The sequence below is a fragment of the Pelophylax lessonae genome (assembly GCF_965119305.1).
Source record: "Pelophylax lessonae genome assembly, chromosome: 3".
NCBI classification, from domain to species: domain Eukaryota; kingdom Metazoa; phylum Chordata; class Amphibia; order Anura; family Ranidae; genus Pelophylax; species Pelophylax lessonae.
In genome coordinates this window covers 131,022,740-131,274,444 of record NC_138770.1, presented here as the reverse complement: position 1 = coordinate 131,274,444, position 251,705 = coordinate 131,022,740, and the positions used below count along the sequence as shown (strand labels likewise).

Here is a 251,705-nt window from a genome sequence, read left to right as displayed (position 1 = left end):
ATTTTAATGTTATTTAAACGATTTTGTTTGCTGTTAACATTTGATTTTGGAATGAATGAAATTTACCAAACCAAAACCACATACACTGTTAGAAATTCATTAATCCGAGAAAAATTTTCCTTCTTCCTTTACTAAAGTCAAATAGACTGTGCACTTTGCAAAGTGAAGTTGCACTCTGCAAGTGCAGTTGCTCCAGAGCTTAGAAAATGAGCAATAGCTCAGCTGACTTCCATCATCCAATCATGTGCAAGCAAAAATGCTGTTTTTTTATTTTTATTTGCTTGCATGTCATTGGGTATTCTTTCTTTTACCTCATTTACTAAGCTTTGGAGTAACTGCACTTTGCAAAGTGCACAATCTAGTTGCCTTTAGTAAATCAACCCCTTTACAGTGCCTTGAAATATTATTCATACCTCTTGAAACTTTCCACATCTTCTTAGTTACAACCAAGAACTTAAGTGCCGGTTCACACTAGGGCGACCTGTGAGGCGACCTGGTCGCCTCACAGGTCGCCGCAGGTCGCCTCCCATAGGGAAGCTGCGGACCCGTTCTAATAGGAGCGACACAAGTCGCTCCGACCTAGAAAAAGGGTCCGGAGCTTCTTTGGGGCGACCCGGAGGCGACCGCCATAGACTTCAATGTTATGAAATCCGTGGCGGCCGCTCCGAGGTCGCGGCGCGCTGCTCGCACCGTGACCTCGGAGGTCGCGGTGCGAAGTAGCGTCGCTGCAGTGTGAACTGGCGCTTAATGTATTTTATTGGGATTTTTTGTGATAGACCAACACAAAGTGGCAGATACTTGTGAAGTGGAAGGAAAATTATAAATGGTTTTCAATTTTTTTTTTTACAAATAAATATGTGAAAAGTGTGGCGTGCATTTGTATTCAGCCCCCCTGAGTCAACACTTTGTAGAACCCCCTTTCACTGCAATTACAGCTGCAGGTCTTTTTGAGTATGTCTCTACCAGCTTTGTACATCTAAAGAGTGACATTTTTGCACATTCTTCTTTGAGAAATAGCTCAGGCTCTGTCAGATTGAATGGAGAGCGTCTGTGAACAGCAATTTTCAAGTCTTGCCACAGATTCTCAATTGGATTTAGGTCTGGACTTCGATTGGGCCATTCTAACACATGAATTTGCTTTGATCTTAACCATTCCATTGTAGCTCTGGCTGTATGTTTACGGGTATTCTCCTACTGGAAGGTGAACCTCCGTCCCAGTATCAAGTCAGAAAGCAGACTCTATCAGGTTTTCTTCTAAGATTGCCCTGAATTTGGCTCCAACCATCGTCCCATCAACTCTGATCAGCTCCCTTATCCCTGCTGAAGAAAATCATTCCCACAACATGATGCTGCCCCCACCATGTTTCACGGTGAGGATGGTGTGTTCAGGGTAATGTGCATGGTTCGTTTTCCGCCACACATAGCGTTTTGCTTTTAGTTCAAAAAGCTAAATTGTGGTCTCATCTGACCAGGGCACCTTCCTTAACGTTTGCTGTGTCCCCCACATGGCTTCTCCCAAACTTCAAATGGGACTTTTTATGGCTTTCTTTCAACAATGGCTTTCTTCTAACCACTCTTCCATAAAGGCCAGATTTGTGGAGTGCACGACGAATAGTTGTCCTGTGGACAGATTCTCCTACCTGAGCTGTGGATCTCTGCAGCTCCTCCAGAGTTACCATGGGCCTCTTGGCTGCTTCTCTGATTAATGCTCTCCTTGCCCGGCCTGTCAGTTTAGGTGGACGGCCATGTCTTGGTAGGTTTGCAGTTTTGCCATACTCTTTCCATTTTCAGATGATGGATTGAACAGTGCTCTGTGAGATGTTCAAAGCTTGTTTTTTTTTTTTTTTTTATACCCTAACCCTGCTTTAAAATTCTCACAACTTTATCCCTGACCTGTCTGGTGTATTCCTTGGCCTTCATAATGCTGTTTGTTCACTAAGGTTCTCTAACAAACCTCTGAGGGCTTCACAGAACAGCTGTATTTATACTGATATTACATTACACACAGGTGGACTCTATTTACTAATTAGGTGACTACTGAAGGCAATTGGCTACTCCTAGATTTTACTTAGGAGTATCAGAATAAATGGGGCTGAATACAAATGCATGCCACACTTTTCAGATATTTATTTGTTAAAAATGTTAAAAACCATTTATCATTTTCCTTCCACTTCACAATTATGTGCCACTTTGTGTTGGTCTATCATATAAAATCTCAATAAAATACATTTATGTTTTTGGTTAAATGGAAAATTCCAAGGGGTATGAATACTTTTTCAAGGCACTGCATCTCCCTTTCTGTTGTGTTTACAGAACTTGGGAGTTTTACACCCCCTACTGCAAGCGACTCCGATGCTTCTTTGTTGTTTACAATCTGCTAATAAAGTTTCCCTTCAGCCTATCATTACTGACTTATTATTTGTCTTGTTTTGGCATTTTGTTCCACTTGCAACAAAAGGCATGGCATCCTACATGACAAAAGCCTAAATCCTATTACTATAATGTGACAGGTCCTCTTCATTTGTATGGATGAACAGACATAATGTGTGCATACAGTGCAGTTAAGTGATATACCAGCAGTACATCTCCAGTATATACTCATTTCCCTTCAATCGGTCATTCAAGCAGTGTAAAATGCTGAGACAGGGCCATGAAAACCAAGAATTAATCATTACTGGAAGCTTTCAATAGTGCTTAGCTTAAATGTCAGATACAGGATTGAGAGGTGTCATGTGACTTTGCTTTTAAAGGGAAACTGCTATGACAGAAATATGGGAGCTGCCATTGCTGACTTGTCTTGCTCATGGCACTCTCAGAACCCTTGAGCCAGGTCTCATACGTAGGGGCAGCCATACAACATAAAATGTACACAATTTCAATGATTTCCCTGCCCAGGAGTCACAGGTGCTGCTTACAGATGTCCATAGAGATACTGTAAATGGCTGTATGGGGGGTATACGGTGGTATTATCCACATGCATGCCTTTAGACGTATGACCCTGGATCCAGGACCTACGCCTGTAGACATGTGAGTGTTTACTCAAGTACCAGTGTATACCACCTTATAGCCATTCATTTCAATGGGCAGCTGTATGCAGCACCTGTGGCTCCTCTGCGGGTAAATACGGCAATATTTTATGATGTACAGCCCCATGCGCCTGTATAGTGTTGTGAATGTATAGGCAGTGGTGTATTTAGGTTTTGTGCTGCCCTAGGCCTGACTAAACTTGGGCACCCCCTAATTTAAATATGACCCACCCCTTCCTGTAAAGGCCACACCAATTCCTGTTTATGACCCACCCTGTCGTTTGTAAACCACAGACCACAACCACAGTCTATCAATGCCCATCAGTGTAGCCTCATCAATTCCCATCTGTGCAGCCTCATCAGTGGTCATTAGTACAGCCCCATCAGTGCCCACCAGTGCAGCCTATCAGTGCCCATTAGTGCATCATATCAGTGCCCATCAGTGCTGCATTATCAGTGCATCTCATCAGCGCCGCCTCATCAGTGCAGCCTCGTCACTGGCCATCAGTGCAGCCTATTAGTGCCCATTAGTGGAACATATCAGTACAGCCCCATCAGTGAAACTTATCAGTGCAGCCTCATAAGTGCCCATCAGTGCAGTTTATCAGTACTCACCATTGCCGCCTCATCAGTGGAAATCAGAGCAGCATACTAGTGCCCATCAGTAAAGCCTATTAGCGCCCATCAGTGAAGCTTATCAGTGCCACCTCATCAGTGCCTCCTGGACCTTGCCCTCTGGTCCAATTTGCCCCATAGGACTGGCACTATACTAAAAGTGTAGCGCAAGCCGGCAGGGACCCTTTTCATGCGGAAGCTGGGAGGAGGCTGATTTTTTTTCGTGTGGGGGGGGGGGAGCTTTTTGCTGCCCCCCTTCAAAGTGCCGCCCTAGGCCTGGGCCTTGTTGGCCTAGGCCAAGATACAGCACTGTGTATAGGATCAAAACATAACTGTGTACACAATTGTGGTGCTACTAGTGACAACAATATCCCTTTTAAATTAATTTTATGTATATTTTAATGCAATTGTGAATAAAAAATGTATTCTTTTTCTAACTATTATTAAACATTGTTACGGTAAAAATTGCTACTTATCCAGTTTACTATTTTTTGTCACAGGCATGTGGTGTCTGGATTGATATTTTGGGTGCCATATCTAGTTATACAATAATTGGCCCTTCTTTATAAAAAGGGGCAAAAAGCAACCAGAGCACCTAGAGCAGGGGTCCCCAAACTTTCTAAACAAAGAGCCGGTCCTTCAGAATTTAGCATGGCCAGACTGTAGCCATCAGGAGTACAAAATGTCCCAGTATCCGTAGGAGTATACACTCCTCCATTGTTGATGTCATTGGGAGGAAATGTGCCCCATCGTTAGTGTTGTTTGGAGGGACTGTACCCCATCATTGGTTTCATTGGGAGGAACTGTGCCTCATTATTGGTGTCATTGGGAGGAACTGTGCCCCATCGTTAGTGTCGTGGAGATGGACTGTACACCATAATTGGTTTCATTGGGAGGAACTGTGTCCCATTATTGGTGTCATTAGAAGGAACTGCTCCCCATCGTTAGCGTTGTTGGGAGGGACTGTACCCCATCATTGGTTTCATTGGGAGGAATTGTGCCCCATTATTGGTGTCATTGAGAGGAACTGTGCTCCATTATTGGTGTCATTGGGAGGAACTGTGCTCCATTATTGGTGTCATTGGGAGGAACTGTGTCCCTTCGTTAGTGTCATTGGGAAGAACTCTACCCCATTGTTGGTTTCAATGGGGGGAATTGTGCCCCATTATTGGTGTCATTGGGAGGAACTGTGCTCCATTATTGGTGTCATTGGGAGGAACTGTGCCCCATCATTAGTGTCATTGGGAAGAACTCTACCCCATTGTTGGTTTCAATGGGGGCAATTGTGCCCCATTATTGGTTTCATTGGGAGGAACTGTGCTCCATTATTGGTGTCATTGGGAGAAACTGTGCTCCATTATTGGTGTCATTGGGAGGAACTGTGCCCCTTCGTTAGTGTCATTGAGAAGAACTCTACCCCATTGTTGGTTTCAATGGGGGGAATTGTGCCCCATTATTGGTTTCATTGGGAGGAACTGTGCTCCATTATTGGTGTCATTGGGAGGAACTGTGCCCCATTATTGGTGCCATTGGGAAGAACTGTGCTCCATTATTGGTGTCATTGGGAGGAACTGTGCTCAATTATTGGTGTCATTGGGAGGAATTGTGCCCCATTATTGGTTTCATTGGAAGGAACTGTGCCCCATTATTGGTTTCATTGGGAGGAACTGTGCTCCATTATTGGTGTCATTGGGAGGAACTGTGCCCCATCATTAGTGTCATTGGGAAGAACTCTACCCCATTGTTGGTTTCAATAGGGGGAATTGTGCCCCATTATTGGTTTCATTGGGAGGAACTGTGCTCCATTATTGGTGTCATTGGGAGGAACTGTGCTCCATTATTGGTGTCATTGGGAGGAACTGTGCCCCATCATTAGTGTCATTGGGAAGAACTCTACCCCATTGTTGGTTTCAATAGGGGGAATTGTGCCCCATTATTGGTTTCATTGGGAGGAACTGTGCTCCATTATTGGTTTCATTGGGAGGAACTGTGCTCCATTATTGGTGTCATTGGGAGGAACTGTGCCCCATCATTAGTGTCATTGGGAAGAACTCTACCCCATTGTTGGTTTCAATAGGGGGAATTGTGCCCCATTATTGGATTCATTGGGAGGAACTGTGCCCCATCATTAGTGTCATTGGGAAGAACTCTACCCCATTGTTGGTTTCAATGGGAGGAATTGTGCCCCGTTATTGGTGTCATTGGGAGGAACTGTGCGCCATCACTGGTGTTATTGGGAGCAACAACTATGCCCCATCCTTTGTGTCACTGGTAGAAATTGTGCCCATCGGTATCATTGGGTGGAATTGTGCCCTTCATTGGTGTTAGTGAATGAAATAGTGCCCCGAGGGCCAGATAAAAGCAAGCAAAGGGCCGCAATTTAGAGACTGCTAACCTAGAGTATGTAATATACAGTATATCAACCAATTGGCAATGATATGTAGCAAATGATATGCAGTTCCAAATTGTACAGGTTTATTTATTAAAGGGGTCTGAAGGATGTTATGCAGGGTACAGAATCCATATCAGCCAACTGTCCCTAACATACAGTTTCCCATTTGAAAGGTTGTCCCTTATATTGTCCCTGCTTTTTGGCCAATCTTACCCTAAAACCTACCTCATGGGGGTTTATTTACCAAAGGCAAATAGGCTGTGCACTTTGCAGTTGCTCCAGAGCTTAGTAAATGAAATAAAACTTCACTTTGCAAAGAATATCCCAACACACATGCAAGGAAAATAAAAAACATAATTTTTGCTTGCACATGATTGGATGATTGAAGACAGCATAGCTCCCCCTAAGCTCTTGTGCAACTGTTCTTGCAGACTGCAACTGTACTTTGCAAAGAGCACGGTCTGCTTGCCTTCAGTAAGTCAACCCCAACGTGTTTGTGCGTATGTGCTTGTATATATATATATATATAAAGATATATATGTATAAAGATATATATATATATATATATATATATATATATATATATATATACTGTGTATCTATATATATATATGTATATAAGATATATACATACATTTCTATACAGAATATATTTCAGTCTGTATTTTAATCTATTCGTTTGGTATTTTTATTTTCATTCTTGGTGAAGTAATCCTTACCGCTGGATTTAAATGAAGCACGCAATGTACTTAGATGAACCCCAAGCATTTACCAACAAGTATTTTTCATGACTCAGCATACTCAAACTTAAAAATAACCTAAGGCAGCGGCCAGTGCTGACATGTGTTTAAAGTAGTATTAAACCCCCCCCCCCCTGAAAAAAATAAAAAAACTAAAAAATGTAATATATTGCAATTTTTCAATCCTTAGACTTGGTGGCTGCATTTTTCTTTTTTTAGGCTTTAGCCTGAAATGAACTAGCAGATTTAGATTAATTTGACTATAAAAATTAAAACTGAACATTTTATAAGCAGTTACAGCAACAGTTTTTTTCCTTTAGGGATAAAGGTTTTACATAAATGAATAAAAGCTGATCATGTCAAAGGAAGTTGAAAAATAACAGACTTACTGGCTGGATCACCATGTGAAAATAAAGGAAAAAAAAACTGAAAAGAGAAATTGCATGCAGCCACCACACCTAAGGACCAGTAGGCTGCAATACAATAACTTTTTTTGGAGGGGTTAATACCACTTTAAATGCTGGTTGGCACTGATGCAGTGTGGGAACCGCATGCAATTTGGACAGAAAATGCATCACATTCCTTTTCAAATTACATGCGATTCTGCAGCAGATCACTTTGAGCCATTCGTTCTGTATTGCTTAAATTGCACCGCAGGACCTTTTTTTTTTTTTCCGCGCCAGAATAAGAACGCATAGGTGTTCACACCCATGCATTTCAATTCTGCAAATCGCACTGCATTTTACAAACCGATTTGGGGGTGTTGTTATTTTACCATACACACCCGCAGCGGTTCGCATGAACGGGGTTCGATTTTGATGCGCTGCGGAAACCGCACAGCATTCTCTGCGAATTCCACACCGCATCAATGTGAACAGGCACTAAAGATTTAAGCACCAGGGCCGTCATCCCTTATTTTTCAGTGTTTATTGATTCACTTACCCTGTACTGGTGTGTGGCCAATTAAAGTGGACCTGAGCATTTGCTATGTTATAGGAAACATTTTTCGGTGTTAAAGGTGCCTAATTGGTAGCCTGAAAAATGCACCTTTTTCTAGAAATCCTCCTGACAAAATACCAGGGCCCTTCCTGGTATTTGAGTGTATCTAATCACTCCTGTGTCTATAGCTTTATAACTGTATATCTACAGTGTGAGTCCTAAAGGCCATACACGGGCTGAATATCGGGCAGCATTGGCCTCTTTTATAGAAACTGGCCGACATTCAGCATGTGTGTATGGCTTTTTTTTTTTTTTTTTTTTTAATTTCGTCCTCTCTTCCTAGTTGCCATCTTCAAGCGTGAATCCTGAAAAAGCCAATTTAGCGAAACGCGTTGATTAAAGCGCTTGTATTATCTTTAGGGCCGTTTTCACACTGTCAGTTTTTCAGGTAGACCTGATCGGATCCTCCATGCACCCCTATGGAGCAGTGGATGCCAGCGGTGACATGTCCGCTGACACCCGCTGCTATCCGATCCGATCCTATCTGTTAAATCCAGACGGATGGAAACCCTATTTTCCATCTGTCTGGAGGATCGGATCAGATCAAAATGGACAGGTGGTCCGTTTTCATCCAATCTCCCAAAGAGACAGACAGGTCTCTGCAAAGTAAGCGGAGAGGGACCTGCCATCTGCCTGCTCAGTGGGGATCGGCGGATCGATCCCTACTGAGCTAAACGGAGTCCGCCAGGCGGAAAGCCCGTGTGAAAGGACACCAAGCGTCTGTGTAACCTTATCACCTTTCATCATAATATGGTTCAGATGGCATTTTTAATGTGAAACAATAAATTTATGTTTTTAGAACAGTGAGGTTTTTTTTTCTTTCTCTCATTTGGCACACCTAACGTCCTTTACCCTGTTAGATAGAGGGTCACCTTTCTAGTCGGGAGCGTCCCCTCTTCTACAGGGAAAAATATTTTCAATTTTGTAGGAAGAAAATGACTTTCCTAAACCCTGTCTCTGTAAATATATAACACTGACAAAGGAAACATAGAGGAAATAGGGTGGTGCTAGCTTCACTACTAAACTAATAAGCACCAGGGCTTTTTTTCTCCGAGAATAGGTGCAGGTACTCCCCTCTTCTGAGTCACCCCTTGTCTCCACCCCCTACCCACCTCTGAGTGCTGTCCTTTGCTTCCACCCTCTGCCCACCTCCCAGTACCCCCCCTTTTAGAGAATACAGAACCAAGTATCATGTTGTGGTTCTAGGTAATTTGTATGGAATTTGTTAATTATAACTAGAAAAAAAGTCAAATAGATCCCCTGGAATCAGCAACAATAGACCCCCCCAACAATAGATCCCCCCAGCAGCAACAAATCTTCCCCTTAAACAATATAAAAAAACATTAAAATAGATCCCCTGCAATCAGCAACAATAGACCCCAAACAACAATAGCTCCCCAGCAACAATAAATCCTCCCCTGCAACAATCTCCCCCCCCCAATAAATCCTCCCCTGAAACAATAGACTCCCCCCCAACAACATTAGCCCCCCAGCAACAATAGCCCCCCAGCAACAATAGTTTCCCCAAGCAACAATAAATCCTCCACTGCAAAAAAAGCCCCACCCACAACAAAATGCCCACCAGCAACAATAGATTCACCCCAGCAACAATAGATCCCCCCAGCAGCCAGCATCAATAGGCCCTTCAGCTCACCCCACTGGTCCCAGCACCCCTTTGCCATTGCATACATTCAGACTGGAGGTTACAGAACTGCGTCCCCCACGTTCCCACTGAAAAAAAGCCCTGACTAGCACTAAATAGGAGGGGAGGACAGAGGGAGAAACCGATATCAAATAGTGATCACCTTGTAATGGGCAGAAATCACATCAAGATGTCAGCACACTACAGAAAAATGATAATATAATGCACTTCAATACTAGACACAAAAATACATGAAGGTGGGGCACAGCAAGGGACAATGTTTCTTTTATTGAAGTTGACCTTTCAATATGTCCCCCCTATGTAGGCTTAACCCTCCAATGGCAGCACCCAGCTATGCAGGGGAGCCTGCAGACCAGACAAAGAATAAAAAAGGGGGTGAACAGCCAATGTGCACACTAGACACAAGACCCAGCCAGGGATGTTTTACTTGGAAAGACTTTATTGCGCACAGTGAAGAACTTGGGAGCAGAATGAAGGTAAGCATTAAATATATTTGCTACACTGATGGGGAAGGGAGGAACTCTAAAGGACAAAGAGTTACAACTGCCTTTAGCACTTTCTGCTTAATACATACATGTTACATTACTAAAACTAGCATTTAGCATGAGAATAAATTCAGATACTGAACACCGAGGGCGAGAATGTGTCAGTGAATAAAGACAATGAATATGTTTTTTATTTGAGTAGAGAAGGATTAATCAATATACTGTATTTATCAATGAACCAGTTTTAAAACTTTGTGCGCTGACTATGCTGGACATGGCCACTGTGTGGCAGCACCGGTCTGATGTAGAGGTTCTCCGTTATTTAAAAAGACAGCACGTTTCTGGTCAAAGCAACGGTTTCACTTAAAGCAGTGATTCTCAACTCCTGTCCTCAGGACCCACTAACAGGCCAGGTTTGCATGATAACTGAAATATATCAGTTGAGAACCACTGACTTAAAGTGAGCCTTCTGTGGAAATAGAAGGTCTGGTTTATTGCCATCCCCCTGCCCCCCAAATACAAATGGGTTTAACAAGCCATTGTTTAGGAAACTATAACCTCCCCCCCAAAAAAATATATATATATATTTTTTTATATATATATATATATATATATATATATATATATATATATATATGTATATAGGAGCAAAGTATGGCGCTCACTGATCCTTCAATAAAACTCTGCTCACCCGGCGCCAAAAATTAATTCTGAGCACTAAATAAGATAAGCTGCTGCTATAAATTCATACATGTATATAGGGGCATCAAGATTCAAAAAACCAAACACTATAGAATCATTCACGCACTAGCAGCGCTAAAGTCCATGAAATAAACATTAATCTCTAAATATGAGGATGAATATAGCAATAAAGGGAAGTCCATGCGTGCAGTCCCAGGATATGAGGAGATGATATAAAAGGGTGTATCCTTGCAGACACCCCAAAGCCTTCACCACACCGCTGTGCACACCCTTATGTGGGGACACTTACCAGAACTAGTCTGAAAAAAAGCCAAATGCAACCAGTGGGAATGCCTTAATCGTCTTACTCCTCTGCGTTGGAGGCCCTCGGTGGAAGTCACTTGATGACGAAACGCGTCAGGGCGTGGTGACGCAATCACGCAACAAGCCGTGGTGACACGCGATCCCCCGAGGTTTACGGCCAGGTACCGGGCTGTACACGTCCAGGACGGGAGAGAGCGGTAGGAACCAACAGGCTTATTTGCTGACATGTTTACAAAGATTTGTTTTGTGTAAGTGCAATGTTTGAAGGGTAAATTTTGGGAATAAAGGCACACGTGTTTTAGCTGGACTACGCTATGTTGCTCTTTCATTTCCCATATATATACCTTCTATGCTGATGAGGGGATTGTACATGCGATATCCATTGGTGGTCCTTGTCGGAGTTACAACGCAGAGGAGTAAGACGATTAAGGCATTCCCACTGGTTGCATTTGGCTTTTTTTCAGACTAGTTCTGGTAAGTGTCCCCACATAAGGGTGTGCACAGCGGTGTGGTGAAGGCTTTGGGGTGTCTGCAAGGATACACCCGTTTATATCATCTCCTCATATCCTGGGACTGCACGCATGGACGTCCCTTTATTGCTATATTCATCCTCATATTTAGAGATTAATATATATATATATATATATATATATATATATATATATATATATATATATATATATATATACATATATTATCTCACAAAAGTGAGTACACCCCTACACCCCTCACATAATTTTTGTAAATATTTTATTATATCTTTTCATGTGATAACACTGAAGAAATGACACTTTGCTACAATGTAAAGTAATGAGTGTACAGCTTGTATAACAGTGTAAATTTACTGTCCCCTCAAAATAACCCAACACACAGCCATTAATGTCTAAACATTATGGACCTTGCTTTGTAAACTGGAACGAAGTCATGTTGGAACAGGAAAGGGTCATCCCCAAACTGTTCCCACAAAGTTGGGAGCATGAAATTGTCCAAAATGTATTGGAATGCTGACACCTTAAGAGTTTCCTTCACTGGAACTAAGGGGCCAAGCCCAACCCCTGAAAAACAACCCCACACCATAATCCCCCCTCCCACTGGTCCAAATGATTTGGACCAGTGCACAAAGCCTCGTGGACAGCTTTCCAGAAGAGTTGAAGCTGTTATAGCTTCAAAGGGTGGGCCAACTCAATATTGAACTCTACAGACTAGGACTGGGATGCCATTAAAGTAGAGTTCGATCCAAAAGTGGAACTTCTGCTTTAAGGACTCCTGAAACCTTGACATGCCACATTTGGCATGTCATTTTTTTGAGGGGGGAACGGGTACCTAATTTTGACAGGTACCCCCTCCCACTTCTGCTCCCCTTCCCTCCCTGCAATCTTCCGGGACACGTCTCAGGTCCTAGAAGATTGCCCGGCCATTCAGGGTGCGCAGCGTGACTTGTGCATGGGCAGTCTGCACCCGGCTTTGAAGCCTTAAGCTGTCACAGCCCGGTGCCCACACAGCCCGGTGCCGCAGAGAGGAGAGGAAGAGAACCGAGGATTTGGTCATGGGACAGGTGAATGTGTGTTTATTAAAAGTCAGCAGCTACACTTTAAAGTTCATGTGCATTTAAAGAAGTGATTGACCGATATCGGTTTTTCATTGCCGATACCGATATTTTGGCCATCGCATATCGGTATCAGCCAATATCCGCCGATATTTTGTACATTTAAAGTTTTGAAAAATAAAGACAATTTTTGACACAAATCTGGTACTGAACATGTTAATTTTTGTTTAATGCTTAATGACTGGCTTGCTGGCACCCTGTGGTGGGTGGCTGGCTGGCTGGCACCCTGTGGTGGGTGGCTGGCTGGCACCCTGTGGTAGATAGCTGGCTGGCTGGCACTCTGTGGTGGGTGGCTGGCTGGCTGGCACTCTGTGGTGGGTGGCTGGCTGTCTGGCACCCTGTGGGGGTGGCTGGCTTGCTGGCACCCTGTGGTGGTGGATGGCTGGCTGGCAGGCACAGGGGATGTGGGTGGCTGGCTGGTACAGGGCCTGTGGGTGGCTGGCTGGCTGGTACAGGGCCTGTGGGTGGCTGGCCGGTACAGTGCCTGTGGCTGGCTGGTACAGGGCCTGAGGGTGGCTGGCTGGTACAGGGCCTGTGGGTGGCTGGCCAGTACAGTGCCTGTGGCTGGCTGGTACAGGGCCTGTGGGTGGCTGGCTGGCTCGCTGGTACAGTGCCTGTGGCTGGCTGGCACCGGGCTGCTGTGGGTGGGTGTATGGCTGTGATACAGTCCTGCGAGACTAGTATCGGTAACTTCCGGGGCTGATTCCGATATATCGGGGAAAGTGCATATCGGCCCTCAATATATCGGCCTTGCCGACAATCGGTCGATCCCTAATGTAAAGGCAGGCATCCCAATACTTTTGGTAATATAGTGTATATAGTGTGTGTATATATCCCCTTTTAGATTGTAAGCTCTAACGAGCAGGGCCCTCTGATTCCTTTTGAAGCCAAATTGTATTGTAACTGTAATGTCTGCCTTCATTTTGTAAAGCGCTGACCAAACTGTTGGCGCTATATAAATCCTGTATAATAATAATATATATATATATTCAGCCTGAGGGAAAGTGTGGTCTGCTTTCCAAATTCCACATCCACCTTGTTTCTCTTTGTAGAACCTGCTGATCAAAAGTTCCTCCAAGTAAACTGTTTGCACCTTTGAACTCAACATTTCAATAATTTTTCTTTGCTACCATGCAAATAAAATGTCTACCAACAGGTGATCCTAAACGAGAGGTCTGTATATTATATACATGATCAAATATGCATTTTCTGATCGTTCTGATGATTTTCCCCACATTGAAGGCTCGGCAGTAGCAGGTAAGCGTATTCACCACTTCCTGGAATGACTGCTATGTCTTAGCTGAGACCACATGTTGGCATTTCACACATGTGCCCTCGTGGTCCGCTATATCACCACCACCAAAATGTTTTGCCAGGTACAGGTTTGATACAACTGCCATGTCTTAACCAGTATGCTTGAGTCCAGGTCTCTCCAAATTATTGTGTTCCTTCCAAATCCACCCTCTGATGTAACAGGTAATTCTGATAGGGACCCTAAAGTAAGGGAGCACTATGATGGGGATACTTTTGTAAAGGGGGACACTGATGGGAACCCTGATGTAAAGGGGGACACTGATGGGAACCCTGATGTAAAGGGGGACTCTGATATAAAGAGGACTTCAATGTAAGGGGGACTTTGATGGGGACACTGCTATAACAGGGCTGTGTTGGTGTCAAGTTCATATAGAATTCTTTACTATGTTTTTCTCTGCTAATTCAAATCATATTAGACTGATTAAAAAAAACAAAAAAAAAACCTCCAAATAAAACCATTTGATTAATAATTTAAATTTTATTTATTCATTTATGGAACTGATTTTTTTTTTTTGGCCCATGAATATTTGTAAAGGAAAACAGAAAAGTTTGAAGAACCCTGCTTTAGTTTACTCTTTAGGTGTATGAACTAAAAGACAAAGCTATGAGTCTCCTGAATGGACATGTATTAGGCGGGTACTAGGTTGTTCCGTCTACTATTTTCAGTGATATAAGTTGACTCTTGGAGTTTGATGAAGACACGTTCTAATGCCAGACTCCAGTTCCATGTGACGGTTATATGCTCCCTGGCTGGTGTTATACAGTATTTTTTATTTTTTGGGGGGAGTTGTTCCATCCATATTTGATCCATCTGTGGGGCATACCTTGAGAGCTTACACCTGTTTGTTGCGGCATCACCATCTAAATTTGCCTGTGAGGGTCCATATTCCCACATGAATTGGTGGGTAGGCTTTGGATTTTGTTATGCAAGGCCATATAGGGTGGGAAGTGTATTGATATCAGGGGGATGTTATTCATATAAGATATGTATATTTAAGTGCTGTACTTTGTTAAATATTTGGGTGTAAACCCGCCCTTAAGCAGTACATACAGTAGATAAGTCAGGTTTTTTCATTCAGCCAGTGGGTTGAATGAAAAAAAAAATGACCCGATTCCCCCAACCACATATTCAATGTGAATGGGGGAATCCTCCCTGCTTAATCTTTGTATTCTGACAGCAGGGAGACTTCCTGGCTCTCAGAATACACTATATACTATATATACACTATATACTGTATATGCTTTAGCCTGGAGTATTAATCAAATGGCGAAAAATCCGACAGGGCGGTTGATACAACCACAGTGCCCATACATGGATCGAAATTTTGCTGAACTGGATGAGGTTTCATCTATATTTGGACGGGATACATTTATGGTATGTTTTATTGTATAGTATGTTTTTTATAGCATAAAAAATGATGTAGAATAAAATATTTAATGTGCATCTTGGGGACTCTTTACTGTTTCAGGTTTCTTGACCGTTAGGGGAACTGTGAGCCCAAAGATATGCTGGACTGGGGCTTAGTTTCTTTCCTAACTTCTTTCTTTATTGTTCTTCCATTATCTAGCTTTTTCTTTCTATGTTTTTATTTTTTCTCTTATATAATGTTTTAGCGGTATACTGAACTATTTTCTCTACATACAGTAGTACTTAGATAATAAGCTTGTTGTATGCTATTACCAGCTCTCGGCTTGGTATAGGATAAAATATTTTAATTGCCTGCTTGTGGGCTTGAGTGTACTATCCAGTATATACTATTTTTTGGCTGCCCATTTTTGGCTTATATTTGGATGTACAGTATACATTTTCTGGTATTACATAGCTCCCAACTGTCTCTGATTTTAAGGGACTGTCAATGATTTGGAACAATGTCCCTCTTTCCCCTTCATTTGTCCCTCATTTTGGTCTGATCTATATCATTGTATATAAAATGCACTGTTTATCATTCAAAAAGTGTTTCCCAGTGCTAATCCTTTCATTCAATTTCTAAATTTCTGCATTTGTAACTGTCAAAAGCCATTATAAAGGAATAATAATGGAAAAAAAAAAAAAACTTGTGGGTTTAACTAATCTTCTTTTTTTCTTGTATAATTCTCCATTAAGGGGGGAATGTGTCCAATGCCTACATAGTTTTGCTAATAGGTGTCCCTTATTCCCATCTCAGAAAGTTGGGAGGTATGGAATCATCTTCTTTGAAGATTGAAGCACTCTTTCCATACCTCCCAACCGTCCCCGATCTTGCAGGACTGTCCTGGAAACTGAACATAGTCAGGCTGAAAAAAGACACAAGTCCATCTGGTTCAACCATAGAAAAAAAAACAGTATTGAAAACCCAACCATACAATCCCATATACACAATCCTATATCCGCTGTTCATCCAGAGGAAGGCAAAAATAAACCCCAGCAAAGCATGATCCAATTTGCTACAGCAGGGGAAAAAAATTCCTTCCTGATCCCCCGAGAGGCAATCGGATATTCCCTGGATCAACTTTACCTAAAAAAAAAATGTTAGAACCCATTTAAATTATGTACACCTAGGAAAGAATCCAGGCCTTTTTAACTACCTCAATACTGGGCACTTAAACCCCCTTCCTTCCCAGACCAATTTTCAGCTTTTAGCGCTGTTGCATTTTGAATGACAATTGCGCGGCCATGCAACACTGTACCTAAACCAAATTTGTGTCATTTTTTCCCCACAAATAGAGCTTTCTTTTGGTGGTATTTGATCACCGCCAGGTTTTTTCTTTTTTGGTGCACAAATAAAAAAAGACCGAAAAGTTTGAAAAAAAAAAAAGTTTTTTTGTTTAGGTTATAAAATTTTGTAAATAGATAAGTTTTTTCCTGCACTGATGAGCACTGATGACGCCGCACTGACAGGCACTGATGAGGAGACACTGATGGGGTGGCACTGATGGGGTGGCACTGATGGGGTGGCACTGATATGCAGCACTAATGGGCACTGATAGGTAGCACTGATATGCAGCACTGATGGGCACTGATATGTGGCACTGATAGATAGCACTGATATGCAGCATTGGTGGGCACTGATAGGCAGCGCTGATGGGCACTGATAGGCAGCACTGATGGGCACTGATGGGCGGCACTGATAGGCGGCACTGATGGGCACTGATGGGTGGCACTGATGGGCGGCACTGATTGGCACTGATGGGGGGCACTGATGGGCACTGATAGGCAGCACTGGTGGGCAATAATGGGCACTGGTGGGCAGCACTGATAGATGGCAATAACGGGCACCGGTGGGCAGCACTGATAGATGGCATTGGTGGGCAGCACTGATAGGGGGGCACCACTGGCAGTCTCTCTGAGCCCTGTTTGCCATCCCTGGTGGTCATGGTGGGCATCCCTGGTGGTCATGGGTGGGCATCCCTGGTGGCTCTAGTGGCACCCCCTCCCCCCAGGGCTGCACTGGTAATCAATCATCTGATTACCAGCACAGACCCCCCCTGTGATCAGTGAGTAATTAGAAATACTCACTGATCACCCCGGCTGCAGAATCGATCCTCTGATCTTCTCCTCACTGACAGGATCTGTCAGGAGGAGAAGAGATCGAAGCCGTTACAACGGCTGTATTGACATTACATGACGGCTGTGATTGGTCACAGCCGTCATGTGATCAGGAGGGCCAATCACAGGGCCCTCCTGCTGAGTCTTGTTGCTCTGTGTCCTAGGGACACAGGCACATTGAGATCGCGCCGCTGCGCGTGCCCGCAGCGGCGCAATCTCTCTCCTTCTGAAGGACGTTCCGGAACGTCCATTCAGAAGGACGAGACTCCCACCCGGCCGTATATGTACTATGGCCCGGGTGGGAGGTGGTTAAAAGCAATCTACTGAGCTGGCCAGAACCACCTTTGGAGGGAGTCTATTCCACATTTTCACAGCTCTTATAGTGAAGAAACCTTTCCGTATTTGGAGACGAAATCTGTTTTCCTCTAGACGTAAAGAGTGCCCCCTTGTCTTCTGTGTTGACCTTAAAGTGAACAACTCAAACCCAAGTTCACTATATGGACCCCTTATGTATTTATACATGTTGATCATATCCCCCCTTAATCTCCTCTTCTCAAGAGAGAATAAATTTGGTTCCTCTAATCTTTTTTCATAGCTGAGCTCCTCCATGCCTCTTATCAGTTTGGTTGCCCTTCTCTGCACTTTCTCCAGTTCCCCAATATCCTTTTTAAGAACTGGTGCCAAAAACTGAACTGCATATTCCAGATGAGGTCTTACTAATGATTTGTACAGGGGCAAAATTACATCTCTCTCTCTGGAGTCCATGCCTCTGTTAATACAAAAAGGACTTTGCTTGCTTTGGAAACAGTCCCGGCATCCTGCAGATCTAAGCTATGTACCACCAGCAGACCTCTGCAGCTGTCATCTCTGGACTCTCTCTACCTCTCAGCAGCGCTGTGTTGTTGTTTTGGCTGGCTTCCTTTGACAGGTAAGCCCCGATCTGCACACAGTAGTTGCATAGCTACCAACTGTTCCTGATTTTGAGGGACTGTCCCTGATTTGGAACAAAGTCCCTCTGTCCCTCTTTCCTCCTCATTTATCCCTCATTTTGGTCTGATCTATATAGTTGTATATAAAATGCACTATTTATCTTTCAAGAAGCGTTTCCCAGTGCTAAACCTTTCATCCAATTTCTAAATTGCTGCATTTGGAAATTTCAAATGTTCAAAAGGAATAGTAGTGGTAAAAAAAAGTACTTTTTGTGTTAGCTAATCATTTTATGGGGGATAATTCTTCTTTAAGGGGGTGTGGCAGGGTGTGTGTCCTATGTCCACATACTTTTGCTAATAGGTGTCCCCTAGGGTTGCCACCTGTCCAGAATTCACCCGGACAGTCCGGGTTTTGAATCATGTGTCCGGGCTTTAGTCTGCCTGAAACCTGGACACATTCAGAAAGGACTGTGGCTCCCTCTATCCAGGCTTCCAGGAGAGTCAGTCTATTGCAGAGGGATGGGTATGACAGAAAGTGGCCAGTATAGTGTACAGAGTCCTCTCTTTTTACTTTACAACGTGAGTTGCTCACTGCGAAGGGCACAGCAATTCAAGCATATTTTATGGGCATAAAAATGCTTTTGTTTTATTTAACTATGCCCCTTTAAGCCCCTCCCACTGTTAATGCAATTTGGCCACACCCACTGTTTGCTGAAGTGTGCATAATATGCTGAATTACTACTCTCCTTGGGACATTCTAAGCTGTCCCAGGTCTTTTACAATCCTTTAGTGTACACTAAAAAAATTTCTATGTGCCGCTAAAGTGTTTGGCTTGGAGATAAAATGTTCCCATTGACAAAAGTTGGGAGGTATGCTTTTACAATCCTATAGTGCAGCCCTCAAAATTTCCACTGCTCAGCCTGCTCGCTTTTGGCGAGTGGACACTCTGAGGGAGGAGGGGGGCGGATGCCTCCGGCAGGCGGGGTTGAATGGGAGCCATTCTAGCAACGATTGGACAGGGACCTGGGGAAGAGAGAGGAGAGGAAGAGGAGAGCCAGTCGGATCACACAGAGCGGTAAACTCCTGCTGTGCCACAGTTTTGATTTAAAATGCCCAGCGACTGCTGTCATACAAGGTCCCACCTTCTGGATCAGCTCCGAAGAAAGGGAGCACACTGGTCCAATACCAGGATGTGTGTGTAATGTTCCGGTACCTTTGGTACCCTAAATTACACTTTCCACAAGTGTATGCGCCCCACCATTTACTTTTGGAAAGGTGCGCATACACCTTTAAGACTGGAGCTGTCATCACCCAGCGCCGGACTAGATGGCTATTTAAAGCGCCGGTTCTCACTCACATGTGTTCGTTCAAACACCCTTACCTGGATGTTAACCTTGCTTGAAGCTTCCATGCTTGCAAGCTTACTTCGCTGACGGAACCTCGCTGCGCTGATCCCTGTATCCCGCTACTGGATCATCCGCCTCTCCTGAACCACCCTTCGGCTGTATCGCTAATAGTGCTAAGTACCCCGCAGGGGAATTCTCTATAAACTTATACTAAGCTTACACTATCTAGCTCTGCATAGTAAAGACTGTTTATCACATCTGCATAACTAGATTGCTAGCTCTTGAGACTACTGCTACTTTTCTGCACTGGGTTGATCTCTTTTGTATGTCCACCTGCTATTCTATCATCTGCTATCATACAACATTGCTAAACCTTCCTGCATCCATCTGCTACTGTCTCACCTTCAAGTGTCTATCACCTACCACCTCCACTCAACCTATCCCTCAACCTTCATCATTGTGTTACCACATACATAAAGTCACTCTAGGAGCCAGCTTGCTAATTGTGTGTGTTTACTGGCTGAAATAAGACCTTCCACACATGATGAGTCATTGAGGTTGGGAATGGTATCTCAGCATATCTCTTACATGACTACTGACGTGGAACTATTTCTGCAGCTGAAAATCCACACCATATAAGAAACGCAGGTGCGTTACAGATTGAACGAACCAAAAAATGGATTCAGCAGAAATAACCACTCAGGTGACACAATTAAAACAGCAAGTATCTGCGTTAATACACGCACTTGCTGAATTAAAAGAAGATAATCAGGCTCTGTCGCAGCAGGTAATTAGACTGACACAACTTACCTCTGCTCAGTCCCCTGAACCCAAGATAAATCCCCCTTCGGTATTTACAGGCGATCGCAAAAAATTTCGCGAATTTAAAAACGCATGTGAGTTACTTTTTTTGCTAAAACCTCGTACCTACCTTACTGATCACATTAAGGTTTGTACTATTATTTCTTACCTATCAAACGATCCTCGAGCCTGGGCAGATTCTCTTTTTGAGAAAAACGACCAGCTTCTCAACTCCTATGCCTTGTTCCTGGCAGAGCTCACTAGCCTATATGATGACCCCAATAGGCAGAGTACTGCTGATCTTCAGTTAAGATCCTTGAAACAAGGAAGGAGGCCTGTAGAAGACTTTGTCGCAGAGTTCAAGAGATGGACCCTTGATTCAGAATGGAATGATGCATCTCTGAAAACCCAATTTAGGCTTGGCCTATCAGAAGCCGTTAAGGACGAGCTCGCCCGAGCGGATCTGCCAAAAACCCTGGATGCACTAATACAACTCAGTATTACCATAGATAGAAGACTACGAGAAAGGTAGGCTGAAAAGATGGGAATGCCATTATCCGTTTCCTCTCGGAGTCTGGCCGTTGACCCTGTTCCTATGGAGATAGGAACCATACGCCCACCGCTATCAACTATGGAAAAAGCCAAAAGACGAAATGAAAATCTCTGCTTGTACTGTGCATCCCCGGATCACAAGATAAACGTCTGTCCCCTAGTCAACAAAAAGAAGGGTGAGTGTTCACATGTCTCCCTAGGAGGATTGACAACTTCATTCACTAACCCCTACATTTCTGTTTTTTTGACATTACAGTGGGACCAGAACAGGATTACTACTAAGGCCATGATTGACACAGGATCTTGTGGAAATTATATGGATATATGTTTTGCTGCTTTAAATAAAATTCCTATTATTTCTAAACTCAAACCTGTCTCAGTAAGTCTTATTACCGGTGTTCCGTTATCCTCTGGTCCGATCACCGATCAGACACAAGCACTTCTAGTCACTATTAACGAGTCTCATATGGAGACTTCTACCTTCGATTTAATACCATCACCCCACTTTCCCATTGTGTTGGGACTTCCCTGGTTGCACACACACCAACCAACCATAGATTGGAAGAAACGGTCCTTGACCTTCCCTTCTTGTTATTGCGAGGAAACGTGTAACCTCCCGTTTTCCGGGAAGATTCTGTCTGTGGTGACAGATGAGATTGCACCACTATGTTATCAGGATCTTTCTGAGGTTTTTCTTGAGAAAAATGCTCAAGCATTACCTCCTCATCGAGACTATGATTGTAGCATTGATCTACTCCCAAATAGCAAATTGCCGTTCGGTCATGTTTATCCTCTTTCACAGGATGAACTTGCCCATCTCAAAACCTATTTGGATGAGAACTTGGAAAAAGGTTTTATTAGACCTTCCACTTCTTCCACAGCAGCAGGACTCTTTTTTGTTCGCAATAAAGATTCAAGTCTCAGACCTATCATCGACTACAGGAAATTGAATGCTATCACAATAAAAGATCGCTATCCTCTACCGCTTATCCCTGAGCTCATTGAGCAGGTGCGTGGAGCTACCTATTTTTCAAAATTAGACCTGAAAGGAGCATACAATCTCATTCGAATCCGTGATGGACACGAGTGGAAGACTGCATTCAGAACTAGATACGGATTGTTCGAATATCTTGTGATGCCATTCGGCCTATGCAATGCCCCTGCAGTTTTCCAACGATTTATAAACGATATTTTTAAAGACTTACTAGATGTCTGTGTTGTGGTATATCTGGACGATATACTTATATATTCACGGACCCTGTCTGAACACATAAGACATGTAAGACTTGTATTATCGAGATTGCTTGCACATAATCTTTATGTGAAGCTGAAGAAATGCTTTTTCCATAAAGATGAGGTACTCTTTCTAGGCTACATCATATCCAAAACAGGAATCGAGATGGACATGAGTAAAATATCCTGCATTCAGGATTGGCCTACACCAACTACACGCAAGGCGCTACAGCGATTCCTGGGATTTTCAAATTTCTACAGGAAGTTCATAAAAAACTTTTCTGCTATTGTGAGACCCCTCACACAGCTCACTAGCATAAAAATACCATTTAAATGGTCAGAAGAAGCAAATAAGGCTTTCCACTTGTTAAAGACAAGGTTTACTTCCGCTCCCATATTACGCCATCCAGACCCATCCCTCCAATACATTCTGGAGGTAGATGCGTCAAACATGGCAGTAGGAGCAATACTCTCCCAACGACCTACCCCCACTTCACCACTTCATCCAGTCGCTTTTTTTTCTAAATCCCTGAGCAGTCCCGAGATAAATTACCCCGTGGGTGAAAAGGAACTGCTTGCTATAAAATTGGCTCTGGAGAATTGGCGACATTTACTCGAAGGCACCCAACTACCAATAATTATATACACGGACCATAAAAACCTCCAATATCTTCAGACTAGCAAAACTCTCTCGCATCGACAGGTACGATGGTCACTATTCTTTCTAAGGTTTAACTTCCTAGTGACCTACACACCTGCAGATAAGAACAAAAGGGCGGATGCACTATCACGACTAACTGAAGAAAACTACTTTGAAATCCCTTCCGTTCCTATAATACCTCACAAACGCATTATTGGAGTTGTCCGTTCCTTAAAGGAAGAGGTTCTGCATGGTATAAGTTTGGATTCACCCCCACCACAACTAAATACTGATGCAGAAGGCTTCCTCTACTACAACGACAAACTTTACATACCACCTACCCTACGCACCAAGATCTTGGAATTATCGCATGATGTGCCTATGGCAGGACATATGGGTATGACAAAGACTTTCAATTTGATTTCTCGACAATTCTGGTGGCCTGACATGAAAACATCTATACAAAAATTCGTCTCTTCATGCAATGTCTGTGCCAGGTCCAAAATTGACACTACGAGACCATCCGGTCTACTATGCAGTCTACCAATACCCCAAACTCCATGGGAGGTTTTGTCATTGGACTTCATCGTAGAATTGCTTCCTTCCAAAGGATTTAATACCATCTTGGTGTCAGTGGACCATCTGACAAAGATGGCACATTTCATTGCTATTCGCAGACTACCTTCGTCCAAACAAACGGCAGAACTCCTGATGAAACATGTCTTCAGATTACATGGTATCCCAAAAACTCTTCTGTCTGACCGTGGATCCCAATTTATTTCTAAATTCTGGCAAGAACTATGTCACATACTACGGATTGAGCGGAAGCTCACTTCTCCTTACCATCCGCAGACCAACGGACAGACTGAAAGAGTCAACCGATGCATCGAGCAGTATTTACGTTGTTACACTTCTTACCAACAGGATGATTGGTTGGATCTTCTCCCCCTGGCAGAATTTGCCTACAACAACACAACTCACAGTACAACCAAGCAGAGTCCGTTCTACTTGAACTATGGGTTCCATCCCTCTATTCTCCCTCCACGCATCCTTCCTTCAAATAACCCAGTAGCCTCAGACTATCTTACCCAAATAAAGGATTCTCTGGGTTTACTAAATACTACCATTGCACACGCTCACAGTCAACAAAAGAAGTACTATGATCTTCGTAGAAGACCTTCTCCACAATATACTATCGGGGACCTCGTTTGGCTCTCAACAAAAAACTTGAGACTGAAGATCCCTAGCAAAAAGCTTGGACCTCTGTTCTTGGGACCTTTCCCAATCAAGAAACTTATTGGAAAAGCTGCAGTGCAGCTTACATTGCCAATGGACCTAAAAATCCATCCCATTTTCCATGTGTCGCTACTAAAACCCCATGTTCCGGACCAAGGAATAAGGCCTAATATTCCACCTCCCCCTCCTGTACAAGTTGAAGGTGGAGAAGAATACGAGATAAAAGAGATTCTGGATTCTCGTATCTACAGAAGAAGACTTCAGTACTTGGTTAGATGGAAGAACTATGGGCCCCAAGACGACACCTGGCTAAACACCTCTGACATACATGCCCCCAGATTAATCCGCAATTTTCATGCGAGATACCCAGACAAACCAGCTCCAGAGGCCTTCAGGAGCAGGCCTTAAGGGGGGGGTATTGTAATGTTCCGGTACCTTTGGTACCCTAAATTACACTTTCCACAAGTGTATGCGCCCCACCATTTACTTTTGGAAAGGTGCGCATACACCTTTAAGACTGGAGCTGTCATCACCCAGCGCCGGACTAGATGGCTATTTAAAGCGCCGGTTCTCACTCACATGTGTTCGTTCAAACACCCTTACCTGGATGCTAACCTTGCTTGAAGCTTCCATGCTTGCAAGCTTACTTCGCTGATGGAACCTCGCTGCGCTGATCCCTGTATCCCGCTACTGGATCATCCGCCTCTCCTGAACCACCCTTCGGCTGTATCGCTAATAGTGCTAAGTACCCCGCAGGGGAATTCTCTATAAACTTATACTAAGCTTACACTATCTAGCTCTGCATAGTAAAGACTGTTTATCACATCTGCATAACTAGATTGCTAGCTCTTGAGACTACTGCTACTTTTCTGCACTGGGTTGATCTCTTTTGTATGTCCACCTGCTATTCTATCATCTGCTATCATACAACATTGCTAAACCTTCCTGCATCCATCTGCTACTGTCTCACCTTCAAGTGTCTATCACCTACCACCTCCACTCAACCTATCCCTCAACCTTCATCATTGTGTTACCACATACATAAAGTCACTCTAGGAACCAGCTTGCTAATTGTGTGTATTTACTGGCTGAAATAAGACCTTCCACACATGATGAGTCATTGAGGTTGGGAATGGTATCTCAGCATATCTCTTACATGACTACTGACGTGGAACTATTTCTGCAGCTGAAAATCCACACCATATAAGAAACGCAGGTGCGTTACAGTGTGGCTTCTATCATAGAAGCCGGTCCAGGAGGCGGGACTTCATTTGATTGTGGCTGCTGGGCAATTCAAATTAAAGCTGTGTCACAGCGAGTGTTCATCACTCTGTGTGTGTCAGGGTGTCAGGAAACAAGACCACAGGGGACTGCGGGTAAAATAAAGCAGTTTATTGGAGCAAACAACAATAAATGCACAGCAAGAGTGAGGAAGTGGGAGCAGAAACAAGCCGGGTCAAGTCCATGGCCTTATTCTCCGCAACCGAAAGAGGATAAGCCCTGCCACAAGGAGTAATGGCACCAGGTTGCAAGTCTGTGGCACAATCGTACAGATGATGAGGAGGAAGAGTACCAGAGTGCAAATAAATCTTGATACTCATGATATTCAGTAAGCAACACTGAATCAGAGGAGGTAGAATGTACCTTAACAGGCCCATGGTTACAAACAGCACCACACTGTGGAGACCAAGAGAGGATCTTGACGGACTGCCAATGAAGGGTCGGATTGTGTTTCTGAAGCCAAAGGTACCCCAAAACAACAGAGTAGTGTGGGGACAAAATAACCTGGAAACAGGTCGACTCCCTGTGAACAGCCCCTATCGTCTCAATAACTAGTGGAGAAACAAGAGATTGCAAGGGTATGGAATTTGCAGTAGCAAACGTATTGTCAATAAAATAACCGCCATCACGGGAGTCTATCAATGCCTGAGTAGCCCCCGAACCTGCTGCCCAGGAGAAGACAACTGTGATTAGTGGTTTATCTTAGCGGAATTCCACCTAATATCTGCCCCCGACAGGACCTTAGGTGCAAGCGTTTCCTGGATGGGTAGGACAAGATTTCAGAAAATGTCCACCAAGACCACGATACAGGCACCGGCCCTCCCTCCTCTTAAAGGTTCAGCCTTGGAAAGTCGACTGAACTCCAGCTGCATGGGTTCACAGCCAGATGCACCATCCCCTGGAGGCGTGGGAGGTGAGAGAAGAATAGGTGGGAAAGAAAACGTAGGAACCAATCTGGTAGGAGGCCTCCGCAGGTGCTCCTTAAACTATGGTCTCTCCCTGAGCCTAGTATCGATCAAAATTAGAAATCGTCTGCTGATGCGGGGCCGAGAGCCAGGAAAGTCAATAGCCAAGCCAGGTCATACACGGAGGAACACAGAGAACAGAAGACTGCTAGCAGTGATGCACTTTGGAGCACAAATGCAAGGGCAAGGACTGCAAGCCATCAGGTGATAGATATAGTGTGCAGCATCCAGGCAGCAGACAAGTGATGATGCAATCAGAGTTTATAAAGAGGCAGCAGTCTGCACATGTCCAAGATGGCTGCCAACTTTCCTCTTCCTCTCCTCTCTCTGATCACTGTGCACTGGTGAGGTTGCATTGATGGGCACTGGTGACGCTGCACTGATGGGCACTGGTGAGGCTGCACGGATAGGCACTGATGAGGCTGCACTGATGGGTACTGATCAGGTTGCATAGATGGGCACTGGTGAGGCTGCATTGATGGGCAGTTGTGAGGCTGCATTGATGGGCACTGGTGAGGCTGCATTGATGGACACTGATGAGGCTGCATTAATGGGCACTGGTGAGGCTGCATTAATGGGCACTGGTGAGGCTGAATTGATGGGCACTGGTGAGGCTGAATTGATGGGCACTGATAAAGCTCCACTTATGGGCACTGGTGATGCTGTGCTGATGGGCACTGATGAGGCTGCATTGATGGGCACTGGTTAGGCTGCTTGATCAGGCTGCATTGATGGGCACTGATCAGGCTGCATTGATGGGCACTAGTGAAGATGCTTTGATGGGCACTAGTGAAGCTGCTTTGATGGGCAATGATGAGGCTGCATTAATGGGCACTGATCAGGCTGCAATGATGGGCACTGATCAGGCTCTATTAATGGGCACTAGTGAGACTGCATTGATGGGCACTGATGAGGCTGCATTGATGGGCACTGATAGGCTGCATTGATGGACACTGATTAGGCTGCATTGATGGGCACTAATGAGGCTGCACTGATAAGGCAGCACTGACGGGGCGGCACTGATGGGCACTGATAAGCTGCACTGATGATGCTGCACTGATGGGCACTGATATGCTGAATTGATGGGCCCTGACATGCTGCACTAATTGGCTTGAAGAAAAGGTGGTAACCCAAGAGTGCCTTGTTCCCATTTCAGAAAGTTTGGAGGTAAGCTATTTCACTCTTTGTGTTTATATAATCCTATATGAAATCCCTTTCATTTTTAAAGTCCATAATGTATACTGACTTTTGTTCTTTTCTGTACTGTTTATATATTTAATAAACATTATTAATTATATTTAAAAAAAAATAGTGTACTGATGAAGACAGGTTTGAATGGCTTAGATGATTAGTGTACAGGGTGCAGGAATCATGGAGATTGCTATAAAGGGCTGATTTTCTCAGTCATTTGTGAACACAGCCAAGAACTGCCACCAGGATATACTAACTACATCATCTCTGAGCAAACATCTCAGTTCAAAATGTAGTTGCTGATCTTGGATGGTGCTCCAACAAAGATGGCAAGACATAATCAGCAGGAGATTTTTGACCTCTGGAAGCTAATAAATACTTGTAAATCTCTCACTTACACTATAGCACCAAAAGTATTGGGACACCTGCCTTTACACGCCCTTAAACTTTAATGGCATCCCAGTCTTAGTCCTGTAGGGTTCAATATTGGGTTGGCCCACCCTTTGCAGCTATACCAGCTTCTCTTTTTAGTAAATGTGTCTATGGGAATGTTTTACCATTCTTCCAGAAGCGCATTTGTGAGTTCAGGCACTGATGTGGCTGAGAAGGCTTGGCTCAAAGTCTCTGCTCTAAATTCATCCCAAAGTTGTTCTATCGGGTTGAAGTCAGGACTCTGTGTAGGCCAGTCAAGTTCCTCCACCCTAAACTCACTTTATTATTTTATAGGATTTATTTTGGGCACTTTACAACTTGAGGGTAGACAGTACAAATACAATACACTTTAATACAGTAGGAATCAAAGGGCCCTGCTCGTTAGAGCTTACAATCTAAGAGGGAGGGTCAAGAGATACAAGAGGTAATAACTGTGGGGGATGGGCTGATTGAGGAAATAAAAGTACAGTTGTTAGGTGGATGACAGATGGGTTTCTCTGAAGAGATGTGTTTTTAGGGATTGTCTGAAAGTAGACAAAGTAGGAGATAGTCGGACAGATGGGGGTAGAGCATTCCAGAGGAAGGGAGAAGCTCGGGAGAAGTCCTGGAGGCGAGCATGGGAAGTGGTTACAAGGGAGCTAGAGAGCAGGAGGTCCTAGGAGGAACGAAGAGAACAAGTTGGTTGGTATTTTGAGACCAGATTAGTGATGTAGCTGGGCGCCAAGTTATGGATGGCTTTGTAAGTTATGGTTAGTAACTTGAATTTAGTTTGTTGGTTTAGTGGCAGCCAATGGAGGGATTGGCAAAGAGGGGTAGCAGACACAGAGCGGTTTGCAAGGTGGATGAGCCTGGCAGCAGCGTTTATGATGGACTGAAGGGGGGATAGTCTTTTTAAAGGTAAGCCAATGAGAATGGAGTTGCAGTAATCGAGACGAGAGATGACCAGGGAGTGGATTAGAAGCTTTGTGGCATCATTGGTTAGGAAGGGACGTATCTTGGAGATGTTGCGGAGGTTGAGGCGGCAAGCTGGTTGAGGCGGCAAGCTTTGGACAGCGACTGGATGTGTGGCTGAAAGGATAGTTCAGAGTCCAGGATTATACCTAGGACCTTGGCATGGGTGGACGGGTTGATAGTTGTGCCGTTGATGTTGACAGAGAAATCAGGGGAAGAGGAACGTAGGGGAGGAAATATCATGAGCTCGGTTTTGGATAGGTTGAGTTTGAGGAAGGGTTGTGACATCCAGGCTGATATGTCTGTTAGTAAGTTGGTGATGCGTGAGGAGACTGATGGAGTGAGATGAGGGCTGGAGAAATAGATTTAGGTGTCATCAGCATAGAGATGCTATTGAAAGCATTGGAAGGCAATCAGCTGATCCAGGGAGGAGGTGTTGATTGAGAATAGAAGAGGTCCATGGACAGAACCTTGGGGGACCCCGACAGAGAAAGGAAGAGGAGAGGAGGTAGTAGAGTTGTAAGTAGCACTGAAGGTGCGGTGGGATAGGTAGGATGAGAACCAGTGAAGAGTACGGTCACGGAGGCCAAAGGAGTGGAGTTTTTTGAGGAGGAGGAGGGGGTGGTCTACTGTGTCAAAGGTAGCAGAGAGGTCCAGGAGGAGTAGTACAAAATAGTGTCCATTGGTGTTTGCTGTTAGTAGGTCGTTTGTGAGTTTAAGGAGAGCAGTTTCAGTGGAATGTTGAGGGCCAAAACCTGACTGAAGGGGATCAAGAAGATTGTTCTTAGTCAGATAGTAGCTCGGTGGGTTGTAGACCAATCGTTCAAGGATTTTGGAGGAGAAGGGGGAGTAAGGAGTAACTTATTTATTTATTTGTTTTTGAACCTTGCTTTGTGCACTTGTGTGCAGTCAATTTGGAACAGTTCCCACTAAGTTGGGAGCATGAAATTTTCCAAAATGTCTTGGTATGCTGACACCTTAAGAGTTCCCTTCACTGAAATAAGGGGCCAAGCCCAACCCCTGAAAAACAACCCCACAACATAGTCCCCCTTCCACCAATTGATTTGGATCAAACCCCAAAGTGAGTTTAGGAAGAAGGAAGTTGACTGGCCTGCACAGAGTACTGACCTCAACCCAACAGAACACCTTTGGGATGAATATAAGCAAAGACTGTGAGCCAGGTCTTCTCTCGAACATCAGTGCCTGACCTCACAAATGCGCTTCTGGAAGAATGGTCAAACATTCCCATAGACACACTCCTAAACCTTGTGGACAGCCTTCCCTGAAACGTTGAAGTTGTTATAGCTGCAAAGGGTGAGCCAACTCAATATTGAACCTTACAGACTAAGACTGGGATGCCATTAAAGTTTATGTGCGTGTAAAGGCAGGTGTCCCAATACTTATAATAATATAGTGTACATGGTATTTAGCATTCAAGCATCTACCATGAAGAAAAACATCTGAGGCGTGGTTCATTTTAAATGCTCATTAAATACTTCATATATATATATATTTCTGTCAATGAAAAACAGGAATATCCTGGAGCTGAATGCCATGATGTCATTGTGGAGACCCTGACCTTATACACAGGACAATGAGGGGTGACTTTTACCCTTCCCATGTCACTATGAATAGATGCTCTGAAAATGGCACTGCGTTTCTCATTTCATCACTATTCCAGGATGAAATCCTCAAGCTGGACGCATGGTGTTTTGAAATGTGATCTCTTTCAGGAACATGCTACAAGTGCTTGGAATGGTCTTCCCTCCAAGTCACTCAGTGTTAGTGGAGTAACTGCTTGTGTGCTGTAGTAACCAAACACAGATAAGATGCGGTTACTAAGACATACCCTGCCGGGCTGGCAGAGGAGATGCAGTGTCCTCATCTTGTTTCCCTGCTCGGTTTTATAGGAATGTGCAGTAAATTTATTCATTCTGCACAAAGTAGGATTATTGACAACTGCCAGCTCTCTACCCCTAATGGGCCAGAGCAATGCTCGTATGCCCACTATGGGCTTATTGATCTGACTCTGACCTTTACCATCACTTCTGGATTCCAGGTGATACAGTATATATTTATAGGGGCAAACAGATCTTTGTTTTAGACTGCATTCACACTTTAGTGTTTCTGAACATGGCAAAGTGCACAGTTAACCACTTAAGCCCCAGAAGATTTTACCCTTTTCCTGACCAGGGGGTTTTTCGCGATTTTTTACTGCGTGACTTTAACGGACAATTGCGCAAACGAATTTGACGCCCTTTTTTCCCACAAACAGAGCTTTCTTTTGGTGGTATTTGATCACGTGTGCGATTTTTTGATCATGCGCTATAAACAAAAAAGAGCGTCAATTTTGCAAAAATAACAATATTTTTCACATTTTTTATATGAAATTCCCCAAAAAAAAAATGTAAAAATCAAAATTTTTTAACATTTTCGGCCAATTTGTTTTATGCTACATATGTTTGGTAAAAAAAAAATCGCAAAAAGTGTATTTTGATTGGTTTGCGCAAAAGTTATTGCGTTTACTAACAAAGGGAAAGATTTTTGTCATTTTTGGTGTTTTTTTTTTAACGAGTAATGGCGGTGATCTGCGATTTTTTTTGCGGGACTGCGACATTGCGGCCGACAGATCGGACCCTTGACTGACATTTTTGACACTTTTGGGGTTACCAGTGACATTACTGCAGTAATCAGTGCTATACATATGCACTGTTACTGTAAAAATGACACTGGCAGGGAAGGGGTTAACTGTATTGGAGAGGGAGGGGTTAAGTGTGTCCTAGGGGCGTGTTTCTAACTGTAATGGGACATGGCTACTAGTGTAAAAACAGAGATCAACCGTCGTACATAGTAGAACCGTCTGATCTCCATTTTTACACAGGGGAGAATGACAGGCGGCTTTGTTTACATTAGCCGCCTGCCTTTCTCCCTTCCCAGCGAACGATCGCGAGTGACCGGCGGACATCGGGTCCGCCGGTCACACGCACTGACTTGTTAGTGAACGAGACGGGGCAGGCGCGCGCCTCAGCGGGCGCGCGCTCGCCCGCTATTGACTCACAAGCCGGTGACAAGCTAGTTTCGTACCAGTACGTCACTTTGCCTGGCCGGGGCTGACCGCCGCAGTATATGTACTTACGGCGGTCGGCAAGTGGTTAAAAATGAACAAGTGCGGTCAACACTCAAAAAGCTGCATGAGCTACTTAGATGCATTTGTCGCTCATATATAGGACAACCCACTGAAATGCTGTGGAGCAGCCAATTGAAATGAATAGGCTGCCCAATGCATGTAGCGCAACAACTCGGAAATACACGACATCTGTCGTCACATGCCATAGTGTGAATGACTTTATAACATTCGTGCTCAGGCCCTATAAAAAAAAAATAAAATACTATAGCAGCTAGCAAATATTCCTTGACCAAAAATACAAAATACTAAAAACATATGCAGCACTAAAAATACATAAATACAATAATGTGTATGTGAGCCCAAAAAGGGAAGATGTTCGAGAAAATTCCCAAAACTGTCTTCAAAATTTAGAGATTAGCACACCACCACTGTGACAAGGCCAATCCGCTTCCCGGACCACAATGACCCTCATATAATAGAGCAGTCAACTTTAAATTATTCTCTATTAATAAAGTTATTAAACTCACAGAGAAAAAGCACCTTGAAAACACAAGATGGCCACAGCTTCTGGCGTAATGATCTCACGCGTCATTGGTCCTGCTCCATGCGTTTCTTCATCAACTGACGTCATCAGTTGCTTTAAAGTTACTGCATTATGGAGGCTGTTATATGTCTTTATGAGGTTTTATCCTACTGCTACTTAGGTGAGCTATCCGAATGTGTGTGGTGGATATTGAGGACAGCTTGGTGGATCCCTTAAAAGAACAGCCAGTGATTTTAGCATCTAAATGTCTACAGTTGTGGAGATCTGGAGGATCATCTCGGTGTAACAGAATATGGATCTTAGAGGCTTGAATTATTATCATCTTCCGCACTGTTCAGTGTTGAGGCTCTTACTTTTTAATAGCTTTATAAGTGATAAAGGGATTAAAAGTAGCATTTCAGTCTTTGGCATAGGCATGCACACAGGGTGTGCCAGGTGTGCCTGGGCACACCCTAATCACCACGTGGGGCTCCGATTCCCCCTGCTGAACGCAGACTACTGACACCATCTATTGCCCTAGTAATACCAATCCACTGTCCCACTGACACCAACCTCTGTCCTACTGGCAGATTCACTGCTCTAGTGACACTGTCCATGTTGAACACATTTTAAAATTTTTATTTAAATTTATTTAAAAGAGCATGTATTTTTTTTTGTATGTGTATATATACTGTATATATATATATATGTATGTATATATATATATATATATATATATATATATATATATACAGTAAATGTATATACACACACAAATTTACACTCATGTGTGTTTGAGCTCTGGGGTGCACACCCTAATCCAACGGGCTGTGCACACCTATGCAGATGACACCAAGCTATGCAGTGGAATAACAGCCTTACAGGATGTCTCCAACTTACAAGCCGACCTCAATGCATTGTTTAATTGAGTGGCAAATGAGGTTTAATGTTGATAAATGTAAAGTTTTGCACTTGGGGACTCAGAATATGCATGCATCATACATACTAGGGGGAGTACAACTGGGGGAATCAATGGTGGAGAAGGCTGTAGGGGTTTTGGTAGATCATAAGCTTAATAATAGCATGCAATGCCAAGCTGCAGTTTCCAAAGATATGTTTGGACTCCAGAGGGAGAGAGATATAATTTTGCCCCTGTACAAATCATTAGTAAGACCTCATCTGGAATATGCAGTTCAGTTCACAAAAAAGGATATCAGGGAACTGGAGAAAGTGCAGAGAACGGCAACCAAACTGATAAGAGAGATGAGGGAGCTCAGCTATGAGGAAAGATTAGAGGAACTGAATTCATTCTCTCTCGAGTGTTTGTTACCCTAAAAAAAAAAAGATCCTGTTCCCTTAAAGCATATTATACAGCACAGTGCTTGAGCTGTGTAATTTGCACCCCTGTAACACCTAAAAAACCTGGCTGATCCTGCCAGTTTCTATCCTCCTCCCTGTACACTGACCACTGTATATCATGGCTGCTGAGCCCTGACGATTCGTGGTCAGTGTACGTGTCTCTCCACCCTCCCTGTCTGTCTGTTTGTCAGTGCCCACCCCCTCCCTTCCTGCTGATCTCATAATTATTTTAACCACTTAAGCCCCGGAGGATTTGGCTGCTAAACGACCAGAGGGTATTTTGCGATTCGGCACTGCGTGACTTTAACGGACAATTGCGCGGTCGTGCGACGCTGTACCTAAACGAATTTGGCGTCCTTTTTTTCCCACAAACAGAGCTTTCTTTTGGCGGTATTTGATCACCTGTGCGATTTTTTGATCACGCGCTATAAACAAAAAAAGAGCGTAAATTTTGCAAAAATAGCAATATTTTTCCCTTTTTTTATATGAAATTCCCCCCCAAAAAAATGTAAAAATCAAAATTTTTTAATATTTTCGGCCAATTTGTTTTATGCTACCTATGTTTGGTAAAAAAAATCGCAAAAAGCGTATTTTGATTGGTTTGCGCAAAAGTTATTGCGTTTACTAACAAAGGGAAAGATTTTTGTCATTTTTGTTGTTTTTTTTTTTAACGCGTAATGGCGGCGATCTGCGATTTTTTTTGCGGTACTGCAACATTGCGGCGGACAGATCGGACCCTTGACTGACATTTTTGACACTTTTGGGGTTACCAGTGACATTTCTACAGTAATCAGTGCTATATATATATGCACTGTTACTGTAAAAATACACTGGTAGTGAAGGGGTTAACTTTATTTGAGAGGGAGGGGCTGTGTGTGTCCCTAGGGGCGTGATTCTAACTGTGATTGGCTGTGGCTTCAACTGTATGCAGAGTGATCAATGGATCTACATAGTAGATCCATGTGATCATCTCTCATACAGAAAGGAGAATGACAGGCAGCTTGTTTACACAAGCTGCCTGACTTTCTCCCTCTCCCCCGCCGATCGCAGAGTGGCCGGCGGCGATCGGGTCCGCCGGTCACACGCGCGGGGGGGTCCGTGACCACGCGGGAGCGGGAGCGCGCCTCCGGCGGCGCGCGCTCGCTCCCTAAACCCTCACAGGCGAGCGACGTAGACCTACGTCACTTTGCCTGTGAGGGGCTGACCGCCGCCGTAGATAGTCGTGCGGCGGTCGGCAAGTGGTTAAAATGATCTAATTTACTCTGTAATAGAACACTAACTTCCCCTGTGTCTGTGTTATAGAAAAGATATGCGATCTGTGCCTAAATCTGAGCAGTTCCCGGTGATCACGTGACCGCTCGGCTCTCTCTCTCTCCTCTCTTCCCCTGCTCCCCAGTCAGTGGCAGTGTTCAGCCCTGCCCACTGGAACTGTCAGCCGGGCAGAGGAGAGAGCTGAGGAGTCAGCTGAGCATCAGGAACTGCTCTGATTTAGGTACAGATCTGCATATCTTTTCTATAAGACAGGCACAGGAGCACTTAGTGTTATTTTACAGAGGGGATTAGATTACTTTATCCAAGTGGCCTAACAACCACTTTAAGGGGGGATATGATCCACATGTATAAGTACATATGGGGTCCATATGGTGAACCTGGTGTTGAGTAATTCACTTTAAGGTCATCACAGAGGACAAGGTGGCACTCTTTACGTCTAGAGGAAAAACGCTCTCATAATATGGAAAAGTTTCTTCACAGTAAGAGCTGTGAAAATGTGGATTAGACTTCCTCCAGAGGTGGTTCTGGCCAGCTCAGTAGATTGCTTTAAAAATATCCTGGATTCTTTCCTGGGTGTACATAATATAACTGGGTACTAATATTTATAGGTACAGTTGATCCAGGGAATATCCTATTGCCTCTTGGGAGATCAGGAAGGAGTTTTTTCCCCTGCTGTAGTAAATTGGATCATGCTTTGCTGGGGTTTTCACCTTCCTCTGGATCCACTGTGGGGATAGGATTGTGTATATGGGATTGTATGGTTGCTTTTTGTTTTTTATTGGTTGAACTAGATGTACTATGTAATTATGTAACTATCTTTAAAGCGGATATTATCATCTTTCATTTTGAAGAAGGTGTCAGGAATTTTCGCTAACACTTTCCCTTTTGGGCTTTACATGGACATTTTTGTATTTATATATTTTTTAGCGCTGCATATGTTTTTGTGTGAATGAGGCTTTAGTGGTAATGTTTTCCAAGAATGATTTTATTTTCTATGTGCATTACTTATAAAAATTCAAATAATGTATTTTTGATGTATTAACAGGGCTTTGGGTTATTAATAATGAATCATTATCTATCTCATAGATCTCCTTTGGGATATTTATACAGCTGCTTTTGGGTAGGGGAAAAACCACGATGTAAGCAGAGAATTTAGTTAGTTTATTAGAATTTCTATGGAAGTTACCACAAAAGAGGTAAACAAAATGAACAAATTGCTTTTTTTTTGTCAATTACTGACACTAAGTGCAGGTTTACACATATGCGATGTCAGACATCGCATTTGATTTACAGCGTACTGCTGTGCAAATCACATGCGATGTTTGTGCGTTGCAAATTCAGCCATACAGATTGAATGGCTGAATTCGCATTGCATTGGGACCAAAGTCACACAGGACCCTTTTTTGAGTCCACACCACAATTGAATCGCATGGGTGCTCACACCTTTACAATCTGATTAGTCCGAATAGAGAGTTTGCACTGCAATATGCGAACTGATCTGGGGGGCGTTGTTAATCTTGTATTGACACTTGTATTTTGATTGGTTTGCGCAAACGTTATTGCGTTTACTAACTAAGGGAAAGATTTCTGTAATTTCTGTCATTTTTAGTGTTTTTTTTTTAACGAGTAATGGCGGCGATCTGCGATTTTTAGTGGGACTACGACATTGCGGCGGACAGATCGGACCCCTAACTGACATTTTTGACACTTCTGGAGGGACCAGTGACATTACTACAGTAATCAGTGCTAAAAATATGCACTGTTACTGTAATAATGACACTGGCAGGGAAGCAGGGTCGGCCTTAGGTGTTCAGGCGCCCTGTGCGAGCTAATCCTGTGGCGCCCCCCCCCCCCCATCTTCACCTCTCGCACCCCCCTAAACATGGCTGTATCTATTGAAAAACTATTTAAGAGTATACTTGCTGTTAATTGACTCCAAGTGGGTGCTGCAGCAAGATAAAAACAGGGAAAAAAAATCAGCGCAAAATAATGATATATAAATATGTCACCCAAATCTGTTTCAGTTGTAAAAAGTGCACAGTGCAAAATAATAATTAAATCTACATGGCTACTACAGTATACATATCATATACCACTACTAGATAAATAACAATTAAATATTCATAACCTCTACAATGTGCAAAAAATGAATCAACGTCGCGTAATTCCATAAAAAACATCGGCTTTTATTTAAGTTTGGTGAGTCAGTTTGGGGTGATTGGTGGAAGCAGCTTTGTCACCATAAATATTTATTTGCACTTTTTTGCACATTTTAATGCACCTTTTTGGCACTTCATTGGACTTTTCTTGGAACTTTTTTATGTTCACTAATAACTTAGCCCCCCTAACATAAGAGACCCCCATGGAGCCCCCCTTACATCAGAGACCCCCCACGGAGCCCCCCCCCCTTACATCAGAGACCCTCAGAGCCCCCCTTACATCAGAGACCCCCACAGAGCCCCACTTACATCAGAGACCCCCATAGAGCCCCACTTACATCAGAGACCCCCACAAAGCCCCCTTTACATCAGATACCCCCCACAGACCCCCTTACATCAGAGACCCCCCTCAGAGCCCCCCTTACATCAGAGACCCCCACAAAGCCCCCTTTACATCAGATACCCCCCACAGACCCCCTTACATCAGAGACCCCCCTCAGAGCCCCCATTACACCAGAGACCCCCACAGTGTCCTCCTTACATCAGAGCCCCTCAGAGCCCCTCCTTACATCAGAGACCCCCCACAGAGCCCCCTTTACATCTAAGTCCCCCCCACAGACTCCCCTTACATCAGAGACCCCCCACAGAGCCCCCCCTTACATCAGAGACCCCCCACAGAGCCCCCTTTACATCATAGACCCCCCACAGACTCCCCTTACATCAGAGACCCCCACAGAGCCCCCCTTACATCAGAGACCCCCCACAGAGCCCCCTTTACATCATAGACCCCCCACAGACTCCCCTTACATCAGAGAACCCCACAGAGTCCCCCTTACATCAGAGACCCTCAGAGCCCCCTTTACATTAGAGACCCCCCACAGACCCCCCTTACATCAGAGACCCCCCACCCCACAGACTTACCTTAAATCAGAGACCCCCACAGATCCCCTTACATCAGAGACCCTCACAGACTCCCCTTACATCAGAGCCCCCCACAGACCCCCCTTACATCAGAGATCCCCCTTACATCAGAGCCCCCCACAGACCCCCCTTACATCAGAGCCCCCCACAGACCCTTCTTACATCAGAGCCCCCCACAGACTCCCCTTACATCAGAGCCCCCCACAGACCCCCCTTACTTCAGAGCCCCCCCTTACATCAGAGCCCCCCACAGACTCCCCTTAATTCAGAGCCCCCTTTACATCAGAGCCCCCCACAGACCCCCCCTTACTACAGAGCCCCCCTTACATCAGAGCCCCCCCACAGACCCCCCTTACATCAGAGACCCCCCCTCACAGACTCCCCTTACATCAAAGCCCCCCACAGACCCCCCTTACATCAGAGACCCCCACTCACAGACTCCCCTTACATCAGAGACCCCCCCAGACCCCCCTTACATCAGAGACCCCCCCTTTACTTCAGAGCCCCCCTTACATTTGTTACATACTGGGGCAGGATAGAGGGTAAGCTTACTTACCCCAGGATGAAGGCTCACGCTGCAGCTTTTCTTCTGTTTTGTGTGTTAAAATTCCCACCCACACATCCCCGGAGAGTGTGGGCGGGGCAGACCCAGGAGGAGAGGGGAGGGGGGAGGAGGACGATCTCTCTCTCTTTCTCTCTCCTCTCGCGTCCCTGAAGCTGAGCTGTGTGTGAGATACACAGCTCAGCCCTGCAGACAGTCCGGACTCGGAGACACAGGCACAGCCGCACAGCGGGAGGTAAGCGGCGGCCGCAACCTGTGTTAACCCTCTCCAGGCCGCGGTCGCCACTTACCTCCCGCTGTGCGGCCTCATCATTTGCGAGCTGTGATGGCCGCACGGCGCCCCTGTTGCCCATGGTGCCCTGTGCGGCCGCACAGCTCACACACCCCAAAGGCCGGCCCTGCAGGGAAGGGGTTAACACTGTTGGTGATCAAGGGGTTAAATGTACGCCTCATGCTTACTGACGTGTGTGTGTGTGTGGGGGGGGGGAGGGTTCTGTGACACAGACAGAGATCGCAGGTTCAGCTATGCTGAATCCTGTAATATCCTCCTGTCTGTCACTGAGAAGATCCGCCTGCTTTGTTTACATAAGCAGGCGGGTCTTCTCACACTTTCCCCAACGATCGGGGAAGGGAGATGGCAATCGCCGCCTCTCCTCCTCCGGCCCGACTCCCGCTGTGTCTAAACACAGCGGGAGCGCGCCACTGGCGACGAGCGTGCGCCGCCAAAATCACTAGGAGTCCAGCGACGTAGACCCAGGGGAGCCACACTGCCGCAGTAGGATTACTATGAGCAGTCGGCAAGTTAAACAAGAAAGCAAATATTTATTATATAGAAGCTTACCAATCATAGATGTGATGGCTGCATTAGTTCTCTTTTTTTGGCTTTCATTCTTTTTTTTTTTTTATTACCCCTTGATCCTGTTGGAAATTCAGAGCTGGCCTGTGCACACTTCCTGTTGTTACCTCAAGAAGCCTAATTGTGACTAATTATACAGACTATGGGGTTTATTTACTAAAGCTAGAGAGGGCAAATTTAGTCACAATTCTGCAGAGAAACCAATCAGCTTCCAGGTTTTATTGCTAAAGCTTAATTAAACAAACTGAGTTTAGAAGCTGATTGCTTTCTCTGCAGAATTGGGGCTAATTTTGCCCTCTCTAGCTTTAGTAAATAAGCCCTTATATTTCTATGTTGTGGAGAATAGGATAGGGGTGAGTTTGAGCCGTTTTAGAGAAGGAAAGCTGGGCAGGGCTGACACCAATCAGTCCACAAGCATGATGTGTGTTGTCAACAATAGAAAGTGCTGAGAGCATTTTTAGCTAATCAACAGATATTTTTAATGCTGCTGACTAAACAATTTAGTACAGTATAGGAATTAAGGAGTGAGCCACTGTATGTAGTATTACCTATGCAAAAAATAAGTTGCGCTAACTGTAAAATAAAATTACAAAATTACAAAAAGATATGACTCAGATAACCTGCTCACCAGAGAAAGGGGACCCAAGGATATGTGACGAAATGTGTCGGATCCGTGACGCGCTGACGTCACCGTTTGTGAGAGATCCTGGAAGGACGAGTGTTTTGTTTGCAGCCAGCCGGCTTTGTTCTTATGCCTGTGACTACTATTGTGTTGTAAGTTCAATCTATTTCCTTTCTCAATAAATTACCATACGTTATCACACTATGGCGCATTTCTTGTTATATTTTTGGGGGATCATTACCTTTTGACAAGCTGCCCACTACTTGGAGAATCACAGAGGAGAGGTCCGTTTGTGTCAAAGGATACCACAGCTTATCATATCATATCTCCAGCTATGTCGGCCCTTGTGGTCCCCTTTCTCTGGTAAGCTGGTTATCTGAGTGGTGGCGGACACGATTTCTGGTGGTGAAATGTTCACTTTTTCATATTTTCAACCCAACTTTCAATATTCTATGGTTGGATATTTACTTTATCACCATTTTTGAACTTTCACTTTCACTGCTGTTGATTTTTCATTACAGCTTTGGTGTTTGTTATTAGGGATGATTGAACTTTTGAAAAGTTTGGTTCGGCCAGAACACCCGAATTTCCCGAATGTTCAGTTCGGATTCCAGAACCCCATTGAAATCAATGGGACCCGAACTTCTGGAATCAAAAAACACCATTTGGAAGCCCTAAAACCCAATAAATGCCCCTAAAAAGTGCCTAGGGTTCTGGGTCATGCCCCAGGGACTATGAATCAGGCAAAAAAAAGTTCTTAAAAATTGTCGTTTTTGATAGAGAGCCAATTATTGAAAAAATTATTGAAAAAAAAAAAATAAGATTTCTTTGGATTTAGTGTCTGGGGGGTCTAAAAAGTGTACCTTTGAAGTTTCAGCTCTGTAGCATGTCCAGAACCAGAAAAAACAGATCATTTTTCTTAGAATTTCAGTAGCACAGGGATGGTGTTACCCTCCTTTCACACCTGTGCGTTTTAGTTTCAGACGTTTTTCAGGCGTTTTTGGGCGTTTTTTTTAATATTCTGTATAGGGGTATATATATATATATATATATATATATATGTGTGTGTGTGTGTGTGTGTGTGTGTGTGTGTGTGTGTGTGTATATATATATATATATATATATATATATATACCCCTAACCCAGAATCTGCATAGTGGGGTCACCCTGGCATAGCAGAGTCAGTTCACCCTAAACTACATACTACACTACGGTCACCCTGACATGGAAGAGTTCGGTCACCCTGGCATAGCAGAGTCAGTTCACCCTATACAACACTACGGTCACCCTGACATGGAAGAGTTCGGTCACCCTGGCATAGCAGAGTCAGTTCACCCTATACTACACTACAGTTACCCTGACACTTAAAACCTTCCCTACAGAAACTAGATTATTGAATCTAACTATAGTGGTATATAATACCCTAACTACACTGGATATCCCTTTCCTCACACTAATAACTGCAAAATGACACTGGAGCAGCAGGAGTAACATAAATGCTTCCACTCTATTCCACAGCCTCTCTATTACAGTGCTAGAGGTTTGGCGGGGCTATGTTATATACTGGGGGGCGTATGGGGGGGCGTATTCACTCCTGATTGGCCTCTGGACTCCCTAGTCACTCCAGTCAGCTTTTACTGATGTTTCTGGGCCAATCACGGGCTTTTAAAGTCCAGTATCTGTAGCATTGCATTTTGGGCGGTTCTGATGGCCGAATTTCGAACTTTTACCGCAAAAAGTTTGGAATTCGGCCGAATTTTGAACAGCCAATGTTTGGGTCGAACTGATGGTCGACCCGAACCGTTCGATCATCCCTATTTGTTATCATGATGTAGCACCCTACAAGGTAGGTGCTAGGTAAAGTATAGTGGGCCTTGGCTGCCTAACAGCAGGGCCATGATTTTCAGCTGGGCTGTCATGTCTCCCAGGTGTGTCTGCTGAGAGGGGAGTCTCCCCACTGGCTCCATGAGAGGATTCTCATAGGACAGTGGAGGAAACCCAATCAGAGACACATTCAGGCCTGTATCTACCCCAGAAGGCAGATTCTGCTGCAAAGTATTCTGGAAGTGGGTATACGTTTGAGGGGAACGCATGACGCAGCGTCTTTGGTGGGAAGCAGAGTCCCAGGAGGGAGAGTACGGCTGTCTCTCCTCCTGTCAGAAGAATCGGGTGTCTCGGGCTGATGGCCTGAGAGTGCAGAGAGAGCTGAGCTGAGTTGCAGAGGGGATCCAGTGTGCTGAGGATCAGTGGAGAAGGAGGGGTTCAGTTCCAGGAAAGCCTTCCAAGGTCATGAGTACTGTGAATTGCCCCTGAGGGTCTGCCCAGTGTAGAGGGGACAACTCTGGAGAAGGTTCCAGGGATCCAGGAGTCAACTAGCAGTTAAGGGAGTGCCTAGTCAGAGGACCCTGAAGTGTCAGAGGGGGTGCCTAGTCAGAGGACCCTGCAGTGTAAAGGGGGCGCCAGTGGTTGGGCCCTGAAGAGTTAAGTGTACAGTGTGAAGTGTACAGAGTTGAGAGTTGCAGTTACAAGGAGCTACCTCAGTCAGTGAAGGGCTGGAGGGAGTTGTCCACTGGACTTTTGAGCTAAACAGAGTGTCAGGAGTCAAATGTATTACCGTCCTGGATCTTCTGAGTTAACCAGTGTGTTAAAGTCGAAGTTCTAGCACAGTTCAGCAGAACAGTATCTCCAAGCGCCAGGGAGCGTTGGCCAGCATCCAGCTGGCATCAAGACAGCACCGACAGGCATTTTTCTGTAAAGAGTCCCAGTTAAACCTAGTTGAGCCAGAGGAGTATCCCACTCATTCCCTTCTCCCATCCCCAATACAAAATAAACAAAACAAAACCAAGATGCCGGAATGGTCATTGTCTCAGTTCTCACACTTGGGTTCACAACTTAAATGTGTTTGAAGTGTCTCTGGTAATGATGGCAGACCCACATTAGGCTCAAGGCCTAGAAATATTGCTACAATTATTATATCTGTTCTTTCATTACTAGTTTCATTTTTTTGTCACTTTTTGTCATTTTTTTATTTCACAGTTAGCGCAACTTATTTTTTGCATATGTTTGTATAGTGTATATCTCACTTTTAGAGTGCAGCTTCAGATTGTTTTATTTAGCACAGTTTATTTGTGTGATTAATGCAGTTGAGTGATTCACTGGTGACAGTGGAGTGACTGTAAGGCTACATCCCCAGGGGTGACTAGCACTGGAATCTGCTGATTACTGTAGCTCTTTTTGGCCTCTGTCATCACTGCTGGATGCAGTGGATGATTACACTCCAATCCAGGTGGAGACTGCTGGGATAAGGCACCTGCTGGCTTTTTATGTTTTCATCAGCTAACTAAAGCAGAACTCCAAACAAACACAATTATTAAAAAATAAAATAGTCCATTACATAATACAATCAAAGCAACTTTTACTGTAATACCAACTTTCAACCTGGAGCTGTATTTCTTGCATACCACTAGATGTCCTCGGTCTTCTGGGATGATTGATGGCCAATGTCAATTGGCACAGTTCCTCTGGGGCCAGGCTGTCACGGACCCCCTACTGCCAGACAAGAGTGCCAACTTCGAGGCTGTATATTGCATCTTAGGAAAAGATATAATAGTTTGTACCCTCTGTGTCTGCTTTTCGTTTAGATCAACTTTATTAATGAACATGTACGCAAACTTAGATGGGAAAGAAGGACCCTTAACACAAAGTATTGTAAGACTTCAGCCATTGAGCTGAATGAAAAAAAAAAAAAGAAAAAATTCCTTCATCTACTTAACCACTTAAGCCCCGGAAGATTTTACCCCCTTCCTGACCAGGGGTTTTTTTGCGATTTTTTAGTGCGTGAATTTAACGGACAATTGCGCGGTCGTGCGACGCTGTACCTAAACGAATTTGACGTCCTTTTTTTTCCCCCACAAACAGAGCTTTCTTTTGGTGGTTTGTGATCACCTGTGCGATTTTTTGATCATGCGCTATAAACAAAAAAGAGCGTAAATTTTGCAAAAATAACAATATTTTTCACATTTTTTTATATGAAATTCCCCAAAAAAAAATGTAAAAATCAAAATTTTTTAACATTTTCGGCCAATTTGTTTTATGCTACATATGTTTGGTAAAAAAAATTGCAAAAAACGTATTTTGATTGGTTTGCGCAAAAGTTATCGCTTTTCAAAGGGAAAGATTTTTGTCATTTTTGGTGTTTTTTTTTTTAACGAGTAATGGCGGCGATCTGCGACTTTTTTTGCGGGACTGCGACATTGCGGCGGACAGATCGGACCCTTGACTGACATTTTTGACACTTTTGGGGTTACCAGTGACATTACTGCAGTAATCAGTGCTATACATATGCACTGTTACTGTAAAAATGACACTGGCAGGGAAGGGGTTAACTGTATTGGAGAGGGAGGGGTTAAGTGTGTCCTAGGGGCGTGATTCTAACTGTGATGGGACATTGCTACTAGTGTAAAAACAGAGATCAATGGTCCTACATAGTAGAACCGTCTGATCTCCATTTTTACACAGGGGAGAATGACAGGCGGCTTGTTTACATTAGCCGCCTGCCTTTTTCCCTCTCTACCAACGAACGCCGAGTGACCGGCGGACATCGGGTCCGCCGGTCACACGCACTGACTCCTTAGTGAACGAGCCGGGGCGGGCATGCGCCTCAGCGGGAGCGCGCTCGCCCGCTATTGGCTCACAAGCCGGTGACAGGCTAGTGACGTATATATATATGTAACTTTGCCTGGCCAGTGCTGACCGCCGCAGTATATGCACTTGCGGCGGTCGGTAAGCGGTTAAAAGAGGTAGATGGAGGAATCCCCCCGCTGGGACATTGTATTCTGACAGCGGCACGCACTACTGTCAGAATACCCTGATCAGCAGCTGCAGCTCATTGGCTGATTGGAAAATTCTCCAACATTTCCCTAAGGCTAGATTCACCCCTATGCAGGTGTTTTTTTTTTTTCACACGCATTTTTTGACAAGTTTTTAATGTGTTTTGGAGGAGGTGCATGTTGTCATGTGGGAGAAGCCATTAAAAACGCAGTAAAAATGCATAAAAAATGCAAGCATTGCGGATTTTAATGTGTTAATGATGCATTTCAATTGAAGTCTATGGAGCCAAAAATGCAACGTGCTGCAAGCAAGTCCCTCACCCTTTCCTAAAAACATAAGTTTAAAACGCACAGATGTGAACGTGACCCATGGGAATTGATGGAAAATAGACGGTAGTGTGTTTCTGCAAAACTGAAAACGCACTGCAAAATGCATAGGTGTGAGCTTAGCTATAGACAGAAGTTCAACAAACAATTGACTTCTATCAAGCAGGAAAGCCCATACACGGATCGCAGTTCAACCGCACCCGGCTGGACTGGCCCAAAACAATTAAAACAATTATCATATTGCAGCTTACCAATTCTTAGATGTGATGGCTGCATTAGTTTTCTTTTTTTATGATTTCTTCTATTTTCATCTGATGATCTGGAGAGTAAAGGGCCATACACACTATAAGATTTTCTGAAGACTTTTTCCTTCAGATTTACCTTTTCTATGTAGTGCAAGGGCCTGCCAGATTGCATACAAATTGAAAGTGTTTAGGTTTGACCTCATATTATATGGTTTTGGTAAATCTAAAGGAAAAAGTCTTCAGAAAATCTTATAGTGTGTATGGCCCATAAGTCTGTTGTTTTTAAAAAGAACAAGCTCTGCTGCAGAATGTATCAGTTTACATGGATGAGACAAACCATTTACCACTGACAGGGGTGCTTACAATGATCAGCTTTTGTATATTTATGCAAACCCTTTATCCGAAAAGAGAAAAAAAAAAACTCTCATTCATCCAGAGTTGTGTGTCACTGATACAGGAGGTGTGTTACTGGTCAGATCACCAGGTGAAAACAGAGAGGAAAAAAAACAAAGAAAAGAAAAGTGATGCAGCCGCAACATCTAATGATCGGTAAAAAATACATTTTTGGTTTGGGGTTTAATACTGTTTTAACTCCACAGATTATTCTTTTTGAATATTTTTTAATCTTAATAAATGAATTTAAAAATGTTGTAAAAAAATAGAGAATATTTCTAATAAGGGGGCGGGGAGGGAATCCATAGGAGTTCTACTTTAATGTACAAATGCTCAGTAAGGGCTCATGTACCTGGCTGCATAATGTAATATATGGGTGGATTTCCTCACCAGGGAGCCCACAGGTGCTATATACAGCCACCTATAGAAGTCAATGGCTGCCTGTGGCTTTACACACACATGTGCACATTCCTGCATGTGTGGCGTACAGGCATAGAGGCAGAGAGGCATATAAGCATAGAGGCGTACAGGCATAGAGGCATACAGGCATAGAGGCATACAGACGTACAGGCATAGAGGCATACAGGCGTACAGGCATAGAGGCATACAGGCATACAGGTGTACAGGCATAGAGGCATACAGGTGTACAGGTGTACAGGCATAGAGGCGTACAGGTGTACTGTACGCCTGTATGCCTCTATGCATGTATGCCTGTACGCCTCTATGCCTGTATGCCTGTACGCCTGTACGCCTCTATGCCTGGCATAGAGGCATACAGGCGTACAGGCATAGAGGCATACAGGCATACAGGCATAGAGGCATACAGGTGTACAGGCATAGAGGCGTACAGGTGTACAGGCATAGAGGCATACAGGTGTACAGGCATAGAGGCATACAGGTGTACAGGCATAGAGGCGTACAGGTGTACAGGCATAGAGGCATACAGGTGTACAGGCATAGAGGCATACAGGTGTACAGGTGTACAGGCATAGAGGCGTACAGGTGTACAGGCATACAGGCATAGAGGCATACAGGTGTACAGGCATAGAGGCATACAGGTGTACAGGTGTACAGGCATAGAGGCGTACAGGTGTACAGGCATAGAGGCATACAGGTGTACAGGCATAGAGGCATACAGGTGTACAGGCATAGAGGCGTACAGGTGTACAGGCATAGAGGCGTACAGGTGTACAGGCATAGAGGCATACAGGTGTACAGGCATAGAGGCATACAGGTGTACAGGCATAGAGGCGTACAGGTGTACAGGCGTACAGGCATAGAGGCGTACAGGCGTACAGGCATACAGGCATAGAGGCGTACAGGCATACATGCATAGAGGCATACAGGCGTACAGACATAGAGGCATACAGGCGTACAGACATAGAGGCATACAGGCGTACAGGCATAGAGGCATACATGTATAGAGGCATACAGGCATACAGGCACACATGTATAGAGGCATACAGGCGTACAGGCATAGAGGCACACATGTATAGAGGCATACAGGCGTACAGGCATACAGGCACACATGTATAGAGGCATACAGGCGTACAGGCATACAGGCACACATGTATAGAGGCATACAGGTGTACAGGCATACAGGCACACATGTATAGAGGCATACAGGTGTACAGGCATACAGGCACACATGTATAGAGGCATACAGGCGTACAGGCATACAGGCACACATGTATAGAGGCATACAGGCGTACAGGCATACAGGCACACATGTATAGAGGCATACAGGTGTACAGGCATACAGGCACACATGTATAGAGGCATACAGGTGTACAGGCATACAGGCACACATGTATAGAGGCATACAGGTGTACAGGCATACAGGCACACATGTATAGAGGCATACAGGCGTACAGGCATAGAGGCACACATGTATAGAGGCATACAGGCGTACAGGCATAGAGGCATCCCTTTTTCCAGTGGTCTTCCTGTGGTGTTGTGGCATGGAGCTGCTCTGCAAACTGATTGAGGTGAGGAAAGAGAAAGAGTGTTGTGATCCAACAGTAATTAAAAGCTGCTAAAAACGCCTTCTCTTTCTTTCTCCGTCACTGCCACTTTCTTTCTTTCCCCATTCCTCTTTCTCTTTCTTTCTCTCTCCCTCCATCCCTCTTTTTTTCTTTCTTTCTTTTTTTCTTCTTTCTTTCTATTTTCCTTTTTTCTTTCTCTTTCTTCCTTTCTTTTTCCTTCCTTCTTTCTTTCTTTCTTTCTTTCTTTCTTTCTTTCTCCATCCCTCTTTCTCTCTCTCTCTGTCCCCCTTTTTCTCTCTTTCTCCGTCCCTCTTTCTCTCTCTTTCTCTGTCCCTCTTTCTCTCTCTTTCTCCGTCCCTCTTTCTCCGTCCCTCTTTCTCTCTCTTTCTTTCTGCATCCCTCTCTCTCTCTTTTTCCATTTCTCTTTGTCTCTCTTTCTCTATCCCTCTTTCTCTCTTTCTCCACCCCTCTTTCTCTCTCCCTCTGTCCCTGTTTCTCTCTCCCTCCACCCTTATTTCTTTCTCTCTCCCTCCATCCCTCTTTCCCTCTCTTTCTTTCTCCGTCCCTCTTTCTCCCTTTCTCCGTCCCTCTTTTTCTCTTTCTCCATCCCTCTTTCTCTCTCTTTCTCCATCTCTCTCAATCCCTCTCTCTTTCTCCATTCCTCTTTCTCTCTCCCTCTGTCCCTCTTTCTGTCTTCCTCCATCCCTCTTTCTCTCTCCCTCCGTCCCTCTTTCTTTCTCTCTCCCTCTTTCTCACTCTCCCTCCCTTTTTCTTTCTTTTTTTCCTTCTTTTTTTCCTTCTTTCTTTCTCCATCTCTCTTTCCCCATTCCTTTTTCTCTTTCCCTCCGTCCCTCTTTCTCTCTCTCTCCCTTCATCCCTCTTTCTCTCTCCCTCCGTCCCTCTTTCTCTCTCTTTCTTTCTCTCTCTCTCTCTCTCTCCCTCCATCCCTCTTTCTCTCTCCCTCCATCCTCTTTCTTTCTCTCTCCCTCCATCCTCTTTCTTTCTCTCTCCCTCCATCCTCTTTCTTTCTCTCTCCCTCCATCCTCTTTCTTTCTCTCTCCCTCCATCCCTCTTTCTTTCTCTCTCCCTCCGTCCCTCTTTCTCTCTCTCTCCCTCCCTCCCTCCATCCCTCTTTCTTTCTTTCTTTCTTTCTTTCTTTCTTTCTTTCTTTCTTTCTTTCTTTCTTTCTTTCTTTCTCTCTCCCTCTTTCATTTCAAATATTTATAGGGCCTGCCAGAGATGGACTGAAATTCAGCCAGTTCGGCAGGAACTTGACACATTTCAATCCATCTATGGGCTGACTAGTTATACTGAAGTTGATCGACGGATCGGCTTCAGTACAACCAGTCTGTTTTTTTTTTTTTTTTTACAATGTGATCATTGAATTCTAACTGTGGGGAAACCTTGCACTGTCAGAACACAATAGCTTCAGCATGGGATGGGGGTCAGATAGAGGAAAAGAAGAGGGAGAGCAGGAGCCGGGAGGGGGGCCGAGTTCCTGCACCATGGGCCTCTAGGTTGTACTTACCCCCTGGGACAAAAGTTGCCAGTCATCCCCTGGAGGTTTCAGGTGCGAGGTGGGGGGGGGGGGGGGTTGGTCACAAGCCGAACTTCCACTGGAATCGCTGGGACTTGCCAGAAATAGGTACTTGCAACCCCCCTCCAAAAAAAAAAAAAAAAAAAAAAAAAAGGTGCCAAAAATGTTATGGGGGTTGTAGAAATAGAGAACCTGCAACTCCTCTTTTAGGTTGAAGTTCTGCTTTAAACTTCTGATTTAAAAAAAAAAAATAAGTGCAACGTTATTGTAGCTGAAGGAGAACTTTATGGAATGATGACACTTGCAGAGGTGACCCCACCTGACCATGGGGACAGATGGATTCAGGAGTCAGGACTGTTCATGCAGAGGAGGGATCCTGCAGTTTCTCCTCTCCTATGAGCTGTGTGTACAGTGCAGTACAGATAGAGCGGAGCGGTGTCCCCGGCTGGCACATAGCACTGCGGAGCGCACCGGGTACACGGGAGGCAGCGCTCTACTCCCCAGCCAGCAGGGGAGGGGCGGGGCCGGGAGATCCAATGACGCTCTGACCCCGCCCCATGCAGCCTGTATGCTCGGGAGGGAGCGGCTGCAGTAGGAGCTGAGCACGGAGTGATCCCCGGACCTGTGACAGCGGATGGTGAGCCTGGCTGGCCAGGTAGGTCCTTCTCTTCATAGACACATACCTGACACTGCTAACTTTGTACTGAGCACTGCATGAGCAAAGTACTGCAAACTCCCTGACATCTCCTGTCCTGTGCCTGATTACTTCTACACAGGATAATAGACTTTCTTTCATCTCCAATACAGGAATACTACATATGAAAGTCATTGCATACAAATGTACTATGTGCTTCTATAGAATTATATATATATTTATTCATTGTATAGACATGTATGTCAGGGAAGGACATGCATACTTTCCCTATATGTTCCTGCATGCTGTGGTGTGAGGTGAAATAGTGATGAAGTGGGCAGAAGGGGTGGCACCTGCATTAAAGCAACACTAAGCCCTTGTTCACATTGGATCGATTTGTCATGCGATTCGACAGGTCAAATCGCATAACAAGTCGCACCCTAATGGCTATGTTCAAATCGATGCGACGACGACTTTGCGGTGCCATATCGATTTGAAAAATCAGTTCCTGTACTACTTTTGGCGATTTTTTGGGTGCGATTTGCATAGACATCGTGGCATGAAGCCACGCACATGTCTTCAAAGTCGCACTGACATGTGGCCTTGAAAACGTGCGATTTCGGATTAAGTCGCACGATTTCAAAGCCGCTTTCAATGTGAATGAGGGCTAAACTCTGTCTTTAGAAAAATGACCTTCAGTCCCCCATTCACATTGGCACGATTTATCATGTAAAATGGGACTGTGCAGCTGTCCCAATCGGTGCAATGCCGACTTTGTGGCGATTTGTTCCTGCACTACTTTTGGTGACGTCGGGGGTGATTTTAAAAGAAATCTGTGCATGAACCCACACAGAGGTCATTCAAATCGCCCTGAAATTGCACTGAAATGTGGGTTTGAAATTGTGCGAGTTCAGCTGAATTTGGTGTTTAGTGTAAACGTACCCTCAAGTATGTATTCCTAAGTCAAAAAGTACCTTTAGCCTCCTTCAAATCTATAAATTCCTTTTTTTTTGTTTTTTGCTGCTGTGATCTGAATTTCTATTCATTCGCTCTTCATGGTCCCGCTATATGTAGGAACATAGCGCCCCTCTCTTCCTCACTCCTGAGGACTATGGCAGTGGTCTCCAATCTGTGGCCCAGGGGCCAGATGTGGCCCTTTGTTTGCCTTTATCCAACCCTTGAGGTATAACTCTTGCCACTGACACCAATGAAGGAGCATAATTCCTCCCACTGACACCAATGAAGGGGCATAATTCCTCCCACTGACACCAATGAAGGGGCATAATTCCTCCCACTGACACCAATGAAGGGGCATAATTCCTCCCACTGACACCAATGAAGGGGCATAATTCCTGCCACTGACACCAATGAAGGGGCATAATTCCTCCCACTGACACCAAAGAAGGGGCATAATTCCTCCTAATGACACCAAAGAAGGGGCATAATTCCTCCCACTGACAGCAAAGAAGTGGCATAATTCCTCCCACTGACACCAATGAAGGGGCATAATTCCTCCCACTGACACCAATGAAGGGGCATAATTCCTCCCACTGACACCAATGAAGGGGCATAATTCCTCCCACTGACACCAATGAAGGGGCATAATTCCTCCCACTGACACCAATGAAGGGGCATAATTCCTCCTAATGACACCAATGAAGGGACATAATTCCTCCCACTGACACCAATGAAGGGGCATAATTCCTCCCACTGACACCAATGAAGGGGCATAATTCCTCCCACTGACACCAATGAAGGGGCATAATTCCTCCTAATGACACCAAAGAAGGAACATAATTCCTCCCACTGACACCAATGAAGGAACATAATTCCTCCCACTGACACCAATGAAGGGACATAATTCCTCCCACTGACACCAATGAAGGAACATAATTCCTCCCACTGACACCAATGAAGGGACATAATTCCTCCCACTGACACCAACTATGGGGCATAATTCCTCCCACTGACACCAACTATGGGGCATGATTCCTCCCACTGACACCAATGAAGGGACATAATTCCTCCCACTGACACCAATGAAGGGACATAATTCCTCCCACTGACACCAACTATGGGGCATAATTCCTCCCACTGACACCAATGAAGGAACATAATTCCTCCCACTGACACCAATGAAGGAACATAATTCCTCCCACTGACACCAATGAAGGGACATAATTCCTCCCACTGACACCAAAGAAGGGACATAATTCCTCCCACTGACACCAACTATGGGGCATCATTCCTCCCACTGACACCAGTGAAGGGGCATAATTCCTCCCACTGACACCAACTATGGGGCATCATTCCTCCCACTGACACCAAAGAAGGGACATAATTCCTCCCACTGACACCAACCATGGGGCATAATTCCTCCCACTGACACCAGTGAAGGGGCATAATTCCTCCCACTGACACCAATGAAGGGACATAATTCCTCCCACTGACACCAACTATGGGGCATAATTCCTCCCACTGACACCAACTATGGGGCATAATTCTTCCCACTGACACCAATGAAGGGGCATAATTCCTCCCACTGACACCAATGAAGGGGCATAATTCCTCCCACTGACACCAATGAAGGGACATAATTCCTCCCACTGACACCAACTATGGGGCATAATTCCTCCCACTGACACCAATGAAGGGACATAATTCCTCCCACTGACACCAACTATGGGGCATAATTCCTCCCACTGACACCAATGAAGGAACATAATTCCTCCCACTGACACCAGTGAAGGAACATAATTCCTCCCACTGACACCAACTATGGGGCATAATTCCTCCCACTGACACCAATGAAGGGACATAATTCCTCCCACTGACACCAACTATGGGGCATAATTCCTCCCACTGACACCAACTATGGGGCATAATTCCTCCCACTGACACCAATGAAGGGACATAATTCCTCCCACTGACACCAATGAAGGGACATAATTCCTCCCACTGACACCAATGAAGGAACATAATTCCTCCCACTGACACCAATGAAGGGACATAATTCCTCCCACTGACACCAACTATGGGGCATCATTCCTCCCACTGACACCAGTGAAGGGGCATAATTCCTCCCACTGACACCAACTATGGGGCATAATTCCTCCCACTGACACCAGTGAAGGGGCATAATTCCTCCCACTGACACCAAAGAAGGGACATAATTCCTCCCACTGACACCAACTATGGGACATAATTCCTCCCACTGACACCAGTGAAGGGGCATAATTCCTCCCACTGACACCAATGAAGGGGCATAATTCCTCCCACTGACACCAACTATGGGGCATAATTCCTCCCACTGACACCAAAGAAGGGGCATAATTCCTCCCACTGACACCAAAGAAGGGACATAATTCCTCCCACTGACACCAACTATGGGACATAATTCCTCCCACTGACACCAGTGAAGGGGCATAATTCCTCCCACTGACACCAATGAAGGGGCATAATTCCTCCCACTGACACCAACTATGGGGCATAATTCCTCCCACTGACACCAAAGAAGGGGCATAATTCCTCCCACTGACACCGATGAAGGGGCATAATTCCTCCCACTGACACCAATGAAGGGGCATAATTCCTCCCACTGACACCAATGAAGGGGCATAATTCCTCCTAATGACACCAATGAAGGAACATAATTCCTCCCACTGACACCAATGAAGGGGCATAATTCCTCCTAATGACACCAATGAAGGAACATAATTCCTCCCACTGACACCAATGAAGGGGCATAATTCCTCCCACTGACACCAATGAAGGGGCATAATTCCTCCCACTGACACCAATGAAGGGGCATAATTCCTCCTAATGACACCAAAGAAGGAACATAATTCCTCCCACTGACACCAATGAAGGGACATAATTCCTCCCACTGACACCAAAGAAGGGGCATAATTCCTCCCACTGACACCAATGAAGGGACATAATTCCTCCCACTGACACCAGTGAAGGGGCATAATTCCTCCCACTGACACCAATGAAGGGGCATAATTCCTCCCACTGACACCAATGAAGGGGCATAATTCCTCCCACTGACACCAACTATGGGGCACTATTTCTCTCCTAATATCAAAGATGGGCCATTATTGGCCACAGTCATAAGTCTGAAGTAAGCTGTCCCTTTGTTTAGAAGGTTTGGAGACCCCTGCTCTATGGGATGTGTAGTGTGCATGGAGCAGTGCGAATGACCACAACTGACATGAGGGGGAATAGGAGAGGTTTGGGAGCTTATGCAGGATGTTACAAGGAGGCAGAAAAATACAGTAAGACAAACCATACAGGAATGGATTTTCTTTCCTTCCGTCATGGGTGTAAAGGAAGAAAATCGCTTGATTCCCCCATCATTACAGTCAATGTTGATGGGGGAATGGCTCCTGCAGCGCTATTGTATTGTAGGTGGGTGCAGGAAGCCTTCCTGGCCAGCAGAATACAATGATTACTGCTAAAGGCTCTAACCACTGTCAGTGACCACATGTAGAAAAATCCATCAGGCTGGTTGAACCCAAGTCTAACAACTTGGGTACAATAAGTCTGCCATACATGGATGAAAATTCGGCTGATCCCCGCTGAACCGGACAAATGTTGATCTACGTATGGGCGGCTTTAGAAACAATACCACCAAACATAGAGATGGTCATTATGTAGTGGATGTGTAAGGATTTTTTTTGGAAAACAATGATAATGTTTAGCGTTATTTTTAGTCCCCGCAGTATTCAGCGAATCACACTTCAAGATATACTATACTGCCCACACACATTACATTATCTAATTGTACTCAAGCTCACAACTTTAGAATCCAGCTGTACAATGTAGAGCTGCACGATTCTGGATAAAATGAGAATCACACATTTTTTTGCTTAGAATAAAGAACACGATTCTCGGCGTAACCTCATCTTTCACATTATACAAAAAAATTGGGCTAACTTTACTGTTTAGTTTTTTTTTTTTTTAATTCATTACAGTGTATTTTTTCCCCAAAAAACTGTGTTTAAAAAACTTCTGCACAAATACAGTGTGACATGAAAGATTGCAACGATCGCCATTTTATTTTCTAGGGTCTCTGCAAAAAAAAAAAATATATATATATATATATATATATATATATAATGTTTGGGGGTTCTAAGTAATTTTCTAGCAAAAAATACTGATTTTAACTAACTTTAAGTGCCGGTTCACATTTGTGCAATCACAGAGATCGCATGTAATTCAGGGTGCACTGCTCCTAAATTACATGCAATCTCTGTGTGATGCAAATTCAGCCATACAGTTTGCAGTGCTGTATTTTGGCCTAGGCCGACAAGGCCCAGGCCTAGGGCGGCACTTTGCAGGGGGGCAGTAAAAAAGCCGCCCCCCCCCCCTCCACCTGAGACTCTTTTGGCCACTGGTTTCTAGAGCTGCCTCTCCCACCTCTCTCTCTCTCACCCCCCTCCTCTCTCTCTCTCTCTCCCCTCCTCTCTTTCTCTCTCACTCCCTCTCTCTCAACCCCTCTTCTCTCAACCCCTCTCTATCTCTCTCTCACCCCCTCTTTCTCTCTCTCTCATCCCCCCTCTCATCCTCTCTCTCTCACCGCCCCCCCTCTCTCTCTCATCCTCTCTCTCTCCCTTTCATCCCCTCTCTCTCTCTCACCCCCCTCTCTCTTATCCCCCCTCTCTCTCTCTCTCTCTCTCTCTCTCATTCCCCCCCCTCTCTCTCTCCCTCACCCACCCCCCTCTCCCTCACCCACCCCCTCTCTCCCTCACCCACCCCCTCTCACCCCCCTCTCGTGAGATCTCAGGGGTTCATGCTGGCACTTGGAGTCCTTCATTTTGGAGGGAGTCACATTCGTTAAAAAGGAAGGAATGGGGCAAATTTACATAGGAGGGGGAAAGGGGGCGCCCAATTTTAGTCTTGCCTAGGGCAGCACAAAACCAAAATACACCACTGACAGTTTGTATGCACCGCAATTGCACCTAACACACACAGGACCCTTTTTTTGATCTGCAGCAGAATCGGATTGCATGGTGGTTCACACTAGTGCGATCCAATTCCTGTGCGAACTGTCAGATCGCACTGCGATATGCGATCTGATCTGGGGGTGTCGTTACCTTTTAATTAACACCCCCAGCGTATCGCATATGGCAGTGTGAACTGCAAGGGGTGCGGATGCGATGCGGGAACACGCTGTATATTCGCAGCGTTCCCGTATCGCAGAAATGTGAACCGGGATTTAGGATTAGAGGTTAAACAGTCCTCACTTACAGAGGGAAGTTCATTCCTTTGATCTAAAAGAAGGAAATGATACACTGTAATGCCTCGTTTCCACTGAGTGGTACGGTACGGTATGGTTCAGTACGGTACGGTTCGGAACGGTACACATTGCGTTTCCACTGCCAATAGTACCCTTTCATGATAGGCGTGGTGTAGCAGGAAAGCTGTGATAGACGATTCTCTGTCAACCAATCAAAGTTCTGCAGAGTGTAGCTCCACCCTGTTGGTACGGTACTAATGTGCTTGGTACCCCAACGAAAGGGTACCAAAAAAGTGGTACGGTACGGTTCGGAATTAGGGTACCACTCACAATGGAAATGGCATAAATAGCGTACCGTACCAAACCGAACCGTACCAGAAAGCTCAGTGGAAACGAGCCATAAGAGTCCATTCACACGAACGTGACTTGTCAGGCGACTTGTCAGCCTGACAAGTCGCGGTCCCTCGCGGTCCATTGACTGCTACAGGACCCGTTCTAAGAGGAGCGACACGAGTCGCTCCGACTTAGAAAAAGGGTCCTGTACTACTTCGGGGCGACCTTGGAGCGACTTGCATAGACATTCAAGAAATGAAGTCCGTACAAGTCGCGCCGAAGTCGCGGTGCACGGATATTCACAAGTCGCCCCCGAAGTAGTACAGAGTCGTGCCGCGGTAGTGTGAATGCGGGCTCAAGCATTGTGTTTATAGTTATCTCGCAGCCTTAACATTGTTGATAAACATTTGCAGGAGGCTCTTTTTTTTTTTTTGCCAACTGTGAGTGAGCAGAGAACGGCTGGCTGCATTCACACTTGAGCATAGCGTTTTCGCACATTTTTTACCACGATTTTTATCGCGATTTTACCGTGATTTTCAGGCTTTTTTTTCAGGCGTTTTTGGAGGCAGGCATTGACATCTATCAAAAATGCTGGTAATCAGCCCAAAAAGAAGCTCATGTACTTTTTTCAGCTACAGGCGTTAAAACGCTCAGATGTAAACAGGGGCCATTTACATTAATGGGGTTTTACTTGTTGGGCGTTTTGGAACGTTTTTTTTTTGCATTTTTGGAGCTGAAAAACGCTCAAAAACGCCCAGGTGTGAATGGAGCTGAATTGTGGACATGTTGTTTTAAGATCGTGAGGGGGGGGGGGGGGGAATTGTGAATCGAGATTGCAATTTTTTAATGATTAATTGTGTAGCTCTAGTACAATCTTCATACAGTCAACTTTAAATCTACCAGAGCTAATATAAGGACCTGTCTAAGCTATGCAATCAATTTGTATGCAATGAAGCAGGTCCTTGCATTAGATATTTGCCGGTAGATGTGTAGGAGGTTGTACAATCAGATTGTAACCTGTGTGATGAGCGTAAAGAGGAAGTAAAAGCTTCCTCTGTAAGTTGTACCTATAGGCAAGCCTATGATTTAGGTGATATTTACATTGCATGCAGCCAGTTACATCTCTGGTGCATGCGCTCTGAAGGAACGGCCACCCGTGCTGTTCCTTCAGAGCCCTGTGCCGTGAACGGTGGCTCCCGCACCCATGCGCGGGAGTGATGTCATCATGGCTCCGGCAAATCAGATGGCCGGAGGACGTGAACCAGGAAGGAAGACAGGTGAACAGGTTGGCCGTGTCAGCGGTGAGCAGGCGGCTCTGCGGGGGCTTCCTTCTAAGGTAAGTATTTCATAATGAGCTAGTATACCATGCATCCTAGCTCATTATGGCTTTGTATTTCAGGTTTTTAATTTTTTTTTTCTTTTTTGGAGGTTTACAACCTCTTTAAAGCCCAGTACACATGATCAGAATATCATACAAAAAATACCGCTTTCAAAGCGATCGTACGATAATCTGATCTTTAGTACACAGCTTTCATCCGAAATTATCCGAAGGGACAAGCACAAAAGTTTTTCTCATACATATAATCAGTACAATATTCATCAGAAAATACAATACAAATACATTACATCACTTCCGAATTTTTACTCTGTCGTGCGAAAATTTTTGTACTTTAGTAACCTATTAGATTTCAATATGGAGACAGGCATGCAAAAAAAAAAAAAACGGACAATCATTCGTCCGATAATCTCATTGTGTGTACTAGGCTCCAATTGGAGAAAATTAGATTTAAAAAGTGCAATGTATGTGACCAGTGAAAAAAAAGTGTTTACAAATAATTGCTTCATACAACATTATGCGATTTTTAGGACTTCTGAATCCAATGTTAGAGCGTCTTTACCATTCCTGTAATGTGTGGTCGGCTTAACTGGCAGTAATGCGATGCAGAGTGCAGTGACCCTTCTATCAGTTTGGAGCGTTTAGAATAAAGAATGATGCTTGCTAATTGGCTGCTGTGGGTTGCTCTTTGTCCTAATAAAAAAAATCACTTTATATAGATAATAGATTGAGAAGAAGGAATGACTCTTGCTGATTGGCTGATGTAGGTTTATTTATTTAACTATTTTTTTAAATAAGCGCACTTAACATAAATAGAAAAAATTACATTTTTGCATACAGTGAGTGCCCTTTACATGGATAGAAAAATTGAGAAGAGGAAGGAATGACTCTTGCTGATTGGCTGATGTAGGTTTCTTTTTAAGCGCATTTAACATAGATGGAAACATTTATGTTTTTACATACAGTAAGTGCCCTTTGCATGGATAGAAAAATTGAGAAGAGGAAGGAATGACACTTGATGATTGGCTGCTGTAGTTTTCTTTTTTTTTTTTTTTTTTTTTAATTAAATAAGTGCACTTTAGAAATGTATATGTTTACATATGTGCGCTTTAGCCACTTCAGAAAAAGTTTTTCCCCCCCTTCATGACCAGGCCATTTTTTGCTATGCGTCACTGCGCTACTTTAACTGACAATTGCGTGATCACGAAACGCTGTAACTAAACAAAATTTATATCATTTTTTACCCACAAATAAAGCATTCTTTTGGTGGTATTTGATCACCTCTGGGTTTTTACATTTTTTTATTATATAAACGAAAAAAAAAAAAAACAATTTTGAAAAAAAAAAAAACAATATTTTTTAGTCTCTGCTTTATACCATATCCAATAAACAATTTCTAAAAATCAAAGCGCTATACATTTTAGCCAAAATGTATTCTGCTACATGTCTTTGGTGACATACTCCCAATAAGTGTATTTTGATTAGTTTACATGGAAGTTATAGCATCTACAAACAATGGGATATTTACTGGAATTTATTTATTACATTTTTGTAATACTAGTAATGGCCATGATCAGCGACTTATTGGGGGACAGCATGTATTCTGATACTAACTGACACTTTGTGGGAACCAACTAACTGCCAGTGACATCACCATGACATTATTACACTGAACAATGCTAATAACATGCACTGTCACTGTACCAATGACACTGGGCAGGAAGGGGTTTACATCTAGGGTAATCGAGGGGCTAAATAGGTGCCTATAAGTGTTTATATGTGCTACTTTTACTGGGGATCTAGTTGCTTTCATTCCCTGCTTAGCAGAGAATGAAAGAACTAGATCCCCTGTCACTGAGCACACTGACAGAGCTGATTGCTGGGTGCCGGCAGTAGGCATGTGCTGTCACAAATCGCAGCACAGCCTGGAGTGTGCCTCCTACCCAAAAATGCAGAATTACATAAATATATATATATATATATATATATATATATATATATATATACATGATTCTGCACAGACGGCCTGCACTGACGCAGTAAATATACAGTGTGTGATCAGAAAATGGTTACATAGAAAATGCATAGCAGGAAAGGATCTGTAGCAGACAGAATGGGGAGCAGATGTGCATGGCAACCAATCAACTTCTTTTTATTTTACATTTCTGTCCCCCTATGGCACAACGTAAATGCAGTATTTAGTCGTATGTTTCTAAAGCCCCGTACACACGATCAGATTATCGAACGATCTGTCGTCCGTTTTTTGTGGCATGCTAGTCTGATGTGGAAAGTGAAGAGGTTATTTTCATAGAAATGTTCCCGTACGACAGAATTCTACTTCAGAAGTGATGTCATGTGTTGGATTGCTATGTATGTGTTCTTTCGTCTCTGACCATGCCTAGTCTTGCTCTTATGATTTTTTTCTGTCAAAATCTGTACTAATCAGACGAAAATCGGACGTTGGATTACAGACGACAACAATTATACAGCCTGAACATCAGGATTTTGTCAGCCGAAAAGTCGGCGTTGGCTGTCGAAAGCCCCATACTAACAATCCGAAAATCGTCAGATCGGTCGTCGGACGAATTTTCCCTACAGATTTTCTTATCGTGTGTACGGGCCTTTAGTCTCGGTTCACATTAGTGCAATGTCAGATATCACATGTGATTCGCAGCGCACTGCTCTGAAAATCACATGCGATGTCTGTGCGATGGGAATTCAGCCATACAGATTGTATGGCTGAATTTGCATCGCATTTGGACACAACTCGCACAGGACCCTTTTTTTGGTCCGCAGCAGAATTGGATTGCATGGGTGTTCACACCTATGCAATCCGATTCATGTCCGAACTGTCAGTTCGCATTGCGATAGGCAAACTGATCTGGGGGTGTCGTTAACTTTGTATTGATACCCCCCAGCGATTCGCATATGGCAGTGTGAACTGCCTGCAAATTGAATGTGATGTGGGAACCCGCAGTGGATTTGCAGGGTTCCCGCATTGCATATATGTGAACCAGCACTAAGTGTTTTCCCTCTCTAGTTATTCATAACAACGTGTCCCCTTCTGCGGATCTGATAACAGCAATGGCGGAGATGACGGATTCATAGCTGCAGCTTGTCCCGGCTGTGAGCAACTTACCAAGATAAAGAATGGCAAGAGGAATGCAGGGGGAGGGGGGTACGGCTCTGCATTTTGCTTGCCACTGCTTAAGAAAATGCTCACAGTGGCTGTTGTGGGATCAGCTGTGATAGGAGGGCAGAGGGGCATGTCGGATTTCATAACTAGGGTTAGAAGGCACTTGGGATAAATTACTACATATAGTTTCTCTTATAATTGGGATAAATTACTACATATAGTTTCTCTTATAAGAGACAAACTGTAAAATAAATGATAACGATAGATCTTTAGGCTTTGAAAGTGAAAAACAGAAATGGATTGACTGCCATGCTGCTCCAGATTCTGTCCCAGTTTTGATAAATTCCACTCATTGAGTAGAAGAAGAATTGTCACTTTCCGATTGGCTGCTGTAGGCTTCTTTTTCCTTTAGTAAATAAGCACTTTTTACATACAGTGTTCATTTTGTTGACTAAAACATTTTTGTTGATTAAATTAATACTTTTTTAGTCTACTAAAATACAACTAAAACCTAAAGAATTGAAATGACTAAAACACAACTAAAACTAAAATGTCATTTTAGTCAAAAGACTAAAATAGGACTAAGGGCTCTTTCACGCGGAGCGGACCGTATTGCGATCCGCTCCGGCACTTTTTTTTTTCACGGACACGGGTGACACGTGTCATCCGCTCCGTATGTCCGCATATCATCCCATCCGTTTGCGGATGATATACGGACATAATGTATGTCTATGGGCATTGCGGATGTCAGCGCTGACATCCGATTTAGCGTCCGTTCTGTTTTTTAAACGGAAGAAAAATAGGGTTCTGTTCCGTTCCAAAAAACGGAACAGAACTGAAAGGACGCAAATCGGATGTCAGCGGATGGTCATCCGCTGACATCCGCAATCCCATAGACATTCATTATGTCTGTATATCACCCGCAAATGGATGGGGTGATATACGGACATACGGAACGTCCGTGCGAAAGAGGCCTAAAACTAAAATGGCATTTTAGTCAAAAGACTATGACTAAAACTAAATTGAAATTTGACATCAAAATTAACACTGCACTAGAATATGTAGGGGACATCTACTAAGCTGCTAAAAGAAAATTGTTATTATTTTTTTTGTTAATATTTATTGTTGGTAATATTTTCAGGTAATATGTGCAATGACCTTACAGTCAATAGAGTTTACAGTTTTTTGGGTTTTTTCATATTTTCAAGTTGTACTTCTGCTTGTCAAAAAGCAATATATTTGTTTTTGAAACTTGGTTTTATTTATAAATATGTTATATATCACAACGGCTGTAGTGCATGGTCAACCCTGAGAGCCCATTCACATTAGCGCGACTTGCCAGGCGACTTGTCAGCCTGACAAGTCGTGGTATGTCGCAGTCCATTGATTAACACAGGACCCCTTCTAATAGGAGCGACACAAGTCGCTCCGACTTAGAAAAAGGGTCCTGTACTACTTTGGGGCGACCTCGGAGCGACTTGCCTAGACTTCCATTATGTGAAGTCTCTGCAAGCCGCGCCGAAGTCTCGGTGCACAGCGGTGCACGCGACTTCACAGGTCGCCCCACAAAGTCGGATCGCCTCAGTGTGAACCGGCTCTTAGGCTAAGTTCACATGTAGGCATTTTGGGGTGTTTTTCAGCTCTAAGGATCAGCGCAAAAAACGCCCAACAAGACAAATCCTATTCATTTCAATGACCCTGTTCACATCTGAGCGTTTTGACGTTTTAAGCGAAATGCCCAACGCTCAAAAAAGTACATGAGCTTCTTTTTGTGCAGATTACAGGCGTTTTTTTTTTTTTTATTGGTCACTTGTCAACCTAAAAACGCCTACACAAAAACGCCTGTAAAAACGCCTGAAAAAACGCCCATAAAAAGCCTAAAAACGCCTGTAAATAGCAACGCCAAAATCTGAACGTAGCCTTAGGCTACGTTCACATGTTAGCGTAGCGGATCGCGGGCAGTATCACTGCAATTCTGCCCGTGATCCGGAAATCATTGCAAATCGCGGGACCCCAAACGCTGAGCGATGTTGCCGCGATTTCTGCCTGCCGAATCGCGGTAACATCGCGCAAACAAAATTGCGGGTCACATGACGCCCCAAAGAAGCTCTTGTACCTTTTTTGGGCATCATGCGACCCGCGATTTCGTTTGCGCGATGTTACCACAATTCTCATGTCTCTGTGATCATTTCAACCCCCCACAGTTAGTAAACGCGCCCCTAGGCTTACATTTAACCTCTTGATCACCAACTAGGATAACCACTTCCCTGCCAATGTCATTATTACAGTAACAGTGCATATTTTTAGCACTGATTACTGACACTGATTTAATGTCACTGGACCCCCCAAAAGTGTCAACAATGTCAGCCAGGGGTCCGATCTGTCCACCGTAATGTTGCAGTCCCGCTAAAAATCGCAGATCGCTGCCATTACTAGTAAAAAATAAATAAATAAAAAAAAATGACATAAATCTTTCCCCTAGTTTGTAGACGCAATAACTTTTGCACAAATCAAAATCAAAATATGCTTATTGCGATTTTTTTTTTTTACCAAAAATATGTAGCAGAATACAAATTTGCCTAAAAGGATGAAAAATTTTGATATTTAAATTTTTTTTGAGAATGTCATATAGCAGAATGTGAAAAATACTTTTTTTTTTCAGAATTGTCGCTCTTTTTTTGTTTATAGCGCAAAAAATAAAAATCGCACAGGTGATCAAATACCACCAAAAGAAAGCTCTATTTGTGGGGAAAAAAAGAACATCAATTTTATTTGGATACAGTGTTGCACGACCGTACAATTTTCTGTTAAAGTAACGCAGTGCCAAATCGCAAAAAATGGCCTGGTCATTAACCGCTTACTACCCGCCCGCCGTCAAATGACGGCGGAGCGTTGTACCTATTATCCTGGGACGCCATCATATGACGGCGCACCAGAATAGCCTCTCTCGCGTGCCCCCGGGGGCGAGCGGAGCGGCGATCGCGACCGCGCCGTGTTGCTAGGACACGGCGCGATCCCGATCTCGGTAAAGAGTCAATGACATGACTCTTTACCCAACTCTTTACCCAACTCTTTACCCATGTGATCGGCTATGTCCAATCACAGCCGGTCACATGTAAATGAGGAAGTGCCGTTATTCGGCTCTCCTCGGCTCACACTGTCAGTGTGTGAGGCGAGGAGAGCCGATCAGCGGCTCCTTCTCATAGGGGAGACAGGGAAATGTAATCAGGGCACTGATAACCAGTGCCCTGATTACACAAGTGTGAAATAAGGTGCCAAAACTTCCCACCATCAGTGCCCACAGTGCCCGCCATCAGTGCCCACAATCAGTGTCCATAGTGCTGCCAGTCAGTGCCCATTAGTGTCTGCTCATCTAGGCACTGATGGGCACTGACTGGCAGCACTATGGGTACTGAGTGTGGGCACTGATGTGGCTGTCCATCAGTGCCGCCCATCAGTGCTCATCAGTGCCACCCGTCAGTGTCCATCAGTGCCACCCGTCAGTGTCCATCAGTGCCACCCATCAGTGCCCATCAGTGCCACCCATCAGTGCCACCTCTCAGTGCCCATCAGTGCCACATTTCAGTGATCATCAGTGCCGTCTATCAGTGCTCATCAGTGCTGCCTATCAGTGCCACCTATCAGTGCTCATCAGTGCAGCATATTAGTACTTCCTCATCAGTTCCACCTCATCAGTGCCCATAAGTGCCACCTCATCAGTGCCCATAAGTGCCACCTCATCAGTGCCCATCAGTGCAGCCTATCAGTGCCCATCAGTGCCGCCTCATCAGTGCACATCAGTGAAGGAGAAAAATTTATTTATTTTCAAAATTTACTCACAGAAAATAAGAAAAACTTTTTTTTTTTTTAATTTTCTGTCTTTTTTCTTTTTTTTTTGTAAGAAATAAAAAAACCCAGAGGTGATTAAATACCACCAAAAGAAAGCTCTATTTGTGTGAAAAAAATGATAAAAATTTCATATGGGTACAGTGTAGCATGACCGCGCCATTGTCATTCAAAGTGTGAGAGCACTGAAAGCTGAAAATTGACCTGGGCAGGAATGGGGTAAAAGTGCACTGTAGGCAAGTGGTTAAGGGGGCAAATCCTTCCGGTCCAGAAGTGGGTAAATAAGTGCACTTTACATGGACAGAAAGAAAGTTTGTAGATTGATTGATTAGAAGAATGAATGACACATGCTGATTAAAGCAGAGCTCCACCCGAAGGGGAAGCTCCACTTGTCTGCCTCCTCCCCCCTCCGCTGCCACATTTGGCACCTTTTGGGGAAGGGGGGGCGGGGTACCTGGTTTTGACAGGTAACCACTCCCACTTCCGGCTGAGTTTGCCAAGGTGAAATGACCTGGAAGTTTGGCCCCCTCCTCCTTCCCCCCCGCAGCCAGCCCATTCACAGAGCGCAGCGCGATTCGCCCATGCGCGGTAGAAAACCGACTGCGAAGCTGCAAGGCTTTGCTGCATGTTTCCCTTAGCCAAAATGGTGGTGCCCGCACCCGAGAGCCAAATCAAGAATCAGCTCGGATGAGGACACCGCTGGATGCCTGGACAGGTAAGTGTCCTAATAGTAGGTCAGCAGCTACAGTATTTGTGGACAGGCAAAAATGGAGGTGCAAACGCCTAGTACATTACCTTTTGACATCTTATCAAAAAGCCAAAATGTACTCACAAATATGAAAAGAAAAATCGCATATCCATATTAACCCTTATGTGGTGGAGGACACGTCCCTGTACTTGGACCGCTAACCGCTCTGAGGAAGGGAGCATGTCTCCAGGAAACGCGTTGGTGGTCCAAATACAGGGACGTGTCCTCCACTTAGTGATTGATATGGATATGCGATTTTACTCTCCATGTTTGCGAGTACGTTTTTGGCTTTTTTGATAAACTTTTTAAAGGTGTCAAAAAGTATTGCACTAGGCGTTTGCGCCTTCACTTTTGTCTGCTTTCTGTGTTTTGGAGTTTTCCCACTCAAGGAGAGCAGCACGCCTAAAATTCCTATCAGAGTGAGCGCTCGGGTTACTTTTTTTTATAGGATTTATTTTAGACTGATCTTTCATATTTAACCACTTGCCGACCGCCCCACGCAGATTTACTGCGGCAGGGCGGTTCGGCTGCGCATAATCATGTAGATCTATGTGATTATGTGCACGCTGTGATTAGACGCAGCGGGAGGCAGACTGTGGGAGGAGCGGGAGCGATCGCCGCCGGCATCCTGCGATCTTCAGCAATACTGACAGGAGAGCCATCTGGAATGTAAACAATGCAAGACGGCTCTCCTGTCAGAGAGGCAGGGAAAGATTGTGTTATTCAGCTAAGCTGAACCACCGATCTCTCTGTGCCTCTGTTCAATCCACCCCCCCCCCCCACAGCCAGTAAGCACATCTAGGGAACACATTTAACCCCTTTGTTCACCCCTGGTGTTAACCCCTTCCCTGTCAGTGTCATTTATACAGTAACAGTGCATATTATTTAGCACCGATCACTGTATTAATGTCACTGGTCCCCAAAAAGTGTCACTTAGTGTCAGATTTGTCCGCCGCAATGTTGCAGTCCCGATAAAAAAACGCTGATCGCCGCCATTACTAATAAAGAAAAAAAAAGTCCAAAAAGCTATCCCATAGTTTGTAAACGCTATAACTTTTGCGCAAACCAATTATTATACGTTTTTTGGGATTTTTTTTTACCAAAAATATGTAGCAGAAAACAAATTGGCCTAAACTGATAAAAAAATTTAATTTTTTAAATTTTTTTTTTTAGTGGGAAAGTTTTATAGCAGAAAGTAAAAACTATTGTTTTTTTTTTTTTTTTTTTTCAAAATTGTCGCTCTTTTTTTGTTTATAGCGCAAAAGCTAAAAACCGCAGAGGTGATCAAATGCCAATTTGTGGGAAAAAAAAGGACATCAATTTTATTTGGGTACAGCATTGCACGACTTTGCGCGATTTTCAGTTAAAGCAACGTAGTGCTGTTTCGCAAAAAATGGTCTGGTCATTAAGGGGGTAAAACCTTCTGGAGCTGAAGTGGTTAATGTCTTCTATAAAAGTAAGTAGAAAGATCATCATGTATAAATGAAAAGAGTGATATTATACTATTATAATTATTATACAGGATTTAGATAGCGCCAACAGTTTGCGCAGCGCTTTACAGTGTAATAAACTATACTTACAGTGAGGACTGTCAGTTCCTCCAGCAGACCACCGCCAACATTTCCATCGACCTATCTAACCTTTTATATACAGTAAAACCTTGGTTTGAGAGTAACTTGGTTTAAGAGCGCTTTGCAAGACAAGCAAAATTTTCAAATAAATTTTGACTTGATATACAAGCGATGTCTTGATATACAAGTAGCCTCATGTCACAGCTGAGTATAAAAGAGAAGAGAGGCGCCTCTAAGTGTAGCAATATGGTTACATTTAATGAAGGTACAACATTTAGCAACTCACACGGTTGATGATTGGAACAGGCACATCTAAGGATGCAGGCATCCAGGCTAAAGCTGTCCACATAGACCGTCCTCCGCACCGCCATCTACGTCATCCCTTCCATGCTGCCCCTCGCTTTCAGATCGCTTTACTGCAGGGTGGTCTTCCCGGTCAGGATTACAGACTAGCAGCCGGCGGTGCAGAAGATGGTCTATGTGGACAGCTTCACCCCGGATGCCTGCATACTTAGATGTGCCTGTTTTATTCATCAACTATGTGAGTTGCTGAATGTTGTACCTTCATTAAATGGAACCATATTGCTACACTTAGAGGCGCCTCTCTTCTCTTTGATACTCTGTAGCTCCTGCTGGATTTTGCTTCTAATCCCCTTGTGGAAGCGGCTATTTGTGGATGGACATTTTATGGTTATGTAACCTATCGCAATGCTATAATCTTTTTATATGGACTATAAACTGAAGGACTTATGAATAAATGGATGTAGAACGAATCATCTGAGTTTCCATTATTTCTGATGGGGAAATTCGCTTTGATATAAGAGTGCTTTGGATTACAAGCACGTTTCCAGAACGAATTATGCTCGCAATCCAAGGTTTTACTGTACTGGAGGAAATCTTCCAATTACTTAGATTACAACTTCAGGACTTTTCTATACACTGTTGCAATATTGTATTTAATTCCTTTTCCTGCAACAATAAACGATGTTGAAAAATAAATATAAAAACTGCTGTAGCCTGAGAGGTACAGAGCTCTCCTAATGTTGGAACTGCCAGTGGAGTCACGTCAGGATATACAATGAGAGAAGTTTTTTAGGGGGATTTATCATCTTTGACACAGCACGGCAGTGCGAGCGGGGACAAAGACAGATTTATTGTAAGAATATATGAATACATTTCCCTCTGTACAGAAGTAGCATTGTGCCCATAAGAACTGCCTGGCAGGCCCCTTTTGTCTTTTGCTCATGCAGGACAGAACAGTAAGTTCTCTTCAAAGACCAACTCCGGGCAGTGAGAACATAATTTAAGTGGTTGTAAACTCTTACATATACCCAGTGAAGAGACTATCCTCAGGAAATGCGCAGAGATTTAACAAATCCTCCTATATAAGTTGTATCTGTCTATCTGCAGCCCTTTCTTCTCTACATTTGTTCAAAGTGCTGAATTTATAAGTTTGTTTGAGAGTGCAGAAAAAAAGGTGCCGAGAGCTGAAATTACATTCTGCAGAGCTCTGTGAGTAGAGCTCTGAGAGCTGATTGGAGGGAAGAGACACCCCCCCCCCTCCTTCACACAGCACACAGGAACTGAACTGAGGCTGTCAATCTGCTGGAGTTCCCTACCTTGTCACCATTTTATTCTCTTGGTGTCAGGAAAAAATTGTCAGAAGTGATTCATGCTGATAGCAGAGGAACAAAGCAGCAGACAGAAATTGTAATTAGTCCTCTTAATTGAGACAAGTACACACTATAGAGGGATATGCTTTGTTCATATTTCATGACTGAGGTTTACAACCACTTTAACACCTTCCTTATGGCAGATTGATGGCCAGGCAGGTGCTTTACCATCCCGACTGGATGTCATATGAAGTCTTGCACATTGGGATGCTGGTGCGCGCAGCGCAGCAATCAGGGGTGATCATCGATTAGGGTAAAGAGCCAATGACATAAGCTCTTTACCATGTGATCAGCTGTATCCAATCACAGCTGATCACATATAAACAAATGCCAGTTATTAGAATTTCCTTTCCTCAGTGCTCTCAGTGTTTGAGGAAAGGGAAGCCAACAACTGGATTTCCAGTTACAGGGGATATTTACACTGATAATCAGGGCACTGATCATCAGTGTCCTGATGATCAGTGCAGTCCCATCAGTGCAGCATATCAGTGTCCATCAGTGCAGCATATCAGTGTCACCTTATCAGTGCAGCCTCATCAGTGCCCATTAGTGCAGAATCATCAGTGCCCATTAGTGCAGCCTCATCAGTGTCCATCAATGCAGCCTCATCAGTGCCCATTAGTGCAGCCTCATCAGTGTCCATCAATGCAGCCTCATCAGTGCCCATTAGTGCAGCCTCATCAGTGCCCATTAGTGCAGCCTAATTAGTGCCCATCACTGCAGCCTCATCAGTGTCCATCAATGCATCCTCATCAGTGCCCATTAGTGCAGCCTCATCACTGGCCATTAATGCAACCTCATCAGTGTCCAACCTTCAACAACTCGATGACATGATCTCAAACTAGCAGGATTGTTTAACTGAAAGGGTAGTTGATGCTTGAAAAAAACCTCCAGCAGGGGTGGTAAGACAGTCAACAGTAAATGGCTTCAAACATGCTTGAGACTAAAATAGATCTATAATCAGACAAAAAAGATTTAAAAAACAAAAAACAAAAAAACAAAGACATGCATAAAAAAAAGGCATTCATTTTTCTATGTTTCTAGCAGCCAGGCAACTATTTTCAGATGGGAGTCAACAGTCCCTCACTCTCATAAAAGTGTTGCAAATACAATAATAAACTAGATGCCTATGTTTGTAAAACGTCCGCAGTTGGCTATCTGGGATTGCTGGGGTTTGAATACGCACAGACGCATCGCCAGCACCTTGCTGAAGAAAACACAGATGCCAATGTGCCAGATGTGATTGTGTCTGAATGTTGCTGTGTACATCCCCTTTTTGTAGGCAGCCAGAACTTGTGTGCTTAGTAAGAATAGCAAACCCCGAATACTGCACATAAAAAAGGATATTAGAGGTCATCATAGAGCCGTTACCTGTATAAAAGCTGCAAGTCACGCATCTCCTCGGCATCCTCTCCTATTCTTATCATTTCCAGCTGGCCGAACTGTCACCTTTGGATTTGTATGGAATGTGTGGGTATAGTATATGTGGGTAAAGTGTGTGTGTGGGTATAGTATATGTGGGTATAGTATATGTGGGTATAGTATATGGGGGTATAAGGTATGTGGGTATAGTGTGTGTGGGTATAGTATATGTGGGTATAAGGTGTGTGGGTATAGTATATGTGGGTATAGTGTGTGTGGGTATAGTATATGTGGGTATAGTAGATGTGGGTATAGTGTGTGTGGGTATAGTATATGTGGGTATAGTATATGTGGGTATAGTGTATGTGGGTATAGTGTGTGTGGGTATAGTATATGTGGGTATGGTGTGTGTGGGTATAGTGTGTGTGGGTATAGTATATGTGGGTATAGTGTGTGTGGGTATAGTGTGTGTGGGTATAGTGTGTGTGGGTATAGTATATGTGGGTATAGTATATGTGGGTATAGTGTGTGTGGGTATAGTATATGTGGTTATAGTGTATGTGGGTATAGTGTGTGTGGGTATAGTATATGTGGGTATAGTGTGTGTGGGTATAGTGTGTGTGGGTATAGTATATGTGGGTATAGTGTATGTGGGTATATTGTATGTGGGTGTGTGTGGGTATAGTGTGTGTGGGTATAGTATATGTGGGTATAGTATATGGGGGTATAGTGTGTGTGTGTGTGTAGTGTGTGTGGGTATAGTATATGTGGGTATAGTGTATGTGGGTATAGTGTGTGTGGGTATAGTATATGTGGGTATAGTGTGTGTGGGTATAGTGTGTGTGGGTATAGTATATGTGGGTATAGTGTATGTGGGTATAGTATATGTGGGTATAGTATATGTGGGTATAATGTGTGTGGGTATAGTGTATGTGGGTATAGTGTGTGTGTGTGTATAGTGTGTGTGGGTATAGTATATGTGGGTATAGTGTATGTGGGTATAGTGTATGTGGGTATAGTATATGTGGGTATAATGTGTGTGGGTATAGTGTGTGTGGGTATAGTGTATGTGGGTATAGTGTGTGTGGGTATAGTGTATATAGGTATAGTGTGTGTGTATAGTGTGTGTGGGTATAGTATATGTGGGTATAGTGTATGTGGGTATAGTATATGTGGGTATAGTATATGTGGGTATAGTGTATGTGGGTATAGTGTAAGTGGGTATAGTGTGTGTGTGTGTGTGTGTGTGTGTGTAGTGTGTGTGGGCATAGTATATGTGGGTATAGTGTGTGTGTGTGTAGTGTGTGTGGGCATAGTATATGTGGGTATAGTGTGTGTGGGTATAGTGTATGTGGGTATAGTATATGTGGGTATAGTGTATGTGGGTATAGTGTATGTGGGTATAGTGTGTGTGTGTGTGTGTGTGTGTGTGTAGTGTGTGTGGGCATAGTATATGTGGGTATAGTGTGTGTAGTGTGTGTGGGCATAGTATATGTGGGTATAGTGTGTGTGGGTATAGTGTATGTGGGTATAGTATATGTGGGTATAGTGTATGTGGGTATAGTGTATGTGGGTATAGTATATGTGGGTATAATGTGTGTGGGTATAGTGTATGTGGGTATAGTGTGTGTGTGTGTATAGTGTGTGTGGGTATAGTATATGTGGGTATAGTGTATGTGGGTATAGTGTATGTGGGTATAGTATATGTGGGTATAATGTGTGTGGGTATAGTGTGTGTGGGTATAGTGTATGTGGGTATAGTGTGTGTGGGTATAGTGTATATAGGTATAGTGTGTGTGTATAGTGTGTGTGGGTATAGTATATGTGGGTATAGTGTATGTGGGTATAGTATATGTGGGTATAGTATATGTGGGTATAGTGTATGTGGGTATAGTGTATGTGGGTATAGTGTGTGTGTGTGTGTGTGTGTGTGTGTGTAGTGTGTGTGGGCATAGTATATGTGGGTATAGTGTGTGTGTGTGTAGTGTGTGTGGGCATAGTATATGTGGGTATAGTGTGTGTGGGTATAGTGTATGTGGGTATAGTATATGTGGGTATAGTGTATGTGGGTATAGTGTATGTGGGTATAGTGTGTGTGTGTGTGTGTGTGTGTGTGTGTGTGTAGTGTGTGTGGGCATAGTATATGTGGGTATAGTGTGTGTGTGTGTAGTGTGTGTGGGCATAGTATATGTGGGTATAGTGTGTGTGGGTATAGTGTATGTGGGTATAGTATATGTGGGTATAGTGTATGTGGGTATAGTGTATGTGGGTATAGTGTGTGTGTGTGTGTGTGTGTGTGTGTAGTGTGTGTGGGTATAATATATGTGGTTATAGTATATGTGGGTATAGTGTGTGTGTGTGTGTAGTGTGTGTGGGTATAGTATATGTGGGTATAGTGTGTGTGTGTGTGTGTGTGTGTAGTGTGTGTGGGCATAGTATATGTGGGTATAGTGTGTGTGTGTGTGTGGGCATAGTATATGTGGGTATAGTGTGTGTGGGTATAGTGTATGTGGGTATAGTGTGTGTGTGTGTAGTGTGTGTGGGCATAGTATATGTGGGTATAGTGTGTGTGGGTATAGTGTATGTGGGTATAGTGTATGTGGGTATAGTGTATGTGGGTATAGTGTATGTGGGTATAGTGTGTGTGTGTGTGTGTGTGTGTAGTGTGTGTGGGCATAGTATATGTGGGTATAGTGTGTGTGTGTGTAGTGTGTGTGGGCATAGTATATGTGGGTATAGTGTGTGTGGGTATAGTGTATGTGGGTATAGTATATGTGGGTATAGTGTATGTGGGTATAGTGTATGTGGGTATAGTGTGTGTGTGTGTGTGTAGTGTGTGTGGGTATAGTATATGTGGGTATAGTGTGTGTGTGTGTGTGTGTGTGTGTGTAGTGTGTGTGGGCATAGTATATGTGGGTATAGTGTGTGTGGGTATAATATATGTGGTTATAGTATATGTGGGTGCTTATGTACTAAAACTTTGGATGACCATACGGTGTTAAGGAGCTGAGAAAACTGCTGACTTTGATCTTGTACTGCAGCTTTCCTCTAAAGAAAAAAAAAAGAAGCTGTAAAGTTTTAGTGTGCGTTTCCCTGCTATGGAGACTTACAGCTGGCTGCACACATGAGAGGTCTTCAGCTGCTTTGAGTGATTTCTCACGCTATTCTACCATAGGCAGGAGGTTGGAGGCTCCAGGTAAGCCATTTTACCAGGATATTATAAAATAATAAGGTTTGTGTTGTATTAAAGCAGATATAAAAGACACAAATGAATGCAGTTCTGTATTGATTAAATTATTATTAAACCCAAATGCAAACATTTATTGTATTTGCATTACCAAATTTTAGATGTAATGGCTGCATTCATTCTCCTTTTTAGGCTTTCTTTCTTCTATTTTCATTTGGCGATCCAGCCAGTAAGTCTGTTGTTTTTCACAAGCTCAAGTTCTCCAGCAGAAAGAGACAAACCACCCATCACTGGCAGGGGGAATTAACCCCTTGGCACCGGTGCCTCACGGCTCTTTAAGGGGTTTCAGATGTCAGGAGGTGGGAGTTAAGATCATGTGACCGCTGTGATTGGCTGTCACATGATCAGAAAGCTCCCAATCGCAAGTGGTTGGCGGTCACATGATCAGAAAGCTCCCAATCGCAAGTGGTGATCGGGAGCTTTCTGTTAGCCACCGGCAACTGTGTTGGGAGTGCTCAGGCTGCACGCCTTCAGCACAGCTGTATCTACATTCTGGTATGCAAATATGCTGCCGCTCAGCCTTAAGGCCTACCCACCAGGAGGCAGCATTCTTGCGTGGAGTAGGCGCCAAGAGGTTAAAAATACCAGCTTTTATTTATTCATGCAAAACATTTATTCTAAAAAGAAAAAAGCTGCTGAAGCTGATTGTAAAGTGTGAGCTACAGTTTGTCTTCAATTTGTTAGTGTATCTAAATCTGCTAATACATTTAACACTACCCTTCCCATCAGAATGACAATGCTGCTGTCTGATGTGACTCCTGTGTCATTCCTACAGAGCTGTGGCTCACTTATACAGGTGTGTTACTGGCCAGCAGGGCCAGGACAAGGGGTGGGCAGGAGGGGGCAGTTGCCCTGGGTGCAATGGTTTATTGCAGGGCTGGGGGCACCCTGACCTTAACCTTTGGCGAAAGGGGCGGGGGCGCAGCTTGGCATATTTGCCCTGGACGCTGGATGACCTTGTCCCGGCATTGCTAGCCAGATCACCAGGTGAAAACAGAGGGGAAAAAGCCAAAGAAAAGAAGGCAAATGCAGCCACTGCATCTAATTATTGGTAAGCTGCAATATTTTGGGGGTTTAATGCAGCTTAAATATCCCATTAAAGCCCTTAATTAAAGTACAAATCCTCCGGTGCAGTAGGGCTGCTCTGTGTGCAAGGGTTTAATGTTTATTTGGTCTAGAGGGGATGGGAAAAGCATTTGTACTCTCCCAATCCTCTATCCTCTACTGCTCCCTTACACTCTGGCAGTGGACTGTCTCTTGGCGACCTTGGACTGAGAATTGGACTTGGTGACATCAGAGGACCTGTGACTGCTAGAGCATGGAGGGGGGTTTACCATGGGAACTGGTTAAGAAGTGTATAGGGTAGCGCCCAGTAAGCAAAACAGCTGTTCCCCTAGAGGATTTTTACTTTTCATGGGCTTCAACTGTAAAATAGAACTAAGGGCAAAACTTTCTTTTTTCTTTTTGGATAGAGTAAGGGATTTTTCACACTGCCATCTGTGTCCCACTGGGCAGATTTCCCTTCACTTCCTGTCCCATTGCCAAAAGGGAGAGGAAATCCTTCTAAAGCGAGGGAATCCCTGGTTGTCACCATGGTCCCCCGTTGGAAAATATCTCCTCTATTCTTGTTTTGGAGACGACCCAAAATGTTATGTTTTGTTTTCTTTTACTTTTGTAGATAATACTAAACAGGGCAAATAGAGAGGGTGAATCTCCCTAAGAGGGACACAGCAATAAAAACCTGATTATAGGCTATAATTCCTCTCCACTCTATTCAAAACTAAAGAAAATAGAATTTTTGTAAGAACTTATCGTAAAAATGATTTTCTCTGAGTCCTCTGACAGACGCAGCCTCTTCCAAGTTTCATCACTATTGGGTAATGGCGCCCTCTGCAGGAGCAGGCTAGCCAATAGTGATGAAACTTGGAAGAGGCTGCGTCTGTCAGAGGACGTAAGAGAAAAAGCTTTACCTTTAGTTATATTTTAATTGTAGTTTGTTTAAATGCAAGAGGTTTATGTACCTGAATTTGATCTGGTATCATATTCTTGCAGTCACTGAACACAGAGTTTAGCCTGGGAGAGGGTAAAGTTTTGCCACGGTGCCTATGTGATAACAAGGGCATGCTGGCAGAAGTAGAGATCGGAGTGATGGGAAGGGGGCGATGAGTTCATCAGTCTGCTGCTTGTACTTTTACTGTCACAAGCTGAGGCAATAGTTGTTCTGCATAACTGCAGCAGAGAAGAATCAGGTCCTGCCAGGTAAAACAGTTTGCATATATGCGTTGTATCTGTGCATTCAGGCTGCATTCACATGTCAGCGTATGGATCGCGGCGCGGTTCCGCCCGCGATACAGAGATTATTACAAATTGTGGGACGCCTGTGCGTTGCCCGTGATTTGCAATGGCACCCCAAATGCTGAGCGATGTTGCCGCGATTTCCGCCTGCCGCATCGCGGTAATATCGCGCAAAAAAAAATTGCCAGGCGCATTACGCCCAAAAAAAGTACAAGAGCTTCTTTGGAGCGTATTGCGTCCCGCGATTTTTCTTGCGCGATGTTACCGCGATTCGGCAGGCGGAAATCGCGGCAACATCGCTCAGCGTTTGGGGTGCTATTGCAAATCACGGGCAACGCACAGGCATCCCGCGATTTGCAATAATCTCCGGATCGCGGGCGGAATCGAGGCGATTCTGCCCGCGATCCATACGCTGACATGTGAATGCAGCCTTAGCGTTTTGCCTGGAGTTTTACTTTAAGTATTATGCAACCTTTCTTGTTTATATGAAAGCCATCTCTTTATTTATTGCTATACTGTATAGATGTTATCATTGGGTGCAGATGAGAAGTGGGGTAGGACATCACGATAGTCGGTAGAAAAGCCTTGACATGTGGATTAACATATATTAGAAATGGCGTGCAACGGAAACCTCTGCTTTTTTGTGAAGATGAAATAGGTTTACCAGGTCCTTCTAGCTAGCTGTGATGAGTGCTGGAGAATATAACGGAGCTGAGTTGGGAAATATTGCTGATTTTGATTTGCTACTGCAGTTTTCCTTAAGCGAAAAAAAGGGGTTGTAAAGTTTTGATTGTGCATGTTGCTTTCATTGAGAGTTACAGCTCCCAGGATTTCTGTAGAAATAGAACAATATACTTTTTGAAACTGAACTAAACCCATCGATTTAACAGTTTAAAAAAACAGTTAGATTCCCGCATGTGCCCGGAATGTAACTGTTACATTGGGTGTGCGCTCAACCAAACTGTCAAACCATCCAATGGCTGATGTCATAACTGATCACATGTGCAGCACTATGGCAGTGGAAGATCAAACAGAGGGTAAGATGGCAGCTTCCGTAGCTGAAAACAATAGGAATGTTTAGTTCCGGTTTAAAGAATAACCCTGATGATGAAAAATTCACCAGAGGATGTCATGTTATGGCAACATGCTGATTCTTTGTTATTGATCATAGGCTTATTTTACACAGCTAGAACACCAGAATTAGGATATTTCATAAAGCGGAACTAAACCCATTGATATAACAGTTTCAAAAAATAGTTATATTCCCTGGATGCCAGGAATGTAACTGTCACATTGGGTGTGCTCTCAACCAAACTGTCAAACCATCCAATGGCTGGTATCAGAACAACATGATCACATGTGCAGCAACATGGCAGTGGAAGATCAAACAGAGGATAAGATGGCAGCTTCCGTAGCTGAAAACAATAGGAAGGTTTAGTACCACTTTAAAGAATAATCCTGATCATGAAAAATTCACCATAGAATGTCATGTTATGGCAACTTGCTGATTCTTTGTTATTGACCATAGGCTTAATTTACACAGCTAAAACACCAGAATTATGATATTTCATAAAGCGGAACTAAACCCATTGATGTAAAAGTTTCAAAAAACAGTTATATTCCCAGGATGCCAGGAATGTAACTGTCACATTGGGTGTGCTGTCAACCAAATTGTCAAACCATCCAATGGCTGGTGTCATAACTGATCACACGTGCAACAACATGGCAGAGGGAGATCAAACAGAGGGTAAGATGGCCGCTTCCTTGGCTGAAAAGGATGGGAGGGTTTAGTTCTGCTTTAGAAAAAAAAAGTGACAATTATTACAAAATAAATCCAATGATTTGCAAATTACAGTCACATGGCTGAAAATAAGCCCCCTTGTATAGGTCTGTGAATTGAGCATACAATGCCCTGCAGTACAGACACTTGGAGAAGAGCAGATGTTTGTAATTATTACACTTTAGGAGGATAGTAATTCTTAGCAACAAGCTGCATTGTGTGTAATGGCTGGATGAAGAGCAGTGTAATGTTACAATATGGATGATGGCCTATAAATGTCACAAAACCTTACCATATGTAATGTCATGACCATTATTTACAGATACAAGCCCAAAGCATTTTTTTTTTTTGTTCTTCCAGTGCACCTAGATAAAAGAAATGGAGACACAGATAAATAGCTTTGTATTTTGTGTATTATAGGATTAGGTGTCACCTGCAGATATCCTTTAAAAGGAAGCAGAGCAGAGGATTATGGGTAGAAACATGCAAATCATCTACTTTTCACCTGCGTCATGTCAGTTCTCAGTGATTTCAGAAAAGATCTGTAGATTACTGAATACATAATGAAAAAGCAGCTGCATAGGAACGCTATGTACTATGGTCTAGGCTGCTGGAAGACCTAAGATTGTCATACACAGGGCTGCTTTTAGAAATCACAGGGCCCCACACAGCCTACCTAGCACGCCCCCCCAAACATATCAAGACAATATTGGAACTTGTGTGAATTAGCCCTTTTTAATTGTTTTTTACATTTAAAAAACATTTTTTATTTTTTTTTTTTAAAATGTTGCAGTTATTTTATTTGACAATTTTTTAAAATTTAAATTATTGATTACAATGTTTAATTATTATTATTTTTTTACAATTTGTTATTTTTTTACAGGACAGGGAAGCTTGCAGTGCTGGAAGGGGGGGGGGGGATCAGACGCAGGCAGAACAGGGAGGGGGATTGGTGTTAGAGAAGCAATTACAGGAACGATGCCCTGTGTCTGTGTCTCTCTCCGCAGCAGCTGAAAGCTGGCAGGAGGGGGAGAAACTGGCTTTCAGCTGCTGCAGAGAGCCACACAGGGCTTCCTTCTGTAATTGGCCCTCCACACAACCGCACAGATTCCCCATGCTGTTGGGGCCCCCTTGTGTGCCTGGGCCCCCTACAGGAGGTCAGTGGCCCTGGTCATACAGATTATTTTATCAGAACGATACTGTCTATGGGGCTTAGAGTACTATAGGTGACGCCTGTTCAATCTGTTTCTGTGCCATAGGCTATATAGTGATAGTGACCCAGTAAACATACCTACATGGTAAAGACAGAGGGCTATAGTTGGGTGCACAGCACACACTAACCAGAACAAAGCAGCACATTTGTTCCAGAGATGGGAGAAAAGGCATACCAGAGTGGGGGGGGGGGGGGGGGGGGAGTTGGGTCTCCATGTTTACCTGTCTGCAAATGATCTCAAAATAATGCAGATGATGGCATTCTAATGTTAGGTGCAATCTTTAAATCCTTAGTACAATGGGCAGAGGAGATCCCTTATGCATTTCACTCTAAACAGCGCTTAGTCATAGGGACCAATCTGCATAGGGTAGAGTGATAGGTGAGGACGAGCTGAGGGGTGAGCGTGCATCGGAATCCGCAGCCATGCCAGCTCACCCTGAAATCCAAGGGGCACCCTGATTTTTTAACCCTCTCACCTTGTATAATGTACTTATCTCTCTGATGCTGTCTTGTGCTGCATCCATGTCCATTAATTTGAATGGGTCGCACTTTGTGGGCAGGGGGATACATCTTGCCATGATGGAAAGCACGTGTACATCCCTATCTGGCAAACTTTGAAACTAAAGGAGGGCTAAACAGGCAATTGAGCTGCATTTGTTCCGCATGTGTACCTGAGCTCTGACACTTAAAGTGTTACCAAGCCCACAACAGTAAAATCAGTCCCCCCCCCCCCCACCCTCCCCAGACTGGAATTTTGCTTTAAAGTGATGCTAAAGTTTTATTTTTTTTTTTTATACTTACTTGCTCTGTGCAGTTGGTTTTGAGCGTTTTGGCTTCAGCGCTCCTGGCTCCTCCCTCCTGTTGAGTGCCCCCACAGAAAGCAGCTTGCTATAGGGACACCTGAGGAATTGAAAGGATCTTTAGGTGGATCTTTAAATGATTATACACTGCACATTTCCTTTGTGAGCGGCCATTGCACACAGAGGTGTTTTTGGTTTTCTGATGAAAGGCATTCAGCACAATGAGCTTTCTATGTCTATGTTAACCACTTCTGGACCGGAAGGATTCACCCCCTTAATGACCAGGGCATTTTATGCGATTCGGCACTGCGTTATTTTAACTGACAACTGCGCAGTCGTGCAACGCTTTACCCAAATAAAATTGACATCTTTTTTTTCCCCTCACAAACAGAGATTTCTTTTGGTGGTATTTGATCACCTCTGCTGTTTTCTGATTATGCGCTATAAACAAAAAAAGAGCGACAATTTTGGAAAAAAAGCAATATTTTTCACTTTCTGCTATATAACATTCCCGATAAAAAATTTTTTAAAATTAAATGTTTTCAACCTTTTTGGCCAATTTGTATTCTGCTACTTATTTTTGGTAAAAAAAAATCCGAAAAGTGTATTTTGATTGGTTTGCGCAAAAGTTATAGGGGAAAGATTTATGTCATTTTTTATTTATTTGAATTTTTTTTTACTAGTAATGGCGGCGATCTGTGATTTTTAACGAGACTGTGACATTGCGGCTAACAGATCGGACCCCTATGAAAAAGAAAGGATTGGCGGCACTCCAGATGAAGTCAAAATCCAGATTTATTAGCTGGACATCCCAACGTGACAATAGTGACAAGGTAGACGCGTTTCACACACTACACTGTGTGCTTAATCATTACCAACAGGAACACAGGAGCCCTGTTTAAGTCAGTGACAGATGAGCGGCGTGCCCTGTTTACAAAGGCACACCGCCTTCTGTCAGTCCCTGCAGCGATCGCCGGGTTCCCAGCGGCCTTCGCGGCCACCGGACCCGTTGCTTAGCTGCAGGGCAAGAGAGCGGGTGAGCGATCGCGCCGCCGGCGGTGTGCGCACACGCCTGAGACCCGCTCCCATGAACCGAAGTACGCCTAAGTTGGTTTGCACAGGAGAGCCAGCCTGCCAAAGTATATATGCGGCGGCTGGTCTTAAAGTGGTTAAGGAGCATTGCACATATTTGGTTTATAGTCATCTTTATCACATGGAGATATTGCTAAGAAGCACTTAATCAACCTACAGACTTTACGGACTTCCTTGGAATCACTGCATTTTTGTTTTTTATTTTGTTTGTTTACATTTACTATGTTTATACACATCTGCTTTGCTACATGTTATTTTTTTTTTATCACGTCTGATGCCTTCTTCAACCTATCTGTGATGATTATTATGGTTTTCTATCATTATGAGTAGCGCAGAACCTCAGCCAAAAAGATGATGAGAGAAATGAATAGCCCAAAAAATATAAAATAACAAAACCAGCTTCAATCCTGGAGTTTACCCTGCAGTAATTGTTTCTGACACTAGATGTCCTCAGTCTGATGGTCAGCATCATTCAACCCACATCCTCTGAGCCTGGAATTCCCTGAACCTGCCCCAGTATGTGACTGGACAGGAAAAAAAGAAGCAGCACAGTCATGCTTCTTGTCAGCACATGAACTGATTAACTCCATGGGCTGCTTCTTCCTCTCCCAATGTGAGCTCTGTTGTAAAGGGGCTGCAAGAAGCTGATACCAGGTCACATTTAGGTCCTTACACTGTTTGCATTAATAAAAATACATATAATAATAATGATACATGTTAATGATTTCAGAGCTGCCTTAATGTATGCCTAGAGATGAGCTTTATATAATGTTACCAGTGTGCAAATAAACATAAATAAAAGTACTTGTCAGTATTAGAGCCGGTTCACACTGAGGCGATCCGACTTTGGAAGGCGACCTGTGAAGTCGCGTGCACCGCTGTGCACCGCGACTTCAGCGCGACTTGCAGAGACTTCACATAATGGAAGTCTATGCAAGTCACTCCCAGGTCACCCCAAAGTAGTACAGGACCCTTTTTCTACGTCGGAGCGACTTGTGTCGCTCCTATTAGAACGGGTCCTGTACTACTCAATGGACCGCGACCTACCGCGACTTGTCAGGCTGACAAGTCGCCTAACAAGTTGCGCTAGTGTGAATGGGCTCTTAGGGGTCCATGCACACTAGGCAGCAGAAAGGGCAGAATTGCTGGAAGAAAAAAAGCAGCATGAAAAATGCTCCTATGGAGCAAATTGTACACACGTTTAGGCGCATTTACGAGCATTTACGAGCATTTACAAGCATTTTTCTCTAAAACTCAAGAAAAATGTTTGGAGTTCCTAAAAGCATTTTTTCTGCCCGAAAGCTCCTCTCAAATAAAGCACTTCTGATGTTTTTTTTTTTTTTTTCAGCCTGTAAACGCTGTACAAATATGCCTGTAAATGCCCAAATGTGCAGACACATAGGCTAACATAGAGTTTAGTGTTGCACCGATAACGGTAATGGTGCCAATACTTAGCATTTTCATGAGTATTTGTACTCGTGCAAATGTTCAAATACTGAAACTGATACCTTCAAGTCCACAAACTAGTGCGATTTGTCATGCAATCTGACAGTTAAAAATCGCATGACAAGTCGCCCTCTATTGCCGGAAATGAAACCATTGAAATTGTTGTGACTTTGAAAAAGGTTCCTGCACTACTTTTTTGCGATTTGATTGCGACTTGCATTGACTTCTGTTAGATGAAGTTGCAAGCTGCAATAAAATGGGAGGTTCAAATCGCACTGATCTGCGGCTTTGAAATTGTGCTGAAGTAGCACGATTTCAAAGCCGCACTGGTGTGAACCAGAGCTTACAGTTCTTCATAATTATAAGGAAAAGGTAATCATTTTATATTCGTCTAAAACACCTGCCACAGGACACTAAAGACAGGTATCCGTAGTTGGTGTCAGCAAGTGGTTGAGAAAAGTATCGATACTCGTACTATGTCTTATAAAACTGGTATCGGTGCATCCCTAATAGAGTTGCTTCTAAAGGCTGAAAGGAAAAACGCCAAACACCTGTATAAGCAGCATTTTTTATGCAAAGTGTGCATGAGGCCAAAAATGATTTTCATCCCATCTTCGCACATTTAGCAGAAATTTACTGGATTGAGGAAAATGTAACTGCTACAGCTATGTACATATATAAGATTTATGCAGGCTTTCCCCTGCCATTTACTGTCTATAGTAAACACTAGGGTTGAGCGGACACCTAGATGTCCGTGTTCGACGGGTTCGGCCGAACTTTAAAAAAAAGTCCGGGTCCGTGTCCCGGACTTTTACCGAACTTTTCCCGGACACCGAACCCCATTGAAGTCAATGGGGACCCGAACTTTAAGGCACTAAAATGGCTCTAAAACACCAAAGGAAAGGGCTAGAGTGCTGCAAATGGCAGCAAAACGTAATTAAGAGCATGGCAAGTGCTCTGCAAACAAATGTGGATAAGGAAATAACTTAAAACAACAAAAAAAAACAGAAAAATAAAACAATGTTCTTCTTCATCTCTGAAGGACGAGGCCCATATGGAGTAGGAGGGAGGTTGAGGTGGTGGTGGATGTGGCGGTGACATAGGCGTGCGCACAGGGTGTGCTGGGTGTGCCTGGGCACACCCTAATCACCTAGGGCACATAGCATTGCCAGTGAGGAGATGGGAAAGATCTCCCTGGGACCTGCTCTGCTCTATTTCTCCTTGCCTACAGGTACATGGCCCCGATACATTACTCTCCCTGCTGGCAAACACATGCATGTGTATTTCAACTTTGGGGTGCACACCTTAATGCAATAGGCTGCGCACACCTATGGGCGGTGTAGGTGGAAGCGGCGGTGGAGGAGGACCAGGGCCGGATTAACAGCATCATGGGCTTGGTGCTGAGGATTTTGAAGGGCCTTAAGGGCCGTGCCTTGCCATGCACCCAGAGGAGGAAGGGTGCAGCCATGCATGCCTAATTCAACATGGGATGCTGTCTCTGAAGCCCATAAACACATCCATGCATCGCCAACTGTCCCTCCTTGTCCGGCCTTCACGCTGTGTGGGGAGGTTCTGAGGGTGCTGCCTGGGGAAGCGAGCATAGAAGCCAGAATTCTGTGTTTACAAGTGACAGAAGAGCGGTAACAGTGAATATGGCCAACCCGGGGCCTATATAAAAGGTAGGGGCCTGGAGCTGCAGCTCCAATAGCCCCTACATTAATCTGGCCCTGAGGAGGAGGACGAGGTAGCCAACACTGCTTCTTTTCAAAAATTTTAAATGAGGGTACACCCCAAAAGAGTGAGAAAGAGCAAAAATGGAACAATGGGTGGGTAAGGTCGGTATCCATTGCTATTCTGCATAAGGTACGGAAAAGTCCCGTGGGATCCATGCCTGGTTCATTTTAATGAACGTGAGCTTGTCCACATTGTCTCTGGACAGGCGGCTGCGCTTGTCTGTTATAACGCCCCCAGCCGTGCTAAATACCCGTTCAGATAATACACTGGCTGCAGGGCACGCCAGCACCTCCAAGGCGTAAAGGGCAAGCTCAGGCCATGTGCCCAATTTGGAGACCCAGAAGTTGAAGGGGGCAGACCCGTCATTCACTACATGTAGGCGTGTGCACACATACTGCTCCACCATGTTGGTAAAATGCTGCCTCCTGCTAAGACGTTCCATCTGAGCTGCTGGTGCTGCTGTTTGTTGTGGCGTGCTGACAAAGCTTTTCCACATTTCGGCCATGCTAACCCTGCCTTCTGAGGTGCTGGCGGTGCCCTGGTTGCGTTGGCGACCTCCTCCTCCTCCTCCTCTGCCTTGTGCTTCCACTGTGGCCCCGCTGTCAGATGGGAATGCCAGCAGCATGGCGTCTACCAGCGTGCGCTTGTACTCGCGCATCTTGCGATCGCGCTCCAGTGAGTGAATTAAGGACGGTACGTTGTCCTTGTAACGGGGATCCAGCAGCGTGGCCACCCAGTAATCAGCACAAGTTAGAATGTGGGCAACTCGGCGGTCGTTGTGGAGACACTGCAGCATGTAATCGCTCATGTGTGCCAGGCTGCCCAGAGGCGACGAAAGGCTGTCCTCTGTGGGAGGTGTATCGTCCGTGTCCTCTGTATCCCCCCAGCCACGCACCAGTGATGGCCATGAGCTGGCCTGGGTGCCACCCTGCTGTGAACATGGTTCCATCTCCTCCTCCAGCTCCTCCTCCTCCTCATCCTCCTCATCCTCCAGAACTGTGCCCCTGCTGGACAATTGTGTCCCTGGCGTTTGTGTGTGCAGGAACCCACCCTCGGAGCCCCTTGCGAATGACTGCCCTGAAAGCCTTTGAAATGTTACCTCTTCATCCTCCTCCTCCTCCTCCTCATCCTGTGCCACATCCTCTTCCATCATCGCCCAAATTGTTTTTTCAAGGAGGCATAGAAGTGGGATAGTTAAGCTGAGAATGGCGTCATTGCCACTGGCCATGTTGGTGGAGTACCCAAAACAGCGCAACAAGGCACAATATATGCAAATGTCAAATATGCAAACTATGCCGCAATTTAATGTTTTTTACACCAAAAGGGTGTGTATTGAATAGCGGAATAGGATAAAAAACTGTGTATCTCACACGTACAAACACAGACTAGGCCCGATTAAATTTTTTCCTACCCTAAAGGGAGGATGAGGAAGAGGAGTATGGAACATGCAGCACCCTCAAATCTTCAGAAGTATGAGATGAACCCCAAAAACTTGGAAAGGTGGATCTCTCTCACACGTACCAACACAGACTATCCCCCAATTTAACTGATCCCCAAAGGTTTTTGATTAAATAGCGGAATAGAAAATATGATCCAAAAAAAGTGTATGTATATCACACGTACACAACCACACTAGGCCCCAATTACTATTGTTTGTACCCCTAAAAGGCTAGATGAGGAGTAGGGGGGGTATGGAACAGGCAGCACCCTCAAACCTTCAGAAGTATGAGATGAACCCCAACAACTTGGAAAGGTGGATCTCTCTCACACGTACCAACACAGACTATCCCCCAATTTAACTGATCCCCAAAGGTTTTTGATTAAATAGCGGAATAGAAAATATGATCCAAAAAAAGTGTATGTATATCACACGTACACAACCACACTAGGCCCCAATTACTATTGTTTGTACCCCTAAAAGGCTAGATGAGGAGTAGGGGGGGTATGGAACAGGCAGCACCCTCAAACCTTCAGAAGTATGAGATGAACCCCAACAACTTGGAAAGGTGGATCTCTCTCACACGTACCAACACAGACTATCCCCCAATTTAACTGATCCCCAAAGGTTTTTGATTAAATAGCGGAATAGAAAATATGATCCAAAAAAAGTGTATGTATATCACACGTACACAACCACACTGGGCCCCAATTACTATTGTTTGTACCCCTAAAAGGCTAGATGAGGAGTAGGGGGAGTATGGAACAGGCAGCACCCTCAAACCTTCAGAAGTATGAGATGAACCCCAACAACTTGGAAAGGTGGATCTCTCTCACACGTACCAACACAGACTATCCCCCAATTTAACTGATCCCCAAAGGTTTTTGATTAAATAGCGGAATAGAAAATATGATCCAAAAAAAGTGTATGTATATCACACGTACACAACCACACTAGGCCCCAATTACTATTGTTTGTACCCCTAAAAGGCTAGATGAGGAGTAGGGGGGGTATGGAACAGGCAGCACCCTCAAACCTTCAGAAGTATGAGATGAACCCCAACAACTTGGAAAGGTGGATCTCTCTCACACGTACCAACACAGACTATCCCCCAATTTAACTGATCCCCAAAGGTTTTTGATTAAATAGCGGAATAGAAAATATGATCCAAAAAAAGTGTATGTATATCACACGTACACAACCACACTAGGCCCCAATTACTATTGTTTGTACCCCTAAAAGGCTAGATGAGGAGTAGGGGGGGTATGGAACAGGCAGCACCCTCAAACCTTCAGAAGTATGAGATGAACCCCAACAACTTGGAAAGGTGGATCTCTCTCACACGTACCAACACAGACTATCCCCCAATTTAACTGATCCCCAAAGGTTTTTGATTAAATAGCGGAATAGAAAATATGATCCAAAAAAAGTGTATGTATATCACACGTACACAACCACACTGGGCCCCAATTACTATTGTTTGTACCCCTAAAAGGCTAGATGAGGAGTAGGGGGAGTATGGAACAGGCAGCACCCTCAAACCTTCAGAAGTATGAGATGAACCCCAACAACTTGGAAAGGTGGATCTCTCTCACACGTACCAACACAGACTATCCCCCAATTTAACTGATCCCCAAAGGTTTTTGATTAAATAGCGGAATAGAAAATATGATCCAAAAAAAGTGTATGTATATCACACGTACACAACCACACTAGGCCCCAATTACTATTGTTTGTACCCCTAAAAGGCTAGATGAGGAGTAGGGGGGGTATGGAACAGGCAGCACCCTCAAACCTTCAGAAGTATGAGATGAACCCCAACAACTTGGAAAGGTGGATCTCTCTCACACGTACCAACACAGACTATCCCCCAATTTAACTGATCCCCAAAGGTTTTTGATTAAATAGCGGAATAGAAAATATGATCCAAAAAAAGTGTATGTATATCACACGTACACAACCACACTAGGCCCCAATTACTATTGTTTGTACCCCTAAAAGGCTAGGAGTAGGGGGAGTATGGAACAGGCAGCACCCTCAAACCTTCAGAAGTATGAGATGAACCCCAACAACTTGGAAAGGTGGATCTCTCTCACACGTACCAACACAGACTATCCCCCAATTTAACTGATCCCCAAAGGTTTTTGATTAAATAGCGGAATAGAAAATATGATCCAAAAAAAGTGTATGTATATCACACGTACACAACCACACTAGGCCCCAATTACTATTGTTTGTACCCCTAAAAGGCTAGATGAGGAGTAGGGGGGGTATGGAACAGGCAGCACCCTCAAACCTTCAGAAGTATGAGATGAACCCCAACAACTTGGAAAGGTGGATCTCTCTCACACGTACCAACACAGACTATCCCCCAATTTAACTGATCCCCAAAGGTTTTTGATTAAATAGCGGAATAGAAAATATGATCCAAAAAAAGTGTATGTATATCACACGTACACAACCACACTAGGCCCCAATTACTATTGTTTGTACCCCTAAAAGGCTAGGAGTAGGGGGAGTATGGAACAGGCAGCACCCTCAAACCTTCAGAAGTATGAGATGAACCCCAACAACTTGGAAAGGTGGATCTCTCTCACACGTACCAACACAGACTATCCCCCAATTTAACTGATCCCCAAAGGTTTTTGATTAAATAGCGGAATAGAAAATATGATCCAAAAAAAGTGTATGTATATCACACGTACACAACCACACTGGGCCCCAATTACTATTGTTTGTACCCCTAAAAGGCTAGATGAGGAGTAGGGGGAGTATGGAACAGGCAGCACCCTCAAACCTTCAGAAGTATGAGATGAACCCCAACAACTTGGAAAGGTGGATCTCTCTCACACGTACCAACACAGACTATCCCCCAATTTAACTGATCCCCAAAGGTTTTTGATTAAATAGCGGAATAGAAAATATGATCCAAAAAAAGTGTATGTATATCACACGTACACAACCACACTAGGCCCCAATTACTATTGTTTGTACCCCTAAAAGGCTAGATGAGGAGTAGGGGGGGTATGGAACAGGCAGCACCCTCAAACCTTCAGAAGTATGAGATGAACCCCAACAACTTGGAAAGGTGGATCTCTCTCACACGTACCAACACAGACTATCCCCCAATTTAACTGATCCCCAAAGGTTTTTGATTAAATAGCGGAATAGAAAATATGATCCAAAAAAAGTGTATGTATATCACACGTACACAACCACACTAGGCCCCAATTACTATTGTTTGTACCCCTAAAAGGCTAGGAGTAGGGGGAGTATGGAACAGGCAGCACCCTCAAACCTTCAGAAGTATGAGATGAACCCCAACAACTTGGAAAGGTGGATCTCTCTCACACGTACCAACACAGACTATCCCCCAATTTAACTGATCCCCAAAGGTTTTTGATTAAATAGCGGAATAGAAAATATGATCCAAAAAAAGTGTATGTATATCACACGTACACAACCACACTAGGCCCCAATTACTATTGTTTGTACCCCTAAAAGGCTAGATGAGGAGTAGGGGGGGTATGGAACAGGCAGCACCCTCAAACCTTCAGAAGTATGAGATGAACCCCAACAACTTGGAAAGGTGGATCTCTCTCACACGTACCAACACAGACTATCCCCCAATTTAACTGATCCCCAAAGGTTTTTGATTAAATAGCGGAATAGAAAATATGATCCAAAAAAAGTGTATGTATATCACACGTACACAACCACACTAGGCCCCAATTACTATTGTTTGTACCCCTAAAAGGCTAGATGAGGAGTAGGGGGAGTATGGAACAGGCAGCACCCTCAAACCTTCAGAAGTATGAGATGAACCCCAACAACTTGGAAAGGTGGATCTCTCTCACACGTACCAACACAGACTATCCCCCAATTTAACTGATCCCCAAAGGTTTTTGATTAAATAGCGGAATAGAAAATATGATCCAAAAAAAGTGTATGTATATCACACGTACACAACCACACTAGGCCCCAATTACTATTGTTTGTACCCCTAAAAGGCTAGATGAGGAGTAGGGGGGGTATGGAACAGGCAGCACCCTCAAACCTTCAGAAGTATGAGATGAACCCCAACAACTTGGAAAGGTGGATCTCTCTCACACGTACCAACACAGACTATCCCCCAATTTAACTGATCCCCAAAGGTTTTTGATTAAATAGCGGAATAGAAAATATGATCCAAAAAAAGTGTATGTATATCACACGTACACAACCACACTAGGCCCCAATTACTATTGTTTGTACCCCTAAAAGGCTAGGAGTAGGGGGAGTATGGAACAGGCAGCACCCTCAAACCTTCAGAAGTATGAGATGAACCCCAACAACTTGGAAAGGTGGATCTCTCTCACACGTACCAACACAGACTATCCCCCAATTTAACTGATCCCCAAAGGTTTTTGATTAAATAGCGGAATAGAAAATATGATCCAAAAAAAGTGTATGTATATCACACGTACACAACCACACTAGGCCCCAATTACTATTGTTTGTACCCCTAAAAGGCTAGATGAGGAGTAGGGGGGGTATGGAACAGGCAGCACCCTCAAACCTTCAGAAGTATGAGATGAACCCCAACAACTTGGAAAGGTGGATCTCTCTCACACGTACCAACACAGACTATCCCCCAATTTAACTGATCCCCAAAGGTTTTTGATTAAATAGCGGAATAGAAAATATGATCCAAAAAAAGTGTATGTATATCACACGTACACAACCACACTAGGCCCCAATTACTATTGTTTGTACCCCTAAAAGGCTAGATGAGGAGTAGGGGGGGTATGGAACAGGCAGCACCCTCAAATCTTCAGAAGTATGAGATGAACCCCAAAAACTTGGAAAGGTGGATCTCTCTCACACGTACCAACACAGACTATCCCCCAATTTAACTGATCCCCAAAGGTTTTTGATTAAATAGCGGAATAGAAAATATGATCCAAAAAAAGTGTATGTATATCACACGTACACAACCACACTAGGCCCCAATTACTATTGTTTGTACCCCTAAAAGGCTAGATGAGGAGTAGGGGGGGTATGGAACAGGCAGCACCCTCAAACCTTCAGAAGTATGAGATGAACCCCAACAACTTGGAAAGGTGGATCTCTCTCACACGTACCAACACAGACTATCCCCCAATTTAACTGATCCCCAAAGGTTTTTGATTAAATAGCGGAATAGAAAATATGATCCAAAAAAAGTGTATGTATATCACACGTACACAACCACACTAGGCCCCAATTACTATTGTTTGTACCCCTAAAAGGCTAGATGAGGAGTAGGGGGAGTATGGAACAGGCAGCACCCTCAAATCTTCAGAAGTATGAGATTGTGTTCACTGTACCCCACAAAGATTGAGTTCACTGCACCCCACAATGATTGTGTTCACTGCACCCCACAAAGATTGTGTTCACTGCACCTCACAAAGATTGTGTTCACTGTACCCCCCAAAGATTGTGTTCACTGCACCCCACAAAGATTCTGTTCACTGTACCCCACAAAGATTGTGTTCACTGCACCCTAAAAGGATGTTGTTCACTGCACCCCACAAAGATTGTGTTCACTGCACCCTAAAAGGATGTTGTTCACTGCACCCCAAAAAGATTGTGTTCACTGTACCCCCCCAAAGATTGTGTTCACTGCACCCCACAAAGATTGTGTTCACTGCACCCCAAAAAGATTGTGTTCACTGTACCCCCCAAAGATTGTGTTCACTGCACCCCAAAAAGATTGTGTTCACTGTACCCCCCAAAGATTGTGTTCACTGCACCCCACAAAGATTCTGTTCACTGTACCCCACAAAGATTGTGTTCACTGCACCCCAAAAAGATTGTGTTCACTGTACCCCCCCAAAGATTGTGTTCACTGCACCCCACAAAGATTCTGTTCACTGCACCCCACAAAGGATTTTGTTCACTGCACCCCAAAAAGATTGTGTTCACTGCACCCCAAAAAGGATTTTGATCACTGCACCCCAAAAAGGATGTTGTTCACTGCACCCCAAAAATGATTTTGTTCACTCCACCCCAAAAAGATTGTGTTCACTGCACCCCACAAAGATTGTGTTCACTGCACCCCAAAAAGATTGTGTTCACTGTACCCCCCAAAGATTGTGTTCACTGCACCCCACAAAGATTCTGTTCACTGTACCCCACAAAGATTGTGTTCACTGCACCCCAAAAAGATTGTGTTCACTGCACCCCAAAAAGGATGTTGTTCACTGCACCCCAAAAAGGATGTTGTTCACTCCACCCCAAAAAGATTGTGTTCACTGCACCCCACAAAGATTGTGTTCACTGCACCCCAAAAAGATTGTGTTCACTGCACACCAAAAAGGATTGTGTTCACTGCACCCCAAAAAGATTTTGTTCACTGCACCCCAAAAAGATTGTGTTCACTGCAGCCCAAAAAGATTGTGTTCACTGCAGCCCAAAAAGATTGTGTTCACTGCAGCTCACACACAGAAAAATGGATGTGGATCACTGACACCTGCCTATCTCCAATCCCACACCACACAGCAATATCGATTGTAGTTTGTAGAACACAGTTTCCCTAAAATTCAGCAGACTCTGTCCCTAACAGGATTGAGAAGAGATCGTAGATCAGGATTGAGTGCAGATTCACCCCACCCCCCACACAGCAATATCGATTGTAGTTTGTAGAAGACACTGACCCTATAATTCAGCAGACTCTATCCCTAAAATGCCTACAACTCGCCCTGCCTAAACACTCCGACCTGTCCCTCAATTCTATCCGGACACAAATGGTTTTTTCCTGCCTATCTTTCCCTAATCAGCAGCCAGCACATTGATGTGTGCTCTGTCCCTTAGCTAAGCAGCAGAATGACGCTGCTGCGGCGGCTGCCTCGAACTTATAAAGACTTGGTCACATGCTTCAGACGGCCAATCACAGCTACTAAGACATTTGCAGGCATGGCTGGGATGGCTTAAGGCACACCAGTTAAACGATTGTTGATTGGCTGTTGAAAGCCCGCCATGAAAAGAGCGCCAAAGCATGCAAAACCCGGAAATAAAACGACCGAACACGGATTTTTACCCGAACATACAGTAAAGTGTCCGTGTTCGGGTAAAAAAAATCCAATTATTCGGTACGAACACGAATAATACAGTCCGTGTTCGCTCAACACTAGTAAACACCAATCAATATATTTCAGAGCAATGTATAATTAAGCACATTAACCCATAGTAGCCAATCAGAATTGATCTTTTTGGGATCCTTAGGCTCCTGTGTGCATTTATATTTTTGCCCCTGTGTATGATTGGAGCTGTTCACATTGTTGGTGCTGAAATGCATACAGTGGTGGGATTCCTAATTCCTGCAGGTGGCAGTTTGGGGGAACCTTCCGCTGCATGCAGCTCTCCTATGATGGCTATCCCTGCATGGAAGCAGCAGTTTGAAGTCCCATATACACTATATTGTCAAAAGTATTGGGACAGCTGCCTTTACAAACACATAAACTTTAATGGCATCCCAGTCTTAGTCTGTAGGGTTCAATATTGAGTTGGCCCACCCTTTGCGGCTATAACAGCTTCAACTCTTCTGGGAAGGCTGTCCACAAGGTTTAGGAGTGTGTCTATGGGAATGTTTGACCATTCTTCCAGAAGCACATTTGTGAGGTCAAGCACTGATGTTGGATGAGAAGGCCTGGCTCCTAGTCTCTGGTCTAATTCATCCCAAAGGTGTTCTGTCAGGTTGAGGTCAGGACTCTGTGCAGGCCAGTCAAGTTACTCCACCCCAAACTCGCTCATCCATGTCTGTATGGACCTTGCTTTGTGCACTGGTGTGCAGTCATGTTGGAACAGGAAGGAGTCATCCCCAAACTGGTCCCACAAAGTTGGGAGCATGAAATTGTGCAAAATGTCTTGGTATGCTGATGCCTTAAGAGTTCCCTTTACTGGAACTAAGGGGCCAAGCCCAACCCCTGAAAAACAACCCCACGCCATAATTCCCCCCCCCCCTCCACCAAATGATTGGGGCCAGTGTACAAAACAAGGTCTATAAAGACATGGATGAGTGAATTTGGGGTGGAGGAAGTTGAATGGCCTGCACAGAGTCCTGACCTCAACTGGATAGAACACCTTTGGGATAAATTAGAGCGCAGAATGTGAGCCAGGCCTTCTCATCCAACATCAGTGTCTGACCTCACAAATATGCTTTTGAAAGAATGGTCAAACATTCCCATAGACACACTCATAAACCTTCTGGACAGCCTTCCCAGAGTTGAAGCTGTTATATTGGCAAAGGGTGGGCCAACTCAATATTGAACCCTACGGAATAAGACTGGGATGCAGTTAAAGTTCATGTGTGTGTAAAGGCAGGCGTTCCAACATTATTGGTAATATAGTGTAGTTTGAAATGTCCAGGTCTAAATGTGGTCCGACTTTTATAAACCAAAATCTGGTTGGCTGATGTCAGTTGCTGCAGTTTGTATGGTATTATATAGAGCTGCACAATTAATTGTTAAAAAATCGTATCACCCCCCCCCCCCCCACGATCTTAAAACGGCATGTCCTCCATTCTTACAGAGCCGTTATCTGCTCATTAAGCCCCCGTTCACACGTTCACAGGTCGCCTCCCATAGGGAAGCTGCGGACCCGTTCTGATAGGAGCGACACAAGTCGCTCCGACTCAGAAAAAGGGTCCGGAGCTTCTTTGGGGCGACCAGGAGGCGACCGCCGTAGACTTCAATGTTACGAAGTCCGTGGCGGCCGCTCCGAGGTAGCGGCGCGCTGCTCGCACCGCGACCTCCGAGGTCGCGGTGCGAAGTAGCGTCGCCCCAGTGTGAATGGGGGCTTACAGCTGTCAAAAAAAAAAAAGCCTCCAGCAAATGTTTATCAACATTGCCAAGGCTGCTAGATAACTATAAGGCCCCGTTCACACTGGGGCGATCCGACTTCCCGGGGCGACCTCCGAGGTCGCGGTGCGAGCAGCGCGCCGCAACCTCTGAGCGGCCGGCACGGACTTCATAACATTAAAGTCTATGACGGTCGCTCCAGGTCGCCCCAAAGAAGCTCCGGACCCTTTTTCTAAGTCGGAGCGACTTGTGTCGCTCCTATTAGAACGGGTCCGCAGCTTCTCTATGGAAGGCGACCTACGGCGACCTGTGAGGCGACCAGGTCGCCTCACAGGTCGCCCCAGTGTGAACGGGGACTAAACACAATGTTTTACAATGCATCATTTCCTTCTTTTAGATCAAAGGAATGAACTTCTGTCTGTAAGTGCCCATTCACATAGGGGCGACACGACTTGCTGGGGCGACCTGTGAAGTGCACTGCGACCTCGGCGCGACATGCACGGACTTCATATCATTGAAGTCAATGCAAGTCGCCTCCAGGTCGCCCCAAAGTAGTACAGGACCCTTTTTCTAAGTCGGAGCGACTTGTGTCGCTCCTATTAGAACGGGTCCTGTGGTAATCAATGGCAGGCGACAAGTTGCGCTAGTGTGAATGGACCCTAAGTGAGGACAGTTTAATCTCTTAAAGACTAAGGCCCCTTTCACACGGGCGGTGCGCCCGACGGACTCCGTTTTGCTCAGCGGGGATCGATTCGCCGACAGGTCCGTTTCCGCTTACTTTGCAGAGACAGACCTATCAGATCCCTGCACTCCTCTATGGGAGATCAGATAACAGACCGCCTGTCAGTTTTCATCTGATCTTTTCCAATCCTCCAGGTGGATGGGTTTCCATCTATTCGGAATTAACAGACAGGATTGGATCGGATAGCAGCGGGTGTCAGCGGACATCCGCTGCTCCATAGGGATGCATGGATGCATCCGATCATGTCCACCTGAAAAACTGACAGGCTGACCTGATCGGAAAGCTGTGTGAAAGGGGCCTAAGCCTTTTTTTGACACTTGTTGCTTACAAGTTAATATCAGTAATTTTTGCTAGAAAATTACTTAGAATCCCCAAACATTATATATATTTTCTTTAGCAGAGACCCTAGAGAATAAAATGGCAATCATTGCAATCTTTCATGTCACACTGTATTTGCGCAGAAGTCTTTCAAACGCAGTTTTTTTGGGAAAAATACACTTTAATGAATTTTTAAAAAACTAAACAGTAAAGTTAGCCCAATTTTTTTGTATAAATCGTGATCTTTATCCTAAGCAAAAAAATTGTGATTTTCATTTTATCCAGAATCGTGGAGCTCTGGTATCATAGCTTCTTATGAAGCCATAATTAATGGGGCGTATAGTGTGTGTTCATGGCTGTAAAGCTCCTACTTTCCGTATTGCGGGTCTCTTGGCTATGAGCAGAGCCTGCAGTGATCTTCACGGCTCCCTAATTCCCCGAAGGCTCTGTGGGAAGTAGTAGAGTAGATTAGCAGTTGATTGTTATTCAGTGATGGTTGCTGGGAACTTGTTATGTTGTGTACAGCTATGTCAGAGTTCATACGCAGCAATATAGTACTCTTCCCACATCCGCACCAAGCCATCAGCCTGACGCCATACACGTATAGTACACTGGCTTGATGAGTTCACCCATTTATATGTATACTGTATATATGAAAGTGATTGTCTAATACAAGGATTGACACATTTGCTTTGAAAGTAGAACCAGCTAAAAAAAGTTAGGATCCAGTTTTTTTTTTTAACAAACAAATCTTATGGGTGGAACATGTAACATGTTCCCGAAGGTCAACTTATCCTTTAACCCTTTCACAGTCAGAGCCGTTTTTGCGTTTTTTTCCCACACGTTTAACCACTTCCCACCCAAAGACATCATATGAAATCCTGGACTTGGAGTGGGAATATCTGAATGATGCCTGCAGCTGCAGCTATCTTTTTTTTTTATCTTCCGGCAATTCCCTGTCATGTAAAAACAATCTACTAGCTCGCCCATGCGATCGGCAAGCTGGATAATGAATCGGCTGGAGGCCATAGACCAGATGGACCCCAGTCATCTCTATGACCGTAGGAGGACAGGCACAACGGTATGACGTCACGTCTGGCCTCGGCAGATGTAATCACTGCCATCTCTTTAACTGGGAAGCCAAGATCGTTTTTTTTCTTTTTGATCTTAGGCTTTCCAGCCTGGAGGCGAGATCTGGGGACTTATAGACCCCAGATCTCGCTGTAAAGAGGACCTGTCATGCCCTATTCCTATTAGGAATATTTTATGGAAGTGATTAAAAAATCATTTTAGGCCTAAATATTCCTTAAAACCCCCAAAACGTATATATTTTCTGAAAGAATACACCCTAGAAAATAAAATCGCGGTAGTTCCAATTTTGTTATGTCAAACAGTATTACCACAAAGGTAAAAAAAAAACACATTAAAAGTAATATTAGGGGGCACAAAAAGGCAATTAATCGCCCAATTTTTTGGCAAAATATAAAAGCTGAGGTTGCACCAAGTAAATAGATACCTAGCATGTCAAACCTTAAACATGTCAGTACCCTATATTTTCCATAAACTATGCTTTAAAAGCCCCCTATAGGCCATCAGTTTAGCAATACGGAGAAGGGCAGGTGCTAGAATTATTGCTCATTCCGGCGTGTGCGGCGATACCCTGTTTCCTTGAAAATAAGCCCTACTCTGAAAATAAGACCTAGCGTTAATTGGTATGTATTATGTGTATCACAATTGACAGATCCAGATGTAGGTGCCCCGGGGTGTGCGTTTACAATTGTATGTGCATATATGTGGGGGTAAGGGGCCTCAGTTGGGGGGCATGTGCTTGGGTCTAACTTTAATTTTTTACAGTTAAAAATGTTTTCCTTTTCCATTTTCCTTTTTTCCATCACATAGGGGATAAAAGTCCCTTATATGATGATTTTTTTTGGTGACAGGTCCTCTTTAATGAGACATCCAGGGTCTAACAGACCCTACATGTCCGACCTGCGCTCCACTTAATGTAATGCAATGTACATCACACTGCTTTCCATTTTTTCCTGGCCTTCATGGCCGGGGAAACTGTAAACAGGGACCCGGAAGTAACGTCAAACGAGTCCAGCTCAACAACTAGAAGGGGAGGAGAGCGGTTGTGTGTCGCTCATCCATGTCTTTATGGACCTTGCTTTGTGCACTGGTCCAAATCATTTGGTGGAGGGGAGATTATGGTGTGGGTTTTTTTTTTTCAGGGGTTGGGTTTGGCCCCTTAGTTCCAATGAAGGGAACTCCTAAGGTGTCAGCATACCAAGACATTTTGGAAAATTTCATGCTCCCAACTTTGTGGGAACAGTTTGGGGATGGCCCCTTCGTGTTCCAACATGACTGCGCACCAGTGCACAAAGCACGGTCCATAAAGACATGGATGAGAGAGTTTGGGGTGGAGGAATTTAACTGGCCTGCAACCCGATAGAATGCCTTTGGGATGAATTAGAGCAGATACTGTGAGCCAGGCCTTCTCGTCCACATCAGTGCCTAACCTGACAAATGCACTTCTGAAACAATGGTCAAACATTCCCATAGACACACTCCTAAACCTTGTGGACAGCCTTCCTAGAAGAGTTGAAGCTGTTATAGCTGCAAAGGGTGGGACAACTCAATATTGAACGCTGTAGACTAATGGGCCATACACACTATAGAATTTTCATTAGATTTTTTCCTTCAGACTTACCAAAACCATATAATATGAGGTCAAACCTAAACACTTTCAATTTGTATGCAATCAGGCAGGCCCTTGCACTACATAGAAAAGGTAAATCTAAAGGAAATCTGACAACAAAAGTTGTATAGTCTGTATCCAGCTTTAGACTGGGATGCCATTAAAGTTCATGTGTGTGTGTAAAAGCAGTTGTCCCAATACTTTTGGTAATATAGTGTAAATGAAATACATTGCTAGAGACTGTTTTACCTGCTACAGGAATTGCATTTCCATCCATCCAGTCTTGAGGTTTATGGCTATTCTAGACAGCACAGCCCTGCCCGGTGTCCTGATGTTTCTCTACTGCAGTTAAAGTGATTGTAAACAACCACCTTGTAAAACAACCTTTTTAGTTTAAATAGAAACGAAAGGCAAACATCTGTGTATGAATATAAAAAAAAAAAAAAAACATTAGAAATACCTTTTTTCCCCTTTTTTGAAAGTGACCAAATTCCCTCTCAGCTGCAGAAGAACCGGGGGAGGAGAAACAACAGAACACTAGGCTTTACAGTGAATCGCTGTGCAGGGGGGCATGTCAGGGTAAGTCTGATCATTGGAGGAGAGTAGGCTGAGTTCCCAGCAGAGCTAGAGAACTGACCACAGTGTATTCTCCTGCTTAGTATGGTCAGTTTTTAATAGGAAAGCAGAAGGACTGGCAAGAATACCAAGTGATTTCACACAAAGGAAGCAATACAAAGAGAACGGGAGACTTTTTCATAAAGTACATGGTACAGCAGCCACATATCAGGAATATGAAATGTTGGGGTAACAAACGCTTTAAGGAATACGGTCAGGTCACCTCCCCGCCAAGACTAAAAAAGAAACAACAGCAGACAAGTCATCACTCTGCTCTCTCTGCCTATCAGCATGTTTCTTGTCAGCAATATTTGCATGCAGCACAGCTGATTGGCCTGTAGTGCCCCCCTCTTAGTCCTTGTACTGCTGTACAGGTGATTCCAAAATGCCAAGTCAAATTTCAGCATTTTAAGTGCAAAATGTCCTTTTTGTTTCTTTTACTTTGTTTTTATTAAGGGCCAGTTCACACCACATGCAGTCCAGTGCTTTTTTTTCAGCATCAAAAACACATGGAAAGTAGTTTTTTTGGTTTCCAATGGCATAGTTCATACCAGTGTGTTCCAGTTCCAGAAAAAAAAAAAAGTAGAACATGCTGCATTTTTCCTGCACTGGACTCTACTGGAAGGCTGTAAAATGCATTAAAAATGCATCGTAACGTACCGGAACACACTGGAACACACATGTCCTTATTTAAGTTTAAGAAAAAAGAGAGAGAGAAAAAATGCACTGGACTACATCAAAATCACACTGGAACGCATCAAAAGTGCATCAAAAACGCGCATGCAGAATAGCATCTGTAACGCATCCGGAGTGATGTGAACTGGCCCTTAGAAAACAGGATTGATAAATAACATACAGCTTGACACAGAGCTGAAATCCACGGTCTTTCCAAAAAACGAGAGCAATAAACAACTTCTACCGCGCTCTCTCACAAAGCAAGATATAATTGAATTTGTTTCGGTCAGTAGAATTGAAAAGCACTGGGCAAACCCCCGGACATTCAAGTCAGAGTAAATAACTAAAATTAAAAAAAAAAAAAAGGAGGGGACATGGGAGAATAAAAAGAAAAAGTCAACGTCATACAAATATGCGGCCCCCGCTGCATTGAGCTCTCCCAGCACAGAGACCGGGGTACAAACGATCAGGACCCGGAACTCCCGATTCCGAGTCACCTGAACGCTGTGATAGCCTCTGATTAGTCACTGTAAAGCCCGCCCCCATGTTTTTTTTTTTTTTTTTTGTAAATGGAAGAGAGAGAAAATTGTAACTTTCTCTGTCCTTGCATAGACAAAAAAAAAATTGTGTGTAAAAAACTAAATTAAATAATAATATTAATAATACCAAAAATAAAATAAAAATAATACCTAGATCATGGTTCTATCTAGGTCAGTGCCAGGTGCCAGGGTTAGTTTTTGGGTCAGGGTCAGTATTTTTTTTTTTTTGGGGGGGGCAGAACTTATTATTTTTTTTAAATTGTTGTTAGCGTCAGTTAGTGGCAGTGGCAGTGCCAGTGTGTTTTAGGTAGGATAAAAAAAAAGAAAAAGCAAAGTGCGCACTATTGTTACTGGGCTGTTCTATGGGTGCATACAACACCTAACATACACAAATAGGACATCACTGTGATCACCAGGAGCAGGGGAATTTATTTTGGGTTGTTCTTTAGTGGTAGGTTATGGTAGTACCAAGAAATATACGGCTACATTTAAAAAACATTTTTTTACTATTTTGGGCCAGTTTAACTTTGATAATAAAAGATTAAAGCAGGAGATATTCATTACCATTTACCACCAAATGAAAGCCCAATTTATCCTGAAAAAAGATAATATTTTAGTATAATTCACCTGGATGCACAAAGTAGCTGTAACACATGTCAAAGTCACAAAATTGGGCTTAGGCATTGGATATATTTTACCCTTAGGAGGGAAGGGGTTAAAGAGAGCTGACAAACTGCAAATGCAAACTGAATGGAAAAAGTGGAGAGGAGAGGAGAAAGAGAATAGAATAGAGAAGAGAATAGAAGAAAAGAAGAAAGGAAAAAGAGAAAGACCAGCAAAGAGAGAAAAAGAGGGGATGGGGAGGAGAGGGAGGAGAGGGAAGGGAGGTAGCCAGGAGAGACAGGAGAACCACCCTCATCCCCCTCCACCTCTCAGGGGTCCAAAAGGTAAACTTTAGGCTAGGTGTCAATGATCCAATATCCAAAAATTGGGGCGTTGTTGAAGACGTTGCAAAGAGATCCATCCAAGGCTGCCGGGTATGTAAAAACCGGTCATGAGAATCATTAAAAATCGCAGTCGCAAAACTGCATGTTTTTAAAATGAAAAAATACCTGCATTTATGTTTTTTTTCTTTTTTTGTAATCTGCATGGTGTTCAGAAAATGCTATTGGTTGTCATTTCAGTTCTGTGCTTTCAGCCTTTCTGAGTCACTGGGTCAGAACAAGTAAGCAGACCTTGAGCTCTGATTTCATACTGACTTTACTTGCTGCATACTTGCTCCAGGTCAGTGACTCAAAAACATTAAAGTGGCTGTAAATCCTTACATTCACCCAGTGAGGTGTCTGGCCTCAGTAATACACAGAGACTAAATGAATTCTCCAACATAAGTTGTACCTGTTTATCTGTAGTCCTCTCGTCTCTACACCTGTTCAAATTTCAGGATTTTTAAAGCTTGTCTAAACTGTCAGAAAAAAAAGGATGAGGAGAGCTGAAATTACACTCTGCAAAACTCAGTGAGGAGAGCTGATTGGAGGGGAGTGAAGAGACAACCCCCCCCCCCCCTTCCTACAGCATACAGGAGCAGAGCGGAGGCTGTCAATCAGCTAGAGCTCTCTTCCCTGTCACCTTTTTTTCTCTTGGTGTCAGGAAAACTTGTCAGAAGTGATTCATGCTGGTAGCAGAGGAAAAAAAAGACAGAAATGACAATTTGTGCTCTTAATTGAGATGAGTACACACTAAATTGCAGTGTTTTTCAAACTTTTTTCAATCAAGGCACCCTTTAAAATTATGGACAGTCTTGAGGCACCCCAAAAAGTAAAAAACTATTCTAATAGCTTTACATAATGCAGCAACATCCACACTTAGGACACCCAACATTAGAGGTGATTTATTCTTCCAAAGCAAATACACTTTTGCACACTGGCACTGACTAGTATTCCAATGTTTCTCTTCTTCTTTCTTCATCAGTCAGTTAGGCTACATTCACACTTGAGCGTGTTTTTTACCGCGATTTGTACCGCAATTTTTACAGGCGTTTTTACAGGCGTTTTTTGTGCAGGCGTTTTTAGATTGAATAGAGACCAATGGAAAACGCCTGTAATCTGCCCAAAAAGAAGCTCATGTACTTTTTTGAGCATTGGCCGTTTTGCTCACAGCGTCAAAACGCTCAGATGTGAACAGGGGCCATTGAAATGAATAGGATTTGTCTTGTTGGGCGTTTTGAGAGCTGATCCTAGAGCAGAAAAACTCCCCAAAAACGCCCCAAAATGCCTACATGTGAACGGAGCCTCAATGTCACCCCAGTGGTGAGGGAGAGGGGTACAGGAGGGTCAAACAAGGATGCTGTGGAGGCAACAGACATCCTCCTTATCAACTGACGATATCATTGGTTGTTAGGATGCCAGTGTCTAGAAAGTGGTAATGGTGCGTAATGAAAACCCGTGGCTTTGTGTGAATAAAGGGCAGGCTTCATCCACCTGATGGCTTGTAGACAATTTTTGATCAATTTTTAGGCATTTTGCCAAGGCACCCCTGAAGAAGCCACAAGGCACCCAAGGATGCCTGGGCACCCTGGTTGAAAAAAGCTGCTATAGAATGATCTGCTTTTTACAACCACTTTAATGTGGAAGACAGCATAGTTCCCAGAAAGCTGACTATTTCAGATGAAAGCCTTCGATGGCAGTCTACGCTTCTCTCTAACTGCAGCCAAGTAGAATTGTAACCTGTAATTATTATGATACAATGCTTATCTCAGCTGTATAATGTGACTATTTACAGCCAGCCAGGTGTGTGGGGAATGTGTTTGTCTAAGCTAGGTTCATTGGAACACCTGCTTTATACCAGGCTACTCCCACTCTCATGAATGTTCTTCAAGACTATTCCTACCTTTCTGACCATGCTTCACGTTATATCCACATGGTCACATCACATTCTGTAGCCCCCACCTTCATACATCCCCCTTAGTTAACTGATTTGCGGGGTTCTTTCCATGCAGCATTTTAGATGGACCCACGCTTGGTCACAAGATCCATTCACATGGATTTGTGAATAGAAGACTACAAGTTCCATCTTCCCCCATGGCTGAGGGACTTACCACATTCACAGTCTAATGATGCCTTCCTCTAGCCCCATAGTTGAAGGTCTGTACCTCCGCAAGGACCTGGGACGGGGTGAATAGTCTGCAGGAGCCTGTGCATTGCACCTGTGGTCATGGTTGTAATGCTTTTTAGGCTCCAGTACGAAAAAATAATAAATACACATTTTGTTTATTTTCAGCAATATTATTATTATACTGTTTATATTTCTTTTATTACAAATGGTGGAATGTGTCTTTTTTTTATACATTTTTTATTTAATAATAACGTTGAAAATGCCTGTAAAAATATTAGGCTCCGTTCACATCTAGGCGTTTTGGGGCGTTTTTGGGGCGTTTTTCTGCTCTAGGATCAGCTCTCAAAACGCCCAACAAGACAAATCCTATTCATTTCAATGGCCCCTGTTCACATCTGAGCGTTTTGACGCTGTATACAAAACGCCCAACGCTCAAAAAAGTACATGAGCTTCTTTTTGGGCAGATTACAGGCGTTTTCCATTGATCTCTATTCAATCTAAAAACGCCTGCACAAAAATCGCGGTAAAAACCGCGGTAAAAAACGCGCGAAAAACGCTACGCTCAGGTGTGAATGTAGCCTTAGTGTTCAGAATTCTGGCAGACATGTAAAAATGTATATATGAGGGCAGTATGCACTAGTAACATACCGATATGATGGGGCTGATTGGAAATACATTTAAGGTGCAATTGTGTATCAGTAAAATCTGAAGATGTTTTGAGTTCTTGGATTGGGCCAATTTCAGCCATTGGGTCAAGTGAAGCCATAAACTTTTTTAGAGCTTAGAAAGTGAGAACCTAATCTCTTTAATTGAGTTCTTGATAGCAGTAGAAACTTGACAGGGGTTCCAATCCTTCGCCACTCTCTCCACTCTCTCCAAAAAGAATAAAAAACATTTTGACCGTGCATATACTTTTGGGGCTCCATTCACACCTTAGTGGTTTATACAGGGCAGCCATCAGAAATTTTGGGGCCCCTTACGCAGCTTTCGGCCTTTGCCTCCCTGGACCTGACCACCAACATTCCCCAGGGTCCCTCCGAATTCACCCACTGGCCAACCCACCGTGTCCTTCAGTGCACCCACTTTTGTTTTAACGCTCTTACAACTTAATATATGAAAGTGAAAAGTGTATTCTAAGTTATCAGTGCTTTAAAGAATTAACAGTAAGGAATTATATTTTGGCCAAAAAATATGAAGTCTGCCACAACAACAAGGTGGACTCTTTTCTGCAGGATTCTACACTAACACTAATAACTAACTTCACTACCTTTTTAAAGAGACATCCCAATCCAGCAAAGAGATGGCCCAATCCAGCAGAGACATTCCTATATATTCAGCAAAGAGACATCCCAATCCAACAGAGAGACATCTCAATCCAGTAAAGAGATATCCCGATATATTCAGCAAAGAGACAGCCCAGTCCAGCAAAGAGACAGCCCGAACCAGCAGAGACATCTCCAAATATTCAGCAAAGAAACATTCTAGTCCTGCAAAGAGACATCCCCATCCAGCAAAGAGACAACCCAATCCAGCAAAGAGACAGTCACAGCACACCGCCAAGCCCCGCTCAGCCCTCACAGCTGTTCCTACTTCAGCAGTGCCTGCCACTCCTCATTGCTCCTCTGAGACCCCCCTCATCTCCTGCACTAGGTTAGCAGTCCGAGGGTCCCCCTTACCAGAGTCCCAGTGCCACACCAGGGTGAAAGGCGGAAGCCGGGAGGCGGAGCATTAAAATGCAGTGGAGCAGGGAGAAAGAAGTTACATCCTCCTACTCTGCAGGGGCCTGTGAGTGCACGTGATTGGTTCCTAGGACACCAGGCGGTCCTAGCAACCAAAAACTTTGACAGTTGCAGCCAGCGGGATACTGGGACTCAGGAGCCAGTGGAACGGGCAGCACCAGTGAGCGTCAGGACTCGACAGTGTGAAACAAAGGGGAGGTGCTAACCTGCCCGGGCACCCTACATCTGTATGCGCTGTTCCTCCCTGATGGCGGCCCTGGTTTTGTAGCTTGAAGCACAAAGCTCCAAAACACTGGAGAAGAAAAAATGATTTATTCTTTATAGAGATGGTTCACATCTCCACTACAAGTCACCTATAGCCAAATGACTGAAGCTCAAAAAAGTTTTGTAGCTTTTTTTGGAGCACGAATGGGGCAGATTGGTATTTTTTTTTAAGCGTTTTTTGTTCCATAGACATGCATGGAAATGTTTGATTTGAGTGTTTTTCTGCTCAAATGCAATAAGTAAATGAAAATTAATAATAATAATAATAAAAAAATAAAAAAAAATACATAAATAAAAAAAAAATGAATAAAAACCTTTACCCCATCCCTTAACCCTAACATTATCCCCTAATATTAATCCGAATCCTAACCCCTAACCCTAATTTTAAACCCTGATACTAATATTAACTCCTAACCCTAATATTAACCCACAACCTTAACACCTAACCTAACAAAATAAATAAGTAAATAAATAGATAATAAATAAGATAACCCCTAACCTTAACCTTTAACTCAAATCTGAACCCCTTACAAAAAAAATGAATGGATAAATAAATTAAAATAAATAAAAAAAATCGGCTGAAAAAGATGAAAAACATAGCAACAAATTATGAAACAGACAATATTTTTCTTTATTGGCTAATTAAAAAAACACCAAAGCTCAAAATTTAACGCTGTACACAACTTCTCATAAATGTGCATGCAAACACTCAAAAAAATGTGAATGCAACCTAAATCCTTGTGTTCTCATTTTTTTAATGAATATATGTAATATAAAGAGAGGAGGAGGTGTATATACATCGCCCTCTGCTGCTGTCCCCTGGGTGAACTAGAATGCTGGCTTGTGCACAACGTGCCATATGGGTCGAGCAGCTGGATCTTTGTCTCTGCTGCACCAGATCATACTCGTCTGCAACCCAGAATCACCTCTTCTATCCCGCAGCTGATTGCCAGTTTTGTAATTAATAAAAGCGAATGTCAAAGGGACTTGTCATAATCTCAGAGGTGATCACAGTTATTGGAGTTCCCTGTGACCTACGTATGTAGAAGTAATGCTCCCACTGCCAAGCACTGCTCGTGATTAGTGGGCCAAGTCAGAGGCGCTCATTATCATACTGGGACAAGTTTCCCTGTGAGTGGTTCCATGACGTTTTTTTACTCTTCTATGGAGAAAAAAAGGATCAAAGAATGTGCTGCTGTAATCAATGGGTCCAAGTGCTAGAACTAGCCATGTGACAGGCAGATGTATGAGCAGCTCCTGGTCCATGCTCACTCACAGGACAGTAATAGGGATGCTCAGGGCTGCCATCAGGGGGGTACAGCCCATACAGATGTAGGGGGCCCGGGCGTCCCGGGGGGCCCAGTCCCTCGGGATGTCCCGTGCTCCAAGTTGGCACCTATTTTGTTCCTTTCCTCCCCTACACTGACAACTAGACCCGACTCCTGCTGGTGAAACCTGCTGCACTGGCTCTTGACTCCCATCATGCCGCTGGCCACCACTGTCAAAATTATTGGTTGCTAGGACCGCCTGGCAACCTAGCAGCCAATAATATGCATTCACAGGCCCCCGCAGAGGAGGATGATGTAACCTGGTGGTCAGGCCCAGAGGGCCCTGGCCTAAAGCTGTGTAAGGGGCCCCAAAATTTCTGATGGCTGCCCTGGGGATGCTTTATCTTCCAGCTACACATCCGAGGGATCACCCATGCAGCAAAACCATTATCAATTATAAACAGCTTTGGACTTGTTTTTCTCCCCTTATTCTCGATTGCAGATAAATTGCCAGCCATAGAGAAGATAAGGTTAAGCCTGCATTGGCTTAATAGGCAGATTTCACTTGCAAATGAATCTGTGTTGCAGTGGGAGTGCGGAGTCCTTCCCCAACCCTTGGTGTGCTCATGCGGAGCCGTCTGGTTGGTGTATTACACCTGGGAGAAGCAGGGACTGTAAATGTGCAATCAGCATGTCCGGGGGTGCCGGGATTATCAAAGTGTGTGGTTTCCTCCCAAGATCTGAAAACTTGTGTCATCTGATTTTCTGCTACCCAAAGTTGGCCATACATGAAACAATCTCTTAGATATGATCCTAACTATCAATCTGCCTGGAATTGTTCAGATGCACACACATTTATTTATTTATTACAGGTACTTATGTAGCACTGACAGTCTTCACAACACTTTGCATGAAGAGTATACAGTGTACAGTGTACATTAATAAAAAAAAGAAAATAATCCACCCTGGGGGGGGGGTTCCAAAGATACAGAAAAAAAGCTGCCACTGAACAATTGTGATACCAATTAGCCAATTCAAAATACCATAGAGCAGCACTAAATTCTCAAATATACATTATAAACACATGCCATCCATATGTATAAAATGCCAAAAAGTGTATAAAAATATACGGCTGCACCAATACCATTTTTTGCAGGTGAGTACAAGTACCAATAGTTTCGGTCAAGTACTCACTGATAATGAGTACTGATACCTTTGCAGTGCGATTTGATCCCATACAAAATGAATAGGCTCAAATCACACTGCATAAAATTGCATGCGATTTGAATAGGAATGTGGTGCGATTGCTGTCTGAATCACATGTGGTTTCCCGCACCACCCTTGTGTAAACCCAAGCTGAAATCACTATAATAAACCTGGGATCACACAGGAGAGGTGGATTTGGACAGGAATCGCACCGCATTCCTATTAAAAAGCATGTGATTCTTTGCAGTGCGATTTGAGCCCATTTATTTTGTGTGTGATCATATTGCACCGCAAAGGCATCAGTTTTGGGTATCAGAGCATTTTACTTACCTATTCTTAAGGCTAGTACACACTATAAGAAAATCGGGCGAACATTTTCATCCAAAGGATTTTCGTACGATTTTTGTACAGTGTGTACACAACTTTCCACAGCCGATTCTGAATTTTCATCCGAAAATTCTCGAAGGGGCAAACTCCAAAATTTTTCTCGTATGGAAAAAAAATGAACAATTGTGTACTGTTTTTGTACAATTTTTGTACAAGAAAAGTCAGAAAAGAAGGACTGCGCATGATCAGAAACAATAAACAACAACAAAAAAAAGTCTTTGTCATATGAGAATTTTTTTACTAATTTTCGTTCATCGGTTCCGATTTGTTGTGAAACGAGGAAAATCGGATGATCGTTTGCACATTTTCTTATAGTGTGTACCCCACTTTACTGTACCTGCAGCGATACCGTCACATGTCACAGATTGTTCATTTAATGAAATCTTATGAACTTCTGGCACAAAGCACTTGCACTTAAACCTCCCTGGCAATTGCCACCCCAGACGACGTCCTTGCCACCCCTGTTGCCATCCCGATCCTGGGCGGGTGCATGGCAGCAGAGGAATCACAGGGGATCGCCGTACTATGAGAGCTTAGAGCTGCGGAGCGGAGGGACTCGGGAGGCGGATGGAGAGCTGGTAGGCAGAGGGAGGGAGGACTCGAACCTCAAATACCCATTGGCTGGGGAGGCAGCAGGAGGCGGTGCAGCCTAAATCTTGCAGGCTGCACCGCCTCCTGCTACTTACACAGCCAATGGGTGCATCGGAAGCGCTGTCTGTCTGTCAATCACATGCCTAAATCTTCATCCCGAATCCCGCGGTCTTCCTGTCTTGGTGTGGGATGGATGGAATGGATCAGCTCTGAACGGAGAGTTCCTGGGCAGCCTGCAGTGACTGAGGTGAGGGACAGTACTTTTGCCCAAGTAGTAGAAGCGCCTGCCCAGGCTGCCCTGTTCCTGTACAGTCTATGCTGCTCCTTACCAAAAATGTTTCCCCCTTTAATAAGTCATTGTAATCACCTATATTCTTGACCTTTTACCAGGGTGAAAGACAAGTACCCTAACACCTGTGCATTATTAGTGTCAGCTTACTGTCAGTCACCCTGTTTAAAAGGACAGGAATATGGGTGGCATTACAATGATTTATTAAAGGGGGCAAAAATTATTTATAATAATTCTCCTAAATCCTGCTTTTTTTTTTTTTTTTTTTTTTAGCAGAGTGGCAGATTTTTTATGGGGCTAATAAGCCACAACAGCAAGCCAAGTGCTTGGCTTATGGTTGTGGCATGGCCCCATTGACCTGGATAGCCAAATTTCACATAGGCTTAACATAAACCATCGCAGCTGTGGCACATGTAGAGGGGTTCCAGCTGTGATCTAGATTTTGAGTTGCCTGTTTTTACCATCCCCTGACCGCTCAGAAAAAAGTCTTAAATGGGCAAAATTATCTGAAAAAACTGACCCTTTAACTACTTCAGCTCCCCCTTAATGACCAGACCATTTTCTGCGATACGGCACTGCATTGCTTTAACTGACAATTGTGAGGTTGTGCGACGCTGTACCCAAATACAACTTATTATTATTGACCCCCCAAAATAATACCTTGCCACCCCTTTGCCACCCCTGTTTTAAAAGTCTAGCTCCGCCACTGTCCCTGGCGGTCTGATTATGTCAGTATTTTTGAATGTCGAAGCCTAAAGCCTCGTACACACGATCAGATTATCGAACGATCGTTTTTTGTTGCATGCTAGTCTCATATGGAAAGTGAAGAGGTTACTTTCATACGAAAATTCCCGTACGATAGAATTCAACTTCAGAAGTGATGTTATGTGTTGAATTGTTTTGTATGTGTTCTTTCATTTCTGAGCATGCCTAGCCTTGCTCTTACGTTTTCTTTCAGATGAAAACTGTACTAATTAAACGAAAATCGGACATTGTCTTGACGTATGATAAAAATTTTATAGCCTGCACATCCAGTTTTTGTTGTACGAAAATTCGTAATCGGCTGTCGAAAGCACCATACTAACAATCCGAAAATCGGCAGATTGTTCGTTAGACGAAAATTTCCTTCCGATTTTCGTATCGCGTGTACGGGCCTTTACATTGTTTTGCATGGAAATCTGTTGTTTTATATTGTTATAATTCTTAAAACAATATAAAAGGAATAAAACAGTAAAAGTGCAGGCAGGGCACTGGACAAAGCACTAGGGACAAAACAGAAATGGTTTGATACAGAAATGTAATCCTAACAGATTACAATGTATCATGTCATGTTTTGTGTACTTTTTTAAAATTTTCCACCCATCGCTTGCAGGGAAGGGAACCCGGCAGACGGATGCCGGCGTTCTATCAGAATACCCCTACCTATCAGATTCTGCAACCGGAAGTGACGTTCGGAAAGAAAAACTTACTGCGCATGCGTCATGCGTTCCAACATGGCCGCTATGCTTCCCAATAGCTTTCCTAATGTGACAGAAAATGAAGAAGCTGCGGACATCTTCTTACACCAACGCAAGCCTTGAATTTTAGATTTATTTTACCAGTAAACTCACCTTATAGACGGAATATCAGTATTATATTTCTATCATTATTGTAATATTGTAAATATAGCGAGTAACCTGCGGGTAGAAGGTGGCGACGTCCATCTTGGTACACCCCCCACTGCTCAGCGACAAACTTATTAGATAGTGAAATAGACTATTTCACTCGGTCGCGGTGAAATAGTCTATTTCAGTATAAAAGGTGAGTTTACTGCAAAAATAAGTCTGAAATTCAAGAGTTACTTGTTTGAAAGAACGTATCTGCTGCTGCTTCGTGTTCTGTCACATTAGGAAACTTATTAAAATGCTTAGTGCCCACGTTGGAACGCATGGGGCATGCACAATAAGTTTTATCGGCTGTCACTTCCAGTTGCAGAATCTGATAGGTAGCGATATTATGATAGAACACAGGCATCGGCCGGAGGACATCGGGGGATCTTAGGGACAAGGTAGGTTTAGACTACAGGAGTGTGGCTCGGGGGTTACCGCTTTTGGTACTGAAAATTAACCCCGAGCCACACTCGAGATTACCGCCACGGAGGTTAACTGTTTTGCATTTGCAAATTAATTGATTTGATGAAAAGATCTTTGTTGATTAGTGCTTGTAAATGACAGTCATAATATTCATCACCTGGCAATGGTTTGCTCCTAGTCTTGCAGTAGACCTGTGTCTGCTCTCCTACATGGCTGCAGAACATCCGATAGATATGTGGCCACTTAGGGCAGCCTCAGCACAAACCACTAAACAGAGACCTCAATTCCAAAACTGCCCCAACTTGATTGGCCTTGATCGTTCTCCAGTACTTTTAATAAACAGTTATAATATTCATAGCTTTGTTTTGTCCATTGGATATATGGTCATTGATCACCTTAAAGACCAGTCCCAGCCAAACAGTAGAGACGTAAAATACGGAAACTGCCCCACCCGCTGTTTTATCACAGTTTTTTTTTTTTTTTTTTTTTATATATTCGAGATGTGCAAAGAGAGAACACACAAACACTTGCAGACAAAATCAAACTGTATCCTTTCACACGGAGTGGACCGTATTTTGATCCGCTCCGGCACTTTTTTTTTTTTATGGACACGGATGACACTTGTGTCATCCGGTCCGTATGTCCGCATATCATCCCATCTGTTTGCAGATGATATACGGACATAATGTATGTCTATGGGGATTGCAGATGTCAGCGGATGACACCGCTGACATCCGATTTTGCGTCCTTTTCGTGTTTTTAACGGAAGAAAAATAGGTTTCTGTTCCGTTCCAAAAAACGGAACAGAACTGAAAGGATGCAAATCGGATGTCAGCGGATGGTCATCCGCTGACATCCGCAATCCCATTGACATGCATTTTGTCCGTATATCATCTATATAACATTTAATTAACGAATGACAGATAGAAATAACAAAGATAACAATTCTGGAAAAATGAACATAGCCATAGACGCCTTTCACCAAGAGCCCCTGTTTCTGGCTTGACAGATGACAGATGATCAAACCAGACGTGTGCTTCTAGCAACCCTGGAGAAAAGCTTATTATGCCTCTGTTCAGTCATAACTGAGGCATAGTAAGCTGTGTGCACTATGCTTCCCTACGTTACAAAAAAAAAAAATGAAATGCCTTGACATGCACTTTGCCTTCTGCCTTCAATGGGATTTATCCTTGTTATGCTTTGAGATCACCTTTGTGTTATGTTCTGCTGTAACAGTTTCTATTTTATTTTGTCTTCTGAACGCAGCCTTAGTATTAATGTGGTGTCACATGACTGGTGTAAGCGAGAATGGTCAGGAGTCTGTTCTATACATCAACAATGTTTGTGTCTGCTGGAATGGGTTTTGTCCTCTGCTGTCTGCAAATATTTGTGTTCTGGGCTTGATGTACGGCTTGCTGAGGGTGCAGCTTAAGTATTGATCAGCTTTGGATGTACAAACTTGGAAGGCTTTAAATATCCAAACAAGTCATCCTTGGCAAGTGTTGGTTAGTGACCTGGGCCAAGAACTGTTATTTCTTTAACCCTTTCCAAAATGAAGTTAAAGAGATCCTGTCACCAAATAAAAAAAAAAAATGAAGGAAAAAGCATGGAAAATTAATGTGTTTAAAAAAAGTGTTTTTCCTTTTCGTAAGTTATATTTTATCCAGTTACAATGTACCTTTAAACTTGCTAGAAAATTTGACTGCAGCAGGAAAAGTCAGTTCCTTAGCCCAGTTCCTCACTTTGCATGTCATAGTCCCTCCTCTTCTGGGAGTATTAAAATAATGTTTGTGCTGGCCCAGCTCCTTCACTCCTCCCCTCGCCTCCCTATGTAACCTTTTATGTAGCTGCCAGAGAAGGAACAAAGGAGAGTACTGTAGGTGAATAATAAACTGCGCTACCCCTCTAGTGGAGGATAGGAGATCCTACCACTTGTATTGATTAGGTGGAAAAAGTGTATTTTACCATGCTATGTGTATATAACAATGTATCAAGGTGTTTCTACCTTGTGCTGTGTGAAAAATAAAAAAAATTAAATCATATTTTAATTTTTTTTTACCATCCATATGCTCAAAATATTATTAAGGTGCAGGAGAAATCAGCAGTATATTGCCACATATGATTGCAAAATTCCTTCATAAAGTGTATAGTGCAAAGGTGCTAATATTGGTTGCTCAATAAATAAATAAATCAAGTATGAAGGTGCAAGATAAACCAGCAAAAATATGCAGCAAAAATAAATAAATTTAAAGTGCAATAAAGTCCACCAATAATAATTCACAGAATATTCACATATATAGTTCATAAAGTCCGTAGTGCAATAGTGCTGGTATAGAATAGTGCAAACAGTGCAAAACCAGAGTCCTTTGGTGTGACTATAGTAAGTGCCAGTGCAGGTGCATACACATATGCAATAGTAGTGTGACCCTCCGCTTCACTTTCGGTGTTAAATGGTAAGATTTCCCACTTACCAGATCAAGTGGATTCCAGTTGGCATACGCCAGCAGGAATCGGTACAGGCTTAGTCACAGTGGTTCCGGTTCCCTGGTGATGAGTGGGGGTCCACAGTTTGCGTCTGTATATGCTCAGGGTATAGAAGAAGAAAGACTCCTCATAGTGCAGACGGTTAAAAGAATCCTCTTTTTATTAAAAATATCACGCAAATAACAAAAATCACAAAAATACACTCGCTGGGTAAGTTAAAAAACTGGTGCCCTTTGCAGACTGGGATGCCTCGCGGCTATTCCCAAATTCTGCTTGTGTAAACTTGCGCCGTACCCGGAAGTGGGAAAACGGCGTGCGGTTCAAGTGAGGGCCCAGATCGAGGCAGCGTGCGTTGCAACTTGACGCGTTTTGTCATAGAAATGACATCATCGGAAGTAAAGGAGAGTACTATAAAGTGTTGCTTGAGTGACAGCTCTGGGTCTGCTGGGTTTGCTCACATCACATCCAAGATGGTTGTGCCCAGCATCAGTCTTAAGGTTTTGGATATCTACAGGACAGAGGTAAATAACAAGCATAAAATGAATAATATAATATTATAGGAAAAATGTTATTGAAAAAAAATGGTCTAGCCTGGGTCTCTTTAGAGCACCAGTGCCCAGAGATGTATAGTAACGAAGTAGAACTACTTAAGTACTGTACTTAAGTACCGAAATGCAGTATCTGTACTTTCCTAGAGTAGAATTTTTTTCTCCTACTTCTACTTTTACTTCACTACATTTTTTCGATGATTTCGATACTTCTACTCAAGTATTTTTTTTTTGTGCGGCATAGTTACTCGTTACTTTTAAAAAAATTACCACTGCCAGAACAGTAGATGGCAGGTTGCATAAAGCTCAAAAAAATGTGTATAATGTCATTTGTAAATCAGCGCATACGAAAATAAAGGCTGTGTATAATAAAAGCTGCTAAACCAAATCTTTCCAATAAAAAGAAAATATGAAACAAACAAATAAATGGTGCTACAGCACTTAAAGTACATCAAGAAACTACTAACAAACACAGGTTGATCATTTGAATAAATCATTTGAAATAATAAAAAACAATATGATGTTCAAACTTTTGACTTATTTCTTTAATAACTACATAACACAGTACTTGTACTTCTACTTTCAGTACTTGGGTAGAAATTTTTTTTCAAAACTACTGGTACTTTTTACTTTTAGTACTTAAGTAGCAAATTTTTTGAAAAAACTACTTGCAATACTTAAGTAAAAAAAATGTTGAATACTTTAGTACTTCTACTTAAGTAACTTTTTCTGCGAGCACTTCCACTTCTACTCAAGTAATTTTTTGATCGAGCACTTGTACTTTTACTCAAGTAGAAATTTGGAGTACTTTATACAAGTCTGCCAGTGCCCAACCTGCAGAACAAGGGCCGCATGTAGCCGAAGATGACTATGAATGTGGCCCAACACCAAATCTTAACCTAATTTAAAAAAAAAAGTGAAGATATATATTGGTTAAACCCGCGCTAAGTGTGCTGAGTAAATATAAGATCAAATATTGCAGCAGCTGCTCACCAAGCAAAAGCCTCGGATGTATAGTGTAATCAAGAAAAACAGCGCTTGCAAAATAACTAACTAATAATTCATACAGAAATTCATATAACTCATGAATAAATAAATAATAGACAATCAACTATGAAAAAAGTGCACAGTGTTAAAAATCATTACCTAGTAAAATGCTTTTCAGTGAATAAAGATGCACTAGTGCTTATGAACGTGAAATCAAAAGTTAAATAAATATATTAATAAATAAAGTCCAGTTCTTGTGCAAACAGACAATCAAAAAGTGGTAAAGTGCTGGGGTGCTGATAGCAACAGGGTGCTGAAGTGCTGGAGTGCTTCAAAGAAATCCAGTGCAGGGTGTCTAAAAATCCCTCCAAGAACCGCACTCACCAGATTTGATGGACCCTCTATTGGGGTCAAAACAGATGGAATATTGAAACAATACCAAGGGACCACCTCCAAAACTGCCTTTATCCTCTTGTTTGAATTCGAGTCTGCAGGGGACACTGTTAAACTCAAGCGGAAGGAGTGGACCACATCGTAAAGCCAGTAAGGTAAAGGGGTTTTAATGAAATAAGAATCTTACTTACAAACAATAGTTCATAATATCACATGTAAAAGGAGAATAGGCTGAACGCCGTGTTACAGCGGTGACTTCCGGGACCGCTCGCGCGGGCGTTCCACGGCTCCAGGAAGTGACGTCAGCTGGCTCTTAGCAACTATTTTAAAGGATGAAGCACCCGAAGGGCAAAATTAGAACCAAAATATCTGATGAGCACCTTGACAATTCATTGAAAATTGGAGAACTTGCCTAGGAGATCCCCGGACATGGGAATGGGTACCTGTCAAAACAAAAAACAACAACAAAAAACTATATTCCAAATATGGTAGAGGAGGGGGAAGGAGAAGGAAGAGCAGAGCTTCCACTTTTGGGTGGCATTCTTTAAAGTTGTGGTAAACTGAATTTTTTAAAAATTTGCAGACAGGCGGGACATTTATTTCGGTCTGTTGTATCATAAAAGCTTCTTCCTCCCTGTTAGCCGTCAGGTACACTGAGCAGTGGATGTGCAGCTCAGTGTAGATTTACAGCCCCAGATTTGTGGTACGGCGATGGGACTCTTGTGTGAATGGGCAGGAGTGACATGATCCCAACCTGGCCATTAAAGGGGCCAAAGGCATAGAACCCAGAAGGAAGAACGGTAAAGATGGAAGCGATGTGGGCCCGCCGGATCGATTACACCGCAGCGCTGAAGGGTTTCTTTGGCAGGTAAGTCTGCCATAATGTGCTAATATGCTGTGCATACTAGCATAATATGGCATAACCCACCTGGGAACCCCCCCCCCCCCCAAAAAAAAAAAAAAACAATTAGGCAGATTTAACTACTGCTTAAACCATGGGTGTCCAACCTTTTGGTTTCCATGGGCCACATTGAGTGTAGAGAAATTTACTCGGGCTGCATATAAAATATATACTATAGTATATAAGTAATAAAATGCCGCCACGCCCTTACCGCGCTGCCGCATCCCCCGCACTAATTTAACACACTAGAGGATGATCAAATTAAATGGAATCAGTATACAGAGGTTTACTTCTTCTGAGCGATATTAAAGGAACACTCTAACCACCATGACCACTACAGTGATTTGAAGTGGTCATGGTGGTAGGAGTCAGAAACACTGCACATGCTCACACCCCCTCCCCCCTCCCCTCCGAGCCTCTGCCTACCGTTAGTTGGAAGCCGCTGTGGCCATGCCCCCGACCCGACTTCCTTCCTCCCCAGCAAAAAAAAAAATTGTCAGGGGGCAGTGGACCGCATTGCCTGGGGTCCCGGGCCGCATGTGGCCCCCGGGCCGCAGTTTGGACATGCCTGGCTTAAACCCTAGGGGTTTTACCACCACCCAACTGTACATCTGAACATCTAAACATAAGGCAATTTTAAAAAGCACCAAATAATAAAGTTTTGCATTCCCTAATGCTGAACTCTAGACAAATATAAAAGACACAAAAAATTCAGCTCTGTAGTTAATATTACTTGTGGTCAGTCAGTGTGAGTGAGCAGTAAGGACCATAAATGTAAAGATGTAATCAGGAGTATTATCGGTGGAGTTACCCCTCAGTGGGACCCTGACCTGTCTGAGGACTGAGCTTTCTATATTAGACCTTGCAGAGACACAGTTGTATTGGAAGGTATGACCACCACAGCATTTAAGGAAGGAAGGATGAATAATATTCTACTTTATATATGTTGCACCATTCTATGTTCTGTACTGCTGGAAATGATAACGAACTGTCTGTAAAGAATGTCAAAGCACGAGTAAAGAAGTTACTGGTTGAGAGAATACTGCACCTGGTGGGATTCTTCTAGAAAAGAGTTTGAACTCACAGTGAATATGATCTGGGGAACAAAGTGTAAACCTTCTAATGAACCCTTTGGGGGATGAAGTGTGAAAAGTAACAGAAAGGAGGAGTAGTCAGCTTGGGAGAGAGAGCAGTGGTGACTGGGAGATGGAGGATCCATAGGTAGGGGTTTCTGGCACTTTTTGCACCCTGCTGAGCTGTTGGGCCCCTTTCTTCAGAACAGAACTGGTCCTAGGGACCTGGCCTGGAACTATGATATGCAAGGCCTTGCGATGTATGTGTAGTGGTACCTCTTAGTGTACAGCCTTAAACGGCGAAGAAATGTGTGGTGAAGTGACTTGTAGAGGAAAGCAGTACTCTTTGCTGTTCCCCTCAAGATGACTCTGTAGTCAATGTTGGGACAGGTGTCAGTGTCAGTGAAGTAAAGTGAAGTGATATGGCCTCTGGTCATGAGGGGTTGCTGAACCCACATGGGTGATGGTAACATTGCTGATCCAGCATGCCTACACACCACATGGGGCTGGCATTCTCTTCCTGGTTCCTGTACCAGGCCCCTGATGACGTCTTGTATGCGCACCATCAGGGGGACAGCTGTAAGAACCAGGAGGAGACAGCTAGCTCCCAATGACGTCTGAGAGCAAGGTGCAGATGCTGGATGTGTGAGTATGTTTATTGTGTATAACCCAGTAAAACAGGTAAAAGGGTACCGCAAAAAAAAAAAAAAAAAAACAGAGGGAGGTGAAGTTCCTCTTGAAAGTCTCTCCTGCAAAGTGAACCTTTTACTTTATTTAGTACAAACAAAGTACAAGTATGTTTAGAGCACCCTTAGGCCTCTTGCACATAGTACTGATGTGTGAGCATCAGCACTTTTGGACGTATTTTCTGGCGTTTATGTTAGGGTATTTATGGATGCATATTTGCGTGTATAGGAGCAAAGTACTGTCTGTGAAATCTGATTTTTGCATTTTTTTCTACTCAGCACTTATTTACGTGCGTGTGTGTACAGGCACATTGTAAACAATAGGCTGCATTGTATATCACAAAAAAAAAAAAATAAATGCTGTACCAGGCATTTTCAAGGTGCAGTGCAAGAGGCCTTAGATTCTAGTATTGGGTGCTGAAGCCAGTATCTCGGCCCAGGAAGTAGATTGTAACCCTTAAGGATGCCTGAACAATGAATGTGCTGTTCTCTAACCTTTGTGAGAGGAAATAAATACCTGTACATGTTGAACTTATACGTTACTTAGTATACTTACACTTAAACACATCCAAACCCAAGAAATAAAAACTGTCCTGCCTACCTGTCCTTAGATGTGGTGGCTGCATTTGTTCCCCCCTTTTTTTTACCCAGTCATGAATACAGTTCCTGTCTTAGAGAGACAACCATACAGAGCATAGTTCCCAAATGTCCCTGATTTCAAGGGACTGTCCCTGATTTGGAACAAAGTCCCCCTGTCCCTCTTTCCTCCTTCTTTGTCCCTTATTTTGGTCTGATTTATATAGTTGTATATAAAATGCACTATTTATCTTTCAAAAAGTGTTTCCCAGTGCTAAACCTTTCATCCAATTTCTAAATTACTGCATTTGTAAATTTCAAAATCAAGTATAAAAGAATAATAGTGATAAAAAAATGAAAAAAAAGCACTTGTGGGTTTACCTAACATTTTTAAACTGAATTCTCCTTTAAGGGGGTGTGGCAGGGGGTGTGTCTTATGCCTACACACTCTTGTTAACAACTTAAGGACCGGGCCTATTTCTGACACTTGTTGTTTACAAGCAAAAATCTTTACGTACGGTTACAGCGCGGACTCGAATTAAACGGCCTCCCAGTAACAGGCTCCCCGCGCGCTCCCGCGAGCGCGCATCGGGGAAAATCTGTGTCGGCCGTGTCCCTTGGACACAGCCAATCACAGATCGTGGTGAATGGCCAATCACAGCGGCCATTTACCACGTGATCGGACCGTGCAATGAGAGATGATCTCATATGTAAACATATGGGATCATCTCTCATCGCCAGTGCTCCTTCCTCACACAGAGACTGCAGTGTGAGGAAGAGGAGAGCAGATCACCGGTAAGGGGACACAAAGAAATGTAATCAGGGCACTGATCACCAGTGCCCTGATTACACAAGAGGGGAAAAAAAATGCCACAACTGCCCACAGTGCCCGCCATCAGTGCCCCCCATCAGTGCCCACAATCAGTGCCCATAGTGCTGCCAGTCAGTGCTCATCAGTGCCTGCTCATCTAGGCACTGATGGGCACTGACTAGCAGTACTATGGGCACTTAGTGTGGGCACTGATGGTGCTGCCCATCAGTGCCACCCGTCAGTATCCATCAGTGCCACCCATCAGTGTCCATCAGTTCCACCCATCAGTGCGGCCTCTCAGTGCCCATCAGTGCCGCCTCTCAGTGCCCATCAGTGCCGCCCATCAGTGCCGCCTCTCAGTGCCCAGCAGTGCCACCTCTCAAAACCCAGCAGTGCCACCTCTCAGTGCCCAGCAGTGCCACCTATCAGTGCTCATCAGTGCCGCCTATCAGTGCTCATCAGTGCCGCCTATCAGTGCCACCTATCAGTGCTCATCAGTGCGGCATATTAGTACCTCCTCATCAGTGCCCATAAGTGCCACCTCATCAGTGCCCATCAGTGCAGCCTATCAGTGCCCATCAGTGCCGCCTCATCAGCGCACATCAGTGAAGGAGAAAAAAAAAATTATTTTCAAAATTTACTCACAGAAAATAAGAAAAACTTTTTTTTTTTCAAAATTTTCTGTCTTTTTTCTTTTTTTTTATAAGAAATAAAAAAGCCAGAGGTGATTAAATACCACCAAAAGAAAGCTCTATTTGTGTGAAAAAAATGATAAAACTTTCATATGGGTGCAGTGTAGCATGACCGCGCCATTGTCATTCAAAGTGTGAGAGCGCTGAAAGCTTAAAATTGGCCTGGGCAGGAAGGGGGTATAAGTGCCCAGTAGGCAAGTGGTTAAGGGTGATCCTGCAGTGAATCTGTCGCTGGGACCTCTCTTATCTGAAAGAGGACTGCCCACCATTTAAAAAATACCGGGGTTTTTTTCACATTTTTTTCAAATGTTGGCAACTATGGTATTTAGCGTCAAAATACCGACGCATTTTTGACGGCGGGCGGCCGGTAAGTGGTTAATAGGTGTCCCTCTTTCCTATCTCAAAAAGTTGGGAGGTATGATACAGAGCAGTGTTGTCAAGCTAGAACTGGGATGTGTTGGGACTACATACCAATGTGTTAGGACTACAAAGCACCTCCCATTCTTCTCCAAAATAGGGGAGGGGGGTGTTTTGTAGTCTGCAGAGCTAGCAGGGAGCAATGCTAAATAATAACAGAGAACAGAATTTCTGGCTGGATGAACAAGTACTTTTTTGCATTTGTCAAACAGATATAATAAAACCTTTTCAAAGGTACTGTATATATAAAACTCACTGGGTGAAGGAGCCTTGTCAGTAAGTGCTTGGAGTTCATCCGAATACAGGTTTGATTATTAATGGAGAGGACAGAGCAGATCTTCAAAAGTTTTGCTGACATTGTGATTGCTCTTGAAAATATTGACAGTCCTTCTGTACAGAGTCTCAATGCACCTAAGCATTTATTGTAAAATTGCAATCTTTTAAGAACTGCTTCGGAAGGAAGAAGATCAGAGCGTCAGCTTTCTGTAACCCAATGCATATTTCATTTATTTCCTTTTCTACTGAATAAAAACACCTTCAGCAGTGCATTCTGAATACCCTGATCATTTCAGAAAGAAAAAAAGAATGACAGCTCAAAATAAAATTGTTGAAGAAGCTAACTTCAAAATGCTATTTCTTTAGTTCAGTGGATACATAGCAGCATTGGCTCTTTCAAGTAAAACTACAGTCTAAAATGAAAAAAGGTCAGCGATGCACTTGGTAGGGATGATATTAGGGCTGGTTCATGTGCAGGACATTCCTGTGCGATTCACACATGGTTCAGTGCGGTGCAATTTGAGCCCATTAATTTTGAATGAGCTCAAATCACATTGCACCGCACCAAACATAGTGCATGCACAACATTTGGAAACTCACTGCAGCAGGATCACATGGTACTTCTGTACCTTGCAATCCGCTGCAGGCAAACGTGACCTGTGTTTAGGGCAGGGTGGATTTGATTTAAATCACAATTTAAATTATGATTCTAATCACTAGTAGAAAGGGTTAATTTCTAAACAGATTTACATATACCCAGTGAAGTGACTGGCCTCAGGTGATACACAGAGATTAAACAAATCCTCCTACATAAGTTGTATCTGTCTATCTGCAGTCCAGAATTTATAAAGCTTGTCTGAGCTGGCAGAAAAAAAAAGGAACTGAGAGCTGAAATTACACACTGTAGAGCATATTGAGGAGAGCTCTAACAGCTGATTGGAGGGAAGCAGTACCCGCATGACCAGCATTACCCGCCAGCAGTGCCAGCAGTATCCACCAGCATTACCCACCAGCATTACCAGCCAGCAGTAACTGACAGAAGTACCTGCCAGCAGTAACCGCCAGCAGTAACTGCCAGAATTACCCACCAACACTACCCACCAGCATTACCCACCCGCATTACGTGCCAGCAGTAACCGCCAGCAGTAATCGCCAGCGGTAACCCTCAGCATTACCCACCAGCAGTAACCGTCAGTACTACCCACCAGAAGCACCCACCAGCAGTAACCACCAGCATTACCTGCCAGCAGTAACCTCCACCAATACCTGCCAGCATTACCCACCAGCAGTAACCGCCACCAGTAACCACCAGCATTACCCACCAGTAGTAACCGCCACCAGTAACCCCCAGCAGTAACCGCACCAACAGTAACCGCCAGCAATAACCGCACCAGCAGTTCCCGCCAGCAGTACCCGCCAGCAGTAAACGTCAGCAGTAACCGCACCAGCAGTTCCCGCCAGCAGTAACCGCACCAGCAGTACCCGCCAGCAGTACCCGCCAGCAGTAAACGTCAGCAGTAACCGCACCAGCAGTACGCGCCAGCAGTACCCGCCAGCAGTAAACGTCAGCAGTAACCGCACCAGCAGTACCCGCCAGCAGTAAACGTCAGCAGTAACCGCACCAGCAGTTCCCTCCAGCAGTAACCGCACCAGCAGTACCCGCCAGCAGTACCCGCCAGCAGTAACCGCCAGCAGTAACCGCACCAGCAGTTCCCGCCAGCAGTATCCGCACTAGCAGTACCTACCAGCAGTAACCGCACCAGCAGTTCCCGCCAGCAGTAACCACCAGCAGTAACAGCACCAGCAGTACCCGCCAGCAGTAACCACCAGCAGTAACAGCACCAACAGTACCCGCCAGCAGTAACCGCCAGCAGTCTGCAAAATAAGTAGAAAAGGTATGTGCATTAGTGTGTGTAAATTGTTGCAATATGGTTTTTAATAACTAGTTGTGTTTCGTCATATGTGCTAGGGGTACAAAAAGCCCCCAGCACATAACTGTAAATATCCCAGCATGTGCAGTGTTTCTGACTCCTACCACCATGACCACTTCAAATCACTGAAGTGGTGATGGTGGTTAGAGTGTTCCTTTAATATCTCTCAGACAGAGATGTATAGTAACTAAGTAGAACTACTTCACTACTGTACTTAAGTACCAAAAGGCGGTATCTCTAGATTTCCTAGAGTAGAATTTTTTTCTCCTACTTCCACTTTTACTTCAACTACATTTTTTCGATGATTTCAATACTTCTACTCCAATATTTTTTTTTTGTGCTGCATAGTTACTCGTTACTATTTTAAAAATTACCACTGCCAGAACAGTAGATGGCAGGTTTCATGAAGCTCAAAACATGTGTATTATCAGCGCATACGAAAATAAATGCTACTGTACGTATAAATAAATGCTGCATTTGAAATAATAAAAAACAATATGATGTTCAAACGTTTGACTTCTTTCTTTAATAACTACATAACACAGTACTTGTACTTTTACTTTCAGTACTTGAGTAGCATTTTTTCCAAAACTACTGGTACTTTTACTTTCAGTACTTGAGTAGCAAAATTAAAAAAAAAAAACTACTTGCAATACTTAAGTACAAAAAATGTTGAATACTTTAGTACTTCTACTCAAGTCACTTTTTGATCAAGCACTTCCACTTCTACTCAAGTCACTTTTTGATCGAGCACTTGTACTTTTACTCAAGTATGGGTTTCGAGTACTTTATACAACTCTGCTCTCAGAAGAAGTAAACCTCTGTATACTGATTCCATTTCATTTGATTGTCCTCTAGTTGTGTTAAATTTGTGCGGGCGTGCGGCAGCATGTTTGGGCGGCGGCGGTGCGGAGTGCCACCTCCCTGAAATTAGTTTGCCACCTCCCTGAAATGAGTTTTTGCAGGTTGTGATTGCCACCTCAAGCAAGCTGCTAGCAGGCTTCAGCAGGCCTTCAACAAGCTTCAAGAAGTGCTAAAGCACTTCCATTAGGATCTGTGTTTTGCATTTACAAACTGGAGCTGAATGGTATTTTAAAAGCTTCAACAAAGCTTGCTGAAAGCACTGAAAATGCTTTGTCAAAACTTGCAAGCCTGTGTGAAACTGGCCTTAATCTTTGCAGTGCCGCGGCAGCCCCACAACAGGGCAAGCTTTCAGGTTTACTATGAACTAAAACACAAAACAATTCTATAGTTTTCTGAAAAATGCTTCTAAAAAAATCCAGAATATGTCAATTATGAAAAGAGTAGGGTGGCAGTGCATGCTAGATCTTCTAGTTCCTTGACCTCTGGAGGTCCAAAGGTTGGTGTTGGCTTCTTTGTAATCGCAGACCAACATAACCTAATTGTGCATTGCAAGGATAACACAGACATCACAGAAATAGATGCAGTGCTGGTAAATTCATTTCTGTAACCGCAAGTCAACACATGACTGTGGACTGAGGACAGACAGGAGATATTCAAGTGATCGGTGCTGCTATACAGAGCCGTGTGAAAAGAAAAACCTCAGTACGTCATGGCAGAGTGCTCTCCGGGCGAGGGAGAAAAGGTATTTTAATAGCCGTTTAAATATTCTCTGAACATCTGAACCCAGATATCTGATGAACATGAAATTCAGAATCCCGTAAGTTTGGCACTTAAATAGAAAATAGAAAGAGGAGACAAAGTATTAAATTATGTAAAAGCCGAGCACAATTTGCCCACAAAGCCGGCGTGCCATTTCCTGCCGTCCGTGAATTTGTCTGTATTTCCTCTGCTTTCCAATCCATTAGTGAAATAGTGTTTTGGAGACAAGAGTCATCATCATGCAAGTCCACAGAGGGAACGAGTTTGCTAAAATAGCAATACACGAAGCACGGAACTTTTGTGTGCAAATATTTGTTCATTATTATTTCCAGCATTCATGTAAGTATAGTGCTTACCCCTCAAGGGCCACTGATTTGTGTCCCAGGTTCTTTTTCCACTAGTGCAGTGGCAGCCAGGCAAACAGCAACATTCAGCCCTCTGGCTCAGTTATGAACAGTCTAGGGTTACCTTTTTAGAGTTTTTGCAGAATAACTTGGATGGGGCTTAGGGAAGCTCTGGGATACTCCAAAACACTGAACGGGAATATTAGGACACTCTTCTCTTTGCAGCTACTTTTTAACACAGTCCTTTGAGGAGTAGAACAGTGGACAGAGAAAAGCAAGGAGGTTACCTTTGCTCTACTGCTTAGTATAGAAGACCACAGACTGGAATCTGGTGCTCTAGCCAGGGCGTTCAACTCCTATAGATGAGTAACTGTAATCAGGAAGGCCGGCGTCTCGGCGTGCTCTTGAATAAAATTACTTTATTTGCTACATCGGTACCGATACAGGGCAAATTCTGATGTGTTTCGGCTATAGAGCCTTCATCAAAGCATGCTTTGATAAAGGCTCTATAGCCGAAACACGTCAGCATGTACCCTGTACCTATGTAGCTAGTTAAATATTTTTATCCAAGAGCAAGCCGAGTCGCCAGCCTTTCTTTAAAGTGGATGGCACTGGAACACCAATAGCAATGTCCCAGGCCAGGCAAACCTTAAACTTAGTGCACTGGGGGTTAACAGCAGCAAATCACTAGGATTATTCTCCCAGGTCTGTACTCACAGTGTCCTTGGGGCTTAGATTGCTCTTTCCAGACTCAGGTAGACAGTTTCCTCAGTGGAGCCTCCAGACCAGATCCCCAGTGAAACCCCTCTTCCAGCTCTCAAAGAATTAGTAGCAGTATATGCCTCCCAGCTATGAACAGCTGGGACCTTGCTGAGAGAGGTAGGAGCTTCAGCTAGACTGCCATGAAGGGCAAAAGCCCTTCTGGCTAGGAACCTCTCCTCTAGAGGAAGAACCCTGCTTTCTGATGCTCCAAACTATTTATACACTCTCCCAACCACCATCTGGGCACCTTCCCACATGGATTGGCTGAAGCTGTAAAAATACTCAGGCTGCTCATTTGTCTTTCCCACTCACTATATTCTGGAAGCCTCCAGAAGACAGGGGGCAGCAATCAAACTCACAGCCTAAAGCAATCACATGCTACTCTGTTGATTACAGCAGAGCCACAGAACTACATTTGCCAGCCCTCACTAGCAGCCTGTCTAGGAGGATCAGATTAACAGATTGCACTACAGATAATATAGATTTACTCACATCATTCTTTGTAGCACCAAAGAAGCCCACAATGTCCCTACCAAGCTCATACACATTACTGGACCAGGTTTTCTACCAAATGTTTTAGTGTGAGAAGAAACCAGAACATACCTACACAGACAAAGAACATACAAACTCCATTCAGATAAAAATTCATAGTGGGATTCAACCAGGATCTAGAGCTTGATCCACTTATAGTGGTACCTAATCCCCCGTGTGGTTTTATTCCCTTATCCCTGTATTCCTGGGTTCTCTTCAAAACACATACCTCCCGCACAGCAAGTCCAACATTGTCCCACTGCAATCTGCTGTTTCGGTGACATATTCTGACCATCTCGGTCCTTTTAGTTGGCTTACGGTACAGGCAACCATCTACCGATAAAATGCTGGGCCTGCCCTCCAGCTGTCATGTTTGCCGATCTTGTGGTCTCCTGAGAGATGTGATGTAGGTATCCCTGCAGGATAGGGGAAACATCATTCTCATCTCTCATCACTCGCTCCGACATTGGAAGCTCTGGCTTGGCATTCTCATAGTGACATTCAATGCAACCATGGCCACTTGTAGTGTCTATCAGGACTGCATAGGTAACAACACTGGAGCACAGTTGGGAGACTGTTACCACCTTATAACAAAGAGTGTCTTTCTTTCTTTTCAATCCATTTATCTATACAACGTATATTGTAAAACATCCCTTAAGTGAATGGTTTAAGTGGCTAAAGCAGGCCACAGATGAAGTGATTTTCTTTCCTGCAACCATGGATTGCAGGAAAGAAAATCACTCAATTCCCCCATCAACACAGTCAGCGTTGATGAGGGAATCCCTCCCAAGGAGCCATTGTGTTCTCCCGGCAGAGTGGTGGGGAAAGCCGTCCTCACCGGGAGAAAACAGGAATAACTACTAGCGGCTATAATAGCCTAAAGCAATAATCACCTGTAAAATCTGAGACTGGTTGTACCCAAGTTACATAGTTAATCAGGTTGAAAAAAGATGCAAGTCCATCTAGTTCAACCAAAAATAAATAAATGATACAATCCCATATACAAAACCCTATACCCACAGTTGATCCAAAGGAAGGCGAAAACCCCCAGCAAAGCATGATCCAATTTGCTACAGCAGGGGAAAAATTCCTTCCTGATCCCCCTGAGAGGCAATCAGTTTTTCCCTGGATCAACTTTACCTATAAATGTTAGCACCCAGTTACATTATGTACATTTAGGAAAGAATCCAGGCCTTTTTTGAAGCAATCTACTGAGCTGACCAGAACCACCTATGGAGGGAGTCTATTCCACATTTTTACAGCTCTTACTGTGAAGAAACCTTTCTGAATTTTCCTCTAGATGTAAAGAGTGCCCCCTTGTCCTCTGTGATGACCTTAAAGTGAATAACTCAACAGCAAGTTCACTATATGGACCCCTTATATATTTATACATGTTGATCATATCCCCCCTTAATCTCCTCTTCTCAAGAGAGAATAAAATCAGTTCCTCTAATCTTTCCTCTTAGCTGAGCTCCTCCATGCCTCTTATCAGTTTGGTTGCTCTTCTCTGTACATTCTCTAGTTCCCTGATATCCTTTTTTGTGAACTGGTGCCCAAAACTAAACTGCAAAAAACGCAGCTATTTGGCATTTATCAATGTTTTTAAGCCATAAGCTTTATTGGGAGTATAGTTTTGCTAAAAACAGCTAAAAAAACACTACAGCTGAAAAAAGCTGAAAAATTCCTTCTACAGCTATAGCTTTCTACTGGCCTTTTGATAACCTCCAGTGTGCATGAGGCCTTTTTTGTGTTTGAGTTTTGGCTGGAGTTAAGCAAGATTTGAAATTATTTTGTGTGATAATGAGCACTTATTAAAATTTGAAGCAGACGTTTTTGCCCTTTAGGGTATTTTAAAAAGGCTTGTTCCTATAGTGGTAGCCCTTCGAAAACTGATCCAAGGGCATTTGGCAGACATTGGGGAGATATGTCATCTCCTCACTGCCTATTTTAACCCTGAAAATGCTGACCCACTGTGCCTCAATATGGGCATTGCACAAGGATGCAGGGAAGTTTCTGTGCGACCCCATTTACATGAATGGGTCCCATTCACTGGCAGTACCACCTGTTGAATACAACATACTGTTTAATTTTTGCTGCAGTTGCCTGTGTACAGCACTGAGCTGAGGCTACATTACCCTATCTAAATGGGCGGTCAGTAAAACCGCCCCCTAGCTACCTGCGTGAATGAGCCCTAAATGGAGCGATTCTCATCTGGGTGTGGCATTGATCCACTGAGTGGATTTGGCCATTGTGTCTTCAGGAGATATCTGGAGCCACCAAGAATGCCTTAATTACATTTAGAAATTTCCAAATCGCACTGAACTTGCGGCACAATGCACATGACGCACATGTGGGTGCCATTCATTCTTAATGACATCCTAAACATGGTGCAATTTTTGCCATGATTGTTGCGTGACAAAACGAGCATGAAAAAAGGCTCAGGGCCAAAATTAGGTCTTTAAGCTTCTTTGCCATGACAAATGCGCATAAGCCATTCAAGGCTGACACATGGAAACGCGTGTAAATCACACTAAAAAACAATCACAAGCGACGCAAAAGTGAACAGAGCCAAACTGAGTTACCAATCAGTCAATATACACTATATTACCAAAGATATTGGAACACCTGCCTTTAAAGAGGTTGTAAACCCACATTTTTTTTTCACCCTGCAAGAGAAACACATAATGAGCTAGTATGCATCGCATACTAGCTCATTGTGAAATACTTATGAAATACTTACCTTAGTACGAGCCCCCGCCGTGCCGCCCGCTTACCTCTATAACGGGCGACATCTGATTGGCCGGAGCCGCGGTGACGTCACTCCCGCGCACGCGCGCGGGAGCCGACGGGCACGGCACAGGGCTCTGAAGAAACGGCACCAATGGCCATTCCTTCAGAGCGCATGCTCGCAGTCTCTGCTCTAATTCATCCCAAAGGTGTTCTATCAGGTTGAGGCCGGGACTCTGTGCAGGCCAATCAAGTTCCTCCACCCCAAACTCACCCATCCATGTCTTTATGGTCCTTGCTTTGTGCACTGGTCCAAATCATTTGGTGAAGGGGGGGGGGGGTATTATGGTGTGAGGTTATTTTTCAAGGGTTAGGCCTGGACCCTTAGTTCCAGTGAAGGGAACTCTTAAGGCGTCAGCATACCAAAAAATTTTGGACAAATTCATGATCCCAACTTTGTGGGAACAGTTTGGGGATGGCCCCTTCCTGTTCCAACATGACTGCGCACCAGTGCACAAAGCAAGGTCCATAAAGACATGGATGAGCGAGTTTGGGGTGGAGGAACTTGACTGGCCTGCACAGAGCCCTGACCTCAGCCTGACAGAACACCTTTGGGATGAATTAGAGCGCAGACTGCGAGCCAGGCCTTCTCGTCCACATCAGTGCCTGACCTCACAAATGTGCTTCTGGAAGAATGGTCAAACATTCCCATAGACACACTCCTAAACCTTGTGGACAGCCTTCCCAGAAGAGTTGAAGCTGTTATAGCTGCAATGGGTGGACCAACTCAATATTGAACCCTACGGACTAAGACTAGGATGCCATTAAAGTTCATGTGATTGTAAAGGCAGGCGTCCCAATACTTTTGGTAATATAGTGTATTTCAGGAACGAAATGTTTCCTGGGTTTAGCCAGATGATTGCAGACATTTTCTCGCTGTTGCTAGAAGCTTCTGTTGGCTTACCGTCAGTGATTCAGTGGGTTCGTAGCCAGAAAACTGCTGAGCTAAATGAAAAAACACTAGCATTATGGGTCTGGCATTGGTACAGTCGCTTAGTGCTGGTAACAGATAGCGTTGGCCTTCTTGGGTCGTGAGAAATATATTTGGGAGCACAGACTTATCTTCTCTGCTCTCTGCTGGCTGCTCGCTCTCAGTCTTGATGTCAGTATGTATGATATTATCTAGTGTCTGATAATGGTGCTTTCAGCTGTCAGCGATGTGACCACTGTGTTTTGGATGGGGCGGCGGATCCAGTATTGTGTATCCAGCATAGCACACACGGCAATGAATAGGTTATTTATTGAGCCTACTGGGCCTAGTAGCTCTCTATGAGATTGAGAATTGCGGCATAACCATTAAAGCTTGATGCGGTTGTGCTGATTCACTAGTATAGTAAGTGAGTTAAAGATACATTCCAGAAAGCAAACATAGCAGAAATAAACAATCATGCTTGTGCTATCCAGCAAACACTGCAAATGTGCTAAAATCAAACAGCTCAGTTTATCTTAAAGTGGTTGTAAAACATTTTTCCTGACAGACTTAATGGCATCATACGTATGGGTTAACCCTGCCTTCACTCCTCCCCTATAGGATCCCACTGCCATAAATCTTTTCTCTGAGCCTTTCCTTTCCTTTTTTGCCTTTCTCCTAAGGACCAAAATGGTTGAAATCTCACCTTTGATGAAATGTCCATGGTCCAGGCCTGGTTCTTTGTTAAGCTGTGCCCTGGAAGACGAGTGGAGTCTCCAGCAGTCCCCAGCTATTAGCAGGGTGGAGAAGGGCGATGGATGCGGTGCCATGTGGAGTCCCCGGCAGTCTCCAGCTATTAGTGGGGTGGAGAAGGGCAATGGATGCGGTGCCATGTGGAGGCCCCAGCAGTCCCCAGCTATTAGCGGGGTGGAGAAGGGCAATGGATGCGGTAACATGTGGAGGCCCCAGCAGTCCCCAGCTATTAGCAGGGTGGAGAAGGGCGATGAATTCAGTGCCATGTGGAGGCCCCAGCAGTCCCCAGCTATTAGCAGGGTGGAGAAGGGCGATGGAAGCGGTGCCATGTGGAGGCCCCAGCAGTCCCCAGCTATTAGTGGGGTGGAGAAGGGCGATGGAAGCAGTGCCATGTGGAGTCCCCGGCAGTCTCCAGCTATTAGTGGGGTGGAGAAGGGCGATGGATGCAGTGCCATGTGGAGTCCCCGGCAGTCTCCAGCTATTAGTGGGGTGGAGAAGGGCGATGGATGCAGTGCCATGTGGAGTCCCCGGCAGTCTCCAGCTATTAGTGGGGTGGAGAAGGGCGATGGATGCAGTGCCATGTGGAGTCCCCAGCAGTTCCCAGCTATTAGCGGGGGGGGGAGAAGGGCGATGGATGCGGTACCATGTGGAGGCCCCAGCAGTCCCCAGCTATTAGCAGGGTGGAGAAGGGCGATGAATTCAGTGCCATGTGGAGGCCCCAGCAGTCCCCAGCTATTAGTGGGGTGGAGAAGGGCGATGGAAGCAGTGCCATGTGGAGTCCCCGGCAGTCTCCAGCTATTAGTGGGGTGGAGAAGGGCGATGGATGCAGTGCCATGTGGAGTCCCCGGCAGTCTCCAGCTATTAGTGGGGTGGAGAAGGGCGATGGATGCAGTGCCATGTGGAGTCCCCGGCAGTCTCCAGCTATTAGTGGGGTGGAGAAGGGCGATGGATGCAGTGCCATGTGGAGTCCCCAGCAGTTCCCAGCTATTAGCGGGGGGGAGAAGGGCGATGGATTCAGTGAAATGTGGAGTCCCCAGCAGGCCCCAGCTATTACCGGGGTGGAGAAGGGCGATGGATTCAGTGCCATATGGAGTTCCCAGCAGTCCCCAGCTATTAGCGGGGTGGAGAAGGGCGATGGATTCAGTGAAATGTGGAGTCCCCAGCAGTCCCTAGCTATTAGCGGGTAGGGGAAGGGCGATGGAAAAGGTGCCATGTGGAGTCCCCAGCAGTCCCCAGCTATTAGCAGGGTGGAGAAAGGCGATGGATTCAGTGCCATGTTGAGTCCCCAGCAGTCCCTAGCTATTAGCAGGGTAGAGAAGGGCAATGGATTCAGTGCCATATGGAGTCTCCAGCAATCCCTAGCTATTAGTGGGGTGGAGAAGGGCGATGGATGCAGTGCCATGTGGAGTCCCCAGCAGTCCCCAGCTATTAGAGGGGTGGAGAAGGACGATGGATTCAGTGCCATGTGGAGTCTCCAGCAATCCCTAGCTATTAGTGGGGTGGAGAAGGGCGATGGATTCAGTGCCATGTGGAGTCTCCAGCAATCCCTAGCTATTAGTGGGGTGGAGAAGGGCGATGGATTCAGTGCCACGTGGAGTTTCCAGCAATCCCTAGCTATTAGTGGGGTGGAGAAGGGCGATGGATTCAGTGCCATATGGAGTCTCCAGCAATCCCCAGCTATTAGTGGGGTGGAGAAGGGCGATGGATTCAGTGCCATGTGGAGTCTCCAGCAATCCCTAGCTATTATTGGGGTGGAGAAGGGCGATGGATTCAGTGCCATGTGGAGTCTCCAGCAATCCCTAGCTATTAGTGGGGTGGAGAAGGGCGATGGATTCAGTGCCATGTGGAGTCTCTAGCAATCCCTAGCTATTAGTGGGGTGGAGAAGGGCGATGGATTCAGTGCCATGTGGAGTCCCCAGCAGTCCCCAGCTATTAGCGGGGTGGAGAAGGGCGATGGATTCAGTGCCACGTGGAGTCCCCAGCAGTCCCCAGCTGTTAGCTGGGTGGAGAAGGGCGATGGATTCAGCGCCATGTGGAGTCCCCAGCAGTCCCCAGCTATTAGCGGGGTGGAGAAAGGCGATGGATTCAGTGCCATGTGGAGTCCCCAGCAGTCCCCAGCTATTAGCGGGGTGGAGAAGGGCGATGGATTCAGTGCCATGTGGAGTCTCCAGCTATCCCCAGCTATTAGCAGGGTGAAGAAAGGCGATGGATTCAGTGCCATGTGGAGTCTCCAGCAATCCCCAGCCTTTTTTTGGTGGTATTTAACCACTTTACCGCTGCTCACTAGAGCTCTACTGCGGCAGTGGTTCGTTATCGCCCTAGGTCTACGTCGTAGGTCTACGTCGCCAGACACTCCCCCTTCTCAGCGGCACGCGCGCGCCGCCGGAGGCTCGCTTCCGCTGTATTCAGTCACAGCGGGAGTCGGCCCAGGGGAGGAGCGGCGGTGATCACCGCCATTACTCGTTAAAAAAAAAAAAACACCAAAAACGACAGAAATCTTTCCCTTAGTTAGTAAACGCAATAACTTTTGCGCAAACCAATCAAAATACGCTTATTGCGATTTTTTTTACCAAAAATATGTAGCAGAAAACAAATTTGCCTAAAATTATAAAAAATTTAGATTTTTACATTTTTGGGGGGGGGGGGGGGGGGGGGAATTTCATATAAAAAAATGTGAAAAATATTGTTCTTTTTTCAAAATTGTCACTGTTTTTTTGTTTATAGCGCAAAAAGTAAAAATCGCACAGGTGATCAAATACCACCAAAAGAAAGCTCTGTTTGTGGGAAAAAAAGGACGTAAATTTCGTTTGGGTACGGCGTTGCATGACCGCGTAATTGTCCGTAAAATTCGCACAGTGCTGAATCGCAAAAAGTGGCCCAGACGTAAGACAGCAAAATCCGCTTTTTACTTTTAACTCTTTGTTTTGTTCAAATCTAGTGTACAGCTGATAATGAAATCTAACAGCACAGAACTGTCCCTGCCTGTCCCTTATCTGAACGTTACTTTTTATTCAAGGCAAGAAACTTGCCTAAAGTGTCCAGGGTGTACACAAGGTTAATTATGATAAACATAACTTCCCACAGCCCCCTCCTTAACATAGACGTGAAAGTTAACTAAGATTTTTCATCACGAAAAAAAGCAACTGAAAACATGAGCTGCATTTTTACATTGTGCGGACAGGTAACAAATATAAAGCAGATGTTATCCTAACTTGTCAGCAAATGTGGAATACCCTTCAAAATGTAGCATGCTGCGGGAAAGGACCCTTGCTCTCTGTGTGGAAGCAGGGGTCTCTCTGTAAAGGTCTGACACACTCCCTGCTGCAGTCACAACTGCACCTCAGCTACAGCCTGCTGCACCAATTGCCAAGCTTCTGCTGGACTTATAGCCAAACATCCACTGCACCTTCAGCCAAGCTTCTGCTGCATCCATAGATATGCCCCTGCTGCACCCACAGCCAAAACTTCACTGAATCTGGAGCCAAACTTCTGGGGGGGGGCGCATCATTTTAAGGTCACCCATACTCTGCCCCTTTCTCGACAGTGTCATGAAGGTGACATCAGTCACCACGCAAATATTTATTTTTAAAGAAGAAATGGCAGAATTTATTTTTAAAGTGTTTGTAACCTAAAAAAAAAAAAATCCTGCCTGGCTATGTCCTCCCCTCTGTAAACTGACCACGGTATACCATGGCTGCTGAGCACTGACACCGTGGTCAGTCTATGTGCCTTCGTCATCCACAGCCCTCCTGTCCTCCTCTGTCCTCTCTCTTCCCCCTCCCTCCCTGCCTGTCTGCTCCTGTGTCAGTGCCCTCTCCCCTCCTGCTGCTGTAGTTTCATTTAAAGTTTCATATCCTGTCTACAGTCTGTTTAATAATCCTGTGTGCCCCTGTGTCTGTTTTTTATAAAAATAAGCCACTCTTTACCAGTTTTCAGACCGCCGATCGCCGCTCACGTGACTCACCGCCTCTCTCCTCCTCTCAGCCTCTTCTCCTCCCTTCCTCCTTCCCTCCCAACTGACGTCAGCAAGGAATCCTCAGCCCCGCCTACTGCAGGCAGCTGTCAAATGGGGAGAGGAGAGAGCCAGCGGGTCACGTGAGCGGCGATCGGTGCTCTGAAAACTGGTAAAGAACTGCTTATTTTTTAAAACACACACAGATAGAGGGGCACAGGCACTCAGAAATATTAAACAGACCAGGCAGGATGATATAAAGTGGCTTAACAACCAATTTAAAGGGGAAGTTGAGATTCCAGGGGGGGGCACTTGCCCGCCCTTGCCCCCTCTTGCGGACAACCGTGGCTGTGCCTCCTCTGCATCCACACTCTGAACCTCTGCTGTACCTCCTCTGCAGTCTCCAGTCTGAACCTATGCTATGCCTTCTCTGCAGTCTCCAGTCTGAACCTCAACTGTGCCTCCTCTGCATCCACAGTCTGCACTTCTGCTGTGCCTTCTCTGCAGTCTCCAGTCTGAACCTCTGCTGTGCCTTCTCTGCAGTCTCCAGTCTGAACCTCTTCTGTGCCTCCTCTGTAGTCCCCAGTCTAAACCTCTGCTGTGCCTTCTCTGCAGTCTCCAGTCTGAACCTCTGCTGTGCCTTCTCTGCAGTCTCCAGTCTGAACCTCTTCTGTGCCTCCTCTGCAATCCCCAGTCTGAACCTTTGCTGTGCCTTCTCTGCAGTCCCCAGTCTGAACCTCTGCTGTGCTTCCTCTGTAGTCCCCAGTCTGAACCTCTTCTGTGCCTCCTCTGCAGTCCCCAGTCTGAACCTCTGCTGTGCCTTCTCTGCAGTCTCCAGTCTGAACCTCTCCTGTGCCTCCTCTGTAGTCCCCAGTCTGAACCTCTGCTGTGCCTTCTCTGCAGTCTCCAGTCTGAACCTCTGCTGTGCCTTCTCTGCAGTCTCCAGTCTGAACCTCTTCTGTGCCTCCTCTGCAGTCCCCAGTCTGAACCTCTGCTGTGCCTTCTCTGCAGTCTCCAGTCTGAACCTCTGCTGTGCCTTCTCTGCAGTCTCCAGTCTGAACCTCTTCTGTGCCTCCTCTGCAGTCTCCAGTCTGAACCTTTGCTGCATCTCTGCTTCATCCACAGCTTCAGCCTGTGCTGCATGCACAGTCTTAACCCCACTGCACAAACAGTCTCCAGCCTCCACCTCTGCTTCCAGTTACCCTGTGCTGCATGCCCCTACTACTTACTATCAGGATCCCAACTACCTCTTAAGCCGGCTGGATTGAAACATTGCTGGCTGGATTGATACATTGATTTAAAATTGGCCAGTTTAGCAGGGACCACCCAAAATTCCATCCATGTAACAGGTTGATTGTACCCAAGTCGATCAGCTAGTTTACAGGCGATTACTGCCAGCGGCTATAGCTGCTAACAGTAATCATTGTGTTCCGCCAGCCAGGAAAGCTCCCTAAGACCCCCGCCAGCAGAGCACAATAGTGTTTCCCGTGGTGGAAGGAAAAAAAATCGGATTACCTATGGACTTTCCACTAACAGAAGAAGCACTCAGAGAAGCAGGGTCCACATTTCATCCCATGACACTTCCTTTGTCCTTCTTTGTCCTTCATGACCCTTGTTGGCCGGTTATGATCCTGTCAAAATATATTCAAGGCCACAATGTCTACATATCAGGTTTATTTGGCTAGTTCCGATGTTCTGCCATGTGTCTTATAGTGTTACTATATTTGTAATGACATTAAATTAATCAGTGCTGTTTGCAGTATCCCACAAGAAGAGATCAGGTTTATCACTGCATAGTGTGTATTTAGGAATGTCTGCAGTATGATGATAAGCATCTTAAGTAAAGGTCATGTATTGCAAGTCTTTCATTTACAGTCCAGACAGGATGACATTTAAAAGGAACTATCATGGATGTTCAGTGAGTACTCATTTTGTGTTACTATTGTAATTTTTACCAGAATGTTGCGTTACTTGTTAGCATTTTAGGGTTTCTTCAGCTAGTGGGGTATCTGATTATAAAGTCATAAACAGCCTAGTCCAAGCTTTCAGTGCCTCTTATCCCTGGTTCACACCAGTACGGCTTTGAAATCGTGCTACCTCAAAGCCACAGAACAGTGCGATTTGCACCTCCAAATTCATTGTGGATTGTGACTTCGTTTAACAGAATTCTATGCAATGAAATCCAAAAAAAGTAGTGCAGGAACCTTTTTGAAAGTCGATGCAACGTGAGTCACAGCAATTTGAACGGTTCCATTGCCGGCAATGGGGTGCGACTAGTCATGCGATTTAAAAACGGGCAAATTGCTTGACAAATCGCAAGGGTGTGAACTTGTTTGCCAGTTAAAGCTAATTTATATTTTGTCTCACACTTTGTAACAAATATATCTGATATTTATGACAGTACTTTATGAGACTGTGAGATCTCTTTTACACCAAGTAGTTTAATTTGTCTGGTTGCTATTTCAGAAGTCCATGCTATACATACAGACTACTTCTCTTCTGTTAAATCCTACCAAGAAAAACCCAGTGTTGTTAAAACATCTATCTATCTATCTATCTATCTATCTATCTATCTATCTATCTATCTATCTATCTATCTATCTATCTATCTATCTATCTATCTATCTATCTATCTATCTATCTATCTATCTATCTATCTATCTATCTATCTATCTATCTATCTATCTATCTATCCCTTGCAACCAACTAGTACTTGGGTGTAGGTACTTACAGCTCCTCGGCACAGAGCTTGAGGTTAAAACAGCAGGAAGCGTGTTGCATGCAATATGTTATTCCCCATAGATAATTAAAATCCCTATAAAATACTTAGAGGCCCACATAACTCTGTAAGTCACACAGACAAAAAAAAAATCCTACATTAGGGGTGGGAGAAATGCCACAACATTGTTTGCTGTGAAAGAAAAAATATTCAGTGTGTATGTCCATGGGAGCATCAAAGTCCTGGTGTTGGTAGTCCACATTCCACAGTGTTGGTGGTCAGTGGGTGGAAGAAATGCCCCAGTGTTAGTGGTCAGTGGAAAGAAGGTTTTAAAGAAATTGATTAAAGAATACCCCAGCATTGGTTTCCTGTAAGTTAAAGATCTCCCCAACATTGGTTTCCTGTAAGTTAACTAATTCCCCAGCATTGCCTTCCTGTAAGTTAAAGAACGTCCCTGCATTGGTTTCCTGTAAGTTAAAGAACGTCCCTGCATTGGTTTCCTGTAAGTTAAAGAACGTCCCTGCATTGGTTTCCTGTAAGTTAAAGAACGTCCCTGCATTGGTTTCCTGTAAGTTAAAGAATGTCCCTGCATTGGTTTGCTGCAAGTTAAAGAACACTCAAACATTGCTTTCCTGTGTGTTAAAGAACACCCCAGCATTGCCTTTCTGTAAGTTACAGAACACTCAAACATTGCTTTCCTGTGTGTTAAAGAACGCCCCAGCATTGGTTTCCTGTAAGTTAAAGAATACCCCAGCATTGGTTTCCTGTAAGTTAAAGAATACCCCAGCATTGGTTTCCTGTAAGTTAAAGAATGTCTCAGCATTGATTTTCTTTAAGTTAAAGGATGCCCCAGCATTGGTTTCCTGTAAGTTAAAGAACACCCCAACATTGGTTTGCTGCAAATTAAAGAATATCCCAGCATTGCCTTTCTGTAAGTTAAAGGACACCCCAGAATTGGTTTCCTGTAAGTTAACGAATACCCCAGCATTTATTTCCTGTAAGTTAAAGAATGCCCCAGTATTGCCTTCCTGTAGTTAAAGAACACTCCAACGTTTGTTTCTTGTAAGGTAAAGAAAACTCCAACACTGGTTTCCTGTAAGTTAAAGAATGCCCCAGCATCGCCTTCCTGTAAGATAAAAAACTCCCCAGCATTGGTTTCCTGGAAATGAAAAAACTCCCCTGCATTGGTTTTACTGTAAGTTAAAGAATGCCGTAACATTGCTTTCCTGTATGTTAAAGAACACCCCAACATTGCTTTCCTGTAAGTTAAAGAAAACCCCAACATTGCTTTCCTGTAAGTTAAAGAAAACCCCAACATTGCTTTCCTGTAAGTTAAAGAAAACCCCAAGATTGGTTTACTGTAAGTTAAAGAAAACCCCAAGATTGGTTTACTGTAAGTTAAGAACACCCCAGTATTGGTTTCCTGTAAGGTAAAGAACACCCCAACGTTGGTTTCCTGTAAGTTAAAGAACACCCCAGTATTGGTTTCCTGTAGGGTAAAGAACACCCCAGCATTGGTTTCCTGTAGGGTAAAGAACACCCCAGTATTGGTTTCCTGTAGGGTAAAGAACACCCCAGCATTGGTTTCCTGTAGGGTAAAGAACACCCCAGTATTGGTTTCCTGTAGGGTAAAGAACACCCCAGCATTGGTTTCCTGTAGGGTAAAGAACACCCCAGTATTGGTTTCCTGTAAGGTAAAGAACACCCCAACGTTGTGAAACTTATGAATTTTCTGCTTAACTCCTAAAATATAACTTATTAATGCATATGCCTCAAAGTCTGAAAGTTAAAGTTAGAGAAAGTTCTAAGATTACTGTGAGGCAAAGGAAGCTATGATACATGTACAGCATGACCGATCACTGCTTCTACACAATGCTGTTTTCACTTACCATGTCCAGCACATGATTTTCCACTGAAAACAACGTATAGGCACTCACCTACAGCCAGTGTCGAACTTTGAGCTGACCTCCATGCAAATCGTTAAATAAATAAAGAGATTAACTTTATAAGGGGACTTTTTGACCTGCCAAATATTTTGTATACTCATTCAGCTACCTCTGAGACTTATATAGCTCTTCTACAGCACAAGCCGGGCAGGAGACTTACTTCTCTGTTGCAGTTAACCACTTGACCTCTGGAAGATTTACCCCCCCCCCTTTATGACCTGGCCATTTTTTGCGATACAGCACTGCGTTACTTCATTTGACATTATTAATGTGTCATGCAACCTTATATATAAATTCAATTTATGTTCCTTTCTTCCCACAAATAGGGCTTTTTTTGGTGGTATTTGATCACCTCTGCATTTTTTATTTTTTCCGCTATAAACAAAAAAGACCAACAATTTTAAAAAATACATTATTTTTGACTTTTTTCCATAAAACATATCCGATTAAAAAAAAAAAAAAAACGATTGAAAAAAAATCTAATTTCTTTTAAAAATGAGGCCAATATGTATTCTCCGACATATGTTTGGTAAAAAATCCCAGTAAGCGTATATTGATTGGTTTGCACAAAAGGTATAGGGTCTACAAATGGTGTGATGTTTTATTTATTTATTTATTTTTACTAGTAATGGTGGCGATCAGCGACTTATAGCGGGACTGCGATATTGCGGTGGACATTCTGACACTTTTGACTTTTTAGGGGATCAGTGACACTAATGCAGTGATCAGTGCTAAACATATGCACTGTCACTGTACTAATGACACTGGCTGGGAAGGGGTTAACATCAAGGGGCGATCAAAGGGTTAACTGTGTGCCTAGCTGGTGTTTTACTATACTGTAGGAGGTGCTTTTACTAGGGGAAGAGATGGAATTTCAATCACAAATTCCATCCCTTCCCTCCTGTCAGAACGGCGATCTGCCTTGTTTACATAGGCAGATCGCCGGTCTGTCCCTCTGCCTAATGATTGGCGGGTGCCGGCGGCGGACATTGGTACCGTGCACCTGACAATCGACTTCCGCTGTGTGTAATCACAGTGAAAGTAAGCCGCCTGCGGCATGCATGCATGCCCCCTACCCAGAAGAGCCTCTACTGCTATAGGGCGGACCTTAAGTGGTTAAGGTAGAATTAAAGACATAACTTTTTTTTTCATTTTGGATGAAGTAAGGGAGAGTTAAAACCCCTGTCGATTTATTTTTGGGATCTTTGTCCCATTGGGGAGATTTCCCTATCACTTCCTGTCCCATAACCAAAACAGGAAGTGAAAGAAAATCCCTGCAAATTAAGGGAATTCCTTTGGGACCCCAATGTCACCAGGACAAGTGTCCCCATTGGAAGATTTCTATTCTATTACTTTTCTGGGGACAACCCAAAATTTGGGATTTTCTTTAACTTTCACTTTCAATGATTATGGTAAAGAGGACAAATAGAGAGGGTGAATCTTCCTAACGGGGACACAGACAGCAATAAAAATTGACAGGTGTTTTAATCCCTCTCCACTCTATCCAAATTTAAAAAAAGTTTTGCCTTTAGTTGTGCTTTAAGTAACACGTAAGTCTTGTCTCTCCCTCAGCCTGTGACTAGACAGTAAAAGAGAAACAGTAGACTGATGAGCTCATCTGTCTGTCACTCTGCTCTCTCCTCCAATCTGCATGTCTACCAGGATGTCCGTTCTTATCACTGCAGCACAACTGGAGATTTTTATCTGCTCAATTTTAAATGCTGTTTGTGTGCCCATAGGGAAAAGTTTTTTCCCTTGTTCCTTCTGACACACAGACAAGAAGGGAGGGAACACAGCACTAAAATCCTGACTGACGTTCTTTACCCCTCTCACTCCAACAGTGTTTCTGGAACTGCTTGGCTTACAGTTGGGGGAATTCCCCCATCAGTTCCTGGTCTAACATCCATCAAATAGTCAGAAAGTAATGATAAGTTACCCAAAGGAGGACACAGGCAACAATATAAAGTGTCTGGTATAAAGAAATGTCTGGATGGCTGAACTCCAATAAAATCACCTTTATTGAGTCAAAAACATGCGACACTCCATACAGCAAATGAGGGAAGGTGATACAGCATACAATACAGCTAACGCGTTTCACACCATACTCGGCGCTTAATCATAACGTAGATAACAATACAAAGTAGACAGAGGTTCTAGTCCTCCTCACTCTATGAAGTATGCAAACAAACTTGACTGAAGTTGTACTTCAGATCACGCCTGGGCAATACCCACACACTGACATTGCCCAATCAGAGAGAAGGGTTTCTCACCCGCCAGAGAAAAGTTACATATTTTAATACATTTTAATTTGTTCACTCATATGGTGAAAAAAACCCGGAAAACTGTGGCAGTACAGGGGTTATTGTGACAATACATCAGCAACACTTGCAGTAGATGGAGAATTGTGGTAATACAGGGGTTATTGTGACAATGCACAGGCAGTACATAGAATATACAATTGTTGTAACACAGGGGCTATGGTGACAATGCACAAGCAACACTGGCAATATATAGAATATACAATTGTGGTAATACAGGGGCTATGGTGACAATGCACAGGCAACACTAGCAATATATAGAATAGACAATTGTGGTAACACAGGGTGTGCTGCCACTCAGCTTTAAATGTCTAGCAGTTGTTATTACATGTTATGTTATGCTATGTTATTGGTATCTTCCTTACACCCCTGCTGTTTCTGGCTAGTTGGTTGCTCCCACCTCCATTTTCCTGCTGTAACTCCCATTTTGTTTAGTTGTTATGAGGAGACTGCAGAGTGTGGAAGCTGTGTAACTTCATTGGAAATTTACCTATGGAAAAGTCTCTATGTTTTATGCCTTTGCTAACTTGAAGCATAAAGAAGCATTGGAGAACACCTCTGGAGTCTTTATTCATTGAGTAAACTATCTGTTAAAGTCATCATTCAACCTGCTGCACACAATTTCAGACTGAGTCTGCAAGAAGGTCACAGGTACAATCGATGCTGAGACAGAACAGTAAATTTCCAGGAATATACAGCTTCAGAAAGTAAATTTCCATGAAGAATCCATCACAGGTATCTCTGCAGCTTAAGAAAAGTAAATTTCCAAGAATCTGCAGCTTCACAAAGTAAATTTCCAGGTATCTGCAGCTTCAGAAACGTGAGTACCCACTTGCCTGTGTGTTACCTGCAGTCACCAGAAGCATTACTCTGCATATGAAACCAGCCACCTACTGAATGCTTCATTACTGTTACAGCCTTCTGAGATGAGCCTTCTGAGATGAGCCAGTCTGAACCAGTTTCAGCACTAGCTAGCTAGTGTAACAAATACCCAGTACCTCAGCCCAGCCTGCTTACTAACAGAAGTCACTACTTACAGAGCTGAGCTCTGGCAGATTTCTAACAAGACACCAAAAATACAGTACTTATTATGTTTGACAGAGATCTCACAGAGTTACCTGCATTTTGTCAAGATAAAGCAGACTCCTTACTTCATTCTCCTCGTCCTGTCAGAGCCCCTCATCCATCCTTGAAGGCAAGGGAGGTTTATGAAGCAAGTAAGGAAGAAACATCTAGTAACCTGACTGCATTATGGGAAAAGACTTTAAGTTGTATAACAGCCACTAATGAAACTAGCAACAATTCTGAGCAATTGAACACTAATCTCTCAAGGGTAAAAGACTTTCTAAGAAGTACTATTCCCTATTGTCACATTCCAACATAGAGGAAGCTGCATTGGAATTAAAGGACTTTACTTCTAATGACCAGCAGAGGCATAGTACATATCTTGAAGCAAAGGCACAGATAGAAGGTAGATTAGCACAGCTACATGAAACTACATCCTGTAACTCTGCTTCTTCCAGACACTCAGGAAAATCATCTAGGTCTGTCCGCTCATATCATAAATCTTCTTCTAAGTCATTGCGGTCCTGCTCTATAAGGTCAATTTTGAGCGACCAAATACTCAAAGCTCGCCAAAAGGTTGCAGTAGCCCAGGTTCAAGCCGCCTGCTCTGAAAAAGAAGCAGCCTTCAAGGCAGAAGCTAAACGCATTCAAGCAAGAATACAAGCAGAAACAGAGGCTCAGCTAGAAATTCTTCTTCAGAACAGAGAAAAGGAAGTAGCTTTAGCAGAGTTATCTGTCTTGGAACAAGCCCTATTGGAAGAAGAAGGAGCAGCTTGTACCAGCTTGGCTGCTTGTCAAGACCCTGTTGAAAGGACCCTACAGTTTGTCTTAACTCAGAACCACGACAATACAGTCCCACCTACAGTTGGAGATTATTCTCATAATCATCCAGCAAGTGGATCAGAAGGCAATGTGTCGCCAAAGCAAGCTGGTCAACTAGACACACCTACTAACAGAGACCCTCCACAACTACTGCACGTTACAAAATCAAGTGAATCAACCTACGCAGCTCATGTGCCACCACAACCCTATGTGCATAGAGATTACAAGGGCACAGCAGAAGACTACAGAATGAACTCTATACCCCCTTTGATACAGCTCTCTTTAAATTCAAATGCTCAGAGACCTTCAGACGACAGACCCTTACCTAGATTAAACCCATCTGCAACACCTTTCTCTCTACCTACCAGCCAACATCATATACCAACCATGGTCCAAGACGGCGCACCATCAGTACCCCCTGTGGTTATAAAAACTGAAAGCACTGACATTGCAGAGTTCAGCAAGTATATGATTAGACGAGAGTTGATTACAACTGGACTGTCTAGATTTGATGACCGCCCAGAGAACTACAGGAGTTGGAGATCTACATTTAAGGCGGTAACCAAGAACTTGGACATTGATCCTCAAGCAGAACTTAACCAGATTTGCTGCACTTAAGAAAACTCTCCGTAACAAACCTGAGAAGCGAGAGCACTTTCTAGCATTCATGCAGAAGATTTTAGTGCCAGCAGTTGTCTTCACACAAACCATTTGGTTTTCAGGACCCAAGTTTTTAATGGACCAGTCTTCTACAAACTCAGAAGAAGATATCGATTTCCACCTGGAGGATCCAGATACTGATCTGGAAATCCGGCCTGAAGTTGTAGCATTGAGTTCCAACATCTGCTCAAGAAGAAATTTGGAGGATGAAGATGACTCCACAGATATGGGGGATGGAGCTGATGAATGGATGCAGGCCAAGACTCTGGTTAAGCCCCCGGATCAGCTGGAACTCAGTGAGGCTGAACTTAAGGAGGAATTCACTCATATCTTGACTGAAAACAACCCTCATGCCCCCCAGAATATTGTGAGGTACAGTTTTAAGGAACGGGCCTACAAACCCATTAGCATCGTGGACCAGCTGGCCGTGCGCTTCTCCCTGGATGGAAACATGTTACGCAAAGACTCTGATGAAGCGCGGCGACAGATGGCGAAGTTGGGAGTCATTGAAGAGACTCAGACCAACGACTCCACAGAGCCGGGAGACAAAGATACAGATGGGAAGTCTGACGCTCAGGCTAGTGAAGAATGGACAGAAGGTGAGGAAATACCATCCAGGAACAAGAAGGAGAGAAAACTGACCAACCAGTTCAATTATAGCGAGAGAGCGTCCCAGAGCATTAACAAACCCCTGCGGGAGCGAGCTTCTCAGACAGAGCCACCTCCAAGGACCACCTTCTCCGCCACTGCAAACCAGTGGAAATTCAACCTACCACACGCTTCATACATGGGCGGAGCATGGGAACGTATGATTGGGATGGCAAGGCGCATACTGGATTCTATGTTGCTTGATGTGAGTTCTTCACGTCTTACCCATGAAGTACTTACTACATTCCTTGCTGAGGTCGCAGCAATAATCAACTCAAGACCGCTGACAGCTGTATCCACAGACCCAGAATGTCCAACTGTTTTAACTCCAGCTGCATTATTGAGCGGGAAAATTGGACAGATCCCAGCGCCAAAGAGCATCTTTGATGTAAAGGACATATATAAACGTCAATGGAAATGCGCTCAATACCTTGCAGAGTGTTTCTGGGACAGATGGAGGAGGGAATACCTCACACTTCTCCAAGGACGTAAAAAGTGGCATATCCAGAAGCCTAACTTAAAGGAAGGGGACCTGGTTCTTCTAAAGGACAAGCAAACTCACCGGATCCAGTGGCCAGTTGGAGTTATTACAAAGGCCATTGCTAGTGATGATGGAAAGGTCCGAAGTGTGGAAGTCAGGATTGTAAAGGACGGGAGCCCAAAAACCTTCCTGATACCAGTCACTGAGACAGTCCTAATTATGCCTGCTTCCAAAAATTCTGATTCAGTGTTATGTGTAGGAGTCACTTAGACCTGTAGCATAGTTAGCTTAGAGGAGAGGGCTACATAGCATTCTACTGTATGCAATGTTAATTGTATGTTTATGGAAAATAATTGTGTAGTGGTATCTCACGATACCAGGCGGGGAGTGTGCTGCCACGCAGCTTTAACTGTCTAGCAGTTGTTATTACATGTTATGTTATGCTATGTTATTGGTATCTTCCTTACACCCCTGCTGTTTCTGGCTAGTTGGTTGCTCCCACCTCCATTTTCCTGCTGTAACTCCCATTTTGTTTAGTTGTTATGAGGAGACTGCAGAGTGTGGAAGCTGTGTAACTTTATTGGAAATTTACCTATGGAAAAGTCTCTATGTTTTATGCCTTTGCTAACTTGAAGCATAAAGAAGCATTGGAGAACACCTCTGGAGTCTTTATTCATTGAGTATATAAACAGAAGACTATCTCTATAGGTTTGGAGTAATTAAGAAAGCACCACGTCCCTATTGAATATTTTAATATGAGAAGTTATACTTGGAAGTATAGCTGGGTGCCACAAAGGGGGACTTTGCAATAGGGTGCTTAGATATTATGTGATATACCAGATATAAAAAGAAAATATACAAAACATATATTTGAGTAAAAAGGCAAAAATACAACTTTATTGTGAACAACAGTAAAAAATATACTGTGATTGAAGAAATCACAGTGTATTGTACAAAATTAAATTATATCACACCGACAATAAACAGCCATATGATTTCATACAAATATAGTCATACATATATTCTCCGAACACAAGGGTAGATGATGTATATACTTTTATACCCAGTTGCATCCACAATGGATGGTCTTTGTGCAGGAGGCGTGGTAGCCCACAACAATTAACCCAACATGTTTCGCAGCACTACCGCCGCTTCTTCAGGGGTATCTTTGAGGGTATCACATAAATATATTTGTCATGAAAGAAATGTAATAATAAGCTAAGATGATAAAGAAAAGAAAAGTGAAATTAGTACAAAATCATGGTATACATATTTATAATAGCTTATATAATTGATGATACACTGTCACAGCTTATTCAAAATAATAACTATAGTAAACAAAAATTATGTAATGTCCATGACACAGAGGTAGCGAAAGTAATATACACTATCCTACCTGTTCGGCATGCAATAGAGCACGCTGTAGTGGGAAATACGACCACAAGGCCAGAGGGAGACCCCCCGGGGGCGGACACAGGAGACCGACCACAAATAGGGCGCAAAAATGCAACTGAAGAAAAGTACGATCTAAAAGTTCAAAAAAAAAAAATAAGAAAAATGTGCTTTTAATTTCATGTATAGCCATCCAATATCTCACCTAGAAAGGGGAGACAGGAAGGGCACCTAATATTATCAGCTTAAGCCGTAGCTCATAGAGCTATGATGGTTCCAAAAGGGGGTTCTTACCTCAGTAATGCCCGACCATGGATATGGGCGGGGACTGGGTAGAAGGAGAAAGTAGATCAAATAAAAAGTCCCCAACAATGTTTCCTAGAAGAAACAAATATAAGATAGTATATATATAATGTGTATCAACCAGGAGGGGCAATCTGGGATATTTAAGCAGATACAAGTATCATATTATCTAAAGATCAAACTAGTCATCCTTAACGAGGATCTAAGCCATTAGATTGGGCTTACCCCTCGATATAGATGTTACCGATAAAGGAATAAAGTGATAGGAGCACAAGGCACAGGCATTACCTGGTAACAGAACAAAGATCACGTCCAGTCCCCGCACATCGCGGTGATGGACGCCAAGTTGCCGCTATTTGTATGTCCGGATAGCTCCACCCGGGTGACGCATAGGACGTGCGTCCTGACGAACATCCGGGCTGACGTCAGGGATGCGCGCGCACCTCGCGCATGCGCATCAGCCAAAGGCCGGTCAACATCCAAAGGCCGTCCGCGGGAGCCATGGGAGTGGCCACCGCGAACGTGTAAAGGAGGGGCAAGCCAAACGACATACCAACACCAGTCCCCCGAAAGGGGGGAGGGGCAGTACCTGATGTCACGTGCCCGCCAATGGGGGAGCCCGAAGTAGTCGCATCCCAATATGTATGGATCAGAGGAGAGCAATCAAATAGCCCGTATTTGAACCTACAAAAACAGGGAAACCAGAGGGGAAAGTGTATACCGCTGGACATTGTGTCATGGACATGCAATATTGTTACTAAAAAAGAAAAGAATTTTTGACGAATGTAAAATTACAGAGAAATAAAGATCAATAATATTAGTAAACTTCATTAATAGGAAAAACCACAACAAATAGAATATACATCAAAAGATTGCAAAATGTATAATCATACTAAGAAAAGAAAAAATGAGTACATATATAGTGCACCACTATATATCGACAGCCCATTTGTCCATAGGGTATTTGAACTCCCCAGGAGGCTGAGACTGGTGTAAATTGATGGATGGAGATGTCGCATGGATATGCTGGTGAAGTTGGACAGGGGGAGAACATAATCAATAGACAAACAACAAGTAAGGACAAATGATGACGGGGAAGAAAGGGAGGGGAAAAAGGGGGGGGGGAAGGAAGGAAAAGGAAAATAAAGAAAAAGAATAAAATAACTATACAAAAAGGGGGGAAGTAGACACAATTCAGTGTACATGACCTATAGAAATGCCTTATAAGAATGAGCTTCATTTAATCCTGGAGGTATAGTGGCGTTTAGCCTTCTCCCTCTGGCCTTGTGGTCGTATTTCCCACTACAGCGTGCTCTATTGCATGCCGAACAGGTAGGATAGTGTATATTACTTTCGCTACCTCTGTGTCATGGACATTACATAATTTTTGTTTACTATAGTTATTATTTTGAATAAGCTGTGACAGTGTATCATCAATTATATAAGCTATTATAAATATGTATACCATGATTTTGTACTAATTTCACTTTTCTTTTCTTTATCATCTTAGCTTATTATTACATTTCTTTCATGACAAATATATTTATGTGATACCCTCAAAGATACCCCTGAAGAAGCGGCGGTAGTGCTGCGAAACATGTTGGGTTAATTGTTGTGGGCTACCACGCCTCCTGCACAAAGACCATCCATTGTGGATGCAACTGGGTATAAAAGTATATACATCATCTACCCTTGTGTTCGGAGAATATATGTATGACTATATTTGTATGAAATCATATGGCTGTTTATTGTCGGTGTGATATAATTTAATTTTGTACAATACACTGTGATTTCTTCAATCACAGTATATTTTTTACTGTTGTTCACAATAAAGTTGTATTTTTGCCTTTTTACTCAAATATATGTTTTGTATATTTTCTTTTTATATCTGGTATATCACATAATATCTAAGCACCCTATTGCAAAGTCCCCCTTTGTGGCACCCAGCTATACTTCCAAGTATAATTTATTCATTGAGTAAACTATCTGTTAAAGTCATCATTCAACCTGCTGCACACACTTTCAGACTGAGTCTACAAGAAGGTCACAGGTACAATCGATGCTGAGACAGAACACAGGGGCTAGGGTGACAATGCACAAGCAACACCAGTAATATATAGAATAGACAATTGTGGTAACACAGGGGCTATTGTGACAATGCACAGGTGACACTGGCAATACATATAATCGACAATTGTGGTAACATAGGGGCTATTGTGACAATGCACAGGTGACACTAGCAATACATATAATCGACAATTGTGGTAACATAGGGGCTTTGATGACAATGCACAAGCAACACTAGCAATATATAGAATAGACAATTGTGGCAATACAGATGGTATGGTGACAATGCACAGGCGACACTAGCAATACATATAATCGACAATTGTGGTAACATAGGGGCTTTGGTGACAATGCACAAGCAACACTAGCAATATATAGAATAGACAATTGTGGCAATACAGATGGTATGGTGACAATGCACGGGCGACACTAGCAATACATATAATCGACAATTGTGGTAACATAGGGGCTTTGGTGACAATGCACAAGCAACACTAGCAATATATAGAATAGACAAATGTGGCAATACAGGTGCTATGGTGACAATGCACAGGTGACACTAGCAATGCATATAATAGACAATTGTGGTAACACAGGGGCTTTGGTGACAATGCACAAGCAACACTAGCAATATATAGAATAGACAATTGTGGTAACTCAGGGGCTATGGTGACAATGCACAAGCAACACTTGCAATACAAATGCTAGACAATTGTGGTAAAACAGGGGCTATGGTGATAATGCACCAGAAACACTTGCAATACATGGAGAATTGTGGCAATACAGGGACTATTGTGACAATGTACATACAACACTAGCAGTTCATAGAATAGGCATTTGTGATAATACAAGGGTATTCTGGCATTACACCAGCAAAACTGGCAGCACGTAGACAATTGTGACAATACAGGGGATATTGTGACAATAAAGTTAAAGCGGAACTTCACTCTCCCAATCAACATTTATTATTTTTAATCCTCATGCTGCTAGCATTAGTAAATAGATAGGGAAGTATGTCATATTTACTTGTTTTAAACTTTTTTTTTTACATTTCATCTGTTATTTCCTGGTTTCCGGCCTAGGCAAATGATGTCATACATCCCAGGCTTCTTCAGGAGGGGAGGAGACCCGGAAGTTTTTTAACATGTTAGCACACTGTTCTGCATGCATGTTTTAGCTAAGGGCAGATGAATCCCAGAAATAATAGTTACATGAATCATTTGCCCTTACTCAAGATGGCCACAGCCAGAAATGCTAGGAGGGTATTTTTCAAAGTGATTTCTTAACAAAATAAAGCAAAGAGACATGGATGGACGGGGGAGTATGTTTTCACCATTAAAAATGAATGTAATTGTGTTTTTGGTTTGTGGTGCTCAGATGCAGTGAAGATCCGCTTTATATAATGTGAGGATTCAAACACCCCCCCACCAAAATGGGCCCCCATCCCCTAACTGGGAGAGACAGGAACTTTGAAGCTGGAGTTTAGCTTTAATTCACTATAAACTCCGGCCTGCCCATCAGCTAGCTGGAATAATCTCAGCCAGGGTGAGACTGGGGCAGTGCACTCCCAGATAGCAAGGATAACTGGCCACAAATGTGTGGCAGTGTTGAATTGTAAGTCAGGTAATATTTTCATTGGCAAGTTGTACATTTGCAGAGTTCTAGTTGACGCTTTTTCCAATTTGTAGCAAATTTGCGTGACAAGTCTCTAGCGAGAGCAAAGTTGCAGTGGGGAGTCTACAGCAAGAGCTCTGCAAGTCTACAGCATGAAAATTCAGTCACAGTGACCCCTTGTGGTGGGATGACTATTGTACAAAATAACTGAACCAGAACTTGCAGAAGACTTGCAGAATGTTTCCAAAGAAAGTTGATCTGGAGCCATGCAATGCCGACTTGCTGCAAATGTGCAACAAACTTGCCATTTTAAAATTTCTGAATGCTGAATTTTGGTGCATGTTTGGTGTGTTAAAAAATTACACCATAAACACACCTCCCCATTAAATTCAATGAAAAATGCATCAAAACCGTGCCCATGATGCATTTTTTATGCAGTTTTGAAGTCACATGCCCTTTTTTCACAGGTGAAAAATGCTGTGGCTGAAGGTCACTGTACTCTGCTCTGGCCTGCATTCAGTTAAATCTGCCAGGGGAGAGCCTGCCTGCTTTTTGCTGCATCGTCCCATGTATTGCTACTACTATCACTGTAGTGACCCAGTAGCCACTATGGTACCACCATTGCCCATGTACTATCACAGTTTTTTTTTTTTTGTGCATTGTCACAGTTTCTCATGTATTGCTGAAATTACATTTACTCACCGGCCACTTTATTAGGTACACCTTGCTAGTACTGGGTTGGACCCCTTTTTGCCTTCAAAACTGCCTTAATTATTCATGGCATACATTCCTCAGAGATTTTGGTCCATTTTGACATGATAGCATCACGCAGTTGCTGCAGATTTGTTGGCTGCTCATCTATGATGCAAATCTTCTCCACATCCCAAAGGTGCACTATTGGATGCGATCTGGTGACTGTGGAGCCAATTGGAGTACAGGGACCTCATTGTCATGTTCAAGAAAGCAGTGGTGAGATGATCTGAGCTTTGTGACATGATGCATTATCCTGCTGGAAGGAGTCATCAGAAGATGAGTACACTGTAGTCATAAAGGGATGGACATGGTCAGCAACAATAATCAGGCTGTGGTGTTTAAACGATGCTCAATTGGTACTAAGGGGCCCAAAGTGTGCCAAGAAAATATCCTCCACACCATTACACCAACACCAGCAGCCTGAACCATTGATATAAGTGTAGCACTACTCCCAAGGGTTACCATTAGTAACAGTAGAACAATCTGGCATTTTCCAAGTGTGTTTACCTCAGACAAGAACTTGGATAGGAGAAGGGATGAGTGGGATACTCCAACTGAACAAAACTATGCACAATAGGCAGGGGCGCCTTGCGTAAATGCTGGTTAACGCTGTGTAATGCTGAATAACACTGAAATTGAGCTAGTCACGGCTAGGCCGCTGGTTTCAGACTGTCACTAGCGGTGAGGCAGAACTAAAGTAATTCTCTGAAGTAATCTGTACTCTGAAGTAGATGACCCGATGTCCGCCGGTCACTCGCGATCGTCCGTTACTGCGGAAGAAAGGCAGGCAGCTAATGTAAACAAAACCGCCTGTCATTCTTCCCTGTGTAAGAATGGAGATCAGACGGTTCTACTATGTAGGACCGTTGATCTCTGTTCTTACACTAGTAGTCACAGCCAATCACAGTTAGAAACACGCCCCTACGACACACTTAACCCCTCCCTCTCCAATACAGTTAACTCTTTCACTGCCCCAGTGTCATTTTTACAGTAACAGTGCATATGTATAGCACTGATTACTGCAGTAATGTCACTGGTAACCCCAAAACTATCAAAAATGTCAGTCAAGGGTCCGATCTGTCCGCCACAATGTCGCAGCACCGAAAAAAAAAATTGCACATCGCCGCCATTACTCGTTAAAAAAAAAAAACAACAAAAATGACAAAAATCTTTCCCTTTGTTAGTAAACGCGATAACTTATGTGCAAACCAATTAAAATACGCTTTTTGCGATTTTTTTAACCAAACATATGTAGCATAAAACAAATTGGCCGAAAATGTTAAAAAATTTAGATTTTTACATTTTTTTTTCATATAAAAAAATGTGAAAAATATTGTTATTTTTGCAAAATTGATGCTCTTTTTTTGTTTATAGCGCATGATCAAAAAATCGCACAGGTGATCAAATACCACCAAAAGAAAGCTCTGTTTGTGGGAAAAAAAGGACGTCAAATTTGTTTAGGTACAGCGTCGCACGACCGCGCAATTGTCTGGTAAAGTCACGCAGTGCCGAATCGCAAAATACCCCCTGGTCAGGAAGGGGGTAAAATCTTCCGGGGCTTAAGTGGTTAATGTGCTTCTTTGTGAGCCACTCCTTTGTTGCCCTGGCAGTATGTTTTGGTTCATTGTCCTGCTGGAAGACCCGTTTATGATCCATCTTCAGTGTTCTGGCTGAGGGAAGAAGGTTCTCATTCAAGATTTTACATTACATGGCCCTGCCTATTAACCCCTCAATGCAACAAAGTCAACCCATACCTTTAGCAGAGAAACATCCCCAAAGCATAATGTTTCCACCTCCATGCTTGACTGTAGGGATGGTGCTCTTAAGGTTATAGTCAGCATTTTTCTTCCTCCAAACACGGTGAGTCGAGTCAACGCCAAAGAGCTAAACGTTGGTCTCATCTGACCACAGTTCTTTCTCCCATTCCTTCTCTGAATTATTTAGATGTTCATTGGAAAACTTCAAATTAACCTATACATGTGCCATCTTGAGGAGGGGGACCTTGTGGGCGCTGTAGGATTTCAATCCATGGTGGCATATTGTGTTACCAATGGTTTGTTTGGTAACTGTGGTCTCAACTGCCATGAGATCATTCACATGCTCCTCCCAAGTAGTTCTGGGCTGATCCCTCACGTTTCTTATGATCATCCTTACCCCATGAGGCAAAACCTTGCATGAAGCTCCAGACTGAGGGCGAATGATGGTTATTTTGTATTAGTTTCATTAGCGAATAATCACTCCAACATTTGTTTCCTTCTTACCGAGCTTCTTGTTGATGGTCTTGTAGCCCATTACAGCCTTGTGCAGGTCTGAAATCTTGTCCCTGATGTCCTTTGACCGCTTTGGTCTTGCCCATGATGGTGCCGTTTGAATGGAAGAAAGATTCTTTGGACAAGTGTCCAACTTCTTTTAACAAGTTGTCGTTAGGAGCACCTTCTTAAATTGACAGGGCTAATCTGTGCACCACATGAGCACATACTATAGCCAGTCTGTAGGAGCCAGAATTATTGTTGGTTGGTAGGGGATCAAATACTTATTTTACTCACTGAACTGCAACTCACTTTATAAAATTTGTACAATGCATTTTCTTCTGAATTTTTGGTTGATATTCTGTCTTTATCACCTATGATAAAAAGTATAGACCCTTAATTTCTTTGTAAGTGGGCAAACTTACAAAATCTGCAGGGGATCAAATAATTATTTTCCCTACTGTATGTGCAGTGCAGAGTTTTGCTGATCCCATGATATGACAGCTACAGTTGGGTCTATGCTCACATATGTGCAGTAAAATATGTTGTTGATCCCATGAAATGACAGCTGCTGCTCGTTCTATGACTACGTAGATGCAGTGCAGAATGTCTATGCTCCAGTTATAAGAGATCTAGAGATAAGCAGTGTTGTGCATTGCTTTCTGACTATGCAGTCCCTGGTGATGTATGAGTCTCTTCAGTAGAACTTAGTTGAAATTGTTGCCAGCTCTCCGAAGCCCCAGGAGAGCTACTGTAGACTTAATTTTTACCCATTCACAGAGTTCATGCTCCCAGTTTCTCCCCCGGGATCCCTCCTTCTACTTAAGGACAGCTGGCTCATATCTGTCATTGCTAATCCTAGAAAACAATAAGTAAACACAAGTCATGTAGTTAGACTTAGATTTGAAGAGACTTCAGGCCTCAAAAGTAAAGACTCAGGAACAGCAGAGCCAAGGTAATAAAAGAGAACCAGCATAAAACCAAAACAGGGCCTACTGATAGCATATGACCTATAATAGCATATATATATAAAATAAAATCATTCGGGGGCCGTACAAAATTATCAACTTAAATGTGCCTGTTATATTTGGTCAAACATTTAATTAACTCACCCCTAATGTGATGGCTGCAACTGCGTCTCTTTGGTAAGGTGTGTGATGTTAGCTGGTATTGATGATGTTGCTACTCGCAACTGGTTTTCCAGGTTTGCGTCGGTTAGTCTGGAGCGCAGTCGACTTTTTGTGGTGGTAAGTTTTGAAAAGAACTGCTGGCGGGTACTGCTGGTGGGTATAGCTGGCTGGTACTGCTGTGAGTACTGCTGGCTCTGGCTGGTACTGCTGTGTGTGCTGCTGGTGGGAAATGCTGGCTAGCAGCGGCGCCGTGCTGGAGGAAGAGCCAATGTTTCCTGTATTGGTCACAGGCAGAGTGCATTTGATATCACTCTGCCTGTGACTCACTCAGACTGTCTGTCAGAACGGAGTCGAAACTATACAGGAAGCATCGGCTCCATTCTGACAGATCAGCTTAGAGACACAGACTCAGCTTCACGGGGGGGGCGGACCAAATTACTTTGAGGGCCGCATACGGCCCCCCGGCCATAGGTTCCCCACCCCTGGTTTAGGATATAGAGTAAGAAATAAGGCAAAGGGTAGCAAAAGAATAAAATTCTTCCATAGTATGTGGAGCACTGAAAAATATGTTAAAATATCTTGTGATTTATAATTACATAAATCATATTTCATTTCTTTTATATGCATTGCTCAGTTTGAATCCAATGAAAGTGTTGGGATGTCATCATGATGGACAGAGAACACCAGGAAGAGAGATGCATCTCATAGACACTCTGGCTCGTAGTGTTCAAGTGCAGGGAAAGAAGAAATGGCAATATCACTTTAAGTCAGGTTATCACTTGACAGTATAGTGCTACAAATTAAATTAAAAGCCTAGCTATAACAGTTAGTTTAAATTGGTAAAGTCAAGTGGTGGGCTTTGAATCGACTCTTAGTGGGATTTGAACTGTCAGGAGAGATTAGTGATGTTTTGCAGTGACACTGTGATTTTAGTCTAGTATTGGACTCCTGCATTGTACTGGAATACTAATGAGTGGAAAACGTGATGACTAGGAATGAGATTGAGAAAGACCATTTATCTGACTATTAAACAATGAACATTTTTTTCAAACAGTATGAAGACTGCAGCATGATGTACAATATGTACAGTTAAAGTGGACATTCATCCATTTACCATAACATCCTCTTACCTGCCAGCGCCTCCCCCTGGGATGTCTATGTCACACATCCCAGAATTAATGTTCAGACACGCTGGGGGTCCCTTTCAGGTCTATGGAGTCCAGCAAAGTCCCGCAGCGTATTTGAGCATTTGCCAAGTCTGGTTACAAGATGATGGCTTGGGAGCACAGCAAGGGGAATTTCACCTACCAGAATACAACATTGAACTGCATGGACTAGTCTTTTTCTTTTTTATTTGCATACTGGGACAAGTGGGAGCTAAATGTCCGGGGAATTGCACATCAGAGCAAGATTCACTGTGTGTGTGTGAATAAGTAGCAGTCTCAACATGGACCCCCACCAGGCCACGCTTCCAACGCTTCACTCCACTCTTCAGAGCTTACTCTTGGGAATTACTTTATTGGGTGGAGCGAAACACTGGGGGCATGGCAGGCTGGGGTCCAGGCTGAAACTGCCACTTGTTCACACACAGCGGCGCTTGCTGTGATGTGCGGCTCTCGTCTATCATCGTCTGGAGTGCGGGCAGGCCAGCGCTCACAGCAGCAGGCACAGGACTACACTTCCATACAGCTCACATATATACCATGGGTTCATACTGGGACAAGGATAGGGATTTTAAATTTCATATCGGATAAGAAGGGTTAAGTTCCACTTTATTATACAGTATACATTTATTATTATTTATGTATTTAGGGAATGGCGTGTTGGTATGTTAAAAAATGTACTTGAGATAAATAGTTACACACTTTTTTATTGCAGCCATAAGACTGACCTGATCTTCTGAGTCCCACATGATTTCCTTACCATTCTAACCTGCCTGATCTGGGAACGCATACAGAAACATGCATTTCTGCTTGCATTCATGAAAACACGCCAAATCACGCTTGCGGATTCATTCATTCTTAATGCCACCCCAAACGCAGCCAGAAGACGCATGTTTTATTACATAGTACAAAAACTTGCAAGGGTCACTGCTCCTAAAAGTTGCAGGAGCTACTTTGGTGGGTTTGGCACACGTAGGGCAGTCCATTAAAGTGAATAGGCTACTGTCGCATTACAAACATGGAAGAAAATGCACGAAAAAGGACGCATGAGCACATGATGCAGGTGTGAATGGGACATTAGTGTGGGATGGAAGACATGGGTGTTCACACCCATGCAATCCGATTCTTGTCTGAATTGACAGTTTGCACTGCGATATGTGAACTAATCTGGGGGTGTTGTTAACTTTGTATTGATACTCCCAGCAGTTTGCATTCGGCAGTGTGAACTGCCTGTGAGTTGGGTGCAATGTGGGAACCCGAAATGGATTCGCAGGGTTCTCGCATCACACCAGTGTGATGTGTGACACACACTGGCCCTTCACAACTCTAGAATGATACATGTTACTCCTGGCAGGGATACTGATTGATTAGCCGCTGTCCCAGTTGTTTGGAGGCAGGTGTAGCCAGATCTTAAGGTTAGGGGGATGATTGGATTGGAGTAAAGCATATGAAAAACGTAAGAATGAACTTCTCTTTGCTGTCTTTTAACTACACCATTGAAAGTGTTTTATTATATCTGTTTGATATGTCTAAAAAAATCTTTTGATCCTGCAAGACTTCCGATGCTGTCCTGTGTACTGTGCAGTATTATCACAAGCAGCCCTATCCAGCTCACCTCTGTAAAATGCAGAACACCTTTTGCCTATGGTATGAAGACAAGTCGAGAGAGAAGTGTCCTGTAGTCCTGCCCTGATGTGACAAGGCTGCTTCTCCATAGTACAATTAGTGAGCGTTACTGTGTTAATGGCAGGATCAGCAGGTAAAAAAACAAAAGATAAAAAAAACCTAAAAAAGAAAACGAATGCAGCCACCACAACCAAGACTGGTAATCTGCAAATCTGCGGTATATTACATTTTTTACTCTTGGGTTTAGAGGAACTTTAAATTAAGTGCTCAAGGCTGTGTTTTTGACATGCGATCATTTTTAGTGATAATTTAGGATTAGTTTAGAGTTAGGGGCCAAGCCCTGTGGGGGTACACTTTTTTAGCTTCTCTATATGCAATGATAAAAATGATTGTGCCAGGCTTCTAGGGCCAAAACTTAAGGTATCACTTGTCTCTTGCATTTAGTCACATTCAGACTTGTCCTGTAATGCTGAAGACTTTTTTAAATTTTGAAAGGAATTTTCCCAGCATTTATACCTACAAATACCTGTATGTACTGTATATAAAGGGTGGTGTATTTTCCTGAGGCTCATGAAAATTGAAGAAGTGGCATGGATAAGCTATGAAACAACTTCATCATTAAGCCCTGGTTCACCCCAGTGCAGCTCTGAAATTGCGCTGAAGAAGCCGCAAATTAGTGCGATTTAGATCTCCGATTTCATTGTGGCTTGCAACTTCATTTAGCAGAATTTAATGCAAGTCACAATGAAATTGCAGAAAAGTAGCGCAGGAACCTTTTTCAAAGTTGCTGCGACTCGATTTGATTTGAACATGTCCATTGACGAAAATAGGATGCAATAAATCGCCATGGAGTGAACAAGTGCTAAAGGATAAGTACAGTTGAAAATTATTAACTACTACTAGATATATCATGACCTGGATGAATTAGAACCTTTCCATACATAAAATACTGCTTGATACCTAAGAGCCGATCAATCTTACCTATGAATTTAAAAGCCTAGTTAGCAAACCTTTGTAATTACAATTGACATTACTTTAATCTGTTTAGTGCATTAAACATTGGAGCTGACTAAGACCTGGCATGTAAAAGACAATTCCATTCCCATCAAAAGCTGAGTGCTGAGCCAGATCTACGTGGAAATGTGCTTAGTTTATGACATATTCAATTTTGAGATGGGCATCTGTTATCAGGAGGCATATTGCAGCATGGGGCATGATCTGCAGCTTGAGGATGTAGGGACGTCAATCTGGGAATTAAATACATCCTAAAGCTAAATGACCAATATGTCTCTAGGCTTGTTGGAAAGGGATGCAAGCAGAATTATGTAACGTACACAAACACATGACACAAAGTAAAATTACCAGGGCAAAGTTATATCCGTCATCATTGTGGTTGGTAAAATTAAGTGGTCAACTAAGGTGTGGTACGTAACTGCTAATACTTACCTTTGCCACACTGTTCTGCTATTCCCTTGCTCCATTGGATCCCTTGTAAAATAACTAGTGCTTCTGGGTATGGTGGAACATGTGACCTCCTCAGTGTTGGGGTAGTTACTCAAAAAATGTAACTAGTTACTAGTTACTAGTTACTTCTGTAAATTGTAATGAGATTACTTTACTAGTTACTGCATTTGAAAAGTAACTTCACTACTTATTACTTTACTTTCCTCTTTCATAATTGACCGTGTAGAAGAAGATACATGACACTCTTTCTGCATAGAGTTTATTGTATAAACACAGGCTTTGGGAAACATGAGAACAAAAGCTGAAAAAACAGAATAAAACATAAAGTGCAACAAAAAGTCATAAACTTCATCCCTCTCTATTCTTCAAAATAACGATTGTATTGCACGGCTTGGGTAACGCAGGAAAGCGCCTTCCTATAGCCTAGTAAAGTAGTGTAGTTACTTCTTATAGCCTAGTAAAGTAGTGTAGTTACCAATATTAGTATTGTAACTAGTTACTTTACTTAGTTACCAAAAAAGTAATTTAGTTACTGTAATTAGTTACTTTGTAACTAGTTACCCCCAACACTGGACCTCCTCACCTTCCTCCCACAATGCAGTAGAGGGGCCTGAATTGATCCTAGCTGGATCCTACACAGATATGGGGACTTTCTTCTTGTTTCCTTTCTCCCCTAAGGGTGGGGTGGCCCACTGTGCCCTCACACCTTGCACAACATAGGGGGATGCTGGTTCCTTGTCTTTCTTGTCTGGGCAAGGATGTGGGCTGCACATAACAGTTGACCCCCTACTTGCTGGATGTGGAGCACAGGGGAGCTGAACCATAAGCTGCCAGCCGCATCTATACTATGTAACCAAAGGGTTCCACCGAAACCCCCCAACATTCTACTCATAATACAGGAAATATAAAGAATGAAGCTGCTGTGACTATTGAATTATTATGAATATAATGTTGGGGGGTTTGTTGAGCTCTAATTAGGCTGTAGTTGGGTTAGAAAATGGTATTTAGCAGCAGTTCCTGCCTCACTTTCTACTGATCTCTGAACTCTGCATCACTTCCTACTAATCTCAGAGCTCTGCGTCACTTCCTACTGATCTCGGTGTCATTTCCTACTGATCTCTGAGCTCTGTATCACTTCCTACTGATCTTTGAATCATTTCCTACTGATCTCTGAGCTCTGCGTCACTTCCTACTGATCTCCGAACTCTGTGTCTCTTCCTACTGATCTCTGAGCTCTGTATCACTTCCTACTGATCCTTGAATCATTTCCTACTGATCTCTGAGCTATGCGTCACTTTCTACTGATCTCTGAGCTATGCGTCACTTTCTACTGATCTCTGAACTCTGCATCACTTCCTACTGATCTTTGAGCTCTGTGTCACTTCCTACTGATCTTTGAATCATTTCCTACTGATTTCTGAGCTATGCGTCACTTCCTACTGATTTCTGAGCTATGCGTCACTTTCTACTGATCTCTGAGCTATGCGTCACTTTCTACTAATCTCTGAACTCTGCATCACTTACTACTGATCTCTGAACTCTGCATCACTTCCTACTGATCTCTGAGCTCTGTGTTACTTCCTACTGATCTTTGAATCATTTCCTACTGATTTCTGAGCTATGCGTCACTTCCTACTGATTTCTGAGCTATGTGTCACTTTCTACTAATCTCTGAACTCTGCGTCACTTCCTACTAATCTCTGAGCTCTGTGTCACTTCCTACTAATCTCTGAACTCTGCATCACTTTCTACTGATCTCTGAACTCTGCGTCACTTTCTACTGATCTCTGAACTCTGCATCATTTCCTACTGACCTCTGAACTCTATGTCTGAGCTATGCGTCACTTCCTACTGATTTCTGAGCTATGCGTTACTTTCTACTGATCTCTGAGCTATGCGTCACTTTCTACTAATCTCTGAACTCTGCATCACTTCCTACTGATCTCTGAACTCTGCATCACTTCCTACTAATCTCAGAGCTCTGCGTCACTTCCTACTGATCTCGGTGTCATTTCCTACTGATCTCTGAGCTCTGTATCACTTCCTACTGTTCTTTGAATCATTTCCTACTGATCTCTGAGCTCTGCGTCACTTCCTACTGATCTCCGAACTCTGTGTCTCTTCCTACTGATCTCTGAGCTCTGTATCACTTCCTACTGATCTCTGAGCTATGCGTCACTTTCTACTGATCTCTGAGCTATGCGTCACTTTCTACTGATCTCTGAGCTATGCGTCACTTTCTACTGATCTCTGAACTCTGCATCAGTTCCTACTGATCTCTGAGCTCTGTGTCACTTCCTACTGATCTTTGAATCATTTCCTACTGATTTCTGAGCTATGCGTCACTTCCTACTGATTTCTGAGCTATGCGTCACTTTCTACTGATCTCTGAGCTATGCGTCATTTTCTACTAATCTCTGAACTCTGCATCACTTCCTACTGATCTCTGAACTCTGCTTTACTTCCTACTGATCTCTGAGCTCTGTGTCACTTCCTACTGATCTTTGAATCATTTCCTACTGATTTCTGAGCTATGCGTCACTTCCTACTGATTTCTGAGCTATGCGTCACTTTCTACTGATCTCTGAACTCTGCGTCACTTCCTACTGATCTCTGAACCCTGTGTCACTTCCTACTGATCTCTGAACTCTGCATCATTTCCTACTGATCTCTGAACTCTGCATCATTTCCTACTGATCTCTGAACTCTGCGTCACTTCCTACTGATCTCTGAACTCTGCGTCACTTCCTACTGATCTCTGAACTCTGCGTCACTTCCTACTGATCTCTGAACTCTGCATCATTTCCTACTGATCTCTGAACTCTGCATCATTTCCTACTGATCTCTGAACTCTATGTCACTTCCTACTGATCTCTGAACTCTGCGTCACTTCCTACTAATCTCTGAACTCTGCGTCACTTTCTACTGATCTCTGAACTCTGCGTCACTTTCTACTGATCTCTGAACTCTGCATCATTCCCTACTGATCTCTGAGCTCTGCATCATTTCCTACTGATCTCTGAACTCTGCGTCACTTCCTACTGATCTCTGAACTCTGCGTCACTTCTTACTGATCTCTGAACTCTGTGTCACTTCCTTCTGAGCTCTGCATCATTCCCTACTGATCTCTGAGCTCTGCATCATTTCCTACTGATCTCTGAACTTTGCGTCACTTCTTACTGATCCCTGACCTCTGTGTCAATTACTACTGACCGCTGCTTCCCTTTTAGCCATTGTCAATATGCAGCGCAATAAAAACCACACCCATTTTCTGCTGCAGCACATTGCACTTTCTTTTTCCTGCTCAGGAGGGCCCATTTTATGATCCTGCACACAGGCCAACTGCTTGCAAAAAACACCCCTGCCAATGGGAGTAAGGCACATGCTCCACATAACCGGGAGTACTCTGTATTTTTTTTCCCCCTGGTGGCAAGCAGATTTCAAGGAGAATTACAGGAAAAAAACTCTTACAGATCTTAGCTTGCCCCTTTGAATTAACAATAATTAAAACAGAGTTGATACAAAAGTCACAATGTTCATTTGTATCTCTTTCTGTACAGTGTTGATAAACAAACACTGAGTCAGATAGTTTTTTTTTTCTTACAGCAGTAGCTGCTAGAGCTGCTCCATATACACAGCAACTTTTGGCTTTGATTAATCAGGGAGGGAGAAGGGAGAAAAGGGGGGTTGTAGCAGCATGAAAGGACTGCACATGCTACACACTTCCTGAATACTTTGATAACTTTTTTTTTTTTGCCTGTGTGTAGCATGTCCAGTGTTCTAAACTAGTTAATATGAAAAATTGTAACTGGTGCAAGGTGGTCTTTAAGGACTGGCTCTATCAGAGATATGCTGAATACAGCCCTGAAATCAGTTGTTGCAAACAAAAAACAAAGAAAGGGCGCATCGGCCTAGTGCATTTTCCTCGTGGCTCTTATAACGAGGCGAAGCCTTGAAACGCGTTAGGCACTATTTCAACTAAGACTGTGGACTATATAATGATGGACTCTGTTATTTGAATGGCTTACATCATTTGTTTGTGAGTAGACAATTTTATCTGTTACTAATAAAGCCTTATTGAGGATAATGCACTAGGCCGGTGCGCCCTTTCTTTGTTTTTTCTTTGCAGCTATTTGTCGACCACCCCGGTCATAGAGGCCAGCAAGGCCTTGCCATTGGGGATGCCAAGTAGGAGTCCCGTGATAGGGGTGATCTGGGAGCCTTGTATCTGAGCGCAGGCGTTAGATGCACAGCATCCCAATTTTCTTTTGGAGCTGAAATCAGTTGTGCAGGGTGGATTTTTGCTCGGGTCGCCACAAGAACTATTAAAAAAGTTAACGTGCATTAAAGGTGCCTTATTCTTTGAGATTTCACTAATCTTTTTTTTATCTTCACTTTCTAGCTTCTACACTGCCAGCTCTTGGTAGGCTATTGTTTGGGAAACAGGCATGAGCCATTACAAAGAGATGTGAACTGTTAGAGATAAAAGCTTAAGAACCGATTTTCTCATACATCAGTATCTAGCCACTTCTTTTCATGGAAGGCCTTCTTATAAATAGCTGTTGTCATATTTATATTGCTTTCAGTGCCTGATTGGAGAAAAAGGAGAAAAGGGACATTGCTTTGACATTTGCTGCTTGGGCCTTTTTCTTCTGCTTCTAGATGGAGAGATATATTGGAGTGACAAGTTGATGTATTAGTATTAAAGACACCATTCAGAAGAGTCCTTTCAAACCATTAAATGGCCACTGTCCTACCTGTCACATTTTTTCTATAGTTCTTCTGTGAACTCAGCTCTTGTGTCCATTGATGTCCCCCGGTTCTATCCAGCAGCTTTACCCTAGAAAGCGTGAAACTATTTTTTGAACCTTAGTTCTTTGTGTGGCCTCTGATTGCCTCCTGAACCATACCTAAACCATTACGTGGTAAAATACCTGAGCTGCTCCTTCTCAGTGCCTTAAGGGTGAACTCAAGGGAAAAAAACTTTCATTCATACAGTATACTATATATTCCTCGGTAGTATTATCCTTCTATGTAATTATGGCACGGGGGGAGGTTCCGAAGAATTTCTCATCACACTAGTGGTTCATCATCTAGGATGCCAGCATCATTTTTGCCCCCTTTTGAACACTTGACTAAAATGGTGAGCTACAATGAGGCAGGGATTGGTGACATAATCCCTCTTGTGTTACTCCCAGGGCGCACACGGCATGACCTAATCGATGGGTTTGCTAAAAAAAATAAATAAATAACTCCTCCCATATGGAGCACATGGATCCTGCCCTGGGTGATCCCACATAAATATATTCATAACCACAATCACTTTTTTTTTCTATTTTCCGATTAATATTTTAACTATTTCATCTTTTATCATTTTTTTAAATCTTTGTTTTCCATTGTAAATTGTTCCTGCCCAGGACAAACAAACGTGAGTAGGGTCAGAAATGTATATATTTTTAAAATCCAAGACTAAAAGTTGTATTTTGATCATGGGAGGTTGCAGAGGAATATAAGCCCTGTAGTGTGTTTAATGTGAGCAGTGGTTGGGTATAACTGTCATAACATGCTGGGATAAGCAAAGAGAAAAGCATCCCTGAGTTGATCACTCAAGAAAACAATCACTGCACCTCCTCCCAAATTTAGTGGAAAGCTCCTGGCCTGCGCAGAGCCCCACAATAACATATTCCAAGTCACCATAACTTTTTTAACATGCATTTTATTTACATGAGCGTTAGGGGTACCTCGCGCCACTTCAAGGAAAAATACTTTTTTGTTTTAAATAAAGTGTAAAATAAAAGTGCAACTATAAAACAAAACAAAAAAAGAAAACCAGCAAGGAAAACTAGTCCCCAATTGTGTTGGAAGTGTCTATACTGTTAATGTTTTAAACATGAGAGGCGCTATGATACAAACACTAATCTTATACTGTAAAACAAGAAAAAAATCAAGTGCAAAATTCATATGCTGTAAAACAGAACAAAGTACAAAATTCATTGTGGAACAAAATAAAGTGCAAAATTCATATGCTACAAAACAATTAAGAATAAAGTGCAACGTGCTAGATTTCAATTAATACAACTAGTGACAGTAAATGAAAGTCCTTTAAATGCAGTTCATGAAATCTTCTAAATCAATTAAATTGTTCTTTAGTATGGGATGTTGTTGGAAACCATCACCAACTTATTGCTTGTTCACCTGATAGTGCTCAATTAGATGTACACTCACCAGATGGCCAGAGGGTCAAAAACACTTGGGTTTAAATATCTCCTTTAGGTTCTTCTTGCACCTTTTGGGGGTTTTAAATAACTCTCCTCCTCTCCACCATGGCATTGCATAATATAAGAAAGGGAACCAATATAATGTAATACCGTTTATTACTCACAAATGTAAAACAATTAAAAAGCTTAATTATAATGTGCCCTTGCCCAGAACTAGGAATACCCGCATAAACTTTTGGGGAGATGCCACCCCTCTGCTCGCGCTCTAGAGCCAGCGTGTGTTCCAATAGATGAATAGTAGACCTGGAAGCCAGGGACTCGGAAGTGACATGACCGGAATAATGCACCTAGACATATGTTTTGTCGTCTGACATCATCACATTTTTAAATACTTTTCATATTCAAATATTTGAACAAAAGAGTATGGCTTTCCAAAAAACAAACATTTATACTCACCCCACTGGCTCTGTAGTGATAACTGTGCGATCAAACACCGCTAATCGCTCATTTGACTGTGACTGTCAGTCAGAGGTTTTCTGCTCTCCCCTCCAGCGCTCACTATAGTGCTGGGCTGTGAAGCGGGCAGGAGGGACAGGCTCTCAGTGGATCACTGAGAGGCTGAGCCAGGTGTCAATCATGGCTTCTGGGTGGATCCTGACCAAATGGTCAAGATCTTCCTAGAGCCTAGACTGGCTCTGTGACATCAGTTATTTGACAACAGATCACAGAAGTGCAGAACAAACTGCACCCCTATCATCCACAGGAGACGTATGGCCAAAAAAGCTTTGGCTATACTTCTCCTTTAAGCAACTAAAAAGCCACCACTTGCATATTAACCACTTTGGCACGCATAGAAGATCTCCATGTAGAGAGAAATACAAAAACATGCAATGTTAAACAGTTGAGATCAAAATACTAACCCAACGCAAGGGGTCGATCAGTAAATGGGCAACAGATGATGGCATTTTTAAATACTGTACTTTTATTTGTTTATTTTTTTCCTTGCAAGGGCATCCTATCAAAGAGGGTTAGGGCAGGCAGCAGCAAAAATTAGGCATACAATCCTATGACATTAAGCTGCTCTCCTTTTTTTGGAGTTCAGCCTTGAAACTTGAAGCAGCATTCTTCAACACCTACCTCACTATTTTCAGTAATAACCTCCCCATACCAGGGTTTTGAAGACCTTGGCACTCCCACATTACCATTTTACGACCCTCCATCATTATTTATTTATTTTTTTAAAATGATTTACATATTCACATGACATTCCTGAAAGTGCCTGCAAACCCTTTATTAACCACTTGTCCTCCGGAAGATTTACCCCTCCTCCCTTCATGACCAGGCCATTTTTTGCGATATGGCACTTTTACTTTTTACTTTTATTCCACGGTTACTTTAACTGACAATTGCGCGGTCGTGCAACACTGTACCCAAATAACATTTATGTCCTTTTTTTCCCCAGAAATAGAGCTTTATCTTGGGGGTTTTTGATCACCTCTGCGCTTTTTTGGGTTTTTTTTTTTTGTGCTATGAACAAAAGACCTACAATTTTGAAAAAAAAAAACAAAACAATATTTTTTACTTTCTGCTATAAAACACATCCAATAAGAAAATGTAGAAAATCTAATTTCTTCATGAATTTAGGCTAATATGTGTTCTGCTATATATTTTTGGTAGAAAAAATCCCAGTGAGCGTATATTGATCCGTTTGAGCAAAAGTTATAGCGCCTACAAACTATTTTTCTTCATTTTTATTTATTCATTTATTTTTTTACTAGTAATGGTGGCGATCAATGACTTATAGTGGGATTGTGATATTGCAGCGGCGATAAGGACACTAACTGACACTTTTTTGGGATCAGTGACACCAGTACAGTGATCAGTGCTAAAAAGTATGCACTGTCACTGTCCTTTTGACACTGACTGGGAAGGGGTTAAAATCAGGGGCAATCAAAGGGCTAACTGTGGGTGCTTTTATTAAGGGAAAATGTGGACCCATGTCCCTGCTTTGCTGCTTGCTGTGGGGGCACTCAACAGGAGGGAGGGGCCAGGAACATAGAAGAGGGACCTGAGAAGAGGAGGATCCGGGCTGCTCTGTGCAAAACTAACTGAACAGAGAGGTAAGTATAATAATAATAAAAAAGGAGACTTTACAATCACTTTAATGTAAGTTCCCTATATTTGACTTGGTAATAGCCTCTTGTAATCCTGTGGAAAGTGGAACTCAGACTGGGAGAGGGAGCAGCAGTATTAGCTGGCAGTCAAGTATGCTGGATGTAAACAGGCAAAAAATTTGGGGGAGCATACCCATGTATTTCTAAAGCTGGTGCAGCTATGAACCAAAAGACATGTATATTAAAAAAGAATAGCGCACACATGCAAAAGAAATTACCAAATTTGAAGACAATCCATAAATAAAAATGGGGATTTGGTCCCACCATATGGCCATATCGTGCTCAAGCCCACCACTACGTCAAAGTATGGCCATATGGTGGGACCAAATCCCCATTTTTATTTATGGATTGTCTTCAAATTTGGTAATTTCTTTTGCATGTGTGCGCTATTCTTTTTTAATAAGTATGCTGGATGTACATATGTGGAAAAAACTGGAGGGAAGAGCAGAAGGGATCGATGAGATGAGTTTATCGGTGTGCTGGTCTTAATTGTTCAGCCACAAACTAAGGTCAGGGTGGTAATCACGTTATATTGTATAATTGCAGCAGAGACAAATGAGACCACCAGGGGCAGATTTCTGCCGCTGTCATTCACACCAGCGCTAGTCACCCCTCTGAATATAGCAGGGTGTAGTTCATGGTGGTACTCCCTGACGAACACGAAAATGGGTCTGACATTTGCCATGCTGTGAAGATAAGAATTGCAGCTGAGGCATGTGTACAACCCCATCCAGAAGATAAGCAAGTATTGTCTAAATACAAGAGGCATATATATTCTTACATGAATATTGGTGAACTTTGTATATTTCTTCCAGATCTGTGCAGTAATCCAGTGTTAGACACTACCTCTGTGCAGAAGCTTCCTGTAATAAAGACCACTCACTGCTGCTCTCTCCTTGTGCAGGGTGACTGGTCTCGTCTCCGCCCCCTCCTTTAGTTTTCTGCAGGCAGCCTGTAGTGGGCAGCTCAACCACCTATTTTTACTGCCCCTCTTTCCCAACCTCAAGTTTTTTTATTAGGTGAGTTAAGGTCCTTTCACACTTGTCTGTTCCGCCGACGGACTCCGTTCTGCTCAGCGGGGGATCGATCCACCGATCCCCGCTGAGCAGGCGGATGACAGCTCCGTCTCTGCTCTGTTTGCAGGGACAGAGCTGTCAGATCCCCGCTGTCCTCTATGGGGGAATCGGATGAGAACAGACCGCCTGTCCGTTCTCATCTGATCCGATCCGCCAGACGGATGGAAAATAGGGTTTCCATTCGTCCAGATTTGACGGATAGGATCGGATCGGATGTCAGCGGGTGTCAGTGGAGATGTCTCCACTGACACCCGCTGCCCCATAGGGATGCATGGGGCATCCGATCAGGTCCGCCTGAAAAACTGACAGGCGGATCTGATCGGTATGTGTGAAAGGGGCCTTAGATAGATTTGTTTCTTTTTTCAACCTGACTGTGCAACTCTGTGTAGCCCAGCCCTACCAGGTGTGCAGAAGATGAGCATATAATATAATCAGGATTGCATAAAAAAATGACACAGCAAAGTAAATGTGTGAAAATCATAGCAAAATTATATTTTTCAGGTAAATGTCATGAGAGTGCAACATACTGTAGATACATTATGAAGATGGAAATCCTTAACTATGGCTTTCTTCAGAAGCGGAGATGACAGATTTTAAGCATGGTGCTTTATTACTTGTAGAAAGTGTAGTGAAGCCTCTGCTCTGTTCCCAGGAGACTGTGTAATGATAATGTTTAATCTCTAGGAGCCGGCTCATAGCAGGCTGTGGTAAGGAAAGTGATTTCTACTATTGGGGATGGAGATGTGTGTATTTCCCAGAGCTTCCAACCGGCTGTTCTCTTCTTGGGCCGTGTTGTTATAATATATACTAATACTATTACGCTAAAGAGCACTGTAATGTGACTGGAGTTGGGCTTTAATATTTTATTATTATATATACAGTATTACATATGGGCTTTGATAATAAAGCTTTTTTTTTTTTAATGTTTTTTAAAAACTAACATGTTATACTTACCTGCTCTGTGCAGTGGTTTTGCACAGAGCAGCACTGATCCTCTTTTTTCCGGGTCCCCCTCCGAAACATCTTGCTTCTCCCCCTTGAGCAGTTCCCCTCAGAGAAAGCCACTTGCCCTGGGGGCATCGCTGCATTCTCACTCCCGAGCCGCTGCTTTATGTGTCCATTTAACACATAGAGCCACAGCTCAGCCCCCCCCCCCCACTCTCTACTCATTGTCTCTCTAGCTGTAATTGACAGCAGTGAAAGCCACTGGGCTCCCGCTGGTGTCTCAGCCAATTAGCAGGGAGAGTCCCCATACAGCCAAGGCTATTGTGAATAATGCTGGATCAGAGGAGGCTTAGGTAGGGATTGGGGGCGGGGGCTATGGCACTGCACAGAAGGTTTGCATAGAATGCATGAAGGTAAAAAACCTTCAGCCTTTAGAAGCACTTGAAAGATTGAACACAACGTTTGAAACTCTGTTAGCATGTTAAATCCTTTAAAAGATTAATGATGGAGTTCAGTCCTAGGATGACAACACTCACTTAGGCCTCACATGGGCGGTCAGGGGGTGGCTAAGCCATGGTTTTACCACCCCCGGCCACCCACCTAAAGGCTAAACTATGTATGGAAGAGGTAATTTACAATAAACACTGTTTAAGGCCGGGTTAACACTAGTGCAAATTGGATGTGGATTTCACCGCATCCAATTCGCATGACAGGAGAGTCTGCCTGGCTCTTAATGTAGCCAGTTCACACATCTCTGGGGCGGCTGTGGAGCAGGTTGCACAGGGTCCTGTGCTTCTTTGGCTCAGTTTCAGGTCCAAAATCAGACAAAAATTCAGGCCTGATTCATCCCTGAAACATAGAACGTAGGGACATACCAGACCCCCTGCTGAGAGCCGCATCTGTATTAAGTGTAAACCCAGCCTAAATTTAACATAACATTAAGAGTTGACATGTGGCACTGAAACTCAGCCATTAAAGTAAATGGGACTACACCTGGGTGTAAGATGCTTGGCTCAGGGATGCGGCACATTATTCCTATTCTGTTCAACAGAGAAAAAAGAAAAACATTCAGGAGACAGCAGGATCACTTTCTAATACTTACCTGAGCCTGATGTCAATCCAGTGCTGTGCATGACAGCAGCATCACTGCTCTCCCTCTCTCTCTTCACTGGCTCAGATGCAGTAGCTGGAGCCATTGGCTCCTGTTGCTGCCAATCACAGCCAGTGAGGAGGGAGTGGGGGCTGGGGCCAAGCTGCACTGTGTGTGTTAGTGGACACACACAGTGCGGCTTGCGAGTGAGTCTGCATGAGTGCCCCATAAAAAGCAGCTAGCTATGGGGGCACTCAGCAGGGGGAGGAGCCACTAGTGCCAGCAGGGGACCTGAGAAGTGGAGGATCGGGGCTGCTCTGTGCAAAACCATAACACAGAGTAGGTAAGTATAACCAATTCCTCCACTGTCATAGCACACTTTTCAGAGCTGCAGCCAATTTGGTTGCAAGCAGTGATCGAACAAATAGTTACCAACAGTCCAATTTGAGACGAGTCAATCATCAGATTGACCCTACTAGAACAGGATCGTTCTGTTAAACCAAACAAATTTTTAACTTTCTATAGTCAGCTTTACTTTTTCATAACAGAAACAAGATAGGAGCATGGAACCCTGTTCATAACAGGGGTGTGGTTCTGTAGTCCTCTGAGCTAAAAACCATATAACTGATTATAGTCAGCGCCTGCAGAGAGTACAGGAAATTATTAGCTTATAAGATTTCTGGCTAGATCAACAGGTATTTTTTTTTTACTTTTTATCATACAGATATAAGGCAGCAAATAATAGAAGTTTTTTGTTAGGGTATATATACATTTAAATCCATTTAAAATGAAATTTAACTGCTTTATGGTAGGTGGCATATGGCCATAATGTGCAAGTATGCATAGAATACTGACACATTATGGCACACTTACCTACTGAAGTGTTCTTCTTCAGGGATGCAACATCCACGGTCCCTGATGTAGCTCCTTTGCTGCTCCTCTTCCGGTTCTGGTGTTTATTTTGGGAATTGCATTGTCCCTGAAGCCAGGGCTGCATTCTCGTTCTCTTTCAGATGTCAAGAATAAACCAAGTGGTACACTGCTCTAACTGCAGGCAGTGTACTTGCTTTCTTACTTAAACATATTTCTTTCCGCACAATTTGATGCATTGGGAAGTAAGTGCTCTACATCAAATTCTGTCAGCTATGTTTAATGGGACCGCAACCACTTTCAGGTCTGTTAAAAGTTTATCCTCCTTTAATAGACCCATGCCCATGGTGAGAAAGAAAGAGAGTTGGGGCCTGGGCAGAGATGTATAAAGTACTAGAGACCAAGACTTGAGTAAAAGTACAAGTGCTCTATCAAAAAGTGACTTGAGTAGAAGTACTAAAGTATTCAACATTTTTTGTACTTAAGTATTGCAAGTAGTTTATTTTAAAATGTACTACTCAAATACTGAAAGTAAAAGTACAAGTATTGTATTATGTAGTTTTCAATGCAGAGTGCTCACAGCGTGCCCCCTTTCATGCAGAGTGACCACAGCGTGCCCTCTTAAATGCAGAGTGACTACAGCGTGCCCCCTTAAATGCAGAGTGACCACAGCGTGTCCTCCTTAATGCAGAGTGCCCACAGCATGCCCCCTTTCAATGCAGAGTGCCCACAGCCTGCCCCCTTTCAATGCAGAGTGCCCACAGCGTGCCCCCTTTCAATGCAGAGTGCCCACAGCGTGCCCCCTTTCAATGCAGAGTGCCCACAGCGTGCCCCCTTTCAATGCAGAGTGCCCACATCGTGCCCCCAATCAATGCAAAGTGCCCACAGCGTGCCCCCAATCAATGCAGAGTGCCCACAGCGTGCCCCCTTTCAATGCAGAGTGCCCACAGCGTGCCCCAAATCAATGCAGAGTGCCCCCAATCAATGCAGAGTGCCCACAGCGTGCCCCCTTTCAATGCAGAATGCCCACAGCGTGCCCCCTTTCAATGCGGAGTGCCCACAGCGTGCCCCCAACCAATGCAGAGTGCCCACAGCGTGCCCCCAATCAATCCAGAGTGCCCACAGCGTGCCCCCTTTCAATCCAGAGTGCCCACAGCGTGCCCCCTTTCAATGCAGAGTGTCCACAGCGGGCAGAGAGACCAGTGTGCGCACTTACCTGATGCGTCGGCTTCTCCTCAATCCTCCTCGTCTCCCTCCTCCTTGGACAATGGCAATCGTTTGCCTTTCGGCCAATCAGGAAACCGGTCTCTAACCCGCTTCCTGATTGGCCAGGAAGAGGATCAGGAGAAGGATCAGGGCGCACTGCTCTGCGCCCCGGGTCCTCCCTCAGCACAGCCATGTCACAGTAACGAGTAACGAATGCAGCACATAAAAAAAAATATCTGAGTAAAAGTATTAAACTCATTGAAAATATGTACTTAAGTAAGAGTGGAAGTAGGAGAAAAAAACTATACTCTAGTAAAGTACAGATACCGCCTTTTAGTACTTAAGTACAGTAGTGAAGTAGTTCTACTTCGTTACTATACATCTCTGGTCCTGGGCCAGCAACCCAGCCAGGTAAAACCCTTTACCGCTTTATGAACATTAAGTGCAAACCTAAAATCTCAGGCAATGTACATTAAATAAAAAATGCTAGAAGCAAGAAACACATTTTTGGCAGGTGAGATTGTGCACGTGCCTCATGCCATAAAACTGCACTTGACTTTAAGTGAAAAAGATAAAGTTCAGGCCTTTCCAAGCTGCCTGGCCACTCCAACCCCATCCCTGTCCCTAAATAGGACACTCTGACACCAACTGCGATTTAATGGCCACAGCAGCCACTTTATTTAACAAAATATAAATAACAAATAATATAATCAATATAAATACCAAATATACGTAACAAACACCAGCAACAGACCGGCTCTGAATGTATCTATGAGTCTTAAGCCCTTGTAGGCAATCAAGTTATACCTATGGCCCATAATGTAGGCCTCCAGCCGCACCTCACTGATTCGGACACAGGGTCAGGTACTCAATTACTACCAGAAAAGTACTAAATTAGGGGAAGCCTTACCCAAGAGGGGTCCCAATCTATTGGCCTTCACTGCTGCTGAACTTCTAGGGCCTTTAACCCCACCAGCGGCCATGAGAGATCCCCAATCCCCAAAAAACTCAACCCCGTAAGAACAAAATCCACCACTAAATACAGGAGAGGGAGGGTGGGAAGATTCCCTGATGTTTGCCATTTTGCTACTGAACTGTCTTGGGAATGCCCTGCCTATAACCCCCTACGGACCCCCACCCATCTTGTCCATTTCACCAGTCCGGTCAGTTGAACCTCCTTCCTGCATCCTACAAACTTTATTCATTCTCCAACCCATTCCACAATTCCCCTTTTAACCCAGTCATGCTGTCTCTCCGTCTATTCCTTCTGGATTTTTCCTCTGGGCCTAATATTCTATCTGTTTTCTGTTTTTTCACTCTATTTCCACTGTAGGAAAGTGAATTGTGTGCTGGTTTTACTTTACTCAGAAATGGGATTGGTCAGTAGAGCCGTCTGCATAGCTGGGAGATACTAATCAGTCTATCCCCCAAATTGTAATAAATCTGCAAATGTCTGTACAAGAGGAAGTAGTGCCTGGAGTTGATGCATTAGGAACATGAAAGCACAGAGGATTAGGCTCTTTTTTTTTTTGCTAGGGCTTTTAGTGCGTTACTCAGGAAAAAGCATTAATGAGTCAACCAGCTCTTATCAGTTCTTGTACTTTTCTACTTGTTTTCTCGTCCTACTGAAAAGCCAATCAATCTTCATTCAGCTCTTAGCCATTCTCTAATTGGAACCGTTCTTTCCACATATACTGCAGGAATGGAATACGGCTGACACACAAATATTTCTCTGATAATTCAGCAGCAAATGCGTTTGTATCTGTAACTGGCATTTTACTGCCATAGTTGCCATGTGGTGTAACTCACACAGCAGAAGTACTCTATCCAGAATTAGTGTAAAAGTTATCGTGACAGATAATTTGGATTTGGGTGGACACCTGTCTCTTAACAAACTTAAGATGGCCATAGATGGGTACAGCTTTAGAACCACTGCTGTTTAACTCCCCTACTGGGAATTTGCCCCTTTACCCTACCTAAGTACCACCAACCCTTAAAAATATAATATTATTACATACCTACTTTCCAAATGTCTTTTGTTTGGGTGTGTAATGTTGTAGAGCCACTCTTTGCAGATCTTCCTGCAGGCAAGGGCAAGGAACGGAGCCATTTTGCCCTGGGCTCACAGGAAACAGGAAGTGGGTTGAATGGTGCTGGGTGTCATTCAACATGGAAGAGGACCATGGCTGGGAGCCCCCCCCCTATGTTGAGAGCATGCGGCCTGGTATGTTTTGTCCCCTCCCTTTCCTGACCTGCCAGGCTGCATACTCAAATTAGGGTCTGGTATGGATTTTGGGGGGTGTCCCCTCGATATCCATACCAGACCCAAAGAACCTGGGAGGGATGGACCCCACAACGTTTTTTCAATTGTTTTTTTTTTTTTTTTTTGCCGGTAACTTTTTTTTTCATTCAGCTGTCAGTGGGGAACAGTGTTTAAAAGGGAAGAATACATACTGCAAAAGGTGGGGAGCACTTCTGATCAGGTCGCCTAGAAGTGGGAGCTGGTACCTGTCAAAACCAGATACCCGCTCCTCTCCCTCCAAATAAAATTCCATTTCGTAGAGAAGAGAGGGAAAGGAGGCATAAAAGTGGAACTTCCTATCTGCTTTAAGATAGCCTATTGAAATGAATGCAAGGGGAGAGAACCACAAGCGCCAATCTAAGTGTAGTATAAAAACACTTTATTGCAAGGTAAAAACAATGTTACTCACAAGAGTAGCGTGTAAACAGGCGTGAATAATGGATAGGATGGTCCTGGGCATTAGGCATCTAGGGGGTCCCTCTGGTATCGGACACAGCTTGTGCTGAGGAACGGAGGTCTCCTGTATGCTGGCAGGAGGCTGCCCTGGTCCATAGGCTGCCGAAGCTTTGATTGTCCGTACGTCCGAGGGCCGTGACATCACTTCCTGGATGCCGAGCTGCAGACTAACGGCGACGCGTTGCGGAGCATGTGCTCCTTCTTCAGGCGAATCTACAGGGGTCATCTTGGAAGAGGGCTTTTATACCCACAGTCTCTGGGATCAGTGACCTATGCTAGCAGGGACCAAAAAGGTGGCTGTCTGGAACACATACGTACTATTGAACTACAGATATGAAGAAAAAATATAAATGCTGCTAATAAAGTTAAAAATATGTTTGGGAATTCGTATACACACAAGCGATGTTGGGGACATATTGATGTTAATGTATAAACATGTGTGGGTGGTAAATGGGATCATGAGGAGAGAAAATAAAAGAGAAAGAAAGAGTGGAGATCATTGAAAAAATAAAAATAAATAATAATAATAAAAAGTATAAGATAAATAAGATAAATATAAAAAAATAGAGATAAAGATAACATTAATAAAAAGGGTGTGGGGAATAGGATTTTTTTTTTTATTAAAAATGTTGAGAAATGAACATAAAGATTAGAATTAGAATTTAAGTTGAGAATGAGGTAAATAGGAGAATGGTGGGTGATATAAGTAAGATATAGGACATGCTACAGTTAGTATACATTTATAGACTATTTTGTGGGTACTTACTTGTGGAGTCTTGAACTTATGTAGAAGAAGAGATACATGATAGTGTAGCGTACCTGGGCAGAGAATAGTTGGGTTGATTAACCTCCCTGGCGGTATGATTGTTTCCGATTTTAGGTGCTGAAAGCGGTACAATTATTTTGCTAGTAATTCTTAAGGACGAGCAGCCCAAACCAACTATTTACATATGAATTTTTTTTACTGTGCGTTCTTCTTTATAACATCTCGGGTATGATAAAATTTAAAACACAAAATCATAAATTATAATATAGTAAATAACTATAAATACGTTAAAGTATTTATATATATATATATATATATATATGTACATATATGTGTGTGTGTATACATATATATATATATATATATAGATATACGTGTATATCTATATATATCTATATCTATCTATCTATCTATCTATCTATATATATATATATATATATATATATATATATATATATATATATATATATATATATAGACACATCGCGAGATCCCGGGGACAAGGTAAGTACCCTCTACCAGGATCCAGCAATGCTCCCTGGCGGTACCCCGAGTGTGGCTCGGGGTTACCGCTAATGGCACTAAAATTTCACCCCGAGCCACACTCGGGAATACCGTAAAGGAGGTTAATAGAGCAAATCACTTACACAAAGGAATGATATGTACAAAGGATTGTGGATTAGAGAAGCACATCGACTTCAATTTCCTCATTGAGGCCCCCGGGCCTGAGCGTGTCGAGGGAGTAGATCCAGTATGTCTCCCTCCAGCACAGCCGTTTGAAAGGCTTTGTTCTGGGGAAAGTGCCCGGAATGGACCCAAACCCTGAGGCCTGAAGAGGACTTATCATGGTGTTCAGCAAAGTGTCTGGGGGGACACTATGTTTGTCTTTACCGCTGTCCACATAAAAAAGGCCACAGGGGCATGAAAGGCAATAAATAACATATTCGGATGAGCAATTGTAGAATTGTTTGATAGCGTAGGTTTTACCTTTGATAGTGAATTCTTTTTGTCCGTGAAGGATATGAGAACCGGTGAGGCATAGTGTTTTACGACATTGGAACATCCCAATGACAGGGATGAGACATGGAGTTTTGGTGAAAGTAGTGGGAATAGTTTTAAGTTTACTTGGGGTGACCAAGTTTTTTATATTGGAGGCTCTTCTGTAAGAAACCTTGGGTTTGGAGGGGATAGTAGGTTTCAAATGTGGGTCTTCTAGCAAAATGGACCAGTGCTTGTTAAGGATTTGTTCCATTTTCTTGTGTTTGGTATGGAATTGTGTAGTAAACTGTATGGGTTGAGATGATGAAATTGGTGCATCAGAGAGGGCTGGGGGTGTGTCAGAATGGTACTGTAGAAGATAATGGGAGTCGGCCTGCTGGATAAGGAGGGGTGGGTAGCCCTTTTTTTCGAATTTTTTGATCAAATGGGCACTTTGTTCTAGATAGTCTTGTTGTTTGGTGCAGTTCCTCCTTAATTGACAAAACTGGCTTTTGGGGATATTGGATACCCATCTAGGGTGGTGGCAACTCTGGAAATGCAAGAAAGAGTTACCAGCAGTGGGTTTTGTGTAATTTCTGGCTAATATGTGACTGTCTTGATGGTATAATGAGAGATCCAGGAAAGCCAATTCTGCTGGGTGACATACTGAAGTGAATGATAAATTGAAGGAGTTTTTACTACAGTGCTGAACAAACTGGGATGCCCTCTCCATCACAGTAAGGACTGCTTGAGCATTACTGGCTATCTGTCTGCGCCAATACCCCTTTGTTGTTTTCTATTGAAATGAATGGCCTGCCATGCTGATAACTGAATGTGACCCTTTTTTAATGTAAAGCACTCTAACACACTACTCTGTGTTGCAGTGTGCTGCAGTGTGGGTGTGTTGCGATGTCATTCAAAATGAAGAGCATCACAGGCAGTAGCATGTTGCATGCATTAGTTTTACATTAGTGTCAATGGGCCCTAAATACAATAGATCCCAATGGGAACCACTGTGTTTAACTAGCTGCCCTGGAGTTCATCAAACACTGTAAGCTACAGCTGGACAAGGGTCTCATTTTTCTTTATAAGGGGGTGTTAGAAGGTTACTAAGAAGAGGGATGTAAATTTGATAAGTGATTTTGCATTTTCAAAGCAATCCCCCCTTGATACTCCACCTGAGATAAAGGATCGATTGCACTTGACGCTTGACTAGAAGCAAAATGACTGCAGTGCAGAGTACAATTGTTTTGTGCAAAGTGTGGAATCAGGATTGGCCAATCAGATTTTACTTATCATCAGTTTAAAAGAGAACAGTGTGAGCTGACTGCAGAGGTAATTTTTTTTTTTTAACAAGTCGATTGCAAATTTTATTTTTAAAGGTTCCGAACTTTGCACATTGTCCATTTCTTTATTAAATAAGCTCATTAGTCTTACCTATTTGGTTTGCTAGAGAGAAACCCATGTGCTTGTCATGTAAATCCCATCCCCAGAGGTTGCAAAATCCTCATTTCAGCAGCGTCTTATCAAGTAATTACATTACAAATTCAGATTGCTCACGGAGTGATCAATTTATAATTATCAAATGACATGGAATTCAAAGGCACAGATTTACACAGCTTTATTAAAAGAATTTATAGGTCATTCCCAGTTTCCCGTGCTGACGTGGCAGTTGTGTGATTCTGAAGTAAACGACAGGTTGTTTCTTGAACAGAAAACCTTGAGTTAAAACTCAAGTTGTCCTGCAATGCAAAATTGAATATTTTTTAAAAATAATTTTCTTCTTTCTGCTTTTCTTTATTCATTTGCCTCCCAAGCCTACTCCTAAACTTCTCATATACATGTAAACATCTGTATTTTCTTAAACTAGTCAATTACTTAGAACCCCCATACATTATATATTTTGTGAAAGCAAAGACCTGTGTAAAAAAATTATTGGTTGTTGCAATTTTTTCATGTCACATGATATTTGCGCAGCAGTTTTTCAAACGCAAATTGTTTTGGAAAAAATACACATGAATACATTTTAGTGCACACGAACACAATATAATATTCTATTGTTTGGTAAAATATAAAAGATGCTGTTACGCCAAGTAAATAGATACCTAACATGTCACGCTTTAAAATTGCACGCGTGCATAAGTGACAAACTACAATACTTAAAAACCTCCATAGGCGTTGCTTTAAAAGCCCTTACAGGTTACCAGTTTAGATTTACACAGGGGATCTGGTGCTAGAATTATTGCTCTAGCTCTAACTCTTTCGAGATACCTCACATGTGTGGTGTGACTGCTGTTTACTTATGCGTGCGTTACTGACATACGTTTTCACATTTTCCCATGACACGGGAGACGAGGGGACAGGGGCATTTATTTCTTATTATTTATTTTATTTAAATTTGTTTTTTATACAATCCCTTTATTTTTTTTCTCATCAAATTTTTTCAATCACAAGGGATGAACAACATCCTTTGTGATAGCAATGACAGGTCCTCTTTATGGAAAGATCTGGGGTCTATTAGACCCCAGGTCGCTCATCTGCCCTCAAAAGCTTCTGATCAATTTGAGATTGGTTTGACCAGGTGCTTGCACAAACTGTTAAGGGCTTGCAAACAACAAACCGAAACCGGAAGTGACATAATGCTTGTTGTATCTTTATTATTCATATTTTTCTTTCTATGTGTCATTCAACAGACATTTAAGGAAATGTACCAATGAAATGTTGCAGCACTGTTGTTGTTGGGTATGTGCTGCTTTACAGTTTTTAAACCCCCAAATTATTTTAGAGTGGGGGCTTTAAAGCATACGTCATCTGCGTTTCTAAATGATGGAATTTGGGTATTTTATTACACAATATGAGGAAAAAAACAATATTCAAATCTTAAAATCTCCAATAGAGAACAATCGGTTAGGCCTTTATCACATATGCAATCTATTGTTTAGTCATAGCAAAGTACAGATGGATACCCCTATCCTTTTATATGCACCCACCCATCTACAAAGTTATGCAAGACAAGGATACACTGTAATGATATTCACCAAACCAGATTACCAAAGGGATCCAGAAAGTACATGTGTCTAACACTGGGGCTGAGGCAAAAAGACTGTGCACTTTGCAAGTGCAGTTGCTCCAGAGCTTAGTAAATGAGGGGAAGTTCCGCTAATTTCCATCATCCAATCATTTTCTTTGTATGTGATTAGGTATTCTTTGCAAATTGAAGCTTCACCTCATTTACTAACTTCTGCAGCAACTGGACTTGTAAAGTGAACAGACTATTTGTTCTTAGCAAATCAACCCCAATAACATCTATAAAAAACAGCTTACCAGACACAATACACAGACAACATTGCCTATGAGTGAAGGGAAAAGGAAATAAAGTGAGAAAATGTTAGATGTGGAGGTCGATGTCCCACCTAAAGGCATTCTGGTCTTCAAATGGTCACAACATACGCATCTATTTTAGAACATCTAAATACTGGAGAAGTGAAAAGTGTCCAGCCAGAGCAGTATCACTCGTTGACCTTGAGACCTTGTTCATCACACTCTGGGAAAGCTCTTTGAAACTATATTGCTCTACAATTGTTCCACTATTGATACGAGTGATACTGCTCTAGCTGGACACTTTTTTTACTTTGACTGTTCACAGTCATATAATCTAACCAAAACTTTAGTCCCGGCTACCCTGTTTATGAATGTATAATGTGAGAAGGTACAATATGGTTGTCATGTAAGTTGACTTGATTGAGCCATTCCACATATGTTGGGGCCATTTTGAGGAAGAGCTACCCATGTCTTCCCCTATTTCTTACCAGTAGAGATGTTTAGGAATAATTAAATGAGCTCCTAAAGAAGCGAAATATTGCGAAACTTGTTGAGCTTCTATTATTGATGCTGACCAATTCCAACTGGGTTAGCTATCACCATAGGGACCTGGGTTGCAAGTTGACCCTAGTTAGTGTGGGTTAGCATTTGGTTTGGTCAGTTATCCAACTACACCAGTCTGATTTTATATGGTTTTTATATATGATGTGAATTTTGTGTTGTTTTGAATAATATTTTTGGATTTTACATATGTGTGCCTAAAAAGTCTACGTTTTTCCAGTATTCACATATTCTAGGTAATAGTATGTGGCACTTATTACCATCTATTGTTACACCCACGGTACCACCCTGTGTTGGTGTAACCTCTATTTAATGTACAATTTTAGAACACCAGCATTGTAATAGCAATACAAACAATAGTTATTTTTGGTAATCTAATACACTCTCCTTACATCTTCTACATGTTTGCTGGCCATCACGCTCCACAACTTCCTGGGTTGCTTTCATGCTTTGCAGCTTCTGCTCTGCTGTATATTTTCAATTTCTAAGGACTACATATCCCATGGTACCTTGCTGTCTGCAAGCAGTGATTTGTTATACCGACTCCGGTGCCTGAAACTCCTCCTCTCAGCAGTTCTGTAGTTCAGAAGGCAGGCTCTGTGAATAGTGTGGCACAACAGTGCCTACTCACAGGGCATAGTGATTATGTGTAACAAAATTCAAGGAAGTAAATGTGTGGAGTTCTTCACAAAGTAAGTTTACAAACTTCTAAATTATTCAGATTAATGGGGGTAGGCTTAAAAAGGAAATCCAATGAGAATCCTACATTTTGACCATAGATGCATATAAAAGAATAGGCAAAACTTTTTTTTTTAGTTTTGGAAATTGATTAGAACCCCTGTCAGTTTTTATTGCTGTCGGTGCCCCCATTAAGGTGATTCCCCTTCTCTATATGTCCTGTTTACCATTATCATTGAATGTGAAAATAAAATACAATTTTGGGTTGTCCCCAGAAAAGTAATAGAGGTGAAATCTTCCAATGGGGACACTAGTTCTGGTGACCGGGGAGTCCCCAAGAAATTCCCTTAATTTGCAGGGATTTCCTCTGACTTCCTGTTTGACTGTGGGACAGGAAATGAAGGTAAATGTCCAAAATTGCACACAGATGGTGAAAAAAAGTCTAATAGGGGTTATAACCTTGCTCTATCCAAAATGAAAAAAAAAAAGTTTTGCCTATAGTTCTACTTTGAGCTTAAAGATCCAAAGAAAACAACAGTTTTGCATGCATAAAACCATTAAAGTGGTTGTTAAGTCACACTGATAAACCAATAATATCCCCTCTATTTTAGAAAGATAATAAGTACAATATGCCTGTTTTTTTTTCAATTTCTAATTCTAAATACCTTGTTGCACAGCGCCGCTTTGTGGTCACGTAACCTTCTTCCGCTCTCCTTACCCGATCTAAGGAGAGCAGCAGGAGGGGCTGAGATTCCCCTCTGATGTATGCCAGCCAGCAGAGGGAGGTCACGTGACCGCACAGCGGTGCTGTGCAAGAAGATATTTAGAATTATTGTTTTAAAAACTGACATTCTGTACTTAATATCTTCCTAAAACAGAGGGGATAGAAGTGATTTATATACATTACTTTGCAGCCACAGTGGAATAGTGACAGCAGGGTAGAGATGTGGAGGAGATCAGCTCTCACAACACCGATAACTGAACTGATAGGCAGGGAGAGAGGAGGAGAGAAGGGGAGGGGGGAGACTGAACACACAGCGGGATGACAGAGGGACATAAACTGACCACGACATCCTGGATCAGCAGCCATAATTACGGTGGTCAGTACACACATAGGTGAACAAAGGAACAGGCAGGATCAACCAGGTAATTTAGAGCATTGAATGGGAAAAATTACACTGCAGAAACACTATGCTATAGATCATGATTTAAAGGAGCAGGAGCATTTTTTTTCAGGGTGACAACTAGTTTAATACACTCAATAGTGGAGAAAGAAAAAAAAAAATCCATATTGCCTCTATGCACCTTCCAATAATGTTTAGTGACATTTGATTATCTAGACACAGTGGGGCACTGATCAGCACAAAAATGTTCTCCAGTCTGGACTCACAACATCCTTCAAGTGCATCCACATATTGTAATCTCCAGGTAATAATGTAACACATTCTTAAGCTGAATACACAATATACAATTTTCTTTGTTTTTTTTCCTTCAGATTTACCAAAACCATATAATATGAGGTCAAACCTAAACACTTTCAATTTGTATGCAATTAGGCAGGTCCTTGCACTACATAGTTTAAGGTAAATCTAAAGAAAATCTACAACAAAAGTTGTATAGTGTGTGTATCCAGCTTTAGAGGTGAAATTGAAAAAAATGATGTAAACAAAAAAATGTATAGTCACTAAAGATCGTACCATTCTGTTTTTTGTATGAACTTTACAATAGTGACAAGTATTGAGCCCACATTTCAAAAACCCTTAAGCCAAATATTAGACTTAATTTTGGTAATAAACAACAACCTTCAAATAACCACTCAGGGAAGACTTCATATATGACCAAAGAATCAATAAGAACCAGTGCACTCCTTATGCCCTAAACCATTGAGGAAGACGGGTGCTAAGATCAGTGGACAGATAGTCCCGTTATAAACATAAATACAAACAAAGATAAAGGAAATCAAATCGGTGCTATAGCAAAAACAACATCTATAAACTGAGCATAAATGACACTCAAGGGTTTAAAATACAGAACCGTGCAAAAAATCTAGTGTGCAAAACATGCTTATATGAAACACAAGTGAATATATTAAACCCACAAAGGAATAGAGCAATAAAGGTGAAAAAAAATGTGTATATATATATATATATATATATATATAGGCGTAAAAAATTCCAAAGTTCATAAAGTTCCTAAAACCAATATAATAAAAAAAATTTTAAAAGTCCGAATATAAAATGATGATATTGTAGCAATAAAAGTGACTTCTGTGCAAAAGATCCCAGTAGTGAACCAGCACCAATCCAACCAGTAAGTGCAGTGGCCGCTCACCTCAATAAAGCATGTTAAGCACGTTCACCAACAATCTAATGATAGGGATTCTACCAAAGTCGTGAAGGATCAACTCATGAAAAATAAATAGATATCTCCATGGTGTATTATATAAAGGCAAAATTTAATTTATTGATAAAAATATAAAACTTACAAGTTAGTACTCAATATCAGATGTGACAGATGGGGTCGCAGGACCCCCGACTAGTACAGCATAAATGAATGTAGACTTCCGGTCTCGGCCGAAAACAGGAAGTGACGTCACCCGGGTCCTCCCGACGTGTTGCGCCACAAAACACATGACTTTCTTAAGGGTTGGAGGCTGGGTGACGCTGACCGGAGCTAAATAGCAGAGTGGTTACCATAGGGACTGCATAATCAGTCAGTAATGCTAGTTAACCATTTATAAGCTTATCATAGAATGGAACAGAATCGACACATAGAAAATCATTACACGAACCATAAAAAAATAGCATCATATATACAGTATATATATATATATATATATATATACAAACCCGATTCCAAAAAAGTTGGGACACTGTAAAAATTGTGAATAAAAACAGAATGCAATGATGTGGAAGTTTCAAATTTCAATATTTTATTCAGAATACATCGTAGATGACATATCAAATGTTTACACTGAGAAAATTTATAATTTTAAGGGAAAAATAAATTGATTTTAAATTATATGGCATCAACACATCTCAAAAAAGTTGGGACAAGGCCATGTTTATCACTGTGTGGCATCCCCTCTTCATTTTATTACAGTCTGCAAACATCTGGGGACTGAGGAGACAAGTTGCCCAAGTTTAGGAATAGGAATGTTGTCCCATTCATGTCTAATACAGGTTTTTAGTTGCTCAACTGTCTTAGGTCTTCTTTGTTGCCTCTATCTCTTTATGATGCGCCAAATCTTTCTATGGGTGAAAGATCTGGACTGCAGGCTGGCCATTTCAGTACCCAGATCCTTCTTCTACGCAGCCATTATGTTGTAATTGATGCAGGATGTGGTCTGGCATTGTCATGTTTCCCTGAAAGAGACAACATCTGGATGGGAGCATATGTTGTTCTAGAACTTGGATATACCTTTCAGCATTGATGAAGCCTTTCCAGATGTGTAAGCTGCCCATGCCATACGCACTCATGCAACTCCATACCATCAGAGATGCAGGCTTCTGAACTGAACGCTTGTCCTCTTTAGTCCGGATGACATGGCGTCCCAGTTTTCCAAAAAGAACTTCAAATTTGATTCGTCTGATCACAGAACAGTTTTCCACTTTGCCACAGTCCATTTTAAATGAGCCTTGGCCCAGAGAAAACGCCTGCGCTTCTGGATCATGTTTAGATATGGCTTCTTTTTTGGCCTATAGAGTTTTAGCCGGCAGCGGTGAATGGCACGGTGGATTGTGTTCACTGACAATGTTTTCTGGAAGTTTTCCTAAGCCCATGTTGCGATTTCCATTACAGTAGCATTCCTGTATGTGATGCAGTGCCGTCTAAGGGCCTGAAGATCACGGGCATCCAATATGGTTTTTCAGCCTTGACCCTTACACACAGAGATTGTTCCATATTCTCTGAATCTTTGGATGATATTATGCACTCTAGATGATGATAACTTCAAACTCTTTGCAATTTTTCTCTGAGAAACTCCTATCTGATATTGCTCCACTATTTTTCACCACAGCATTGGGGGAATTGGTGATCCTCTGCACATCTTGACTTCTGAGGGACACTGCCACTCTGAGAGGCTCTTTTTATACCCAATCATGTTGCCAATTGACCGAATAAGTTGTAAATGGGTCCTCCAGCTGTTTCTTATATGTACATTTAACTTTTCTGGCCTCTTATTGCTACCTGTCCCAACTTTTTTGGAATGTGTATGTCAGGGTCCGGAGTAGCGGGTAAAGAAGACACTAGGGGTGGATCCTCTGTGTCAGTGAGGGAATGGCGTGGACCGTACCAGGGGACCGGTTCTAAGTTACTACCGGTTTTCACCAGAGCCCGCCGCAAGGCGGGATGGACTTGCTGCGGCGGTAGCAACCAGGTCGTATCCTCCGGTAACGGCTCAACCTCACGGACAGCTGATTCAGGCGTGGTACAGAAGGACAAGGCAAAGGCAGGGTCAGACGAAGCAGAAGGTCAAGGCAGGTGGCAACGGTTCGTAGTCAGGGGCAACGGCAGAAGGTCAGATACACAGGCAGGGAAAATACACCAAACGCTTTCTCAAGGCACAATGGCAACAAGATCCGGCAAGGACAGGAAGGGGAAGTGGGTTTTTATATGTTTTGGGCGAGCGGGAGGTGAGTGGAGTCCGCAGACGGGAACGTCCCGCCGCGCGGACTGACTGTGTGAGAGATGCGGGGGAGCGGTGCTCACGGTCGGGGAAGGTGACCGGAGCTCCGCTACCCGCAGCACGCCTTGAGTGCTCCGGGGACGCTGCAGGACCCGGAGCGCTCGGCGTGACAGTGTAGCTCTCATAAAATCCAAAATGAGCCAATATTTGGCATGACATTTCAAAATGTCTCACTTTCAACATTTGATATGTTATCTATATTATATTGTGAATAAAATATAAGTTTATGAGATTTCTAAATTCGTCCATTCCTTTTTTACTCACAATTTGTAAAGTGTCCCAACTTTTTTGGAATTGGGTTTGTATATATTCTTCATCTCATAATATTTATAAATACATTATAATGAAAAGATAAATATATAGATCTCAGAATAGAGAAAATCTTCATCTCGTATGGATAAAAAGTATCCACATGGATACAAAATAATTGAATGCAAAAAGATTTTAAAAGCAATATATACTAATGATAAGAATAATATGAACCCCTGAGGGGACTATGTATGATGGAATTAATTAAAAATAAATGGATAAAAAAAAAAATATAAATAAAAATATAAAAAAAATTATATTTAGAGATAAAACAATTAAGATCAAACTCCTATTGCTATTGACGTTTATATATGTACACTTTCCTCATTTATATTATTGGTAGAGCATTGGTTTTGGTTTACTGATTTCACTACAAACAAAGATAATCACCAGCATATTGTGGTAGGAAAATATAGGTTAAGCTTTTATCTGCCAGTGCCACCATGTAATGCATGCACCGTTTCAGAGCCAGTAAGGCCCCTTTCCAGGGCAGGAAAGGGTACTTAGTGGATGAAAAGCTTGCATGCTTTCTGTGTTGGTGAAATCGTAATTTAGCTACAATGGAGTGCTGAGGATAGCACAATTTTTGTTCTTATATGAGCTATCACACCAAAGCAGTCTACGGCAATGTGTGAAACTTGCTCTAATGGAAGAGCTGGTTTCACCACAATGCCAAGGTTTGTGTTTTTCCATGCTCATCATTTCATACATGTACCTGTATATATGAATTAAAATAACTGTGTAGCAATATACATTCTACATCGGCTGCCAGAAGACCACTTGCAGGCTGTGGCTGGCTATGCAGCTGCTTATGCCTTGGGCCAGCCAAGAATTTACAGAACCCAGACTTTCATATTCCTTGCCTAAATTCACAGAACTGCTGACACTCATAATGACAGATGGACAGGGTAGCATAGCACGCATGTTGGCAGTCAGAGACCTGGTAATTTCCATATCACCTCTACCAGAGCCAGGAACCAAGAAGGATTGACATACAATTAAATTTACAGATGATTTCCTCTCATTCATCGTAGTTCATATATTAATAATTAGCCAAGAGTTATCCTGTATTTTGAAATACATAGCTTGTAAAATTATCTGAAGACCATATAAGTGGCAAAATATAAATTCAGAGACGTAACTAGAACCTTCAGGGCCCCGATGCAAGAAACCATGAAGGGCCCCCCAGACCCCTGGCCAGGGCCCTTCCCTTCAAGCTTGGGGCTCTTCCCACTGATCCTGGGGCCCTTTACTCTCATTGCGGGGTTCTTTTTACGGGACCCTTTCACAAGTTCTGCAGTGGGCCCCCTTCCTGCCACCTTGGGGCCTCCCCACAGTGGTGGAATGCCAGGGCCCGGTCGCAAGTGTGACCTTTGCTATACTGGAAGTTCACCCACTGGTGTCAGTAGTTTTTATTTTTTGGTATTTTAATTGTATTATTTTTTATCATTTTATTTTATTTTTTTTTCATTGTCACTGACTATGACTCTGTCCATTCAGAAAAGGAAGGAGCTGGTAAATTACATATTTACCAACCCCTTCCTGATTCTCTATTGTGACACATCCCCTGCAGCAACCGGCAGGAGAGGGAAGGGAGCACAAGTGAACTGGATAGGAGGGGCGGCGGGGGCAGCATACAGAGGAATTAATCTCCTCCATTTTCCTCCTGCAGCTACAGGAGGAAAAAGGAGGATAGTGATTTCTCTACATGCTGCCCCCACCACCCCTCCTATCCAGGTGTACAGGGGAGCCACACAGGCTCCCTGGAGCATGGGGCCCGGTTGCAATTGCAACCCCTGCAACCCCTGTAGTTACGCCACTGTATAAATTACTGCCATGTGTTTAATAACGACATCTTATAGAATCTTTTAAGAGGTCAGGGCAAGCACTGATGATTGTTATAAGGACAGGCAGATCTCTTTGTCGTAGGGGCAAATGCCCGGTGTGCCCTATGGCCAGTTAAGGCCTGAAAGCAGAGGTTGTCAGAGGTAGTACTTTGACACCTGTAAGCACTACCCCTGCACCTTACTTAGCATGTATTCCCTTAAGATGAAAAAAGGAAACTGATGCTTGGTCCAGTTTAGGTGAAACCATTGTCAACCACTATGAATCTCTTATGTTTATTGTAATAAAGGTTAGAAAACAGAAACAGTTTAAGTAAAGGTCTACGCTTTGTGCAAATACCCTTTCAGAAATAATGAAAGACGTGAAAAGGTACGGCATTCTATAAAAGAGGTCTGCAGAAAGTGTAAGGAAATGTCAGTCAAGGAAAAATTGGAAATCATTGATGCATAGAGGATTTTTTTTTTTATAGTAATTACAAAAGGAATTGAAGGTTACTTCATGGTTATAGATATGAATTCAGGGGAAAAAAAGCTCATGCTCAATATTTAAAGTGGAAATATCAATGTGTGTTATAAATGCATGACGAGGGTCTGAATCTTTTCCTCTGACAGAATTCAGTTTGAACGTGACTTTGTGTCATTGACGCATTCAACTCCATGTACACATTTTGCTGTCCAGCCATCACCATGCGGTTTCTTTACACTACCGCACCCCAGCATAGCTCAATTCTGAAACAAATATAATATACAAACATTTTAAACACATTTTCAGGCTCCTATAAATATGGGATAAGGTAAAAACACAATTTTCTAGTCCTTGTTTTCTCGTCCTCAATGTAAACTGGTAGGGTTGTTCTTTAGACCCCTCACCAGGTCTAAATTGTGCTGAAAATGTGAACCCCATAGCCACCAGTTGGTTAATTGAAGCCAGGAGGGTTATACATTTTTTTTTTTTGTTTAATCCACTGCATTTTTCTTACTGTTCAATATATTTACTGAAAGATTTACAGGATTACAAAGGTTGCATAATCATAGTTGACAGCAATTTAATAAATGTAATTTAACTACTTGCCGACCAGTCACTGGGACTGTACTGCGGCAAAGTGGCTCGATTCCGTCCAGCGACGTAGACCTACGTCGCTGGACTCCTCCCCCTGTAGGCGGCGCTTGCGCGCCACCGGAGGCGGGCTCCCGCTGTTTTCAGTCACAGCGGGAGTCCGGCCAGGGGAGGAGCGGCGGCGATCGCCGCTGCTCTTCTCTGATCGTCGGGGAATCGAGTTTGGAGATCCGCCCGCTTGTGTAAACAGAGCGGGCGGATCTCCTAAGTGACAAACAGTGACAGATTGCAGTGTTCAGCATAGCTGAACATGCGATCTGTCCCTGTGTCACTCAGTCACCTCCCCCCACACACGTTAGTAAGCACCAGGCATACATTAACCCCTCCCTCTCCAATAAAATTAACCCCTTCCCTGCCAGTGTCATTTTTACAGTAACAGTGCATATTTATAGCACTGATTACTGTAGAAATGTCACTGGTACCCCCAAAAGTGTCAAAAATGTCAGTCAAGGGTCCGATCTGTCCGCCGCAATGTCGCAGTCCCGCAAAAAAACGCAGATCGCCGCCATTACACTTTAAAAAAAAAACACCAAAAATGACAGAAATCTTTCCCTTAGTTAGTAAACGCAATAACTTTTGCGCAAACCAATCAAAATACGCTTATTGTGATTTTTTTTACCAAACATAGGTAGCAGAAAACAAATTGGCCAAAAATTAAAAAAAATTTTGATTTTTAAATTTTTTTGGGGGGGGGGGGGGAATTTCATATAAAAAAATGTTAAAAATATTGTTATTTTTTCAAAATAAACGCTCTTTTTTTGTTTATAGCGCAAAAAGTAAAAATCGCACAGGTGATCAAATACCACCAAAAGAAAGCTCTGTTTGTGGGAAAAAAAGGACGTAAATTTCGTTTGGGTACAGCGTCACACGACCTCGCAATTGTCAGTTAAAGTCGCACAGCGCCGAATCGCAAAAAGTGGCCTGGACGTAAGACAGCAAAATCCTCCGGTGGTAAAGTGGTTAATAACATCATAATATCCACATCAGCCCTGAAATATTTTACCCCCTTCATGACCAGGCCATTTTTTGCTATTCGGCACTGCGTTACTTTAATTGCCAATTGCGTGGTCATGCAACGCCAGAGATGCGCATCTTCACTGGTCTCACAATTCGATTTGATTATGATTATCATGTCAACGATTCGATTCGATTCCACGATGCATCACAATTACTGCCCATGATTTTCATTGAAAAAAATTCAAACAGTCAGAAGAACTGACTGTATCTGTTCGATTCTAAAAAAAAAAAAAAAAAGCAACACTCCTTGCATGTAGCAAAGTCTAAATACAGCAGACAACAACTTAAAGAGGAGCTACAGGCTCCCCCCAAAATACTAGGGATGTTGGTCAGAGACTGCAGACATACTACAGGAGAGGGTCAGAGACTGCAGACATACTACAAGTGAGGGTCTGAGAATGCAGACATACTACAGGAGATTGTCAGAGACTGCAGACATACTACAGGGGATGGTCAGAGACTGCAGATATATACTATAGGAAGTAGTCAGAGACTGCAGACATAGTACAAGAGAGGGTCAGAGACTGCAGACATGATACAAGAGAGGGTCAGAGACTGCAGACATGATACAAGAGAGGGTCAGAGACTGCAGACATGCTACAAGAGCGGGTCAGAGACTGCAGACATGATACAAGAGAGGGTCAGAGACTGCGGACATGCTACAAGAGAGGGTCAGAGACTGCAGACATGATGCAAGAGAGGGTCAGAGACTGCAGACATGATACAAGAGAGGGTCAGAGACTGCAGACATGCTACAAGGGAGGGTCAGAGAATATAGAGATATTACAGCAGTTAACGGGTAAGTATAATATCTTTTTTATTTTAAAGAAAAAAATTATATTACCATTTAGTATTATCTTAACAAATCACACTAAAATAATTTAAAAAAGGTACATATTCTTCTGGAAGAACAGTATATACTAGAGATCGACCGATTATCGGCAACACCGATATATCGGGGGCCGATATGCACTTTCCCCGATATATCGGAATCGGCCTTTTGATTTGCCGATATTTTCGTGACGTCATTCCGTATGTTGCGCGCACACGTTATGCCTTCTAACACCGCCTCCCACACCTGCGCCATTTCACCTTGCGCACTGCACTTAAGACCGCCTCCCATGCCTCCCACAGCCTTGTGTTACAGCCAGGTGCAGTCCGGTCCGGTCACGCTGCCAGCCATCCATCCGCCCACAGGCCCTGGCCTCAGCCACCCACCACAACAGGGTGCCAGCTAAAGCGAGCAAGCAACCAGCCACCCAGATGACACCAAGCCAGCCACCCGCAGCCACCTGCCACCGTGACCAGTGTTCCAGCAAGCCAGCAGCTACCCGGCACAACAGGCCAGGTTGAGTGAGTGACACCAAGCCAGCCACCCACACAACAGGGTGACCCCAAGCCAGCCCCCACCACAGTGTTCCTGAAAGCCAGCCACCCACCACAGTGTTCCAGAAAGCCAGCCACTCACCACAGTGTCCCTGCAAGCCAGCCACCCACCACAGTGTTCCTGCTAGCCAGCCACCCATAACAGGGTGACACCAAGCAAGCCAACCAGGCACCACAGAGACTGTTCCTGCAAGCCAGCCACCCACCACAGTGTTCCTGCAAGCCAGCCACCCACCACAGTGTTCCTGCAAGCCAGCCACCCATAAGAGGGTGACACCAATCCAGCCAGCCACCACAATGTTCCTGCAAGCCAGCCACCCATAACAGGGTGACACCAAGCAAGTCAACCAGGCACCACAGAGACTGTTCCTGCAAGCCAGCCACCCACCACAGTGTTCCTGCAAGCCAGTCACCCACCACAGTGTTCCAGCAAGCCAGCCACCCATAACAGGGTGACACAGAGCCAGCCACCCACCAGAGTGTTCCTGCAAGCCAGCCACCCATAACAGGGTGACACCAAGCCATTCAACCAGCCACCACAGACTGTTCCTGAAAGCCAGCCACCAATAACAAAAGCCAGCCAGCCACCCATCCATAACAGGGTGACACCACCAAGCCAGCCAACCAGCCACCACACCACAGACTGTTCCTGAAAGCCAGCCACCAATAACAAGGTAACACCAGTCACCAAGCTAGCCAGCCACCCATAACAGGGTGACACCAAGCCAGTCAGCCACCAAAAGTGTTCCTGCAAGCCAGCCACCCATAAAAGGGTGACACCAAGCCAGCCAGCCAGCCAGTGCCACCACAGTGTTCCTGCAAGCCAGCCACCCAGAACAGGGTGACACCAAGCCAGCCAGCCAGTGCCACCACAGTGTTCCTACAAGCCAGCCACCCAGAACAGGGTGACGCCAGCCACCACAGTGTTCCCGGGAAGTAAGCCACTCACAACAGGGTGACACCAAGCCAGCCACACTGCCAGGCATCAGCCACAAACCCACAACAGGGTGCCAGTGCCAGCATCAGCAGCCACTTCAGCTTCAGCAAGCTATTTCTATAATCTATTTTGTGTCTTTCAAGTTTAAATGGACATGGATGAGGAGAGAAAGAGTAAAAGTGTGGTCTGGGACTATTTATCGTCTCAACCTTCTCCAGGAAAAGCAGCAGTGTGCAACACATGTACAAACAACATAAGCATGGGATCAGTAACTGCAAAAAACAAAAATACCTCAAATCTTTGGGCCCATCTAAGAGTTCATCATATTGAATTGTATCATGCAGCACAGAAAAAATTTAATGAATATCAATGTGATTTTGAAATACCTCTTCCACTATCCCAGGCAACAATAAGAGATATGTTTGTGAAAAAAAACAGATGTCACTGTCTAGATTCAGGTGGAAGATCTCAACTACTGGACAGAGTAATCACAGAGATGATTATCACTGATAACCAGCCATTTACAATGGTGTCTGACTCAGGATTTAAGCGGTTGATGTCAATGCTTGCTTCCTCAACGAACAGAAGAGAATCTGCTTCATCGTCGTCAAATTGATCAGGATATTTTCTGTGTTTTATTGGGGCCTCATGCGGAGGATTCAATTTCTTTTTAATCTGCAACGATGAGCATGGATGATGAACTTCATCTCTAGTTGAAAGAAGCCGTAATTGACAGAAGAAGTCATCCTCTTCAGTGGTGGAGAGAAAATGAGGCACGCTACAAAATACTTGCTTCCCATGCTAGAAGATACCTCTATCTCTCTGCTCCTCTGTCCTCCACTCCTGAGCATGTTTACGAAGTTGCAGCATTGTTTGAACAAAACAGAAGACCTTTAACAGATGACCAAAGACATGCTGAAATGTCCCGCTTTCTGCATTATAATATTGTTCTGATTAACTGGGAGTATTGAAAAGAGTAGTGTTCACTCCACTCCAATCCACTGTCTAGCTGTTGCCTATCTTTTTTTCTAGCAGTTTTGCACTGACTGCTGTAGTTGCAGAGAGTGCCATACTGTTAAGAGTCCAATCCAATCCACTGTCTAGCTGTTGCTAAGCTTTTTTCTAGCAGTTTTTCACTGACTGCTGTAGTTGCAGTGAGCGCCCTACTGCAGAGGTAGTCCACTGACTCCAATCCAATGTCTAGCTGTTGCCTAGCTTTTTCTAGCAGTTTTGCACTGACTGCTGTAGTTGCAGTGAGCGCCCTACTGCAGAGGTAGTCCACTGACTCCAATCCACTGTCTAGCTGTTGCCTAGCTTTTTCTAGCAGTTTTGCACTGACTGCTGTAGTTGCAGTGAGTGACCTACTGCTAAGAGTCCAATTCAATCCACTGTCTAGCTGTTGCCTAGCTTTTTCCTAGCAGTTTTGCACTGACTGAACTGCATTAGTTGCAGTCAGTGCCTTACTGCAGAGGGTAGTCCTCCACTGACTCCAGTCCAGTCCAATCCACTGTGACATTATGTAGCTGTGGCCTTGCTCTTTTTCTATCAGTTTTGCGCTGACTGCACTGCATTAGTTGCAGTCAGTGCCTTACTGCAGAGGGTAGTAGTCCTCCACTGACTCCAGTCCAATCCACTGTGACATGTGTAGCTGTTGCCTTGCTCTTTTTCTAGCAGTTTTGCGCTGACTGCACTGCATTAGTTGCAGTCATTGCCTTACTGCAGAGGTAGTCCTCTCCCACTGACTCCAGTCCATCCAATCCACTGTATGTGTATTTTGTGTAGCTGTTGTTGTTGCCTAGTTTTTTTTTTTCTAGCTGTTTTGCACTGACTGCACTGCAGTAACATATTGCAGTGTGTGAGTTCACTATTGCAGCACTTTTATCATAAAAGTGCTGCAGTAGTGGACTCACACACTGCAATATGTTACTGCAGTGCAGTCAGTTTTATGCATTAATGCACAATCAGGATGTGAAATGCAAAGCAAATGTCTCTGGAATTTAAGTTTTCAGATCAGTTTTTATGCAGTTAAGGTGTGAAGAACAAGCACTTAATGTTAAAAATATTAATAAATAAAGATTAACATGTTTATTAAGAGATTTCTGTAGATTTTTGTGTTTTTTTTTTGGGTAATTTTTACATGTGTGAAAATATCGGCCAATGTCGGCCGATACCGATATGCGAACGGCAAAATATCGTTATCGGTAACGAAAAAACGATAGCGGTCGATCACTAGTATATACACTGCAGGGAGGAAAATATAAGCAGCTAAAGGAAAATGTATTGCTAATAATAGATATACTATTGGGTTGTTTGCTGCTGGAAATAAATATGTTGCTGATAGAGAAACACAATTGCATTGAACTATAAATCTGACAGTTCTGCACCTACTTGCCATTGCTACCATATCCTTGGGTAAATTACAGTTATATAGCCATTGTTAAATCGAAAGTGACCCATGGGAGGTTAATGTCCTTAGTACCTACCAGGTACCCGATGACAGTCTGTGAGAGTGTGAGGAGGACTGAGGACAAGCACGTACAGTATTCCTGGGAGTCGGGGACGCTCACTCGGGTCTCCCGTAGCAGCCTGCAACACGGCAATGCCGGGCGGCTGGGAATGACATCAGTGGCTAGACGGGAGGTGGGGAAAGAGGGCGTGGCTAACACCCACCTTTTCAAATCGCTCCTCTTGCTGTGAGGAGAGGCAGGGCGCGGCGAGCCAGATGACCTCATATGCCAATTGATTTAGCTAGTCGTAGCATCGAAACAGAATCGCAGATGGCTGAATAGTGATGCATCGATGCTACGATTTTATTCAGTACCCCTATTCAACACTGTACCCAAACTAAATGTTATAATTTTTTTTTTTACGTAAATAGAGCTTTCTTTTAGTGGTTTAGGATCACCACTGTTTTTGTTTTTGCCATATAAACGAAAAAAATCATTTTTTTTAAAAAACCCAATATTTTTTACTTTCTGCTATAAAACATATCCAATAAAAAAAAAATATATATAGATAATTCCTCTTATATTCATTGAATGACACACTTACAGGAGTAGGACACAAGGCAGAAAAAAGACTCGGCACCTCCTATGTGCAGTCTTCTTAGGGCATAAAACCCCCTCTCTGCTATAGGTCTCTATTTTTGTTACTCACGGTAAAATCCCTTTCTCTGAGTTCATTAACGCAAACAGCACCCACCCCTCTATGGAGTTTCTCCTTTAACACTGCTTGTGACTGTCTGGAGACCTATAGCACAGAGGGGGTTTTATGCCCAGATATGACTGCCCATAAGAGGTGCCGAGTCTTTTTTTTTGCCTAGTGTCCTACTCCTTTAGGTGGGGCTATAAAACCCTATTTGGTCATGGATAAAGAAGAAGCAGCTGTGTCCATCAATGAACTCAGAGAAAGGGATTTTACAGTGAGTAACAAAAAAATCCAGTTTTCTTCTTAAATTTTGGCCAAAACGTATTCTGCTACACGTTTTTTTTTTTTTTTTAAATCCCAATAGGTGTACAATAATACCTTGGTTTGCGAGTAACCTGGTTTTCGAGCGTTTTAAAAGATGAGCAACATTTTTTTTTTTAAATTTTGCCTTGATATGCAAATGCTGTCTTGATATACGAGCAGTATTACACTCACAATGTTAAAAAGGTTTAGCAATGCTAAAGTGGTTTAGTACGGTATAAGCATGCCATTCTCTCTGTTACATAACATTATGTGTCCCTGTGCTGTATAACAAAAAAGGTGATTATACCTTATATCAGAGTGTCTCCCGGCGCTCACGTGAAGGGGAGGAGAGGAGCAGAGAGCCGAGGAGTCATGTGAGTGCCGGGAGATGCTCTGATACAGATCTGTATAGGTAGAAATCAGCATCTTTTATATACAGCACAGGGACACCTCATGTTATTTAACAGAGGGGATGGCATGCTTATACAGTACTGTACTATAGATATGATAGCAGCAAATCTTTATTTGTACCAATAAATGGTTGTGGAGTGAATCATCTAGGTTTCCATTATTTCTTATGAGGAAATTTGCTTTGATATATGAGTGCTTTGGATTACAAGCAAAACAACAACATATTATGGTGCTCTGCTAGTGTGGACAGAACTGCAATATATTATAACAAAAGAACCACAGCGCTAAAGACAGTGCATACTTGCATCATGTGACAAAAAATGAAATTCCAAACACTGTGCCTTACTTCTCATGAGTAGGTGCAATAAAACCCAGTGTGGGCAATAGTGAATAAATAAACACTCCCCGTGCTAATAAATAGGTGAATATAAAATATATAATCCACAAATAAAATTATATAGGTATTGCGGTAAATCAAACATGTGAAATTTATAAATAAGTGTCCAGTGATCATCCAGTGATAACATGGCTGGTGTCAGGAACGCTCCCTGTGCACACTGAAGTGCTATCATGAATCTGACATCTAAGGGTTAACCTAGTGCAGACTAATTTTATTAATTGGCAACAGGCTGCCTTATTTAAGCACCTCAGCAGCACTGTGTCTTTGCTGTCTGATCTGCAGCTTCTCCTGTGTTCCTGAACCTGAAACCTGTTGTATCCAGTTTGATTCCTGTTTGACCTCCTGGCTTGTCCCTCACCTCACTTGTCTGCTGCATGCCCTGACCTTGGCTGGTTTGTGACCACTCTTCTGCCTTATCCTTGTCTGTTTATCGACCACCATATCCAGACCTGTTCACCTCCTGGCAGGGCAACCCCGAGGATCGTGACCTGGTGCTATACACGCAGCAAAATCCATCCCCACCATCAGAGGCTCTGGTGACGACCGATTGGCACTTAGATTCTGCATCTCGGGTTAGCCTGCGTCTACTGCCTGGGTGACTCGTCTGTGCTCCATCCCTCGGTGAGCTAGAGGCTACCCTCTGCACATCAGGCTCGCCTCCAGAGTCCTGACAGTATCAGACAGCCATGTCGGAACCTGCAAGAGGGGCCTCACCATTGGATGAGATCTGCCAGCATCTCGCAGCTTTATCTCAAGCTGTGAAGACCCTTCAGGAGGGCTACATGCATCTGGAGGAACGGATGCGTTCTGAACCTGAAAACCCCCCTGTGATGACAGCTTCTTCTTCCTCGGTATTAGCAGAGCCTACTCCAGGTCCCACTGTAGTGATGTTGCCACCCGAACCCTGGGTTCCTACACCCGAAAAGTTCTCAGGGGACCGAGGCAAGTTCAGGGCATGTGAGTTATATTTCTCTCTGTAACCCTGGACTTTTTCCTTGAAGGCTACCAAAGTGGGCTTTGTCATCTCCCTTCTCCTGTATGAACCACAGTCTTGGGCTCCCCGGCTTATTGAAGAGTGCAGTCCTCATCTAGAGTCCTTATTGTTTTTCTTCTGTGCCATGGCCCAGCTGTATAAAGACCCTCAGCGAACTTCCACCGCTGAGGGTGCACTGCGCGCGCTTTAGCAGGGTCGAAGAGCAGGGTCGAAGAGCTGTGGAAGACTACGTAACAGACGTTAGGCGTTGGAGTTCCGACACCCAGTGGAATGACGCTGCATTACGGCATCAGTTCCGTTTAGGTCTGTCTGAAGGGCTGAAGAATGAGCTAGCCTGGGTTGGGGTTCCTGACACCCTAGAGACTCTAATAAAACTGGCTATCCAGATAGACCCCCGGCTCCGGGAACACTGTGCAGATCGTTCCACCCAGCAGCCTCGTCTGGCCTGTATGATGCCACGGTTCGCGGCCCTGGTACACGTCCCTTCCTTTAATCCGGTTCCTACCAGCTCTGCTCCTGCTAACCTCGCTATGGATGTCCCGGAACCCATGCAGCTTGGGGTTATGAGACCTGCCCTGTCTACTGAAGAAAGGCACCGCCGGCGACAGAACAATCTCTGCCTGTACTGTGGAGAAGCACGTTTACTACATGTGCTCCTGCCCTGCGAAGCCACGTAAGTGCCTTTCCATCTCCCTGTCCAGTGGTCCAGCATCTGCTTCCAGTGCTTCTCACCTAGCCTTCCCTGTCTTGTTTCAGCTTCCAGGAGGTGCCATACCAGTAACCGCGATTATTGACTCCGGAGCATGTAGTTGCTTTGTCGACCTGTCATTCGCTGTTCAACGGGGTATTCCACTTCAACCCAAGACCCAAGGACTTACCATCTTCCTGGCTGATGGTTCCCACATCAGTTCAGGACCCGTGACCCAGGAGACTCCTCCTCTCCTCATGATCTCCTCTTCTGACCATAAGGAACTAATAAGCCTAGACGCTATTGCGTCCCCCTTGTTTCCAGTCATCTTGGGGTTACCTTGGTTAAAGGCACACAACCCCCAAATCGACTGGACCTCTGGAGTCATCAAGTTCCCGTCTACCTACTGCTTGAATTCCTGCCTGCCTGACTCTCTCAGCAACTCCAGAGCCTTGCTGTGCCTAGAATCTGATCTGGATTTATGCTCTGTTGTGCCTGAGGCTTATCATAATTTTCTGGACATTTTCAACAAACGCGGGGCTGAGACCCTTCCCCCTCATCTTCCTTATGACTGCCCTATAGAGCTGCTTCCAGGGGCCGAGAATCCATTTGGTCGTATCTACCCATTATCCAAACAGGAGTTGGAGGTTCTTAAGGAATACGTGGACGAGAGCTTAAAAAAGGGTTTTATCCACCCATCTACTTCACCAGCAGGAGCAGGAATCTTTTTTTTTTTAAAAAAAAAGGATCACTCTCTCCGTCCTTGTGTGGATTACAGAGAGTTGCATAAAGTCACTGTTAAAAACCACTATCCTCTCCCCTTGGTTCCAGAACTCTTTCAGAGATTAAGGTCTGCTGTCTTGTTTACCAAATTAGACTTACGTGGGGCCTACAATTTGGTTTGTATCCGCGAAGGGGACGAGTGGAAAATGGCGTCCGTACCAGGTTTTGGCATTTCGAGTACCTGGTGATGCCCTTTGGCCTCTGCAACACCTCGGCTACATTCCAGCATTTTGCAAACAACATCTTCAGAGATTGGCTTGACACCTTCGTAATTGTCTATTTAGACAATATTTTAATATTTTCTGCATCTCTGGACCAGCATCGGGAGCACATCAGGAATGTTCTCGGCCGCCTCCGGCAACATGGACTCTATGCTAAGGCCAAGAAATGTGAATTTGAACAGCCAAGGCATCCAGTTCTTGGGCCTGATTATATCCACCGAAGGAGTTAGGATAGATCCTCAAAAAGTTTCAGCTATCCTGGATTGGCCGACTCCATCCGACAAAAAGGGGGTGCATCGCTTTGTGGGATTTACAAATTTCTACAGGAGATTCCTTAAGGGGTTCTCTACCATCATCTCCCCTATCACACAGCTTACCAAGCAGAACATTCGCTTCCATTGGTCCCCTGAAGCCCAGACCGCCTTCAAAGTCCAGAAAAAGCTGTTTACTACTGCTCCTATCCTGAGACACCCTGATCCCACCTTACCTTACCTCCTTGAGGTAGATGCCTCAGAAGTGGCTGTAGGGGCTGTTATCTCCCGAAGACATGGAGTTAAAGACTTGGTACACCCTGTAGCCTTGTTTTCCCACAAACTCTCTCCAGCAGAGAGAAACGGCACTCGAGGAGTGGCAATATTTACTCTAGGGGCAGCACATCCCATCCTTATCTTCACCAAACACAAGAACCTTGAATACTTGATATCTGCCAAACGGCTGAGACTACGCCAGGCACGGTGGGCTCTATTCTTTTCAAGGTTCGCCTTTCATACTACTTACCGACCTGGTTCCAAGAATGTCAAACCGGATGCACTCTCCCGCATGTTCAATGACCCTAAGGAAATTCCTGTACCTGACACCATCCTGTCTGAAGGTAACTTTCTTCTGCCATTAACTAATCTGATGGCTCATATTAAACAGGCTTCTGTGAGTATTCCCTGTCTTCCTGAAATTTCTCTGGTACCTAAAGACGGTTTGCTATGGTTTGGGGACAATATCTTCATTCCAGAAGATGTCCGAACGGTCCTGGGTTCTTGTCATGACCATCCCTTGGCAGGTCACTTTGGAGCCCGTAAGACCCTCGACTTGCTGCAGCGTACATTCTGGTGGCCTGACCTGGAAAAAAGTTGTAGGGACTACGTGTCTTCCTGTGCTGTGTATTCTCGAAGCAAGCCCGCGAGAAGTAAGTCATGGGGTCTCCTTAGACCACTTCCAGTTTCTGACAGACCGTGGAGGATGATCGCCATAGATTTTATTGTGGAACTTCCTCCTTCTGAGGGATGCTCAGCCAATTTTGTTGTTGTGGACCGATTGTCTAAAATGGCCCATTTTGTGCCCCTCAGGGGTACTCCCTGCGCCAAGGAAACCGCATAAGTCTTCATAAAAGAGATTGTCAGGCTTCATGGCGTACCTGCAAATATTGTCTCTGACAGAGGGGTGCAGTTCACCTCCCACTTCTGGAAAGCATTATGCAGTCTGTTGAACATTGAATTATCCTTGTCTTCTGCTTACCACCCACAGACTAATGGGCAGACCGAGAGGACCAACCAGACCTTGGAAAAGTACATTCAGTGTTTTACCACCTTTGTTCAAGACGATTGGGTGGCCTTGCTGCCATTTGCCGAGTTTGCCTATAATAATGCTAAACATTCCGTTACTGGACAATCTCCATTCTTCTCAAACTACAACTTCCACCCATCCTTCTTGCCCGATATCCCCTCTGACTCTGGATTCCCCGCAGTACAGGACACTATTGATTTATTTGCTCGCAACAGCAAATTCCTGCAAGAAGCCATACTTAAGGCACAAACGGCATCTAAGAAGATCTTTGATAGAAGTAGAAGGGGAGAATTGATTCTTCAACCAGGTGACCAGGTTTGGTTGTCTACAACTAACCACCATTTAGCCTGTCCATCTAAGAAATTGGCTCCCAGGTTTATTGGACCCTTTCCGGTCAACAGGAAACTTAATGAAGTTTCCTATTACCCAATTCACTCCGCATTCACCCAGTATTTCACGTCTCCTTGTTAAAGCCTGCCGTTCCCAATACCTTCCCTGGTAGGAGTTCAGAGCCACCCGAACCTGTAATCGTTGATGGAGATGTGGAATATGAAGTAGGAAGCTATTGTGGACTGCCGGAAGAGAGGAAACCTGTTACAGTACCTTGTCAAATGAAAGGGTTATGGTCCAGAAGAAAATTCTTGGGAGCATGAACGAAACGTCCACGCTATGGAACTTATCCAGGCTTTCTTTCGCAGTCACCCACAAGAGAGGTACCTATTGGGCAACTGGAGGTTGCCCTTAAGGGGGGGGGGGGGGCAATGTCAGGAACGCTCCCTGTGCACACTAAAGTGCTGTCATGAATCTGACATCTAAGGGTCTTTGCTGTCTGATCTGCAGCTTCTCCTGTGTTCCTGAACCTGAAACCTGTTGTATCCAGTTTGATTCCTGTTTGACCTCCTGGTTTGTCCCTCACCTCGCTTGTCTGCTGCCTGCCCTGACTTCGGCTTGTTTGTGACCACTCTTCTGGCTCATCCTTGTCAGTTTATCGACCACCGGATCTAGACCTTTTTTTTTTTTTTTTTTTTTTTCCAAAATATTTTTATTAAATAAAATTGAACAAGTCATACAGCAAGACTGGAAAGGCATTTGGTGAACATAAAGTATTGCATTAAACAAGGAGAATACAATAATCTTATAACCAAGAATGGATAACAAGTCAACCTAAACATATTGTCAAGAGGAAAGGTATTTGACAAATAACGAAAAGTCAAGTACATCGTGAGAAAGGATTTATCTTGAACATGCCAAAATTAGAGAGCTAAATAAAGATCGGTTCATGGGTGTGAGTGAAAGGCATAAGGGGTTGGTAAAGATCCGACTATAAGAATAGGATCTCCTTGTGGTTTATTCCATAGCTGAGATCTGAAGGGTATGGAGAAGGTGTTGTCTAAGTGATAGGTAGGTCAGCTATGTTGATTATGTAATAATCTAGGGGTAAATAAATGTATGACTGGGCGCTTGTGGAGGGTCAAGGTGGTACCCTGATGTGGCCAAATTAACCCTCCGTTCAAATGCGGTTGGGAGGGAGGTAAGGGGGGGGGGGTAGGAGAGGGTTAGGGGGGGAGTCTGACTCAGTCCCTGTTCCGGGGTCGTTCACACTTAGTCTAATGTTAGAGGGAGGGGTTGGGCAGAGTGAGTACTATTAAGGGCGATATGGAGGATATGCACGTCAGGCTCGCCTCCAGAGTCCTAACTGTTGGTGCTCAAAAAATGGGGAACATCCAAGTGAATTTTTGAAAGTCTTAGAAAACGCCCACTGGGAGGGGCGAAACACGTTGAGGTACTTCCGGTCTTGTCAGCAACATCATACATTACTTCCGGTAAGGTGGAACCCAAGCGGAAGCGCGGTGGAACGCACACGCTGCTCGTTACTGCATAGACCGCACTAGTAGCATGCTGTAACCGCTTCCCGGACACCTTGAAGTTTAGCCACGAGTGACATGATGAGCCCATGATTATTGTGAACACTGTAAGTGCACATCTGTATTTTTTATCAATAAAACTTATTGGAACGTATTACACCATTTGGAGTTCTTTATCTGTCTTCCCATATCAAGGAGTGAGCACTCAAAGGGGTTCCCTATCTACAACCGCTTACCAGTGTCAAGCCTTTTAGACCCCTATGCTGTATAGCCTAGGGGGTCCACATCCTCTGGTAAGTGAATTCACTGTTGGGGGAGGAGTGAACATGAGATCCACGATCCACAAGAATTCACTTGGATGTTCCCCATTTTTTGAGCACCAGCCACGTTATCACTGGATGATCACTGGACACTTATTTATATATTTCACATGTTTGATTTGCCGCAATACCTATATAATTTTATTAGTGGAGTATATATTTTATATTCACCTATTTATTAGCACGGGGAGTATTTATTTATTCACTATTGCCCACACTGGGTTTTATTGCACCTACTCACGAGAAGTAAGGCACAGTGTTTGGAATTTCATGTTATTAAGTTCATTTTTTGTCACATGATGTAAGTATGCACTGTCTTTAGCGCTGTGGCTCTTTTATTATAATAATTTTCACTGAGTGATGAGCAGCAGCGGCAGTACTGTAATTTAATCTAATATATTATTTGTTGCCTTAGCGCAGGGTGGACTCTGAATTTTAGAGTAATTTTTTCAGAACTGCAATTTATATGCAATGTATAATTGGACAACTGTTGAGGATAAAGTGGGTAGTGGAGGAATCCAGGATAGTTTCCAAAACTCAATGATGGTAGTAGTCCAATTGAACAAGGCTGTACTCAGTGGCTACGGGCTGGAGCAAGGAGAGGCTCTACATGGTAAGAAGAAACAAGAAAGCAGCGCCTATTGAGTCTAGCATACAAAGTTTAATAGGGGTTAAAAGAATTTATGCACTCACAAAGGTAAATAGTATGTCAGCATGGTGAATGTAATGGGTCATCTGCAGAATGGTAACAGATGGATGCTGCTGAGACAAGAAGGCTGATGGCTGTCAGGGTCTATCAGCCGGCATAACTGTTTCCACGGCGCCCGGGTCTGTGCAGAGGCGCAGGTAACGTCACCCATATTAACTTAATATTATAAAATGTTACCATCCAAAGTGAACTAGTAAAGGGGTACAACGGATCCCTTACCAGTTTAAAATTCCTGTATCATAGGTGTGCTGGAAGTGAAGGTGCCTCCTGTCAGAAGCTGACAATGTGGCGGGGACTGCAAGAAGAAGAGTTAAGGAACCCTTTGAACAAAATTGTTGCACAGAGTAGGTAAGTATTACCTTGTTTTTAATTTAAACCTATAAAAAATAGCATTTATTATCACTTTAAATATCCCCTTGCTCTCTTACTTCTGAAACTTCTAGTTTTCTTTCTGCCATTTAAACCTTCTTGTTTCAGAACTTCTTGAGTCATGACCTGGAACAAGTATGCAGACTAAAGGCCCGTACACACTTGAAGGAAATGGGACGAAATATCCTCCGATTTTTCTCTCTTGCTCAGCGTTCATTACCGTTTTTAGTTGACAGTGCATAAATGTTCACAAAATTTCTCGTCCGATTTTTTTTTTTTTGGGACATTTGTTCCTAGATTTCCGGGTTGTCAGCAACTTCAGATCATGCGCGGTCTTTCGTATCCGATTTTTCACGGACGTACTGCATACACATTAAACGAAAATTGGTCGTCTGGGGACGGACGATAAAAATTTTGGTGTTTGTCCCTCTGTTTTTTTTCGTTGAAAATGTCAGCATCGGCTGCTGAAAGTTGTGTACACACTAGCCGAAAATCATACGATTTTACTTTGGACAGGAATTTTCGGCAGATTTTCTACTAGTGTGTACCCCACTTTAGGGCCCATTCACACCAGACACTGCGCGTTTCTGACTGCATGTTTACATCCATTTGAAGCGTGTTTGAAGCACGATTGACGTGCGCTTGGATGTGTTTTGCATGCGTTTGGTGCTGTGTTTAGCACTGCATTTGCAGTGCATTTTCAATAAGTTTTTGGGCTTGGCTTTCTTGGCTTAAAGGGGCATGGTGTGATGCATCTGTAGCGCGTTTGTAGCGCATGACCTGCATTTGTGGTGCGGAAAAATGCAGCATGCTCTATTTTTTATAACTGCACTGAACTGCACTGCAATGATGTGAACTGTGCTCATAGGATCACCTTGATTTTTGACTATCTATGCAGTTGGAGTGAAGCTCAAAATGCATCCAAATGCATCCAACTTCGAAATTCTTGGTAACAGGCCAACAGGCCCAGGTGTGGGTAGATTTGGAAAGGGTATAATGAGATATATTTATGAGCTCTTCCATTTCCATGACTTTTTTATGTGTTTTAACCAGTCAGTAAGTGTTGGGGTGTCTACAGAGCCCAACCTTAACAGTATGCACATTCTGGCTGCATTAACTAGGTGCATAGCAAGAGATTTATGATATGCCTTCTTAGAGCGTGATGTGTTGTGAAGGAGGAACTGAGCTGGGGGGAAGTCTAGGGCGTATGTGGGAATTTGAGTGATGGCATCATGGACTTCCTTCTAATAAGTTAATTAAAGGTCCTGGTGAGGAGAAAATGTTTAATTCTTGCAAGCCATGTGAAAGTTCTGGAGGAAGGGTCCAATAGGTATGTTCTTTATAAGCAGAGGGAACAGTTTGGGCATGGACATGGACATAGAGGAGTCAAGTAGGGGACTAATTTGGTTATTTGCAGGAGGACATGTTTTGAGGTAAGTATAGAAACCCCTTTTAGATTTCAAAGCTTCATTCGTGGCATAACATGCAGTAGGTTAGGGTTTCTTGTACAAATATTACATCCGCTTTAGGTTTCCATATAGACAACAATACTTTTGACATTTTTTATGGTGTGTTGAGACCCCAAGCATTGAGTGAAAGAACCTTTAAAGTATGCTGCAGGGCCTTAGGTGTGTTGAGGGTCATTTTGACTAAATAAAATATAGTGAAAGGTGATAGTGATCTGCCCTACCCAGGTCGTGCGAAGCAGTAGAGAAAGGTGGAGAAGTTCCCAAGAGATGGAAGGGAACGTTGACCTGAAAAAGAAAAAAGGTAGGAGTAGGAGGGTAGGGAAGTGGTCGAATATAGGTAAGGGGGGTAGAGTAAAGAGAGTGTCTCCCTTAACTGAGTGTTAATCCGGAGGCAAGAAAGAACCCGCTAACCCACACTGAACTGAGTAGTATCAGGTTAGTGTCCACAGGAGTGGATTGATGTAGTTAGTGATTGGTAGGCATGCACAAAGACTGCTGTGTTCGGGATGTGAAAAAAAGTTGGAACTGTTTGATGCTCCTGCGCTTTTTGAAGGAAAAAAGATACCGGTGAGGCAGCGGTTTTCATAGATGATGCCGGTCTATGTGGTTGCAATAATAAGATGGTTAGATATTGTGTAGGGGGTACATAAGAAAATGGTTCTTATGTTGAGCACAGCACATAAACATTGCTTAGTAATAATGTGAGAGATCATAATATTACGGCATAGGGCAGGTGATGGCAAGGTGGGCCACATTGTGGTGAAGCACCCCGTGGTCACCTATCCATGCGTTCATAGATCCAGAGGAGAGGCATCTCCTTATAGGTAATTGAGTTATACAATGCCCCCGAGTAGCCTAAAACAAGGAGAAAGTATCAAAATCACCTAAGAGCAAGAAAAATCTAAACCAGCTAAAACATTATGAGTCAGTTATCAAATCCAGATAAATGTTGCCTTGCCTATTGGAATAAGTTGTGGCAGTCTGTGAGAGACAGTGGTCATATTTGGGTTTATCTAGGTGTCAGGTATGCTGCTTATTTTCAAAAATTTGGAGTTGATATCTGGGAGAGAAGGGGAGGGAGGGGGGGGGAATAGGAAAAAAAATGGGGAAGTAAAGTGGGGGGGGGGGGTGTGGAGGGAGGGAAAGGGGAGATGATGATGGGGCGGTAAGGGGGTATAGGGAGGGCATAAATCATGAGTTCCTATGTGGAGGTTGTGTACATCACTGGTCTTAAGGAGGAGAAGTAGTGTATCAAGGGGAGCAATGTCTTCTTGAGGTGCCAGGAACTCAAAATAAAGAGGTAAAAAATGGGAGTAGGCACGTTGAGATCGTGCAGGCCAGTGTATGGATACATTATCCCTGTCTGAGAGGTGTTCAGATAGGGGAAGGTGGGTAAGCAGGAGGTTGGCAATGAGTAGATGTGAGAAGGTGAGGAAGAGGTATGAGGGAGGAGAGGGGCATGGAGGGATTAGTATTATGGCTTATTAGGATAAGGCATATGAGCCATGATAAGAAGATTTTTCTGTATTTAAATAAGGGTTTATATAGTATATCAGAGTGGATTTGAGTTAAAGAAGCTTATGACATACAAAAAAAGCAAAATAAAAATGTTCTTTCATCAGTCGAACTTGATCAACCATTGTCCCACTGTTAGCCAAACTGAAGAAGTCCTCCTGGCTATGTAAGATGAGCAAGGCAGCTAATGGATCTGCTGGACTAGGCCATTCAGGTGTCTGAAAGGAACATTTGTCAGAAATTCTTGCAAAAAACAGTCAGGTCATAGTGGGTCTATAAGGTGTGAGATGCATGGGTGGCATGGTTCACTTCAAGTAGATCCAAACATAATGCGATTGTTTGCCTAGGTATGGGGTTAGGCAAAGCATGCCCAGCAAGTGGTCAATAATTCTGCTATTGTAGAGTGATAGGAGGGGGGAAAGGGAGAGCATGGGGGGACAGAAAAGGACAAGGCTCAGATGGGGACTGCAGAGGTATGAGGCAATCTCAAAGCTGATAGGCAATTAATTCAAATGGGGGTGAATCCCATGACAACAGGTAAAGTAAGCAAGGTACTTATCTGGAGAGGTGAGAGAGTCTAGAATTAGCTTCAAGCATCTTGGTGGGCTTTCCTGTGAGCAGGAGAAGCAATAGGGCTCTGGGTATGGTAGAATCTATGAGCTTCTGGCGTAGGGGATCGTGGAAAGGTAATCTATGGCGGTTGTGTCTTGATAGATTTGGATTGCAGCGTCATTGTAGGTGATGTGGATCCGGTTGCCTACCTTTTTGAGAATTTCCTACTTTAGGTGGAAGCTCACAAGGCAGCATACAATATCTCTAGGTGGGTCAAAATCTCTTCCCCAGGGTCTCAAGGTGCTGTGGATCTGTTCCATGTCTAACGGGGTTGTTGTAGGCCTGTCAAGGAGCTCATTGACCACATTAGCAATCTGATCTGGCTCTACTGTCACTGGCAGCCCTTTGATGCGGAGGTTGTTTCATGCAGCCTTGATTATCAAGATCTTCCAGGTTTCTTTGGAGATCTCACAGCTGTTTGTCCACTTACTGGTATACACAACAGATGGCAGTGCTGTGTTGTGCCGATGTCTTCGCCTCATCATGTAGTCATCCTGCAATGGACTGAATATCGTGGAGAAGCTCTGAAATTGCACCAGACAGAGTGCCTTTAATGTTGGCTGCAATGCTGTGTAGGTCACTGAGGCTGGAAGGTGGTGGAGGAGAGGCATGTGTGGAGGCTTGATAGGCGGGTGCCATGTTGGATTGAGAGCTGAATAGCCTGGGAATATACTGTAGATTAGGGGGTGCTGCGGTATGTTCTCCCCATGGTAGGTTGAAGAAAAACATTGGGTGGATCTAAAGAGAAGCTGAAGAGAAGCCTCCATCGGCAGGAGAATGGGATTCAAGCAGATATCTTGGTCTGAGGTTAAGCCACGGCCCCTTAAAACAAGTTCATATGATATACTTTCCTATCTCTTTACTAATAAGGATTAAAAATAGTCAATGTTGGTTGAGAGAGTGAAGTTCTGCTTTAAGCTAAGACCTTAGTCCTGCTGTTCTGAGCTTGCAGATATGAGTGTACTAACCCAACCTAACTGTAATATCTGAACCTTTTTTCCATGAGTTCAGGTTCATTAAAAATGAATAGGAGCACCCTATCCCCTGAGCAGCTTCTGTGTGAATGCAAGCAAACACATATGCAATAATGTACATGAAAATGTACATTACTATATAGGTGTGAGTGGGTCCCAAGTGTCATTTAAAATAGATAAAAAGACTAGTGTACAGAAACCTTTATGGAAATAGAAATTCATTTTTTAAGGCTTTCATAAATTACGTTGCACAGAACTGAACAGTCTAAAATATAGACAGACGAACAGAGAATATTAAAAACTAAAATTTGAATTCTCCCCAACCTCCAAACAACTAGGTAGTCTCTGCCTCACTTTCTGGTCAATGGTGCATAGAATTAATGACTATTGGTCATTAAAAGGACTTATTGCTAAGATTATCAAGATCACCCACCAGATTCCCCCCTATACCTATAACCACCTGGTGAGCTGACCCTTAATACAAAGGCAAAAGTCTTAAATACACATTTATAAATACAGTATCTCATGGACATGAGTACACCCCTCACATTTTTGTAAATATTTTATTATATCTTTTCATGTGACAACACTGAAGAAATTACACTTTTCTACAATGTAAAGTAGTGAATATACAGCTTGTATAACAGTGTAAATTTTCTGTCCCCTCAAAATAACTCAGTACACAGCCATTAATGTCTAAGCCGCTGGCAACAAAAGTGAGTACATTTCTAAGTGAAAATGTCCAAATTGGGCCCAAAGTGTCAATATTTTGTGTGGCCACCATTATTTTCCAGCGCTGCCTTTGCTGTCCCCTCAAAATATCTCAACACACAGCCATTAACCACTTCCGGACAGCCAAACACATATATACTGCGGCAGGGCGGCCCAGCTGCGAAAAAATCACGTAAAGGTACTCAACTTTGTGCAGGTGGTTCTCAGGGGCGCACGAACGCCACCGGAGTCTTTAGACACAGCAGGAGCCAATCAGTGGGTCCAGCGGCTGTGTTGTCCGCCGGGCACCCGTGATCGTGGTGGAGAATGACAGAACAGATGTCTGCCTATGTAAACAAGGCATACGGCTGTTCCGTCACAGAGGAAGAGTGTCTGAAACACATCTCTCTTTTCCTCTAGCACATCCATCCCCCACACGGTTAGAAAGCATTCCCTAGGAGTACAATTAACCCCTTGATCACACCTAGTGTTAAGCCCTTCCCTGCCAGTGTCATTTATACAGTAACAGTGCATTTTTTTTAGCACTGATCACTATTGGTGTTACTGGTCCCCAAAAAGTGTCACTTAGTGTGAGATTTATCCACCCCAATGTCGCAGTCCCGCTAAAAATCGCTGATCGCCACCATTACTAGTAAGAACAATAAAAAAAAAAAAAAAATGAAATAAATCTATCCCATAATTTGTAGACGCTATAACTTTTGCGCAAAACAATCAAAATACACCCATTAGGATTTTTTTTTTTACCAAAAATATGTAGCAGAATACATATTGATCTAAATTGATGAAAAATTTAGATTTAAAAAATTCTTTTTTATAGCAGAAAGTAAAAAATATTGTTTTTTCTTTTTCAAATTTGTCAGTCTTTTTTTGTTGTTTATAGTGCAAAAAATAAAAACTGCAGAGGAGATCACATGCCTCCAAGAGAAAGCTCTATTTGTGGAAAAAAATACATCAGTTTTATTTGGGTACAGCGTTGCCCGACTGTGCAATTGTCAGTTAAAGCAATGCAGTGCCGTATCGCAAAAAATGGCCTTGTCATTATGGTGGTAAAACCTCCCAGAGCTGAAGTGGTTAATGTCTAAATCGCTGGCAACAAAAATGAGTACACCCCTAAGTGAAAATGTCCAATATGGGCCCAAATAGCATTTTCCCTCCCCAGTGTCATGTGACTCGTTAGTGTTACAAGCTCTCGGATGTGAATGGGGAGCAGGTGTTTTCAGATTTTGTGTTATCGCTCTCACTCTCTCATACTGGTCCCTGGAAGTTCAACATGGCACCTCATGACAAAGAACTCTCTGAGATACTGAAAAAAAGAAATGTTGTTCTACATAAAGATGGCCTAGGCTATTGCCAAGACCCTGAAACTGAGCTGCAGCACGATGGCCAAGACCATACAGCGGTTTAACAGGACAGGTTCCACTCAGAACAGGCCTCGCCATTGTCAATCCAAAGAAGTTGAGTGCATGTGCTCAGCATCATATACGGAGGTTGTCTTTGGGAAATAGACATATGATTACTGCCAGTATTGCTGCAGAGGTTGAAGGGGTGAGGGGGTCAGCCTGTCAGCGATAAGACCATACGCCACACACTGCATCAAATTGGTCTGCATGGTTGTCATCCCAGAAGGAAGCCTCTTCTAAAGATGATGCACAAGAAAGCCCGCAAACAGTTTGCTGAAGACAAGCATACTAAGGACATGGATTACTGGAACCATGTCCTGTGGTCTGATGAGACCAAGATAAACTTATTTGGTTCAGATGGTGTAAACGTGTGTGGCAGCAACCAGGTGAGGAGTACAAAGACAAGTGTGTCCTGCCTACAGTCAAGCATGGTGGTGGGAGTGTCATGGTCTGGGGCTGCATAAGTGCTGCCAGCACTGGGGAGCTACAGTTCATTGAGGAGACAATGAATGCCAACATGTAATGTGACATACTGAAGCAGAGCATGATCCCCTCCCTTTGGAGACTGGGCTGGAGGGCAGTATTCCAACATGATAATGACCTCCAAGATGACCACTGCCTTGCTAAAGAAGCTGAGGGTAAAGGTGATGGACTGGCCAAACATGTCTCCAGACCTAAACCCTATTGAGCATCTGTGGGGCATCCTCAAATGGAAGGTGGAGGAGTGCAAGGTCTCTAACATCCACCAGCTCCATGATCTCATCATGGAGGAGTGGAAAAGGACTCCAGTGGCAACCTGTGAACTCCATGCCCAAGAGGGTTAAGACAGTGCTGGAAAATAATGGTTGCCACACAAAATATTGACACTTTGGGCCCAATTTTGACATTTTCACTTAGTGGTGTATTGATTTCTGTTGCCAGCGGTTTAGACATTAATGGCTGTGTATTGAGTTATTTTGAGGGGACAGCAAATGTACACTGTTATACAAGCTGTACACTCACTACTTTACATTGTAGCAAAGTGTCATTTCTTCAATGTTGTCACATGAAAAGATAAAATAAAATACAAAAATGTGAGGGGTGTACTCACTTTTGTGAGATACTGTATACGTATTTCATTTTGATAATGTCACTATGTTCCCATAATCTAATAGACTTTTTCTTTTACCTAGGTGAAATGTAGTCTCTCCAGTTTACAGAACAATACAAGCTGTCAAGATGGTGTATGGAGAATTCTTCCACCGAAATAAAGGTGAGGAAGAAGTGCTGAAGCTAAACGTTGGGGGCTTTAAGCAGTCAGTAGCTCAAAGAACTTTATTAAGATTTCCTCACACAAGACTGGGAAAACTACTCAATTGCCATTCAGAAGAAGCCATACTTGAACTCTGTGATGACTATAATGTTGCTGACAAGGAATATTACTTTGACAGGAACCCTTCCCTATTTAGATATATCTTGAACTTTTACTACACAGGAAAACTCCACTTCATGGAAGAGCTGTGTGTGTTTTCATTTTGCCAAGAAATTGAATACTGGGGTATTAATGAACTTTTTATTGATTCTTGTTGTAGCAACAGATACCAGGAAAGAAAAGAAATTATCTCAGAAAAGGATTGGGATCAGAGGAGTGATGTCATCAGTATGGGCTCCTCCTCTGACCAGTCCTCTGTTTTTGATAAGGAACTGGAGATGTTTGATACCTTAAAGTTTGGAAACTTTCGCAGAAAAGTATGGATCCGTCTGGAAAACCCTGCTTTTTCTTTATCAGCAAAGCTTTTTGCTATTTCTTCTTTAAGTGTGGTCTTAACGTCAATAGTAGCCATGTGCATCCATAGCATGCCAGAATTCCAAAAGCTAGATAACAATGACCGAGAACTTGAAGATCCAGTCCTTGCAGTGGTGGAAATTATCTGCATTGTTTGGTTTACTACAGAACTTGTTCTCCGGCTTTGTGTAGCTCCTTCTCAGAAGAAGTTTTGGAAGAACCCCATGAATATCATAGATTTTGTCTCTATAATTCCTTTTTATGCCACCCTGGTTCTGGACAGCCAGGATGAAGAGAATGAGGGCATTGAGAACATGGGAAAGGTTGTCCAGATCCTGCGACTGATGAGGATTTTTAGGATTCTAAAACTTGCAAGACACTCTGTCGGGTTGAGGTCTTTAGGAGCAACTTTAAGACACAGTTACCATGAAGTTGGGCTTCTGCTCCTATTTTTGGCTGTTGGGATTTCAATATTCTCAGTCTTGGTTTATTATCTGGAAAAAGATGACGAATTATCCTCTCTTGAGAGCATCCCTATCTGCTGGTGGTGGGCCACCATTAGCATGACTACAGTTGGCTACGGAGACACTCATCCTGTTACACTATATGGAAAGCTTGTTGGCAGTGTTTGCATTCTTTGTGGAATATTAGTAGTTGCTCTTCCAATAACAATAATTTTTAACAAGTTTTCTAAATACTATCAAAAGCAGAAAGCAATAGATGTAGATGGCTGCAATGAAGATGAACAAAAAGAAAAGTTTAATGACCTTCCTTATTTTAATATAAGAGATATATATGCAAGAAGGATGAATTCCTTCATTTCCAGTCTCTCGTCTGTAGGGATTATCGCAAGTAATGACTCCACAGATGCCTCTAGTATCCAAGAACTTGATGATGCTTATATTGCTACATTCAAATGACAAATATGATTCTGTTGTTTGCCATGCTTGTTATGATTTATCATCACTGAATGCTACCTCCTCATTTGAATTATGTTGGTTAAGTCCACCCAGAACTATTAATTTAGTGCAGGTTGGAAAACAGCTTACTACAACATAGTATGGTGACTGTTTACACTTTCCCATGGCTTTGGCCATGTGCTAATTACACCGCCACAAATGTGCCCATTGACGTCGTATTATTTTTACCAATATATGAGGCAATCATAAGGCCATCATCTGTAATGTACACAAAAGAAAAAAAATCGTTTTTTTGTCGGACTGTACAGGCCAGGGCGGAGCATACATCAAATTACAAAATTTCAAATGTATTTATTCATATATAAAAAATATAAATATACAATATATCACCAATTTAAAGCACAAAGGTCACAGTAGTTGTGGTTGCATGACAAGTACTACAGCGAAGGGTCCTCAGAAGCCAATGTGTTTCACTTATCGTTACTTCAGCAGGGCTTGGGGAACCAAATATTACTTATCTATAACAAAAAGAGTCATCCTTTACATATATATATATATATATATATATATATATATATATATATATATATATATCAATACATATAATTTAATACACATGTCGGGCAATATAAGTAGATATGTCTGTAAAACAACACATGTGTAAGACTCATCTCAATAGCACAACCACACAAGCGCAAATTCTCCCCCAGTCAGCACTGAGGTATAGTAGAAGAGGTTGACCGGAGAGATCCTAAATGTATTATAAAAAATATGTTTATCTTTATATCCTTATTTATCCTAGTGAGACACATATACACAGTTAAAAAAATTAAAGAAACACTTTTTAATCAGAGTACAGCATTAAGTCAGTTAAACACTTGGGATATTAATCTGGTCATTTAGGTAGCGGAGGGGGTTGTTAATCAGTTTCAGCTGCTTTGGTGTTAATGAGATTAACAACAGGTGCACTAGATGGGCGAAAATGAGACAACCCCCAAAACAGGAATGGTTTTACAGGTGGAGGCCACTGAAAATTGTTTTTCCCTACTCATTTTTTCTGACTGTTTTTCACTAGTTTTGCATTTGGCTAGGGTCAGCATCACTACTGGTAGCATGAGGCGATACCTGGACCCTATAGAAGTTGCACAGGCAGTCCAACTCCTCAAGGATGGCACATCAATACGTGCCATTACCAGAAGGTTTGCTGTGTCTCCCAGCACAGTCTCAAGAGCAAAGAGGAGATTCCAGGAGATAGGCAGTTACTCTAGGAGCGCTGGATAGGGGTGTAGAAGGTCCTTAACTCATCATTAGGACCAGTATCTGCTCCTTTGAGCACAGAGAAACAGGAGGAGCACTGCCAGAGTGCTACAAAATTACCTCCAGTAGGCCACTGGTGTGATTTTTCCCAAACAATCAGAAACAGACTTCATGAGGGTGGCCTGAGGGCCCGACATCCTCTAGTGGGCCCTGTGCTCACTGCCTGGCTCCGTGGAGCTTGATTGTCAATTGCCATTGAACACCAGAATTGGCAGGTCTGCCACTGGTGCCCTCTACTTTTTACAGATGAGAGCAGGTTCACCCTGAGCACATGTGACAGATGTGCTAAGGTCTAGGGAAGCCGCAGAGAATGTTATGCTGCCTGTAATAACAGCACGACCGGTTTGGTGGTAGGTCACTGATGATCTGGGGAGGTATATCCATGGAGTGATGCACAGACCTCTACAGGCTAGACAATGGTACCCTAACTGCCATTGGGTATCTGGATGAAATTCTTGGACCCATTGTCAAACCCAGGTGCAGTAGGTTCTTGGTTCCTCCTGGTGCATGATAATGCCCGGCCTTATGTGGCAGGTGTATGCAGCCAGTTTCTGGAGAATTAAGTAATTGATACCATTCAATTGCCCCCTTGCTCGCCTGACCTAAATCCAATAGAACACCTCTGGGAAATTATGTTCCGGTCCATCCAATGCCGCCAGGTTGCACCTCAGTCTGTTTAGGAGCTCAGTGATGCCCTGGTCCAGATCTGGGAGGAAATACCCCAGGACGCCATCTGTTGTCTCATTGGGAGCATGTCCCAACATTGTCAGGCATGCATACAAGCACGTGGGGGCCATACAAACTAATGAGTACCAATCTGAGTTGCTGCCATGAAATTTCAGCAAAATGGACTAGCTTGTTGCATCAATTTTTCACTTTGATTTTTGGGGTGTCTTTGAATTTAGCCCTCTGTAGGTTGATAATTTTAATTTCCATCAAACAATTTGGCATCCTTTCGTTCCTAACACATTAACCAGTTCACATCGGTATAGATATCCAGCATGGGATTTTTCACTATTTAGATCGGATATGTTTTCAAAGTGTTCCTTTAATTTTTTTTGTGCAGTGTATAATTATTTTTTATCAGATATCCGAGTACAAAAACAGAGTCCTCTTAAGGGTTCTTTCGAGCCATTGTGGTCTCCTCTGGTTCCGATGCATGCAGGCGAAACCACAGGACTTGATATTGCTGCATTGCCAGCAGACTCCACATACTCGGAATCACCGAGCTGAGTGGAGTCTATGTGCTGACAAGTGAGCGCCATCTAGTGACATGCCCCGCTCCACCTGATCCCGGTGCACATGACGTATTGCGCCGACACACATGGATGACGCGGCAGTTGTCTCGGCTGAGACGCTGATGCATTATGCGCCCTGTGGGTGTAGCTCTAGGGTGGAGGGGTTATATATATATATATAGGGATTGATGGCGGTTGCCTCCACCAGTTGATCGGAGAAATTGTTGATAGTCACAAGGAAACAGGTAATTGTGACTTCACTCTTTTTATCATCCAAGATACATGCAATATGTTTAAACAGTGTAGCTGACGGGCCCTCCTCTGAATTGTGTTTTAGTCTTGGAGCATTTGTGTCCAGCAACTTTGGCATTTAACTGCACAGAAACACGACTGCTAAGTGCATTGTTTGATGGCTATGATTTATAGCTAAGGGTAACCGGATTGGATTGGGGATTTATCCAGCTATAACACAGACAGTTGTACCTTAATATACACAAAGCAAAGAGGAATGTAATGTAGTAGGTTATATATATACAGACTTCGGAAGAATAATTATCTGTTTTTTTAATTACTGGTGTTATACTTTTACGGGCCCTTTAGGCTAGTGTCGCACTGCTCCTAACACATGTGATGCCTCGGATACTCTGATGATTCATACTAATTGGACTCTTGTACTGATGATCTGGCTACATATACTTCTATATCCTTCAGCTACAGTAAGAACCATTTTCTCTTTTATTTTTCCCCTTTAACTGTTGAGTTATAGTATAGGTGGGGACAGATAAAAAATAAATATATATGTGTCTCACAAGGATAATTAGGGATTTAAAGATAAACATACTTTTTATAATACATTTGGGATCTCCCTGGTCAACCTCTCCTACTATACCTCAGCGCCCACTGGGGGAGAATTGGCGCTTGTGTGGTTGTGCTATTTAGGTGGGTCTTACATATGTGTTGTTTCACGGGCATATCTATTTATATTGACTGACGTGTATTATATGATATGTATTGATATATATATATATATATATATATATATATATATATATATATATATATGTGTAAATGATGACTCTTCTTGTTATAGATAAGTACTATTTGGTTCCCCAAGCCCTGATGAATCAACAATAAGCGAAACGCATTGGCTTCTGAGGACCCATCGCTGTAGTACTTGTCATGTAACCACAAATACCGTGACCTTTGTGCTTTTATTGGTGATATATTGTATATCTATATTTTTATATATGAATAAATACGTTTGAAACTTTTTAATTTGATGTTTGTTCCTCTCCGACAAAGACCTTGCTTTTTTTTTTGCTGTGGTATTAGTGGGCAACAAGGTTGTCATCCGTGTCCATCTCTATGTAGAATTTATCCACATCAGCAAACACCTACTTCTTCTGGGTATTAAACTACTTCTGGGTATGGAGGAGCATGTGACTCACTCTCTGGCAAAGTGTTGTGCCAATCAGCTCTGTCACACAAGTAGTCCATAGCCCAGTGTAAGCTATGGCTCTGGTGACTTGTAGCTTACACATACTTTGCTTCCACTCCTGACATCTAAACACAGAGGTGGAGAAGAGAAAGGAAGGTAAGTTTATGTGTATGTGAAGATCTGAATTAAAATGGCCCTATTGCATTGCACTTTTTGGGCAAAGCACGTGTCCATTTTTAAGTAGTAACTGCACATTTCCATTAGGGCTTTGAAAGTCTGCAACGCAAATAATCGAGTACGTGGGGAGCTCAGCAATGTCTCCATGACCCTGCACAGCAGATGCAGCCTCCAGAGTAGCTGATTGTATAGCAGTTGTTGTTTAGCACAAATACATTGATGCACAGGGTCTGCATTATGCTAGCTTATAGGAAATGACAGCCAACCTTATGTCCCAACTGCTCAGTAATGCCATATGAAGTTATAAACACTTTTCTACCTATATGCAAGCTGAGCAGTGTAGCTGAGACATCCCTGAGTCTAATGGCCCGTACACACGATCCGAAAATCGGACGAACAATAACGCTTGTGAAAAGATCGGACGATAATCTGATCGTTAGTACACAGCTTACGAGAGGTGATCACGACAGTTCGCCCAATATTATCCGGTTGTGCAAGCATAAAAATTTTGATCATATTATAACACATCGTACAATAATCGTATTATCAGTATGTTGTTCATCCGAAAAAAAATGGTGAGCAGTAGACAGCGCATGAGCAGTAGACATCATTTCCCCTCACACGCTACAGCATGGTTATGCATACCGGAAGCTTTTGAATCATCGTACGAGAAAATTCGTATCGTAAGTAACCTCTCCCATTTGCGAATATAATTGAGAGTTCCTAGCAACTAAACAAAAACAGACGGAGCGTCGTCCGATTTTCGGATTGTGTGTACTGGGCATTAGAGATACTTGTCTACTGTTTGTGTGGTATCTGTCGTCTGCCTAATCCTGCCTGTATAAAGTTATTCTTCAAACATAATGCCAAAAGATCTCTGACAGCATCTGTGAGAGAATTTGGGCCAAGGGCTCCAGTGGGAGATAATGCCTATGATGATGTCTAAGGGATTTAAATATCCTTTAACCCAGTCCAGAAATGTCAGCTTTTGGTGGACCTTCCCTAGAAAGAACCATCAATTCTGAAATATGGTGGCAAGAAAAAGCACGTGAATCTCTTGTAAACATGAGAAATTTGAATTGTCTGGGTGTTATCAGCTTAAGCACATTGTGTTTGTCCATTGTTGTGACTTAGATGAGGATCAGATCACATTTTTTGCTAAATTACTGCAGAAAAATAGTTAATTCCAAAGGATTCACACAGTTTTTCTTGCCACTGAATTTCAGAAGTTATGGTTCTTTCTAAAAGGAAGCTGATATTTCTGGACTGGGATGATGCATACTATAGGACACGGTGGTTACTTAGACACAATAGGAAATATGTCTTCTCTCCTCTTGCCTCTGTATTTTGAGAATAACTGACATTTAAATTATGACTTTTTCTGATATAAGTTACTGAACAAAAATGACTGTTTTCAGAGCTGCTTTGTTTTATTGAGCTTGGTCTATAGTGTCCGTTTTGAGACCTCCTACCCTTAACACACCCATCTACATCTGTCTACCTTCTAATTTTCAGTTCTTTTAGCAAGGACACTTTGCCGTTGATGCAAACTAAAGCCTGGTACTCACTTTAAGATCTTTTTCATTCAACCCAGTGGGCTGAACGAAAAAAAAAACTGAGAAGCTTGGGAGGGGCTCGCTGCACTAACTATGCAATATTAGTACAGCAATCTCCCCGCTAAGCTGCAGTGTTCTGACAAGGGCACTGACTCCCCCTCCCCCCACAAGAACACACTGGTCAGCGCTCGCAGCCATTAGCTGCCAGCACTGATCAGATGGTGGTTTTCCATCATGCCCAATTGACAGAAGCCATCCATTTGGCTGGCTTCTGTCAGACAGGCTCATGTACACATGGGCCGAATGTCAGCTGGTTTCAGTTGAACTGGTCAATACCATGTGTGTTTAACATTCAGCTCTCGGGTGCTGCCGCCGCCATTCATTGTAAGGGAAATTGGCAGTGAAGTCTTGCAGCTTCACAGCCGGTTCCCTACTGTGCATGTAAATGGCCCAGAGGCAGAGGAATGAGGAGGGGGGACGAACTTCCGAGAGACCTCGCCGCGGTGAGGTCTCCCAAAAGTGGGGGGCGGGCACCTGACAAAAACAGGTACCTGCTTCCCCCTTCTCCCTCCCTCCTGAAAGGTGCCAAATGTGGCAGAGGAGGGGGGGGGGGGGAGCAAACAAGCAGAGCTTCCCCTTTTGGGTGGAGCTCCGAAGCCAGGAAATGACATGGACTGAAAAGTATACAAATATTTGTGTAGACCAGGCTTTCCACAGGTGTGCTGGAGCCAAGTCAGAAGATACCAACATTACCAGCCAAGAAACACTAGGCCCCGCTGTTATACTTTTAGGTGTCTTTGGTACAGTTAGCATCATGAAAGGTTTGTTTTTACTTATTGCCCTTGCTAATTTTGAGAAAGATGTAATTTCATGCTCAAACTTGAACACTGCATACCAGACCAGAAAGAAGATGCTGTGAAATTATACATTTACGACAACCATAGTATATTACGAAATGAAATTACTTCGATCAAACTAACTGACAAACAGGATGTTATAAAAATTACAAAATCCCCATTGACCATTGTTTCGGTCTTTATAGCACTTATTTCTCAGGGTATGACTTGGCCATATTTTAGTAACATGTATTGCTACTGGACTATTATTGCAGAACATTCTTTTTGTTTTGACAAACTGTATATTTGACTGTTTGATTTTTCTACATATTTTTTCTATGGAAAAAGAAATCTAAAAATAGTTTGTTAAATAGCTATCATATTTGTTTTAGTTGCACTTCAAGCCCTTTACGCCCATTTCTCATGCACGTGCTGGGAAGTTGTAGGCTTTCCCGAATTTCTTTGTCTCTGGACTTATTTCTTTATATTGTCATGGGGAATGCACTGCTAATGAAGTCAGACTGCACTTTTTCAAAGTACTGAAGAATTGGTATTTCATGAAAACCCTTTCAGCAAGGTATCTCCCTAAAAATTTCCATTTTCATTTAGGGCTTTTTCACACCACAATTTCAGTTTTGTAGATGCATTTTTGCATACGCAATTACATGTGTTTTTGACATGTTTTCAATGCATTCCAGTGCATGTGTTCCTCTTTTTTATTTTGATACTTGAAAAATTTCATTAGAAAAATGTGCATTTTGATGCTTTCTGGGCACAATAAATGCAGTAGGTTGTACTTTTGTTGAAAGCACTGGAAATGACCTCACTGGTGTGAACCTGGTCCATTGGACTACATGGCAAACAATTTGCATGCATTGTGGATGCAGTTTAATAATGCACTCGAAAGCAACTGGTGTGTGAACTAGCCCTGGAAGTGACATTTTAAAAAACAGACTTAAAGTGCACATAACTGCAGAATCTCTCATCAGATCAGTTTTTAATTATCTGATGGGCTGCCTCCCCAGCCACTAGGGATGTAAAGTAGGGGAGGACAAGCTTTGACACTACTTGGAAATACAGGATCTTGGAAGGGGCTTTAGGTATGTGCACCTATACTTGAAGCTGAAGTCTCTGAAATATGTAAGAAGCTGGATATCCACCAGTACCCACCTACAACTGTAATAAAAAATAGGGTGGCCTTTAAGTTTACTTTTCACTTTAAACCAAATAATTGAATACAGAAAGAGATTAGCTGCCATTGCTGATTTATTTTTTAAATTCACAGGTTTCAAGCACATCCCATTGATACTAATACCTCTACCTAGTTAAGACTTCGGATAGAGCCACATTGCAGAAATACCAGTTTAGTTCAAATAAAACATATAAAGAAAAAATAATATATATTTTTTTATCAGTCTTTTGTTACTTTTTGCTTTAATTCACAGTGCCTATATATAAAATCACAGAATAAAATGTGATGTTACAGTTGTAGTGAGAGAGAGCGGCAGATTGTTAAATGCTTTGGGGCTGCTGCGAAAAAAACTCAAAATGTTATAATCGTTTGTGTTGCTTAATGGAGACCCTTCATTTTGTAATATGTAATGTATTGCAAAACAGAAGGTGGAAAATAAATATTTCTCTGTTTATTTTTGGAAGTTTTAATATATTAAAATGAAACTTCTAACATTTTATTCTACTTTTAGATAAAGTAGGAAAGGGTAGGAATCTGTCTTAGGTTTTTTTGCTGTCTGAAGCTTTAGGCCCCCATTCACATAGGCGCCCCTGTTCAGTCCCAGCAAGGGAATCATGGACTAGTCCCCTGCTTAATTAGATCAGTATGGAGATGGATAAAATAGACCCATGTAACCCCTAGAGATTACCAGATTTAACCACTTCCCGCCTATGGTACGCATATATATGCGGCCTCCCGCCAGTTAGACTTCAACACCGAGAGGCCGATATGTGGTGCTATGTACACACTTTTCTGTGCTGAGAGAGCACACCGGCGGGGTCTGGAAAGCTCCTGATGCATAATTGCGATCAGTAGCTTTCCAATCATGTGATTGCTGTGACAGCCAATCGCAGTGGTCACATGACCCGAAAGCCCGCCTACGCCTCCATGCATTAAAAGAGTCGGGAGACAGCTTCAGGAAGGGGTTAAACACCCGTGCTTCTGTTTTTATCCTTTTTAAATCGATTCAGGTCCACAGAAGCCAACCTTGATGCAAGCTTACTGCATTTGGTCTGACAAACCTGAATGAACCTGGATGGAGGAAAAAAAAGGGAACAGACCCAAATGTCACATATGTGACATCCATTTCCATTCTCATCTGATCCATCTGGGGACCAGTCTATGGAATCAGGCTACAGCCACCCATATCCATTGCAGTTCGTTTTTGATCTTTCTAATCACAGGTTAAAAATGAACTGATGGAACTCCTGTGTGAGAGGGACTTTATTGAGATTTACTCTCACATCCTGTCCTAGTGTAAAATTGTCTACTAGGCAGAAGGTGAGGGAAAATCTCCATTAGGAACACAGATGGGGTTTTTAGCCTTCCCCTTTTCTACAAATTGGGGCTGGGGAGAGGTAGCTTCCTGTATGCATATATTTTCTAAAAAGTGAGGGTGCAGGAGAAGTTGGTAGGTAAAGTATTTGGGTTCTAAGAAGCTGCTAAAGGGAAACTAAAAGCAGCCAATAGAAAAACAATGGGAAGGACCTTATAAACACATGTTCTTTGCAGCTGCCCTACTATTTCCAGCAAATCCTTAGAACGCTGGAGCCAGTTACACTCTTTGAGATTGTTTTTTGGGGCCCTCTGTTTTTCTAAGGACCCTCTGGAGCATTATGTTAATGCCTGTTGATCCAACCAATAGAACTAATGGGTTGACACCTCTTTTGATAGGGCAACGACACTGTAGTGAAATCCATGTCACCCTTGCTGCTGCTGTAGCTGCTTAGATACACTGTTGATAGACATGTCAGTGAATAGCCATGCCTAGCTCCACCCACAGTCCTTTACATTGACACCACATTGTGCTATTTTCAGGCTCTTATGAAAATTATGTAAAAGCCCTGTACATTCTATTGCATCCCTTCCAGCAAAAAACCTGTTCCCCATCTCTGTTTACTATTAAAAAATAGATGAATGTAATTTATTTTAAGACATTTAATGGTCCAGTATACATTGAACATGCCTGCTTATTACTTTGAAAAGAAGAACCTAGAAGCTTTGGTGTCTAATCTTTAATAATGTTTCAGAAACATGGGTGGACCATAGAAAAAAGATGTGCAAAATATAGACAGTGAACCAGTATAACATAGGATATATAGATTGTGACCATCCTGGGAGATCATATATATTGTTCCTAGATTAACTTCTGTCCTTACTAACAGTAAAAAGGGTGCTCAGAAAAAAAACATCTGTGACCACATTCATAGATACATTCAGATCTAACCCAATGAAGGTATCAATAGTCAATTTTAAGTACCTTGGAAACAGACTTTAATTGAGAGTAGAGTAGTAGAGTATTTTACCATGTTAGTCATCGATTATTACAGCAAGTCCGAAGTTTAGGTAATACCATTTAATGGCCAACTTAAATTATTAAAGAAGCAATCTTTCAAGATAACATAGATCTCTTCTTCAGACTTTATACGTTTTTGTGTACAAAATTTGAAGACGAGATCTAAGTTATCCTCAAAGTTTACATCTTTAACTTAAGTTAGCCAATAGAAGATATCACCTAAACTCCCAATGTTCTGCATTTTGAATAGAGAAAGCTAAAAACAATTAGACACCAGCAGTCGCTTCTTAGGAGTATAGGAACCCTGCCTCTTGGTCCATAGCACCATCTTCAGTGGGTCTACAGAGTGGCCCATAAGCCAGGTACTTTGCATAGGAAACAGGTGAGTGGCACTCTTCTAAAGTAAAGGAGGGTATCATCTCTTTAAGGTCAGTTTTTCTTTGTCCATTGAATATGGACTTTTAAATATGGCATGGTGTATGCATTGTGGTCTTATCTTTACTTACTGAATGTTATGAAATATCAGCTCATTGGGCCATTTGTTGTTTGTTCTTAATTAGGAGTTTTTTTTAACATATTGTGAACAAATAATAAGGATGATTTTGTCTTGGCATGTGCATTATGCATTGTAGAACAACACCAATTGTGAATGCGGGGCAGCATGTGTTACACGAAACCGAGGAATCTAATAAACATTTCCTGTTTCAATAAAAATATCAGATCTGGATCATCATGGTTTCAATTATGAGCTCAGAAATGTTTTGTGTGACTTGTATCTGACCTGTGAAAATTATTTTTAAAAGAGAAATATTGGCTTTAAAAAAAAAAAAAAAAAATTATACTCACCTAGATGGATGTAGCATTGTTACAATGCTGCATCTGTCACCCACTGGATCTAAGACTGAGAACTGGGCAATCAAAGACTACTGATCGCTCAGTTCTTAGCCTTTAGTGAGCAGAGAGCCGGTGACTGTCAGTTACCGGCTCTCTGCTCTGTCCCTCCAGCACTCACTAAAGTGCTGGGCTGTGGAGGTGGTGGGAGAGGCTGGATCAGGCTCTCAGTGGCTCACTGCGAGGCTTAGCCAGCTGCTGATCCAGGCATCTGGGTGGATTCCAACTGTAAATTCAGGATCTTTCCCAAGCCCGGCCTGGCTAAGTGACGGCATGACATCACTTAACAATGGACTTTAGCCCTCTGTCGGCTGAAAACGGGTCACAGGAGTGCAGAACAAACTGGAGACCCTGGGAGAAGTTAAGCCAAAATAGCTTTGGCTCTACACCTCCTTTTGTATCAAGGCATGATGATGTTTTATTAAGTGCTCAAAATCACAGAATTTTACTTTTGGGGCTCATTCACACAAACATGCAAACATTTTCTGCACAAGCTATCAGAAGTTCCTGCATAAAATACGCCCCTAAAGTACTTGCATATAGACGCTTTTGGACACATACATTCTAGTGACTTTACACGTGTTGGCATATACAGTGGGGAAAATAATTGTTTGATCCCCTGCAGATTTTGAAAGTTTGCCCACTTACAAAGAAACTAAGGGTCTATAGTTTTTATCATAGGTGTATTTTAAATGATAGAGACAAAATATCAATCAAAAATTTAGAAAAAACACATGATACAATTTTTTTAAATTGAGCTGCAGTTCAGTGATTAAAATAAGTATTTGATCCCTTACAATAATTCTGGTTCCCACAGACTGGCTACAGTATATCCTCATGTGGTACACAGATTAGTCCTGTTAATTTAAGAAGGTGCTTCTAACGACAACTCTTTATTTAAATAAAAGACACCTGTCCACAGAATCTCTTTCTTCAATTCAAAACAACCATCATGGGCAAGACCAGTGAGTCGTCAAAGGACATCAGGGACAAGGTTGTAGACCTGCACAAGAATTGAATGGGCTTCAAGACCATCAGCAAGAAGCTTGGTGAGAAGGAGCCAACTGTTGGAGCAACTATTCACAAATGGAAGAAATACAAAATAACCATGAACTGCCCTCAGCCTGGAGCTCCATGCCCAATTTTGCCTCTTGGGGTAAGGATGATTATGAGAAAAGTGAGGGATCAATTCAGAATTACATGGGAGAAGCTTGTAAATGATCTCAAGGCAATTAGGACCACAGTCACCAAACAAACCATTGGTAACACAATACCCGCCATTGATTGAAATTCTGCAGCTCCTGCAAGGTCCCCCTCCTCAAAAAGACACATGTATAGGCCTGTCTGAAGGTTGCCAGTGAACACCTAAATGATTCAGAGAAGGATTAAGAGAAACTGCTGTGGTCAAATGTGACCAAAATTGAGCTCTTTGGCATTAACTCGACTCGCTGTGTTTGGAGGAAAAAAAAAATGCTGACAATGACCCTGAAAACTCCATCCCTACAGTCAAGTACAGAGGTGGAAACATTATACTTTGGGTCTGTTTCTCTGCTAAAGGTACAGGCTGATTTTGCAGCATTGAGGGGCAAATAGACAGGGCCATGTATTGTATAATCTTGGATGAGAACCTTCTTCCCTAAGCCAGAACACTGAAGATGGGTCGTAGATGGGTCTTCCAGCATGACAATGACCCAAAACATACCGCCTACGTAACAAAGTAGTGGCTCAAGAAGAAGCACAGTAAGGCTATATGGAGTGGCCTAGCCAGTCTCCAGATCTTAATTCTATAGAAAATGTATAGAGACGGCTGAAACTTCAAGTTGCCAAGCGACAGCCAAGAAACCTTAAGGATTTAGAGAAGATCTCTAAAGAAGAGTGAACAAAAATCCCTCCTGAGATGTGTGCAAACCTGGTAACCAACTACAAGAAACGTCTTACCTCTGTGCTTGCCAACAAGGGTTTCCCCACCAAGTACTAAGTCATTTTTTGCTTGGGGATCAAATACTTATTTTACTCAGCAAAAATTGATAGAGAAAGAAAGGATGGGGCTTTGCAGGCCAGTGGAAGTAGAAGGATCAGACGCAAAACCAGTTTATAAAACCAAATAACATTTTATTGGTATATAAGGTAAAAAGCATGGGCTACCATGCATGTTTTGTGCAAACAGACTAACATACAAAGTTATTAAAATCAATCAAGATGAGTCATTCACAACATAGAAATACATCCCATGAGGGAAACAAAACCAAAGAGCCTGTGTAGGATGGAAGGTAGGTCTCAGGATGGATTACGGTCAATGTAGGTCCCCAGCAAGCCAACGCGTTTCACTCAAGGCTTCCTCAGGGCCTGAGAGACCATGACAGACCGGTATTTCTATAGATGATATAAAACATAACCAGGTAAGTATTAGTCAATTATAAATCTATTAGCAAATAATCAATAATATATATAGATTTATAATTGACTAATACTTACCTGGTTATGTTTTATATCATCTATAGAAATACCGGTCTGTCATGGTCTCTCAGGCCCTGAGGAAGCCTTGAGCGAAACGCGTCGGCTTGCTGGGGACCTACATTGACCGTAATCCATCCTGAGACCTACCTTCCATCCTACACAGGCTCTTTGGTTCTGTTTCCCTCATGGGATGTATTTCTATGTTGTGAATGACTCATCTTGATTGATTTTAATAACTTTGTATGTTAGTCTGTTTGCACAAAACATGCATGGTAGCCCATGCTTTTTACCTTATATACCAATAAAATGTTACTGTTTTATTCGTACACAAGTAAGATGGTGTCTAGGGTACAACACTCTACAAAACTTTACTTATCTTAGGGAAATCATACAAAACGACACAGCACAGACTACATTTTGAAAATTGATTTATTTTCGGGGTTCGGATCAGTAAACACAAGCGGGCGGATCTCCTAAGTGACAGACAGTGACAGATTGCAGGGTTCAGCATAGCTGAACCTGCGATCTGTCCCTGTGTCACTCAGTCAGTCACCTCCCCCCACACATGTCAGTAAGCACCAGGCATACATTAACCCCTCCCTCTCCAATAAAAATTAACCCCTTCCCTGCCAGTGTCATTTTTACAGTAACAGTGCATATTTATAGCACTGATTACTGTAGTAATGTCACTGGTACCCCCAAAAGTGTCAAAAATGTCAGTCAAGGGTCCGATCTGTCGGCCGCAATGTCGCAGTCCCCGAAAAAAAAATTGCAGATCGCCGCCATTACTAGTTAAAAAAAACCCACCAAAAATGACAGAAATCTTTCTTTTAGTAAACGCAATAACTTTTGCACAAACCAATCAAAATACGCTTATTGCAATTTTTTTTACCAAAAATATGTAGCAGAAAACAAATTGGCCTAAAATGATAAAAAATTTTGATTTTTACATTTTTTTGGGGGGGAATTTCATATAAAAAAATTTGAAAAATATTGTTATTTTTTCAAAATTGTCGCTCTTTTTTTGTTTATAGCGCAAAAAGTAAAAATCGCACAGGTGATCAAATACCACCAAACGAAAGCTCTATTTGTGGGAAAAAAAGGACATACATTTCGTTTGGGTACAGCGTTGCATGACCGCGCAATTGTCAGTTAAATTCGCACAGTGCCGAATCGCAAAAAGTGGCCTGGACGTAAGACAGCAAAATCCTCCGGTGGTAAAGTGGGTAAAGGCCTGCCTGATTGCATACAAAATGAAAGTGTTTAGGTTTGACCTCATATTATATGTTTTTGTAAACCTAAAGGAAAATTGTAGAAGGAAATAATATAATGTATGGCCAGCTTTAGTGATAGGTGGAGTCACTCAATGGCCCCCTATTCAGTTCTGGGACTCAAGTGGTGAAGTTTCTTAATTTCTGAGTTCTGATAGCCATAGTGTCACTAATAACAGAATTGTGCTTAGTAATAAACATATATGTATTCAAAGTTTGGTTATCTTGTCTAGTTTGCTAGGTTTATTTTGCCATGGTCTGTAAACCATCTTCAGCCCCTGCATTGTGAATACAAATTCAGCAATGAACAGTAAAATAAGAAAGTGCATACTTGTCACCATTCTCTTTTTGAATGAACCATTTGAACAAACAATAGTGTAAAAGTTTTAAAGTAAGCAATGGAAACTTTCTCAGATGATGCCTTACATCTTTGTGTTTTGGTTGCCCAACAAAGCATTGCAATGAAAATGTCTGCTTCATCTAAAAATTGCCTTGATTACAAGGTTCTCCTCAGCTGTTGTGAATTGATTTCTATCTATTTAATATTGCCCCTGCACCAGGGCCTAAAAAACTATCATTCTACAGGAGTTTTGCATTTTTTTTCTCCTGCATGTAGAAGCATTTCAGGGTGATCCTACATTATATTACCAAAAGTATTGGGACACCTGCCTTTACACGCACATGAACTTTAATGGCATCCCAGCCGTAGTCTGGAAAGGGCAATCCCAAAACTGTTCCCACAAAGTTGGGAGCATGAAATCGTCCAAAGTGTCTTGATATGTTGACGCCTTAAGAGTTCCCTTCCCTGAAACTATGGGGCTAAGTCCAACCCCTGATAAAACAACCCCACACTATAATCCCCCCTCCACCAAATGATTTGGACCAGTGCACAAAGCAAGGTCCATAAAGAGATGAATGTGTGAGTTTGGGGTGGAGGAACTTGACAGACCTGCACAGAGTCCTGATCTCAACCCAATAGAACACCTTTGGGATGAATTAGAGCGGAGACTGCAAGCCAGCCCTTCTCACCCAACATCAGTGCCTGACCTCACAAATGCGCTTCTAGAAGAATGGTCAAACTTTCCCATAGACACACTCCTAAACCTTGTGGACAGCCTTCCCAGAAGAGTTGAAGCTGTTATAGCTGCAAAGAGTGGGCCAACTCAATATTGAACCCTACGGACTAAGACTGGGATGCCATTAAAGTTCATGTGCGTGTAAAGGCAGGTGTCCCAATACTTTTGGTAATATAGTGTATGTGTCTATACACATTAGGGCGTTTAGGGCATATTTCAAGCTTAGAGGCAGAAAAGAAAAACTATCACAAGTTAATTTTTGAGAGGAGTTTCTTGGGCAGAAAAAAAATGCCAAATGCTCATAAACGTGCCTAAATATAGTGTTTAGGAACGTTCACCGTTTTTAAGTGCACATTGATTATAGTGAAAGCAGAGGGGGATGTTTTGGAAAAAACATTTATGAAAGCACATGTCCATAAACTCTCCTAAACTCTTATGCAATACAAGCTTTTTTATTGCATTTTTTTTGCTGCTTTGTCTGTCAGAGGCTCTGGTATATCTGCTGGACCCTAAAAAATCACACTTCAGAAGCTCAGTTATCTGATGTTTATTCCCGTTTTTTTTTTTCCTAGCAGTAAATGGTCCTAAGCTGTTATATAAGCTTGTGTGATGTCATTCAATCCGTCTTCATTCATGAGGATAAGGGTTGATGATAAAAGAATTAAACGATAATTATTATTGGCCCTCACAGACTGGATCTTTGTGATGGTTATGTGTAGATGGTGCTAATACAACTTCACATGCTGCATCCCTACCAGAAGGTCAAAATACAATGTTGTGGACAATTAAAGCTAATTTCCAGGCAGATGTAATTCATGAAAAAAAAATACTTTTTCATTGGTGTTTGCTCAACTAAAGCCATGTACAGCCATTCACATGTATGACAGGTTGTACATGCCAGCTGCACGACTTTTAAAATGCCTGCAAACAAAGGTGTAGATGAGGTCTTATATAACAGAACACACAGATGTGCACGCAACCCAATAGGAAGTTTGGTAATGCATGTGCGGTAATGCTTTGTAACAATCTGAATGAGTCCTACCTTGGAGAGATTCAGTAAATGTTTACAAACCCAATTAGGAAAACTCTACTTTGTGGTTATTGGGATTCAATAGGGATTGATCAAGCAGTTATTGAATTCAATTCAGTAAAAAGTACTGTGAGGAGGTGTGCTTGCTAAGTACTAACTGACAATGGCATCTCTTGTTAGCAGTGGTGCAACATCTAGTAGGTCTCACTATAGGTTAAGCTCTCTAGCCACTTTCCAGATGCAATTGTTCAGGAAGCTTGAAGGGTACATGTATATACTGACATTTACAAAGGGTTATATTTAGTAACGTTTTCACCTAAGATTTACACTCATTGTTCACAGTCTAATTTTACTGCATAATAGAACCCAATGTAATCTCAGAAAAAGAACAACCCAATACTGTAAAAAAAAATCTTCTTCAGGCCCTGAATGGGCTGAAATCACATGGGAATGAACCAAATGTAGTGCATGTACTACCCATGTGAGTTTGAAATCTGCGTTTGGGGTGTTGTTACAGTGTTCTGATGTGAACAGACTCTTAACCACTTGCTTACTGGGCAGTGATACCCCCTTCATGCCCAGGCCAATTTTCAGCTTTCAGTGCTGTCACACTTTGAACGACAATTGCGTGGTTACAAAACACTGTACCCATATGACATTTTTATCTTTTTTTTTCAAACAAATTGAGCTGTCTTTTGGTGGTATTTAATCACCACTGGATTTTTAATTTTTTGCTAAATTTTGAAAAACAACATTTTTTTTTATAGTGTGTTGTAAAATTTAGCAAACGGGGTCATTTTCCTCCTTCGCTGATGAGATGGCACTGATGGGCACTGATGGATGGCACTGATGGGCACTGAGGGGCACTGATGAGGTGGCATTGGAGAGCACTGATCAGGCTTCACTGATGGGCACTAATAGGTGGCACTAAAGGGTAACTGATAGGAAGCACTGTTGGGCACTGGTAAGTGACACTGAAGGGCACTAAGAGGTGGCACTGATAGGCGGCACTGATGGGCACTAATAGGTGGCACTGATGGGCACTGATAGGTGGAACTGATGGGCACTGATGGGGACTGGTAGGCAGCACTAATGGCTCGTTTCCACTGAGCGGTACGGTTCGGTACGGTACGGTACGCTATTTTTGCCGTTTCCATTGTGAATGGTACCCTAATTCCGAACCGTACCGTACCACTTTTTTGGGATCCTTTCGTTGGGGTACCAAGCACATTAGTACCGTACCAACAGGGAGGAGCTACACTCTGCAGAACTTTGATTGGTTGACAGAGAATCGTCTATCACAGCTTCCCTGCTACACCACGCCTATCATGAAAGGGTACTATTGGCAATGGAAACGCAAGGTGTACCGTCCCAAACCATACCATACTGAACCGAACCGTACCACTCAATGGAAAAGAGGCATAAGTGACACTGTTGATGAGGCACTGATGGGCACCGATAGGTGGCACTGGTGGGTGCTGATTAGCAGTACTGATGGGCACTGATAGATGGCACTGGTGGGCACTGATTAGCAGCACTGATGAGCACTGAGGGGACCGATGTCCCTCTAACAGAAGCCGGTTAACAGCTTTCTACTTTTTTCCTGACGCTAACAGCGCGAGGGAAAAAAAGCTGATAACCGGCTTCTGTGATCAGCTGTCATTGGCCCTTTACCCTGTTCTGTGATTAGCCGAGTCCCAAGGACCTGGCAATCACAGAGCGCGCCGCCCATGTGCCGCAGGGGGTGCTTTGACTGCATGAGAACAGGAGGACGTCCACGAACGCCCTCCCAGCATTTTAAGCCCGCACTGTAGCTGTCTTTCGGCTATAGTGCAGGAGCCAAGAGGTTAAAGTTGTAGTTCAGGCTATTCCTAACTAAGCTTAAAGGGTAACTTCACTTTGCTGGAAAAAACAATAGCAAATAAAAAAAATAATATAACATTTTATTATCTTTCCTTTTTTATCTGCAGCTCTGTAATTTGCTGTAAAATGCAATGCAATATGGCTACCTGGAGGTTTTCTGTACACAGAAACATTATTTCCTGCTTGTGTGATTGGTTCATTGATTTTCCAAGAAGTCTGCAGTAAGATACAAATCAGATTTTAGGCATCCTCTTCAACAAATACTATGTCATTTTTGGTGGGATACTCACAATAGGAAATCACATCTAAAGGGATGCAGACCCAGCACATTTCCTCATTAGAGCCTGCAGGTGCACAGCTGATTGATAATTATGAAACCACTCCCATTAGAGTTACTTACCACATGGAAAAGGTAGGAATCTGCCACAAAATTTGGTAAAATCCTTGCAATGTACACAGTTCACCAAGAGGGGAATATGTTTTCTTAACAAAAGTGGAGTTACTCTTTAAACCTGCTCCCACTCTCTTTTTCTAAATCCTATTCTTACTTACCCTTTGAAAAAGGACGATGCTTAAAATGATCTATTTTGAGGGCACTCCAGTCATGTGATTGGTTCCCCACAGCGGCTTCAGGGGAAAGGAGGGATAGCAGACAATGGATGTCCCATAGCAAGCCTATGGGGGACTTCACACTCTCATCTCCCCTGAAGCCAGCCACTTGGGGGATCACGTGACCCGACTGGAGTGCTCCGATAATACGTAAGTATAAGTATCTTACTTTCACAGGGTAGTTAGAATAGGATTTAGAAGGGTGAGAGCAGGTTTAAGCTTAATTAGTAATAGAATGGGCTTCCACTTTAAAGGGCTATTTATCAATGTTTGCTCGCAAGATTTACAAAACTTTCATCCATTGTCTACATTCAGTTACAAAAATGGGTGGAAGTTGAGTGAATCTTTCTGTGGACACAAGAAGACTCTTCCATAGTGGCAGTCCAGGGGAGTGCACGCATGGTTGGCTCCATGGCACACTGAAAGGCAAAGAAACCACCCTAATTGCAGATTGTATGAGCAGTGCTTAGAAGATTTGCTCATCCTGCATGGAAAGAAAGAGATAATACAAGAAGGAGTAGAAAAGACCAAGGTATTTCAATAGTATCTGAAAAAAAGTTATACATTAACTTGCAGCATACATTAACATGAAGCATAACATGCGCTAACGTGCATGTGCTAACACCAGCTTGGCTTTGTATAATGGCCCTTGTCCACCTTCAGCCAGTAGTCAAGATTAGTATGTGACTTTAACCTCTTGGCCATTCTTTCTCCATATTGGTCAGTAAGCCGGGTCATAGTTCCTCTTCAGCCATAAATTGTTGCCTGCATCACTGGCCCTTAATTATTTTGAGGTCCTTTTCCCTAAGACCTCTGAAAATACCCAGCCTTGTACTTGAGCTACGATTTTCGATCTGTCCGAGATTAGGCAATCAATAATCACAGTCTTTCTATGATGTGCTTTCAGCAAGTGCAAATTTTGAGTTATAGAGCAATAAGGGTACAATGACTGTGGAGCTTTAAAAATGCTGAAAGCAGATCCTGTATACGTAACGAGCAAATACATGTCCTCCTATGTACATATGTATTTTAAACTATCCTAGAAGCATGGGGTTAATTATGAATGCAGTTGTGCTCTATTTACAAGCATCTCAATATGTAAATGTATGCAAATCATTTGCAGTTTATATTCTACCTTTTGTGGCTGAACATTTGCGAGTGTCGTGTCATTTCCCATTTTGCAACTGTTTGCAAATGTCTTCCTTTTTTCAATGTGTTGCTAGTGTTATGCTCAATTGAACACATAGAGGTACTGGAACTTTAAATGTTTTATATCGTAAGAGTTCCACTCTTATCAGGAGGGCCAGTGCCTTTATCCAACACAGACTAAGAGTAGACATTGATTTATGAAAATTACAGAATGCATTTATCACATATGCAGGAATCCAACGCATTTCAGGGATCCCATCTTCAGGGCTGAAAAGTGTTTATAATGTGATGAAACTGCAGATGGTTTACAGTATATTCAATGGAAAGACAGTGGAACAACCTTCAGTTGTACTAGTGTTGCTCTGAGCAGAAGCCAATTAAAAAAAAGCCAAAGGTCAAAGGCAGACTTCCTACACAAAACACATTGCTCTAGAAAATTAAAGGAACACTGTTTAATCAGAGTACACTGCTGATCTGGGTCTTGTGTTCCTCCTGGTGCATGACAATCCCTTAGTGGTGAGAGTATGCAGGCAGTTCCTGGAGGATGAAGGAAGTGATACCATTGAATGGCCCCCATACTCGCCTGACCTAAATCCAAAAGAACACCTCTGGGACATTAGGTTTCAACGCCGCCAGGTTGCACCTCAGTCTGTTCAGGAGCTCAGTGATGCCTTGGTCCAGATCTGGAACAAAATACCCCAGGACACCATCTGTTGTCTTATTAGGAGCATGTCCCAATGTTGTCAGGCATGCACACAAGCATGCCTGACAAGCATTTTTTTTTCTTGATTGTTTCTAATTAGGATATACCTGCCCCTCTTTTGAGGGCTTGTTTTGCTATAAATATCAACTTTTAGATTAAATATGTATGTTTTGATTAAGGCTCCATAGCCAAAATGCGTCAGCATATAGCCTATGCCTATGTACCCATGTAACAAATGTAGTATTTTTATTAAGGAGCATCCGAGTTGCCAACCTTCCTGATTCAAGAATCTTACCTATGGGACCTGAACGCCCTGGCTAGAGCACCAGATTACAGTTCATGGACTTCCATTACCAGTAGAGCTGGGGTAACAATTTTGTTTTCTCCTATACATACAAGCACGTGGGGGGCCATACAAACTTTGGAGTACCGTTTTGACTTACTGCAATAAAATTTCAGCTAAATGGACTAGCCTACTGCATCATTTTTTTTTTTAACTTTAATTTTCTGGGTGTCTTTGGATTCAATCCTCCGAAGGCTGATCATTTTCATTTTCATGAAACGATGTGGCATACTTTAATTCTTAACACATTACCCAGTCCATATCAGTATAGATATCCAGCATGATATTTTTCCCCACTGAGATTTAAAGTGTTTTCAAAGTGTTCCTTTAATTTTTTATAGCAGTGTATTTAAAATAGTGCAGAGCTAAATATCCAAACATGAAAAACATAAATCAAACACATATGTAACGCTCCTGCGTTTCATGTATGGTGTGAATTTTCAGCTGCAGAAATATTCCACTTCAGTAGTCATGTAAGAGAGATGCTGAGATACCATTCCCAACCTCAATGACTCATCATGTGTGGAAGGTCTTAACTCAGCTAGTAAATACACACACTCAACAAGCTGGTTCCTAGAGTGACTTTATGTATGTAGTAACACAGTGATGAAGATTTAAGAGATAGGTTGAGTGGAGGTGGTAGGTGACAGACACTTGAAGGTAAGACAGTAGCAGATGGATGCAGGTAGGTTTAGCAATCATGTATGGTAGCAGATGACAGAGTAGCAGGTGGACATACAAGAGTGATCAACCCAGTGCAGGAATAAGTAGCAGTAGTCTTAAGAGCTAGCAATCTAGATATGCAGATGTGATAAATAGTCTTTACTATGCAGAGCTAGATAGTGTAAGCTTAGTATAAGTTTATAGAGGGTTCCCCTGCGGTGTACTTAGCACTAATAGCAATACAGCCGAAGGTTGGATCAGGAGGAGCGGATGATCCGGAAGCGGGATGCAGCGATCAGCGCAGCGAGGTTCCGTCAGCGAGGTATGCTTGCAAGCACGAAGGCTTCAAGTTAGCATCCAGGTAAGGGTGTTTGAACGAACACATGTGAGTGAGAACCGGCGATTTAAATAGCCATCTAGTCCGGCGCTGAGTGATGACAGCTTCAGTCTTAAAGGTGTATGCGCACCTTTCCAAAAGAGAATGGTGAGGCGCATACACTTGTTAAAAGAGTAATTTAGGGTACCAAAGGTACCGGAACATTACAACATAGAAGCAAAAAACAGAACAATTCAAACTATAATACCTAATTGATATAAATGCAAATAAATCACTTCTAAAAGGAGTAAAGTCCCATTCACATTAACACGTGTTGAAAAGTAGAAAGGGAACACCACCTCTGTGCACCGCCACCATCTACTCAAAATACGCTTACCAGATGGGATTAGCTTCCAAGTTATAAGAAGTCAAAATGAGCTTCTATCACAGAAAGGCCTGTAGCACCACAGTAGCAAGGAATTTATGTGCTACAATACCACTTACTCCAAAGTCATATTCGTGCCCACAATGATAGAAAAAGAACCAGGAGACCACATAATGTAAATCCGTAAAAGCCAATTGTTTTTTAAAAGCAAAAAATGTTACAACATCCTCATATGCGCATATGTAAACACAGTAACAATTAACCAATTCCAGGAAGCGAGTGGGTGGTGACATCACATACGTCAGCTCCTCCCTACGTGTTTTGTCACAACTGTCATCATCCGGGGCAGAGACCCGATGCACAGCCACCATGCTTTATATATCAGTCATAAAACAGGAGAACACCGGAACTGAGGGAGGGGCTTATCGGAACCAAGCCTCAGTGTGGATACTTAATATATGCCAAAACTGACATTGAGGTAAAACTTATGGGAATGTAAACCTGGAAGTATGGAGTCAAGCCTCGCTTTGATAACAGACCAGAAACCAAAATGTAAAATATTGCAAAATGCACCACACTGGATGTCAAAACATAAAAAATAAAAGGATACAAATTGTAATGTTTGCATGGCCAATAAACTTTACAAAAAGCCAATAAAAGTCGGTTTTCTCATATTTGTTATAAACTAAATATTAACAAATATCCAACATACAGCTCAAAATATATATATAAATTGAAGGGGATAATTACTAATCATCCTACTATATACAAACATGTTCACTTAGAAGATAATTCAAGGGAACATCACCTAACAAGGAAATAACCACATCTTAAAAAGTGACATGTTATGTCTGCTGACCACATATTTTAAAAAGTGACATGTTATGTCTGCAGAAAAATATTAAAAATATGTTTACCAATAATACAAACAGTTTCTGTGACAACACTGTTCATGAAAGGACAGTAATATGCACTGTCTAATATTTCCCATAGTCACCCAACCAATTATGGACTAAACGCAGAAAAACAAGCAAAAAAAGGAAAGGAGGAAGAAGACATTTTGCAAAAAACAGCAAATGAGTAAAAAATAAAATGTAAAAAAGATATGAAAAAAAGAAGTAAAACATAACAACATGCAAAATACAAAAGGCAAACTATGGACAAAACGTCCTGTTACAGTGGTGCTATTCAGATGATTAAACATTACAGCTGATGCAAGGTCAAAAAACGAAGGAGCAAGAAGCATATCTTGAACAGAAATAAGAGAAAATATGGGGGGGGGGGAGGCTGCTCACCATGTTAAAAACAAAGAGTATAACATTTCTTATTCTCCTTCCCACTTCTACTACCTTAAACTCCATGAAAGGAGGTACGAGCTGCAATAGGACCACATAAACATTCAATTATCTGAGGGCATGCTTGAGGGCATGCTTGAGGCCATCGAAGGTTCCGCTATCCACCCATGCCATACTTTATCGTATTTTTTTGGGCATCCCCTATTCGTGTATGTGTCCCTGTATAGGGGTAAGCTTTTGTTCACAAGCTGTTTCCAAAAAGAGGGGGAAGGCAGGGAGGGTTGTCTCCACTGCATCGTGATGGATTTCCTGGCATAAAAAAGGAGTAGGCTGATCAAAATGCGCTCTGTTCTTGTTGGTGCCAGGGATTCAACCAATCCCAGTATACAGACCTCCATAGTGGGTTTGTCAGAATGTTTATACTGCTCTGAATATAACAGTGTCTATTTATGTCAATAAGCAAAGATCTGTGCAGAAGGAGAATCTCAACTTATTTCCACAAATCAATATGTAGCGAATTCTTTTTATTGATTAATTTCTTTTTAAAAGCATATACCAATCTTAGTGAAAACAGTCTACAGTATGGAATATATAAAATATTTATTCACGAGACATGTAATCACGATAAATGATCAAACTTGAGATGACACAAAAAGAGAACTTTACATAAAAATACAAACTTCAAACAATGAATGCAATGTGATTTGTAGCTCAATAATGAGAGTGAAAATAAAGCAAGATTACGTTTTCTCCAGTTATAGTATAAACCATAAATGAATGTTCTATATAATCAGATCACAATTGTCTGCACAATGCACAGCCTGATAGTCACTCCACTGCAGATGAAGCGAGAATAGGCTATGCAAAACATGAGACTAATACGCCAATATGCGCTAAATCTGATATTAATAAAAATGTATAAAAAGCAAAAATCATCTCTTAGAGAAAAATCTACATATGGTTTATACGGCTGGTATTGTACTCTCGTTACCCTTTAGCATGAAATGTAAAACATTTAAGGAAATACATAAACGATATTGAATAATAATTAAATAATTAGCAAGGCATATTTACTATATTTAAAATGGCTGCTAGCTTAGAATGGTCGTTACCAGAGTCCTTAAGATGGCTGCCTTTCCAAGATGGTGGCTAGGTAGGGAGGAGTTTCGTTTGGCATCCTTTAAAGTTTCAGATACATGATGGAGCAAAATGGAGTCTGTGTAGATGAGTCTATGCATGGCTGTAGTAGCTTGTGTGTTGTATGTGTGATGTATGTTGGGTAAATGTCATGTCTCTCTCTCATCTGGGTTTTCCTTTTTATATGGTATAGAACAAAGGACTATTAAAATTAACATAAGTTAAACCCAGAAGGAGTGACATGATCCCCATTGGTTGGGACATCTTATTTATTAACTGGTGATGTCATTGGGTGACACCTCTTGGTTGACCAGAATATTGAATATTAAAACTATAGGATTTCTCCATTTAAGAATATCATAAAACAACATAAAATGTATCCATACTCTCATCTATTACATGTTCATTTAATATCCATCATGTATCTAAATAAAGATTAAATCTGGTAACACCATTCTAATATTTAATATATCTTATTTAATATATATATATATATATCTATATATATTGGAAATTACTTTTTAACCTAAGACTTCAGTTAGTAGTAGTCAGTCACCAGAGATGGCAGTATTGTGTTGCTCTTAGCTTCAGTACACAGAATATTACAGCATTATTTATCTTCAAATAAATTTGTACCTTATATTGACAAAGAGCTTACCATCTCAGACTTTCTACAGTCTGGCAAGGTTAGAAAAGTTTATGATTCATTTTTTTACGACTTACAAAGGTTTAACATTAAGTCTTTCTAAACATGCAGTGATGAGTCATCAAAATCAGTTTAACTTTCTTTTAGCAAGGATGAAACAATTATAATACATAACGGTTTTCTACATATCTATGTATGTTAGTTATATATATATTTCATTGTTAATATTCTGTTACATATAAGATTATAATGTATCTGTAAATCTTATTTTTAAATGCGTTTAAGCACAGAAAATACTGACTAAGGTTTATGGTCCCACACACAGATAAGATACCTTGGTATAGCGTCTTAGACTTATATCTAAGGAAAGTCAACAGACTATTTATTTATTACCTTAGGTCAAAACAGCATGTCTTGGGTAAACCTGTTGAATAGGGACTTTTTGTTAAAGGATATTTAACCTTCCAGTAACCTAACAAAAATGGATGTCATTGCTTCATATTTCTATATAGAACAAAATATAACATTTCATTGCTTTTTTTTTAAATTTAACCTCCCCAAATAAGCCTGACAGGTTGAATGGAAAGAGATGTGACCAGATTTATTAAATCCAAAACCTCCATCCAGTAACAGGCTACATCCGGACAGGACCAAAAGACATGCGAGAAATTCCCTGGAGTGCCATCACATCGCCAGCAATTTTGGGAGTTGGAAGGGTTCATCTTATGGAGTCTGTAGATGGTAAAATAGGCCCTATGTATTATTTTAAATTGAATGAGGCGGTCCCGCAATGAGACCAAAGTCTTGAAGGGGAGATTCCAGACATCGTCCCAATCCTCATTATCAAGTTCTGGGATGTCCCGTTGCCAACGAGACTGAAGCCCATCCAGGGGGGATAAGGACACAAAGACTAGGTGGGAATAGAGATGGGAGGAGGGCTTCTCCTCGCAATTCGAGTGGAGCACCCTTTCCAATTCAGATTGAATGATACTACCTGAGGACTGCGAAAACCGGGCCTTGAAGGCATGGGAGATTTGTAGGTATCTGAATAAATAATGTAAGGGAATTTTATAGGTAGAAGAAAGTTGGGACAGAGGAGCTAGGGATTGTTTTGACACCATCTGGGAGACTACCTTTTGCTGGAGATTTATGATAGAGCTTACAACATTCTCAGGTACTGTTAGATGAGATATTATAAAGCAGCCTTTTTCAATTGGCAGTGCCGTGGCACCCTGGGGTACCTTTTGGGTTCTCCAGGGGTGCCTTGGCAAAATGCCTAAAAATGGCTCCAATTTGCCCAAAAATTGTCAGCAAGCCAGTGGTTGAATCAAGTTTGCCTCTTGTAACACAACACTATGTTTTTTTTTTTTTTTTTTTATTGTGCAGCATTACAACCTTGGGTACCATGTGGACCAGAGGCCAGCATCCAAAAAACCAATGACATCATAGTATGATAAGAAGGACTCTGGACACCTGAGGACAACCTTGTTTGCCCCTCTTGTGCCCCTCACAGTCAAAAATGGGGTCCCATTAACTGAATGAAAAAGAGAAACTGGAGAAGATGAGAAATGCTGGAATACTAGTCAGCACCAGTGTGCAAAGGTGTATTGCTTTGTAAAAGTAAATCACCTTTAATATTTGATGTCCTACATGTGTAAATGCTGCTGCATTATGTAAAACTATTAGTTTAGTTTTTTATCTTTTAGAATGGGGTGCCTCGAGATTGTGCAGAATTTTAAAGAGTGCCTTGGCTTTAAAAGGTTGAGAAACACTTGTATATAGAATAGCAAGGGTCACTTTAATGGCAAGGCACCTGAAAACATGTGTGTACCAAACATAGAGATAAAAGAAAACAGTAAGCAGCTCATATAATGACTAGGCAGATAGGTTTATGTATCAAGAAAATTTTGCAGAAAATGGTTGGTTCTCCTTGGCTGAATAGCATTCTAGAATTTTTTTTTAAAATGACAATTATTGATATAATGCCAACAATTTATGCAGTGCTTTTCATACTGTACATTCAAATCAGTCCCTGCCCTCAAAAAAATTGGCAATCTATTATCCCTACCTCACACTAGGGCCAATTTAGGCAGGAGCCAATTAACGTACTGGCATTTCTTTGGGGTGTGGGAGGAAACCCACGCAAGCACAAAGAGAACATGCAAACTCCATACAGATAGCATCCTAGTTGTGATCCCAACCGAGGAATCTAGTGCTGAAAGGCAGAAGTGCTAACCACTAAACTATTGTGCTGTGATGTAATGACCTGTCCATCCTATTTGTGCAAACTTTATTTATAAAATGAGCTAACATTATCCTACTATTGACAGGAAAGGCTGTTTCTGCTAACATGCAAACTTTTCAGTCCAATGTTTGGAGAGCCTTCTTCAAGCAGTTGGAACATGCATTGGGTGACTATTTTTAATATCTATGTGTATTGCAAGTTTTATGAATAGGTCAGGTAGGTGCAGGAAATGTACGGTCAGCCATAGCCTCTAGTCCGTGACAATATCTTCTAGTTTCTGCATACCTCTGCATTTCAAGATGTCCTCATTTGTAATACAGTCTCTGTATGTGCTGCCCATCTATGGTGAACCAAGTTGATTTTTTGAGCATTTTTTTTTGTGATACTCCAAGTTTTGCGGTTGTATAGAATAATAAACATAGTGTATGGGCTCACCTTCAAGGTGTTGACCAGATTTAACGAAAATGCTGGAACATGCCTGTTGCTGCCTTGCCTATCCTGTACTAAACATCTTTCTCCATACCTCCATCACACTGAGATATAACACTTCCAAAGTAGGCAAAGTCTTCACTTCTTCAATGATCTGATCTTATAGCATTAATTGCAAATTTGTTTGTCGGTCTATTTCCATAGCTTTGCATGCGCTATGGCACAGGCGGACCCTATCTGCTTCTTGATTTAGGCTCTTTGTCAAATGTTCTAGACCAGGTTTTGTTTCTGATAGTAGTGCAATGTCATCTGCAAAATTTAGATCCGTGACTTGGGTTCGGTCTTGTCATGGGATTTTAGAACACAGGGCATCTGCCATTGCTCTTCTCACTGCAAAATCTTATAGTCAGTAGAATGAGGAGCAGTGAAAGGATGCAGCCCTGTAGCACATAGTTTTAGTGCTGTTTGGACCTTGAAGAAGGGGGTACACCCAGAAAGCTTGACTTGAAAATTTGGATGTTAGTACAAATAAAAAAAAGTATTACAGGCAGTACTCAATTGTTTTTTTCTTTTTTTTTTGCAAGTGCATTAATACAGCTACAAGCACCTCAAAAATGAAATTTGTAAAAATATTGTCTGCTTTAACACCCCAGATGGAGTTGAGATACAGGTTTTGAGATTGATGTTTATTTGGGGAAAGCTGTATGATCTTGCTCTTCCTAACGGTACACATTATCAAGCCTTTTTAAAGTAAATAAAATTGATGGCAACTGGCTGTTGGAATTCAAGGCATTGTTCTACAATATTTTGCAGAGTGAATATCTGATTGCTGGATGACTGTCCCTTGAAAAACCCAGCTTGTTCTTCTGTATGATGCCTCTCCTAGGAAGTTGAAGAGGATGATGCAGAAGACTTTGTCTGGTTCTTAAAGCAAAATTACATCACACCAGCTGATGCAATCAGAAGCATGTCCTTTTTTGGGAGCTTTATGATTAAACCTTTCCTCCAGCCACAAGGAAGTCACTGCATCTGCCTGCATTCACTGAGTATTCAGGTAAGGGTTGTCACATGGCCTCCATGTTTTAGCATCTCTGCCACAATTTCAACTAATCCTGGAGCCATATTATTTTTTAGGTTTATAAATGCATAAAAATGTGGTGTCTTACCAAAATATAATGCCAGTGCTTAAAGCATGGAGCTATCAAATCTTTTTTTAATGAACACAGTCATGGTTAGTACATGAGCAGAGACATTGGTCACTGCAACTACTAGTACAGACACTGCACATTGACAGGTTTTTAATGACCAAATTTATGGACTAAACGTTTTAGCATTTTACTCGATTTATTTTTTAATTATAACAATTGTTATATTATCATTGAGTATAGAGTAACTAAAGCCTGTAATAAATATCTATATATATATATATGTATATATATATATATATATATATATATATGTGTGTGTATAGTGATTTATATACCCCCTTGAAAGCTAATGAATTGCTACACAGTTTAATGGTTAGCTGTCCATATGGAATTAGCACTGCTCACTGAGCTTGTAGGATTTACAATGCAGAGAGACAACTGTTCATCCAGCAGGCACTGTCATACTGTCATTACTGCTTTTCATCTTTATTATTATTGTTTTTGACTTATACATTATATTATATATAAGTCAATCTTCCACACTGCTGTACTAATTAATCTTAAAAACAGGTTTAAGTACTACAGCTATATAGAAATGTTTGAAACAAGTGCATACAATTACAATAATAGAGTAAACGCAGAATAATGTCGTGACAGACCACAGTATGTCTACATCTATGGCAATGGTGGTCAGTTTGGTGCAGCAGTACAGTGGCTGCCACTTCTGCCTTGCAGCATTAGGGTCCAAGGTTTGAAGTCAGTATTCTATTTGCATGGATATTGCATGTTTTGCCTGTGCTTATGTGAGTTTCTTCCTAAAGATTATAGATATATTGGTATGCTATTTGGATCCTTTGTAAATTTACCCTAGTACGGTATGTGAGATAGGGACTTTCGGTTGTTAGCTCCATGAGAGCCAGGACTGACATGAATGTAGAAATAGTAAAATGTTTTGTAAATTATTGGTGCTATGTAAATGCTTGCAAGAAACAAACAGTAAATATAGAAGCCTCAATTTTGGCCCCAACAGGTCCAGAGGGCCACGCTCTAGATTCCTTTTTGTAGATATTACTGTTATTCATTAGGATGGAATTAATAAGATATACAGTAAAACCTTGGATTGCGAGCATAATTCGTTCCGAAAGCATGCTTGTAATCCAAAGCACTCTTATATCAAAGCGAATTTCCCCATAAGAAATAATGGAAACTCAGATGATTCGTTCCACAACCATTTATTCATAAGTCCTTCAGTTTATAGTCCATATAAAAAGATTATAGCATTGCGACAGGTTGTGTAACCATAAAACGTCCATCCACAAATAGCCACTTCCATAAGGGGATTAGAAGCAAAATCCAGCAGGAGCTACAGAGTATCAAAGAGAAGAGAGGCGCCTCTAAGTGTAGCAATATGGTTCCATTTAATGAAGGTACAACATTTAGCAACTCACATGGTTGATGAATAAAACAGGCACATCTAAGTATGCAGGCATCCGGGGTAAAGCTGTCCACATGGACTATCTTCTGCACCACCGGCTGCCAGTCTGTAATCCTGACAGGGAAGACCACCCTGCAGTAAAGCGATCTGAAAGCGAGGGGCAGCATGGAAGTGATGACGTAGATGGCGGGGAGGAGGACGGTCTATGTGGACAGCTTTACCCCGGATGCCTGTATCCTTAGATGTGCCTGTTCCAATCATCATCAACCATGTGAGTTGCTAAATGCTGTACCTTCAATAAATCTAACCATATTGCTACACTTAGAGGCGGCTCTCTTCTCTTTTATACTCAGCTGTGACTTGAGGCTACTTGTATATCAAGACATCGCTTGTATATCAAGTCAAAATTTATTTGAAAATGTTGCTAGTCTTGCAAAGCGCTCTTAAACCAAGTTACTCTCAAACCAAGGTTTTACTGTATATAAATAAAAGGAAAGGCTGAAATAGACTACCTGTTATTTGCTTAGCGCACTCAACAACAACTTGCTTCTAAGTCATTATAGAATGTAAGAATTCACATAACCAAGTCATCAGAATCAGGCTTGATCATTTTTATTAAGGAGACCTGACAGTCACTGTCTTATTTATATTTAGGGATATGTCACATAGGTTGACAAATATTGGGGTCATCTGCACTAGATGGAGAGCCTACAAATGTGTAAAATCACTAATCCTTGAAAATATGGTATGAAAAGAGTGTAAAAAAGAAATAATACATTTCAGGTATATTTCACAAAAAAATACCAGCCTAACTTTTCCTGTAAAACTACAATATTATTATTTAAAGTGAAAATAATAAAGGCTTATTTGCACTCACCAAATCGATGGGTTATAACGAAAACTGAATGACTACCAATAGATGTAGATCATGTCAATGGGAGATAACTTGCTGTTCTACAACAGTTCTTCTTGCAAACAGACAGTGAGTAATGTACACAATTACTGGCAGTTTCTGCACAGAACAGGACACAACATGACACATGACTTGTCAGCTCCCAGGCAATGAGAAGTTCTTATATACTAGGCTCCTCGGCCAGTTTATAGCAGGACCGTAGATTGTCATCCCTTTGGAGGATTGATACTATTGACTATACAAAACCTTTTCCTGCTGTATATTAACGTGTTCTGTAACTGAAGTGTATTTTAAACCATGAACTTGCAGATGGGTATTAGATTGTGACCTAGATGAAAGTTTATCTTAGTTTTCAGATGGTTTTAAAAATGTTTACAACATGGTTTTGAGGGGGTTAAATAAGGGGTAAAAACAACCTACAACCTTGGAGTTTGCTGATCTGGAACTAAATAATGAAGGATTCATAAAAGTTCCTCCATGGTAAGAGTGCTCCCCAACGTGAACAATATGCTATGTACATTTGTGATTGCTTTGATTGCTCATCTCAGCGATCACATGGTACAGAGTGGCCTGGATCGGATCTGTACACTGACGGGCCATGTCCCGCTGGAGGAATCTTGCCATGGAAAGTGTGTTTTGCCTTTCCTTAAACATAAAGGTAAAATAACTGGAGAGTGCAATTTTAATTTCGGGTGGAAGGTGGTGAATTCACTTATGAGTGGACATACAATGCATCCGGAAAGTATTCAGAGTGCTTCACTTTTCCCAAAATGAATTAAATTAAGTATCTTCCTCGAAATTCTGCAAACAATACCCCATAATGACAATGTGAAAGAAGTTTGAAATATTTGCAAATTTATTAAAAATAAAAAAAAATTCCTATGTAAATACTGTAAGTATCACAGCCTTTGCTCAATATTTTGTGGAAGCACCTTTGGCACCAATTACAGCCTCAAGTCTTTTTGAGTATGATGCTACAAGCTTGGCACATCTATTTTTGGGCAGTTTCTCCCATTCTTCTTTGCAGAACCTCTCAAGCTCCATTAGGTTGGATGGAGAAGATCGGTACACAGCCATTTTCAGATCTCTCCATAGATGTTCAAATAAGTTCAAGTCTGGGCTCTGGCTGAGCCACTCAAGGACATTCACAGAGTTATCCCATAGCCACTCCTTTGTTATCGTGACTGGGTGCTTGGCAATGAGTAAGCGACATCTCTAAGTCGTGAAACGCGTCTGCCTTTGTGTCCTGCATCCACAGTGTGTTGTTCCAGTTTGCCTATTGTTTGATGTGGAATAAATTTACTCCAATTTTTGATTTACATCGGAGTGCGGTCATCTCTTTTTGCTTCATATGATTCTGGATTGACGGATCCGACCAGCACCTGATACCTAGCCCACCTGGAGCGGTCTTTTCCCAATTGGATTTCTGCTTAGGGTCGTTGTCCTGTTGGAAGATAGACTTTCACCCTAGTCTGAGGTCCCGAGTGCCCTGAAGCAGTATTTCATCAAGGATGTCTCCCGATTCCTGCTGCTTAAAAACATCTCTACAGCATGATGCTGTCACCACCATGCTTTACTCTAAGTATGGTATTGGCCAGGTGATGAGTGGTGCCTGGATTCCTCCAGACATGATGCTTGCCATTCAGGCCAAAGAGTTCAATCTTTGTTTCATCAGACCAAAGAATTTGGTTTCACATGGTATGAGTGTCCTTCAGGTGCATTTTGGCAAATTCCAGAAGGGCTGCCATGTGCCTTTTACTGAGGAGTGGCTTCTGTCTGGCCACTCTACCATACCGGCCTGATAAGTGGAGTGCTGCAGAGATGGTTGTTCTTCTGGAAGGTTCTCCTCTCTCCACAGCGAAACCCTGGAGATCTGTGAGAGTGACCATTGGTTACTTGGTCACCTAAGACCCTTCTCCCCTGATTGCTCAGTTTGGCCAGGTGGTCCGCTCTAGGAAAGTCCCGGTGGATCCGAACTTCTTCCATTTATGGATAATGAAGGCCACTGTGCTTATTGGAACCTTCAATGCTGCAGAAATGTTTCTGCACCCTCCCTCAGATCTGTGGCTCCATACAATCCAGTCTCGGATGTCCACAGACAATTCCTTGGACTTCATGGCTTGGTTTGTGCTCTGACATGCACTGTTAACTATGGGACCTTATATAGACAGGTGTGTGCCTTTCCAAATCATGTCCAATAAACTGAATTTACCACAGGTGAAATCCAATCAAGTTGTATAAATATCTCAAGGATGATCAGTGGAAACAGGATGCACCTGAGCTCAATTTTGAGTGTCATGGCAAAGGCTGTGAATACTTTTCTACATTGGGATTTTTTCCTTTTTTATTTTTAATAAATTTGCAAAGATTTCAAACAAATTTCTTTCATGTTGCCATTATGGGGTATTATTTGTAGAATTTTGAGGAAAATACTGAATTTAATCCATTTTGGAATAAGGCTGTAACATTACAAAATGTGGAAAAAGTGAAGTGCTGTGAATACTTTCTGGATGCACTGTATATATGGGTATGGAATCTGATGAAGATTGTTAATGAAGATTTACTGTAATATGATTCTTGCTGAACTTTGAACACATTTGGATTTTTCAATTTGGACAGCCAGCAGGGACCAGGATAGCTGCTGCTGGGGGGATTCTTCTCTCTCCCCTCTTCATTGGAAGTTATTGTAGGGTAGCATAGAGAGGGGCTGCCCACTGATAATCAACTTCCTTCTTTGTACGAGCACCCACTAGGGAGTGGAAAGGTGGGCCAATCTGCCCTTTATACCTCTGTCATTTGACATATCACATGACCAGTCATGGGAAAAATGTTAAACTGCCTAAACTGTAAGTACAGTATGGGAGCAACCCAGCCCCAGAGTTCCCTTATTCTCTTCAAAGTCCCCCTACCCCCTCTCCTTCCCCAGAGCCCTTCAACCACCTTCCCTGTCTCTGAGCCCTTAAGCTCTTCTTCATCTGAAGCCCCTCTACAACCCCAGAGTCCTTAGCTCCATGCACCTTACAGAGTCCCCCAAAAGCCCACAGTCCCCTCCCTTCTTTGTTCTATTAATGTGGAAGCCACGTCAGTCTTCCTCTCACTGACACTACCAACATAGAGGCATTTTTTTTTCCTCCCACTGATGCCACCAGCATAGGGACATTTTTCCACTGTTATAAAATGCACAGCCCTGCATTTTCAGAAAAAAAACAATATGTTCCCCGCTAAAACAATATGTTCCCCGCTATTAAACTCTTCAATACACTGTAGCACACAAGGCATGCCTCAACCATTGCCACTATTTTGGTGCAGTGCACGATGTCCTTTTGGATGTGGCCCTCTCCATGTGCCACTATTAGCCCAACCTCCTGTTCCACCACTAATCGCACTGATTTCCAGATTACAGGTTATGTTAATCAGTTCTGCATTCTTCTGTTGGCAAGCATGCTATGTTATGAGATACCCAGAACCAAGCATGTTTAAAGTTGCAAACAAGGAGAGCATCTGACTCAAATTGGTCAGCATTCTCCATGAGCTAGTCTAAGCCTTAACATACATGTGTGGATCTCTTTTGTCCATTCTGAATTAGAGAAATGTAATATATTCCTCCATGCATGCTAAACAGAGCGAATGGAAGGTATCAGGCTTTAAGCTGATCATGTATATATACATTTTATTGTCAAAAGTATTGGGACGCCTGCTGTTACACACACATGTACTTTATAGGCATCCCAGTCTTAGTCTGTAGGGTTCAATATTAAGTTGGTCCACCCTTTGCAAGTATAACAGCTTCAACTCTTCTGGGAAGGCTGTCCACAAGCTTTAGGAGTGTGTCTATGAGAATGTTTAACCATTCTTCCAGAAGGTCAAGCACCGATGTTGGATTAGAAGGACTGGCTCGCAGTCTCCACTGTATTTCATCCCAAAGGTGTTCTTTCTGGTTGAGGTCAGGACTCTATGCAGGCCAGTCAAGTTCCTCCACCCCAAACTCATTCATCCATGTCTTTATGGACCTTGCCTTGTGCACTGGTGCGCAATCATGTTGGAACAGGAAGGGGCTATCCCAAACTGTTTCCACAAAGTTGGGAGCATGGAATTGTGCAAAATGTCTTGGTATGCTGACACCTTAAGAGATCCCTGAAAAGTCCTGAAAAAAAAGTAGAAAGAGTCCTGAAAAACAACCCTTCACCATAATCCCCCCTCCATAAAATAATTTGGACCAGTGCGCAAAGCAAGGTTCATAAAGACGTGGATGAGTGAGTTTGAGGTGGAGAAACTTGACTGGCCTGCACAAAGTCCTGACCTCAATCACAATGAACACCTTTGGGATGAATTCGAGCAAAGACTGTGAGCCAGGCCTTCTCCACATTCACATTCCTTCATCCACATCAGTGCCTGACCTCACAAATGGAAGAATGGTCAAACATTCCCATAGACACATTCCTAAACCTTGTGGACAATCTTCCCAGAAGAGTTGAAGCTTTTAGAGATGCAAAGGGTGGGCCAACTCAGTATTGAACCCTACAGACTAATGGGCCATACACACTATAAGATTTTCTGATGACTTTTTCCTTTAGACTTACCAAAACCATATAATATGCGGTCAAACCTAAACCCTTTCAATTTGTATGCAATCTGGCAGGCCCTTGCACTACATAGAAAAGGTAAATCTGAAGGAAATCTACCAACAAAAGTTGGATAGTGTGTATCCAGCTTAAGACTGGGATGCCATTAAAGTTCATGTGTGTGTAGGCAGGCGTCCCTATACTTTTGGTAATATAAAAAAAATGTATATAAAATAAACCTTGTTTAATTTAAATGTATCTCTGTAATGAAAAGAGCCTGACAACTAATTTTCTTTTTTTTTTTTTGTTATGGGCTATATACTGTTTATTAATTATACATGTAGGTAATTTCCTTTTAAGCACCTTGTCTATAGAGTGAATAAATCCATCCTAATTAGGCTTATCTCATAGCTGCGGTCCTCCATGCCCCTTATTAATTTAATTAGCTTTCTCAGCAATCTTTGCACTTCTAACAGACCCTTTAAGGTTATAGGCCTGCCTAAAAAATAAATGACCTTCACAGCAGCGGCTGATATGTAAAAAGCTGCTTTCCACTGTGTCACATTAGAAGGCAGTGTTTGTGAATTTTCTTCCATCTATTTACTTGAGCTGCCCCAAATGATTGCACTTTCATTTACAGCAATATTTTAGTTCACTCCAAACACAGCAAAGTCCTCTCTTTATTTCAGAATTAGAGATGGATGCTTGAACACGAGTCTTTGGCGTGAAATACAGGCTGCCGACACAGCCAAGTGTTCCTAGGACAAAGCCAAACAAAGAGGCAATCAGGAAGATAAAGAATCATTTAGATACTGGTTGTTTCGCCAGAGGAATTCATCTAAAGCTGAAAATACGACACAAAATAAATTGCAATGAAAAGCAGGTGCTTTATTATAGCCAAGGCAGCATTCTGAAAATCGGCATGTCGCCATTGTTTTAAAAAGGAAACAAAGTCAAAAAAAGTTTTTTTTTGCAATCAGTTAAACCAGCCACTGCCTATATGCAAATGTTTCACTCTTCTAGACTGGCGTTGGGTTTCATTTAAAGTATATGGCCTGGAGCTCAGTGAAACTAGGGGGGCCAGCATGACTGGGACCTGCAGAAGAGGTGGAGTATTAGTGGGGTGACTTAGAATGATGCATTCTGCTTACCAGATTGAAGAGTTTAAGGCAGAGGGTGTCCTTTAGTGGGTAGAGGG

The 251,705-nt window shown here is 42.9% G+C and overlaps 1 protein-coding gene across 3 annotated transcripts; it reads left to right on the top strand.

Moving 5' to 3' along the window:
• Window positions 1–50,225: 50,225 nt before the first annotated feature.
• KCNS3 (potassium voltage-gated channel modifier subfamily S member 3) lies at window positions 50,226–214,051 on the top strand. 3 transcript variants are annotated; one of them, XM_082252229.1, is made up of 3 exons: window positions 50,226–50,300; window positions 204,340–204,444; window positions 212,340–214,051. In XM_082252229.1, exon 3 carries the CDS (start codon window positions 212,386–212,388, stop codon window positions 213,850–213,852), a length of 1,467 nt encoding a protein of 488 aa, XP_082108355.1. In that variant the 5' UTR covers window positions 50,226–50,300; window positions 204,340–204,444; window positions 212,340–212,385; the 3' UTR covers window positions 213,853–214,051. The 3 variants fall into 3 exon arrangements, with proteins under 3 accessions (XP_082108355.1, XP_082108357.1, XP_082108356.1); XM_082252230.1 differs by lacking the exon at window positions 50,226–50,300 and adding an exon at window positions 136,238–136,258; XM_082252231.1 differs by lacking the exon at window positions 204,340–204,444 and having other exon boundaries at window positions 50,229–50,300.
• Window positions 214,052–251,705: the final 37,654 nt, after the last annotated feature.

Bases quoted from the DNA above. Each gene is read 5' to 3' on its own strand.
- KCNS3 (XM_082252229.1), top strand. From the start codon at position 212,386: ATGGTGTATGGAGAATTCTTCCACCGAAATAAAGGTGAGGAAGAAGTG.